Source organism: Uloborus diversus, chromosome 2, assembly GCF_026930045.1.
Source record: "Uloborus diversus isolate 005 chromosome 2, Udiv.v.3.1, whole genome shotgun sequence".
Taxonomy (NCBI): domain Eukaryota; kingdom Metazoa; phylum Arthropoda; class Arachnida; order Araneae; family Uloboridae; genus Uloborus; species Uloborus diversus.
In genome coordinates this window covers 79,161,193-79,449,550 of record NC_072732.1, presented here as the reverse complement: position 1 = coordinate 79,449,550, position 288,358 = coordinate 79,161,193, and the positions used below count along the sequence as shown (strand labels likewise).

The 288,358-nt window shown below is 33.7% G+C and overlaps 1 pseudogene; it reads right to left on the bottom strand.

Moving 5' to 3' along the window:
• Positions 1-48,110: 48,110 nt before the first annotated feature.
• LOC129235247 (synaptotagmin-15-like) lies at positions 48,111-239,400 on the bottom strand (annotated as a pseudogene).
• Positions 239,401-288,358: the final 48,958 nt, after the last annotated feature.

Below are 288,358 nucleotides of genomic sequence, written 5' to 3'. Positions count from 1 at the left end.
AAAAAAGAAATGGTGAGTAGGATGCGATAATAAAGATGAAGAATTTACGGCCGATATTCACCCGTACACTTATCATAATGATTATTTACAGCTTATAAAGTTTTGTATTTTTAGTTCTTATCAATCTTATAGTAATCTGGAAATTTTGTCTTTAGATGAAATTTTGCTTTTCAAGTTCATCTATGTTGATGTCTGTCTTAATAAAAAATTTTTACGCCCCCCCCCCCTTTTTAAAAGTAAAATCTGCTCAAGTTAAGCCGTGAATGAACGCAAACGATTTGTAACCATGGCGGCGAAAATTTGTCCTCTTAATAAATGTTAAAACAACTAGCTAGTCTTATACTCTTGTCGTCATGGTAATGAAAAATCAGAACAACATAAACTTTAGTCAAATGAGGAGATTGAGCAGTTCGTGATTGCTTGAAAGAAAAAAAAATCTATTAAGTAAAAAAATAGAAATTTTAGCTTTTGGTGACAAAACAATTGTTTGAACTTTTTTACTGGTTATTTTAGGGCATATATCAAAACAGTATTACTTTAAGAGCTCACAGGTTTGTTCAGAACTAAAAAATCTTTATTTTTGACCGAGTTATGAGGAAGGCAAAAAGTACTAGGCGGCCATCTTTGATCCGCCATTTTGAATGGAAGCTCATATACAAACTTAGGGAACTTTTTAAAATTTACTCATCATGCTATGAGGAACTAATTCTGAAAAAAATTCTTAATTATAAATTTGTGGTGCAAAATATCCTACATTTACCGGGACATTTTGTGCTTTAAGCGGAAGTGTTTCGATCTTTGAATGGTGCGAGCTTCTGGTTGAGAGCATGGACATGGGAACCGAATTTCTCATACGCATGGTTAAAAGGCTCGGTGGACTGGCCATGGAATGGCTCTAGAGGTGTGCCGCGTTTTAGATTAATTTACTGTTCATTAACTGACTCCAATGGTAAAGTTGGAGTTGGAATGGAAAAGCTCCGAGATGCGTCGGGTTAAAAATTAATGAACTGGTCACTAATTAATGTACAGCCGCAAGCGGTAAGAAGGGGGCGTAGCCCCCGAAGTACACCCCCAAAGGCGGTTAATCTAATAATAACTGGGCTAGTTAAAATTTGTATGTATCAGAAGGTTTATGTAACTGTTGTTTTTTCGCCTTGGTGTATTTTTATTTCGTTCTCTGTGCTATTTTCTAATTTTCGTCGCAACGAGAGCTATTAATGCCTTGTTGATATGCATATTTTGAATTAGATGATCAAAGAACTTCTGATCTACTGTGGATAGGAAAAGTGAAAATACGCATGCAAACACATTTATTTTTGCTGAAACTTAAATATAAAATGATTAAAGCAAGTACGTTCAAAAATGTCTGCGTTTAAAAACTAAAAACACGTCTTGATAATGCTGCAAGGTTTCCAGGGTTTTGAATTATCCCCCTTTGAAAAATGAATTAATTTTATTATCTTAATGTATACACAAACTTATTTTTAGAACCTTTTCTTTGATAACCTGAAGACATTTTACATTTGTGCAGCATTTGAATGAAAAATGAAAATATCTTTTCACTTTCATACTAGCATTTTTTCGATTTAAGCACTTCTTTAGATTATTTTTCACTTTTGAAATTTAATTCGTTTTTCAAAACTTTTCTCGGAAACTTATGCTGAATAATATTACAAAGCCGTATAAGGTTGCTTAGAAATATTCACTCCCTAGCTAAGTTGCTATGGCAGCCGTGACGTCACCATGCACTTAAAATTGAAGAGTTTTGAATCGCCAAAACTGTCTTCTGAATTCTAATTACTAAACTGTTTTTGAAATAAATATGTTTAGATATTCTATGGTTGTTTTCGTTTAATTTTATCACATAAAACTTTTTTTTTGGAGAACTTTGTGATTACAATGTTTCAATTCAATAGTCATGCAATACAATCTTTGCAGTTCATTGACTTAATGAATTATAGTACGATTCAGTAGTTTAAAAGGAAGCATCTGGTGTAATCAGGCCGTCATTTCACGTTTTTCTGGGGGGTGTATTTAAAGCAAATTTTTATCGGAAACAGCAAAAACCACATCATTTTTTTGTAAAAACCTTAATTTTTCCAAGACAGAATGGAATTGACCTCATAAATGACAAGCCTGATTGCAATGTAAAGCGCCTTTTGTATACCGACGCACCCACAATAAAGAAAACCCTTATGCTCTGTATGTGCGCGCCTTACCGGTCAACAATATCTGAAAGCGTACCATTACATTGTCATCGGCCTCACACAACATAGCATTAGAGATAAGAAAAAACGTGGCGTAAGACGCAAGCACTCTAGTTACATCTCCTTGACGAACACGATGTTCGTAAGAACTCGTACTAGACCTTGATCTGAAGGGGGTTGAGCATGCATGGAAAGGCTGACTCAATATTATTTCTGATTATTGTTACAGGCACGATGGTGATTATGAAACCACATGTCGTCGCCTCCCTGGGTGGTCGACAACCCAGGGGGAGGTAGAAAGCAGTGGGGGGAGCCGTTTGCTAAAACACTCATAACTCGCAAACTATTTGAAAAAAAAAAAAAAAAAAAAATTGAAAATAGTGGCAATCGACGCAACAAAACAAGGGCTTCATAAAAGCTAAATATGACTATGATCATATCTTTGCTTGTTTCTGAGCAAAATTCTATTTTTCACAAACAAGCAAACATTTTGAATAAAATAACCTTTTTTTTTTCGAATTATCAAAATTATTTAACTGTTTAGGTAACTAATAAAATCTGAAATATCATTATCCAGTTTGTTTAAAATTACTCAATTATTATCAAAGCGTTGAAAAGTGAAATAGAAGCAAGCTCAAAAAGCATTTGAGGTAATTCACAAAAAAAAAAAAAAAAAAAAAAAAAAGTTTGCGGAATGTACTTTGAAGACTCGACATAAACCAAAGAAAATTTTGTGGCTCTCCTGTTTTGGCGGTTTTATTTCGTAATATTATCAAAACTATGTCCCAGTTAAGTAATTACTTAATTATTTAACCATTAACGCATTATAGCTGCTTAGTATGGGTCACAATGGCACTTTTTAAAAAATTAAAACATGCAAGTTTGCATGTACGAAGTAATTACGGAAAGGATAAACTATCAGGATAACCCTTTTTCCAGATTTTACACCTGAGTTATGAAACATAGTGAGCGAGGCTATTGCCACATAAGCAGCATCAAAATTTCAGTGGAACGTTAAAGAAAATGTGAATAGTCTCTTATCCAGAGAAGTCCTGCAATGGCAATGTCTTCAATAGCGACTGCAAAACAGCAAAAGAAAACCAAAAAAAAAAAAGACATTTAACCAGGGAAACGTTAGCTCAAAAGTGATGTTAGTACATCTAAAAATCATTCCCATACAATTAGCCCAATGCTAGGTTAGGTTCATCAGAATGGTTCACTGAAGCAAAGCGAGAGGTCCGATTTCGTGAATGTAATTGAAAATGATACTTCTTGCAGCAAAACTCTAGAAGAAGCACCCTATTTTAAGAACAAAGTTCAAGTTATCGATGGAATGTCTCTGGTCCATAATGTCCCAAACACTACTTTCAAATGCAGCAAAGATTTTGCAGGTCTCCAAATAAAAAAAATAATAAAATTTTCTCTCCAATAGTCAAACTACACGAGTGGACCTTAAACACGATCGGTACATCTCACTGTCGTTTTCATAACTTGAAAACCAGAAGTTCAGGAAAGTCTGCTTCGCTTATAAAAAAATGACTACATACCAAACCAGTGGTTTCGTGTCATAGCCATTCCTGAAAATAAAAAGAACCTTTAAAAGTACATTTCAGAGTATGTAATATGTAACACATCCGTTCCTGCATCCAATCAGTTTCTGGTGTCTGGTAACTCTGAAAACGAAAATGAATATCATTTAAAATCTGAGAGTCAAGTAATAAATTTCTCTGAAATGCCCAAGTCCAACCAGGACGAAGCACGCAACAGAATCTATCTTCCTGCGTATGATTCAGTGCAGAATAGGGGAAAAAGTAACTAATAGTTTATAGATCAGAAACTAATGAATTCTTATTGGCAATCTTTGTTAAAGGACAAAGGTTGCAATTTCATGTGCTGGTGTTGTGGAAAGGAAAAGAGCTTTAGGAGCTTTAAGAGCTTTAGAGCTGGTATCTATCTTCAGGAGCACTTACAGAAAAAAACATCTAAAATTTTACAAGCTTTTGATGATTTTTCCGACTGCGATTCAACAAGTAAAATAGGAACAAAAAAGTATGCTTTTTCTTTACCAAAAAAGTCGGAAACTGTTTTTTGTACACTAGAGTAATCATTAAAACAATATCTGAGTGCTTCAGAATTTCAACTGTTAAAAGCTGTATTATAAAAAAAATTGTCAAGAAAATAGGTATTTCTTGCGAATGCAACCATTACACACAATAATTTCTTGTCATTTCCATCAGAAATAAATATAATATCAGCTCTCTACCATGCTCCTGCAATTCTTTCCAACATGTGCTAAGAAGTATTGCTCAACTGTACTATTGAATCAATTCCCCTGTACCTTAGCAGTGCCTTTAGATGTAACCAAATTTGAGTTTCACTTGAATGAAAATAAAACAATAAAACCCCACACCTTATGATGCAGCAGTGTTACCAGAGAGTTTAATTCCACCCTGCGCAGGCAAGAACTGTAAATAATCTTGTAAATGTTTTATTAATAATTCATCTTGCCTTAAATACTTTGTTATTAAGGCTAAAGCAACAAAAACCCATAAACTACAAAATACTCGGAAGAGAACGAATCAACAGAACAATTAAAAGTCAACAAAAAAGAGTATGATCCAACTTTCAGAATTTCTGATATATTAATGCTTTATGTATGCACATTGATATTCTGCAATTATTTTTTAACCCGCATTATTTTACTAATTTTATTTAATTAGTTTTTTTAGAACTCTAGTGTATAATTTTATATTTATATTCGTTTTCATAAAAGCTCAAAGATGCTTCTCATTTTTATATTTATTTAGAACATATTATTTCTTGTATCATTGTTCTTTGTTGGGTAAATTATAAAAAACAATATTCGCAAAACAATAACCGCATTATTCTTGTGCAAATTGAAAATATAAATTAATAGAAATAAATAAAAATTATATTTGAATTGAAACTACTGTAGGCCTGGTTCCCTAGTTCCTCTCAAATTTAAAGCAGTATATAACAAAATTAAAGCCATAATTGAATACTTTGCAATTAGAATAAGTTTGTAAACTGAAGATTGCATAGTTCGTCATAAGGGTAATAAGGCTATTTTTTTCTCCTTAGCATGTTGCCGTTTTATTCAATGCGTTAACTTAGGCAGTGCTTGCATTTTCTATTTCGCTTTTTAACGCTCACGTTAGTAATAATTAAGTAGTTTTAAATAAACTGAATGATGAAGTTTCAGATTTTATTGATTCCCTAAACCGTTAAATAATTTCAAAAAAGAACTTATCTTTGGAAAAAAAGCTTTTCGTGTTTTATTCAAAATTTTTGCATCGCTGCTAAAAAAAAGGAATTTTACTTATAAACCAACAAAGATAGAACTATAAACATACATAGGTTTTTCAAGCCCTTGTTCTGTTGCATCTTTTGCCGCATTTTTAGTGCTTTACCTCCTACGGTTCGCGAGTTATGAGTGTTTTAGTAAACGGCGTCCCCTTACTGCTTTCCCCCTCCCCCGGGAATGTCGACCGCCGATGGGGGGGGGGACGACATGCGTTTTCATAATCACAATAGTGCCTGTAACAATAATCAGAAATAATTTTGCGTCAGGTCTCCATGCATGCTCAAAACCCCCCTTCAGATCCTGAACTATAGTACGAATAGTGTTCGAGCTTGCAACTGTCATTTTGTTTTTCAACGCGTTAACAGTACTTAAATAGTTTTAACAAACTGAATAATGATATTTAGGACTTTATTTGAAAAAAAAAAAAATCAAACAATTTTGGTTTGGAATTTATTTTGGTCAAAAAAAGTTTGTTTTGCGCATTTTATTCAAAAATTTTGCTTGTTTGGGAAAAATGGAATTTTACTCAGAAAACAACAAAGACAGGTCCATAATCATATTTACTTTTTATGAAGCCTTTGTTTTGTTGCGTCGATTGCCACTTTTTTCAGTGTTTTATCTCAAATAGTTCGCGAGTTATGAGTGTTTTAGCAAGCGGCTCCCCACACTGCTTTCCCCCCTAGCCCGGGGTTGTCGACCACCCAGGGGGGGGGGCGAAGACATGTGGTTTCATAATCACCATCGTGCCTGTAACAATAATCAGAAATAATATTGCGTCAGCCTTTCCATGTATGCTCAACCCCATTCAGATCCTGGACTATACAACCAGAAGTCACGAGGGGTGTTTCATTAATTAAAGGAACTTTTTTTTAATTCTTAAGAGGGGCTTCGCCGTGTGGGTAGTACTAGTTTTAAACAAAATGTTTTTATAAAAATCAACATTTTGGAAGAAAATAAAAATGTGATGCAAAACAAACAAAAAACAAAAATCCAGCTAAAATTTCCATGAAAAATGAACTGAAGAATAAGCAAATGAAGATTAAAATTAAAACATAAATGAGGAGGGGGAGAGATCGTTAAGAGCCAGTTTTCATAAGAGTCAGGCAGGTCAGATACATGCCATTTTTGATTTTGCTAAAAATTTTACATTGGTTTCTTCGAATGATTTTAGAAGACACATATTTTTTCTTATCTTCAAAAAACATTTTTTGTGACCCACGAAAATTCCGAAAGTTGGTCCCGACTCAAATCGACATTTTGTAATATTCAATTATCTCTGAGCATTGAGCATCAGCAAAAGTAATCTTTGTGATTACAACATGATACTTTGTGCCTCAAAGGAAATATAGCGTACATTTTATGGCTGATCTTCAGTAGACCCTACCAGGAGTGGCTAAATTGTGCCGAAGAAAGTGAAAATGTGTCATGTTTGAGGCCTCATGGCTCATTGCACTGAGGTTCAACCATAGTTTTTGCGAGCAATTTGTGTAATAATATATACATAAATTATTAAATAGGGTCATTAAATTTATGGTTAATGCTCACTGCTGCAAAAAAAACTACAGTATTGTCATCAAAATATGGTAAAAAGTGTACTTTTTAGGGGCTTGTATCTCAGTGCACTGAGGGTCAATATAGAACTTGATGCCTGCATTTCAAACTAGAGTGTATGTCTTTTCACAAACAAGTGACAGAACTATGGCAATGGTTCTGCAGGCTCATAACATGCGCTTCAAGATGAGGAAATTGCATACGAGTTAACGACGCACCCAATTAGTTGTACTCAAGTTATATGCTTTGTCTTGCTTTTTTTTTTTACTCTCCCACTAGTCACGCAACCATACCTTTGTTTTATAATGTCATAATATTGCTTTTATCATAAGTAATAAAATATGACTTAGTAATTGTTTGCTATCATGGAAGTTTAGTGCAGAAAAAATTATTTTTTGACATTGCAATGTATAGCCTGAAATGGAAGAAAATAAGTCATTATCAAACGAAAAAAGCTATCTTAATTAAAATATTTATGAATATACCTAAAACACCTTCAAAAAGTGTTACAAATAACTTACGTTTTTACCGCAATAATAACCTTTTTTTTTTTTTTCACTTTGCTTCTACATGAGAAAGATTGGCTGTTTTTAAAAATTTATAACAGGAAAACGGTAAATGATAAAAAAAATAATAATTCTTGCAGAAAATTCATATTGTGGGTCGTAAATTTTTTCCTTACTGAGCTCCAAATTTTAGTTGAAAATTTTTCCAATAGATGGCGCTGCAGACAGTAAGCCCGGAAACCAAAAAAATATATAGACAATTGCATCATAATTTTTCGAAAATAATGAACAAAAGAACAAAACAATATTTCAAACAATCGTCGGCTATAATCCCATGTCACAATTGGAGGAAAAATCGGTGAATTTCAGTTCTTTTTTTTTTTTTTTTGACTTACCGGCTTACTATGTGCAGCGCCATCTATTGAAACATTTTTGAACTAAAATGTGGAACTCTGAGGGAAAAATTTATGGCCCACCACATGAGTTTTCTGCACGAATTTCTTTTTTATCATTAACAGTTCTCCTGTTATGAATTTTTGAAAACAGTCAGTCTTTTTCAGGACACCCTGTAGTTATAATATTATAAAGTATGCAAGTAAGCATAATCACTCTACTTGCAAGTTTATTACTCTTTTATGGTTAGTTTTTGATCATACTAGTTTTTTTTTAAATAGTATCTGGAAGTTCCTGGGGGAAAGTTTAAACCCGGATACGTTGATTGAATTGAAAACTGAATAGATCATTTTACTGTTTTGAAACACGTATTGTGATCTTGAAAAGAATTTGTCCATGGTTCTGTCACTTGTTTGAAAATACACGTACCGTAGTTTGAAATGCAGGTATCAATTCTACACTGACCCTCAGTGTACTGAGATAAAGTCTTATGAAAACTGCACTTTTTAGCATTTTTCGATACAAAACCGCCATTTTTTGGCAGCGCAGAGGGTGAGCCATGCAACTAATGAGGGTATTGAATAATTTATATATATTATTACACAAATTACGTACAAAAACCATGGTTGAGCCTCAGTGCAGGGAACCAGAGGGCCTCAAACATGGCACTTTTTTATTTTATTCGACAAATTTTGGCGACCCCTGAAAGGCTGTACTGAAGGTCAGCCACAAAATTTACGATACATTTCGATTTAGGTACTAAATTTCATATTGTCAGCACGAGAATTTTTCTGGCTGATGCTCAATACACAGAAATAATCGAATTTTAAGAAACGCTGATTTAGAAAAACCTCTACGTCGGGCTCCACTTTTCGAATTTTTACAGGTTCCCAAAAAATTTTTTGAAGGAAAAGAAAAAAAAAAAACGTGTCTTCTAAAATCTTTAAAAGGATCCACCATAAAAATTTGAGCAAAATCAAAAATGGTGTATATCCGAACACCCCATTCTTCCCGGTTCTTATAAAAACTGGCTCTTAATAGAAGACCTCAAAACCAATTGTGTCTAATCCGATGCTTGTTCTATTAACCAAACCATTTATTCACGATGGCAAACCATTTGTCTGCAATGGATGTTCTTTTGTTTTCCCAATGCGTGATATTGGAAAAACAAAGAAACTATCCTTCATTGCTCTGTTTGTTTGTTTCATTAAATAGAATAGGGGAATAATAAAAAAAAACCTTGCAAATACTAAACTTTCAAACATCAAAAAAGTAACAACATTTTGAAACATAATTGAGCTTAACACGAGAAAGAACATTCATTTGCTTGAAATTTTATTTTTGACTAGTGGTACCCCCACGGCTTTGCCCGTAGTTGAAAATTAAAAGGTCATTCGGTTCGTCTGTATATTTACAAATGGATGACGAATTTCTCTTCAATTGGCTATGTTCATTCGCTCCCCCATTCCACGTCATGATAATTTCGTAATTTACTCATCCATCTTATGATAATTTTGCTCCGGAAAATGTTCTTAGAATTGAAATAAAAAAAGAACAAAATCGAATTTTCAAAAAAAAAAAAAAAAATCGCTTCGAGGTGCACACCCTTATGCTACAAACTAATTTCGTGCCAAGTTTCATGAAAATCGGCTGAATGGTCTAGGCGCTATGCGCGTCACAGAGATTCGGACAGAAATCCAGACAGATTTTCAACTTTATTATTAATAGAGATTTGAGTCAGAAATTTCCTATATTTCTTATAATGTACTTAAACTTTTTTCTTTTATCAGCTTCTAATTCTTTTAGACGTCGTCTACACTTCGTAGAAACAGCTTTGAGCCTTGAAAAGATACTACGATAAGGGTGAATGTGTTTCCAGTTTTCTAAATTACCCATGATATTGAAAAGAGTAAATATCGTCGCCTCAATGCAACACCAAGACATCTAATCCCAGGAATAACACTAAGATATCCTACTTTTGCCCTCTGGCGACAATATGTTAATTAATCAAAGTATATAATGGGCTGCTTTTTAACATATTGCATAGAAAACGTCACTGCTTTATTTTTGTTTGAATGGTATAGTTTTTTCAAAATGTAATAAACTCGAATTTAGCGTTTGTAACTCTTAATGTTTGCAGATTCCACATCAAAAACACCCCAGAACATGTTGATTACAAAGTACTACTATTCAATTTTGAAGCATCTTCCCCCCTGCTTTCATTTCTTTTTCCCAAAATTTTATTAAGTTTATTATGTGGATTCGCATTTTACAAAGCGTAAATTTTTTAACTGCGGGGTAGAAAAAAGGTTAGCGATGCATAAACAATTATACTTAAACTATTGCATTATATTTTTGTTTTTAATAAACACTCTAATAATTGAAGGGTTCAGTGGATAAAGGTGTTAACTGACAAATCATTTGTTTTGAGAAAAACGCAATCAAAGTTCAAAGGCTAGTATTTTTTATGCAATAGATAAAATATTTCTCTTTTGGTAGCAAATGTTAGTTTTTTGTTTGAAATATCTATTATAAAATGATCAGCTGTGAAAACCATCAATTAATGAGTTTTTTTTTATCACTTTTATGTAGTTAACACCTTCATCCACAAAATTTCGGATCAAACTTTTCATACCATGTCAATGGATGATGGTAATAAAATACACTAACATCTATCTGAATCACATTTTCTGAATTATAAATTTAAGAAAACATCGCAATATTCTGGATTTAATAACCAAATAAAGTAAACAAACTTTTTTATAAGCTTTACTGTCATTAACATATTATTTCCATGTATAACAGTGCTGTAAAACCATTGATGTTCCTCTGGAACAAACTTTTGTTGATCTTTAAGATTTTGAGCTTTTTCCTTTGTTATAGTTCCTGTTTTACCCATTTTTCTAGGAAGACGAATACTAGTATTTAGTGGATTTGCTATTTTCTTGTTTCGTAGTAAATCTACTCTTTTAAATGGCAAAGATTGATCATAACTTTCCTTATATAGATAAAATCCATATTCTTCAACCCGAATCCATCTGATCCCATCACTAAACCTTTCTCTTGTAGACAATTTTTCTTTTTGTTTGTCAAATTTAACATTGTTGCAAGCATTTCAGTACGGCGGAAATGGTTTGTCATATCAATAACTTTGTTTTTTCGAGATACACTCCGGATGACATCCCGATACTGGTCTGGTACATATATCGTTTCGTGTTTTCTGAGAACCTTCTCAATTCTTCCAAAATCCCGATCTGAATCTAGATATGTATGTCCCACTTCTGGAAATTTGTGGTCAATTGATTTGAAATAATCTTTCAATATAAATAATTGATAGAGACAGATCACTGCAAAGTTTTTTTTTTCTGACCAGCACAAGAGTCACTCCATACTATTAAACCGTCTTTTGTTTTCAGCTCATCATCTGTTTCTATTGCCGTTAAAGTTGAACTACAGACTTCTGAGCTTCCTTGATGGGCAACGCCTTCAGTCCATGTACAAAATGTGGCTTTGGCTACATTTTTATAAATTATATGTATTCCTAGATTGTAAAACCACATTTGACGCTAGTAAAAGGCTTTTGATGTTGTTAATTTTGGCAACGGCATAGTCTGTTGTAAGTCAACGGTAATGAAAGCAGTACCATTGTTACTTTCTGCATATTGCCTATCAAATTTGATTGACTCGAAAGCAGCTTTGAAATTCTCTCCATGTTCTTCATCATTATTCCCGGAATCACATGTGCTACATATATCGCTTCTTGGTTGTGAAAAAAATTCGCTATTAAAAATACTTCTGTATGTCCACTCTTTGGCAAAAAATGTTTCTCGTTGGTTAGTTCGTTCCGTCGTTCAATACATAAAGCATACATTTTTGAGATGCTAAGAGGGGAAAGATATTTTCTGTGAGGATTGCTGCGCCTGGAATAATGTGAACTTTCTGCTGGGAAACTGTTTATATGCTCCATTACATATACTTTCACATCATTTTCCATTGTGTGGTCTTGAAATGTGATGGCCCCTTTTATCTGGTAGTGGTGCTGACAATCCATTTAAAATACTGTGTTTTATGATATCAAGCTTTTTTCTCCCAATACCATACGAAGAGCACATAGCTGTATTGCAAATATTTATAGTTTGACAGTCGAAAGTGACATATTTGTAAGAAGCTGCCCTACTTTTCCTAGCACTTGTGCTTTGTCTTTTAATGCTATTAATTTCAGAACTATTAAAAAGTGTACAATTTTTAGCATTCATATCTAATTTATTGAATTCAGTTAGTATGGAAGTCCTGTCATCATACTGAATTTAGAAGAACACTGTAAATGACACTTAACACGGCACAGAGTACCTGTACATACTGATTTTGCTGGTACTAATTTGTCTGTCTGGGAAACATAAGCTTCTCCTTTCTGCCGAGTTGTAGCTGCTTTTTGTCGCTTCCATGCATGTGGAGTTCTTTTTCTTTTTCTGTATGTTTTTTTTAGCGCAGGACATTTCAGTCAACTCTTCAAATTGTTCAGTAAAAGGTGATATGTCTACTTTTCCATCGTCAATAAAATTTTCACATACCTCATGTTGAATATCAAAAGTATCAGGACTTTCACAAACCTTTCTTCCTGCTTTTTTGGTAGGACTTATCTTGATATGTTCATCAGATGCGTCTGTCTTTTCTAATTCTTCACTATTGTGTACATTATAATCACTTGAGTCAGCAACAGAAATGTTCTCATCAGATATAGAAACGCCCTTGACATTATTTCTCTTGACAAAATGTATCTTATGCTAATTATCACAATAAAGCGCAAAAGGCTATTACAAGAATATAATAGCTAAATCACGTTCAGAAAATACTGTAAACAAACAGATCAGTCAGGAGGAATCAACTCAATAGATGCTTGCTGCCAAAGTTCGAATCAAAAACGGTGCTAACGCTATGAAAAACGGTGCCCTCTAGTGGATGAAGGTGTTAACATACGTAAACACTTTTAACCACTAGAAAATTTACGGTTTTATGTTAGATAACACATTTATCATCTAGAATCTCTGAACATACACATAGTAGGACTTTCAATGCTAGCTTATATGAAATATAATCATTTAAAACTTTCATCCATCAACAAAACTCGTTTTTTAAAAAAATGTCAGTTAACACTTTTATCCACTGATCCCTTCAATTGGTAACAGTGAAAATCGGAGATCGTATAAAAAATCCGAAAAAGAAAACTATTATCAAATTAATGCAAAATTATAAATTTTAGACTAACGGAGTAATGGCAGCAAATTTTTAATTGTCAGAAACGAATTCAAGTTTTTATTTTATTTTATTTACTTTCATTTTATCTATACAGGGTGTCCCTAAATGCCGTGTATAAACCTAGATTGGAGGTACAAAATAGAGAACACGATACCAAACAAAAATCACTAGGGAACATAAGGTCGCAAGCGCAGTACTGACGCGCTACATGCACACGAAGCCGGACACCGAAAGATGCAAAAAAGGTAACAAATGATGATAAAATTATCACACAAATAAAATTTGACCCTACATTTCAGTTATGGAAACGGTCCTCTTGTAATGTTGCAACTGCAAATAAAAATAATATGTTTCAAATATTAGCAGTCATTTTTAAAATGTTATGTTAGTCACATGCAAACTGTTACGTTAGTCACAGCTCAAATGTTACGTTAGTTACACTAATTATTTCATATCTACTGATACTAAAATAAATATTTTGCACTTTTTAAGTATTTATGACACAGATGAAAGAAAATAAAAAGGGCTGTTTGGTCAATCATCTGGTTTAGTTTTTAAGCAGAAAATAGTACATTTTCGTGACTAACATAACGTAAATAGTTTCAGTGAAATAACCAAACTAACTAAAATAATTATCTTACAATGTATGCAAAAAGAACAGTCAATTTTATTGGTCCAACATCTAATCTTTTAGAACAAATATAGTTCGTTTAAAAATTTGCAAAAATAGTTTACATTACACCAGAAAACTAAGACGCATGTTTTTTTTGCGTAAAAAATTCTGAGGTTGAGGTTGACATTTCTATGGCAGACTCCAACAGCAGATATAAGGGTTTCTATTTTAGCGAAAAGTCCTAGGCTGAACTAAATTCAAGCTTGGAGCTAAAGAACAAAATATATTATTAGAGACCACGAATTTGAAAGCGACTTTTCAAACGTACAAGACTACCGTTTTGCTATGCTCGAGCTCCTCAGCACCTATAACTGTGAAAGTTGGTACAAAATGGTTTGTAACCCGTTAAAAGGGTGCTTTTAAAAGAGCTTTTAGCTTTTTTTTGTTCAATTTCTCGGCTAAGCATAAATGCATATTTCAATCAAATTCTTTTTGTCTTCGGGTGGGAACGGGATTGCGTTCTAATTGTGAACTCTTTACTAGAATGGTTCGAAAAAACAGATTTTATTGTTTCGGAATCACGTTACCTATTTCAAAAGTTGTAGTTTCCTCAATTGGGGAAAAAAGGAAAAAAAAAAAAAATGAGTTAGCATTTCAGTTCGCGCATAAGGCTGAAAGTTTGAAAAATTTTAAAAATTGAATTTTTCAAAAATTTTAAGATTTTTTTTTCAATTTGTATTGTGCAACAACTATAAATTATCAGTATACAGCGTAATTTGAACCTAAAAAAAATATTTTATAGCTTTTTGCATTAAGATTATTAGTCGCATACGCGCAATGGTGAGGTTTCCTTCAGTCAAAAGTACTACTTTTAGTCATTGAAATGGATAGAATGAGCAAAAAAAAATTACAGGGACCTAGAAAATACTTTTCCCAACAATTTTTTTAAAATTAATTTTTTAAAATGTCCGATTTTTCAAATAAGGCGTGGTCTTTATGACGTCACAAATGATGCACTTTGCCACATCTTTCTACTACTTTTCCACGTTATGATAATCAAGCAGCGAATTAAAATTGCGCTCTACGCTTGCTACCAAACCTATCGTTGCCAATACACGTGAGTAAAGATGCGAATTAAATATTTTGTTTTGTGAATGGCAACATTGAATGGCATTTCATCATTGTGACGTCGCACGACAGAAGTGTAAACAATAAAAGCGCACCGATTTAAGTAATTTTTTAAAAATATTAAACTTAAATAAATTATTTAAAAAATGGTCAGATACTATGTTTTTAAGCATGCTTTTTCAGAAAAAAAAACTTTTAAAATTTTGGAAACGACCCCATTCATGGATTATGCGCTAACTGAAGATCTTATGTAAAGCTATATACGGAGCAAATTAAGCTATATACGGATAATATATGGTTGTTGCACTATAAAAATTAAAAGATTTTTTTAATTTTTAAAAAATTCAATTTTTAACATTTTTTTTCAAACTTTCAGTCTCATGAGCGAACTGAAGATGTCAAATCAGATTCCCCCCATTGATGATATCAAACAGCAACTTTTGAGAGGTAATGCGATTCCTAAATAAAAAAATCGATTTTTTTTCGAACCACCTTACTCTTAAACTCCATTTTCTATGGGAGGGAGAGGGGGAGTTTGATTTTGTTCGAAAAAGGACTCGTAAAGCGTTTTTTAATCTGATTCTTTCTAATAGACGAGTCAAATCTTAGTGAATCAAATATGAGTGCGAAGCAATCTTCGGTGGTTGGTGAGTGACAATGAGCAGGGCGCGGAGCTACTAATAATAAAGCTGAAAGTCTGTCTGGATTTCTGTCTGGATCTCTATGACGCGCATAGCGCCTAGACCGTTCGACCGATTTTCATGAAATTTGGCACAAAGTTAGTTTGTAGCATGGGGGTGTGCACCTCGCGATTTTTCGAAAATTCGATTTTGTTCTTTTTCTATTTCAATTTTAAGAACATTTTCTGGAGCAAAATTATCATAAGATGGACGAGTAAATTACGAAATTATTATGACGTGGAACCGTAACATGGGAAGAGCAAATGAACACAGCCAATTGGCGAGAAATTCATCATCTATAATTTGTAAATATTCAGGCGAATCAAGATCTTTTGATTTTCTACTACGGGCAAAGCCGTGCGGGTACCACTAGTAAGAAATAAGTCTAAAAGAAAATCCTTCTTTTTTCTTTCGACGAACATCTGTTTCTTTTCTAAGCATAAAATACATATATTACACTTTTCGATTATTACAAAACGCTTTCACGTCAAACATTTTCACTTGTAGCTCTCATTAATTTGCAATCGATTGAGTCAAAATTATTCACTCTTACTTTTACTTTCCTCTTTAAATTACGTCAAGGAAACCTTTATTGGCTTCCTTGATTAAATGAGACTCTTAATTGATACCCAGGAGAACGATTCACAAATTGATGTTTAGGGTTCTAGGCTTCTGTTGCTAAGCAACGGCTAAGTAGTGCTTTTTGAAATGAGGGTCCACGATATTTTTTCCCTCACATTTTGAGAACGTCTAACATATACGTTATGAGTTTCGTTTTTGCATGTAAATCTCTCTGGCGAGTATTAAACAAAGGCAAAACGATAAAGAAATGCCAGCAATATACCGTTACTCTAATCAAAATCGTGAAAAAGAACCATTGTTGAGTTTCTGATCGCTTTTTTTTATTAATTGTATAATGCACTTCCTCTATACGAGAAACTTACATTAAGTGCTTATTATGTTTTATGATTAGAAATAAAATACATTTTCATAAAGTGTCCTCGAAGATCGCTCACATTGGTTATGAAAATCAAACTAGTGCGAAAACTTGGCGTTTTTCAATGTAGTCCACGAAAAAGCAATTATATAGCTACAATTGGGTGGCGCTTAGTTATAGGGCATTTTTCGAAACTTAAAATTTCATTGCTCCCACCCTCTTATCTTGTTTCAATGAACAAAAGAACAGTCTGTGCGAAATTCCCCTTCAATCGGACAATTTCAAAGGGTGCCTCAAATACCTTTAAGTTCAGTCCGTCCTAGAATTCTAGTAAAAAGTTTTAAAAAATTGTATTTTTCTTTAACATTGCAACAATCTCTAGAGAATAAATACATTTTATTTTATTGGGACGAATAATTTCTATAGAATCAAAACATAAAAATATAAACCAATGTTGAACATTATTTTTTTCATAAGTGAGGATTTAGTAACAGTACGGCAGTTTTTACGGACTTCAGCAACGATGTGTGAAAACAATTTTTTCCCTCACTTACATCTTCTATGAGAATATTATCGTGTTCCTGATTAAATATTACACCTCATTCTGCAGCATTATACACAAAAATTGTTTTCTCAGGTTTTCCATTCCTCTTATAATATACAAATTCATCCTTCCAAGTTGAAACCTTTCTTAAGGAAATCGGAACTGATAGAAAATCGGGATAAGAAATATTTTGTAACAGGTATTACAAAATGTTTATCAACTTTTAGCATAATTTGAATCATAATTCTCTTAACCGTGGTAGGAATGATATCATCAAGTAAGGAAAGAGCCCTAGTTTCGTGAGCCAAATGTAAACTATGGTTTGAAAATTTTTTGAGAGTAACTTTACTGATTTCTGGATCAATATCCTGATAATTGATCAGTTGGCGCATCAATAAAAATCCGGATAGGGAGCTTTAACAGCTTCCGGGGAGAGAAAGCAGGCTCGAATGTAGACTCGAGCACAAGAAAAATACATAATTATCTTAAAGAGTTAATCTCCCTTTTAGATAACTGAAACTGACCCTAAAGTAGTTAAATCTTGAGTACATAAAGGGCCTTTGACATCCACGTAGCATGACTTTATAATTCCTGGCTTACGAAATAATATCGCATTCTTTAGAATCCCGGTAAGAGTATTACAGCTAATTCTAACAAATCTCGATGATCAACATTCTGTTGTTTCCGAATAGAAAGGTGTTCAAGAAATCCGAGCACTGTTTAGCATCATCATGGTTGAACATCATGAGCATCATCAAGTACTTCCATCGTTACCAGACATATATCTTTTTTGTCAAATTTTGTCCTGGTTCTCTGTCACTATCGTCAAAACCATTGCTGCTTGGGTTCTTTGAAGCTTTGAATCATAAGCTGTTGATGAGACATATTGTTATTCCATTTCTTCATAAGTTCTTTTCTTTCGAGAACAACTCTTTTTTTTTGTTCCTTCTCTTTTTGAGCTAGTTTTTTGCCAGCACCAACCATGGAGCTCGGGCATCATTTTTTGTGCTGAAGAAATTTCCGATCCTTTTCATTTTTGATCTCTTTCAAAGCATCTGCACGCACTATGTCCGAGAGATGATCCATAATTTCAGATCTCTCCCCGCAAAAAACCTTTTCTCCTCCATTTTTTAATCTGAAATTCTTGAAAAAAAAAAAATTCTGTAATTGTTTCATGCATCATAGAGTTAGGCTTATTTATCAATTCAGTGTCCGTTCTTCTAGTAGGAATTCTTGATTTTTTATACCGGAAAACAGAAATTCTTGAAGCAAAAATGCTGCACTTCTTTTTTTTTTTTTTTGTCATTGTAAAAAAAAAAAAAAAAAACGACGCTTATAACTTGCTTATAAGATGGTATTTTTATTCCAACAATTTGATTGGAAATGTAATCGAGAGGATCGATACAAAAATCTCTTCTTAACTTGCGTGAACAGCTATTGGTAGACGTTGCTGCTACGTTGCAAGCCTAGTTTGATCGTCACAACAGTCAGGCAAAAGTTACCAGCAGTATAAAACGATCTTAAGTGAAAATTCGTGATAAAAGACAACTTGGTTAGACAACGTGACTGTACTTGGTTAGAAAATAAGTAAACGACGTACATTTCATAAAAATAGAGTTACAAATTAAGTTTATTTAACCACATGAAAAAAATATATGGATTTATTTTGTAGCAAGCGGTACCCGCACGGCTTCGCCCGTAGTAGAAAATTAAAAGGTCATTTAGTTCGCCTGTATATTCTCTTATATATAATAACTGATGATCGAGTAACCCGCGTGTTTCAACAATGAAACTCGTGGCACGGCTGTTAATTTGATAGTATGTTTTGGTAATGTTTAACATGCAGGGAAAGGCTTTATCGTGACTGATGGACTCGATCCGGTCACTTAACTGTTTTACTGGTAAGACTGTGTCATTTTAAGAGAATGAAGAAACAAAAAAATGTTCAACATAGAACGCTACCTTTTGGAGTTTAGGGTTAATCCTCTGGAGTTAGGGTTACAATTTCAACTATCAAAATATCACCAAACAGGCAATGGTTTCGTTCAAATATAGAAGCAATTTTCACTCGGCATACCTTGGAGGGCAATTTTCTAGTTTACAAATAATGGATGATGATTTTCTCGCCAATTTGCTATATTCATTTGCTCGGCCATGTTACGGTTCCACGTTATGATAATTTGGTAATTTACTCGTCCACGTTATGATAATTTGCTCAGTAAATTGTTCTTAAAATTGGAAAAGAAAAAGAACAGATTCGAATTTTTGAAAAATCGCTTCGAGGTGCACACTCCCATACTACAAACTAATTCTGTGCCAAATTTCGTGAAAAGCGGCAGAAAGGTTTAGGCGCTAAGCGCGTCACAGAGAGACAGATATCCAGACAAACTTTGAGCTATTATTAGTAAAGACATCAATAATATATTACCTCATAATCCTTTCATAAGTGTTTTCTCACACTCACTCAACTAAAGTAAATGCCATGTTGCTGAAAACACTGCATGCTAACAAAGTTAATAAAATTCAAACTAAATTATATTTCTAATTAATTTTGAATGCACTCATAAATTCATGTGTTCGTACAAAAATAACCCGGCTAAAAATTAACAGAGAAGCTTTTTGGAGATTGATGTAGAAATGATTGCAAAAACGTCATGAGCCGCGATCGTCGTCTTGGCGAAAAAGCTTCGCCGCCTGAAAACGAACCAGATAAAAAGCGGGAAAGCTATACAAAGTCACAGGAAAAAGCAGTTTGAATAAAATAACACTTGTGACAGGAAATAAGGCCATCAAAAATTTTAGATCTGTTAGAAATTTGTTTTTAAACTTGAAAAAAAAATGAAAAAATGTCTTTTTGGTAAAAATTCCACAAATACAATCTATTTGAGGAACGATTTAAACTTTTCTGATGGAGCTTATATTTTGCACATCTCATTTTTTTGTCAATTGAAACAAAATAGGAGGGTGGGAACCAGTGGCGGATCCAGCCGATTGTTTTGGGAGGGGCCATCCGAAATTTTTGAACAAACTCCTAACTCCGCAGAAATTTTATTAAAATGAAGTTTTAATAACTCAATTTTCGGGGTATCGGGACATTAGATGAGGTGGTGGATTTAGGAATCTCCCTTGAAAATGTTTCAAAATTTAAATAGCCGAGTAATTTTTGAAAATTAGGAAACTAAAAACGCATTTTGTCTATTTTTGATGATATACCGAGAAAGGTCAGGTTTCAGGTACTGGCCCCAAAATACTTTTTGAAAATAAAGCTTAGAACCAAAATATTCTGTCATTATACATTGAGAAGTTAGAAGAGGAGGGATGCTCTTCAAGCTCTTCAGCTGTCCATCCTAAAAATGCACCTTTAGGTAATGTTTGCTTACATTTAAGGAAGAGTGAAGGTGCTTAGAATCCTTCCTTCCTGGAAATATTTTGCATTTGAGGCTCTAAAAATTCGATTTTTAACTATTTTTATACATATTTTAGAAAGGGATGGAAAATTCGTGAGCTCCTCCAAAAACCTCCTTTTAAAGCTATCATCACGATATAAAGTAGGGAGGGAGGGGGTCTTATCAAAGATCGTTTGCAATTGAAGTCCCAAAATTTTTTATTTAAGTTGCTTTTAAGCAAGTTAACTGATAAGGGCTGGATAAGCTAGTTTCTGTTGACATTTTTGCCAAATAAAAGACTTAAAATGGAATTTTTTGCTACATATCAAGGCATTTGTGAAAGGGCATGGGAAAAGGGTTCTCCCCCTAGTTTCGAAATTAAAGCCATAAAAACGAAAATTTAGGCTCTCTTTGGTCTTGTGAGCAATAGGTATACTCTGAGAACAGCAGCATTTAGAGACCGTCCAAGTGTCTGTAGTTGGAATCAGGAAATGATGTAAAAGATGGAGAAAAATTTTGGAAATAAAAGTTTTGTTCTGAGGGTAGGGACATAATTTATGCTTCTTTTTCAGTGTAACACATGTGTTAAACTTCGTTATCTTCTCATAATATTTTTTTCTTAAAAAAATTCCTACAATCACAAGGCTTTGGGAGGGGCCATGGCCCCCATGGCCCCCCTCTAGATCCGCCCCTGGTGGGAACTAACTTTTTACAAAGTTGAAAAATAAGAGCCACCCTAAGCTACAAGGATGAGACTCATCTTGGATGAACCCTATTCGATAAAATTGTGAAATAAAAAGTTCGATCTGTTCAACTTAACTCGACTAGTCAGTGGTGAATTCGGTGCAAAATAGAAACATTTTTACCTTTATCTGCTTTTTTTCATCACCAGCATTAAAAACTTTCGTGTTCTCCGTCTGTGAGTGATCTTGATTTATTTAGTTGTGAACGAGCTGTTGCTTCTTCATTCGATTCCGGATACTGCATTGAGACCTGAAAATTTCTTTGTGCAGCCCGCAACGAAAGTTCAGTATTATAAATGCTCATTTTTAATCTTCTTCTTTCTACATTCGAAAAACCCTGCAAAAATACTCTTGAAGCTTGCTTTCATACACACCGCACCATAATATTGTTACAAATTCTGTAAATAGTAATTATTGTAGGAACGTAACCTGTAAATAGTTTCCCGTAATGAATATACAACCCCTTTTTTTTCATTCGGCTAAAGTATACGACCCCTATTTTCTTTCTTCTCATTGATAACGGTCTACTACTTTACAGAAGCGTGTGGAATATTTGAGAAATTTCTTTTCGGTGTATTTAAGCCATTAGCGATGGATAAACAGTTTAGTTTCGATTGAGAATTCGTTAGTGTATTGGCTCTGTTTATAGCGAGGCATTTCGCTGTGTTGTTTTCGTATTTGGAAGTAAATACGTGTGTAAACGTTGAGTGTACGGTGTTGTGTGATAATTGCTTAATTGCTGATGAATAATTTAGCAGTTGTTAACGATTTCTCCTGTACATAGTGTAAATAAAGCTCCTGTGTTTTTATCAAGAACTGTGTCTTCATTTCAAGAAAGTGGAAGTCGCACCGAATCCGTTACAATTTGGCGCCCAACGTGGGGCTACTTCAGGACTTTCTTGCAGTAAGTGTGACTTTGGACATTTTTTCATAAAAACTTTTTGAATTTGGACTTTAATTTTATGGTGATTACTCGCGCAATGGATGAACAATTAAAACAACTGCTTGATGCAATCAACTCTGTTAAAAATGAATTGGCGGCTAATCAAGACCAATTAAAAAGTGATTTGACTGCAAGTTTTACTGCAAATCAAGAACAATTAAAAAATGATATGGCGGCTAATCAAGAACAATTAAAAAATGATATGGCGGCTAATCAAGAACAATTAAAAAGTGATCTGACTGCAAGTATGTTGGCAAATCAAGACCAGTTAAAAAGCGATTTAACGGTGCTGAAAAAGGACTTAACGTCTAACCAAGAAGAAATTAAAAACGACCTTATTTCGGTAAAGACTGTGATGGAAAATAAATTTAATGACATAGAGCATCGAGTTGATGCTATTGAAGAAAAATTTGATACCGTTGAAAGCCGATTCAATGCTGTAGAAAATAAATTTGAAGAAGAAGATAGAAGATTTCATCTACTTAAAGAAGAGATCTTTAAGGACGTGGAAAGGAGATTGGCGACCGCGGAAAGCAGCTCTGTACAGTTTGGCGCTCCCACATCGGTTGCTCGACCGTCCATTAAACTTGCCACATTTGATGGGAAAACTTCGTGGCAGGTTTACAAAACTCAGTTCATGATAGTGGCGGAAGCGAACGGATGGGACTCTGCTACCAAGGCCTGCCATCTTGCAGCATCCCTGAGAGGTGACGCAGCGGACATTCTTCAGACCCTTCCGGACGGCCAGCGCCTGGATTTCGCCGCCCTCACATCTGCGTTGGAGCTTCGCTTCGGTGAGAAGTGCCAGAAAGATTTCAGCCGACTCCAGTTGAAGTCCCGTTTCCAGAAAACCGGGGAAACCCTGCAAGAGCTAGCGGCGGACTTCGAGAGATTGTCTCATCTTGCTTTTTGTGACTGTCCTGCGGATGTTCGAGACAACCTGGCACTCAACTACTACATCGACGGGGTTCGAGATCCGGAAATCCAGAAAGCTCTACGGATGGCGGATGTCAAAGACCTGAGTTCTGCTGTTGTGTATGCGATGAAGTTGGAGGCCGCCCAGCAAGCAACCCGCAAGGATCGCCATTCAATCCGCGGCGTGAAAACTGATGAGCCTGATCCGGTTTCGTCACGTTTTGCTGAACTGGAAAAGCAAATAAAAGAAATTGCAGGAATCCTCAAAAGGACTTCGGCTCCCAAGGACCATAATGGACAATCACTTAAGTGCTGGAAATGTGGTGGCGAGGGTCACTTACGAAGAAACTGTGAAGCTCGTCAAGAAGCCAGAGGGAAGAGCACCTCTCCCTCGCAGGTCCAGGAAAACTAAGCCATGGCAATCTCGCGGGGCGGAGGTCGCCAAATTGGAATGAGCCCCATCTTAAAGTTTTCCAGATTTCATCGACGAGTGGCGGCAGTAATGGACTGTCTGTTTACGCATATGTAAACGGGTTTCCCTGCGAACTGATTATTGACACTGGAGCCAATGTTACGATCATTAGAACAGATGTGGCTCGTCAATTTGGACTCAACATTCTATGGACGCCGCCCTGCGTTACCCTCCAAACTGTGACAGGTGACAAGATCGAGATTGAAGGTAAAGTAAACTTAGAAATTGTGTTTGGAAACGCCACTTACCATCATACGGCATTCGTTGCTGCTATCACAGACCCCTTCATTCTCGGATTGGACTTTTTAAAGAAGTATGACTTCAACCTCGACTTCAAGACAAATGAGCTGCACTCGATGAGAGAAGACATAGCCGTTTTCCCCGCAGAAAGTGATGTAAAATCCGCTCATCAAATAATAGCCCAAACAGATTTATCGATTCCCTCAAGGTCAGAATCATTAATACCTGGCTCCATTGAAGAAAGCAATAGTTTTCGATTTGGACTTATTGAATCCCCCAACCTAAACAATAATCTAAAAGGAGTGCTGATAGCATCTACGCTTGTGGACCTTTCTAAAGATGTAATTCCTGTAAGAGTCGCCAACGTGAGTGAAAGGCCAAGGAATATTCGGAAAGGTGAAGTGTTAGCAACTTGTACTCCAGTAAACTGCATCATTAGAAGAATCAATTCCCCCGAGACTGTGTCTTCTGAGTCCTTGACATCGAAGTTACTTGGGAGTGCGCCATTATCGAAAGATCAAAGAACTGCTGCGGAACAATTGGTGGAGGACTTCAAGCATCTGTTTTCATCTACATCGGAGGATGTGGGCAGGACGAATTTAACGCAGCATAGGATCTACACTGGAGAACACCTCCCTATTAAACAGCATCCAAGACGACTACCGTTCGCCAAGAAGGAAGAGGTTGAGACCCTCCTGAAGGAGATGAAGGAGAACGATGTAATCGAACCGTCATCCAGTCCTTGGGCGTCTCCCATCGTCTTGGTCCGAAAGAAAGATGGCTCCACCAGATTTTGTGTCGATTACCGGCGGCTGAATGAAATCACCAAGAAAGACAGTTACCCTCTTCCACGGATAGACGACACCTTAGACACTCTTTCCGGACACAAGTGGTTTTCGACCCTGGACTTGAAGAGCGGCTACTGGCAGGTTGAGATACACCCTGATGACCGAGAGAAGACAGCGTTTACAACTGGACAAGGCTTATGGCAGTTTAAAGTGATGCCCTTCGGCCTCTGCAATGCACCAGCTACGTTCGAGCGTCTTATGGAGACAGTGTTAAGAGGACTTTCCTACGAATCCTGTCTGGTCTACTTAGACGATATCATCATCGTGGGACGCAGTTTCGAAGAACATCTGGCAAATCTTAGGAAGGTGCTGCAAAAGCTTAAGGAAGCCAATTTGAAGTTAAGCCCGTCCAAATGTAATTTGTTCCGCCGGGAAGTGAACTACCTTGGTCACATCATCTCTTCTGAAGGTGTACAAACCGATCCAGAAAAGGTATCTGCGGTCAGGAGTTGGAGTCGTCCCGAAAACATCCATCAGCTGCGAAGTTTCCTGGGGCTCTGCACGTACTACAGGAAGTTTGTAAAGGGTTTTTCCAACATTGCACGACCTTTGCATAAGCTGACGGAGAGCAAGCAAAAGTTTGAATGGTCCAAAGAATGCGAGGATGCATTTCTACGACTGAAGGAGGCTTTAACATCAACGCCTATCCTCGCCTATCCTCAGCCAGAAAAATCCTTCATCCTGGACACTGATGCGAGCAACGAGGGCATCGGAGCTGTTTTATCCCAAGAAATTGACGGAAATGAACATGTCATCGCTTACTGGAGCAAATGCTTATCAAAGTCGGAGCGAAATTACTGCGTCACCAGAAAGGAGTTACTGGCCATAGTGAAAGCTGTAGAACACTTCCATCATTACCTCTACGGCCGAAAATTTCTGCTTCGGACAGATCATGCCTCGTTAACTTGGCTTTTGAACTTCAAGAATCCAGAAGGCCAGATAGCCAGATGGATACAGCGGCTCCAGGAATATGACATGGAGATCAAGCATCGAAAAGGGTTATCTCACGGTAATGCTGACGCTTTATCTAGGAGACCCTGTCCTGAGAACTGCCACTATTGTTCCCGAATCGAGAAACAGTATGGAACGACTAGCCCTACCGCCTATCAGGTGACAGTGACTCCAACATCATCAGAACCTGATCCATGGAGTGATGACCAAGTTCGAAAAGATCAACTTGAAGACCCCGACATAAAACCAATTTTAGAGTTCATGGAAAGTGACAGTCGACGCCCTAGCTGGCAGGACGTTTCCATCTTCAGTCCTGCAACAAAGATACTGGGCTTTATGGAACTCACTCCATTTACGGAACGGCGTGCTACACCGGAAATGGGAATCTGACGACGGCAAGACATCTAGGTGGCAGTTACTACTTCCTCGATCCAGGATTTCAGATGTTCTGAAAGAAATACATAGTAGTGCGACTGGAGGACATTTTGGTGTCTTGAAAACTCTCAATAAAGTTCGGGAGCGCTTCTTCTGGAGCAAGGCGAAGGATGACGTGGAGAAGTGGTGCCATTCTTGTGACGCCTGTGCTGCTCGTAAAGGACCGAAGAAGAGAAGCAGAGGGAAGCTACATCTGTACAACGTTGGAGCTCCTTTCGAACGAATTGGGATCGACATCCTGGGTCCTCTACCAAGAACTGCTGATGGGAACAAATACATTCTTGTTTCCATCGACTACTTCACCAAATGGCCGGAAGCATATCCTATTCCAGATCAAGAGGCTACTACCGTAGCAGAGACTCTAGTCCAACATTGGATCTCGAGATACGGAACACCTTTGCAGATTCATTCCGATCAAGGGAGGAATTTCATCTCTGCTGTGTTTAAGGGCCTATGTCAAATTTTCGGAATTGAGAAAACTAGGACAACACCACTACACCCACAATCGGACGGCATGGTGGAGAGATTTAACCGCACAATCCTGAATAATCTCTCACTTATGGTATCCAGAAATCAACAGGATTGGGACAAGAAGCTACCTTTGTTCCTGCTGGCCTACCGCAGTGCTGTCCACGAGACTACCGGATATGCCCCATCTCAGATGCTCTTCGGACGAGAACTTCGGCTACCTTGTGATCTCGTCTTCGGTCGTCCTCCGGATGCGCCTTCATCGCCTGAGGAGTACATCCAGGATCTCCAGGCCCGGTTGGAAGACGTTCATAACTTCGCACGAGAGCGAATCAACATCGCGGCGGAGAAGATGAAGACCCGATACGACACAAGGTCTACTGGACATGAATTCAACGAAGGCGACAAGGTTTGGTTATGGAATCCCATCCGACGGAAAGGTCTTTCACCCAAATTGCAGTCGCATTGGGATGGACCCTACAAAGTCGTTAACCGACTAAATGACGTCGTAGTGAGGATCCAAAAATCACCTAATGCAAAACCTAGGGTTGTACATTATGATCGGTTAGCCCCATACTATGGCCATAGTTCATGAGTATTACGTAAACAACCATGGTTGATAACATAAAAGTTGTAGATAATTTTTGCTTTTAATGTTTAGTAATATTTCTTGTTATTATTGTGTTTTCTGTATCTGTTAGTTATTAATTAATGTGTATATTTGTAAACTTGTGATAGAAGTTTGGCACCCTTTCTGGGGATTGTACTGCCCGGGACGTGCAGTCCTTAGGAAGGGGGCAATGTTACAAATTCTGTAAATAGTAATTATTGTAGGAACGTAACCTGTAAATAGTTTCCCGTAATGAATATACAACCCCTTTTTTTCATTCGGCTAAAGTATACGACCCCTATTTTCTTTCTTCTCATTGATAACGGTCTACTACTTTACAGAAGCGTGTGGAATATTTGAGAAATTTCTTTTCGGTGTATTTAAGCCGTTAGCGATGGATAAACAGTTTAGTTTCGATTGAGAATTCGTTAGTGTATTGGCTCTGTTTATAGCGAGGCATTTCGCTGTGTTGTTTTCGTATTTGGAAGTAAATACGTGTGTAAACGTTGAGTGTACGGTGTTGTGTGATAATTGCTTAATTGCTGATGAATAATTCAGCAGTTGTTAACGATTTCTCCTGTACATAGTGTAAATAAAGCTCCTGTGTTTTTATCAAGAACTGTGTCTTCATTTCAAGAAAGTGGAAGTCGCACCGAATCCGTTACAATATTAACCAAGGCTTGTATTGCCAACCTGAATTTACGATATTTTTTCAGAAACTCTTGAGTAGTGTATGTTACGCCAAGCCTACGAGACAACGTCATAGCTCCCCCCAAACACTATTCTTTCTCACTATAAGATAAATTCTCACTTTCCTTACCCGTTACAAAATTCGCGATACGCAACAAACTTCTTTCGGAATGAAGAACGGTGAGATTTCAAGTTTCCTGGAGAGGACGGGATTCGAAACCAACGCCGTCTAACTCCGCGTAAGCAGCATTCGGAGCAGGCGTTTTTGACCTCTCAACCGCTGAAGCCGCAAACCCGAAGACCTCGCAATGGATCCTATTCACGGTTTAGCAAAGGTCCCTTAAACTTTTCGTCTGCGGGTATTTTGGTTCAGTATTCAGTGTTCTAGTAGTGCTGTAGAAACTCGTTTATTTAATAATCACTAGGACTTTATATACCTCATGAACATGCGTAGGGCTTATAGAGACTTATGACTGAATGAAAAATGCTGAGAAAAGGAGAAAGTAAAAAGAGAATGTGAGTTTTCACCATGTCTCTGATGAACCAAAAGGCTTAAAATCATGAAAATACGATTATAAAGAGAGTTTTTCGCACACCAAATGAATTGCTCATCATTCTTCTACAACGTTTCTAAGTTAAAAAATTTCAAATGACCTCTGTTTTAAATAGAAAGAAGAGTTTACAAGCCGCATAAAAGCAAGTGTTCATTGACGTCGTGGAACCAGATTTTCGTCTATTACTGTACCCATATTTCCGTTTAATACCCGCAGTAACGTCAGGTGAACAGGGTCCATAGTCCTTCAGAAAATTGACGGTTCGCGTGCCTGACCGCTGATAGAGGTTTGAATCGCCTGTGAATAATGCCCCTAAAACAGACGACTCGAAACCATCGACATTGCAGGCGCAGCTTTGACAAATGAGGAGGTGAGGTAAAAGAGAATATGTATTGCAACGTTAAATTGCGAATATTTGGAGCTTTAAAATGTTTTCTTATATTTTTCTGCACAAGGGTGTGTTTCATTATTTGTGAGGAGTTGAGGTGCTTGTTCTGACATGCTGTTTAGTAGGACTGGGCGATATCAGAATTTTAATACCGCGATATATCGCTCTTCAAATATCGATATTTTCGATACATCGATAGATTCTTGGGATAGGGGAGGGGGTGCAAAGGTTATAGTTTAGAGTATAATATATCGAAAAACAACAAAAAACATTTCCAAATATAATAAATACAATTATTTCTCTTTTTCAAAACTTTCCTGGAGGGGGAGGGGGGGCGTGCAAATGGTATAGCTCAATGCATGACGAAAGTGCTTCGCAACGAAAAAATTTTAAATATTCAATTCAATATTTTGTTTAAGGGGTCTAAGGACTTTTAACCTTCAAAATTTTCGATTTTCTAGGGAAAAAAAGATATGTTATGCATAATTTAATTCTAAACATTTTGATACCTCCTTATTGCCATACGCAAAAAACTTTTTTAGTTATCGTAAAAATGCGTAAACTTTCCCCTATAGAGATTCATGTTAACAGCAGCTGTTTAAGTCTCTTTTTCTCAGGTGCTGATTTCTCGTTTTGCGTGCATGATATTTTAGAATGCTTCTCATATATTTCCGTATTACTTTTCATGCATGCTTGTCTGGTTTATTTTTATGGTCTGAACCTAAATTTATTATTAAAAAAAATTTTTTTTTAATTTATTTATTTGAAATTTTATAAGTTAATAACAAAATATTCTAAAATTTTGGGCGAAAATATTTAAAAAGAAAAATATTATTTAGGTTTCATAGTTCAATTTTAGAGGTTCAATTTTAGGTTCAATTTTAGAGAGACTTTGAGCTTTATTATTAGTAAAGAAAATGAAAAATAATATTTCAATGCAAGTTAAATTATATTACAAAGTATATTGTTCTTTCTTTATGCACCGTTATTTTCAGAACAAATTTCTGAATTGCTCATTTTGAAATAAGTAAGTTATCTTAACCATTTCACTTTGTCCCTCATTCCCCTACAGATTGTGGCGTTATGTACCGAATTTGAATGTTATGTACATGCATATTGTATAACCACTTTATTTGACTGAATGACGTACTATTTTCCTAAACGGCATTCACTTTGATAGTTTCGAAAAGCAGAACAATGTGAAAATTCGAACTACCTATGGTCCGAATTAGTTCGAATTTTTGACGTTCTACTGTAGTAATAAATTTGTACTTATGCTCAAAATTAGTTCGGATTTTGGACGTTCTTTTATAGAAATAAATCTGAATAATTTGAATATCTGGACTATAGTCCGACTACGAACAAATGACCCTAGTCAATCATTTGAGAAAACGAGTTCATTCCTTAAAATAGTTATAGAGAAGGAAGAAAGGACGCGTGCAATATTTTCAAGTTTAGCGACATTTTGGCGGTATGGAAAAAAAATGTACTAGTATATTTTTATTATGTGATTATTTAAACCTGAAATGTTTAAATTGCAGCGATAACTGCATTAAGTTGGCCAAAAAGTAAAAATGACAAGTTTTGCATTCTTTATTGCAACCCTACTTTCGCTAACTTTCAATTGAAATCAATTATGGGAGGCGTTGTTGTTTTTGACCAATGACTGCTGAATGAAGTAAAACCAAGACCCGCCCACTGTCGTAAGATGTGACCTGTCCAATAAAACATCTGCCTTGACCGCACAAAATTTAAATCTTTTTCCTCTTTGGCTAATTTTTCAAATTCCAAGGCAGTGTTTTCAAGCTCTAGAACCAATGGCGCACTTACAAATTCCGTTTCAACATTCCTCTGCATACACTGTTAAAAAAAACCTGAAAGTTCAGGTAGTTTTCTGACTGATTTTAACAGAATATTTCTGTAATGCTTCAAAACGTATTTTTTCCTTCCAAAAACAGAAATATCACGAAAGGAAGTAACGAAAACAGAACTTTTCCATTTCTAGGGTTGCCGCTGTGCTGTACTTTGTTAGTATCCTGATTAGCCTTCAAGTTATGATAAACATCGCTTTTTGATAGTGCTTATTAAATCGCACTGTTACATTTTTTAGTTAAAAGCTTATTTAGAATAACAACTCAGATGTCGAAGACAAAATAGATTGCTTGCTATTTCATGTCTGGAAAGTAATATACTCGTATGTCGAAATTGTTTTTACGCCTTTGGACTTTGTAAGTTTGGAAAAATGTTTGCGCCATTTTCAGACAGGCAGCTGTGTTTTGATCGCCCTGGTGATTTGATGGGAGTTTTACTGAGTCAGTATCAGAATATTATTGCGGTATATTATTTTGCTCAATACTTCGAACAATTCTGTTCGTTAGTCATATTGTGTGTTCTAGCGGTGAGAATAGTTTTAGAATCTCGTGTTATCCATGTAAAATAAAGGCTATTGGATTACTTGTGTACAGACGCAATGGAGACACTTAAACTTAGCACCGCTGGTCACATGTAAGTATTGTAGAATATCTTTGTACATGTTAATATACAAATGTATTTTTCTTGTTAATATGCATTTGATAGAATTCCGACGGTAGCTGATTTAGAATTTATAGAACTATTATAAAGTTACTGTTTTTGCTCTAACGCGTTGTATTCTTGAAACTCATTAAAACGTTAAATGCCAACATTTCGTATCAACCGGAGATTATCGTGGTGTGCGAGCAAGACAGAAAAAAGTCACTCAGTTTTTTTTTTTTTTTTTTTGACAGATTGAAAGTAAACATTTTGAATCTCTAAATAAAAGTATGTCTTGCTGTTATATTTTTTGCGAAAAAGTATAGCAGATTGTTAATCTTTGAAAATACAATTACAATTTTGACAAGAATAAGTTTTCTTGACTACTTAGAAATCTGGAAACATTCATTACTCCTTTCGGATTTCATTTATAATAAAAAATATAAATTACTTAATTTATTTCCTTAGGATCTCATCTAACAACTTATTTGAGATTATTGCAAGTTTCTTGTTAAAAGATTTCGGGTAAAACGAACTGATTGATATGTTTAGCCTAAGTATAATGCTTATGCACTAAAAATCTATGTTGCTATTCCAATGAGTGAAAAATGCGGAAATCACCGGGGGGGGGGGGGGTATACATCATCTGAGCAAAAAATTCTTCACGTGTGTGCCAATTATTCTGTTTTTTAAACACAGTAAATTGGTATGCGGTACCCTCCATCAGGTATATTATTCCAAGATAAAGTCAACCGGTTTTTAATGGTATTTTATTTGCCTCATTCTGCAAAAAAAAAAAAAAAAAAAAATTCTATTTTTCATGTATGCTTTTCCATGCCATGCCAGAATATGTACGAGGAGAAGTGGAAGGAAATATCGAGCAGTATCAGCATCAAAAATTGGTGTTATATTCAAATCCACTAATTTCCTTGCTGGTACTTTTCGATTATTTTTATTCATCTGAAGGTGCAAATTTCAAGATAGATGCTTGAAAGGTAAGTTATCAATCAAAAATTTCACTTAAAATATATTTAAGTAATAAATGCAAATTAAAAAATAATAGTTTTTGAATGGTTAACTATTTTTATAATATATATTATTTTAAACATAGGATAGAAAAACGAGAATGAAATTACAGTAAAATATGTAAAAATGAGAAACGAAAAAATAGCGCAACGAAAAATCAAGAACCGAAAGTTCTGTAAAGATACAGAAAATTTAAAAACGGAAAAATAGATGAACGAAAAATTTAAAAACGGAAAAATAGATCAACGGAAAGAAGAGAAATGGAATTTTCGTTAAATCACGGAAAATTTATAAATGGAAGAACAGAACTAAACGGAGAAATGAGAAATGGAACTTCTGTTAAGTCACGGAAAATAATTTAACGGAAACGTAATATTTACGGCAACTTTGCTGCCGGTACTTTATCCGTTATTTTCAGGAAATTTTTTTAACAGTGTATCGCCCCCTCACGAAAATGGAAAACTCTGAAAAAAACGGAGCCGAGGCTCAACTCTTCGCGGTCACGCTTAACCTATGGTCCCAAATTGTTCGGATTTTTGAAGTTCTACTGTATTAATGAATTAAGTAAGCTTTACCCTGTGAAATATTGTGCGTGTAGTTTCTCTGTAAGGGAAATGAATTTTTGAGACCCAGATTTCCACTCCCCGTTCATTCTGGGTAATCAAGTCTAATATTTGCCTTTAAGGCGCATAAAAGTTGCCTTACTTTTGGGATTTTGATATACGATGCATGAATAAATAATTTCGAGTCGCATTCTTTATTTTTAAATATTTGCAAAATGAAGTCGGTTCATACCTTTAAGTAAAGTAAATCCGGTAGAAAATTTAAGTGATCGCTCAGTGCTAAGATCTGAACAAATGAGGCACGAAAAATATAAGTCGTTTAAAAGATACATTGAACAAACAAATAGGGAGTTCAAACACACCATGATGGAAGAGGAAATGGAATATAAATAAATACGAAGAGCGAACAAATAAAATGGATTTTTCAAGCATATGAAATCAAAGATATTCTCATCCGCTTTAAACTTATTCTGTTTCAAATTCCTTAAACTGAGAAAATTAATTCCAGGAAAGAGTTTCCAGTGTAATATTTCTCTCAACTATCAAGCACAAACACAAAGAAATATTACTTCTGTAAGTGGCTAACAGTTGGTTGCGAGAGCGAAAAATGGTTTTAATGGCAGACAAAAACTTATATCTTTCCTCTAAAATTGAGTTTCTTAAAGAAATAACATTAAGTTGTAACCGACAAAACAACAAGCTTTGTAGAGAAAAAAAAAGTATAGTTTTTCTTTATACAATGAACTCCCGTTACAACAAACTTCAAGGGACCGCAACGTTTGTTCGTGGTAATGGGAGCTTCGTTGTAATAAAATTCAAGCAATGTAATGAAAATTAAATCGAGATTGAAACTGCATTTCGTTGAAACGGATGTTTCGTAGTATTGGTTTTCATTGTAACGGGATTTCACTGTAATTATCTTTTAGGTTTTTATATTTGCTGAAAGAGAAGAACCAAATACGAAATGTCTTTGAATAAAAAAGCACTCGGCCTTGGTTATATGAGGCAGTGAGAGGAAAAGGGATGTGCTGCTCTCATAAGTTGACCTTTGAAATCGACAATGGTCATCTCTTTTTCGGGTAGTAGGAAAGAGTAATTGCCGTGGAGTTGAGGTTGAATATTTTTACAAAACGACTACAGTCAAGGGCCCATACGTGGGACATTACCCTAACTTGGGACATTTTGTCGAATTTAGTTTTGAGGACTAGTATACCTATTGGATTTTTATCAGTAAAAAATAAATGGTGTTACAGAAGAAATGAATAGATATCTTTTTAGTCTATGTGAGTCAAACTTTCATATATATATGCTTTATGGGTTAGTTTAATAATTTTGAAAATTTCGAAAAAAATGTAATTTTTAAGTATGGGAAATAACTTAGGTTATACGCTAACTGAGCAGCATTAGTTTGAATTTGTTTCACAATTCACCTCGGGTATGTACCTTGCCTTATTTGGGCAAATTCATTCCCACCCAACTAATTCAGTTGAACATATTGATTCATAAATTTGAGAAATTGCAAATACGCTCCAAATTTGGGACACTGTTCTAAGTTAGGATACTAAGGCATAAAAAGTGTCTATAAAGAATATTGAGGAAATAAAGTGTATAATTGTACGAACAAAAACGTATAAGTACAAAATTTTATAAATTGAGCGTTATTCTGATGACAATAAATGTGTCATACCAGAAGAGGACAGAACAGTTGTTATTGTTTAAAAAAATTGAATCTATTGATGAGCAAAAGACATTTTGTCAAAATATTATATATATTAGTTCTATTAATGACAATGCGTCTCTAAGTCCAAGAGCCCATGAGTACCAGACCTGCGTCATAGTATAAAAGGCTAAAATTTTTTTGCGTAAGGGCATCACAGCAGGTAAGAAAGGTTCGCTATTATTTAAGCTGAGTCGCGCTGGCTTTGGCAGGAAATAGGTAGCAAAGGTGCTTACAATTGCTGAAAAAAGCGACACATCATAGGTTGCGTCCGACGAACCTCACCGGTCGACCGGTAAGTAACCAGTTACAAACCGCAGCGTTCTATCATCTATCGGTTACCTCACCGGTTACCATTTTAAGCTGATGATTGTTTGATTGGAGCACGTGATCATTAGTTGTCACGTGATTAACTAACCGGTCGCTCTCGGTCGTGCTCGTCGAACGCAACCATAGATTCATTCCATGTCACGTGGCCTGGTGTCCCCATCCAACCATCTCCGATTTGGAGGACATTCTACAAAGGTGCAACATGTCTTTGAAACTAACCTATGCAAATTTTTAGCTTCTAAGGCACAAATCATGAGGATTTTAGATACTTAAAAAAAAAAAAAAAAGTGGGCTCTAAAATGGCCTCCAATGGGGAAACCGTGCCAAACATGGCAACTCGTTTCATAAAGCTGATCCGCCATTTCGGAGCTTTTTTTTTTTTCGATCCTAGATCCTTCGGATTTAGGTCTTGTAAGCTGAAAATTTGTACAGATGAGTTTTAAAGGCATGTCTGTGCACCTCTACTAAATTTCGTTCAAATCGGAAATGGTCGGGTGGAGACGACGAGGTCACTTGATATGGAATGACTGAGTTTTTAATCGAACTTCGATATCTGTTTTCTGTCAAAACCAGCGCTACTCATCTTAAATAATAGGGAGACTTTTTTACCTGCTGTGTTGTCCTTACACAGAAAAATTTTGGGCCTTTATACTATGACGTAGGTCTGGCCCCCCCTGGTTTCTTACTCTAATTGATGAGGCTAATTTATTTGTAGTGAATTTCAAGTATTATGAAGGAATGAAAATGAATGTGAAAAGATGTGAAATAAGGAACACGGAGAGCTAAAACTAAGCTGTGTTCATTGTAAGTTTACAAGATAGTATTATTCCAATCTAATGATATTTTTTTTTTATCAGGTTGTAAAATAAACTTTTTTAGAATGATAGTTGGTGTCCCAAGCTAATTTCTGTTGCTGAATACATGAAAGAAAGATCAAAATAATAAGTGTCCCAAGTTACGGAGGGGGGTCCCTAACTTGGGACAATGGACAATTTTTTGTTTTATTTTTGAAGAGACTTATCTACACGTCTATACACTGTCTTGAGATGAAGTACTAAGGCACAACTGTCCCACGTATGGGCACTTGACTGTACGAATGTAACTCAACTCAATTCAGCGTCCATTATAGCCTGACTACGAAAAGAAGGCGGATGACCTTGAAGCAAAAACATCATTTGTAATAGGTTGTTTGTTATTATTTTGGAATAGATAGGATTAGCGAGATCATGCCTCTTACTATTCGGTGCTTTCTGGCAGATTCTACCTATTACAAATGATACAAGTGTTGTTTCACTTCAAGTTCATCCGCCTTCTTTTCGTGGTCAAGCTTGACCCTTCTATATTGCTCAAAAAAAAGAGGTAAACATTGTCAATGTCGGAGGTCAACTTAGGAGAGCAGCACTAAAAGTGTAATTTTAAAGTTTTGCGTAAAAAGTGTCAAAAGTACGAACCATAAATGGGCTTTTATTCAAAAGTTTTCTAAATCGTGCTGTACAACAGCACCAATCAGGGCTGGTAATACCATCTCTTACCACAAAACAGAGGAGAGTTTCCCCTATTAATTGTATTAGTTATCTACAAATGTTTTGGTACTTACACTTTTTGCTTCTAGGGGCTTCATACACCAAACAAAATGTTCCAAATTGTTGAACACGAATTTGTTTCCCCCTCTTCGCAGGAAGAACAAAATGAAATCAATGTTATTGAAACACAAGTCTGCAAAAGTGCTGCATACGCGTACTTTGATTTTTTTTTTATCCGCAGAAAATGCCTTGAGCTTCATATACTCAGCTACAGTTATGACTGCTGCTTAATATTAAAAGCTTAAAACTTTTACTGAATTGAAAAAAATAGGATCTCTGTAACTCTGAAATACAACATTTTTGCAATTTTCGGCAAAATCTTCTTGTGGTGAATGGATGCATGTGAGGTGGTTGCTAGAAGACCTATGCTGTGATGGTGGGTATGTCGCTTGACTAAAAATTTATGATCACACTACCATTGCATTATTTGTTGTTGACCAGGTGCACCCCGAACTAAAATTTTTGGGAGGACGGAAATTCTCAATTTGCCGAACCATGATAATTTTGCCGAATAGAGCTCCACATTTTGCCAAATGATGATAATTTTTCAAATGGAACTCCAAATCTCGCCGAATGATGATAATTGTGTCGAATGGAACTCGAAGCTTTGCCGAATGAGGATAGTTTTGCCGAATCGTCAGGCAAAATTTGCCGAATAAGGAAATTTGGAAGATCACATCAGTGACCTCTAGGTTCACGCACCAAAAGCAGCACAACTTCAAAAAGAGACAACATACTGGAAAATGTCCTTGTACCAGGATATTGAAGCATTTTTAGACACACAGACAGAGAAACACAAACATTGTAACACAAATACACATTTATTTGAGCTTATTCACAAAATACTCTTTATCGCTTTCTAGTTTACACCTGATGTACACTAAACGGAAGAACATAGAGAAAGTTGCACACAAATATGACACAAACTTTCACACATGATACAGAACAATAGCTTGCAAATCATTTTCAATTGTACAAGGAACATAACTATGCATAGAAATTTCACTTAAATAAAAAAAAATATGTTATGAACTTAATATACTGCTCCCCGTGTTTGATTCAATAACATACGATACACGTTTCAGTAAATTATTTACAGAATGAGAGTCAAAAAATAGCAAAAGTTAGTTTCAATTGTAACATAAGTGTTGGAACAACCTTGATAAATCACAAATAATTGTAGCTAGTAATTGAATAAAATATATTTAAAAGTCTTATTCTAATGTATTATTTACAATTCATAGTTAACAACAAAGCTCCCCCTGCTCCCCCCCCCCCTTCTTTTTGCTTTGGAAATAGGTAGAAAATTAAGCAGCACTGTAATGACTTTTCTGATAACTATAGCATAAAAGTGTTATCCTAATAGTGTATTTTTTCTTTCTTTTTTTTTCAATATTAAAAGAAAGCTTCGATATTAATACAACATTGTTTTGGATCTTATAAATCCCCGATCAAGTACAAGTTTTTTTTTCACGGAAAGTGTTCAAATGGTTAGTAAACCGGTAATAAAAATATATCAAGACTAAAAGTTTTTCTTTCTTTATTAATTAAATTCTCTCTAGTAACATATACCTATTTTTCTCGTATGATGAATTCAGACGATAAAAACAAAAGAGTAATAAAACTGCAAATAATTCTATGCACAATGACAGTTTTTGAAACTTAGTTAAAAAGAGAAAATTGGATCTCTCTTTTTATATATCTATGCATTGGATTGAAAAAAAAAGAGCATTTTATGAAAACTCTTTCTAAAATAATTCTTTATTAAATTATTTAATCAGTTGAAAAGATGCCTGCAAAGATGTGGAAGAGAAAGGCAAAAATTTAATTTAGAGTAACATCTCTAAGCTTTCTCCTCTCCATGCTCAAAAGCATAAAACATCTGATCCTTCATAAAACAACGTTAAAAACGTCCATCTTTTTTCTTAATTAAATTTTGAAGACAAAGGCGTCGGAGTTGTAAGATCATTACTTCTAAATTTTGCACCTTTGAACATCCATTTCTTTTGATCTTTTATTCACGTCATTAAAGATATGTTTAAACTTTCCATTTTCTTTTGCATAAATGGAACGAATTGCTTGATTTTGTTTTCTTTTTTTACAAAATAAATGAATAAAAAGAATTGAGAAATGTATCTAAATATGATACACGTTTTTAAACTAAGGTTTCCAACATTTAAGTAAAAGCCCAGTTCTAAAGAAACAAAGGTTATTTAATGTCTTGTGGTATTTCTATATTCTTTTTTACTCCCCCTTCCCTCTACGAACCCGTTTCTAACTAGTTACAGTTCCTGCCGATGCATAAAAACTGAGCAATCTCTTTTTTGTTAACTAAGTCCCGCAGTCCCAAATTAATCGCTATATTTATAGGGTTTAGTAGGATTCACATCTTACAAAAGTGCAGATTGTTTAGCATAAATGAAAGCAAATGAGTAGCTTGGTGACGTTAGCATAAGTAAAATTTAAAAGAAAATTTGCTTTTATAGCATAAGAGAAATTTAAAATACTAATAATACTATTAATGGTTATCTTTTTTATTGTTTAAGTTGTTAAGAGTTAAAAATAACAATGATTTGTTGCATCCTTAATTGAAGATCTCGTTCCAAGTAGGACGGATCAACTATTTGCTGGTTTTGTGTTCAAATTGAAAAATATGAAGAAGAATACAGGGATGAATACAAGGGACTACAAATGAGTCTTTCGTCTTTGAAACGCTATACATTCAAAAATGTTGCACGTGCAACGACGTCGAATATATGAAACTAGAATCTCATCAAGTTTGGAATTGTGTTAAACAGGTGGTAATACAAATGCAGTACTTTTTAAAATGGCGACGGAACAAGGAAATCGATTTAATTTACTTTTTCGTTACAATATGCGAGGTATTTATCTTTTCGTGCAGTGTTTTGGGGGCAAATTAACAACTTTGTTTATGAACTCTACTGCAAACAAAGAACTCGACTGCTACAAAGTCGTAAGAATGAACTAGCATCCCTGTGGCAGTGATGAATGTACCAGGACGACGCTGGAGCTATCAGGACGTAACGCTTACATACACGAAAACCCGCTTTTCTTGTTTTTTTTTTTTTTTGCTATTTTAAAAATACTTCACTCGTGGTTCCAAATCTTGATGAGTTTGTGGTTATTTTTCATCGTTGTACGTGCAATACTTTTGGATTTATAGCGTCATTTGTAGTAACTGTGTATTATCTTTTATTCTGTACAACAACGAGGGCATCTCCAGCTAATATTCCATTGGCTCTTTCTCAATCAGATCCAGTTGTTTGCTACCATGCCATCAAAAGAATCATCCCGACTAGATTTAAGATCTGTTAACAGTAAATTATTTCCAACTTAATAAAGGAAAATAGCTGGGTTTCCTTTCTGAATAATCCAATTCCAAGTGAATTATCCAGATCTGTGGTTGTTGCAAATTTAAGGATAAAAACGGGACGCGTCTTTCTTTAGAAACATCTGCTTCAAGTCGGACTGGCAGGTTCTTCAACTTGCTCACCGTGCTCAAGTAAATTCGATATGTGTGGTGAACACTTAACTCCTGTCCTGGACATGATGTGGTAGTTGAAAGTACTGTTAATGATTTTAGTTGTTTTAAATATTTTTATGAACTATAGTGAACTGTCTGACAATATTTGTTGGCCTTTATGCCTAGGCATGGCGTGGGTTAAAAAAATAATCCATGAGATAGGAAAGGAATGGAGCTGCACCAGGCTACGTTTCAGCAGAAAGTTTTTAAAGTAAGTTAGGAGAGGAAACATTACCTGTTTTGATTTACTATTTTGAAACTAAAGTGTTGTTTATCACAACACTTGCATTGTTTTCTTTTTCGAACTGAATATTATTTGAATTATTTTCAAAATACAAAATCCTGACATGTATTTCGATCAAGATCGGGGCAGCTCTAATACATAACAAATAATTGCATATAGATAATATTATTTCTTGTAAAAAAGCACTGAAATTGGTACAATAGTGAATCATAACAAATTTCAAAATGTAACCTCAAAACATTAAAAATGAAATTTTAAATCTTTCTTTCTGGTTCCTGAACGTTTTTAAAAAGTCGAAATGTCCTCTTCATCATATCCTCCGGTCTTCAATTTTCTTCCAGTTTCAAAATTTTTATTGAAATGAGGTTTATTTAGTATTTATACTGTTGAATATTTCATGTTTTCAAGAGTCGTTTCTACAAAAGTCTTAATGTTTTTTTTTTTTTTAAATTCAAAATACACTAACATGTGAAATAAAAATTAATTTTCTCTGCAGAGGCGCTCTCAGTTAAAATCTTGGATTTTCCAGCACTATTCTAAACATAAAATGCAACTAATCTTCTACAACAAAGCAAGCAAGTTGTACATAGCACAAATAAGTACAAAGAACAGCATGGGGAGTTATATATACATGAAACATATACATTAAAGCATGTGACTATGAATTACTCGACTAATGACATTCATTAATAGCTTTGGTAGCGTGAAAAAACGTACAAGAAGAACACAGCAACAATTGATTTTTTGTACAAAATACAAAGGTTTCTGACTTTCCTTTACATAAATGAATTTTTTGAAAAAAATATTTTTTGCACATTTTTCTGTAAAAATGACATAACATATTTTGACGTGAATTTATGATAGAATCTAGTTAAAAGAAGTAGGCAACGAGCTTAGCGAATGAAGATAGCGGAACAAATCTAATTTATTTATTTTTCAAGTCTACGAAAACTATAGTTATAAATCAAATTATTACTTCAAGGAAATTGATTAATTCTGAAGCATTCATTTTTTTTAACTATATTGCCTCAAAAATATAATGCATGTCGATTATCTGAAAACCATGTTCGACGGTAAACGTTTGGGTACGAAAAATGTAGAAATAAATTTGTCTTACCTAATTCTTTTCCCCAATTTTAACAATCAATAATTTCAGACAAAAGTTGACGAACTGCCCGTTCTTTCCTTTCACATAACAAGACAATTCTTCAAAATGTCCTATTTATTTTTTGACTTCGTTCTAACAAATTAAATGTCAAAACGTTTTTTACGATCCACTAATACATCGGAATTTTAAATATATTTTACGGTTATTAAAACTTTCTCAATATATTGCGAAATAAGAGCATTTTATCTGTACTTTGAAACACCCAGTTAAAAATACCAATTTTTCAAAATAGCAGTCGTATAGTTTAATTTAATCTGGCTTTATCTAAATTTTATGCCCAATGCACCCAATTCAATGCAATTTTGAACACTCCAACGGATCGTTGTCTGGTGCTACATTAAGAATGTATAGTTTTAAATTATTTTAGTTATACTTGAGTTAAAACTGACATTGCTCCTTTTAACTTAAAAAAAAAAAATTGAATGTTGACAAAACCAAGATTGTAGGACCTAGATAAATGTAATTACTGTAGTTCAATACTAGGGTACTGATTCTCATTGGTTGTTATTGTACCGAGAGGTTCATTACTTCCTGGACAGACTTCAATCAAAACTTAAATTTGGTCAAATCTGACATTAATTGTCCTAAAGTTTCCTTTTTTTTTTCTGGATCCATTCCATTTTTAAACTTTTTTAAGCTATACCAACTGAAAGACGCAGACATATTCAGGCTTCAGTGTGAAATGATCAAACAAGTGCACGAAACAACACTATACCCTGTTTGCAGAAAAGATAGAGCAAAAGTAAACAAACAGGCTTTCAGAAGGCTTGCTACTATACCATTTTTGTGGATTTTCTCTGGAATAATAGCTAACCAATAGAATTCGCATTTGTCGCCTGCTTGATATCAGTTTGTTCTTCTCTAAGCCAAACACGGAATTGAGGTCGCCGAATGGCGTAATTCTTTGTTAACATCTGATCTATCTTTCCCGTGAACGCAGTACAGATGGTTTTTCTCGAAGAGCACTTGATGCCAGATGCTATGCTCACAACTTTTAACGTTTTGAGTGTTTATCTGAGTTGAAAGGATTCTCCCTTATTAACGTATTCTCTCTATTTTTTTTTTCCTATTTATAAGGCAACAGTTTGGGGTAATGTTTGAAACTGCATGTCTTTCGCGATTTTAGTGCCGCACCCAGAAGTTGATCCCTTACACATAACAGTGATCTGATTTCAGATGACTAAACTTTACTGCTAAGGGGTCGTCCACAAATGATGTCCCACTTTGAAACTTTAAAGGGGAAAGGGAGGTAGTGAGATGATGCCAGTTTGTGACAAGGGGGAGGGAGTGGCAACAAGAAGTGTAACTTCACACATTTTGGTTGAAATGATAGCATTTTGATGTACCGTTACGTGTGTACGTTTGCGTAGTATAACCTGACACGGGATAGATAGTGAGAGGGGAGGGAGAAAAATAAAGTGTGATACATTAGGGAGAGAGGAGGTTAAATTTGTTAAAAAACAGCGTGACATCATTTATATACATCCCCTCAAAGACTGCTTTCGAAAAGATAAATCCATCAAAAGATAAATACCTTCAAAAAAAATTTAAACAAGGGGTTCCCAAACTTTTCCGATTCTTGACACTCTTTGCAAAATTATATTTTTTCAGGGTACACCTCTATTATATATACATGTATATTGATACTACCATGGACACTTCGCGGCACCACAGGGTGCAGTGATACCCAGTTTGGGAACCCCTGTTTTAAACAACAGCCTTTTCTTCATACCAACATGCGTCAAAAATATATTTATTCTCCGCTTTTGGACTGAGATACTAATTATTTCCATAATATTATATGCTTCTTTCAGCTATAAAAATTATATAGATGCTTCGCAACCTGTGCAAAAATACATAACTTTTCACCTTTAAAAATATTGAAATTCAATTTTGATTAAAGCTCTTTCTAACGAAAAGTATAAAAATATTCATCAGCATTATCCTAAAACAACGCATTCAAAGCACACATAAAAGCGTATACTGAGCATGTAGCTTTTGAAAATTGGTATAAAATCGATTCTGTGTGAAACGAAAACTCAATCATGAAACAAGCTTATTTGAAGCACACAATTATACGTATTTCTTCCAATGACATTCTTACGCTATTTAGACATTATTATTAACTACTTATTAACGTATTAATTGCAAATGTTTAAAAAATGCTTTCAGGAAAGAACAAGTTCAACTGTAAATCGCATGCCCGCAGCATATAAACAACCTTTACTCAGCTAGAGACCTTATAAGTTTCGAGACTCCTGATTGGGCAGTCGACGCAAATGTGTCTGCGATGTCTTTTCCCCATCCAACGTATTGAACAAATTTCGTTCCTTGGAAGTTCCGAATTCACGTGTGAATCTTTTAAATTCTCCTCCTCTGCTCGAATAAGGTCTAGAAAACATGTTTTGTTACGAAATGAAACAATAATTAGAGCGTGCAAAACAAGCTATACAGAAGACGGATGATGCTTTCAAGCGGTAGCCAATCAGCAATCTCCAAATTTATACATGGTCTCTAGCAGAGTAAAGGTTATTTATATGTATCCTGCATAAGAAGCGACAACTCAAAAAAAAAAAAAAAAGAAAGAAAACGAAAACGAAAACGAAAAAAAAAAAGTAGAAACCAAAAAAAAAAAAAAAAAGTACTAATTGTTGATTAAAAATCTACATAAAATGCTCTTTCCCGCCACAAAACCTGGACAAAGTTACAGTCCTGGTGCGTGGTAGCGTATAAGCAATATAATCAATAGTGATACATCATTAAAATTTCCTAATTTTCATGAAACATTTTCGAACTTAAAGTGCACAATATTAATTTAGACTACAAAAAGCAATCAGTAAACATATCATAAACTACAATAAATTATAGCTTCAAACTTTGTGCTTGAGCAGCGTCATTCCTGCTGCAGAGGTGCGGTATATGGGGTGGGGGGACATATTTCTGCGATTCTACGCTTTTTTTTTCTCGTCGGAAGAAAAATAAGTCTGGTACTTTTATATGCTCCGCACTTTATCAGGTTCGTCCTTTTGAATTTTCTGGTGTGTGTGTGTGTGGTGGGGGGGGGGGAGGCGAAACAAAGAAATACGTATACACATAATACAAATACATTTTTTTAAAATAGAGATTCAGAGGGGAGGGGAATGTATTCTCCTGATCTGTCAAAAGATGGGCCTACATTCTTCGTAGATAGACCTAAGCTACGAAGAAACAAATGCAAATCGTTAAGAATGAAGTTTTTTGTCCAGTAACTGTGCTCTCTAATAAAACATCAGCTGAATCATGCGTTTTTGACAATATTTGTCGTACGCACGCAATTTTAAAATACAACTAGTAAAATCAGTGCTGTTTAAAGCATATTATTATTATTTCATACAAGGTTTTCAGGGCTGAACCTGAGTTATGGTCCTAAAAATAGTCGTTTTAGCAGCTTTTTAAATGAAAAATAGTCTGCAAAATAGCAGTCAAACAAGGAAAATAGTACCCAAAATAGTCTTTCATTATTTTGTGTGTAAACAGTATTAATATTAAATTATGCTACAAAAACTTTGAGGAATAGACATATCTCAGCTGCATGATATATGAGCGGTATCTCCTAGACAAGCGGAGCTCTCTCCAGTTGCACACAAATGGTTTCCTACCAATCTTATATCAGTGATAAGATTGTAAAAGTTGGGCATTAGAACATATTTATAAAATTATGAGAACATTACAGCCGGTAATTGCTTTTTTAAAATGTTCCAAAACATAATAGTTCGAAAAAAAAAAATTTGTTCTGTCAAGTACTAATTAGCAACTTTTCTGTCTCGAATGAAGTAACTTTTTATCCCTACTACTCTGTATACCCATAAAACAAAGCAAAATTTTTGCAAATTTTCATTATATGATTGAGTCTCCAATATTACAATACACGCAAAAAAAAATTATAATTTGATGTTTACTGGTTAGTTTTCTTTTGTTTAAATTAGTAATGCATACTTAGAGTTCAAAAGTATCTGTTCTAGTTTATAAAAATTTAAGGATGTATCCCTATTGATTATATCGTTTATACTCAACCACGCACCAGTTACGTAAGCTAACTTTGAGTGAGTTTTTTGGCAAGGAAAGAGCGTTCAATATAAATTTTAAGTCAGTAGCTATTACACTTCCCGCAAATTTTGAGTTATGTCACATTCCTTGGTAGGGTGCGATATGTCAATTTCAGTTAAACACTTTTCTGTTTCAAAGCCTGCTAATAACATCTTAGTTAGTTTTATTTTATAAGGTACAACAGACTTTTAAATTTAAAAAAATCTCTAAACACTGTTATTAAATTCACAATCACTTACGCATAAAAATCACTCAAAAGCTCTTATTTACATGAACATATTAAATTTTATTTACATTTACAGCAAAAAGAAAATAATGGGGGGAAAAAAAAACCTCAATATCAGTAGATCGTCGGCTCAGCAACATTAAGACATCTAATCCCAGGAATAACACTAAGATATCCTACTGTTACAAATTCTGCAAATAGTAATAATTTTTATAATTAACTTGTTGTAATCTGCTTAAATTTGGCGTTTATGCCATTATCTTTCACCTAAAATTATCTTAGTAATGTAACCTGTAAATAGTTTCTTGTAATGAATACACAGCCACCTTACATTCGAAAGAAGTATATGGTCCGTCCATTTCTGAAGGATAAGATTTGTGAATGAATAAAAAGAAAATGAAATGAAACTTCGGGAATCACGTGGAATGTTTGAGAGCTTTCTTTCGAGATTTATAAATAGCCATGGCGGCATGATCAAAATCAGTCTCGATTGAGTTGTTGCTGTGGAAAGTGTGTATTAGCCTTAGCGCTGTGTTTTTGCGTATTTTGATGTAAATACGTGTATGACCATTGCGTTTACGGTGTTAATTGATATTTACCTAATTGCTATGATTAATTTAGCAATTGCTAACGATATTTCTTGTACATAGTTGTAAATAAATCGCCTGTGTTTTCTGATGACTATGTCGTCATTTAAAGAATTTCTTGAAGATGCTGGACTCGTAACACTACTGTTGCTCTGAGGCGACGATATGTTAATTTAATAATACAAGGCTAAGATTAGCACCCTCATAATTGTAATGGTTATTAATACAGAATATGGTTTAAAACATTTTAAAAGTCATCCCCAAAACCTTTCATAGTTAATAAAGTTAAAATGTATTTACAAATGTAAAGCAAATAAGATATTGCATAAGTAAGTGTTAATAACATACTGTAGTAAATTCTATGGTACATCAGGCTTTTAAATCACACACACACACACACACACACATACAAAAAAAAAAAAAAAACGCTTTATTCTATTAAATTTCCTATAACTTTTTCAGATGAAACAATCGTTAGCTTTTATAAAATTAAAATAATAATAATAATAATAATAATGATAAAACTAAATACTCTATGTTTGTTAAATAACACTGTCCGAATATTGTAGCTGCAGAGAATAACAAGCAAAGAAAAACGGCAGGGTTGCCAGAAAATAACGATCCAGAGTGACCTAAAATACTGTCTTTGCCCCTTGAAACTTTGTTTTGCCATTGAATCAGTTAAACTACTACATATATCTTTCCCAATCAAGAAGTACAAGGTTGTAATTGCCAATTCCCAAAACCGAAACTTATATTTCTCATCACAACGTTATTATCGTTATTCTGAGGTTATTATTGTTCTTCTTATTGGCAAGAAAACGGGTGCCTGATGGCGCCAGGAGAAAAAATTTAAAAAAAGGCTGTTTTACTTATTCTTGGCAATAAATAAAGCCGAGCTAGCCCATTTGGCGGCTTTTCGCGTAATTTAGCAGACCCCCCAGAGACCCAGAGTGAGTTCAAAATTAGAAAAGTTCGAACGATGATATTTGAAGCTGAAGCTTTTTTTTTTTTTCATTTTTTTTTTTTTTGCACCCCTTATACTTTTACATTTCAGTCGCTTTTAGACCAAAATAGTAGCAGTTTTTTTTTACAAAATAGTTGTTTTTGGCTTAATTCAGGTTGAAAGAGTCGTTATAGTCTGCAACTCTTCAAAATAGTCGCAATAGTTGCTTTTTTAGTCTGCAGTGGCAGCCCTGCGTTTTACGTTATTTTAAGAAGAGTAATCAAAAAGTTGTAAACACATCCAACAGCACAAATGGTTTCAGCACTGAAATCAGTTGTGTTGTTTAATATTTGTTTAACATAATGAATTACTTAATATATATATATATATATATATATATATATATATATATATATATATATATATATATATATATAAAGATATTATTACTAAAAAAATAAATTTTCATGAAAAGTAATGCAAAAAGTTTAGAGATGTCTCCAATAAATGGTTTTCTCTTATCAATGTAGTTATTCTAAATTACCAACAATTTTAAAAGTGCTTTCCACGGAACGCTTTGAAACGCCATTCCTTGTTATATTTAGTAAAGTTTTTATAAACAATGCAAATTTAATGAAAATTGGTTTCGAACAACTTTCTTTTTTTATAACATAAAAATATTTGCTGTTTAAATTAAAGCTGGCTAAGTAAGTAATCTTAACTGACATTTTATTAACCTAACGAAAATCCGCAACAATGACATCTACCCTATAAAAACGCGAGTTTTTTTTTTTTTTTTTAACCCAAATAACATATTTTTCCAACTATACATCATTACTTCCACCTCTTCTTTAAACTCATCTACAGCTACCAAAGCATGACATTTCCGTGTCTATGCCATCTAACCGATTTTGTGCGTACTTACATAATTTTTCTAATTTGCATTTTTGACAACATATTTTAAATCTTATATATGCCTGTACGTACTTTTATCGTGTGCTTTGACTACGCTGAACACGCTCAGCAGTTTCTCAGCTTCATAATAACACAGCTTAACAACATTTAATTTACTCGACAACAAGCTTGTACTTTCATCACAGTGCTCCATTTTCGGCCATTCTTACATAATATTTATGTCAGAAAATAAATTAATTTTATTTCATATTGTTACAGTATCTCTTCCTATATCACATAAAAATATGTTTGCTTTCCGCAACGGTACAGGTTCTAGATTGCACATGCAAAGTGAAAATACATTAAATGACACAAAATAGTTATTGTTATTTATAGAATTAGCAGTGCCCTCTACAGATCATCTAATTAAATTAACTTTTAAAAGTTTAACATCATTAAAAGAATTTAGCTTGCTTACATTGTATGCACAGGGAGAGTCTGAGGCGACAAACCTTTATGGGATGACAGAAAAAATCTAAACAAGCCAGAATATATTGCACCTCAGCAAGGAAAGTGACACAACACAAAATTTGAGAAAAAAAAAATCCAGCTTTTGATTTAAAAACTAAATTTCTTTTTGTTTTCTTTCTTTTGGTGATAATTGCACAGGTTTATTTTGATGAGGACTACAATCTGAGTGTCTTCCCTTCATAGATGTAGTCAAGCTACGGCAAAAGTTGTTGCGTGCATGCGGACATTTAAGGGCTGTTCACTTATCGACCGTCCGTCCCGTTTTTTTGACGTGACGGACTGCGACGAAAACAGAGTAGCATTCACATACGCTCGCCTTACATCAATCACGTGACTGAGGTCACCCACTAGAGAGAAAAGCGCGCTGATTGGCGGAAACCAATGAAATGTTGTCCTACTTTTGACGAACGTCAGATATCAAGGTTCTTCTGATAGAAACCGGTCCCGTCCAAGATGGCTTGCTGCCATAGCAACCAGCAAAGAAAACCTGTTTCGAAAGGAAGCAATCGGTGCGGACGTGACGGACGGCCGATATGTGAACAGCCCGTTACACGTCTATACTAGGACATTTGTCCGTCTATGCTAGAAGAACTGGTTGTCCATGGAACCGACTTCTCGTTGTGCATCTAGTTGACACTACATCTATGTTTTACACAACAATTTAGTTTTTAAGAACGGTTTAAAGCAATTGCAGGCATTGGTGGGGCACAGCTGTTCTATATGCGTTGCAATGACAACGCACTTGCCACGACGCAACGGCGAGTCATCCTGGCAATGTGTCGCTGATCGCTGCGTTGTTGCGACGCGTGTAATTGAGCAACAAGCCACCACTTTAAATAATAACTTTAAACTTTTCTTAAAAGAACTAAAATGTTGTGTAAAATCATCTTTGTATGTTCGCATCTATCAGTTTCTTGCTTTATGTGCATGTGGTGCGTCAGCATTGCGTTTGTGATCATATGTTTCTATTCTATTCATTGGTATTTAGCAAGAATATATGTATATATTCTTGCTTGTTTAGATGTTTTCTGTCATCCAAAAAATGTCTTGTCGTCACGTTCAAACTTACTCTGTAATTATGAAGAATGACTAGCAAATTTGTGCGAATTCGCCAAAGAAGTCTGTGCGAATTAAAGGATCTGTGAAACTATTTTGTTTCTTTGCTTGAGAAAATGTCTTACATGCGATTCCATGAAATAATTTCACATTTTTGGTTCCAAAGGCAAAAGTAATAATGATGAAAATCCCCACATTGTACTATTATTTAAGCACACAATTGAAGCAATTAGAAGCAAAGGGTTGAAAGTGCCAAAAATAAGAATTTGGTGATAACAAGAAATTCTTATCTGTCTTTGGGCAAGAGATGGTGAAGCTTTAGCACGGAGTGTCAACTAGAAGCGAAAACGGACTACTACATTTTGTAATAGGTAGAATCGGCGAGAACGTCCAAGTAGTAAAGTTTCGTGTTCTCCCTGATCCTACCTACATCAAAATGAAGTGTCCCGTTTCGGCTTCTAATTCACGCGCCATCTCTCAGTGGTCAAGCTTTAATAGCAGCCCTGGTATGTGATGCCACACAGCATGATTCATAAAAACTCTTCAGTGAAAACCTGTCTAGGGTTTAAATTTTGCCCTTGTTTGTACTCATAACTTTTAAAAGTGCGACTACGTCCCTATGCTTATCACTGACTCAACTGACATGTCATCTCATTCCCCGGTTGCCTATCAGGAGGCCGATTTTTAAGCAAATTGCTGCTTCAATAGAATCTGGACGAAGTTACAAACATCTTTTATGATCCTCCTGAACTGCTATTTATTTTCAATGACCATACACCTTTGCCCCCTCATTGGGCTGTATGCCGATTTCGACGACTTTTCAAGTCGCGTAAACGCACGAGATTCCCAAGCAAAGAAGCAAAGATGTTCCATTCGAGTGACGGGGAGCTTAGAGTGTCCTCTGATCTCACTTCTTGACGATTTCCAGGGCATGCCACCTGGTGACTGTGTTCCTGGGGTTGGCCAACATCTCCTGCCAGTGCTGCAGCGCCTCTCCCCGGGCGTACATGAAGGGCCCGATGACGACGCGCCCCAGGGCCCGGTCACGGACGAGGGGACTCGGGCCCCCCAGCATCGCCGTGAACGTGAGGCTGCAGGAATCGAAGAAACGGCCGGACACGCCGAAGCCGAACGTCTCGTCGAAGCTGGGATTCGGACAGAGAGCTTGGGGGACGGTGCGCTTGGACTTGATCAGCTTGCGACCGTGGTAGAGCTGCACTTTCACGTAGAGAACTGGGAAAAATAGAAAGAAGAAAAACAAAGTCAGTATTTTTTGTAATATAAAATTGCCTTCACTTTTAACAGGCAATTTCATTTCAAAACTTTTAGGGGGGAGGGAGGTAAAAGGTTTATACTCAATGCACTTTACATAGATAAACAACAAAACCATGTACATTTGAGATTACATAGATTCCTCAAAGCCAAGGGGGAATGGCCCCTTTTGAATCGAATAACGGTCCTTACCTTTAACTACTGTAAAAGCACTTAATTTCGAGAGCAGAAATTTTCGCGAAAATAAGGATATCGGTGATTTTACGAACTGAAAATTTCACGAATTTTGCATGTGAAGAGATTTTTACGGATAAAAAATATTTCGTGGGGATTAAATTTTTGCTGTTACGACGAGCTAGCGAAAATTAAAGCACCCCAGAAGTAAGCGCTTTTACATTATTGCGAAGCATTGTCGAGAGCTTTAAAAATTATGAAAAAATGGCTCTAACTTCAATAATATTTAATCCAGTAAGACAAAAGCGATCGAATCAGCTAAGATAACACTTTAGTTTTTAAACTTTTCTTAAAGATGCGAGTTTAGTTTCTTTTTTTTTTTTTTGGAAATTTCCCAAACCTTTTTGTCTCGTGGTACACCTGCCCATTTTCTCTTATTTTTGAAAACCCTATTTTTAGGCGTCCGTCGTTTCGAAAAAAGTCAAGTTAGGTTAATGCTTGAACTATGGTAAAAATTACTTTAAATGAATTTCTTTTGCTATTTGTGCTTAAAATTTTATTTTATTCGTGAAAAATTGGTAGTAGTAGGAGTGAGGAGCGGGGAGGTTTGCTTGGGGTCCAGCTTAGTACTGATTTCAAGTATGCAAGTTCTTACAAGTTCGAAAGACAAAGCGAATCAGTATCTACTTATCTAAACTTATGAGATACATTTAATTCATCCATTCTTAACTTGTACACCATATGTATAATCAATAAACTTCTGGTGTTTGAAGGAGATTTGTTTTTATTGAATTCCAGTTACATTTCATATGCCCCCCGCAATTTTTCCTTTCATTCACATGGATTCCTTTCATGTCTGAATAGGCCACTGGAGGTTCATGTAAACCACTTTTCTTGTAGTGGTGCATTGAGATGTATTTCAGTGCAAGATTTAATTTGAGATAATCTACTTATTTCGATGACTAAGCAAAATTAGTTTAGTGCCTTGATACCATCTAGTACAGGGGTGTGGAAAATTTTATCCATGGATGTTTAAAAAGTGCTAAATGTGATAGGAAGTATTCTTAAAACAACCTTAGAAAGGTTTAATACTTAAGTATAAGAAATAAAGAATTCAAAACCACATTTTTTCCCCTGTGAAGTTAAGTGTGACGAAATTCGTATGCATAAAACCTGCAAATTCATCTTGAACCATGTTTTTGACTGAGATATCTTTTACTAAACATTTAAAGTAATTTCACAAAAGTTGCACAAGAAAGCTGAAAACAATTACGCATGCTCATGAAATGTTCGCGAATATATTTTTCCAAGTGTCGATTAAAGCAGACAAACACATATTTCCTCTTTAGAATAAATTTCCCAATTTTTATGCAAGTAAAATAATTTTTCACAGATTTTTACTAACAGATATAAAAGCCACTTTCTACTGAAATAATTGTGATTTCAAAGTAAAAAAAAAAGAATATGAAATAGTTTCAGTCTATGGATAGAGCAAAATGATGACCATTCCGATAGTAGATTGAGGCTCGTTAACTAACAGAAAAGCAATATAACGAGATTAAATCGTACATTCTACGGGGGAAAAAAGGAGCATTTTAGGGAAACAGAAATCGCTGCTTTCCCCCAAATGAATTGCAGGTCTTTTTGAACAAATCAATGTGTGTCGTTTATTGTAAAAGCGGTGTAATTCCTTGTAAATGATTTTACCATGCTTTATTATATAAAGCACCTTGCAAATTTTTCGTTTGGAAAAAAAAAAAACAAGTGTCCATCTACTATTAGTCATTAGATATTTATCTTTCAAAAGGAGCTTTGCTTTGTTACTAAATGATATAACTAAATGTGATAACATTTAGAAGAAGAATACACATTTTTAAAAATATAGAGGTACACCACTTTTACAATGAACAACACATATTACAACTCATGTAACACGATTTTTACTTCTGAGTAAGCAATGTCATTTCCTAATCCAATCATATAAACACGAAAAAAACTTGATTTCCTAGCAAAAACCTTGTTTTTTGCAGCCAAAACAACGAAACGTTGAAGTTTGCGTACGATCATCAAGTAAGCGTGCAAATTTTTAGGCTTCTATTTGTTTTAAGACAAAAAGGGAACATTACATTTTCAATCAATAGTAAATTTCAACTCAAATCCTACAAATTGATGACAAAAAAACTAGAAATGTGTAGAGTAAGAAATAAACAACGTCAAAAAAGCACAAATTCGCAGATAACTGCAGACACGTGTTTCGGCGTTACAGGGAACGTCTTTTTCAATGCAAAAAGTAATGAGCTTATGGATGCAAAGACATCCGACAAAAGTTTTTGTCTCGGATGTCTTTTCATCCATAAGTTCATTACTTTTTGTAAAAGGCGTGTCCTGTAACCCCGAAACATGTGTCTGCATTTATCTGCGAATTAGTGCTTTTTTGACGTTGTTTATTTCGTACTCTACTGTTCAGCACAAAGGTATTTATTTATCTTATAAATGTGTAGTTTTGTGAAATTTGCTTGTCATTCACGAGTAGTTCCTCCATCAAGTGTTTATCGTAAAATACTTTAAATAAAACTTTTCACGATTATATAATAAAAGAATTAAAAACATAATACTTGGCAGCGATTGTAGTAGCACTGTGACAGCCACAAAATCGAACTTGCAGAGGTATAACTACTTTTTTTTTACATACTTATTGCTCGATCAATTTACAATACTTGCTGCTCTTGCAAAATTCAATACTGTTAAACTACGAAGGGAAAAAATGATGCATAGCATGCATTTTTAGACATTTCATTCCTAGAATAGATTTAGTTATGCTTTACACTGATAACTTTGCTAAAAAACCCACATAGAAACAGAGCAACAAAATGTACTAAGCGTAATATTTTTCTTTATTGAAAAAAGTTTTCTTTTTTTCAAATCATCTTTCGCTTCAAGGGTGAACTTTTGACATTTAACTTTCATTGACATTTAACTGCCCAAAAATGTTCGGTAATTACCTGCCTCATCGCAACATATTTAAAACTCAATATCTGAAGCCAGGTGTTATTTCCACCTACTAAAACGAATTCTAAGCTTAGACGAATGCTACTTTTGGGGCCGTTAATGATTTTCTCACGGTTTGAAACCATCTCGTGTTTTACACCATATTGGAAATCCATTACCTTGAATATCTATAGAATTGATACTAAACAATGCGATATCGATTTTTCTTTTTTTTTTTTTTCTCGCTTTATGCCGCTTATAACAGAATAAAAACAAAGTAGTATGATTCAGATAAGATATCGTTGCAAAATAATATGCAGATATCTTAATAATAAAAACATGATGTGAGCGCGACACTGCTTTCTTGTTCGATTACAAAATAATTTGAGTTTCTTAATTACTCAAAAACGAGTGCGTGTACTCGGGTTCCCGCGTTAGAAAAAATAGTTCTTAAATGCATAATTTTTAGAAATTTTCCTAAACCAATAAAAGTCTAGTAAAAAAATATATCGACGAATTCAAGATTTAAAAGGTATATATATTTACGTTGGCGTCTGTCAATCTAAAATGGGGTCGTTTCCCAAATTTTAAAAGTATTTTTTTCTGAAAGAACATACTTAAAAACATAGGATCTGACTATTCTTTGATAAATTTGTTTACATTTAATATTTTTAAAAAATTACTTAAATCGGAGCGCTTTCATTGTTTACGGCTTCTGCCGATGATATCACGAATGTTGAAATGCCATTCAGTGTTGCCATTCACAGTGCAAAATATTTAATTCGCATCTTTACTCACGTGTATTGGCAACGATATGGTTGATAGCAAGGGTAGAGCGCAATTTTAATTCGCTACTTGATTATCATAACGTGGAAACGTAGTAGAAAGATGCGACAAAGTGCATCATTTGTGATTTCATCAAGACCACGCTTTGTTTGGAAAATCGGACATTTTAAAAAATTAATTTAAAAAAAACTGTTGGGAAAATGAAAGTATTTTCTGAGTCCATGTTATTTTTATTTATTTTTTGCTCATTCTATCCATTTCAATGACGAAAAGTAGTACTTTTGACTGAAGGAAACCACCCCACTGCAACAGCAAAAACGCTTAAAAAGTAAGTATCGCTTAAAAAGTACAAAACATACAATATGATTGTGCTTCAGGGTGTGTATTTAAAATACCTACAGTTTGTTGCAAACCGTAACAGAAAAGAATATGTTGTAGAGATTCATATTACAAATATCTATAATTCTAACGTTGGTTCTATGAAAGACTTCTTAAATATGGCCGATCTGACACTATTTAGCATCTTATGCTTTTCACCAACTTGGAGATCTATCGTCAAGTTGGCAACAAAAAGCGTAGAAATATATCGAATTCAGTGTGCATCGTGCTACGATCACTCGCTGGTGGTATAAATTTATTTTTTCTACCAGTTTGTCGGCGCTCTCAGCATCAATGGAATGACTTCTGCTTCCAGTTCGGTTATTCGCTATTCCAGACTGAGTACTAATAATAACGAAGCTGCAGTCTCTGGATGTGATAACCTGGATGTCTGGCATATTGCATGTGGTTCTGGGCCTTAGCCCTGGTTTAGGGGAGTTAACTTACTGCTAAACATTGATTTGCCTCACATAAATGTTTAAAAGCTCTTTCGAAACAACGGTTTGCAATCAAAAAAAAAAAAAAAAAAAGTACATACACAGCTATACATTAATAGACTCTACGCACTAAATTTCAAACTTTTTCGGTGCACAGTTTTGTTATAGGAGATATGCACATATGTGCATACAGAAGTCACGAAAATCATAGCGGTAATTATGTCGAGGAGGCTAACATTGGATCTTTCGGTTATTCAAACATTCACAGGTACATATGTACACGTACGGATGTGCTGGCGGAACTTGTTCATTCGGGGGTGAGTAAAATGGAAATTTCAACCGAAATTTGAGTGAAAACTTTTTCTCACAAAACATGTACAAAATATTCTTCCGCAGAAAGAAAATAAATCACTTTCACGAGCATTGCACGAATCAAACCGTTCATGCAATTCCCAAAACTACTCTTCGTTTGTTTGTATTATGTACTTGCTTCAGGTGCACAAACAAGAATTTTGACGCAAACAAAGCTTCTGTTCAAATACGAAAATGGTCAAATAAGGTTCGATCTGAATGGATTGTTTTTTATGGACTTGAGCAGAGGCGAACTTAATTTGCAAATGTTCATTCTAGAATTTTTCCAAACTGATGAACTATTTGTTAGAGGCTCATTTGCGTCAATGATGTACAATGGAAGCACTCATTATAATGGAATCACAGTCTATGCTGGGGTTACTTAAAGTGGTCAATATCGACCCGGATCGATATTCCTAAAGTGGTTGATTTCGGTCAAGAAGGTCTTCAGAGGTCAGCAGGAGGTCGATGAAGATTATAGTAAAATGCAGTTATAAAAGTACAAAAAACTTCAAACTTATTTTAAATGAATTTGACATTTGATTGCAGAAAATACCACAGTTAAAATGCAATTGCACACATAAAAAAAAGCCTTTCGAATTTTCAAAATTAATTTGAATTCTGAAATTTTGAACTCAAATTATGTTTTTCGCAATCACGAGTTGCGTCAGTGCCCTACTCATTGGGGGCTATTGCTTCTAGAAACAGCTCCTGTCCCCCCAAGCCTACCCCTCCTCCTGGGCGGTTACGTGTGTATAGTTGTGTGTGTGTGTGCAGGCGTGTGTGTATGTGTAGGGGCGCGTGCGTGCATGTGTAGGCTTATGTGTGTGCGTAAACCTGTGTGTATGCACAGGTATGTGTGTAAAGGCTTGTATGTGTGTGTGTGTGTGTGTGTGCGCGCGCGCGTGTGTGTAGGACATGGATGCCATTGACCAGGAGAAACGGATTCCAGGAGGCAAGTGCTCGGAGCCGTGCCTGCAGAGGCCGGTGGGCGGTGGTGCTGCTATCCCTGGTCTAAGCTGAAAAAGGAACCACAACATCAAGGACGGTCAAATGAACTCAATAAGCAATCGTGATTGCTCAAAAAAAAAAAAAAAAAAAAAAAAAACACGATAGCAAGCTAAGCTTCTGGGAAATTCAAGTTAACTTTTCAGTTGTTTTAAAGGACTTCGTCAAGGTTCTTTTACATTTTCAGCAGTCATCTGTTGACGATCCCCTGTCATCGCAAAAGGTAGCAATTTATAGCTTTCAAAATTTCGTAGCCAAATAGATTTGGCAACTTATAAAATAATTTTCAGACGACTATCATAAAAACTTAACAAGGTATAGGCAACCAAATTAGCCGACATTAAATTATTCCTAGATAGGTGACGAATCGTAGGAAAACATTCGAAAATTTGCATCACTTGCCTGCAGCCGTTCAGTATGAATCGTGTTAAAATCGTTTTCAAAATAAAATTACAAATGTATTTCTGAAATAATAATTGAACTTCCTTTCTAGTCTTAAGGTTCTGATGACTCTCTAACATGGAAAAATGTAATTAATAAATTGATTTCATTCGATAATTTATAAAATAAATTTTGAACTTGGTGAACATACATGTTCCATGGTCTTTAAAATGTTGGAAATACACAAGAAGGCTGAAAAAGCTGCTAAACCTTTGCCAATAAATAGTTGAAGTTTCTGTCAAATACAGATAAATGTGTGTGTATGATGAAAGATGTGTGTATGCGTATAGCTTATCATTCGGTAAAATTCAGAGTTTCATTGCACAAATTGAAAATACCGCCTTTCCCCCTCTCAGAAATTTAAGTTCGGCACAACCCTGGTTGGTTCGCATCCACTTTGTTCTCCATATTATATGGAATATTTTTCAAATAAAAATCACTCGATAAAGGTCGATTGATAATTAAGAAAGGAAGTCTTATAGAAACCGTTATAGAAAACAAGATCTACGACAGATTAGAGTCAAGTTGACACTCACCTGCGTGTTCATCTCCATCAATTCCTTTTAGATTCCGGAGTCTAGACACAGTAGCTTTGATGCGATTACTAAAGGGATTGCAAGATAGACAGACTTGGAGCTCACCCGGAGACTCAGACGACTGGGGAAAAGAAAACAAAATGACATGACTCGTTGGGCAACTTCTTTTTGAACGAAAATGCAACAGCGATGGTAGTAAAAGATATGTTTTTGCTTTCAAGGATGTATTGTTTTGGCTTAAGTATTATTTTTGAAAATAAAAAAGCATTTTTGGAGAATTTTGAGAATGATTTTAAAGCAGTTAGATTACTGTTCACAGAGCATAGTACATTAACTAGAATTCAAAAGCCAATTTCCATATATATATATATTTAAATGTTACTGCTGCCGACCGTCTTGTCTAGTTGTCAGAGAAGTCTTATTGTAGATGGGGAGGCTCTGGATTCGAATCCCGGCTCTGGCATGGATGTAGTTCCTTTCTCTTGTTCTTTCTTTGTGTGAGTACGTTGTTATACTGTGAATACTTCTGTAGCATATAAAGGGGGCTTTATGGCATATTGTGGAAGTCAGACTTCACACCAAATTACGGTACAGTTGCAAAAATGAAACAGCACACCTAAATTTCCTGGTACTAGCTGGAACAATACTACAACAAATGTTACTGTATAGTTTATCTTAAAAGCATTGTTTCAGAATTTCGAAGAGAGAGCTTTTGTAACAGAAAACTGAACCAGGATCTTACATATGGTTTCACGCAGAGAGGAATTCTCAATTTCAAATTAAAAAAACGCTCAAAATTTATAATGAAAGGTAAAAAAGATGAAAAAATATTGGTAATCTACTGACAGTGGGGGTATGATGCTACTAACTTTTAGTAGCATGTTTCTCAAAGGTACCAAAAACGTTTCATGGGTAAAAACGTACCGTATAAGTTGTTGAAACTAGCAACTGGTGCAAAGGCACGCCAGTTATGACATAGTACGTAACGCCTGACAGAATAGAAAGAAAAGATACATTTGAATCTATTTTGTTAAATTTCACATCATTTGGTTTTTGGAACAGGGGTTACTTGCAACATTTTCCCCAGTTTTTTTTAAGAGTATCATTCTTGTATGAAACTTTGCTCCCTTGTTTTCTTAAGGCACAATAATTGGATGGCATCATTTTTTTTTAATTTCAACTTACTTACATATTATACATATGAGTTTAGTATCTGATCTTAGCTATCTGATCTCACTAGAAATTTCATTTCATTACTTACATGAAAATATATTGCAAAGGAAAAAAAATAGGTAAAGTGTCAGATTTTCTCTGCCGTTTTGACAAACATTCTTAAAAAAGCCGCGATTTCATACAGCGGAGTCCGATTTTATATTTAAAAAAGAAAACCAACAGATATTATGGGTTGCATAATGCATAAATGTCTTAGATTTTTGCAACTATTAATTCAACAAAGTAAAATAAAATTTAAATTTTGTATTTTTAATTATAAGTTTGGTGTTATTATACAGTAGAATACCAAAATGACGAAAACCAATAAAACCCAATTTTCTATAAACCGCACAACTTTTCAAAAGTAAACAATAAGTTTTGAAGTTTAAAAAATCCCATTGTTTTGCCTTGCAAACATAAAATTATTAGTCAAATTAAATTTTTTAACAGTTTTTTACCTTTCCATCTTAATACAAACCTTTTAAATGAAAATTATTCACAGTAAAAAGAAAATACCAGATGGCGCTTGAAAATGCAACTGTTGAAGAACATGAAGCTATCAGATGTACAGGATAATTCATTTTCTTTTGATTGTAAAACATTTCTATTTGTGAATGATTAATTGTGTAATTAGTGCTTCAACACTCATTGCAGATAAAATTCATTCTGAAGTGCTAACAAAAAGATAGATTCTGAATATTAGTTTCAAAACTTGTGAAATGACCTCTATGTAAAACCTGTATAAACGCAAAAGCTCTGGTCCCAAAGTGTGCTTCATAACTGTCTTCTACAATAATATGAAAAAAATTAACGAGAAATTACCTGTGGTGCTGTCTCCAAGTCTCTCCACAGAGTGATATCCTTGGATAGGGACTGCTGTCCTTCTGGCTGAGCGAGAGGAAACATCACATGACCAAGACAATGCCGAACTTTACGCTTGTCTACATCATATACTGATAATTTCAGGGTACGTTTTGGTAAATTTTTCAGGTGTCACCTGTTAGAAAAATTTACATAAATTAAACGGAGAATGAAAGAATTATATGTTTACCGTGATTAGGACATGATTGTCGATAGATCTAAAGTTCAGTGCAGCCTCGAAAACTCGGCAATCGATAATCCGGCCGAATCCAGAAAACTCGGTCACACTCTGCCACAACGAAAAAAACCGCCGCGAAAAACTTGTGCGCACATTCTCAATAACCCGGTGTTTTCACAAACTCAGCTACTAGTGGTACACATAAGGGTTATCGGGATTCTTCCGTATTCTGAGTTAAAAGGACATAATAAGAACGTTCCGAAAAATTAAAAAAAATTTTAAACATCATCTGTGTGACGCCGTTAGAAATTTTAAACGTACTGCTTCTAGGATAAGATATTAGTTTTTAGCCTACTTTCCCAGTAAAAGTCAGAAAAAGAAAAAAAAAAGCATGAAAGAAGGCTCAATGCATCTTGAAAATATCGCAAAAAACAAAAAAAATGTCAAAAATAATTAAAATTATTAAATATATATCGAAAAATTAAAAATTGGGAAAGTAGGGTATTGAGATGGGGAAAAATGTCTGTCGGTCCGTCGGGTCTGTCTGTCTATCCCCCCCTAATAACTTTTGAATGAATAGTCCGATTCGAAAAAACTTTTTTTTGTTCGAAAGATCTCGGCGAGGACACCTCATTCCCATATTTTACTTTTTGATTTGAACTATTTTTTGTTCAATTTTGAACAGTTCAAAAAAACTTAACATTAGCGTCTACGGGGAAATTCAAGGCAATTCCGAACTGTGAGGCGAATTAGCTTCAAACAAACTTTGTAGGAAAAAGCTTTTGATGAAAAACTTGTATGTAAAATATCTTTTTGATTTGAACAATTTTCCGTTCAATTTTGAACAGTTCAAATACCTTAACAATAGCGCCTACGGGGAAACTGAAAGTCAATGTAGATTCTGCACTTGAAGGCGGATTTACTTCAAACAAATTTTGCTGAAAATAACTCTTGACGCCAAACTCCAGAGTTCGACTCCGAGAATTTAGGTGCACTTGACTCCGACTCCGACTCCTGTGCCCGATAATTAATCGGACTCCGACTCCCCGACTTCGATTCTGACTTCGTAGCTTTGGCAAAAATTTATACACGGAAGACAAATGACTGACTCCGATTCTTAAATATTCGACTCCGACTCCTTTATCTCAAAATGAGATCGACTTCGACTCCGACTCTGCAGCTATGGTTTTAACTGTGAAATAATTATTGTTGATATGACTTGTTTTTATTTTTACGCTAAAGTTTCAATTTAGGTACTCAGTTTTTGGCGAATAAACTCAAAGTCATTTATATTTCTACATAAAGATATGCGCAGACGATTTTTTTATTTTTTAAATGAAAATAATTTCTTTAAGTTGACATTTTATTGTTTTTTTTTTGGTAAGTGCATTAATTCATTTAAAAAAATGTATTTGACAACAGGGGAAAAAGACGATTTTTTTAAATATGTATTTATTTTAATGAGCTTATTAATTTTAATTATTACTTTTTCGTTTTGAAAGCTGTTAAAGATTTTCTTTATTGGAAAAAAGTGTATTAGCTGCTTTGTTTAAAAGTTGCTGCTATTTTATTTGTTCGTTTTTTTTCTTTTTTTTTTAACGCATCTAATTTTTTTTAGATGAGTGAGGAATATTTTATTCCTAGAAATCAGCTTAAAGTATTTTAAAAATATGTTTGAAAATATTCGCGACTTCAGCTATTTTTGAGAATATTGATCAGGTACTAGAAAGTAGTATGGGTATACGGGAAAGTAGGCTCGTCTAGTTCTAGACAGAACTTCTTGTTACTGCAACACAAGACAATGCACTTCATGTTACCCCTCTCTACTTTTCTCACAAACTATCACGATTTCACAAACCTCCCTCCCCCTGAAAGCGTGGCAATTTGTGAAAGACCTCTTTCTCAATAATCGGCAACTAAAATTTTTTGACGGCAAGTAAACCTTTCTTCAGAAAAGATGACATGGTGATCCATAACGGTTCACCACCCTTGCTCTATAATATAGTAGATTACTCTATGTGTTTCTCTCTAAGTTACAGTTTTGCGTAAATTTCTGCCAATGTCTTCAGAAGTTTTGTTCAACAAGAGTTCAAAATAAATATACAAAAAGAACCCCAATAAATTAGAACACTCTGAATGTCATACCGTTTTACATAAAGTAACCATCAAAGATAAATGTTTAACGCTGTAAGAAACTTGCACGACTTACGTGCTTATTTCGCGTGACTCACTATCTACAAATTACAAAGATAACTATATTATACTGAGAAATGGCAAAGTGAAATCAATCAGCAATCTTGATTTCTCTTAAAAAAAGAGAAAATTGCTATTTTCTGTTACTAAAAAAACTTTTTGAACTCTACTGTTTTGTTCGGCAAAAAAAATTATGATTTTTTTTTTTTTTTTTGAGCAATCACGATTGCTTATTGTTCTCATTTGACTGTTTTGAACTCCTATGATTTTATTTTCCCACCACCTCCCTCTGTCAGCACCACCGTCGCGACGACCGGCTGCTCCTCTAGCGAAAACAGTCTCCAGGTTGCGTCCACTTACTTGCCTGCCTTTACACATACATCTACACACACCTACACACACAAACACACACCTACACACACCTACACACACAAACTCACACCTACACATACACAAGCACACACACACCTACACATACACAAGCGCACACACACACCTACACATACACAAGCACACACACACCTACACATACACAAGCACACACACACCTACACATACACAAGCACACACACACCTACACATACACCAACACACACACCTACACATACACACACATACACATACACAAACACACACACACACCTACACATACACACACACCACTACATATACACACAACTACCCACACATACACATACCCCCCACACACAAACACACCTACTAAACACACATATCCCCACACACAAACAAACATACCCCCCCCCCCCACACGTCTACATACACACACTCGTGATTGCGAAAAGCATAATTTGAATTCAAGATGTCACAGTTCAAATTCATTTTTTTTTTAAATTTAACTTCATTAGTAGGAAAATAACTACTTAGGATTTCTTTTCGTTGACGAAAAGGCAATATCAAAAGCTTTTATTCATGTTTATTACATTAAAGTCGCCTTCAAGACTTCTTTTGGATTAATATGCACTCATTAGAACACATTTTATTCTTTTCTATCTATTTTTAGAACATTTAGTCGTTACGTACACGGAAGAAAAATATTTCGACAGAGCGCTTATCGAAGAAAGCTTGGCATTTTTGTTGAAGAAAGAATTTTAAAAAAGTTCTTAAAAGTTTGTTTGCGTTTAATATTACAGTATCGGCGAAAAATATTTTTGGTTTTTCAGAATAATATATTTCACCTTCTTTTTTTTCTGTTTAATAGGAAAGCCGGGGAAAATATTGAATCAAATTTGCTTATGATGTTTTACATTAAATGGCAGAATCAATATATAATGCTATGTAATTTGAATCGGATCAATTCTTTTAATTATAACGTTTTACTGCAGTTTGTAGTGATATTTGTATCAACAAATATGTCTGTAAAAGGAGAGGAAGTAAAATGGAAACACAACAAAAAAAAAAAAAAAAAGGAAATGGAAATTATCTTGTTTGATACATCCTGGAATGATAATGCAAAGATGGAAAGTGTAACACTGATGTTAAAATTTCATGTTTTTAAACGCAAAAACTTTCGAATTAAGAAATATGCATAAATGATGTCACGTGCCACACATAAATATTTATCTTATCATAACTACTATATATGATCCAGATGTATACCTTTTATAGACAAATAAACTTTTCTTAGTTTTACAATTAATACAAAGATATCTTTAACAATTTCATTACTTGATGTTGATTTGTGCGGAAGTTATACTTATGTTCATTTATACTGAATTTAATATGTTTATCGAGAAGTAAAATCTTCTACCAAGTAAACATTATTGCCCACATTAAGTATCTGAGTAGAGTATTCTGAATAAAATTAATCTCTGGAATCTCGTCACCCGGTGGCGATGATACTGGTAATCATGACATTTTAGTTTAACACGTAACGTTGGTAAAAAAAATAGAAAACAAAAAATATAAAATGTGTATCAACTACTCCAGGTCACCCCTTCTATTCCGGTGGCTTACTTTTAGAAACATAATATATGTATAAATCTCTGCTTGCTGAAAAGAAAGTTCACTTGCAAGTAGGGATTGCAATACCGGACCAAAAATTCAATACTGGTGTTCGGAATTTTTAAAACGTGATACCGGAATGCCGGTATTAATACCGGTACTTAAAGTTTCTTCAAAAATGCTTGAAAATATATTATTTCATTGTTGCGTTTCATGATTTCGTGCAAAAATTGTATTACAGTCCACCCTCTATAGAAGGACCTCGCATTACTGCGACGCTTCCGTTATAGCGACCGATGCATTAAGTCCCATTTCCTGTTTCATAGATACAATGTTATTTTATCGTCCATTAGAGCGCCCATCCTGAACCGTTCATTCCAATATATTGTCCAAAGCTAAGTTTCAATTTTTGTTAGTCCCTCAGGACTAACTATTCGAGAACCAACTCTTAAACATTTTATGTTTCTAAAAGTAAAATATCTCCATTGAAAGCAGATATTTGTTGCTATAGGGTCACATAAGTTATGAAAACCGCGCGAAAATGGTGGACATTACGAATTATACATTTTTGAAAAAGTCAAAAAAGTGAAAAGCTTCTACAATAATTGCAGCACAAAATTTTTAAAAAGAGAAAGAAACTAACAAATTTTTTTAACGTCATTTTGTTAGTTTCCTGATTCTCTTTTACAATGATGCATAACTATCAGAAATTATTCGTGCATTTTGTGCATTATTCGTGCAAAATGCCTGAATAATATGCAATACGTTATAACGACTTCTTGTTATAGCGACTTCCTTTTTTTGGAAGACAAGAGTCGTTATAACGAGCGTCGACATTATTTATGAAAACGTATTGTGAACAAATATATACTGAAGGAACAAATGTCATAATAAAAAATTAATAATAGTGAAAAATGTAATACATCTATTGTCTCTCGCCTGGAACTCCTTTTGTGCTCAAATTTTCCGACAGTTGAAAATACGCTTTCTGAATTTACGCAGATCGGTGGTACTGTTAACAAAGCGCGATACACCTCCTCTAATTGTCTAGAAGCTCTTCATCTTCGAATAATTCGGTCTCTTGCGTGTTATTTTTGGAGAAATCCGTTTGTGTGTGTGTTTCTTTTGTATTTTGTGTGCTATTATTATAATTATTTTTAGATTTATAACTAGGTGTAATTTTTTTTCCAAGAGACGATACTTTTCCAATATTAACATCATTTTCTCTTGAGCAGGAGAGGTTTGTGTTAAATTTTATTATTACTCTCTGGTTTGAAATTTACGATAAACATGACTAGATGTGATCTTGTTAAGTTTCTCTTATTCGTTTTCACGTTATTTTCAAAATTCTTTACAATTGTAATTATGTAAATATCTGAAAATATGTTTCAAATGGTATGCTTAACCTCTATGCAAATTTTCAAGGCACAATATAATTTTTTGAACATCAGTTTGCCAATCACAAAACTAGACATGAGAACAACTAATACCGCTGTCAAAAAATTACCGATTATTTTACTAACGAGAAAAAGTTTTTTTTGCCAAAACTCAGTACAGTTGAGACAAATATTTTTAAAAATATCAAAGTATTACTGCAATTGATGGTTGGAATAAATTATTCATAGAACAAATACATTCGAAATTAACTTTCACAAAAGGGGAAGCGAGTGATCAGGGAAATGGAAAAAATAAAAACATGGTGCACAAAAATGCAATTCATCTCACCATTTAGTAATGAAAATATCATTTTGCAATCTTTTCGCTACTTTTGTTTAATGATATTCTATTAGTTCGTGCTTTTGAAGTCAAACTTTTACATCAATAGATTGATTTTCATTCTGTGTCATGGAAAATGAAATGTACATTTAAAATATAAGTAAATATTTAATAAGTTAACTTGCAAATTCTTTAATTGAAACTATTTATTATTTTCAGCTAATACCGAAAATACCAGTACTTTACCTCGGCAAATACCGGTATTACGAAATTGCAAAATTGCTCGAAATACCGGTATTCGGTGTACCGGTGATGCAATCACTACTTGCAAGCTATCAAAACAAAGTCCAAAGGCAAAATCATTTAAACATTTCAAATACATCACCTCAAAAGTGAATGTTTCATTGAATTTGGGGGCCAAAGTTCTTTTTCTTATTTTCGACTGGTGGAAGGTCTCTTCGTCCGGAAGCAGATACACTTTCACAAATGGATCTCGGGGACTGTTGATGAGTCCCCGACCTACAGAGAAAGACAGTATTATTTGGCAGATTAACACTAAAGACTGAAACTCTTGATGCAGGAAAATTCTACTTATTTCCTGTACAGTAGCGCGAAAAATTACATAAAATTATTTAGTCGGAGAACGAATTCTGGCAATTCTCAAAGAATAAAAGCGACGTAGGAAAATAAAGAAGAGAAACCACCCCCTCCTCACCAATTTAGTTCATTTACTTATAGTGACAGCAATAACTAATGACCTCCTCTGATGTTGCTCAAAATACATTGCAGAATATTGTTAATAATTGTAAAGGGAATTTCACAGTAGGAAACTTTTTCTCACAATTCATGACAGACTCCTTTTGTTTTCAAATGTTATTTTTTATTAACAATTTGACGCCATTATTTTCTACACATTGGAATGCTTTAAAATTTTTGGAAAAAATTTCAGTATACAGCAATTTTTCTTTAAAAACAAATCTTTCATCGTACTTAGTTGCAGAGGAGGTTCTCTATTTTACATTATTTGCACGTACAAGTTCCCCGAGACATGTCAAGCATAAGAGATTACATTTCACTAAATGTGAAAAGTTCATATTTAATTTTTCGAATAATTTTTTCAATTGTTTTAGTCAGGGAGGAAAGCATAATAATAAAAACCAAACTATTTTGGTGCTGGTTTAATTAACGTATTTTGTTTCTGTTAACTGTTTTTCAATAATTTTATTTTAAGAACTTTTTTGGACATACATATGTGAGTTTGGGATTTTAATTTCTAAAAAAAATGATTTCATGATTTTTATTTGTCACACGAACTTTACGCGGGTTTCTTCTCTGGTAATTTTTCCTTGCTTTGAAAAAAATCAAAATGTGTGTAATTTCTTTTGTTCGATTAAAAAAAAAAGTCTCTATAAAGAGAAATTTGTCAAGAGTTTTCTTTAATTTTTTGGCAAAAATGAATACAAATTTTAAAGAAGCCACTTCTCTCAATATCCATCATACTATATCAAGTTAATGCTAATTCTCGGGAATTTCGATGAAATGTTCTTGATCCTAGGCGTAATACAGGAGGGGATATATAGTTCGATCACGAAAATTTGAGCTTTTGCTCCACCCCGTTTCAGAATTGTCCATTTTGATGAAGGGGCGATATGGAGAAAAAAGTTGGAACGGAATTTGCAAGTCCGTCATTGGTTCTATAGATTGAATACGTTACCTTGGAATTTAAGAAAATAGCCAAAGAGGTAAAACATATTAACTTTGTACGGTCAAGACAGTTGTCTCATCGGACAGGTCACATCCTACGTAAGTGGGTGGGTCTTGGGTTTACTCCTTTCAGCAGAAATTGGTCAGAAATAACAACACTTCCGATAATTAATATCAATTGGAAATTGATTCGAGTAGGGTTGCAGTACCTCCCTGGTTGCAATAAAGAGTGCAAGGCTTGTCATTTTTATCGCCAACTCAACGCAGTTATTGCCGCAACTTAAATCTTTCAGGTCTAAATAATCACATAAAGAAAATATACTAATAGTAATTTTTTTTCATATCGCCAAAATGTTGCTAAACTCCAATATCCATTCACCTATCCATTCTTCCTTTGCTACCTATTTTAAGGAATGAACCCGTTTTCTCAAATGATTGACAAGGGTCATTTGTTCGCGGTCAGACTTTACTCTTATTTTGTTTTAAGTAAAGATAAAACAACTATATTTCTGTCACTTAGAGAATTCAGTTATATACCTAAAACATCACGTTGCAGTTTCTGTTTTTCTTTTTTTAACACGCTTTTATTAGCTTCACCTGTATGTATGTATGTATGTATGTATGTATGTATGTATGTATCTTGTAACGGAATCTTACAGCTCAAATTTCGCCCACTTCCTGCGATCGGATTCCTTTGAAATTTGGCACACGACCTCAGACCCGTTGACAATGCAATATTCTATAATCAAATTAATTAATTAACTCTTATAATTGTTAGTTTCCTCCAATTTTAATCAATATTTTAGCATAAATCCAACAATGTGAAAAAGGAAAAATTTTTAAAAATACATTAAAAAATGCTCGCAAAAAGTATTTCAAAATATCTACAAAAACCTTTAAATTTTCTGCATCAGACAAAATTTGTTCCAATGTTATAAGGTAATTAGAACATGAAATATAATTGTTTTTAACTAATTTCATGCCAAAATTTAGGTGAGCCTTCAATTGGAATTTCATTGCTGATCAGACCATTGTTGAACAAACTTTTATTCAAATGCATCTCAAATTTTCAAAGTAATATAAATATGATTTCCGCAAACATACATCGATGACTCACAGTAGCTTCCCATCGGGGTGTCCTTGTCTTAACTTTAAGATATTACCTCGCACTCGTTTTATAAATAATTTCGTCGGCTGATAATTCTCCAACATAAGACTAAAAAACAGAAAAATAAAATAATAGTTTAAAAAACTAAAAAAACACGCTTTTGTAGCAAAATGAACTAAAAATTGAAAAATAATCTTTGGATGATAGTAGTTGACCAATCACTTAATTTTAATGTAATACAAAAAAGCGTGGGGGGCTTCTTATCAGTTGTCTTTAATTTCTTCCATTTGTTGTCCAAGCAAAAATTAAATAGACAGCACCCCACGCTTTTTTGTATTACATTAAAATTAAGTGATTGGTCAACTACTATCATCCAAAGATTATTTTTCAATTTTTAGTTCATTTTGCTACAAAAGCGTGTTTTTTTAGTTTTTTAAACTATTATTTTATTTCATACAAATTTCAAGTATTATTCTAGAAACAGATGCTTCAGTTTCATTAATCAAAAGTGCACTTTTTGAGAATTTTATTCGTTGCTTAAAATAAGGTCAGAATAATATCATTCATGCGATATGAAAATATTTTACTAAGGAAACCATTGCTATTTTAATTAATTAAGGCTATGTTTATTCAGGAGAGAGTTGACCTCCTTTTTTTTACAGCAGGATATGAATTCAGGCAATAAAACCATCACAGGCGCTAGAAAATTCAAACATCATTTCAAAGTTCAGCCATCTTCAAAAAAAAAAAAAAGGCTTAATTTATTTTTCTTTATCAGCTGCTTAAGTGAACTTTCTTAAACGTAGAGAGTATTTATGATTTCATTATGTATTTTTTGAATGCATACAATACTCTTCAGAAATTTGGTGATACTTCTACGACATTTTTAACCAAAATTTAAACATTATGAAAGGTGCAATGTGTTTTTTTAGAATTCGGTTCTAATTTTTCTCTCACATAAGATTTAATCTTTTCTAAGCCTACGTCCTGTAAGGCATCAGGATAAATTTAACGACATAAATAAAATAAATCGGATCAATTAAATAAAACTGATGAAGGCAGACTTTCCCGTTAAATCAAAACAAATGCTTCGATTTCGATATGGAGAGTTTTTTTATCAGTTATGATCAGCTGAAAATATATTAATACTATGGAAAATTTAATTGTTCGTAAGTTCTGAACTAGAATAGTGCATTTGTTTCGGACGGATTTCATAAAATCTTTCGAATTGTAATGTATGGAAAGTATAAGATTATATTTCGATGGTGTCAAAGATATCTTTTCAACAGTTATTTTAACATTATTGTTTTGAATTTTTAGACTTCTATCTAAAACCCAGTGATGCTAAGAATAAGTTTTGTTGCATTAAAAATTCTGAAAAAGAAGTGAAATTAAAAACTTCAAATTAAAAAAAAAACTTTAAAAGAATTGTGATTTTTTTCAAAATTATAAAACTGGGGGAAAATCTTCTACCAGACTTGAACTTTTAGCAAAATTCTCGAGTAAATTTTTTGAACTAAATATTCTTCAATGCGTAAGTAAAGTTTAAAGTTCATTTGAAGTTTATTATTGAGACAAATAGTATATCAACCGCATGTTTTTTTTTTTTTTTTTTTTTTGTCGATTTCGTAGTTATTTCCGGTTTTTCAGATAATTATTCAATTTTAAGAAATAAACGTGACCGGACTGGGTTTTGTTCAAAAAATTGCTTGAATTGATGAAGAAAAATATAAATAAATGAAACAATTGGAAATTTAAGACGCGAGAACATGTACAAAAAATCAAGGGCAATAAGTTTTTGGCGAATTTCTTTCGATTTTGCAGTTACGTACCTGGCAGGTATTTTGCTTTATAAAGGGTTACTTCGAGTTGATTACTCTCAGGCTTGTAATTGACAGCGAACCAGAGTCGTCCGTGTAGACAAGGCGGGTTGAGAGGTTCTTCTTCGTCTGAATCTCTGAGGGTAAAAACAAAATAAAGGTTTTTTCTATTTTTTTGGAATTAAATAAATAATACTTGAAATATGAACATATATTTAAAGTACATTCGAAATACCGACAGCCCGATTAGGTTATCCAGAGACTGCAGTTTCGTCTTTGTTTTCGACTCATCAGTCTAAAATAGTCAATAACAAAACTGGATATGTATCTCACAGAAGTTGAAAGTGCCATCAAACTGGTAGCTAAAATACATATTGCACACCAGCGAGAGTCCGCAGCAACGGTACAGTTCAACTTGTCAGTAGAAGGCAAGCTTAATGTCAACCTCCTGGATGAACTAAAATAACTGACACCAGATGTTAGCAGCATCTGAAAAGGGTTTCGAACAGGAAGTGCTTAGGTGCACAGTAATTGCGAGAGACATACCCAAACATTCCTGCATTACACTTGACCCAGAGTGGTTTTGGAGAGCTTAGACTCTGAGGAGGTCTACCAGCCGAAATGGCTCAATTTGAACTGTAAATAGCTAACGTAAGTGTAATATAATGTGTAATATAATCATGAGTGATGTAAATACACATAAAAATGAGAATAAGAAGCGTCATCATTGTCTCGGACACATGACATGGTGACGAAAAATCAGTAGAAAGCATGCAGCTCAATTTATTCTTGATGCATAACATTTTTTTGTGACAAAGTGTGTTTCCACCTTTGAAGACAGTTCATTTTTCGCTACTTAATCACTCCAACAATTCAGATTTTAAGCTCAGAATTTAAGTTTAAGTACAAGCATTAGAAAACATTTAATTCGATTCAAAAATAGCGGTACAAAATAGTTGTTCGTTACTCCAAAGTCTAAAGCGCCCTCTATCAGCATTTTTTGAGCTACATCTTCAAAATTTATTTTTAAGAAAATACTGATGAAAAGAATAGTTTTAGCGAAAACCGCAAAACGAATCGACCAATTTTTCCATTTTTTATGATCATTTGAAATTTTGGACCCTAATCTTTAATGACGCCTATCTCCTTCGGAAGACGTTCGGGACCCTCATTTTTGACTTTATATGTGGAGTTACAAGTGCAACACACTAAGTCAAAAAACATGGTTTTAAGTAGCCGATTAAAGATTTTTTTTTGCTTTGTTCAAACTAATAGCCTAAAGTACTTAATGTAATTAAGAAACCTTGAAATATAAAAGAAAAACATAAGCTATGATAATACATTTCACCAGCCGAAAGAACCGATTTTCTGTGATCAAGAAAAGCTAAAAATCCGAAAATCAATTATATTTGACTTAGTGGGTTTCACTTATAACCCCACGATATTTTTTGTCCTGATGTGTACTATCACCTTTAAAGTTTTGCCCAAGAGTTCAGAAACATCCTGTATAGAGATAATTCACTTTTTTAATTGTCTGTGAGAAAAACGTCATAAATTTAGATATTCATATTCGCAACTCCAAAGCTCGAATACGCCACCTTATGGTGATTAACAATACTAATGAAAAAGGTAAAACATTCCGTTCCACGTGTTTTTTTTTTGGGGGGGGGGGGGGAGGGTGGTAAATTACTGGCTTCAGACAGTTTATGGTGGAATGTAATTTCAGAGGAATAGAAAAGAAATCTTCTCACAAACACGATGAAAAATTACTGTTATTCATAAAGCTTCAAAGCAAGTTATAACTTTCGGCATTTGTTTGTTTCACCTTTTTCGTCCGCCATTAGACAGTAGCTGCAGCGTTCCCTATAGTTCGTTCGAGTTGCGAATAGCACCGGGTGATGTGCGAGTCATTCAAAACATAAACCAATACAAAACATAATTAAAAATTAAAATGAACTGAAGTCAAGAGTCACCTTTCCGCATCCAGGGTACCAGGAACTGTGGTCGTCTGACAATGGGGGCTGGCCACGGTGTGCCATCGCGTGAGGGCGGGGCGGGGCTGCACGCACTCCGAAGTGAGTCGGAGCAGGGCGGGAGGGTCGAGGGACGTAGAGGGGCCGAGGGGGCGGCGAAATTGGCGGCCAGCGGCAGGACCGGAGCCCCCCTCCGATAAATCGTCCGAAGTCGAGGATGAAAAGCTGGATATCCTGAAAAAGACGAATGTTTTCAACTAACATAGGATGGAGTTGATTAATGCAGCACACACAATGGTTTCTCTGACATGTTTTTGAATTCACACATTTATATAAATACTAGTGGTACCTGCACGGCTTTGCCCGTAATAGAAAAAAATTAAACGGTCTTTTGGTTCGCCTGTATATTTACAAATAATGTGTGGTGAATTTTCTCGCCAATTGGCTTGTACCAATGTTATGGTTCCACGTTATGATAATTTCGTATCTCGCCAATTGGCTTGTACCTGTGTTACGGTTCCACGTTATGATAATTTCTAATTTACTCGTCCATCTTATGATAATTTTGTTCTTAAAATTGGAATAGAAAAAGAACCACATCGAATTTTCGAAAAATCGCTTCGAGGTGCACACCCCCATGCTACAAACTAACTTTGTGCCATATTTCATGAAAATCAGCCGAACGGTCTAGGCGCTATGCGCGTCACAGAGATTCTGACAGACAGAGAGACTTTCAGCTTTATTATTAGTAAAGAAAACATGGAGTTTGTGTGTGTGTGTGTGTCGGTCATCTCCTTACCAAATAACATGGTTTAGAAGCACGAAATTTTGGTTACGTATTCATTGGATTAGATCTTAATGAACCTTTTTTTTCCCTCAAATTCCGAGTATTTTCTCATTTCATTAAAACATTTAAAGAAAAAAATGTAATCAATAAACATAAAACAGCGTTTATATATATATGGGAGTATGTTTATTGATCGTCTATTAGCAGAATACAAAAGTACAGATTTACAAAATTTTGGTTACAGATACCTCGAGTTAGGTCCTGAATCCTGATGCACCTCGGAGCGCTTTTCCAAAACTTTAAATTTACAATCATTATAAACTAACAATATAATTTTATCGTTGCCATTGTAAAAAAAGATATACCTTCTGGTCGGAAAAAGATAAATAAACAAGTAAAATACTAGCTCGATTTTTTCCTGTCTAATTGTATTTAAAGCCTAAACGTCACAAAACTTTACAATAACAAGATTTAATTATTTAGTAACCGACAAAAAAAGATATTTTATAGTTCTAAATGTTTTGTGCCTATTACATTTGATCTTTTTTAGCATTAGCTTTCATGCACTTTTGATGTGAATAATCATAATCATAATTTATCTTTTTAAATTAAACTCAATATTTGGCAAAAGTTGTTAATAAAATTAAATGAAAAGTACCGTTCTGTGACAATTATACATAATCAAGAACGTAGACTAGAGAAAAAACATGACTATGAAAGAATGGTTTTATGAATTGAAATGATAATAATTAAACAGATGAATGCTTTATTTATTAAGCTTTTTAGATAAGAATGAAATTTCTTTAATTGACGTTAAATATTCATTGAATTTTCGACTGTGCTTCGTTTTGAAAGTTTTTTATTTGGAAACTTGAATACAAGATTTCAGAAAAGTAATAAATTATGAATGCTTCAATTATTCGTCCAAAAATTATGCACATTTTTTTTTTTTTAAATCTCAGCCCAACCTTTTTAGTATGTTGTGAGTGGTTATAATATCAAATTTTCAACTATTAATTGTTTTCAAACCAAATCATGTCGTCATATTCAAGAAGTATTTACTAAAAGAAGAAAAATCTTTTGACGTTATTCTTGCTTAAATTTTTATACGCCTCGGCTTCGCTGCCGAGGAATAAATGATAAATGCTTAACATTGAATTTTGTTCTTATATATTTAAATGAATATCATTAGAAAGGATATTTTAATAACAATAACTGCTTTAATTTGAGTCTAAAAGTTTACTTTGATAAAGAGATAATAAATTGTAGAGAGACCATTTTATTTGATAACAAATAAAATGGAAGATCTCATGAAAAGTGGTTGTAGCATATAAAAGGTGTTTTTTTTAGAAGTAGAGAACTTTAGGTTCAAATAAAAAACAGTTGAATGTTGTTAATTGCCATGAATGTTGCTTTATTCGAAAGGTGATTCTTTGTCATTTTTATTTAAATATGATTTCTAGCATATGGCCACCTCGGCTGGCTCGGAGAAAGTCCAATTGGAAAGTCCAATTTTCTATCATTTTTTGCAGCAATGAGGGCCGTATGTGAGTGATATGTGGCGAATGTTCTTGTCCAAGGCGTCAATCGTCTGTGGCTTATCGGTTTAGACCTGAGACTTCACACAGCCCCACAAAAGGTAGTCCAGCGGTGTTAAATTGCATGATCTTGCAGGCCAATTCACGGGTCCATTACGCGAAATTATTCGTTCACCGAACGTTTCTTTCAATAAATCAATTGTGACGCGCGCTGTGTGGCATGTTGCTCCGCCTTGTTGTCTATTCATGATGAAATAGCAAACCAAACTGAACACAAAACAAGTGACAGCTATCAAAATGGCATTCATATCACACAGTGTTGCCAACTTAAAGTTCTATACCTCTAAAAAAAAACACCTTTCACTACTGGAGCTAATAAAACGAAAGTCTTAAGCGCGGTTAAACTACTATTTTCAACAGTTACGAAAATGTGAAAGAACAGTGTTTAGTTGAATTATTATTATTATATTATTTTGCATTCCAGATAAATAGGTGAAAGTTTAATAAATATACAGTCGACTCGCGATTCAACGCGATCTGGCTCAGGCGAAATGAGTGCAACGCAATTTTTCAAGAGTAACGTATCTCAGATCTAACGCAAACAGTTTTCGGAAACGAACAGCAGGGCAGAAACTAGTTGAATATCGTTGGCAGAAGTATCGGCTTTTTAATTGGCTATACTAAATATTGACTCCGTGAATGTATTCTCATCCCTTTTAGCTTCGCTGAAGGCAGAAATCTTCACACAGTACCGAATCAGTCTAAATCTCACTTTGTTAGTGTGTTCGGTTAACCACTGCATAATACTTTTCACATTCATTTCTTTCATTCCAAATATGAAATCTAATTAAATATAGTGGCACCTAAGCGTGCCTCTTCATTTTAAGCTAATGAAGATCGGGAGAGAGTTCGAGGAAAAGTTTCTTGGGGTTGTTCAGTCAAAAGTACTACTTTTAGTCACTGAAGCTGATAAAATGAGTGAAAATAAATAAATAAATAAATAAACAACATGGAGCGAAGAGAAACTTTTACTTTCAAAACGTTTAATTTTTAATGTTTTTTTTAAACTTCTAATTTTGAAATGAGGCGGGGTCTTTATGACGTCACAAGTGATGAACTTCGGCGCGCACTCCACGGGCGCGTTGAATGCGGACGCTTGCTATCTGCCGCGTTTCCAGATTATTATAATTTAGAAGCAGATTAAATATTGCACTTGCTATCAACCATATCGTTGCCAGTACACGTGAGTAAAGAAGCGAATTTATGGCGCTCTGCGCTAATGGCATCAGTGAATGGCACTTCATCGCTTGTGATGCCAAGTGCAGAATCGTAAAAATTGAAATTGAATCTGCGCACCAATTAAAGTAATTGTTAAAAAATATTAAAAACACAAGATAAAATGATGTGCAAATCGAACAGTAAATTAAAAAGTTATGGAAAAATGAGTGTCGTGTTGCGGACTCTACATTTGGACAAAATGCTGTGATATGGCCCTTCTATTTTATTCGTTCGAATAAAACGTTTTTCTTAGGAACCAATTTTCTATTGTCTAGAAATTCGCAACTATTATGAATTGAACGTCTTAATACGGTGATGTACATTACGGCTTCTTTTTGGCCAAATTAAGCATATTTATGCTAAAAAGTTTTAAGTTTTTTCCAGATCTTCAAACGAATCCATATTTATTTTAACAGTATGTATGAAATATTTAAAAAACTGCTATGCTCCGTAATCGCAATAAACAACCAATCAGTGATAGCTCGCAGTGAATTTCTTTTGACAACAATTTAGTGATAAATTCACTTCAAATCAGTTGATACCATATTTAATGATGGTAAAATAAATTATCCAAAAATGAAAAGCGTAGTTCTGCACTCAAGAAGAAAAATCAGCGAAAACTAAAAAACAGGTTGTTAAAAGTAACGAGCGGAAATACGTTCCTTAGAGAAAGAAGGATTTTGCTCCTTCCCATTTTCCTTAAAAAGGAGAAATGTGTCTTATTATTTGACAGGGAGAAAAATAAATAATTAAATACAAATAATGTTTTAATGCATCTTATATTCTACGAAAAATACTTTTTCCCTTCGTTTACGAACAGTATTTCCTAATTACATTGAACAACTCAATATAAAACCTTGGAAGTTATTTTCTTTTTATTTTTTATATATTTTTATTTATTTATTTATTTATTTTTTTAAATTCTCAACTTGTTTTCTTTTGCTTCAAGCAAAACCAGAAACTCCCAAAAAAAAATTCTGTAATAAATTCTGAACTTTAAAGATAAAATAATCCTTGTATTTTTACACAATTTGTGGAAAATATATATATTGCATTGCTGAAGACTTGGAAGATATACTCATGCTTCAGCCACAGCCTTCTATATATCAGGCCTACGCGCTGTATTGCGCAATCGGTGTCACGTGACCTCAAGCAGGCTTTGAGCGGGGAAATCCCTTTAGTTCAAACAGTGTTGTGGACTTCAAGTAGCTGCTCGTTGCGGATGCAATATTGTATTTCATCTCACAACTTTAGTATCAAATAGCAAAGTAATATTTATTCCAAATGTGTGAATACGTTATCAACTGTCTTTATGGAGACTTGAAATGATGTTTTCTTTTTTGTTCTTTGTATTTGACTGTGCTAAATCGTTACGTTTCGTCAAGTTTACATTATAAGCCGTTGGGATACTTTGGTGGTGAAAATTTAACGTATCAAATGTTTAACATTTCCAAATATGTTTGAAGCTACTATTGTTGGATTAAAAAATGTTAAGAAGGTAAGTGTGGTTACCAATGGTTATTTTTAAGCAGAATTGATAATAAAAATAAATACAGTAAAATCCCTCCTAGCGGATACCCCTCCTATGTGGACACTGGACAGTATTTAATTCTTCGATTCTAAGGTAAAATTAAAAGGTATTATTAAACCTCTGTCATGCGGACACCCCTCAAAAAATTTTGTCTTGATAGTGTCCGTATTAGAGGAGTTTTACTGTACTTGTAAAATAATATTTTAAGGATTTTTTACTTGTAAGGGGCGAATTTTTATGTATGTTTTTTCATGCTACATATTTTTATCACTTTCGATTTTAATGACGAAGCTTTTTTGCCCTCAATTTGTGTTATGATTATTTTTTGTAACTATTGTTTAAAGGAACTTTTTAACATCAATTGGCTGAAGAGTGCTGTTTAATAAATACATTAGATCGCGGTTCATTAAAAAGAGCAACTGTTTTAACTTTTAAAGCAGTTTCTATTTCTGTAAGGTACTATACTCTATTATTGAAAGGCACACATTTTTATTTATGTTTTTTTCATGTAATACACGTTTATTACTTTCGATTTTAATGACGAAACTTTTTGTCTTCACTTTGGTAAATGATTATTTTTTGTAACTAAAATTTCAAGGAGCTTTTTAATATGAATTCTCTGAAGAGTGCAGTTCAATAGATACATGAAATCGTGACTTTTGAAAAACACCAACTTTTTCTTTTAAACTCAGCTTCTATTTTTATAAATGTATTTTGAAATGTTGTGGATTTTTTTTTTTTTTTTTTTTGGAGGAATTCATAGCAAATGAAAATGAATTAAAGCTTTTAACAACTATTAGCGAGCCATGCATTAGAAATGTGGTACATGACAATTACAAGCTTAGCTTTCATACCATTTTCTTGATTTTGAGAAATATTATGCAAACGATTTATAACATACTGTAGAATAACTTCTCCAAAAAAAAAAAAAAAAAACTCACAGATAACTCATGATAAATCTTAATTATATTTTTTACTCTGAAATATATGCTTCAGTATTGTCCTTTTATACCAATTGTTTAGTTTGTTTCAATTGTTCAGATGTTTTGTAATTATTTTTGAGTATTGGAGTGATTTTTTTCTCAAAAATGTATGCTGTTTCTTTTGTTTGTAACAGTTAGAAATATGGCTAAATATTGGTTTATTTTATTCCATCTTATTATTTTTTTTTTCATTTGTCTGTATTTTTATCAAAGGAAATCAATACTACTGTAAATCATTCGTGTGAAAAATGCAAAATATTTATTAGTTTATGAATAAGAAATATGCACTTCCCGTTTATCTTCCCCGTCTGTCTTAATCATTTTACAATTTACAGTAAGCAAAATTTATTTCGTACTTTCTTTTGCATTATGATTTGAAGTTGAAGTGTATTTTCTTTTTACCCATGAAAATTTTCATTTTTATTCATTATCTATATATTTATTGCGAATATAATATTTAATGTGTCATGCATGAATTTTAATTTAGTTTACTATTTAAGAACTATTTGTGTCGATATTAAAACTCGAACGATATAAATTTTTAATTTAAAGATGTATCGGAGTATTTCACGTAAAAATTAACTGTTTTCTTAATGGATTATAAAAAAATCTAAATTTTTATTCACGGTAGAGCTATTATGAGATGTAAACAAACCGCCTTCACGGGCGGCCATGTTGAATGAGCGCGCAGGCCTTGTGTTAAGATGGCTGTGCTTCAGCACTAAAGTAATTTAGAACACCATTCATTCATTTTCAAATTCGGAGTTAGTTATGGTTTGATTTTTTGAAGTAACAGTTCATAAACGCAATTTATTCAAACATTTTGTTCAAGAGCTTCTGGATTGCTGTGTTGACGCACTTAAGCTTTCACAGATGAGTATACATTTGGCAAATTTGAAAATTAAATTACAGAATTTTGCTGATTAAACTACTATTTTTTCTTGATTATTAAAAAAAATCTGACGTTTGCATTAGGCTCCTTCCTTGCACGTCTATTAAGTAGTAAATGTTTCATAACTGGAAACAATATGTGTGCGTTTTCATGTACACACTTTGGCAGCAGCAGATTTACACATTTGGAGTCCCGTCACAATTAATTTTTGAGGACCCTTCACCTAATGAAGTTTTTGTTTTTAATGAGCCGTTTTGGCTCCCTTTCGGAACTCTTGTGTGGGGGGGGGGGGGGGTCCCGCGCAATAGCGACATGGTAATTCCACCGCTTTACATTAAAGAATACGCTTAAGAAGTATATTTCCAGACTCTTTCCACCAGATATGAAATTGCTAAATAATGCAGCAGAACCTCGTATATCGGGCTCCATTTTATCTGGCTCTCACGGAACAAATTTGTGGAGTTAAAAAAATTATAATTATACTTTACTAATAAGTTGTAACTTGTTTTAAAGTAAGTAAAACTGATTCACACTACTGACACTCTAAATTTACAATGAATTTACTGAATGAAGTTCAAATTCAGGATAAAATTACCAAGTTGGAAAGTGATGCTTCTCTTAGCAGAAAATTCCGACAGCTGTAGCTGGAACAATCGGAAGCATGGAAATAGATTTATACGACTTATTCTCCTCACCTGACAGCTGTTTTAGCTGGTTTAGAATTTACGTGTGTTGCAAGTAGACAATATATTTTAGTAGTTTTTGTGCAAACGGTACATTTTATAAAACAGTGGTCCCCAACCAACGGTCTGCGGCGTGGCCCGTGAAGTTGATCCATGTGTATCGAAATTCAGCATGTAGTAAGGATGACAGTAATTTTTGGTTTGTAATTGTTAGTTGTCTTTTTTGTCTTACCATGCTATCCAGATTTTTTTTTTTTTTAATAGTCTTCTTTTTTTTTGTTGAGAAATCACGATTGCTAATTGTTTTTACTTGACCGTCCTTGATGTTTGGTTCCTTTTTCAACTCCACCGTCTTCTGCAGGCGCGACTCCTCCCGGTCGGTGGCATCCATGTCCTACGCACACTCACACACATATACACTCACACACTCGCACTTTTACACACATATACACACGCACTTTTACACATATACACACACACATATACACACTCACATATCACACATATACACACTCACACGCATACACACAGGCACTTTTACCCACATACACACTCACACACATACACACATGCACTTTTACACATATACACATACACGTTCACACACATAAACACACGCCAACGTGCATACACACAAGTCTACGCACACACACAAGTTGTGTGTGTACGTAGACCTGTGTGACAAAAGCATACACATACACAACTGTACACACGTAACAGACCCAAGAGGAGGGCAGGAGACGCTTCTGGAAACGAGTAGAGTAGTAACCAATAACTAGGGTCCTGTCACAACTCGTGATGGCGAAAAACATAATTTGAATTCAAAATTTCAAAATTCAAATTAATTATAAACTTAAAACAGTTTTTTTTTTTGTTCTAACGTATGGCGCGCGGGTAGAAAAAAGTTCGGCATTACGAAAGAGAAGCCCAAATGCAGTAAACTCCCGATTAGTCGCGGAATAGGGTGGCACGGTAACCGCAGATAATCTGAATAACAGGTGAAAAACGATACTACTGTCTACAATAGCTAAAATACATGAGTAACACTCAAACATAAATTATAGCTAAAAGCTTTGTTACATTGCATCTACTAACATTGAAGGTAAAAAATATGCATATGTAAAAGCTGAAAACGAATAATAACACAATCATAAGTTTGAAAATCATTTAATGACCATTGTTATATATATATATATATATATATATATATATATATATATATATATATATATATATATATATATATATATATATTTTGTTACAAATTCTGTAAATAGTAATTATTATAGTAACGTAACCTGTAAATAGTTTCCCGTAATGAATATACAGCCCCTATACATTCGGTTGAAGTATATGGTCCCCCTATTTTTCATTGATAAGATTCGTGAATGAATAAAAAGAAGAAATAAAATAACGGTCTACTATTTTCGAGAAGCATTTGGAATCTTGTGGAATATTTGAGAGTTCTCTTTCGTTGTGTATAAAAAGCGTTATGCATGGTAAAGAGTTAGTTTCGATTGAGAATTCGTACTGAGAGTGTATTAGCTCTGTTTATTGCGAGACATTTCGCTGTGTTGTTTTTCGTATTTGGAAGTAAATACGTGTGTAACCGTTGAGTTTACGGTGTTGTGTGATATTTGCTTAATTGCTGATGACTAATTTAGCAGTTGTTGACGATCTTTCCTATACATAGTGTAAATAAATTTCCTGTATTTTTCTCACGAACTGTGTCGTCCTTGCAAGAAAGTGGGAGTCGCACCGGATCCGTTATAATTGGCGCCCAACGTGGGGCTACTTCAGGACTTTCTTGGAGTAAGTGTGACTTTGGACATTTTTTTCATAAAAACTTTTTGAATTTGGACTTTATTTTTATGGTGATTACTCGCGCAATGAATGAACAATTAAAACAACTTCTTGACGCAATCAACTCTGTGAAGAGTGATATGGCGGCTAGTCAAGAACAATTAAAAAATGATATGGCGGCTAATCAAGAACAATTGAAAAATGAATTGGCGACTAACCAGGAACAGTTAAATAGTGATTTAACTGCTAAAATTACTACAAGTCAAGATGAAATAAAAAGTGACCTAACTTCGATGAAAACCATGATAGAGAATCAACTAACCGCCATGGGAGATAAAGTTGATGCTCTGGAAGAAAAATTTGATACTGTGGAAGAGCGTATCGCCAATGTAGAAAATAAGTTGGAAAAAGAAGATAAGAAATTTACTTCATTTAAGGAAGAAATAATTAAGGACATGGAAAGGAGATTGGCGACCGTGGAAAGCAGCTCTGTACAGTTTGGCGCTCCCACATCGGTTGCTCGACCGTCATTTAAACTTGCCACATTCGATGGGAAAACTTCGTGGCAGGTTTACAAAACTCAATTCATGATAGTGGCGGAAGCGAAAAGATGGGACTCTGCTACCAAGGCCTGCCATCTTGCAGCATCCCTGAGAGGTGACGCAGCGGACATTCTTCAGACCCTTCCGGACAGCCAGCGCCTGGATTTCGCTGCCCTCACATCTGCGCTGGAGCTTCGCTTCGGTGAGAAGTGCCAGAAAGATTTCAGCAGACTCCAGTTGAAGTCCCGTTTCCAGAAAACCGGGGAAACCCTGCAAGAGTTAGCGGCGGACGTCGAGAGACTGTCTCATCTTGCTTTTTGCGACTGTCCTGCGGATGTTCGAGACAACCTAGCACTCAACTACTTCGTCGACGGAGTTCGGAATCCTGAAATCCAGAAGGCCCTCCGAATGGCGAATGTAAACGACCTGAAATCCGCTTTGGTGTATGCAATGAGATACGAGGCCGCCCAAGAAGCAACCCGTGTGGATCGCCATCTAATCCGGACTCAGGAAGCTGAAGAGCCTGATTCCAGGTCGTCCCACCTCGCTGAACTAGAGAGACAACTCGGTGACTTGGCAAGGACTGGGCGACGTTAAATATGCTCGTGGTCTCAAAGTCCTCCAAGTGAAACGATACCTCTGGGGGTGCTAGCACCAGGTAGCTATTAGCTCTTGGAATAGTTCTAAATTCTCATTAACTGTTCGATCCGGTGATGGTGCTGCCATCTATCGGTATATAAAATAATGGAGGCAAGACACTTAGTATGCAGTCCTCGACATAAATACAGTTGTAGTCAGTTGTGACTTGGCAAGACATCTGAGCAGCATAACAGCCCAAAAGAAACAAGAGCAAATGTGCTGGAAATGCGGTAGTGAAGGGCACCTGCGAAGGAGTTGTCCGGCTCGCCAAGCTACGCGAGGGAAGGAAATCACCACCACCAGAGCTCTGCAGATTTCCTCTTCTAGAAGTGGCGGTAATGGACTTTTCATTTATGCACATGTAAATGGGAATCCCTGCAAACTGATTGGCGACACTGGAGCCAATGTGACAATCATTAGGTCAGATGTGGCTCGTGAATTCGGATTGAAACTGTTGTGGACATCGCCACGCGTAAGTCTCCAGACTGTGACAGGTGACAATATGGAGATTGAAGGCAAAGGGGACTTGGAAATAGTGTTTGGGAATGCCACCTACCATCATACGGCATTCGTCGCTGATATCACGGACCCCTTCATTCTCGAATTGGACTTTTTAAAGAAATATGACTTCAACCTCGACTTCAAGACTAATGAGCTGCACTCGATGAGAGAAGACATAGCCGTTTTCCCCGCAGAAAGTGATGTAAAATCCGCTCATCAAATAATAGCCCAAACAGATTTATCGATTCCCTCAAGGTCAGAATCATTAATACCTGGCTCCATTGAAGAAAGCAATAGTTTTCGATTTGGACTCATTGAGTACCCCAACTTAAGCAATAACCCAAAAATAGTGCTGGTAGCATCTACGCTTGTGGACCTTTCTAAAGATGTAATTCCTGTGCGAGTCGTCAACGTGAGTGAAAGGCTATGGAATATCCGGAAAGGTGAAGTGTTGGCAACTTGTACTCCAGTAAACTGCATCATTAGAAGAATCAATTCCCACGAGACTATGTCTTCTGAGTCCTTGGCATCGCAGTTAATTGGGAGTGCACCCTTATCGAAAGATCCAAGAACTGCTGCGGAACAATTGGTAGATGACTTCAAGCATCTGTTTTCATCTACATCGGAGGATGTTGGTCGTACGATTTTAACGCAGCATAGGATTTACACTGGAGAACACCCCCCTATTAAACAGCATCCAAGATGACTACCGTTCGCCAAGCAGGAAGAGGTTGAGACCCTCCTGAAAGAGATGAAGGAGAATGATGTAATCGAACCTTCATTCAGTCCTTGGGCCTCTCCCATCGTTTTGGTCCGAAAGACAGATGGCTCCACCAGATTTTGTGTCGATTACCGACGGCTGAATGAAATCACCAGGAAAGACAGTTACCCTCTTCCACGGATAAACGACACCTTAGACACTCTTTCCGGACACAAGTGGTTTTTGACCCTGGACTTGAAGAGCGGCTACTGGCAGGTTGAAATACACCCTGATGACCGAGAGAAGACAGCGTTTACAACTGCACAAGGCTTATGGCAGATTAAAGTGATGACCTTCGGCCTCTGCAATGCACCAACTACGTTCGAGCGTCTTATGGAGACAGTGTTAAGAGGACTTTCCTACGAAACCTGTATGGTCTACTTAGACGATATCATTATCGTGGGACGCAGTTTCGAAGAATATCTGGCAAATCTTAGGAAGGTGCTGCAAAAGCTTAAGGAAGCTAATCTGAAGTTAAGTCCGTCCTAATGTAATTTGTTCCGCCGGGAAGTGAACTACCTTGGTCACATCATCTCTTCTGAAGGTGTACAAACCGATCCAGAAAATATATCTGCGGTCAAGAGTTGGAGTCGTCCCGAAAACATCCACCAGCTGCGAAGTTTCCTGGGGCTCTGCACGTACTACAGGAAGTTTGTGAAGGGTTTTTCCAACATTGCACGACCTTTGCATCAGCTGACGGAGAGCAAGCAAAAGTTTGAATGGTCCAAAGAATGCGAAGATGCATTTCTACGACTGAAGGAGGCTTTAACATCAACGTCTATCCTCGCCTATCCTCAGCCTGAAAAATCCTTCATCCTGGACACTGATGCGAGCAACGAGGGCATCGGAGCTATTTTATACCAAGAAATTGACGGCAGTGAACATGTCATCGCTTACTGGAGCAAATGCTTATCAAAGTCGTAGCGAAATTACTGCGTCACCAGAAAGGCGTTACTGGCCATAGTGAAAGCTGTAGAACACTTCCATCATTACCTCTACGGCCGAAATTTTCTGCTTCGGACAGATCATGCCTCGTTAACTTGGCTTTTGAACTTCAAAAATCCGGAAGGCCAGATAGCCAGGTGGATACAGCGACTCCAGGAATATGACATGGAGATCAAGCATCGAAAGGGGTTGTCTCACGGTAATGCAGACGCTTTATCAAGGAGACCCTGTCCTGAGAACTGCCACTATTGTTCCCGAATCGAGAAACAGTATGGAACGACTAGCCCTACTGCCTATCAGGTGACAGTGACTCCAACATCACCAGAACCTGATCCATGGAGTGACGACCAAGTTCCAAAAGATCAACTTGAAGACCTCGACATAAAACCAATTTTGGAGTTCATGGAGAGTGACAGTCGGCGACCTAGCTGGCAGGACGTTTCCATCTTCAGTCCTGCAACAAAAAGATACTGGGTTTTATGGAACTCACTCCATTTACGGAACGGCGTACTGTACCGAAAATGGGAATCTGATGACGGCAAAACATCTAGGTGGCAGTTACTACTTCCCCGATCAAGGATTTCAGATGTTCTGAAAGAAATACATAGTAGTGCGACTGGAGGGCATTTTGGTGTCTTGAAAACCTTCAATAAAGTTCGGGAACGCTTCTTCTGGAGCAAGGCGAAGGATGACGTGGAGAAGTGGTGCCATTCTTGTGACGCCTGTGCTGCTCGTAAAGGACCGAAGAAAAGAAGCAGAGGGAAGCTACATCTGTACAACGTTGGAGCTCCTTTCGAATGAATTGGGATCGACATCCTAGGTCCTATACCAAGAACTGCTGATGGAAACAAATACATTGTTGTTTCCATCGACTATTTCACCAAATGGCCCGAAGCATATCCCATTCCAGATCAAGAGGCTACCACCGTAGCAGAGCAAAAAAAAAGCTGTTGTTTTTACAGTAAAATACTGGCAGCTCGCATTCCAAAGAAAAACTGCAAAAATTACAATTCTAAACTGTAAAATTTGCAGTAATATACTGTTTTATAACAGACTTTTACTGTGAAATTTACAGCGATAAACTGTAAAATTATCAGTAATATACTGCTTTTTAATAGAACTGCCCTGTAAAACTTAAAGTATCTAACTGTAAAATTAGCAGTAATATACTGTCTTTTAATGAATTGCCCTGTTAAATTAACAATGATTAACTGCAAAATTAGCAGTAAAATACTGTTTTTTAATGGAACTGCCCTGTAAAGCTTACAGTATCTAACTAAAATTAGCAGTAATATACTGTTTTAGGAATGACTTAACCTGTAAATTTAACAGAGATAATACGTAAAATTAACAGTAATATACTGTTTTTTAACGGAATTGCCCAGCAAAATTAACAGTATGAAACTGTAAAGTTAGCAGTATTATGCTGCGGAATCAGCTAAATTGCGCCATAAAAGCAGCAGTAGTATACGGTTTAAAAAATGATTTGTACAGTAAAATTAACAGCAGTAAACCATAAAATAAATAGTTATCAATTTTTATGCAAAAGGGTTTTTTCACCCTATCATTGTTTCTTTTCATAGTCGAAATCACTGCTTTTACAGCTGAAGAACAATTTAGAAAAGTAAAGCAATTGATTTTGTATGTAAGTTGTAAAAATCAGCCTACATACGAAATCGGTTCCTTTTCTAAAGTTTTTCAAAAAAAAAAAAAAAAAAATAAATAATGTTTTAGGCTATGAAAAGCGACAAGTAAAGAAATATAAAAGCCTTTTACATAAAAATAATTAACTGCTGTTAAATATATGTTTTATTGATATTTTCCTTGCACACAAAACAAATACCTGTTAAAGAAGAAAAAGTGGCGCATTTTCATTTATACAAAAAACTTTTAGCTCTATTGCAAACTTAAAAATTTACAAATAGAAGGAAATTGCAAAATATGGTCTGAAGCTTTATTTTCAGAACAGTTATAGCGTTTTCATAAAACAAACCTTTTTGATCCATGAAGGTATTAAAAATTAGAAAGTTTTTTATACATAACTGAAAATACTACATCGTATCTTCACTAAAAGTACTTTTTTCACTTCCAGCATTGAGTTGCTGAAATGTGCAGCATAACGTGGGAAATGTTTTGCTGTATGCAATCCATTAAACTTTTAAGCTTATTTTAACTTTATACATGCAATTCAGTGCATTTATTTTTCTTTTTCTGGTAAAACAGAATATTTTTATGGTTTTCTTTTTTTAATGTTATAAGTTGCATATGGACCTACTTTATTTCAGAAATACTAGTAACAAATCAACTTCTTTTCACACCATATGTGCAGTATTGAGACTATGCACAGAATGGTTTTTATTGTAAACTGATTATTATAGATTAGATAATACTTCATCCTATTAGCCTTTTAAAATTTTCATAGATGAAAACAAATATATGACGGTTCAAAATTCCAAAGCAGAACAAAACAGAAACATTTTTTCACTTAGTATAATAAAATCTGTCAGGTTTATCACTACTAGTATTAAGTTAAAAATTGGTTTTACTACTCCAAAAATTATATAACTTTATATTCTGTTATAATGTTTTCATGAGAAAAAACGAAACATTCACACCAATAAAAATTGCCAAATTATTTTATTTCGTATACATCACCTTTGAATATCGATTAGTAGTTTTTACAGTGAAATTGCAGAAATTCATTTAAAATCGAATGCTAATTTTTTCAAGGTCAGCGTTTTTACATCACAAACTTGCTTCTTTTTTGTGACACCTTAGCCGACTTCGGTGCCATCATTAGAACTTATATTATGAAAGCATCTGTCAAAATAAAAAATTGTTAGAATCTCATAAAACTTGTAGACATCAAAAAACATACATGGAAAAATCAAATTACGTAGGTATAAAAATACGCCCTAAAATGATTAAAATTATGACTCTGAATGATCTGAAATTGCCTTGGGAGTTGCTTTTATTTTGAAACCTCTCAACATATACCTAAATTGTAATTGAACCTTTTATTTCAGGAACCAGTTAAGCGCTTATGCTGTTTTAAGGAGAGAAAAATTTTTTTGGCAGCAATTTGCAAGCTAAGCATTTGTAACGGTGATTATTAATGTCTAATTAAAGTAGACTTAATCTGGATACTTTACATAAGAACTCAAAAAAGAAAGAAAATAATATCTTACATTTTTTTCTTCCATACAAAGAAACGCACTTGTACTGGTTTCTGAAGTACAATTTAAAGAAAAATCCTTTTAATTTTCGGCATTTTTGAAGGATTTTTAATTACATATGAGACTGTTGATTAAGAATAATGTTTTTTTTTTTTTTTTTTTTTGATCGGCTAACTGAAGTGATCGGGAGAGTAACTCCTTCTATAAGTGAAGAATTAAAAAAAAAGCATCGGAAAGTTTTCCGAAATGGGACTAACATCTTGGCCTAAAGAAAAAATTAAAATGTTTTAAGGACGATACAACTTGAAACTAGTCTCTTCTTATAATAGGCTCCAGATTATCGAATTGCAATATGTTTACTTCAAAACGAAAATAAGGATAAGGTAGAGAAATATTTTTTTAGAAAATGGAGCAAGGTCGAAGTTTAGGACAACCAATTGGGAAATATTGGGGTATTCATTCAAAACAATGAATACTGTATCTAGCCTCTTTTAGTCCCCCCCCCCCCCAAGTTGCTACAGTAGCATTGAAAACCGTAGATGTTTTTACTTTCTTTTCTTTTCTTTTTTTTTTTTTGTAACCCATATTCCACACTTGTTAACACTCGAGGTATGTTCAACTGATACCAGCTTCATTTTCTTTTTCTTTGACAGCTGCCCATTATTAGAAATTTAATTATATAAAAGAAATTTAATAGCATTTTAATCCATAATTGTGTTATTATATTGTTAAAATTTAATTTTTTGGAGATTTTTCCTTAAGTTCAAAGAAATCACATTGAAGAGTCATTTGAGTTGAAATAAAATAATATCGTAAGAACATTCTATCTTATATATGTCTTAATATTTAAGCATAATTTATGATGTTTCATGTATATTCTATGTCTTTCAAAATGGGGAAGCCCCCCGCCCCGACACCCGTTTTGAACAACTATCGATGTCCCCATTTAAGCCACCAGCGGCTTTTTTTTTAAGTGGCACTTTTTTTGTGAGGATATAGGCAATTTATCTTTAAGTTTTTCGGAATGTACCTGAAATCTGGAAGAAACAATTCTATATTCCCAAAATCAAAATGGCTTAGTTAAAGTAAATTCAGCAAAAAATGAAAATTCGGTCAGAAAAGTTTAAAGTTTTCAACAAAATAATAAATAGTCAAACATGTCAAAATAGAGTAAATCTGGTAGGGCCAGTTCTAATGATTAAGGAATTGCAAGTCCACATTTGGCCCACCGTCCTTGTTATAAACAATGCTATCCTTCTTGAAAATGCTTTGCCGGAAGATCGCACCACTTTTAACTGTAGATTTAAACATGTTCACATTTTCAAGTCTGAATATGCGAAGAAAGTTTCATACGCTGTAATACATCGTACTTTTAACATTCTGTTTTGGTTCCTTCGATTTTAATAACATGTAAAAACAAAGAATCAGTGTTCCAAAATTTACTGGAAAATTAAAAAAAAATAATAATGAAAGAAATTTACGTCTAATTTAGCTCTAGCAACAGAAATTTCTATATTCCGGTGATTCTTGAAGTGATAATATTCAATTACCCGTAAAATATAATATTGAATTACAAATTTAAAAAATTCAGAATTAAATAAATTGTATGACCGATCACATTTTAATCAAAACAAAATAAAATTGAGTTTAACTTCTTCCAAAAGATAGTTCTTGATTGTAACATAGAACCTGACAACGGGCCACAAAAATCAGCTTCAGGTGTCCAATATGGCACGCAGACCGTCGAATAGGCTTACGTGGCTAAGAACGCTTTAAAACTCAAAAGCATTGGTAATTACAAATTACATCCGAAAACACAAAAATATAAATGAAAAGAGATACTTATAAACTTCCGTTGCCGGCATTCATGTCACTAAGTGAATTATCGCACATCGTTCAGACTAGAGGCTTATTTGAAATTCCAAGCGGAGCACAACCGCGAACTGTTATCTTGATAAAATGAGACAACCATTATTCCATTCAGTTCTGGTCACAAGTTACGTAGTTCTTTACATTTGCATACCACTAAAAATAAAGAAATGATTTTGCATTAGTGAATAAATTTAAATGAAGTAAATTCAGGCGGCTAGAATGAAATTTATAGTTTAAATTTTTCCGAAATACCTAACCGCAACCATATCACCAGGCACAAATTCAAAATGAAATTAACTACAATTGTTTTTCCTTCGTGCGCTGGAGGGACAGTAACAAAATATTCGCTAGCAAATTTCCCCCTTCTTGGCACGCCAGCACACCGAAAAAAGGAAATACATTAAGACATGAATAAAAAATTAAAAAATATTATAGTCCATCCGTTTGTGTGCACAAATTATAGCTTAAACATAATGGAATAATTGAGACATTTCAAAAAAAAAAAAAAACTCTAGAAAAATATGTCATTGCAATTCAAGCTTTACGTAAATTTTCAATACAGAAAGGTTTTGTGAAACAATCAGCTAAATTATTTTTAGTTTCTCAACAAAATTTATTCCAAATTCATTTTCATCAATCAAATTCCGTAGGAAATGGTACCCCACATCAATCTGCTTAGTTCTGCAATTTTTTCTTGCAGAACTAGAAAAATCGATCGCAACTAGATTAATAGCACTCTATACTGTGACAATCAGTCTAAAATACTGAATTCTTTTCGTGGCATTTAAAATTCTTTTTATTCACATAACTTCCTTAGATTGTTCACTAACTGAAATATACTCTGCTTCTATCGTTGAGAGTGCTACGTATTTTTGTTTGAATGTACACCATATTATTCGTACCCTATCCAAAAACATTACAAGCGCCCCCCCCCCCCCCTCATTATATTCCAGTCGTCTTGATTTGAGGCGTAATCTGTATCAGAATAAAAATGATTTATTCAGTTTACAGACAAAATTTAGATTTCAGGGACCGACAAACCCTTCAGGTTGTCTCACAAATCTCTTCTTTTAAATCCGCATATAGATACGCATTGCAGACATCTGCTCGGAAATGGACCCAATGTAACTTATACACAAAAATTGAAAAGAAAGCCTCAACCAAAGGAAAGGAAATTACTGAAGAGAACACTTGCGAAAAGTATCCCCCCCCCCCCCAATAGCTGGTTGTTACCTAAAATTACCAGTCTGGCCTTGAAGCGAATTATTTCGTTCTGCTCATCTGATCTGTTGCGTTTTGCCAATCTTCCCTTTCTGGCATTCTCAAACTTTGTTTCAAATTCGAAGGAATTACATCTTCGGAAATGTTAGTTTCTAGTTTACTTGAATTATCCCCCCTATCTTCATCAGAATCTGATACTTTTCTTGAATTATCATCAGAAATGAAATCAAAATATTTTGGGTCATATTCAATGTTATTTTCAGAACAATTAACCTCGGTTTCACGATTCGGACTTTCGAATCGTCGTGTCAATATATGCTTTGCCTTGGTATTTCTTCAACCAATTTAGTTCTCATAACATGCTATTTCATGATTTTCAGGATATTCTTCTTCTACTTCAGATTTACTCAGAGGTGAAATAAAACGGTATACCTCTGTTTCCCGTTCCTATTTTTTTCCCGCCCAGAATTTATTTTCATCGAATTTAACATTCAGCATTTCTGTCACTTCACTATTTTCGGGATCCCAAATTCTATAACCTTTCATATAAAACGCATATCCTACCATGACTCCCTGTTTAGCTTTCATATCCAATTTGCTTATTTTCTGTTTTAGAAGTGCAATATACGAAATACAGCCAAAAAACACGGGAGTGTTTAATAGACGGCTTTCTTCCCTCAAATAGTTTTAAAAAGGTTTTGGTTCTTCCTTTTAAAACCGCTCTAGTCCGTAAGTAGTGGAAGCACATAGCTGATTCGGCTCAAAACTGCTGAGGCAAACCCGATTCATTTAAAAGTGTTCTAATTCCATTCATTAATGTTTAGTTATAATGTTCTATGACGCTACTTTGTTAAATGGAGGATTTGTTGGTTTTTTTGATTCTTATGCTTTGGTCGCTAATTTAAATTTCAAACCGGGTGTTCAGAAGTTTCTTTTTGAAATCGAATCTTTCCCGTAATTTTCTCTGTTCTCTTTTGAAACCTGACAAAGTATTCGAAAACCTCACTTTTTTGAAAAATCGTCTATTATTGTGAAAATAATCCCCCCCCCCCTAAAGAACTCAACTGCTAAGGAACCCATCGCATTTAAATGCAAAAGATCTTACCCGGCTTTGGCTTGAATCTCCGTTACAGGTTTAAACGAAATTCTGCAATTTTTCTTTTTACGGGGATAACAATCTGACATATTTTTACTTTTTATATCCAGTGAAAGACAGTGAAGTACAGAATCACATTTTTCAGTATTTATAATATAGTTTTTGTCTTCCTCATAAACGCATTGATACCAAACTTTAAGACTCAAAGGGTTCTTAAAGTTAAAACATAAGGAAACTGACGATTTCAAGGTTAAAAGAGTTTCAAATTCTACTGTAGTTCTAGGTATCTACTTTTCTAAATGAGCATGTCCTTCAAGGCGAAGAAAATATGACAAATCTCAATTTGTCGAACGGAACTTACATATTTGCCGATTAATAAAATACTGGTGCATGCACAAATTAAGTACGCACAATTAAGTACAATATCTAATGAAATTTGGACATTCGAGAATTCAAAAATTTGAATCGTTACAATTATGTCCCCAAATTTTCCGAATCGGCAGACAAAGTGTTCCCAATATGGCAGTTTTGGGGAGGTCATAGTGACTTCCCGTGACCTCCCATCGAGTGCCATTGAATATGGTTTCTAAAATTATTTTTAAGTTGACAAGTTTCAATGCTATTAGTGCATTTTTCCAGAAGTAAAACTTTAATTTCTTACTGACGCAAATATAAAACTTTTAAAACACAAGGGTTTCGTGTTTGTATCTAAAGATGCTTATTTTTATTTATTTTTTTATTTTTTTGGAGTGCTTCATTGATGATTTTTTTTAATTATAATTATTTTAGTTTTGTTAGATAAGTATGAAAGCTGGCTCCAGATTTCAGAGAATTTTGAGTCTTTCAGAGTGGCAAATTCTTCAACAAAAATATCATTAAACTTGATACTGTTTGCATGTCTCTCGGTCACGTTATTATTTTATTTATTTACATTGCTATAACGAAAAGTTTATCAATAAAATGGTTAAATGCAAACTGTTAAAGAATTTAAAACTGAACATAAGAAAGAAAAAAAAAACCAGAAGGAAGAAGTCAATCGCGATTCGCTAAAAATTTACTAGAAGACATAAGAATTTAAATTTTAAGTACTCACATGCTATATAACACAAAATATTATCGTAAACAAAATCTAATGTTCTAATAACTTTAAAAACGATAAAGAAAGGAACTGATTTATTTTTAAATCAAATTTGAGTTTCAGAAAATGTTTAAAAACTATCATACGGGCAGTAAAATATTCAGAATCACAACAACTACTCGGATTTTTGCTATAAAGCAATCGCTACAACTTAGCAACTAAAAGAAATTGCAAAGTCAACGTCAACGAATATTGGAATACGAATTATGATTTCAAAATAAATACTGTTATTTTACATACATTATCGATGATAAAAAAAACTACATTTTGAGAAAAGGGAATGAATAATATTACTAGCACTTACCTTTAACTTGGATTACAGCTGAGCAGTCCTGTCTCAGCACACCCGAAAAATAACTAACATGGCTGTCGATACTTTGAATTCATTAGTTTCTCTTCCCGTATGAAAAGAAACACCTTTTGCGCATCGTTTTGCGCAATCTAAAACAGTTTTACAGTTTTTTTCTGTTATTTAGAAGAGCAGTATTAAACTGTAGGAAAAAGCAGTATATTACTGTAAAAACAACAATTATTTTTTGCAGTGTAGTCCAACATTGGATCTCGAGAGATGGAACACCTTTGCAGATTCATTCCGATCAAGGGAGGAATTTCATCTGTGCTGTGTTTAAGGGTCTATGTCAAATTCTCGGAATTGAGAAAAGTAGGACAACACCACTACACTCACAATTGGACGGCATGGCGGAGAGATTTAACCGCACAATCTTGAATAATCTCTCGCTTATGGTCTCCAGAAATCAACAGGATTGGGACAAGAAGCTACCTTTGTTCCTGCTGACCTACCGCAGTGCTGTCCACGAGACTACCGGATATGCCCCACCTCAGATGCTCTTCGGGCGAGAGCTTCGGCTACCTTGTGATCTCGTCTTCAGTCGTCCTCCGGATGCGCCTGCATCGCCTAAGGAGTACATCCAGGATCTTTAGGCCCGGTTGGAAGACGTTCATAACTTCGCACGAGAGCGAATCAACATCGCGGCGGAGAAGATGAAGACCCGATACGACCCAAGGTCTACTGGACATGAATTCAACGAAGGCGACAAGGTTTGGTTATGGAATCCCATCCGACGGACAGGTCTTTCACCCAAATTGCAGTCACATTGGGATGGACCCTACAAAATCCTTAACCGACTGAATGACGTCGTAGTGAGGATCCAAAAATCACTTAATGCAAAACCTAGGGTTGTACATTATGATCGATTAACCCCATATTATGACCATAGTTCATGAGTATTACGTAAACAACCATGGTTGATAACATAAAAGTTGCAGATAATTTTTTTGCTTTTAATGTTTAGTAATATTTCTTGTTATTATTGTGTTTCCTATGCATTATTGTTTATTATTTAATGTGTGTATTTGTGCACTTGTGATAGACGTTTGGCACTCTTTCTGGGGATTGTACTGCCCGGGACGTGCAGTCCTTGGGAAGAGGGCAATGTTACAAATTCTGTAAATAGTAATTATTGTAGTAACGTAACCTGTAAATAGTTTCCCGTAATGAATATACAGCCCCTATACATTCGGTTGAAGTGTATGGTCCCCCTATTTTTCATTGATAAGATTCGTGAATGAATAAAAAGAAGAAACAAAATAACCGTCTACTATTTTCGAGAAGCATTTGGAATCTTGTGGAATATTTGAGAGATCTCTTTCGGTGTGTATAAAAAGCGTTATGCATGATAAAGAGTTAGTTTCGATTGAGAATTTGTACTGAGAGTGTATTAGCTCTGTTTATTGCGAGGCATTTCGCTGTGTTGTTTTTCGTATTTGGAATTAAATACGTGTGTAACCGTTGAGTTTACGGTGTTGTGTGATATTTGCTTAATTGCTGATGATTAATTTAGCAGGTTTTAACGATCTTTCCTGTACATGGTGTAAATAAATTTCCTGTATTTTTCTCACGAACTGTGTCGTCCTTGCAAGAAAGTGGAAGTCGCACCGGATCCGTTACAATATATATATATATATATATATATATATATATATATATATATATATATATATATATATATATATATATATATGTGTGTGTGTGTGTGTGTGTGTGTGTGTGTGTGTGTATGCATGTATGTATGTAAAAAGACCGGCGAATTATCCGAACCGTGGATAATCCGACCGCCGATTTTCTGGAGTTTACTGTACATATTCAGCTCGATTTTTAAAACTTTCTACTTAGACTACTATCATTCTATCAAGACCATATGTTGATGCTTTGGTTAGAAATATTGTTTATTTCACAATTTTTTTCCTGTTATTAATTTTGCTTATATATATCATATATAAACGCACACTAATATCTTCTTTACTAATAATAAAGCTGAAAGTTTGGATATCTGTACGTCTGTTACGCGAATAGCGCCTAGACTGTTCGGTTAATTTTCATGAAATTTGGCACAAAATTAGTTCGAAGCGTAGGGGTGAGCATGAGTACATCGAAGCGATTTTTCGAAAATTCTATTTTGTTCTTCCTCTATTCTAATTTTAAGAACATTTTACCGAGCAAATTATCATAACGTGAGCGAACAAATTACCATTACGTGGACGAGCAAACTTCCATTATGCGACCATGGGCGAGCAAATTAACACATTAAATTGATGAGAAATTCATCATCCATTGTTTGTAGATATACAGGCGAACCAAATGACCTTTTAATTTTCTACTACGGGCAAAGCCGTGAGGATACCGCTAGTGAAATATAAAGGGGAAAAAAATCGCTACAATACAAAATCAAAAAATGCTGGGATACAAACTAGGGGAAAAGGCAGAAAAGTCTGTATCAATTGGATGAATGATCAATAAATGGTTACCATGACGAACACCAGACAAGATGGCGGGTCACTAACAAGACAAAGTTATAAAAACTTTCTCTTAGGTTTTTCTTTCCTTTTCTTAACATTTTCCTGTGTTTTGAAGGGCATGTTTCTTGACAGATTGGTTACAAAAAATCACTTTACGACTCTTCAAACTACGTCAACGTTCAAGTTCTTTCGAAAAAGTGACGCGGATTATTTTCGGGATCTTTTTTTTTTTTTTTTTATCTCTTCGGGTTTTTTGTTTCGTTGTAACTATCTACGCTTGAAATCACTAATTGCGTATTAACTGAATTAAATATGGAAAAAAGTTAGTTTCAGTGCTAATGGAATTGTGATTTTTTTCATCACGATTATAATTTTTTTTTCTCGCTAGACTGAATAACGTACACCTACAAAAATGTTAATTTCTGGCTGTAGAGAGTTTTGGTTGGGTGGAAGGAAAAATGACTACAATGTTACTGCTGTTTATTACACCCTAATCTGTAATAGATATTGCTTTTGGAATCGCTTAGCTTTATAATTGCATGGCGGCTGCAAGTCTGAAATATGTTTTAATTAAAACCTGTTTTTTTTCTGTGGTTAAATACTTTATTTACTTTTTTGTATCGATAAAAATTTTGCAAAAGTGATTCAAAAATTTCTATTTGTTTAAAACACTAACTTTTTAAAAAGGGGGAGGGGGAGGGCCGCAAAGCATTTCATGAGGTGTTTAATTTTTAAGAGAATAATGTAGCGTACTAAGAAATTTGAGACGAGACAGGTACCATTATTTAGGTAAAAACAAGTCATTAAGAAATAAAGCAAACTTACCCCAAACTCTCCCGCTCCCCAATGTTTTTTCTTAAAAGAAAATCGGGAGTACTTTTTAAGTTCATTTTATCTCAAAACTTAAGTGTGTTGAAAAATTTGCAGTAGTTACATATGCATTCTTGTCATCGATTGCATTTTAGCTTCAGTGTGCACACTTGCTTTGATTTCAGTTGAAAATAAAGCAGGAACAAAACGTTCAATTGCAACATTTCCCTATTGTTGGTACGGAATCCAAAACGCGTTTCTTCAAGTATCTCAAAAACGCATTTCTGCATATACTTTGCTTTACCTTCCCACGACAGAATAACTGGTCTGAAGGAAAATTAGTTAAAAAATATATGTATGGAAAAATGGAAGTGTTCAAAATCTTGCAACAACAATAATAATAGGGGAAGATTGCCGTCAATGAACCGGTTCCATGACTGGACTTCGAAGATATTTCCCCACCAGAGCACGAAATCAGTTTTAGTGTCTTCTTTTGTCTCAAAACTGTTAAATTTAGAATCGTCAAGGAGTTTGAATCAATACATCATATTGTTAAACGTCCAAATAAGATTTCTGCTGTTCACTTACTAGTGATTGACAACCAAATGGGAACATTGACTTGAAAGAGTGCATTTTCAAGTACAATTTCCCATATTTAAAGTTTCATCATGAATCGTCACAGCATTGAGAATTTTGAGAACATTCAAAATGACGCAGTTGCTATCATTGAACCGCTTGGTGTTTCTATGAATGAACCTGCTAACAAAGTGATTCATTCATGGAATCTTGCAAATATTATAAGTTTCATCTCAATTATCTTTAATAACTGATCTATCTTTTTAAATAAGTGTGATAATGATGAAAAAATATTTTTAAAATAAGTTTTGGAAACTCCACTCAGTTATTATATTTTCAACTTAAAAATTTGTGAAGTCCATTCAGTATTTGTTAAAGTAAATTTTTATACAATTTCAAGTACGTTTGTTGTTCGAGAAAAATACCAAAATAAATAAAATAAAGCCAGTGGATAACTGAGGACATGTAACGTGCTATAGCAAAATCCTTGTCGTCAAGTTAAATCATTTGTGGGTCAAAACTTTTGAACTTGGTGTAGAACAAAACTCCCATTTTTTCAAAAGAAGCCCCATTAAATTTTGCAAAGAAGAGTAAGTAACGTGTTCGAAAATATCAAGTGGTGAGCGAAGGTGTGGTGAAAACAGCTGTGTTGTGTGAGTCCTGAGGGTTTTTATGTTTCTCCTGTGATAAAAAATATAAAAAAAAAAACACACAATTTTCTCTTTTTGCATAACTTACTATTATTTGTAGTGTTTGTTTATCTCCTGTAATAACTATTTATATTTTACTGTTTAATTTTCTTATTTAGAATGTGGTCCACACTGCAAATAATCAAACACTTTTTGAACACTTTTTTCACACGGACACTTTTCTCCTTTTTGAGAACTCTATTTTTGTAAAAGTTTAGAACAGTTGAGTGAACACTGCCATGATGCTTTTTATCACGTACTGTTGTCCTCTTTTTTAGAACACTTTTTTGGGTTATTTTTCAAAACACTTCTAAAAACAATGTTCGGAACATGCATCTAGTTCAGCACCCTTTTTAGCGACTTTTCAGGCTTTTATAGGATGGATTTAAAGAATAGTTTTCGAACACTTACACTGAACATTTTGTGACACACGTTTTGGTACAGTTTTAGGACAATTACGGATCACTAATTCCTCCCAGAATACGTGCTACATAAAAGAAGCTTTAAAAGAATTTTACTAAACTCACTTTTGTTCGGACTGCAGGCTTGATGATCGGCTTTGACTTTGTCTGAATATGATTATTAATTAGCATTATTACTATGAAAATTTAAAATCTAATGGTATCTCAAAAGCAATTGAATAGTTTGCAGCAAAATTACAAACGAGCAAAAAATGGAGCAAGAAATTGTAGTACAAAATCATACTTACTACAGAAATGACATCTAAATTTGAAACATAAATTTCCATAATTACGCCAATTAATATTGTAAAAAGTAAACAAAAGTATGTCAAAAACAAATGTTTAAATATTTTTTAATTTTAATTTCAATTCCTCAAGAACAAAAAAATTTTGGTTTACTGTCAATAAACTTTATTTGTTTACGCTCTTGCTACTTAGCTACTCAGTACAGTCTGCAGCTCGCATTCTGATCAACGACCTTTAACGTAAGTAGTGTTTTGTAGTAAGTTACCGCCCTAAAGCCAGGGCTAAGGCAGAAATACTTAAAATACACCACCAGCTCAGTTATTCCAATCCGAGGACTGCAGTTTCGTGCTTTTCGTGCTTTGGAATAACTGAGCTGGCGGTGTATTTTAAGTATAAGTAGTGTTCTTTTACTTTATTGAAATGCAATGAATTTTTTTAATAACTAATCATTTCTGTGAAACTTTACTGCAACGATGGAATCACAAATTAATTAGTGTTTTATTTTGCTTCCTGTTCATCAAAATCAATCAAAATCATTCGAATTAGGCCTCAAAATTCCATTTTACCCGATGTATGTTTAGTTTTTTACGGCCCGTCTGGACGTGCATATGAACGTACGGGCAACCAAAATGCCCATTTTTAATCATTACTGAACTCTTTGTCACGAGTTTTCTCGTGACGTCAGTATGTAAATATCAAGCAGAGGTGAATTAGTAAATGTTCCAGTACCGGAAACGCCAATAAGAAATAATTGAGTAATGATTCCAGCCAGTTTTTTTTTTTTTTTTTTTTTGGAAGCGGAATTTAATTTTTTCGAAAAGTAACGGCGTATCGGTAAGTTCAAGCAACAATTCACTCCTGGTATTAATAAATCTCGCATAACTCAAAAACGGTATGCCATGATAAGAATAAGTTAAAATTTTGTATGTATATAGACTCTGAGTGAAGTCTGATTGTACACCTCCCTTTTTGATTGTGCACAGAGATTCCAGAAGAAGTATTTACACTTTTTTTTGAGCCAAATCTGTACAATTTTCAACTAAGGGCTAATATTTGCCTTGATTATACAAATACAAATGTGGCGACCAGCGACAGGATCTTGGCCCAGCAAAGCTGGCCCTAGTCAATTTATTAGTCCCCAATGAAGATCAATGGCCCTCTTAAAGATATCCAACCCCTTGCTCATTACCACCTTTTCCGGTAAGCTGTTCCAACTGCCCACAATCCTACTGAAGTAGTAGTTTTTGCTTATTTCCAGATTAGAGCCTGAGATTTGAATAGCTTAAAACTAGAGACGAACCGAGTAGCACTTTGGCCGAGTAGCCGAGTACCGAGTACTCGGCCTTTCACTACTCGGCCGAGTACCGAGTTACCGAGTACTCGGCCGAGTTACCAAGTACCAATTATGTTTTAAGAAGAACCACCGACACACATGCGATGAATTTTGAAGTTATCGGAATAGTAGTATAGACCTCCTTGTCCATATAATAGTTTTTAAAACTAAATTCCTAATGAAATTTAATTATGCATTATAAAAACAATTTTGTTTGTGTCAAAAATTTTAAAAAACAATTATTTTTAAAATTAAAAATAAATAAAAGGTATGATTAATTAAGTTGGAATTAAAACAAATTATGTATACCAATCAATTATAGTTCTAGTCCGCCAAACATAAATAATTTTTAAAAGCAGATAAAATAAATGTGCAGGAACACTACAGACACGTGTTTCTCTCCCCCCCCCCCCGTTACAAGGAACGTCTTTTTTAGTGCATAACATGTGAGCTAAAGAATGTAAAGACATTCGACAAAAAAATCCGACTTTTGTCGGATGCCGTTAACTCCACGAGCTCCCATTTTGTGCATTGAAAAAGGAATTCCTTGTAACGCCAAAACACGTGTCTGCAGTGTTCCTGCCCTGTGCTTTTAACGTTGTTTTATTTCCTTTTATTTTTTAAGCAAAGGAATTTTTATATTTTTTATAACTTTTTTTTTTGTAGCAAAAATCCATTTTTAATATAAAAATTCCATATTTTCTATACTTATCTTTTTTGTATAATTTTTAATAAATAAGTTTTATTAAATTTGGGGACGTTAAAATAAAGATTTATTCCATTGAAGCATTACAAACTTCATTATTCTCAAAATTTAAATTTTATTTATAAATTTTAATTGTAAATGATTACAGAATATAATGCTTGCTCTTTTTTATAAATTTTAGTATCTGTCTTGGACAATATTCAATTTTTTTGCAACTACTCGGTATTGACCGAGTATCTGATCAGAATTTGGCAGAGTACCGAGTACTCGGCAAATTGGCCGAGTAGGCCGAGTACCGAGTAGTTACCGAGTACTCGGTACGTCTCTACTTAAAACAATGACCCCTCGTCCTGCTTTCCGCGCAAAAATTTAATCCATTATCATCATTCATTTTGATAAACTGAATCATGTCCCCTCTGACCCTCCTTTGCTCCAGGCTATACATATTGTAACGGATTCGGTGCGACTTCCACTTTCTTGAAAGGATGACACAGTTCTTGATAAAAACACAGGAAATTTATTTACACTATGTACAGGAAATATCGTCAACAACTGCTAAATTATTCATCAGCAATTAAGCAATTATCACACAACACCGTAGGAAGAGGGTAACTGTCTTTCTTGGTGATTTCATTCAGCCGTCGGTAATCTACACAAAATCTGGTGGAGCCATCTTTCTTTCGGACCAAGACGATGGGAGAGGCCCAAGGACTGGATGACGGTTCGATTACATCATTCTCCTTCATCTCTTTCAGGAGGGTCTCAACCTCTTCCTTCTTGGCGAACGGTAGTCGTCTTTGATGCTGTTTAATAGGGGGGTGTTCTCCAGTGTAGATCCTATGCTGCGTTTAAATTCGTACGGCCAACATCCTCCGATGTAGATGAAAACAGATGCTTGAAGTCATCCACCAATTGTTCCGCAGCAGTTCTTTGATCATTCGATAACGGCGCACTCCCAATTAACTTCGATGTCAAGGACTCGGAAGACACAGTCTCAGGGGAATTGATTCTTCTAATGATGCAGTTTACTGGAGTACAAGTTGCCAACACTTCACCTTTTCGGATATTCCTTGGCCTTTCACTCACGTTGGCGACTCTCACAGGAATTACATCCTTAGAAAGGTCCACAAGCGTAGATGCTACCAGCACTCCTTTTAGGCTATTGCTTAGGTTAGGGTCAGAAAGAAGAATCTCTGCTACCACGGTGCAAAATCGTCTTCACTATGCAGGTCTCTATGTAAGACGACCAGTTTTTGTGTTCCGCTCAGGAACTACAGCGAAGGATCCGTTTATGCTGGGCAGGAGAACATGTTTCCTGGACCCAGCAGCAATGGGCTTCTGTGCTGTTCGAGACGAGTTCAGATTTACATTGGAGAGTGTTTCAGGGGGTCTACTGATCTGGAGTTAACAGCGCACTAGATGCAATCAATCCAATACGGTTGAAAGGCACAGAGATGGTGGAATCATGGTTTGGGCAGGGATCTCGCTTGGTGGTCACACTGACCCGCATGTGTTCCATGGAGGAACTCTGACTGGTCTGAAGTATCGGGATGAGATCTTTGATCCATATGTTCACCCATATGCTGGTGCTATTGGTAATGACTTCACTCTGATGGATTGTAATGCATGACCTCACCGAGGTCGGATTGTTGAGGAGTATCTTGAGGATTACGGTTTGGAGCGAATGGCATGTCCACCTCAATCTCCAGACCTGAATCTGATAGAGCATTTTTGGGACTACCTTGGAAGACAGAATGCTGTTTTAAATCATCCTCCAAGGTCGTTACATGAGCTGGGACAAGGCTTACTCTGTGTCTGGGCTTCGCTTCTTATTCCGGTGTCCGACAACTTAATAAACAGCACGGAAAATCGATGCCACCAATGCATTCAAGTTAGGGAGGGGGGCACATTCCTTATTAGAACCCATTTTTGTATTGTTTCTATGGCATTTTACTGTATAACACTCAACACTGTAATGTTCTGTTTTCTTCAAGCATGAACTTTTCCACAAAGATTGCATTTTTTGTTATAAATCGTTTTCGCAATACACTTATACAAATTTCTGTAACGCGTTCAATAAAAAATTATTTAATGCACATATCCTCCAAATTTTTTGTTTCTACATTCATTCATTTCAAGTTAGACGCAAAAAACCGATTGTATCTTAACTTTTTGAGGCCAGTGTACTTCAAATGGGAATCAAAAAGTTTCTCCAAAAATTAAACTTTCAGATGCTTTTGAAAAATAACAAAAAGCATATGAAAATGTAAGGGTTGCTTCTTTTGTCATTTTCTTCCTCTGTACATTCAAATTATTTTCTTTTCCATATTCCTCTAACATATGAGAAAAGCTCTCATGTTTCGGAATCTGTTTCTTGTGAACCGATTGACAATCAATTCGATGCTCCGCAAATAATGGAGGAAAATGCAATATTCACTTAAGCTTCACTGTCCAATATCTCCTCACATATATTGCTGCTATCACTTTAATGCCATGACACTCGTGTCCCTGAAATGAGTTTTCGGAGACAATCCAACAGGAAAAAGTGCTTGTTCTCCGATCACGTCAATGGTTTCATTTTAGTTGATGATCACGAACGAAAGAACATTGCCCCGTCACATTAAAGACGCCATTAAATTTTGCCATTCAGCAATTGATTGAATACTCGGTCTGATTACGAAGTTACTTTTGCAGTTAGGGTTTTTACTTGGCGTCATTAAAAGGAAAAATAATGCCGGATGAAAGCCTGATTTATACTAAAGTATGTTTGTAGTTGTAGTTGAAAGACATCAATTTTTGTATTTAAGAGTATCATATATATAATTTCTCCTGCGTGTTTTTTTTTTGTCGGTACGACATAACTTCCCTGATACTTAAACAAACTTCATAAGTAAGGCGTCATTTTAAAGATTTTGTTCACTAGTACTGCCAAAAAAACCGAACAACACATTTTGGTTGTTTTTCAAAAATGTATTTTAAGAAAAAAAACCTCTTTTTTTTTTTGAACTTTTGCAGTAGACCACGAAACAACGAGTGCCATCTATTAAGGAGAAAGAGGACATTTTTGACGGTTGATGGAAAAAAACATCTTCAAGTTTATGTTTTTTCCAAGTGTTTTGAAAAAATAAAATTATAAAATGGGGGGAAAATGTAAAAAGTGGGAAATCAGGAGATGGACGTTATGTTGACCCATATTTAATCGATCACTTATCGAGAACGGTCGAAGTTCTGTTAACTATAATGCAAACTACATTAACAAACCGCTGACTATGCTTGGAATGTATTCGAGCGCGAATGCTTCGAACGGTTCAGCTAGTTAATAATAATTTTCATCCTCTAAATTACTATAGTTGGGGCAAACCTAACCTGGCAGCGTCGTATTGCTGTGATTAAAATCTGGGTAGCTTTCACAATGCTGTCAGGTTAAGTTTGCTCCAACTATAGTTTAAGCTCAATTAGGCTTCTCCAATTAAAGAATATTGAAGACGCTATTATTCTGTACAACACATTACTGAATCTTCTTAAGACCTTGACAAATAAGATTTAAATTAGCCATCAATAAAATAACTAGTATGTTGTGGCCATCACGAAACTTTCTTCTATATCTTTCTTATAATTCTGATCCCTCCCCATGCTTAACGAAGAAGCAATATTCCCAACAAAAATAAAATTACACATGCCAAAACTTGACGACCATTTCAAATCCTGATTTATCTCAAAAGCAAAGCAAAGAATGAAAATTGAAAATTGTTTTAAAAGCCTTGCTTAAAATAATTACAAACATTTATTTATTAACAAACACAAAATGGCAAAGTTAAAATTTTTAAATCATTGAGATAATATTTCTGATCCTTTCCATGCAATTACAAGCACGAGATAAACGCAGACGATAGTCTATTCCAATTTATCTTTCTTATTGTTGCAATTATAAAGCTACTTTTATTCACACACACACAAAAAAAAAAAAAAAAAAAAAAATCAGTACCCCATGGAGCGATTTGCGCCAAAATTGAACCAACGCCTGTTTACATATGGATTCATATTTATTCCAAATTTCATCTAGAACGTAGCATTGCTTCTTGAGATGTGGCACTCACAATGGAAAAAAAAGAACGTTCGATTGCACCACCCACTTTTCAGCTGTTGACCGCCAAAATAGAATCATTTCTTATACCTTCTAAGGACTACTTGTTGATAAATTTTTGTTTGATTACGTTCATTATTTCTTGAGATACAGCAGTCACAATTGACAACAAAAAACGTGCTATAGCTCAACCCCCGTTTGAGCTATTGACACCAGAATTGAATCAGGACCTATACCTGTCAGGGGCAATGTATGGACCAAATTATGTTTGATTCCGCCAGTTACTTCTTGGGGATTAGCAGTCACGCAAAACTCAAAAAACGTCCCATTGCTCCACCCCCCTTGGAGGAATTCGTGCCAAAAAACCAATGGGCACAAGTTCACATAGGGGCACATACGTGTACCAAATTTCGTTCGGTTTCATGTGGTAATTTTTGCTGTAGAACGGTCACAAAAAACTGATCACACACATACGTGACACGGACACACACACACACATACACGAACACACACACACACACACACACACACACACAAACATTTTCCAAAAATGGTCGAAATGAACTCAGCACACCTCAAAACGTTCGAATCCGTCAAAATTCGAAATTCGAAAATTTGCACGAATCCAATACTTTTTTCTATATATTAGATAGGAAGAAAGTAAAAATGTAATAAGTAAAGACTTATGTTTACATAAAAGCAAGTTTGTAACGCTGTGTGTACTAATTAAAAAATCAGTATTTCAAGGAAAAACGAAAACATTTTCATTTTTAGTATGAATAGAAAACATTAAAACATGTCATGAGCAAAGGAAGGAAGGTCCAAAAGCATTTTCGCTATTATTCTGCTGTCAAATGCGTGAGATTGATATTTATAATTTCGATTTTTTTTATTGGGAGGAACGGGACGGCTTTGGGAACGGGAAATTGTTAAAAGACTTCGTTTCCTTCTCCGAAAATTGAACTTCAAACATATTTTTGCAGTATTTGTGCTGCATTTTATTGAATTAAGAGTAGTTTAATTTTTATATGGACAAAAAAATCGAAAAAAAAAAAAAAAAACTGTTAAAGTATGATTTTATTAAAAGCGTTGAGCTCATAACAGATTTTACTCCAAAAACTTTTTTCAAATTTTTCTTTCAAAAGAGGCTGAAACATCATTTTAAAGCGTTATATCGGCTAAAAAAAATATATCGTCCTTCTGGTACAGTTTTTTCTAAACATTTCAAAACGACGAGGCACGTATAATGGTGTTTCAATACTTCATGCTCGGAGCGCCACTCGCATTGTTTTTCATAGGAAAACCTTCTGTTTCCTAGAAGAAAATATCTCCTCCCCTAATTCGCTAAGTTTGAATATCCTTGAAATAACCATTAAAGCATAATTTTTAGTTCCTCAAATTAAGACTTAAAAGGTTTATCTTAAATCAGAAATAATGAATGAGAAAATAATATGAAAGCAGGAATTGCAAAAAAAAAAAAAAAAAAACTCTACCATGTGTTTTGGGGTTAGAAAAAACCCTTTTTTTTGCCGGGGAAACCGTTGTGAGCTTTGAAATCGAAAATATCCGACTCGCCTTTTTCTTATCAATACGCGAAACATGTGTCTGTAATTTTATTCACTGTTTCTCTGTTTGTTACGTGTATATTCTCATTTACTGGTCTCGTGCCAAAATTAATTTATTTACTTTTCAATATGAATTACGTTCGAACAAAAAAATTATCTTTCAGAGTTCAGAAATAGTGAGTGAGCGTTTGTTTCAAAACAAGAAAGCAGAAAAAAGTTAAAACTTTCTCCTTAGATAATGATTAGTTTAAAAATGCAATAAAAATAAATAAATTATTATAAACAAACATTTATTCTACAATTGTATAAGTCAAACGTAAATATTCTCGTTTCATTTTTGTGCGTGGTCAGCAACCTATTCTATTTCACCATTGGTTTAACTCGATAGAAAGCATTCACAACTTCATTTAGAAAACTTGTTTGCACATTAAGGTAGAGCAATTCTCTTCTTGTTCATTGATGTGTCTCTTGTGCCTCGTTTAGACCTAAATTGGAGTACACGGTAGGTCTTTGAACCAAAAACGGAACAGAAAAAAAAGGGCGGAAGAGGGATAGAAAGAAAATGAACTTCCTTTGTAAACGACCTTTTTTCGTTTTTTTTTTTTTTTTTAAATGATTAAATTAATCCTTTTAATTAGTAAAAAGTGGTATACAATTCGGGCGATTATTTTGTGAACACAGTAAATGTGTGGAACAAGCTTCTCACATTACTGTGATCTATTGCTGATGAATTTTAAAGATACAAAAACTTTCGGGTGGAAATATCCGTTTCGGATAATCATTTTGAGAATATTTAATACGTCACACACTTAATCTGTGATCTATTGCTCATTAGTTTTAGAAATACAATTACTTTTGTGTATGAAAATCACTGATGTTCTTCTTTTATAAGTAGATACGTAAAAAAGTTGAATTGTTGTTGTCTTGTACCAGCTAAGCTAGCAATTTGGGGGCGCTGCTTTACTTTTTCAACTCTACATTAATTGCGTGTGAAGTCCGACTTCCACAGTACGCATATGCCATAAGGACCCCATTTATAGAGAGTAGCCAACTATTCACAGAAAAACGACACATTCACATAAATAATGGACGAGAGCAGAAGAGAGAAAAAGTACATCCATGCCAGAGCTGGGATTCGAGCCCAGAACCTCCCCCATCCAGTCAGACTTCCCTGACCACTTGACAAGGCGGTTGGCATTAGAGTTGATTTTTGAACAATATTTTTATCTAACACTTATACGCTATCAGTATTTGCACACCATTATGAATCATTTTGTATTATTAGTCTCTCAGCCAATATTCTTTTAAGATTCCATGCAATTAAATATGATTATATAAACAAAAGTATGAACCCAAAAAGGCCAATATCCCGTAAAAATATCGTCATCTGTCTAGAAATATTGCCAAAAAATGACAGTAAGCCTTTGAACTGGGGTATCCGGTCGGTTTATTAGAAAGGGTACCTCCTCTAATAATATTTGAGGGAATGATATGATTCGAACAACACTTTTAACGAAAGAAATACCGACCAGTTCAGCTACGTCATCCACAGTTTCGCTTCCATACGACCGAAAGTGCAGTATCTGGATGCTGTAACTGAGCTATTCGATATTGCTTTCAGTTTTGCCTAAGCTCCGGCTGTGGGGGCAGGTAACTTCCAGCTACATATCGTAGCTTTTATCCTCACTTTATAGACGTGAGTCCATACCAACGTTGCGAACCTCCCGCAGGTTTGCTTCAATATTTTTAGCTGCTAGTATGAAGATATGCTCAGCTTTTACATGTGGTTATTTGCCTGTCACGAGGTTATGGCTGTTCCAGACTTATGTTCGAGACCTGCTTCTAAAATAAGGGCGAAGCATTAATCTCTGAACGCTTCAACATAGATCATTATTTCGAAGATTTCAAATGCTTTAAATACTGCCCACTGTATTATAATTTTTCCTACCACTTCATTAATCCCCGTATTTCCAGTCGCTCATTTGCACAGATTTTCATGCATGGTATCTGTTTTCGAAGAGAAGGTAATTTGTCATTTCGATATTCTCGCTTTTCAACACCACGAAATTAATGATTATCAATAAAGGGATATCTATAGTGTAGGCCATTTCATTGTACCAAACATAGAATGGCGATACATTTCTTGACCACCGATAGATGTCGTCACCAGTCATCTATATCTCTGCATTTTCGATGCGAGGCTGATGCGGAGGGAAATTTTCTCTAGTGTCACTATAATAGTACCAATGTTAATACGCTTATTTGAGACAAAAAAAAAAAAAAAAGAGGGTTAACGTAGTTAAATTTTCGTTTTTTTTTTCTTTTTTTTCTATGATAAGACTCACATTTTAGCGTGACAAGAAAGTCTAAAAAATTCTGCGTTTTTACTCTAGTCATTAGAATCTTTTGGAACAAAAACAGCAAAATATCATTATTTCTATTTTGTGCTTCACGGATTCGGCACAAAAAATATATTTCTGCATTTCTTTACGAAATTTACAGAATCTCGGAAACCTACAAAAGCTTCAAAACATTTAAGTTTTAATAATACTTTCCTGCTTGGTAATGGAAAATAAGTCGCGTTGAAAGAGCTCTCGATTCTCGAATTGTCGTTCAACTTGAATCCCACTGTAAAGGAATAGTTCATAATGAGTCGCTTAAAATTCCGTTCGCTCAATCATTCTAAAACTTTTGTGAAATTTCAGTTGGTTTCAATCTCTTTCAAAGTTTGATCTTCAACTTCAAAAATGATAGAAGTTGAATTTATTCACGCTTTACTGCGAAAAGAAATTCTCTGAATATTTCTGCGTTTTTATTCTTTCAATATTAAACCTCGTCTTGAAAACGGAGGATAAAATTTAGCACAGGGAAAATAAGTACTAAATATCAGTAAAAATTAACACCACTATTATGAACACACATGCTTCAACTCTGTCAACGCTGCTAATGCACCCCCTCTTCTTTCGAAAAAAAAAGAAATTTCTTTTTAAAAAATTGTATGGGTGCAAAACTTGGAAATTTATACATGCAAGTTGTAAAATGGATACTGTGATTTTGTGTTTAATCAGCGAATTCATACAAACTAGTAACTGGAAAAAGAAAATCTTTTGTTCAATTCAGGTTATCGGCTGAAAAATTATTTGGTGGGAGGAGGGAAACGGACACATTTCCCCATTTCATAACCATCTGAGTAAAAAAAAAATTTTTTTAAATTTTCATTGTAATTACTTGTTTTACATATTTATTTCATTTCGACTTAGTTTTGTTTTTAGATTTATTTTGTCAAAACACTACCAATAATATACTTGTGTTTAATTAAAACAAAGAAAGTAGAATAATCAAAGCAAGCAACTGCCCGATTTTAAGTGAATTTTGAAACCTAAAAATACATGAATGTTTGAAGGGAAAGTAGCTAGAGATTAAAGCTAGTGGTTGTTGGCTGTAACTTTTACGTTCCAGAATTCAGATTTCATAAAGCAAGACTTTTATTCTCATGTAACACATGTCTTTCAATCTTATGAAAGGAAGAATACAGGAAACTATTCGCAACAAACAAGTATTCAAGCTTTTTTTTTTCAATTTTTAGTACAAATTTTGAATTTTTTTACCATAGTTGATAGCAGAAACAGTATTAGATTTTAAACATTCTTTTTAGATCTAAAATATGCATACAATGAAGTAACAGGTCTTTAATACCATACTTTTCTCCACGTTATATCATTTAGTGCAGCGGTTCCCAACCCATGGGCGTGTTGCTGGACCGTGGACATTGGTCGAGAATATGAAACATCAAAATATATCTTGGGGTCTTAATTTCCGTTTTTTTTTCTTTTTTTTTTTTGCGAAAATTCACTAGTTAGATGCACCGTCACTCACTCAAGAGCCCTGACTCATACCCAATAAGGAACTCATAGTCAATAAGATTTTTTTTTATTTCTTTGGAACCTTCCCTTATAATTAAAAATGAAATCTAATGAATCAGAAACTCCATTAAAGAACATTTCGAGAGAGAAGCCAGTACATATTAGCTTCAAGCTTCGAGTTGAAAATGCTTCTCCTTTGATTATGATTAAGGTGAAAAAAACGTAAATAAGGCACAAATAGCGGAGAAAATACAGCATATAGCCAATGTAAATCATGCGTCACTATCTACAACACAAAGTAAATATGATGCGAAAGAAGAAGAAATGTATTGAAAAAATGCCAGTTGTTAATGAAATATTTTCTTCTTGTTTGTTTTCCTTGGCGACATCCTTCCCAATCAACTAAAACAAGTTTTTAGCTTTATTCTTACAAATTTTCGTGAATTTAGTAGCTGCGTTCTATTAAAATTATTGAAATGACGACAAGAAATTTAGTAATCAGAATTTCTTTTGTGCAAAATGTAAAAAAAAATTTAAAATGCTCTGTAAATATTTCTTTCTTCGTAAAAATTTAATTTGCGAAAAAGAGCTAGCCATTGATATCTTGAAAAAGAAAACAAAATTATTACCAGTTCTTATGTTGTAAATTATATCCATTATACACTGGTGTGCAAAAATTAAGGACGAAGTCGAAAAATTAGCATATCAGCTGAACGAAGAGGCAGAGCGGACAGAAAGACCAATCAGGAGATTAAGCAAGGTGATGTACGGTAGCACATACACAGATATGCAGGCAAACGTAATGGGGGAGTGCCTGAGTAGTATAAAGCATGTTGTCGGTGTAAGATCAGTATTTCTGGCAAAGAGATTGCACGCCGTATAGCAATTAAAATCACACCGAGTTGCTGCGTCAGCGAGAAATGGCGAATAATCAATCTGTTAGACGACATCTGGATGCTTTTACCCGAGGTCGAATCATTGGGAAGTTGGAGGAAAGCCGCAGTGTGACAAGTGTGGCTGCAGAGTTCGGAATTGCTCACAGCATCGTTTCACGACTTTGGAGACAATTTCAAACTACAGGAACAGCTATCAGGGGATTCAGAAGTGGTCGTCCACGAGGAACCACACCCACAGATGACCGGTATATTGTCTTACAGGCCAGAAGAAACAGGCGGCAGACAGCGGGAGAAATCGCTAGACACACGACACTGGCGACTGGACGACCGATATCCCGTTTTACCGTGGCCAGAAGACTGCACGGTGGTGGTCTGTTTGCACGACGCCCTGTACGGTGTGTACCTCTAACGCCGGCCCATCGGAGAAGACGTTCTCTGTGGTGCCGGGAACACCGGAATTGGAGAGACAATGAATGGGGACGAGTACTTTTTACAGATGAGAGCAGATTCAGTCTGAGTAACGATTCTCATCGCATATTTATCTGGAGAGAGCGGAGAAGCCGCAATCATCCCTCGAACATCATTGAAAAGGACAGGTATGGAGGTCGCGGTGTTCTCGTTTGGGGAGGCATCATGCTTGGTAGTCGTACAGACCTTCACATTTTCGACGCAGGTTCAGTCAACGGGACCCGTTATTGTAACGAAATTCTTCTTCCATATGTGCGTCTTTTTAGAGGCGCTATGGATCCGCAGTTCCTTTTCATGGACGACAATGCACCATGTCATCGCACAGTAGCTGCCGAAAAGCTCTTAGAGAGTGAGGATATTGAACGTATGGATTGGCCGGCACGATCTCCGGATCTCAATCCCGTCGAGCATGTATGGGATTTTCTAGGCAGACGCTTGGCAGCTCGTACCTTACCACCAGTAACGATTCGGGAGCTTCGATTGGCGCTGCAAGACGAATGGACAGCAATGCCTCAACAACTCATTGACACCCTCATTCTCAGCATGGGCAGACGCTGTGAAACCTACCTAGCAGTCGGGCGAGATCATATCCTCTACTAAAGACCGGATGTTTCTTGCTGGCCACCCATCATAGGGATGTTTCGGCCTTCAGTCGCATTGCGCTCCATGCTACTTTTTCAATAAAGCTTCTTTTTATCCCTCTGATTGGGGCCGTGGTAGCCTGATCGGTAAGGCATTGGACTCGGGACCGGAGGGCCTCGGGTTCGATCCTCGCTGGTCGAAGACCCACCGTCGTCATTAATGGGGACTGGGCGACGTTAAATATGCTCGTGGGCTCAATGTCCTCCAAGTGAAACGATACCTCTGGGGGTGCTAGTACTAGGTAGCTATTAGCTCCTGGGCTAGTTCAAAATTCTCACTAACTGTTCGATCCGGTGATGGTGCTGCCATCTATCGGTATATAAAATAATAGAGGCAAGGCACATAGTATGCAGTCCTCGACATAAATACAGTTGAAGTCAGTTGTGACTCTTGAATAGAATAGAATAGAATCCCTCTGATTTCTCTTTTAGTAAGTGTTGCTTACATTACACATTAGGGTGGGCCGAAAAAACTTTTTTGGAAATCTGTTTTTGGATAGTGCGGAAAAGTTGCTATATGGGCCCGTTATTACCCATAAAAAATTTCGCTAAATTTGTTTAATATTTAGCTGGCGCTATTTGACCTTGAAAAACTGAAAAAAAGGGCAAAAATGCACTTTTTTCAAAAAAAAAAAAAAGGGGGGGGGGGTCGAAAATAAAAGTTTGAAGCTAGTTTCAGCAAACATTAGAAGTATTTGTCAGTGAATTAGTTGAAATCCTCAAAGACTTTTATACATTTCGTAGAATATTTAGCTACGCTCCTTTATGACTAAAACATTGGAAAAATGAAAAAAAAAAAAAAAAAAAATTAAAAGTAGTTTTGAAATAAGTAAGTACTGAAATGTTACGCAATACGTTACTTAGAAAAAACAGTGAAAATTCAATCAATTTTATGCGACATTTGTACGCCAATTTTAAAAAATGCACACACTCAAATAAAAAATAGTTACATAAAATGCTAATTTTTTAATCTTCGGTTCCAATTGTTTCTCCTGGATAATAAACGGCGCTCAACTACTTCTATTATTCCTAAGATTATTTCATAACTATTTTACATATATTTGACAAATAGAGCCCTTGAGTATTAAAAAATGTGAATCCTCTGAAGTCCTTTAAACTGATTAAGGAATTGAACGCAAGTATTCTTCTTTTTCTCAAGCCATTTCTTCTTCTCGACTTTATGACCCACTTAAGAGACAAAAGCCCCCGAAAAGAAATGCTGTAATTCTACACCTCCACAGCTGGGAATTAAGCAATTAAAGGGGTCCTCTCTTGTGTCCAATGTCCACTATGAGTTGCCACTGAGGCATCTTATACTGGAATTGGACGGTTGCACAAAGTGGCCACATTCATATTCTGGAGCTATCGAACAACTTCTTAGAGATTGTAAAAAAAATCCGGTGGTCAATTTTGATAAAATTGACTGCAATCTTCTGGTTTTGGACATGGAAGATATAAAAAATTTAAGTACTGAACAACAATATTTGTATAGAATCTGTCTTGCCGTAAAAGATGGTAGTTGTCCTTCAAGCGTGGTTGACAGTAGCCCAGGCAAACTCAGTCAGTCATGCGCGATGGCTGACAACTACAAACCGTTTGTTACGCTTGTATATAGACACTCCAACTCCATCAGAAAACCTTACAATGCTTGTAAAGTATGTAATTTTAGTTTATGCTCCAATGTGGTTTGAAATAAAAATGAAACCGAACTGCCAGTACCGCGCCCAACATTTTTGGAAAATGATTTCTCTTGCAAGGCAGTTTCCAGACAACGTTAAGGAGATAATTTTCAAAGTTCTCTCAAGTAATGCATATTTCGCTCATCCTGAACAGCTACTGTTGACAATGTTGTTTGACTCAAGAAAATACATTCGGGAATTAGCTGTTAGGCGCATTCTGAACTCTAGAAATAAGAAGAAGAAGAGCTCGGATGGTGTACGATTTTTTGAGTGTCCTAAACTCAATTTTGAAGCCGTTGATTTAGTTGATTGGGCAAACTGTGTTGTAACAGAGCCACCTCTTACAATGCATCTAAAAGACCAACAATGGAAAGAAATGTGCAAAGAACATTCGACAGAGTTAACTTTCGAAAAATTTCCCTGTCACACGCAAGCTGTGAAACGTTGTGTGAAACTAATAACCGAAGCTGCAAAAAAAGTTCGTGGTGAAAGTGCACGAGATGGATACATTCGTGCTAAACTTCAAGCTAGGAAAGAACTTCCATCATTTGATAACAAGGGACAATATTATTCCAAAAACGTAATATTCATTATGCATGAGGTATTATAAATCAAATTTGAAGATTTCTTTTTTAAAATTTTATTATCTATATAGGTAGTTCTCGAAAATGTATGATACTATTGCGTGATAATAATTACTATGATTAATGGCGCTATTTAATTAATTAGTCTATGATTTAATTTTGAAAAATAATTTTCACATTGGTTTTTAAAGAAATTCAATATTTTTTCATTTTTCTCCAATTTTTGATGTCGGAAAGGAGCGGTTAAATGCTCATTAAAATCAATGAAACATTTTATGGGTTCAAACTGGCTCATTATATAACATTTTCGGTGCATTCCAGCAAAATATTGGGAATTTAGTTTTTTTTAAAAAATTTAGACAAAAATTCATTTTTCTCTTTTTTTTCGGTTTTTCAGTGTCAAATAGCGCCGGCTAGATATTTTTTAATATCCAAGAAATTTCTTGTGAGTGCTAACTAGCTCACTACGCAACTTTTGCGCGCTATCCAAAAATTGATTTCGAAAAAAAAAACTTTTCGGATTATTTCGGCCCACCCTATTACACATGTCCTTACATATTGGGGATATTACGGTACTAAATGTGTTGATTTGGAAAGCTTTTGTACAAATTTATATTGAAAAAACCGTCTCTTCCTTAATTTTTGCACACCAGTGTAGATTGTTAAAGTTCAAAGATTTTCATTTCTTTTTTACTCTTCATTACAGTGTAAGATTACTAAAATGCCTTAACATTTGCAGAATTAGTTTAACTACAAAAAGGAGATTTTCTAAATCCACGCGTGAACTCTGCTGTAGAGTAGCATTAGTGAAAAAAAAAAAGAAGAAAAAGCAAGAATTTGAAACTTTTGAGATTGGCGCACACGTTGGTGAGTGTTGAGAACGCTAAACAGCCAAATAAGGATCTCTGGCTTTTGACTCGGCCTTTTTCTAGTAGGACAATGCTCATTTAAGGTAACCAGTCCGGTGACCTTCAGTATAGGAGGTGGACTAACCAGTAAAATGTGTGTGTGTGTGTGTGTGTGTGTGTGTGTCTGTGTGTGTGCGAGATTGAGACACTTGGGGGCTTTTCGACTATCTACCTAACTTGAATGAGACTTTTCATTGCAGTTCTTTTATTCTTCTTTTAGTATAATGTAGAAATGCATCGGGTGTTGCGAGTTTTTAGAAGCTAAAACTATCCAGTTTCAATCTAGATATCAACTCTCTTACAGAGGCAAAACATCGCCAAAAATCTAATGCAGCTTTAACTTTGATGACTTTTACACTAAAGGAAAGTTATATGAGCAGATCCACCCCCCCCCCCCACCTAAACCAGAAAGAAAATTTTAGCTCTGCAAATAATATATAGTAGTTAGTGGATCTCAATGGTGTTTTCTACAAAACTGGTGGGCGCACAACTAAAAAGGTTGGGAACCGCTGATTTAGTGTAATGCCTTACGATTGATTTACTGTTTTCATTAAAAAGATTAAACCCTGGACAAAGTGGCTACTACTACTAATTTTAGCAAGTTGGTTTAAGAGTCAATTGGGCACTGGCTACAAGCTGAAAATTTGAATTTTCAAGTCTACCGTTCGCCATTACACACTCTCAGATTGCGGTGCGGTAACAACTCTATTGAAGTTATCGTGTACCACTTGCAGTTTTTCAGGCAAAGGATTTTTACCCCATGCAAGTGCTGCATGCGATTCAATAGAAATTTCGAGATGTAAACAGTAAGTGAGCAAGACCACTAAAAACGTTTGAATCTATTTTAGCGGAACTTCCTTTTTTTCTTCAAAAATCCAGGGAAAAGTTCTGAAAATTTTAGGATTTTTAGGACTAAGTTCAAAACATTAGGAATTTTAGGTCAGAAAATTAGAGCAACTTCTACCTTGTCAAACGCCAATCGTTCGTATGCCGTAATAATTTGGTCTTTGTTACATACTTCTACATAAAAATAATAAATTGCCTTTTATATTCACTGGAACTTGACTGTGTTTGTAGCAGAGTTAAATTGCTCAAAACGAAAAATGTTTACTTAAATGGAAAAACCTTCACTATATATGCGGTACCAGAAGAAAAAAAAAGTCATAAAACAAAGTGGAGACAGAAGACTCAACAAATAAAGTACTTATGCATTCGAGTGCGCTATTTTATAATGAAGAAAATCCATTCAGGAAATAATATTTGGAGAAAAAACATAGACGTAAATATCAACTAATGCATATACAGTAAAGGTACTGTTTTTGGTTTTTATTTCTGTGGTTTACTCTCTTTTTTCCACGATTTCTTTGAAAAAAACTTATTTGAAAACACTCTTAGCGAAGAGGAAAAAAAAGTTTGAGGGAAAGAAAACTTTTTTTAAAGTGACTTTCGGAATAACGTTTCGGAGCTTTAACTGTCGGAAGCAATTTGAATTTTACGCGAAGGACTATTGACGCCTGGAACAGTTTTAAAAACCCTTTTTCAGTGGGAAGTTAGCGTTTTCTTCGTTGCTAAGTTCTCAAGAATAAGTAAAGAAAACCGAACAGATTCTCACTTTGCACACATGATTATGCTATTTCTTTCTGGTAGCATAAGATGGTGGTTAATGGAATGCATACATAAAGTTTTCAAAACTAATATAATCTATTAAATAATATACGGGCTTTAAATAATGGTCTCAGATTTTATTTTAGTAGTACTTACAGTGCTGGCCAAATTATTAGACTGAAGAGTTTTTTTTTTATTTTTTGTACACCATTTGTACTAAAATACTATTTATTTTACTGTTAAAGTACAGTACATAATGTACATTGATTATTGCGTTATTTTAGCATAATTTAATGTTTGCAGGTGGCAGCACCGTCTGCTTTGTTTATGTTCTTTGTTTATCTATCTACCAGGAACTAGTTCACTAGTTCTTTTTATTAGTGTGTTCTGTTATATTTAAAGTTAGTGTTAGGTAATTAGTGAGCCTATTAGTGAGAATTTGTGTATGTGAGTATATATAATAGTGAGTATAAACAATTTGCTACCTCCTTTTTTAAAAGTTAAGAAATGGTGTAAACCTTGTGAAAATTATGCCAAAAAGACTTAAAATGCTCATCAAGAACAAGGGAATGCATACTAAATATTAGATAATTATTTCACTGTTCGTTAATGTGTCAATAGTTATGTAATCAATAAAGAATTTGCTTTTAAAACAGTCTTAGCCTAATAATTTGGCCAGCACTGTAAATTCAATTAATAAGTCATTTAAGTTTTTTTCATAATTTCTTAATGTTAATGATTTTTTCTAAGTTTTTATGCAATCGACTATAATCTTGATCTTAATACTTACTTCTACCATAAAGTCAGCGTGGGGGCCATTTACAACGTCTTTCGAAATTAAATATGCTAAAAAATATGTAGTGCTACGTTAAACAAATAATTGAAAGGTACCCTAAATGGCTACTTCCATTCTTGTCTCCTATGGGACCACTTAGGCTATAAGTTCTACATCATGGTTTTCAGATTTCAAAACAACAGATTATCTGATTGAGTTTAGTGGAAAAAATCATTGATAAAGGAAAAATATTTCAGAAAAATGCGAATAAACAAACATACATCTGCTGCGGGCAAAATTCGGACCCGGGAATGTAAGTAGAATCGATGAGGTCTGATCCTTTCTTGGCTTTGATGGCGCGTCTCCTGAAGTAGATGAGGGAAGCGATGATGAGGGTCAGGATCACCGCCCCTCCCAGACTGCAGCCGATAATGACCCATAGGTAGAGACCTGAATAAAAAGATAATAATAACTTATTTTACAAAAAAGATAATGTGATAAGAAATAACAACGTTTAATGGGGTCGTTTCCAAAATTTTAAAAGTATTTTTTTCGAAAGAGCATGCTTAAAAACATAGAATCTGACCATTTTTTAAATATTTTCTTTAAGTTTAATATTTTTAGAAAATTACTTAAATCGGCACTCTCTTTCGTCGTTTAACGCTTCTGCCGATGACATCACAAATGATGAAATGCCATTCAGTGTTGCCATTCACGGTCCAAAATATTTAATTCCCATCTTTACTCACGTGTATTGGCAACGATATGGTTGATAGCAAGCGTAGAGCGCAATTTTAATTCGCTTCTTGATTATCATAACGTGGAAACGTGGTACAAAGATGCACCAAAAAGCTTCATTTGTGACGTCACAAAGACCATGCCTTGTTTGAAAAATCGGACAATTAAAAAAAAATTATTTAAAAAAAGTGTTGGGAAAATAAAAGTATTTTCAGGGTCCATGTTTTTTTTTTGCTCATTCTATCCATTTCAATGACTAAAAGTAGTACTTTTGACTGAATGAAACCACCCCATTGCACTAAATTGAAGAGTACTGCATATACGTGTTTTGGGTTTACAAGGAACCCCTTTTTCAATGCTTAATAAATGAACTTATGGATGAACACGTGTAGGCTACAGGCTACAGTCTACAACTGTGTGCAATCAAACGCATTATTTCTTACTTTACTTTTCAAACACAAATAAATTTATTTACCTTTAATGTCAGTTGTGTTTTTAACAGAGAACGACTTAAATTCTCAAAACTAGTGTTTCAAATGGTTTCATTACTTATTTTGGAAACTATTTTGTTTATGAGGAGTTGAAGTTTAACTTTTTTCTGGAGATAATATGTGTTTTAAACATTTCGGCAGAGAGTAGTTTAATATTAGGGGAAACCCGGGCAACGTGAATACCTTAAACTTTTCTTGATTATTGTCGTTTAGTTATAACTTTGGAAAGTGAAACAAATGTTTATAATCAGTCTTCATTTAATGAACTTACGTAATGCAGTAACGGTTTTCCTTAATATTAATTACACTATTAGATATAAGGCCAGTTTTCAACAATGGCATGAATATCCACTTTGCCCTACACCCCGGGCAAAGTGGATTCGGTACTAGGGCAAAGCGAACTACAACATTATTTTTCATGAAACTAAACATTAAAAATAAAATAACTATCGAAAATTAAAGGAACATATCCAAAAAACATTTCTTTGCTACAATGCTAATTATTGTAGTTATTACAAACAAAGAGGTTGAGCTTAAAAATGAAATAAAACTCGAAAATAGGAACATATTAAAAAAACATTATTTTGCTACAATTTTATTTATTGTAGTTATTACAAACAAAGACATCGAACTTAAAAATAAAATAAGCATTGAAAATTAAAAGCTCATATTAAAAATGATTTTTCTACAATACTAATTATTGCCGTAATTATTATAACAACAAAGAAATTAAACTAAAAAAAGTCAACATCCAAACGTTAGGAGCATATTATTAAAAAAAAAAAAAAACATTTTTCATCTCGACGTGTTTGCCGCACACGTAGTGGCAACAGACGATCGTTGCTATGACAACGCAGCTGCCGATCAACTAATTATTTGGGAGTTATAGGCGAAATTCGCTTTGCCCGGGGTATCCACTTTAGCCGGGTTTCCCCTACATAGACATAAAACTGCTCAACTTGTAATTACAACGTGGTATAAATCCATCGTATTTGGAATAAGATCGGTTGTAGCAAAAATATTATAGTGGATGTCTGTGTTGTAATTAACGTGTTTGAAGAATAATAAAAACGTATAACGATAAATAATAAATTTGAAATACTTAATAAATATCTGTCATCGAGTATAACATCTCTGTTGTTAATTCGTGCAAGTGAGGAAACAGAAAATAATACTTCTCTTATAAACTGACTTTCACTGTAAAAAACATTCAGAGATGGTACCGGAAGATAATAGGCAGCTAATGTGCCTAAATTCTGTCAGTACAAATCTTGCAGAAAACAAGAACATTCCCTGCTAAAAGTCAGTCCTAAAATTAACCAGGAAAATTCAATAAAATGGTCTCAGTTCTTTATGCTATTATTTTCAGAGCAGACTTGAATTTTTAAATATTTAACAACTTTGAATAATTTCATAACAGTTTTTGACGCTGTATCCTTTGCATTGTCAAAGGTTCAATGATATCTACAGCTTGCATATGAGAAAGAAAATGTTAACTTTATCATGATTCCAACTTAAAGGCCTGCAGATTAAGTTAAAGTCGAATACTGGAGTTCATTTCTTCTTGAAACAATTCCCGAAATAATGGTTTTATAATAATAATAACTATGAAACAGTTAAGTGCTGGTTATAATTACTTAATTTGTTTATAGATACTGAAGTTTCTTCACAAAGCGCTAAACTAGTATTAAAGATTTGAAGAAAAAAGTTGATAAATACATTTTTAGGGTCATAACGGCGTAATAAGTGACAAGGTCAAAAAACATTTTGAATCTGTCGCTAGAAATGCTGAAAAATAAGTAATGATATAAAAGATAATTTCAATTTGTTTTATTTATCACCAATAGATTACTAACAAAATTTGTATATTTCTTTAGTTATATTCTTTTTTTAACATTCATTACAAAGTGTATACGAACTTAACCTGAAAATTCGTAACCTGCAAGTTCATGACGTCTAACAAGAAACAGTTTTTTTTTTTCAACAATATGTAAACATATTTGAAATTCACCCGTTTTTAATCTCAAGTACATTTTCTTAGGAAGTGGTTCGCATTAACAGAATATCTTCAATTACATTCTCCTAACTCCGCAAACACTGTAGAAATTAATAACAATTAATATGCCTTTATCCCACCATTAATATCTTGAGCATATTACTCAGAAATATTGCACGGGTGATATTACTTAAAGGCGGAATGCAATAATGAGGGAAATGTAAGGCACGTTCTCGAGAAGCTGTCAACGCGCCGAGGCCGTTTAATGGATTGCGTTACGTAATCCCAGTAGCTAGTTAAAGCCTTCCTCTGGGAGTAAGCAGAATATAAAAGCTTGTCATGTTCTGCTATCAATCCAGCTCAAATTAGATGGAATTTATGTACCTGAAAGTTGAACTGTCAATTTTTTGAAATGATGCGATTTTTTTATTTTAAGGTAGTAACAGCAGTAAATGAACACTTAAACACAATATCGTTTTCAGAAACTCACAATGTCGTCAGCAAAAGTGTCACATATGACATTAAAAACCTTTTTTATTGGTCTGTGCAATAATTAAAAAAAAAAAAACTGAAGTGGAGGAACATTTATAGCTCTGCTTAAGTTTTATGAGAAACATTAGAGAAAATATATGATTACTACCAGTAAATATATTTGCATTATGTAGTCTTTTTATTTTTAGAATCTCATAGGAGGAAGTTTCTGTTGCCAATTCATCTAGAAAAAAACTTTTGAAGTGACACTAGAAAAAAAAAACTGTTAATTTGCTCAGTTGTGCCACCACCTCCTACATAGAAAGCCTTATCACTGGATTCATCACGTGACCGAAAGAGGCAGAGAGAGAAAGGAAATTTCCCGATGGAAGTCGCTTTAATTTATGTCTCATGTATACTAAAGTATGTAATTATATATTATATTATGTCTTTATTATGTCTTATGTATACTAAAGCTATTGTTTTGAGAACAGTAGTTCACCAAACACATTAACATAGATCAAAGGAGATATCAAAAATTTGCTCTTCCTTTCTTTAAATTGAGCAAATACATAAGAAAAAACTTAGAAAATAGCAAGATTACAGTAACCAAAGTTTTCAATATATTGTATCATATTCGCATGATTTTTAAAGTCTTATTAGATTCTAAAAATGTCTTAATTACCAATACTATAACGAAGTAAACATAAATGAAAAATTTTAACTGTCATAGACTCATATTTAAACAGCAAAAACATAGTTTGAATTTTTCTATCCACTATCGTAGAAGCGTTCACGTGCATAGTAACGTAATGGCTATCACAATAAAGTAGTCTAAAAAAATGTATAGTTTAAGAAGAAATGCGTTCTACATAGATATGAAAGGATACATGGGAATTATGTATATAATGTGCAACTATCTACAACACAAAGTAATCAAATGAATATGATACGAAGCAGAAAGCAATATTGAAAAAAAAGTCAGTTGTGAGTGAAATGTTTTCTTTTTGTTTACGTTCCGTGGCGACATAAGTTGCATCTTTCCCAATCAATTTAAACAAGTTTTTTTGCTTTATTCTTACAAATTTTCGTGAATTTAGTAGCTGCATTCTATTAAAATTATTGAAATGACGACCAAAAAGTTATTTATCAGGATTTCTTTTTTGTAAAACGTAAAAAAATATCTAAGGTGTTAAAGTTCTGTAAATATTTCTTTCATTGAAAAAATGCAATTTGCGAGAAAGAACGAACCATTGATGGCTTGAAAAAGAAAACAAAATTCTTACCTGTTCTTATGTTGTAAATTATATCCATTATAGATTATTGAAGTACAAAGATTTTCATTTCTTTTTTATTTTTCATTACAGTGTAAGATGACTAAAATGTCTTTATAATTCATAATCACAATTTAACTATGAAAAGGAGTTTTACTAAATCCACGAGTGAACTCTGCTGTACGGTAGCATTAGTGAAAAAAAAAATGGCAAAAAAACAGAAACTTAATTTGAGATTGGCGCTGGCGTTGGCGAGTGTTGAGAGCGTTAAGCATCCAAATAAGGAGCTTGACTCGACCTTTTCTAGTACGTCAACGCTTATATTTAAGGTAACCATCCCGGTGGCCTTCAGTTATATAGGAGGTGATGGTTGTGCTCGATCAGTCTGACTACCACATCACATGCAGTTTCTCAAGGGTGTATTTCATTTCATTTTTTTTTCGTCCGTACAAACTTCCAAAAACTTTATGATTAAGGCATCTTAGTAAAGATTTTCTTTCATCTCTATCGGCGAGAAAAACAAACAAACGAATCGTTTCGGCTATTTTTCGAAAGATTACTCTAAAACAACCGGATTTCTGAATTTTTGCTGTTGACTAAAAACAACGGATGCTATCTATTGAAAAGAAAATAAAACTTTATGATGATTGATTGAAAAAAAAAATATTCTAAGGTTTTTGCTTTGTCTTTACAAGTTTTCATATAAATGTGTAAAAAACCCCCGGGAGAAACATTTAACAAACCAGAAATCTGAAGATGGACGTTACATTGCACTTAACCGTTGCGAAGTTTCGAAATAGAAGCAATGTCCATTTGATGAGTTTAGTACTTTATAAATTTACTACTTTATATTCTTAGTTTATTATTTTGTAATTACGAATTAAAATACACTGATTATGTTAATAATCGCTGACTGTGCTTGGAGTATGTTCGATCACAAATGATTTGCATGGGTCAGGCCTTTTTATGCAATGGCTTTAGGCTTTGTGTATAGATTTGCATGGGTCAGGCCTTTTTATGCAATGGCTTTAGGCTTTGTGTATAGATTTCCATGAACTTTCATTCACCTTTTTTTCACAGCTTAATTGAGAAAAATCCACCCCATAGAATTGAACAAATCAACAATAAAAACATGCTTTACATAGTAAAAAATATGAATGTGATATGTGTTCTAAATAATAAAATTAATAATTAAAAAAAATAACATGAATTCAAATCATATTTCGATGAAAATAAATCTTGGGAGGAGCTTTTGTGTTGATATCGAAACTTTGAGGAGGCTAAAATTATTTAGTAGATTTTTTCTTAGCTAAAATTTCCTATTACTGCAGTTTTAGGAGCCGTCATAAAGGGTTACTTAGGGAGATGAAGTTATCAAAAAAGCTTATTTGACTCAACCTAAACAAAAATAATATGAACAGAAAAACATTAAACTAGTGCAATATTTGTCTTTTCTTCTTTTTACAACGTACTAAAAACTATACATAGCTCACAAAAAACAAGAAAAACTTAGTTCTAAGAGACCGCCAAATCATGCAAGCATAAAAGTATATTAGAAGCTTGTATTTATTTTACTGTCGATACGCTCCATTCCCTTATCAAATTTTATTTCAAAAGTTTTAAAGAAGACTCATGCCGGTTATTACCATTTCTGTTTTCACAATACGTTTTACGGTTGTTTAATAACGAACATTCGTTTTCTCCAGGTCCTTTACTGAAACATTAGAGCTAAGTACTGCTGATTTACGAGAAACTAATGGAATTACGGAAAGATATCTGGTTGGTGCTTTGGTTGGTAAACTCGAAACTGTGTCAATAAACGACAGTGGAAAAATTTGAAAATAGTGATCGGTGTTTATTTGAATTACATTTTCCCCACTGAAAGGTGATACAACAATAACAATTATTCAGTTTAACTATAGACTAATGATATGAGTAGACTGAGCTTTCCATTTCTGCTGATGAAGAAAATTGGTTCATACCATAGACTAATAATAAGAGTAGACCGAGCTATGGCAACCCTTTTGCTGCTCACAAACCAAACCATGTGACTAATGGGTATCCTAGCAACAGCGAGTGCTGATCGTAGCAGACGACGTCTTCCATATCTTAAGAAATCGTGTTTACCAAGCGCTAAGTTTATTTTCTTATTCATATAACACCCAAGTGCAAGAAAAAAGGTTTACTATTGCTGCGCATTTCCTTGCATAGAAAAATATGTAAAAGGATTACCTGTAACATTTCACAAGTATGCAGTACTATTAATATTACATTTTGTTTCATTTCTTGCAATTATTCTTTTCCGAGCCGTATTTCGAAATGAAGTTCATAGCTATTAAATCCTAAGTTATATCAGTAAAACTCGTAGGAATACCTTTTATACACTATTTTGCTAGCTTCTGGAAGTATTTTTTTATCTTTAGAGAAAGTGAAATGCATTTTGGAAAAGTTTTTAAGTGTTAGCAAGTTAGTCTTAATGTTGGCGACAATTTTTTTCCGCCAATTTGGAAGATCCCGTTTTTAAAATGAAAACAATCTTGATTTTTAGTTTTCTCTCTTATGTAAACAATTCGTGTTTCTATGTTGAAATTTTAAAATTTTCGGGACTGGGAAATTTGATCCCTCTCAATTTGTGGTGACATCCGTTTAATGCTTTGACGTTATTTAGACAGTTTGAAATACCAAACTCGTTTTGAGAAGACAACTTATTTCTGTCATATTGATTTAAGAATGTAAAGTGGGAAAATAATTCAGTGTTTAGTTTACTACAGTGGTGGATTCCTAAATTGGCTACTATCTAGTATAGCTTACGGCGGACAACTTCCATAAACAGAAACGTTTTGAAATTTTAAATTGCTTCGGCATTCATTTGAAATGCAGTATTCCCTAATTTTTTCACTATTACAAGAAATGTAGTATAGGCAGTATGTTTTAGCATAATATACACGGCAAAGTGTTTCAACTTGTTTGCGGCGAATACTTTTAGTCAACACATAACATTACACTTAAAATGATCAGTTCCAAATGAAATAAAAGTTACTAAAAATTGTTATCTTAAACTAATTACTAATGTCAAAATAGTTCATAACTAAAAGAAAAACAGTTCAATCTCTGCACCGGGGAAAGAAAAAAGAAACTTATGAAAGTCGATTCCGTCTTAAAATAAATGTCGAGCGCCAAACTATAGGTAATGCTGCCATCTAGTAACCATGCTGCCAAAATTTTCGCCAAACCCCACCACCAGTCACATGATACATGTATGAACCAATTTTCTTCATCAGCAAGAATGAGAAAGCTCGGTCTACTCTTATTATTAGTCTATGGTTCATACATGTATCATGTGACTGGTGTGGAGGTTTAACGAAAACTTTGGCAGCATGGTTGCTAGATGGCGGCATTATCTATAGTTTGGCACTCGACATAAATTTTAAGATGGAATCGATTTTCATTTTTTCCCCCTTTCCCCGGTGCAGAGATTGAACGATTTTTCTTTTAGTCATGAATTATTTTATTCGTAATTAGTTTCAGATGACAGTTTTCAGCAACTTTTATTTCATTTGAAACGGATCATTTTAAGTGTAATGTTATGTGTTGACTAAAAGTATTCGCCGCAAACAATTTGAAACATAAACATTGCCGTCTATATTATGCTGAAACATACTGTCTATACTACATTTCTTGCGATACTGAAAGAAATTAGGGGATACTACGTTTCTAATGAATGCCGAAGGAATTTAGAATTTCAAAAATTTGCTGACTACTGAAGTTGTCCACCATAAGCTATACTAGATAGTAGTCAATTTAGATATCCGCTACTGTAGAAAACTAAACACTGAATAAGTTGTCTTTTCAAAACGAGTTTGGTATTTCAAACTCTCTAAATAACGTCAAAGCATTTATTAAACGGGTGTCACCACAAATTAATAGGGATCAAGTTTGACAATCTCGGAAAAGTTCAAAAGTTTCTTCCAAATCATTTTTGCCTTCTTGATATGGTAAATATGCACACACAGCGCGCAAAAGCTGCAGCTACTTTGTGGTACATTTTGTAAACAAACGAAGCGGAGTGGACATTGGCAGTTGGAAAAGTGCGGGAATGCTCATGACGTCACCGGCTTCTTCGCGCAAAACACTCGTTCGAGAGTGTGTACGGCTCTCTCGTTCAGCGCTTCCCTCGGCCATAAAAAACCTCTCGTGCTCTCGAGGGAGAATGTGGATGAGGCGTTAGAAACTAGGGGAGCGGTCCCTGGAAGGACCCCGCTCTGAATCGTAAAAGAAAAAGTTTTGAAAACTTTATAGGGGGAGAGGATCCGGAGGCCAAACTGATAAGGGCCCCACATTTACCTTCGGTGGCCTTATTAATTTTTCCCTTTTACTATAATTTAAAATTAAATATTAAATAACTGTTTGAAGAATGCGGATAATATCTTGAAATTACAAACACTCACCCATCATACAGAGCTATGAAAGATTATGTATTTTTAAGTCAATATTTTAATTTCTCCGTAATTAAGTCCCGTATTTTCTTTTCAAACGATATGTCGGACGGATAGAAATCTAAATATCGTTATCACGGTAGTAGATATTATATCGATATATGAAGGTCTCTCATTCCTACTAGGCAGTGATTTCATTTTTACAGTAAGAGAGTGCCATCTGTCGGTAATTAATTAGCGAAATGGAAAGTAGCTCTAAAACTACACCACGTGACTGAAATTTTGGGAATTTTTCAAATTTTCCTTTCATTATATGGTGAATACTGAGTTAAAAATTTCAAACTTGTGTGACTGCTAGAAGTATCTTAGAATTTTGATGACTTTTTTCTCCCATCATCTGTCAGGGATAAAACTCACGAACTTCGACTGGCAATAATTCGTGAACCATTGGTACAACTGGAACGAAATTTGCAACCATAGCTCGCTATTGCATGTCCTCTTAGTCACTAAAAATCAGGCTTTTAGTTTTATCCACAACGAAGTCACAGGGGGTCGAAACTGCCGTGAGTTGCTTCGAGAAAAGGATAGTACTGCTGTGCCTGTGTTTTGAATTGGCTTGCTTTTGCTCGATCAGATTGAAAAGTTAAACATTGATGATTTTGAAGTAGCATTAATTCGTTTTATTTATTCAACTTCCTAAAATTATTGGTTGTCTAAAATGTATAAAAAGGTTCTTTTTGTTATAAATTTCTACAAAGAATTAATAAATCCTGACAGGACACACGATCTTTATGTGACTGGCAGTGAGTGGATTTTACATTTATTCATTTGTTTCCTTGCAGTTAGAAGGTGTTTATATTCATTTGGATTGATAAACTGCTTTTATGTACGTTGAGCATTTCAGTAAATTTCTAGTCCATTCAAAACGTCTCGTCTAGACTTCCTGCGTCCGGAGATATACTACATACTGTATCTGTAGTTAAAATAAATCTATCGTGTCGAGTACAATATGTTGCAATATTTCACTTGAGAGAAGCACTTTAAAATTCCATTTTTTAGAACACAAAAAGCAATAGTAGAAAAATGTGTTAGAATTAAGTCAATAGATAAGAAACATTTTTTAAGGTGAGAAAACGTGTAGAACTTTCTTCTGAGATAAAATTTATTTCGAAATCGAAGATGAGAGTCATTAGACTTTTGTTTGAATTTCAGACTTTTTTTTTTATGGGGAGACTTCAAACTAAGAAAACACTCTGGTGAATCCCAAGATACTCACCTACTATCAGAAATAATCTGCATCATTTAATCTTCTTCAATTACACTGAAATACAGTGTAGTATTTTCAATGCAAAATAAGATTTCTTCCCTTTATTATTATTATTTTTTTTTTGAGCAATTACGATTGCTTATTGCTTTCATTTGACTGTTTTCATGTGCTATCATTTTATTTTCCCACCAGCACCCTCTGCAGCATCACCGTCGACCGGCTCTTCACGATGCTGCTCATCTAGCAAAAACCGTCTCCAGGTTTCGTCAATATCCTACTCTTACATACATACATACACGCACGTACAAACAAACACATACACACACATACATACACCTACACACATACACAAACTCATATACACACACGCATACATACAGACACCTACATATACACACACACCTACACACAACTACCCACACACTCATGCCTGCACAGATACACATCCCCCCCACACACATACACATTCCCCCCCCACGCACACATAAACACTCATACACACAACTACCCACACACTCATACCTGCACACGGACGCAAACACACATGGGTACACACATACACATACCCCCTACACACAAACACACATACCCCCTACACACAAACACACATACCCCCTACACACAAACACACATACCCCCCACACACATAAACACACACGCCTACATACACACACTCACTCGTGATTGCGAAAAACATAATTTGAATTCAAAATGTCAAAATTCAAATTAATTTTTAATTTTTATTATTATTTATTTATTTATTTTATTTATTTATTTATTTATTTTTTTGCAAAATTCGAGTCTTAAGCGTATTTCCAAATTTTTTGTATGTATTGCACTCTTATCCCTGAGAAATAAAATGATAATTATTAACATCATGTAACTAAGTCTAAATCATTGATTAAGGTTTATTCCAAAATCTGTAGACCAATGAATTTTATTTTTAAAACTATAAAACCTTTTCTTCCTTTAAAGGCGGATCAAAACTCATCGTATGCTCTCAAAGTCTTCTTTCTGGGCTTCTTGAGATAGCTATGTGAGCATCACTTAATTCTTTTAAATGACTCTTCAAAGATAAATTCATTTGCCGACTCCCTGCAATGAGTGTTCTGGAAAATTAATATTATTTGCGAATTACACGGCTGAAACATTCAAGCGGTTGCTAAGATACAGATCTAACACGGATGGAATTCTCTGCCGCACCGTAATTAAAATGACAAGTTTAATGAGACAGGAGTGAAATTGATTCTAGTAGCTGCAGAGCACAAATTTATTTACGGAATGTTTTTCAAATAATTCTGTCAAGACTCTGAAGTTAGCGACTTTCATTTGAGATATGTTTCATTTAAATAATAGATTAAGTGAAAGTTATTATTCTGATAAGTGTTACTATTTAAAAATATTAGACTTTTACAAATTCACGATAAATGGAGTTTATTCTTCGTATTTGAATATTTAACTGAAAATGGATTCATATGAACTTCGGAGACAGATTTTAATTACATTATAATGAATGGGCAGTTGTTGTTTTGATAACGGAATTAGAAAAAAGTTGTATGTGAATTTTATTATTTTTGATCCAAGAGAGACTGAACTAACTGTTGTGTTAATGTATCAAGTCATGAAAAACAAAACTCAACATAGTACAATGAAATTCTAGTAATTCTTCATCTAACGACTAATCCGTTCAATGCTTGAGCAACTGCATTAGTATGTAAATGTGTTTTCCTTATCATGATCAACGTAGTGCTGTGAAGGAGAGCTTACGGTTAGAAATATCATTGTTAGCAGAGTATCATACAAAGAAGTAAAACATATACCTCTTTATGGAAATAGCTATCGAGCAAACCAACGTCTTTATAACCATAACTGTATAAAAATTGTGCCTAAATGTGTTTCCTGTTTACAACAAACCCTTTATCAGTGCATAAAGCAAAAATGCTCCACTCGGATCCGGCCTGATTGAACCGTTGTGATTCTATTCGTTGGCTCACATATCAGGAAACGTGCTTTATATCAGGGATTCTAAACTCTTTTCACTACTGAAGACCACTTTGTACCCTTCTGAATCCTAATCCCACCACATACGCAATAAATGATACTTTAACAGCAATTATATTAGGTGAAACGAGATGAATCCAGACGTTTTCTTTAATAAATTTATTTACAACCAGGGCTTCGGAGTCGGATCGAAAATGAGAGATTCCGGCTCCAACTCCGTGAATTTCCGAGTCTTCGATTCCGACTTTAACCAAAATCAATCCGAATCCGACTCCGCAAGCACTGGCAGAGTGGCAGACTTTGAGGGAAATAGATCGACTCCGACTTCCACTTGGAACTTAAAGTTTTCGATTCCCAACTCCTGCTCCAACTTCTTTACTGCGAAATCAGTCCGACTCCATCTCTTCGACTCCAAATCTGTAGCCCTTCTCTAATTATTGACTTATAATTCTAAGACATTTTTCTACTATTGCGTTTGTGTTCTGAAATAGCATGTAATTTAAAATTGCTTCTTTAAAGTCAAATATCGCAACATATTGCACTAGACACTTGGGGTTACAACTATTAAAAGTGATATAGATTAATTTCACCAGCTGTTCACGAACCGCTTGAAAAAAATGTTCTCAGACCACTAGTGATCCGCGGATCAAAGGTTGAAAATAACTGCTTTGTATGATGACAAATAGATATAGAAATTAGAGAGTAATGAAGTTTAGTTTCTGTCAAAGCTTTCATTACTTTTGAAGTAGAACTTTAGCTAATTTAAAAATCTTAAAGTAAATAAGTATATTTTTTTAATGATTAATGAATTTAAACGTTTTGAGAAATACTTCTTTGTTAAGTACGCGGATTTCAACAGGCGAAAGGAAAAAAAAATTTGAAGAAATTAGTGTAGTGACGAAAAAAAGAAAAAAATTTCAAAGAAAACAACAACAAAAGAATAATAATCACAAGGAAAATTAGTACAGTGGGAGAAATTTATTTCGAAGAAACTTACAATAACAAAAGTAAATAACTACAAAGAAAATAAAAATGACAAAACAAAAATATGCCAAAGAAATTTACAGTAAACAGCGGTATTGTGTTTATTACATTGTTGTCAACACAAAAGGGAAACAATATCGAAAGTAAAATACTGTAAATAACAAAATAATAAAACAAAGAAATTTTCAACAAAGGAAAAATTGATTTCGAAGCTACTGTTAGTATAAATTGCGTGAATAAAATAACAATAAACGAGAAAAAATAGGAGAACAAATTAATATAACGTAAAAATATTGCCAAGAAAAGGACAACATAAAAGTTCATTAGTTGAAAAGAAGTGAAAAGAAAAGCTTTTGAAATAAATGAAGAATTCTGTTCCTTTTAAAAAATACATTGACTAAGACTGACTCTCACTATTTAGTGTATCAATTATTTGAAGAAAAAAATCATAAGTATAACGTTCATACCATTGCATTATCTGTCTTTTTATGGCTTCTAATAGCCTCAGTATTGAGCAATGTCCATATACTGAACTATTTCCGTTTGAACAAATGTAAAGAATCTTTCCGTTAGCAGTTCTTTCTTTCAAAGAATAGAAAAGGATTTGGAGAAAGACTACGAGCAGCCCATTGCTGCACCGAAAACCGAAAGGTTGTGCGTTGGAAGATTTGATCAGCTTCGTATCGACTCAACATCAGAAATATCTGTTGTTTGCACATTCTTACAGATGCATTACGGAAGAGAATGCAAAAAGACATTTAGTGCGTACTAAAACATTGTCTAAAGAATACGCTGTTTTTGTGGAAGTAGAGCTTGATCAATTGTATTATGTACTTAAAAGCTTTACGTTATGTATGAATATAATTGGGCAATATAAGAATAAATGAGTACATACACGAAAATAAAATACTCAATTTACTTGAGGAGTAGCATAGCAATCAAAAAACTTATTTTAGAATTGAATATTTATGTAATTTTCGTTGTTTCAACTGTTGAATTTATTTTAACGAGATTTTTTAAGCTTTAGCACATTTTCATTAAATTGAGTTTGGCGCCTAAAATATTTCCCACGCGACTAGCAATAAGTTCCAAAAACATAGTACCTAAAGATAGTATGAAATGTAACACAAAATATTAGAATATTGTATGGCTATGTTTCATGGAAATTTATGAAAATATTTTTATTCAACTTATGTAACTTACGTTATTACTCTTACCTTACAGTAGTGTCTTTTATATATATATATATATATATATTATTTTGATAAGTGTTACCATTTAAAAATATTAGACTTTTACAAATTCACGATAAATGGAGTTTATTCTTCGTATTTGAATATTTAACTGAAAATGGATTCATATGAACTTCGGAGACAGATTTTAATAACATTATAATGAATGGGCAGTTGTTGTTATCTACACGTATGATATAAAAAGAGGATGTTTTTTTGTGTGTGTGCGTGGCCAGCAAAAAAAAAAAAAAAAACTAGTCCAGACTAGACTAGACTAGAAACAGACTAGAAACATGAGCGGCTAACAAGGGTTTAAAATTATATGTGTGCACAGAGAGTTTTTTTAAATTGTTCGAGGTTTTGTAGTGTGTTTTTGCGTATCATGGCATAACATTTGCATTTATTTTGGAATAGCAATGAAAACTATAAATACTTTTTTTTTTTTTTTTTTGCTTCGACAACCTGTCATTCCTCTGAAAGGGCAAAATACGTTCCAATCTTAACTTCTGTATGGTCCCTTAAAACTTTGAACTCGAGTATCTTCTTAAGTTTTGGTCACAATGTTAAATTTTTCGTGTTAGTAATATTTTTCAAAGGTGATTTTTTCTCTAAATATTAGTTAGGGAACCTCAGGCCCGCATAAAAAGTTAAATTTTGTATTTTTTGACACATTTTCATTTTTGTTCCTAACTTTCAACATCTAAACTCTGCATCCGATTCTGAACATTTTTGCAACTGGAAGTATGCATTTAGGACTAACGGTTGCGAAAATAGAGGTCTTGCAGGTTAAATCGGAACAACCTGTATATATAACTCGTGGCTCACTAAGTCAATTTTTTGCAATATATTTTTGAAATTATTTTATTGAAAGAACAAATAGTTATCGAACAACTAAACCCCCTCTCCAATCATTTCTCAAGGAAAGTTAAAGTTTTGTTTTAAAAAAGGAAATAGAACAATCTTTTATGTTAAAATTATGAACTTGAATCTTTACATTCACAATAAATAATTACAAGAAACCAGGAAAAAACTAAAGTATTTGAAAAAGAAAGCCCCTATTACAATATCAGAGAACGTTTTTTGCTCCCGTGAAGACAACAGAAAAATATTATCTTCTTTACTTGTATGAACTTATTTCTTTGTTTTTCTTTTTGTCTTCCACCTGTGTCTTGTTAGGGATGACACTTCCCATAATAGTGCTGTTATTAGACCCACGTAAAGAAAGCTGGCGTAATCTCGCTTAATAAGCATTCTCACCTTCTTCAAAGAATAGGCGACTGACTGCGTCTCGTTTTATAAAGACAAATTGCGTTACATTTCCAAAATGTTTCGAACAACGTGTTTGACTATTTCGTCGACTTATCCATTTTATTTCCCATTCATTAGTCAAAAGAATTATTTCTGTGTTAATAGGCTGGTTCTTCTTCTTTTTTTTAAGTATTGAGGAATTCGACAAGTTAATTTATGATTTGTTTCCCATTATTTTAAAGAGAACTTAATAATTAAATTAGGACATTTCGCTGTAAATTTTGGACATTTGCGAACTATTGATCATTTAGACCACCGTTTCTCAACTTTTTTTGACCCATGGACGAGCAAGAACTTTTGTAAAATATTCGCGAACCGATCATGCGTTTTTCTTCTTCTTTTTCTTCGTTTTTTCATTTTTGCCTTTCTTTATTTGCAAAACAAAAGAGAGAGAGAGAGAGATTTTGCACTCGAGACCTGTTTAAAAGAAAATAGAATTTTTTGAATCCCCGTCTTATATGCAAATATTCACATTGAATTGAAAATTAGGATAGGAGCTGAGCTCCCGTGAGCTCCCATGCAAATTAACGTTAATCTCATCTCCATAATGATGGTGATAAATGGAATGGCCGGTCACATCAGTGTATGGTGTCGCTAAATTAACTACACCCAAACTTGTTTTTATGCGGTGAATAGGGACCGCATAAAAAAATCCCCTCCCCTCCAAAAAAAGAAAATGTTCAAAACTTCACGAGTAGCTTTAAAAAGCTGTTTTCGCAACACAGTTAAAAATATTTTTTATGTGGTGGATAGACACCGCATAAAAAAAGTCTCACATAGAAAATAACCGAAAAACTTACAAAATTGTAATACTTAAACGAAATCAAAATAAACTAAGTGATAATTTTTGCCGAGTAGGCGGACAAATTTCCCGAATAAGGAAATTTTTGGGAGGTCACATTGTCTTCCCATCAGGGTGCCTAACCGCATAAAAAAAATTCACACAAAAAAATATCGCACACACACAAAAAAAAAAGACCGCATAATAACAGGTTTGGGTGTACTAGAAAGGAGCTTTAAACGAATTGAACTTCAGTTATAATTAATCATTTTCGGTTCTGATTCATTCGGATCACAATGTTTCTAAAACATTTTTTAAATGCATAAGTTATTTTTGGCTATTATTTTGTGTTTTCGCGTTTCATCTAATATAAACTTTGCAGACATGCAAGACATTTCGTTCAGCGGTCTGATGCATACATGCATCCACTATAATATTAAAATCTGTTCGCGTCTGTCTGTCTGTCTGTCTGAAGATCTATCTTCTCTAGAACCACTGCGAATCGGGAGTCAAACGAGATACCGATCAATTCGAAATTTTCCAAAGAAAACAATAGGACTAATCTCGTAATTGTGCGACTTTAATTAGAGGAGATATTAATTAAAACGTTAATTAACATAACGTTATTCGGGAATTTTATTTCTTTCCTGTTGCCATTTTGCATTTGCATGAGTAAGTAAAATTCTAATAATTGTTTTAAAAGAGATTTTTTCGGCTGCTGTCCGAATCTTAAAACAACGTTTCCATCTAGAATTTCATTTTAAATTAGTTTAAAATTGGTTGTTCTATTCGGATATAGCCTTTATTTTATCGTCTGTCTTTTTTTTTATTTTTTACATTTAACGTTCTTAACTCTTTTGAACATATGAAAGTTGTTTCTTTAGCTATGTTTATTGATTGTAGTGTAAGTTTATCATTCACCGGCCTCATATTTTGGTACATTTAGGATGTGCGACTAATTATGTTTATTTTGTTGGACATGGGTGAGTTTTCGAATTATAATAACTCTCTTTTTCCTTCCTGTTTCTATTTTTGAAATACAGTTTGTATCGTTAAAAGAACATGTTAAATTAAGACTGTTTGGATTTCTTTAAGTGAAACAGAGTTGAACAAAAATATTGTTTTTAAGGATTTTAACTAAAGCTTAATTCGAATCTGATGACTTGGTATTAAATTAATGCTGATTGGTATTTATTAAGTTTTGGTGCTTTAGTTTCACGTAAGCAACCAAAAAGTATGTGCCATTTTATGTAAAAAGCTGATCGTAATTGTACAAACAAATGTTTCAGATATAGTCTTTCAGATTTAATTCAGTTTAAAGTGAGACAGATTATAATTGATAATGCATATATTTTCATCTTTTGTGCTAATTGAAAATACTCTTAACTTGCATTATTGATAACTATGATTAACTTTAAGGAGATTTTTGCCAAAAATATGCTCTACTGGTGTTTTGCAAACCTTGCATTACGCGTATTTATTTACTCCTTAGCGCTTTAGAAACTGATGTCAGAGTAATACAAAAACATCAATTGGACATCTCTTTTATTTTTTAAGTAGCCCGTGCAACGCCGGGCACGCAGCTAGTAACACATTAAAAATTGAAGCGAATAAAATTTTTGAGCAAGTTCGTTTACTACTGAAACTCTACTAAACTCAATTCAATTTTATTTTCCTTGCAAAGTACAGGTTCATTTGGAAAAAACAAACTACCATCCAGTTTCGTCATTTCATTCCTGTACATGGAATTTCAAAAAGCAAGTGAATTACAAAAGTGGATTCCATTTTATTTTGTTCCTTTCGTAAATTCGATATATATTGAAACAATATTATTTATACATGTAAATCTTTTGATTCAAGCGTAGAAAACCTTTTTGCTTCTACATCCCAATTTTTCGTTAAGTATTCCTTCTTTATTGTCTCATGCTACATCTACATTGAAAATGTACACGTAATTTTTTAAATAGTTTTAACTATACTAGAATTACAAGTGATGTTGTTTGTTTTCTATGTATATTAAAAAAAAGGAACATCAAATAAATTTTGAAAGAATGTCTGTGGTGAATCTGCATTCAGGAGGCCCCACAACACCAACAGCCTTAAAATCTCCTACAAAATTAACTTCGAGCCCCAGGAGTTTTGCACCTAGAATTTTTTATTTTAAATTTTGAATTAGATTTTTTGTGATTAAGTTTTTCAGCTAAAATTTCACTTAAACTGCCTATGAAAGGGATGAAAGATTTTCCACACCCCTAAAATTTCTATGTCGTTCGAAGGAGATTTCTCTAATGCATCAAATAAAGCGTGCTCTAATTTTCTGAATTAATTAGAACAGCAGATATAAGGGTTTCTATTTTAGAGAAAAGTCCTAGTTTCAACTCAAGTCAAGCCCGGAGGTAAAGAGCAAAATATTTTATTAGAAACCACGAATTTGAAATCAACTTTTCAAAGTACAAAACTGCCGTTTTGCAATGCTCAAGAGCCCCTTAGCATCTACAGCTGTGCAAGTTGGCAAAAATTAGTTTAGAACCTGGGAAAGGCGTGCTCCTCAAAGCGTTTTTCTTCTTCTTCTTTTTCTTTAATACCTCAGTTATACACATTTCTATCAAATTCTTTTTGTCTTTGGAAGGGAGAGGAATTGTGTTCTAATTATAAGCTCTTTACTTGAACTCTATTTTTTACGGTCGTGAGAGGAGGATTTTCATTTTGTTCTAAATGGAACTCGCAACGCGTTTTTTTTATTTGCTTCTTTATAACCGTCGATTTAAATCTTTGAGAATGAAATAAGATTGCGAAGCAATCTTCAGGAGTTGGTGAACGCCAGCGAGCAGGAGGCGGATCCCCCTAGTAACTTTAAATAAAAATATAAAAATACTTAAAGACATCTTTAGGGCGTTGGTAAACGTGATTACTGTAACTTTATTGAAAGGTGCTCATTGTTGCATTAAAATTGCACTACTTTATCGACAAATTTCTACAAAATTAAATTTGGTCAAAATCTGACGTTGGATGTTGTTGTTCCAAGGTGTAGACATGCATTTCAGGTGTTTAATAATAAAAGAAAAACTGAATAATATAAACATTTGCATTCTTTAAATAAATAGAAATAAAGCGGTTTGAAAGTAAACAGTTAAAAACACATAATCCTCATATATACAACCCAAGTTCAAAATAATAGAATACTTCCCACTTTTTGGGAAAAGGTTTATTCTAACCAAATATAAGAGCAAACTAGGTATTTAAATTAACGTGCCACCTTTCTTAGACCTTAAAGTGTGCATTTCATTTCAAATATGCTCAATTAAAAATAATCTTAGACAGAATAACCTAAAAGTTTATAGTGATGAAAATTTAAAAATTGAGTCAAAAAATTAGAATATTCAAATTAAAGGCGGAAAAAACTTTCAAAAAAAAAAAAAAAAAATTCAATACTGAATTGCGTTATTTTTTGCTGGATTCAATGCTTTAATCCTTTTTCCCACGGATTCTACCACCTGTTTAAATTAATCGTTTCAGACACTGTTTCCATACCCTCTTCAATGCGGCAACGAGCTCAATTTTGTTGGGGGGATCAGGTATCTTAACTGTTTTACTGGCAAGACTGCGTTATTTCAGGTTAATGAAGAAACGAACAAGTTGTCAACAGTGCACGCTATCTACTGGAGTTTAGGGTTAATCTACTGCAGTTAAGGTTAAAATTTGAACTATCAAAATATCCCCAAACAGGCAATTGCTTCGTTCGAATGTAGAAGCAATTTTCACCCGTAATATCTAGACGAGCGATTTTCTAGTTAAATTATTAAGTCGAAATGATCGTAATTGAATTTAGGATTCAATTTTATTTTATAAACTGCACAATTTCTTTATTTTTAAACATTTTTATTCCTTCACATCTATAGATAGCCAAAATTATATCACTTATATTTTTAATTTATGCCACATTGCTCCAAAAGCTCAAAAAAAGGCGGGTGGGGGGGAATTTGGTACTGTTTTATGGTTGGATGATTTAAAAACATCACGATAAAAGAACTTGCACCAGGAATTCTTCCGATGACACATTAAAATTAGTACTCACCTTTTATTTATTTCACATGCATGCATAAATCCATCAAAAATTGGGCCAAATGAATTTATGAAACATTTGCTCAACGCTTTAGTAACAACACCATAAATTACAAAACATTACACAAATGTTTATACATGAGGCACATAAGATAGTCGCGTAACTTTTTTGGCATATTCAGTCACAAAACGGAAATTTGGATCTCTGTCTTCAAGCCTAAGATAAGAATGAGACTTGTGTTTTGTCAACTTGTTCCATTTTTGTTCGCCCCATATTCCTGCTTCCTTTTATCCAAAGATAAAATTCAGGATCGTGGATTGAAGATAAGATAAGAAACAGAGATTTGGAATACGGAAGCACGAAATAAGTCACGCTTGCAAATGTGATTTATTTTAAACTTTTAAAGAAGGCCGCTTGTTGTAGTGATATATGAAAGATGCTTCATGAAACGGCATTCTAAAAGCCGTTTCCATGGAAACAAATGCAATTGTGACGGAATTTTTTTTCAACGTTTACTGAATCTGGCAACACCCATGCAAGAAAGCTTTTCTATTGCTGTTTTTTGTATATAAAAGACCGTCATCACAAACATTTTATTTCTTCAAAGGCTAGATTCTCACACTTACAAATCGCATCTTTTCCTGAATTTTTATTCAGTTTTCTGGATCATGCGAGATATCGGGTTTTTCCTTTTGCGGAGAATGTTGAAAGATGGAATTATACATTTCAGATATAACTTGCTGCTTGAAGCGTGAGAATTTTATAAGTGTGCATTGGGAATGTACAGATTTCCCAATACATCTTAGGGTGAACCGTAATACTTTCGTTAAACGTTTCTATTCAACTCGAAAATAAGTTTTACAAATGCATTTTTAAAATAGCCATTTCGGTTATCCCTATGCCACTTCTCATTTTTAACTGTATTCTACTTTTGAAAAAAAAAAAAAAACTAGAAGTCCCAATGCTTCCGTCTTCTGGCATGGTTATGAAATTTGTTTCCTACTCATTATATTACAAAAATAAGTTGGCAATACTGTGACCAGCTCATTGCACCATTAAATATACCTGAAGTTAGTCTTTGGAAGCTATTTTTGAAGTTGTTGAATGTGTTGTTTCTACATTGCAATATTTTATTCAATATTATAAATAAAAGAAATCTTGTAATGTTGTGAAGTACAAAGGTGAAGTTTTTATTTTGCTTCATTAAAACTTGTACTACTTTTCTTTAAATAGTTTATATTGTGCTTATTTTGGACGTGGTTCAAAGCTACCCTAAATGGCAAGACAGCTTTGAACCATGCTAATAATGGTTTTTACATGGATTTGATAGTTACTATTTCTTAGTTTTAGATAACTACGCAATAGATTAGTAATGGGCAAAATCTCTCGAGCTTTCATAATCGAATCACTCAATTATTCAAGATCATTCGAGACCTCGATTATCACGAGTTCTCGATTATCAGGCCTAGAGTTCTTGATTTATAGAGCGCTCAATAATGCTGCAATAAAAAAAAGTACCGGAAATTGGATTCCAGTAAAGAATCGCAAATAGATTCAGCACGATCAAAAGCAATTATACACTAAGATAGAAATATTTTGAAAAGTGTTGTAAAAATTCATCAAACTTTATGCTCATCAGATTCTTTAAAATTCTCTTCGGGTATTTCCTCCTTTCGAGAACTGAATTCTATTCTTTTTCTTTTTTTGAGCAATCACGATTGCTTATTGTTCTCACTTGACAGTCCTTGACGTTGTGGTTCCTTTTTCAGCTTGGACCAAGGCTGCAGCACCACCGTCCACCGGCGGCGGCGCGGCTGGTCCTGAGCACTGTCCACCGGAATCCACTTTTGCTGGGCGGTGGCGTCCATGTCCACCACACGCATGCTCATACACACTCCCCTACGCGCGCGCGCCTTTACACATACACACGCCTACGTGCACACACGTAAGCCTACACATACAACTATGCACAACGTAACCACCCAGGAGGAGAGACATGCTTGGGGGGGGGAGCCATTTCTGGAAACAATAACTCTAATCAGTAGGGTCTTGTCGTAACTCGTGATTGCGAAAAACATAATTTGAATTGAAAGTTTCGGAATTCAAATTAGAGTTAATTGGGGGAAGTGGGTCACAGATCTCTTTTTTTTTTTAAATTTTGGTAAAGACAATTACCATAGGGCCATTCCACTGAAAACGGTCATTTTGTCCCGCCCGTAACGGTTCCTATAATTCATTAAAAAGATAATTTTAAAAGATAATGACGAAATTTTTTGCTTAAGATGTCACAACTACGTTTTGTTCTTTGACCTTTAAAATTATCATTTTTAATGAAATGTATATGACATGTCACGTGAGGGACAAAATGACAGTTTTCGGTGGAATGGCACTATAGATGTTTTAAGAAATCTGATACAAGATATATAGGACGAAGTTGACTGAGGAAATGCTTATTTTATGCAAGAATTAAAACCCTTATTTTAGGACATTATTTAAATTGCAAAAAAAAAAAAAAAAAAAAGACGTAGGGATAAATATCTGAGCCTTGCACTACTGTCAAAAATACTTTTTGTCATTCTCAAATCTAATCAATTAAAAACTCACTCTTGGGAGGTAGAGTTTGTTGAGAAAACTGAGTCACCACCACTAAAAAGTTAAGCGGATTTTCACAATCTACGTTTCTTTTACTTGAATGAATACAGAAAGCATTCTACGACCTAACAATCAGCTGAACTAGGTATCGGTCAGACTAGGCAACTCAAATCCAGTATGATCATCTCATATTGTTTTACTTACTGTTTTATTTCCAACTAGCGGTATCCGAACGGTTTGGCCCGTAGTAGAAAATTAAAAGATCATTTGGTTCGCCTGTATATTTACAAATAATGGATGATGAATTTCTTGCCAATTAGCTATGTTAATTTGCTCGCCCATGCTATGGTAGTTTGCTCGTCCATGGTATGGTAGTTTGCTCGTCCACGTTATGGTAATTTGCTCTTCCATGTTATGATAATTTACTCGGTAAAATGTTCTTATAGTTGGAATAGAAAAAGAACAAAATCGATTTTCGAAGAATCGCTTCGAGGTGCACACACCCATGCTATTAACTAATTTTGTGCCAAATTTCATGAAAATCGGCAGTACGGTCTGGGCGCTTTGCGCGTCACAGACATCCAGACAGAGATCAGGACTTTCGGCTTTATTATTAGTAATAAAGATTGTGCACCTTGTTGCGTAGCAGCGAAACTTGAAAGATAGTTCAACAATTGTGTTCCCACATTTATTTGATATCGGCATTGAAAATTTTCTTTTCATTTGAGTAAAGGAAATAAATGACTGATGAAAACAGTTTTTCTGTCGTAGGAAAAATAATCTAACTATTACGTAGTTCTTTCCAGTGACGCAGCGACAAAAACAACTGCTGAGGAGCATAGTAACATTTATCATGAATTTTTTATTTGAAAAAAAATCACGTGGAAAGAAAAGAGAAATCACAACTTTTTAGAAATGAGTACGCTCTTAAAAACACGGTATAGGAATTTAGTGTTTTTAAACCAGAAAATAAAATCTTTTATTTTAAAGCCATAAAATGCATAAAAATTTATAATACTTTTATTTCAGAAAGCTCATTCATATATAATTTTTATACTTGGTATGCATATGGAATGATATAGTCGAACATTCTAATGAATATATGACGAAAGAACGCTCGTGATACATATTTGATCCGTCAAGAATCATGCAATATTCAAGTGTAATAGCTAAAATAATGATTTTCCATGTCAGATAAATGCAAATGTCTGCTTTAATACGAGGGATTCATTTTTTTTTTTTAATTTTACTATCTATATCTAACATAATATTACAGAATTTCTATTTCAGCCTGTTTTTCCTTTTTCTCCAGCTATTTGTACTAGTTTTCTCTAAATATTTAATTTTGGCACGTAGCATCCCATTGCTTCTCACTGCTTCATTTCTGTTTTATTATTTTTTTTAAGTTCCAAGTCGTGTCATTAATTGTCCTCGCCGATCTTTACTTTAGAGTCAGTTAGTGTACAGGATGCTTTCTTTATCTCAGTACGTCTGATACCATAACAGCTGAACCAAGAGTGTTTGCCTTTCGTATAAAATATCTGACGTGCGTGTGCCAGCTGACGTTGGGTATTTACTCAGGTAAAGATAAGACCTTTCCGCTTCATGCGGATATTTTTATATAAAACATCAGATTCTGTTTCTGCGAAACTTGGCATTCTTTCACGGAGTGCGAGCGAAAAAAAATTTTGATGAAGGTTTTTTTTCTCCTCCCATTAGGTCTATTCCACGGAAGAGTAGCCATTTCGCCATGCACTTGACATCTAACATATTTCATTAAAAAGTAATAATATCAAAAAGTAATTCTTTTTTTTTTTTTTTTTGGTTTCAGAAAGTACACATACGTTTGTAGTTTCTTAAGCAGCATTTTTTTTTTCAAAATAAATTATTATTTTTAATGAAATAAATGAGATGCCACTTGCGGGATAAAATCTCCGTTTTCCCGAGGAATAGTCTAATTAGTGATGTGGATCGGGTAAATACCCAGCGGGTAGGTAAATATTTTTTGGGTATTTACCTAAAGCCAGGGTAAATACCCAAAAACTGGGTATTTTACAAAAAAAATGCAAAAAGTGAATGGGATTTTTTTTAAAGCTAAATATGAAATAATTGGTAAAACTGATACATACATATGTATTACGCAGTTTATAATATTTTTTATAGAAATACTTGATGAAATTATGAAAGAAACATATTGTGAACCAAAGAATCTCTCTTTTCAATGTCATAATTGAAGAAGTATAAGCAATTCAATGATGAACTTCAGGATTTCAAAATCACAAACTAGGTTAGTCATATTCAAAATGAAAAAAAAAAAAAAGGAAGCTTGAGGGATGTTTGGAAGAACAAACAGAGAAGTTATTAAGACTATGATGTTATTTATTTATTTTATTGCTGTTTAAGTGATAACGTGGCAAATATAGAAACAGTTTTCACATTAACATTCTGCAAAAGATATAGGTAAATAAATAGTAATAATAAATTGAGCAACATTTGGTTACATTTTGATGTCATGCAGGGACTTATTACTGGGTTATAAAATAGTAGGATTTTAAAAAATTGATGTTTGCTTTTTTTGTAACCAGTTAAGCTTTTTATATCTGAAATTTGGCTATCAACATTGCTTAGCATATCCAACACATTTAGTGTGAATATCATATTAGATTGCCAAGTTGTTTCACACAATGACTCTTAAAACGTGATCAAAATACAACTTTTGGCCAAAAATTTATTGTTTTGTATATGGTTGGTTATATATATACATAGTGGAATACATACAGAAAAGTATTTTAGTTGAATATAAATTTTTGAAATAAATACCCGGGTAAATACCCATTTTGGGTATTTTCCTGGGTATATACCCTGGGTATTTACCCTTAAAAATAAATACCTGGTTATTTAACATCACTAAGTCCAATACATGTGAAATTGTTAATGCATTGAATATTTGATATAATAATTCAAAGTCGTTGAGCTTTTTTTGCATTTGTTATTTTACATTCCGTTATTTTATATTTGTTCTCATTCTTTTTATAGATTTCAATAACAGTTTGGTGTATGATTTCCAATTGTAACTTACTTAACATAAAAACAAATAAAACAAACCAAACAGTATCATTACACTCCATGATCCCCCTTACCCCACTATTTGTGGTTTAACTGGCTTGATAAGGCCCTGAATACAGCTATGTTTTTTTTAAATCCAGATTAAGTCGAGCAATCCCTAGTCCAGCATCCCCAGAGGTATTGATTCAAATGAAGGACTTTGTGACCACAACTTATTTAACTTGGCCCAGTCACCATTAACGAACACAGAGGATCTTCGACCTGCTGGCATCGAACCCAAGAGTCTTCGGTTACGAGTCCCACGCCTTGCCGATCAAGTCACCGCAGTCAACAAACCATACAAGATCACTGCATTCAAATACTGTCAGCGTTCTCAAAAATTTCTGAACACTTGAATTCAAGAATGTAATGGAATATTTACACTATGTTAAGTTATTTTTGCATGGATTCTTAAATTTTATGTGGATATTTATTTAAATCTGCAGTTTGTAATTGTGATTCAAAGGTTTTTTCTTGGTGGCATGGACACATATACAGCAATAAAAGAGCAGGATTTAAAAAATACAAAAATTCTGCGTTTTAATTATTTGAATGCATAATGACGCTCAAAAGCTTATAAAAAGACCAAATGCGCATCATTACGTACCGTGTCTAAATATGTCTGTTTTGTATCCACCCCCCCCCCCCCTTTTTTTTCAAATTATGAATTGCACAAAAGTAGTGTAATCAATTTTAGAACAGGATGTAATCAAAAAATTGGATTTTTAAGGAAGGGAAATGTTTCGAAAAGATAGGCAAAATAAAGACGCTCGAAACATATTTTATTTAAAAAGGCTTTTATTTCTTGGTAATCCTCCTAAGCAATGAAAAAGCGAGGAGTTATGAAAATGATAGGAATTTATCACCGTCCTTAAAAGCAAGCGTATCATGTGCGTAACAATTTTCCCAAGCTTCTATTTTATTTCCATTTTTTGAATTAATTCCGTGAAACTTAGAGAAAATCAATTTTTTCATGCCCGATAAAATGACTCCGCTAGATTCCATTTCCAAATAAACTGGAAATATCTGCTTTCAATTTAAACGGAGCCAAATTAGAAGATGAAATGAAATGATAGCGAGAGAGAGAGAGAGAGATTGTGCAATCAATCATAGTTTTCATTTCATTTACCAGGAGATATAGATTGGATAACTCAATAAATTCATGTATCTGATTCAAATAAAACCCAGAAATCGAAAAACTTGGATTTCGTCAAGCGACAAAAGCAACATTTCAAGAGTTTGAATAAAAGTTTTAAGATATAGGGAAAATGATTAGTTATGGGCAGCCAACCAGTAATAAGCAGGTTTATATTATCAATATCAAGTTTAGTAATCAACTTTCTTGGAGTAACGTTAGTGGATTTTAGTATGATTTTTAGTTTTTTTAAATGTTCCATTTTTCATGAAAGTTGTATTTCCGCTCATTCACAAACTGCACATTTGCTTTCAAGTTGAGAATAATTATTAGAGCCAATTAATGCATACAGTATAATGCATCCAATTATTCCCCAGGACTTAGTAGTATGATCTTTTTTATCTCTGGGACGAGCCCGAAAACTACGAGCCTAAAAAATTTTCCGTGTCTTCCCCCAGAGGCAGACGATTAAGCGACTGATAGAAAGCTCATACTTCAAACAAATACAACGAGGTAAAATACACTGGCGAGAAAAAAATCCCAACACTAAGAAAAACTTAAACGACATTTTGTTCATTGTACTAGGGCTCAAACTAAAAACTCGATGATTTTTACACCTTGCTCTTTCTATTGATTGAATTATTTGATATGCTCTTTCTATTGATTGAATTATTTGACACACGTCAATGAATAAGCTTTTTGACTCAGGCATTCCAGTGATTGGTTAAGTAAACATATTTGTCCTTTATGTTACTTGCTTGCATTTTGTTTTTTAACTACAAACGACCAAAATCTAATTACAAAGCAAAATCCTTAAACTGAGAGAAAAATCGAGTCATATTCCCTTAATAGTTCACAAGAGTAAATATTAATGTAACGAGTAAGTAAATTTAATTCCTAGCACATGTAATTAATTTTCATCAACTTTAATCAAAACAGTACAATCTTCTTTAAATACAGCCCTTTCATAAACCACCTCTCAACTGTCTGTAAGGTATTGTCTTTGTACGAAAAGTGATTGATTATACAAGCATTAAAGGTTGCTTGCAGCAAAAGACCCTCAGAAGGACACGCAAATTAATAAGCAACAGCTAAGAGGGGGAAAAAATCTTCGATTAACATTGAACACAACAACGCAAATACTTTGGGAAAAACTAATTAATTTCGTGGGCGTTGATCCATTATCTTAAAAGGGTGAGAGTGAGGCTTTTTATGAACAGGGTGGGATGGAAATGTCAAGTCTCATCATATTATTTGTGGGTCACAGCCTATTGCCTCCAAGACAAGGTTAGGAAATGATTGAAATTTGCACTTACAAAGTACTTTAGATCCGATTAGGGACTAGCTAATGCAGTTCAAAATAACCTTACACGAATTCAATTAAAAGTAGACACAAAAGAAAATCGGTTTACATTTACGAACTTAAAACAATGTTGTAGAATCGTGCAAGTAGAATTTCGGAAGATCTATAACATTTTTTGCATATCCTCAGTTTTGAAGTTTGCTATAAATGTCTCGACATTAATGGCGAATGCTCATTCTTTTTCATGTAATCATTAATGTATTAAATTTATTTTTCCGGCATTGCAAAAATTTACACCTTTCAACTTCCATATTTAGTCCTCCCCTGTTATTTAATATACTTGTATTGAGAACACGTTTACATGTTTGTCCACCATTACTTGCTAGGGCTAGAAGTCCTATCTTTTAAGTATCTATTTATATTTATTTGAAAGGTATTTCATACATTTTACTTATTATTATTATTCTTCTTTTAATGCATACATTTAAATTCTATAATGTATATGTTTAGACCAATACCCACGTAGCATCTTTAGTAACTCATTGTACGAATATTTTCATTGCTGTATTGCGTCATTCAGCTGAATCGATAAAATAACGCATAAGCATAAATATAAATTAATGCTATTAAACGCAATGCTTGCAGCCATACTAAACACTTCGAAGCTCTACTGACATCAAAGTGACGGATCAGGTCGGATTGGTTTGCTAGAATTTAAAATGAGTGAAGAGAGATAATGAGAAATTAATTAATTTTATGCAATAAATGGTTTAAGAAAGGACTGTTCAGTCCAATACAGCTAACAGAAACGGAGTGTTTAAGCTGCCATTGTGTTTCATTCATCAATATCACGAATCTTGTCCATCAAATCAATTCTAGGTATAAAGTTCTATTTTGCCAAAACTATAATCAGATAATAAATAATGATACAAAGCCCAGAGTTACTGCTGGTTCTACTTTTTCATTTTTGAACATACTTTTCCCCTATATTTGCTTGTTTCATAATGTCATATTAAATCGAAAGTTTTGGGCCTCGAAAAAAATTATTCATATTTCTTTCAAAACATACTTTTGGCCGAATGTGCTCATTGGTGCACGATAACTTAACAAATGAATTTTAAGGAAAAGCAAACGGTAACAATTCTTAGTGAATATTGTTTTCAGAAAACCAACATTTTTAAATATTGTACTTGATTTTATAAGTTGAACGAATCTAGTTGGTGCTTGTACCTTCACTTTGAAAAGATTAAAACATATTTTTTAATAAGTATATTCATTTTTAACCTAATATGTTTAATACAGAATAAATAATTTTGAGCCTTTTTAAGCCCTATAAAACTGATACGTCAGATAATTTTAAAAGAGCATTTATCTCAATATAATAAAATTATATTAGACACTCAGAGTAAGACAAATTACTATGAATTTTTCGGAATCCTTTCAGAGACCACTTAACTTGAAGAAAGATTAGTTGAAACCGTCTTTCGAGTTACTTAGAATACTGTCTTTAATTTTTGTTCATTGGATGATTGGTTAATCTATTTTTTATATTTTAATACACGGAGGCTTAGATTATAAAGTACAGACGTACACTTTTGACTTAATAGAATTGCTTGCAATCTCTTCGGGATACCTTGTGACTGATGGCATTGTGGGAGAAAATAAATCCATCGAAAAGAGAAACGAACAGTTTTAGAGCACCGGGAGCAAAAGACAAACAGTAATAAATTTTTACTTTGACAGATTTCATCAGATTTTTAACAACAATTAAACTTTAATTTCCACTACAATTATTTGTTGTTCATGAAGAGTTCATATGCTTAACAACGTTCAAAAGTCAGGAACACGAACAATTTTATGTTTATGAGAAATAAGTTTAGATCTATGAGGTTAGGATTAAAGTTTTGATACATACTATAAAAGCAGATATTTTTACGAGTCTTGAATTTTCGCGATTTTCGCACGCCCGTCGTAATAGAGAAAATTTCGCTTCGCGACGAAACATTTGAATTTAATATACATAATCATTCTTCAGTTCTGTTTTAATAAAATTTGCGAGATTTTCAGCTCGCAAAATCACCGATATCTCCATTTTCACAAAAAAAAGGTGCTTTTACAGCATACATAACTTTACGAAAAGAAAAAAAAAACAACTGATTAACGTATGAAATCGTCCATCTAAATACAAAACTTTAAACCTTTAAAACTAATATCTAACTTCAATTTTTTTATACTGGTGGATTACTTTTCTATGTGCACATCGAATCTTTAAAGAGTTAAAAATTGCTTCCGGAACCATATTGTATGAAGAGAGAAAAAACAAGCGAAGAAATTTTGTTTTAAAAAAAATATCATTTGAAAACTATCATAGAATGCTAGTATTTAAAACTAACTTAGATACTTTTTAAAAACTGGCATAGAAATGAAATCAAGTTGTAAATTATAAACTGCATTGTGAAACTTACTAATGCCTACTATTATTAATGAACCTGCTAGATATTGACACATGATAATTCATCGAGAGACCATTGAAAATCAAAACGAGCTGATGTGTGCATCACATGACTTCCTTTTACTCCGATTTAATGTCATTTCCCCGTTACTGGCAATTTTAATGTGATTCAATAGTTTACTCTCTAAAAATCACCAACAGTGGTCAAATTGAAATCAGATTTAAAAAATATATATATATATAATTAAATAAAATTCAAAAAATAAATAAATGAATAAATAAAATAAAAAAGCGTCAAATTTGTCGACAAGTTGGCGACAAAACTTGGCGACCAAAAGACTGGCGATATATCGCCAAGTGTCCGCCAAATTATAACACCACTTGAGTTTATATCGAAATTAACAATGATTTCCCCCCAAAAAGTGGCAGAAGACCCCTTTAAAAACACCCGAATGCAACCAAAATGGGAGGTGCACAACTAGACCCCACTAGGAGTCTACGTACCAAATTTTAACTTTCTAGGACATGCCGTTCTTGAGTTATGCGACATACATACGCACATACAGTGCGACGCAAAAGTTTAGACAATGAGCAAATTCACACAGATTTCAAAATCTATTTATTCAGTTTTCCTAAGGTTACTTTAGTCTAAGGAGCTATGCATACTATATAATATTTGTAGCAATGAAAAGTTGACTTGTGCATTTTACAAGTTTTTACATTGTAACAAAAAATTAACATTGTCTCAAAAGTTTAGACACAAACGAAATAAAAATTAAATAAAACAGTTTTAAAACCTGCTTGTGCATCCATTCTTCTTTATTAGTTCATAAATACGAGTTTCCATCGAAGAAACTAAATCTTGCATGGTTCGGGGCTCAATTTCGTACCATACTTCCTCAACAGATCTCTTAAGTTCCGATACAGAAGTGTATTGTCTACCATTGCTGTAAACTCTGCGACACATGATGCCCTAAAGATTCTCTATAGGGTTGAGGTCTGGCCTACACGCTGACCAATTGAGAACTTTTATATTATTTGAATTTAACCAAGATTTTGTGTTTCCTGCGGTGTGAATCGAAGCATTGTCTTGCTGAAATTCCCACTGATGGACCCCTATAAGCTCAGAAAATGGTAGGAGATTATCCTCTAGTGTCTTAGTGTAATGCTGTGATGTTTGACGACCACTGGTAAAAGTCAAAGACACTTGTCCATTGTAGCAAAACGCTGCCCAAACCATCACAGAGCCACCACCTTGTCGGCGACTAAAAAAAACATCTGGGTTCCTTCCGTAAGTCATGCCAGTACAATGTCTAGCCATCTGGATCATCCAGATTCCACTTTTTTTCGTCGTTAAATATTACTGATATCCATTTCGATCCTGACATATGATTTCGAGCCCACAACATTTGTTGTGATTTATGATGTGGCTTTAGAGCTGGTTTCTTTTTCATTTTGCAGTGAACCATTGTCCCTGCTTCCAAAATTCGTCTACGAATCGTATCCTTTGATACCGAAAGCCCCCAAGGAGCTTTGAACTTCACGAACAGTCATTTGTTGGGTACTTGCTAATCTTTGGATCTGACGATCATCCCGTTTATTCGTCACACGCGGCCTCCTAGATCTGCGTATTGCTTTATAATTGCAGTCACTTCATAAAACTCGATAAATAGATTTCTTTGATCTATTAATAATAGCCGAATTATTATATTTCGGGAGGAGGATATTTCGCGTGTCTATACGTTCTTATGCACTTATCCACGTGAGGTCGAGTCGAAAAAAAACATTCATTCGGGGGTGAGTAAAATGGAAATTAAGCTCGATTTTTTGGAGTAAAAATTTTTTCGCGAATAAAATACTTCCTTTTTTGTAAAAGGAAGGGAAAAGAAGAAAAAATAATTACTTTAAAACTTGCTCTAATTTTGTGTTCCTCAAGCCTACAATCTTTACTAATTATAAAGCTAAAAGTTTGTATGTCTGGATCTCTGGAGCTCTGTCCAATACGCGCATAGCGCTTATAGTGTAGTAGAAATAGGCCAAAAAACACCTTGGGGTCAAATAAATTGCAACAGAAATGATTCGTATGGTAAATGGTAGGTAACACACTCCTAATAAACATACTAAAAATATACATCCGTACTGTTGGGACAAATGCGTTTTTTGGCCGCCATCTTGAAAATTCATTAAAAAAAAATGTGCGTCACCGGACGGTCGGCCGCGCTCGAATACGCTCCTTGCGGTGATTTACAAAACTGCCGATGAAACTAAAACATTGCCACGTTGCGTTCCACGTGTGTCTGTTGATGTAAACACAGGCAGTTTGTTCTGAGTATTTATTAACGCAATCGATGAGTCTTAGTTTGCTTTCAGCTACAGAAATTAATTCGTCCCTTAGTAGTATTCTCGAGCTTCTCAAAATAATGTTTTTTTTCCTTATTTCCTTCTAAAATATGAGTTGATTGAAAATGGTGACAGCGAAAACTGGATTAACAAACTTGGATAACGTTATACAAGGTAAAAAATTTTATTGTTTTGTATGAATTTGTAAGAATATGAGTTTTTTTTAATCTTAAATTAATTTAACTAACCATCTTTTACAGCAGCATTTAGTTGGAATGGACAGTATGCAAAATATTTTCTTGAATATATTATCGTAGAACAAAATGAAAATTGTTTCACCGAGAAAGAATTTACTTTATTCCTTTTATTCTCAACTGAAAGGTTTCTCCAAATTTGTTTAGGGTTATAGTTTTAGTATTGTGCGAGCAAAGTAGCCTTGGCGAGATTTCGCGTTTTTAGTTAAACCATTTTTAATTTTTATCATGAGTGGAATAAAATGGTAGTAAGATTACAGAATTCGATAAGTAAAAAGAAATAATGGTCAATCAACTGAAAAGAAAACTACCACCATATGTCCGTAAGAATTCTGTAGATGATTTGCATAACTTGACATAATTAACTCGTAACTCAGAAATTAGAAAAATCGAAACAGAAAAATTTTAAATTAACCGATTCGGGAATTCGAGAGAAATAACTCAACAACAAATGCAAAACAATAAGCGCTAGCCAAGCAAGGCAAAGAAGTATCATCTTCTTTCGATAATAATTTGTAATGTCATATTGAATTTTCTAGCATTAATTGTTGTTCTTGTCAGGCCACAATTATTATTTAGTTTTATCAAGAATTGATAAATATCGAATTCAACATCGTGGAAATAGCTGCTTAGAACTACGAACTACGTAGTTTGCATTAATCTTTGACGTTTAGTAATGCTTCTTGAATTCTCATTTCTTTCTACGTGGGCCAGAATATCCACAAGACTTTGAAAATTAATTTAAAAAGAATAAAGCGAAAAATATCATACATACGAACAAAAATCACAACACTTTCAGCATTTTCTTCGTTACCACATGCGTTTGTTTTAGTTTTTAAGTCGGCCATTAGACAGTGATTGCAGTGCCCCCTATAGTTCGTTGGAGTTGCGAATAGGATTAAATTTTTATCATTATTTAATCCTATGAAAGTAACAATTGGCTTATGGTAGCTATAATAAGCAATGAAATTTTTGCATTGTATGTTAAAAAATACCATTTTTCGTTATAGAACGGGAGAACAGTTTTAGTATGCTAACTTTCTTTTAATATATCATATTTTGTTCCTTTTTAGGTTGAAATTTTCTACCATTTGATCTCACATTTTTTTTTTTTTTTACTTTAAAATGTTTTCTGTGATTTTTCAAAATGGCGGCCAAAAAACATATTTGTCCCAACTGTACGGATATATATTTTTAGTATGTTTATTAGGAGCATGTTACTAGTGGTGTTCCAGATATCCGTATCCGTATCCGGATCCGCGGATATCCGAGGGAAAATAAAGATCTGTATCGGTATCCGTTACTTTTTTGACGGATCTTTTCTATTCTAAAAATTCTTAAATATATTAAATATTTGAATAAAAGACTATTAAATTCCGTTTCAATTAGATTTTATTCCCTATTTAAATTATAAGGTATCATTTCCGAGGTCAATTTGTACCCTCCGTCGCAAAAAGGAAGGGATAATAAGTTTTAAAAATGTGTATATGTATGTCTATTTGTGGCATTGTAGCTCCTAAACAGATAAACCGATTTTGATAGTTCTTTTTTTCGTTCAAAAGCTGACTTGATCGAAAGTGTTCTTAGATTAGCCTCGTTTTTGTAGAACTTTAATTACTGGAGAGTCGGAGATATTAATTAAAAGCCAACTTAACTTTTTTCACGATTATGTTAGTAAAAACTTACCGTACGTTAAAAATATTCGAGCTAATTGAAAGAACGAAGTTTTCTACGTTTTATATTTATTCGGAACTTCCAAGTTATATACAGTAGGAGCTATAATCTTGTTTAGAAAATTCCAAATGCAATTCTAAGCCTTTATACGCGTGATTGGTAGAGATTTTATAGTCGGAAAACAAGACCAAAAAGCTCAATGATTTAAAATTTCTATCTGCTATCAGTTCATATTTGTTAACAATGTGTGTTCTGACCCGCGAAATTCATCTTCATATGAGGTCGGCCATCAGGGACGTATTTTTATTTTTTTTATTATTATTTAATATTGGTTTTTGTTCGGTATTTGGGGGGTTTGTGTTATTCTTCATTTTGGTTTTTCTCGGCATCCTTCAAAAAAAAAAGTGATACTAAATTCTCTATTTACTGATTGTAAAGGTGTTCCCGGCTCTGTTATTTCGTCGAACGTGATAAGTTGGTTGGAATGGGTCAGCGCTTCATTTATGCTGAAATAAAATGCAAAAAAATATTTCTAGCATGTCCAGAAGCAGCTTTACACTCTTGCTCCTATATCCTACATCTAATGAGCAAGCTAAAAATAATTTTTCGTATTTTGTTTAAGCATTACTGCAAAGCTGACCCATTCCTTCCCTTTTATGAGTAAATCATAGACTTGATTATATTTTCGCCGTAGATGACATTTTTTGAAGAAACAGTGCATTACCTTGACGGGAATACCTTCCCTAGCAAATTTTACACTTGGGTAGTTGATTTGGGTTTTAAAAAAAAAATTGAGATCCGTATCCGTATCCGCGGATCTTGACATTAATGATCCGGATCTGTATCCGTATCCGCGGATCTACTTTTTTAACGATCCGGCACATCACTACATGTTACCTACCATTTTTCACAAAGATCATTTCTGTTGCAATTTGTTTGATCCCAAACGCTATTTCTACTGGACTACTAGACCGCTCGTTTCATGAAATTTGGCACAAAATGAGTTCGTAACATATGGGTGAGCCCTCGAAGCGATTTTTCGAAAATGCGATTTTGTTCTTTTTTTATTCCAATTTTAAGAACATTTTATTGAGCAAATTATCATAACACAGACGAATAAATTAACATAGTAAATTGGCGAGAAATTCATCATGCATTATTTGTAAACATACAGGCGAACCAAATGACCTTTTAATTTTCTACTACGGGCAAAGCCGTGTGGGTACCACACACACACACACTAGTACAGAATAAAATTGAAGACGATAATTAGGTTTTCCGAACTCTTTTAATGATCAGCCGAATTCAATGACCTCTTCATGCTCATTATAAATGTCGAAATGTAAGTGAAATTATTTCTGAAAATTACTTTCCTTTGCTTCGCAATTAAATTCAAGGTTATTTACAAAAGCAGAGGTTTAATCCCTCGGAGTTATTCACTCAATCTGAATGCAAAATGAGTTCTTCCTTTCTGTGTGACTTTCAAGAGAAAACATTTCTGTTCAAACTTTTCACGAAAGCAAATTTAATTAGATGGTACATGAAAAATTCAAAATCCTTTCAGTATTTCTGCTACAATTTGCTTACATTGTATCAGCCTAACCTACAATGACGTTTTATGCCTCAATTTAAGGAGAAAGCATGTAACTTTTAGGTTGAATCGAATCTTGTTTGGATGTGTTAATGGGTTAGCTTAGTTGACTGTTCGAGAATGTACTCTGTAAACCAAGAGCCTTGAACATTAAACTAAATGCCTTTCAAATTAAAAAAGAATATGTTTGATACTTTCAAATACGCCATAATATGACAGTTACATTAAAATAGCAACTGTAAAAGGGCCATTCCACGAAAAGCCCGCCATTTTGTCCCGCACGTGACGTTTACATAGTTCATTAAAAATTGATAATTTAAAATGTAATAATGAAATTTTTCTCAAGAAATCTCACATACGTTAGTGATTTCTTAAGCAACAAAATGTTGTCCATTACTCTTTTAAATTGTTATTTTAAAGAAATTAATGAGGCGTCACGTGCGGGACCAAATTTCCGTTTCCCATGTAATGGCCCAGAAGTAGTTTAAAGCATTAAACTTCAAATCAGTAAAAAACATTTTTTTTAGCTATAGTTGGAGCAAAGCAAACCTGGCAGCATTGTGAAGGAAGCGAAGATCCTAATCATAACCTTTTATGACGCTGCCAGGTTAGATCTGCCCAACTATAGGTATAGAGCCGCTATATAGACAGGCCCGATCAGCTTAAGTTTAACCATTTTGTATCGGATTTTTCATTGTTGCACTGCTTGGGTTACCGCAGCACAGTTTCGGGTTTCGCCAAATTTGCCGAAAATAATACTTTATTTAATAAACAATTCATGTGCCGCTAATAATCGCTCGCATTGAGCAATTGCCAAAAAGACAACCAATCAAACTCGCGCTCCGATCCAAAAAGACTGATCTTAAGCTGATGCGCCGGCTCGTATATATAGAGGCCTTGACTATAGGCTGTACTAAGAAGGAATGCATCATGGGATCAATACTGCTCAATACTCTTTGAGCGAAGAAGACTGATATTTATAAGAATCATTGTTTTGATTTATTTCCCTTCAGACCTGGCATCCGGTATACCGGACATGAGCTTTAAACAGCTGCTCATCATTTAACAATTGGTTAAATTACTTGATTTTTTTGCACTTGACTCTTTACATTCTGCTTATTATTATCTGTGACAGGATTTTTTGTTCGGGGATTGACAACACTAACCTACAGGGGTTGGAAATAGAGAGTGGCTTATTTTTCCAACCATGGATTCTCGTCGCAAAGGCAAGGGTTTTTTTTTTCTGATTTTTAAAAAAATATACAACTGTTCATTAATAATTTTGAATGCTTCTGTTTTGTTTTATTTTTGTTGAGATTATTATTTATGATTCATTTTATTATTTGGAGAACATTATACAATAAAATTTGCTTGATATTTCATCGTTTATTTTATCTCAAATATTAATTTCAAAAATATTTGTCCGGAATATTGGACGCATCATAACTCTTTAATGTTTTACCTACAAACTTGAAATTTTTTCTAGAAGATACTTTTTATCAGAGTACGCTGTGTACCAAATATGAACATATTTGGTTGAGTATTTCGTATTTCTGATTGAAGGGGTTAACAAAACCTATGCACTCAAATTTTTTTTAGTTCTACTAGAATGTCTCTAGAGCTATTTTACCCAAATAATAAAGCACGAGGACACCATTATTTGTATTTTATAAAAACTTTCAAACACGATTTGTATTATATGAAAAACTTATCATATAGACTTTGTGCTACAATATGATTAAAGTGAAAAACAACGTAAATAAAGCACAAATATAAGAGAAGATACAGCATATAGCTATTTCAAGGCTACAATGGAGCCTCTTCATCAGTGCAGAAAGCTCACCAACACAACCAAAAGTTGCGAGAGAACTGACAAGAACCAAGTGGACACCGGTATTTATACCAAAGAGGGCCAACCAATAAGAATACAGGAACAAGACATCAAACAACCAATCAGCGAACAGCATGTACACTCCGGGCTCAAAGCAGGGGGAGAGACAACCAATCAAAAGCCAGGAGCCAAAAAAGATTGCGAGACAGCGAAGAAACAGGAAAGGCAATTATAGAAATTGCTTCCAAATATCATGAAAAAATGGAGTGCTGGAAAAATCATTGACAAGAGAATAAGAATTTTTCAAAATATAGTAAGCTTCCCAGAAATCGAGGTCATAAACCGAAGAACATTTACGAATAATCTTTGCAGATGAAAAACCAAAACAGTGACCAAAAGTCCAACAATGCTGAGCGATGGAAGAACGAGCAAGTTCTTTATGTTTAACATAGTTTTCGTGCTCTTTCAGACGGTGCTTGATAGCACGTTTAGTCTGTCCAACGTAACTAAATCCACACTTGCGGGAGATGCTATAAATACCCCAGTTGCTATGGCAATCAATGGTGTCCTTTAAGTTTGTAAATTTTATCTTATTAACTGGAGAAAAAGCTGTATCGAAACCAAATTTCTTCAAAATCTTTGCAACTTGATGACTAACTTTCGGATAATAAGGCAAAACAATAGTATACGAAGCATTAGAAGCAGAAACCTTTTCAGAATGAGAGGGCTTAATTAACTTACTATAAATTGAATCAATGATACTAGGAGAATAACCACGATCGAAAGCCACTGCTTTAAGATAAGAAAGCTTCGCATTTAAAGAATTGGAGGAAGAACAAATGTTCAAAGCACGAAACACAAAAGCCTTGAATGGGGCTAACTTTTGGTTTGGAGGATGAGAAGAACATTTGTGAGGAGGTAGTGTAACAGCAAAAGGCTTACGAAACACCAAAGTCATAAATTCATCATTACTTTTAGTAATAAAGACGTCCAAAAGAGAAAGAGAACTATTGACAAAGGTGGCCAAATTGTTATTCTAGAGAAAGTTCATATTTAGATAAATGTAAAGAGCTTATTGAGGTTGGTCCTTATGTGACACTTCACAAAGATCCAAGTATTAGAGAGTTTAACCTTATTAAAAATGTTGTGAAATCTTCTCCTAGCAATGGGTAATCCTTTGAGTCCTATTTTAAGTGACATTTATATGCACTATTTTGAGACTAAACTTTTTGAAACCATAACGTTTCCGTTCTATGTTCGTTACGTTGACGATTGCTTTGTTTTGCTTGGCCAAAACCAGGTTGATAATGAACTTTTACTTTCTACTCTAAATTCTATCGATCCTTGCATCCAATTCACTATTGAAATGGAAACTAATAGTTCTCTTTCATTTTTGGACGTCTTTATTACTAAAAGTAATGATGAATTTATGACTTCAGTGTTTCGTAAGCCTTTTGCTGTTACACTACCTCCTCACAAATGTTCTTCTCATCCTCCAAACCAAAAGTTAGCCCCATTCAAGGCTTTTGTGTTTCGTGCTTTGAACATTTGTTCTTCCTCCAATTCTTTAAATGCTGAGCTTTCTTATCTTAAAGCAGTGGCTTTCGATCGTGGTTATTCTCCTAGTATCATTGATTCAATTTATAATAAGTTAATTAAGCCCTCTCATTCTGAAAAGGTTTCTGCTTCTAATGCTTCGTATACTATTGTTTTGCCTTATTATCCGAAAGTTAGTCATCAAGTTGCAAAGATTTTGAAGAAATTTGGTTTCGATGCAGCTTTTTCTCCAGTTAATAAGATAAAATTTACAAACTTAAAGGACCCCATTGATTGCCATAGCAACTGGAGTATTTATAGCATCTCCTGCAAGTGTGGATTTAGTTACGTTGGACAGACTAAACGTGCTCTCAAGCACCGTCTGAAAGAGCACGAAAACTATGTTAAACATAAAGAACTTGCTCGTTCTTCCATCGCTCAGCATTGTTGGACTTTTGGTCACTGTTTTGATTTTTCATCCGCAAAGATTATTCGTAAATGTTCTTCGGTTTATGACCTCGATTTCTGGGAAGCTTACTATATTTTGAAAAATTCTTATTCTCTTGTCAATGATTTTTCCAGCACTCCATTTTTTCATGATATTTGGAAGCAATTTCTATAATTGCCTTTCCTGTTTCTTCGCTGTCTCGCAATCTTTTTTGTCTCCTGGCTTTTGATTGGTTGTCTCTCCCCCTGCTTTGAGCCCGCAGTGTACATGCTGTTCGCTGATTGGTTGTTTGATGTCTTGTTCCTGTATTCTTATTGGTTGGCCCTCTTTGGTATAAATACCGGTGTCCACTTGGTTCTTGTCAGTTCTCTCGCAACTTTTGGTTGTGTTGGTGAGCTTTCTGCACTGATGAAGAGGCTCCATTGTAGCCTTGAAATAGCTATATGTTGTATCTTCTCTTATATTTGTGCTTTATTTACGTTGTTTTTCACTTTAATCACACGATTTGTATTATTTAGAGAACATTTGCAATACAATAGCTGATAAATTGATCACCATAACAAAATCCAACTTCAATACTTCAGAAGCGTCATTTTTCCCCTCCAATTGCTTTTTCGGGATTGTTTATGCCCTTACAAAAAGTATTTCGGAAAATGTTTGGGAAACAAATCGCCTAGGTGCTATTATATGTCATACTAGAGATTTCCCCATAATAACATTTTTTGGTTCTCTTTTACAGGATGGCTGATTTTGTTGATTCATTTAAATGCCAAAATGCTATTTTCTTTCTAAACAAATTGAAATGTAACATGAAAATTTAATTTCCACTGTTTCAATGCATTATTTCGGGAGTCGCTTCTAATACATTTAAGCATACCAGTTTTTTGGTTCAGGACATATTCATGTATTTTCAAGTAGCGGCAAGTTTAACGAAAAGTATAAATTGCTTCCTCATCGTATTTCGATTTTTCTTTAATGGAGCTTGATTACAGTGGTACCGTAACACGTCTTAATCCACATCCCTAGTTAATATTTTGCGCTTCTGAATGGACTACATAATTTGTGCCCACAACATAGGCGGATTTAGGCCGAAATATTTGGGGGTGCGACAATAATAGGGATCTGAAGAGGGGGGTTATTCCCGGAATAATAAGGCAGTGGCGAAATCAGAAAATAATTTTAGGGCGATACACACTTTTAAGTCTAAAAGAACGCGATGTAAACCATATTTAGTAAGATTAGGGGATGGGCAATTCTTAACATTTCAAACTGTAGAAAAAGTCTTAAACGAAAGTCGATATTAGAAGCAATGGGTGAATCTAGCTACTGGTTTGGAATGGGATTCACACCCCAGAAAAAATTTGAAATAGTAGTTTTGAAAACGCTGTTTTACAGTTCTTGTTGATATTTTAGAGGCAAGGAAGGTACGTGTGGCTCTAAGGCTATTTTTAGAAATTTTAGTCTTATAAATGTGATTATAGTTCAAATTTATAGTTTGGGTTATGAATGAGACTCATAGACTGTCTCCAATCGATTTTTTGAAAATCAAATAGAAATACGTAACCCCTTCCCCTTCCGCACGCCACCTCTTAAACTTTTCATAATTGAAGTTCGAAACATACTACGGAGGACAATTTTTGATGCTGTTACCGGACGGGGTGTTCTGGAGCTCTCCCCTGGAAAATTTTCGAAATTGAAGTCCTAAAAATGAAGTTCTTTTGCAGTAATCTATGGTCTAAAAAAAGAAGGATTCTCCCACTTAAATATTTCGAAATAGTAGTTTTCAAAACCAAATTATTAATACTCTTTGATGATAATAGAGAAGGGGGGGGGGAGTCAGAGGCCCTTGTTCGAATATTTTCCAAAATTAAAGTCTTAAACACATGAGTATAAGACCATATTTGGCAACGTTTGGGACACTGCAGTTTTTCAAAACTGAAGCTCCAAAAACGCAATTTTAAACGATTTTCGGTGTATTTAGGTGATTAGAAGATCTTCCTTGGAAATTTTGCGAAAGTGAAGCCCAAGAAACGAAATTTGAGGTACTCTGTAATAACTTTAACTGGAGAAAGGGCTTTGGAGAAGAAACATTTTGAGAACTAATAGAAAAAATGAAAACGAAATAGATCAAAAAAAAGGGAGGGGGATATGAAAGAAAGAGGATTGTGCGAGAAGGCACACAATTCGCTGCCAATAATCTGAAGCTGTTGAAAAATTTATATGTCAATATTTCTTTTTGAAAGAGAAATTAAGATTTTGTCTCAACATTCTTTTTTTTCGTAAAATAACTGCGTTTTCCCAAAGTGAGATCTTTTCTTCTTTTCAATAATAAAGAATATTTTTTAAAAAACATCTACTCAGCATTTTGTGGGGAGGGTTACCAGTCTTGTACACCTTCCTCCCTGGATGCACAACTGCAGCATAATGTCCGGAAGTCCTCCTTCAAAAAATTTTGATTATTAACCTTAAAATTGTTGGTTTTCGGTTGATTTCGGTGTAGATTTTATTGATCAAATTTCTTGCAATAGCCATGTTTTTTTTTTTTTGGACTTTATTAGCCATTGTTCTTTTAAAATAGAAGAATTTGTATTGATATGCGAATAAATACCCAATTACAGAACATGCAATTATTCTATACAATAACACAGCACTGAACAATAAATTGTTTGAGAAGTTTCTTTATGTGCATGAAATTATTTATTAGGGGTTTTTTTCCAAATGGATAAAATTACTTTAATTCTTAACATGAGCACAGTTATGTTTTTCTTGCACTAGCGACGTCTGGTGATACACTGGATTCAAGTAAATTTACTAGTATAGCAGCTATGAATTTTTTCCCAAAACTGCGTTTCTGAGTGAAATATACTAAACTAATTTTTTTTCAAAACCCAACCAAAAATTTTGGGGTTGCGGCGCACCCCCTGGCACCCCCGTAAATCCGCTTATGGCCCACAATCAGTAGTCTATGCAAACATCCTTCTGATGTTACTGTCAAACGCTTTTCTCTAAATGAATATTTCTCACGAAAGACTTCAGAAAATAAGCATTGAGAAAAAGTTCAAAAACTTCGAGTCAATATTTTATTTCATAAATGCTGCTTTCAAATTTATTTTACATCATTTTAAGTAACACTACTGAAGAGAAACTCTTTCAAATACTGATGAATATATTTCCAAAGTCAGTTCGTCATTTGATATACGTATAAACGATAATTACTGATCTAAGGAAGTTTTAGACGGCTATGTTATAAAACGTTACATATATTCAGCTGCTTTAATACCGACTTATGTGTATTTTTCAAACTTGTTTTAATCTAAATACTGATGAAAAATGCAACAATTGTTTACTGCTAACGTTTCTAATTCATATTTTGCTCAAATTCAAATATTTTCGCTTTAGCATACGTGCCTTAAGATGTCTTCGGAAACACAACTATTGCTAGCCAGTCTGCTGGGAGACATTATATCAGTTGATGAGTTATGAAATAATTGTTTAACAACTGTACAGTAGCTATCTGAAATCACCATATAGTACTTTTTAAAAGAATCAACCAAATTGTTTCATCCAATTTTCGGAAGTTATTGATGAGGAAAAGGAAAAAAGGGGGAAAAGGGAAAGGAGGAGAAAAATACGGTACGAATTATAAACATACTTAGTTATTTATGTATTGATTATATTTTACTTATTCGTTTTTTTTCTGCAATTCGTTTAAAAATGCTAAAAAGATTGAAATTTATCCATATGGGTTTAATTAAACATGTAGTGTAAGCGTAATTTGTAAGCTAAGTTTTACAAGCAATTCTCTTTTTTTTTAGAATTAAACCAAAAAGTATCTTACTCATTACGATGTTTCTTAAACTTGTCTCTTTAAAAATAAGAATTCCTTTCGCTTCTTATTAATCCAATGAAGCAAAAAATTAGTTGTTGACTTAGGAATAAAAATAAAAAACTAAGAATGAAACAGCATTACTTACCATTTTCGTTTTTCATTTTCAAATATGAATTATATCCTAAGCATTCGTAAATAACAGAATGTCATTCGTTTTCGTTTACATTTCTCGGAGTTCATTTCAAACATTTTTGATGTTGCTGACAACTATTTCTGCTGCATGATTTTCTTTTAATGAGAAGCTTCATTGCATATATCTTTTCGACAAAAAACCATAGAAAGAAAGGTGTAGAGAATTTATTATTCAACACCTTCGAACGAAAAAACTTCATTGGCTATATGTTGTCATGACAATAACACTTGATTATTTTTACCTTGATTTCCGTCGCTGTTCTCGAGGCAAGCAACGGCACTAAGGGTAAAATATAAATTTCCAACATTCAAGCTGCAAATTGAAATCGCTTACCTTTCAGATAGGACATGAACAGTATGAAAAGAAACACAGCTTTTTAAACAGAGCTCCGTACATCTTCAGATTGGAAACAAGTATGGATAAAATAACAAATGGTGATCAGAAAGAAAGATTCTGCAATGCGTAGTTTCTTCTATTTACATTTCAGGGCGCGAAAAAGGCACAGCCAGAATAATAGAGCTGATCCTGCTATTAAAAGGTATTTGCTTCCCAATAAAGAATGAAAATCATTTTATGAGTACTTATCGGTGCAGTAATATATGGTTAACTTCTTGAGAAGAACGAATAAAAGACACTCAATAAATTCGGTCACAAATGCTCTATTTCAAACTGTATTACTCATATTTTAGTATTTATATTGTACTTTCTTTACTAATTTGCAACTCCAATAACTATAGGGGGCGCTACAGCCACTGTCTATTGGCGGATGAAAAAGGTAAAATAAACAAATGTCATAACTTATAAATTGCTTTGACGCTTAGTGAATGACAGTAATTTTTCATCGTGTTTGTGGGAAGCTTTCTTTTCTATTCTTCTGAAATTACATTACACCATAACTGCTTGAAGCCTGTAATTTACCCCAAAGAAAACACGTGGAATGGAATGTCATTTTTTTCTTTAGTATTATTAATCACCGCAAGATAGCGTATTCGAGCTCTGGAGTTGCGAATAATAAAGGTGAAAGTTTGTCGGGATGTCTGGATCTCTGTGATGCGTGTAGCACCACCTAGACCATTCGGTCAAATTTTCATGAAATTTCGCACAAAACTAGTTTGTATGATTGGAGTATGCACCTGTAAGCGATTTTTCGAAAATTCGATTCTGTTCTTTTTCTTGCAATTTTAAGCTCATTTTTCACATTAATCTGATAATGTGGGGAAGAAATATTTCATTCACAATTTTAAGTTTTAGGACATTCGCAAGCTTAGAATTTTCGGCATTAGAAGTTTATTCGAAATTTCTACGAGAATTAGGAGAGTTGCAGAAATTGTTAAAAGAAAACCAAAGCCCAAAGGCTTACTTTCAGCAAGCCAACGATCCTAATTGATTAAATTCGAGAATAAAATCAAAAATCATAGATGAATGGAAATTATTTTCGAAACGGAAATTAACTTTGTATGTTACCATGGTTACATTTTTTACTCGCTTTGATTGCTTCATTAGGGTCTAGTGGGGGAAAGTGGTCAATGGGGTAAAGTGGTCATACGTCAAATAAATGGCTATAGCTTGGAAATAAATGTTCGAATGAATATGAAAATTTTATTTTAGAGTAGGGCAGTTATAAACTACATTTCGAATACAAAATTTCGCAACTGGCAAAATTTTATTTGGCAAAAAAAAAAAAAAAAAAATATTTTGCGTGAATATGAAAAATTTAAAAATCTAAACACCTTTTTTAACTTCCTTGGGAAATTTTGTTTGTTAGAATTATGAACAGGTTGACTGCACAGGAAGCTTCCTACATGTCTCAAGAGCTCTTACTCATTAGCAGTTAGCTGAATCTATTTTAAATAATGGTTTAGAACAGTTTAAGTAAGATGGGGTAAAGTGGTCATAATATTAGACTTAACAAATATTGTTCTTCTAATGTCACTTAATCTTTAAGTAGACAGCAGATACAAATTAAATATTAATTTTACTTAATATGGATTGTTTTTACAGTAAACGGGGTTAAATATACGAGTATATGCGTATATATACACATATATACTCGTGTAGGCACGTACATAGACGTATTCACATTTAAATGCACCAATAAATACGTATATGGGTAGTCTGCAAGTATCTTTTATTAATAGAGCTATACATTCTACTATACACGTATATGCTCGCTTATACTCGTATATACACTTGTATAAGAACACTTATGTACTTAGGTAGACACTTACATACAAGCATAAGAAATACAAGTATACAGGGTGAGTTTAAACTCTTAAGCAAATTATTAAAAGGTGTTAGAGGGGAGGATGAGGAGTAAGAATCATAACGAACATATGGTCACAAACACAATGCTGACACGCTACGTGCACGCAAAGCTAGAAACTGATGGATGCACAAAAGGTCACAAATTTATTACACAAAGACAATTTTACACAACGTTTTAGGTCTTAAGAAAGTTTTAAAGCGATTGATAAAATTTGAGGCCTGCAGCTGTAATACATGCGTCGCATTCACTGATCACTCTCTTTTGCAATAACGAGACTTTTGAAAAACTTTCATCAGCTGCTGCGCCTTTGTTGTGATGTGTGTATTAAAGCTACTACAGGCCTTAAATTTTAAAAACTGCTCTAAATATTTCTTAAAAAATAAAATGTTAGGTAAAATTTTTGTGCAACAAATTTGTGCCCTGTTTTGCATAAATCAGTTTCTGGCTTTGTGTGCATGTAGCGCGTCAATAATTATAACTTCCTTATGATTCTTTGCTTCCTATCCTCCCCTCTTACGGCCATTTGAATTTTGCGCAAGAGCTTAGATTCATTCTGTAGGCCGACATGTATATAAGAGTATATTCTCGTGTATAGATACATGTACTGGTGTATACACGTAAATGTACACGTAAATGAAATCATGTCTATACAGGTATATAATCGTGTTTACACGTATGTGTATATGTATCGTGCTTCCATTATATATATACGTGAGTAGAAACGTATTAAGACGCACTGGATGTATCCATGAATTAACTCGTGTGTAAGTATGTACACTTATCAGGGTTGGCCGGATTGGACCCAATTGGGTTGGACCCAATGGGTTTTTTTGAAAAAACCCATTTAAAAAAAACCCATTATTTAGCCCACTTTTGGGTTTTTTTAACTTTTTTGAGAAGTTTTTTAAAAAAGTAATTAATTTAAATACTTTTACAATTTAAACTTCTAATTTTTTGTTCTTCACCACAGACAATGGACATAAAAAATGAATTTTGAACGTTAATAGTATTTCTTAACTCTTAATGGTATTAAAAATACTTCAAAGATTTAAAATATATATATTTTACTTTTATCTTTAACTGGTCAATAAATAACTCAAATTATCTTGACTAAGTCCTGTCACGTCCGGTTTTCTCAATATTTGTAGATTGTACAGAGGATACTACTCTAGCTAAAAGGCTTTCATGTGAATTATTTTCTGCAACCCGACACATCACAAATTTCGAATTAACAAGTTATATATTTTTTAGAAATTAACAGGTTTTACAAATGGTCGGACAGAAAACAGAATAGGATGTACAGTATTTTCATTATCTTACAAAAAAGTTTAATATTTCTTAATCTGTACACAGAAATAGAAAAACAGGCAACATAAAATTCAAAGAAAGGTTTTGATTAAGCTGGAATTCAGTAAATAGGGATTTAAACTACTTGAGGTTTTACAGTAGTTTTGCATAAAAAAAATGAAATACAATAAAGTAAAATGCAAAAAAAAATAGTAGTAATTAAAAACGAACAATAGATTTTATCACTCAAGAAGTAATTTTGCCTTAACTGTTGGTAATCATGGAAACTAAAAAATCTGAAACTTCACCATTCTTGGGTTTCGTCGTCTTTCATACCCTTCTTCAGAAAACGCTGAATTTTAACTAGTTTTCCAGCTTTTTTTACCCCAAGACACTTCTTGTGCTTTGTTCATATACTTATGCTACAATATGCTACAAGTACCCTACATTTTCCCAAAAAAAAAGACAAAAAAACCCATATTTCTTTTAAAAAACCCAGCTTTAGTTGGGTTTTTTTTGGGTTTTATTTAAAAAAACCCAAAAAACCCTGGGTCCATGGGCTTTTTTAAAAAAAACCCGGGTTTTTGCCAACCCTGACACTTATATATGCGTATATACATCTACTATACACGTGTTTACTCAAGTATTCACGTATGTTCTCGAGATACAAGTGCATACGCGCATATGATGTTCGTTTATACGCGTATATACTCGTATATATACGTGAAACGTATATACACGTGACACGTATGTACTCGTGTAGACACATATCCACTCCTGTAGGTTATTACGTATACATGCTTATATACTCGTATATACATGTATATACTTGAGTAGGCACGTGCATGCATGTATCTGATGTATACATGTATCTACTCATATAGAAACGCGTTTACTCGTGTAAAACACGACATGTAAATATTCGTGTGTACACGCATGTGCTTGTGAATCTAGTAGTAACTTTCAAAAACAACCGAAATATACAAGCATTAGGGTAATTTATAACGGTTTTGCATCTATTATTAGCTATGACCACTTTACCCCATGCTATGAACACTTTCCCCCACCCCATGGGGGAAAAGTGGTCATAAAAACATAGGGAAAAGAAAGTGCTATAAAACTACTAAAATTAATATTTTTCTTCCTAAAATTCAATGTACTGTGGTCTTCAATAATGCAATGTAAAATAACAACAAAAAAAGTTGAAGTGTTTAAAGAATTTATTGTATTTATTATCCTCCTAAGTTGAAAACCTACGATTTTATGACCACTTTACCCCACCAGACCCTACTTTTTTTTTTTTTTTTTCTTTTAAACATTTTTTTTTTTTTTTGTATTTTAATTTGCATTTTTAAAAACGTAGTTATTTTCGCTATTAAAATTCTTTTCTTTTTTTGAAAAAGGTTTAAATTCAAATATTTTGACTGCTAAGGAAAAGTGATATTTTCTTAGTTTTTATGAAATTGTGTACAGTAAATTATTAAAGTATTGCTACTACAATGTTCTTTCTACAGTGTTCAATTTTTGAAAACATGTGTTCTTCCTTCCTCTTTTAAAATATGTAAAAGGCTTCTGCTGGTTTCTGCCAAGCTACATGCTAAGTTTTAAACCTGCCAGTAATATGAAGAGATCTTGAAAAAAAAAAAACCTTAACGCATAGCGAACGTTAACTGTATGTATACAGTGCAACCCAATTGATCTTTTAACATTCTACTACGGGCAAAGCCGTGCAGGTACCGATAGTTTGACGTAAAACGGAGAAAAATGTTTAAAGTAGAGATATTCAAAATTAAGAAGAAATTATTTAATCCATTAAAAACGAATTATTTGCGTAATTCAAAATTATTCTGCTATTTAACTCTAGACTCTTTGAGTTGTCTTTCAAGTTGTCTAAACAGTAGGTTTTAGTGTCTGCAAACTTTCACATGTAAGTTCGTGGAAACATCTTATATCATCAGGGTCAAGATAGTTTTATGTTTGAATTCTATTTCTTAATAAAATGACAGTGTTTTAAGTTTACAGGGTGTTCCGCTTTAACCTGCAAAACCATTATTTTCACAACCGTTAGTCCTAGATGTTTACTTCCAGTTGCAAAAATGTTCAGAATCGGATGCAGAGTTTAGATGTTGAAAGTTAGGAACAAAAATGAAAATGTGTCAAAAAATACAAAATTTAACTTTTTATACCGGCCGCCAGTTCCCTAACTGATATTTAGAGAAATAATCTCAATTGAAAACTATTACTGACTCAAAAACTTGACATTTGTGCGGCCAAAACTCGAAGAGATATTCGAGTTTAAAGTTTTAAGGGACCATACAGAAGATGAGATTGGAATTTATCGCTCTTTCAGAAGAATGACATGTTGTCAAAGCAAGAAAAACAAGGTATTAATATTTTTCATTGCTATTTCAAAATAAATGCAAATGATATGCCATGATACGCAAAAGCACACTTATAAGACCTCGAACAATTTGAAAAACCACACTATATGCACACCTATGATTTTAAACCCTTGTTAACCGCTATATTTGATGGCGAGTGTAAAGTGGTGTAAGTCACAAAACGATGCGTTTCATAGCTCGGTAAATATTGGCCGTACTAATGTCAAACTTTTTCTGTTGGAATGATTTTTCAATGGAGAAAATTCCCCTAAATATAAGTAAGGGGATTTGGGGCCCGTATAAAACGTTACATTTTGTATTTTTACTTTCTTCTATATCTAATATATAGAAGAAAGTATTGGATTCGTGCAAATTTTCGAATTTTGAATTTTTACAGATTCGAACGTTTTGAGGTGTACTGAGTCCATTTCGACTATTTTTGGAAAATGTCTGTCTGTCTGTGTGTGTGTGTGTGTGTATGTGTGTCACTTCTGTGTGTGACCAGTTTTTTTGTGGCCGCTCTACAGCAAAAACTACCGCATGAAATCGAACGAAATTTGGTACACATATGTGCCGCTATGTGAACTTGTGCCCATTGGTTTTTGGCGCGAATTTCTCCAAGGGGGGTGGAGCAATGGGACATTTTTTGAGTTGCGCGTGCTTGCTATTCCTCAGGAAGTAACTGGCGGAATCAAACAAAATTTGGTCCATGTGTTACCATTAACAGGAACAGATGCTGATTCAATTTTGGTGTCAATAACTCAAACGGGGGTTGAGCTATAGAACTTTTTTTGTCGTCAATTGTGACGGCTGTATCTCAAGAAATAATGAACGGAATGAAAGAAAAATTTATCGGCAAGTAGCCCTTAGTGGGTTTAAGAGCTGATTTTATTTTGGTGTCAACAGCTAAAAAGGGGGTAGCGCAATCACCCGTTCTTTTTTTCCATTGTGAGTGCCCTATCTCAAAAAGTAATGCTACGTTCTGGTTGAAATTTGGAATATATGTGAATCCATACGTAAACAGGCTTTGGTTCAATTTTGACTCCAATCGCTCCAAGAGGTGTTGATTTTTTTGAGCAATCACGATTGCTTATTGTTCTCACTTGACAGTCCTTGATGTTCTGGTTCCTTTTTCAGCTCGGACCAGGCCTGCAGCACCACCGTCCACCGTCTTCGGCGCGGCTGGACCTGAGCACTGTCTCCCGGAATCCACTTTTGCTGGGCGGTGGCGTCCATGTCCTACACACGCATGCGCATACACAGTCGCCTACGCGCGCACGCCTTTACACACATACACACGCCTACGTGCACACACGTAAGCCTACACACACACGCACACAACTATATACACGTAAGCACCCAGGAGGAGGGACATGCTTGGGCGGGGGAGCCATTTCTAGAAACAATAACTCTAACCAGTGCAGTCTTGTCGCAACTCGTGATTGCGAAAAACATAATTTGAATTCAAAGTTTCGGAATTCAAGTTAGAGTTTTTTTTTTTTTTTTTTTTTTTTTTGCGAATAAAAATACCTTTGTTAATGCAACAATAAGAAAGATAAATCGTAATAGATTGTCGTCTGCGTATTCCTCGTGATTTTAATTGTATGGAAATGATAGGAAATATTATCTCAATGATTTAAAATTTTTAACTGTTGCCATCTTATGTTTGTTAACAAATAAAATATTTGTAATTAATTCAAGCAAGGCTTTTAAAATAACTTTCAATTTTCGCTCTTTGCTTTGCTTTTGCAATAATTCAGACATTGGGATGGTCGTCAAGTTTTTGCATGTGTAATTTTGTTTTTGTTGGGAATATTGCTTCCTCATCAAGCATGGGGAGGGATCAGGAAAAAAAAAATATATATATATAGAAGAAAGTTTCGTGATGGCCACAACATACTAGTTTGACTTATTTTTATTTTTACTTCAAACTTTCAATATCTTAACTCTGCATCTGATTTTGAACATTTTTGCAATAGGAAGTATACATTTAGGACTAACGGTTGCTAAAATAAAAATCTTGCAGGTTAAAACGGAAACACCCTGTATAAATAACACGATAATTAATATAAGTTAGTAAAAGTGCACTAGTTGCCTTAAAATGATACTTGAATCCAGCGTTCAAGCAGCCGCTGACCACATTTCATCTCTAAATTATGCTAAGTAAGGCTTGTAATCTTTTAAATAAAGAGGTTAGCTACTATTTATACCCGATACCCTTCAGATATGGCCATAAAAAGAGTCCGAAAGTAAAAGAGAACCCTTTGAAATAGGAAATATGCGGATTATTAAGAGGAAAAATTACAATTGTGTCCAAATTCAATTAATTCCGAAGCAATGTCCTACAGAGTGGCATCAGCCCATTTTGACTTACGCATATCAAACTCATTTATATGCATTATACGCATAAATTATCAAACCATTTTGACTTACGCATTTCGGTAATCAACTCGAAAAAGGAAACTTAAGATCATTCACAAAACAAACCTGGGCATCCTGTAGTCTTTGTAACGAGGAAGAGCAGGTATTAAATAATATCAGAGAAAATAAATCCACCCAAGCCATTTCTTTCTACTGTTTAAATAAAGAGCATTTCAATTGGTTTTAGCTGTAGTTAGATTATATTTCTATTTTAAAAATTATGTTTGCCTAAAATATGTTTTCATGAATGTACGTTGATTGTATATTAATTTATGTAAATAATTTGCAATTTATATAAATAGTTTGCTCACTAGAATGTATTTTTGGAGTTCTCCTTCAAAATCATTGGTTCTTCTTGATATTACAACCTATTTTACAGCTTTTTCTTTGAGTGGGACCAAGTAGCCCTAGCGCTGGGGCTACTTGAACCCAATTTTTAAAAATAGAAAAAATATATAAAGAGTTAAAATTATTGTTTAAAAAAAGCTTAAGGTGGTAGCAGAACGTCTGAAAAGTGGTAAAAACAAGGTTATCAGTTCACATTATGGGTTTAACCAAAAAATGAGTGTAAAACTCGCAAAAATATGAAATTTCGGATCTAAGTTGCTCCAGTTTACGGTACTGCATAAAAAATAGCATAAAAAATCATTCAAAACTTCACTATTAGCTATAATTTTCTCAACACAGTTTTTTTTTTTTTTTTTTTTTTTTCAAACGAACTCAAGATATATATTAGCTGCTTGGAATCTCGCCGAACCTCTTATAATCTGGTTCATAAAATACACATGCGAGCATTAAAAAAAAAAATATTCGTATGTGTCTCAGTTTGCCGAATGGAACTCCAAACTTCGCCGAATGATGATAGTTTTGCCGAATCGTCACTCCAAATTTTCCGAATAAAGATTTTTATCGGGAGGGCGCAGTGACCTCCCATCGGGGAGCCCCCATCGTCATTTGAAGATACTACGTCACACTTGTTTAAAAATTATTTCATCAAATGAGTCCCAATCTGATTGAAATTCTCATATACCGCATCAAGCAAAATCGCACAAAAAAAAAAAAAAAAAAAAAAAAAAACGCACATAAACAGTTTTGAGTGTAATTATGTTAAAAACCAACGAAATTTAAGATGATGAGGTAATACTTAAGTAATTATTAACATCGCTTTAATGAGTACATGTATACATTAGGTCTTCGACTTTAATTACAGAGCGATATCACAACCACACACCTGTTTCTCTAACATTAAGTGCTTTCTGTAATTGTTAGACGCCAATGTCGAATTAGATCGCAAGGAAGCATTAAGGTAATCGAAACCTTCTTCGTTTTAAATGGATTCTCGTTAAGAATAATCTTGAGTGCTGTAATAGTGCAAAGTGAATTTCTCATATGCTACCAAAGTGGAAAGCAATTCACATCATTCCAGGAAAGCAGTTTCAATCAACTCAGGAAAGAAATTTCAACTAACTCAGGAAAAGAAATTTCATTCAAGAAAAAGAGATTTAAACAACATTTCTCTAAATGTTTCCCGGGGTGTGTAAAAACACATTTAACTTGACATGTGTAGCCGTTATAGTTTGGATAGTTGGGCAGGGCATATGCCTCCCTGGAGAGAATTAAGACGCGGTGCATTTTAACATTCAAAATTCCAAGAGGATTGTTTTATACTTAGTTTTATGAATTTTCTTACTCAGAGTAAAGCCCTCGATCCAGGGCTTTAACTCAGAGTTGTAATTTATCTATTGATTAACTGTTGATTGATAAAATAATTTTGAAGCGGAAGTTTGAAGCGTTCAATGCAATACTGTACTCGTACGGAAATGATTAGATGAAGTACGTAATTTCTGGTTTTGTGCGGAATCTCTTCCCTAAAATATAGAGTTGACGCTTACGGCTTTGAATAAAACTAAAATTGCGTTTTAAAAAATTACAAATTCGTAATAAAACACGTATGGGCTTTTACAATTTTTGTGAGAGTACTGTAGCCATCTTGTATTAATTGAACTTACAAAGTTTAAAATTGACAAATAACTATAATATTTTTCTTATGTTATTAAGCAACAAAATTCATTAATATATACCATTATCTCCAGAAATTCACATTTGAAAAAGTAATTTTCAGATTGCATTTCAAAAAAAAAAAAAAAAATGATGCAGATTTAAAATAACTTAGTTTGTATGGTTGTCAAACTGTCATGGGCGAATTTGAATGATTATTCAAGAGTGCAAAATAAATCATAAGGAGTTATCAGGAATTTTCTTGTGTAACCTCAGAATTCTTCTCTTGCAAGCAAAAGTAAATTCTTGTTCAAAAATTATGTAGCGAAAAATGTTTTTTTTTTATGATCCAATCACAGAGAGTATTTTTAGAAAAACATTTGATGAAACCCAGAGTGTAACAAAATGCCTAAACCTTCAAAAGAGAAAATTTCTTTCTCGCCTATCCCTTCGAGACCAGGAAAATATCGAAGACGGGGAAAATAATATCATTTCCAGAACTCAACCCTCGAGTGGTTAATTTCCGTTACGAAGCACGTACAGAGAAGCATAAATCCAATCACAAAGGAAAATTTATGGACTTGTGTAGCAGCAGTAGTAATAATCGAGTCTATATATCCTTATAGCAGTTTGATGTAGACCGAATGATGTCGTGTCTTTTCGGCAATAAACGGAGCATTTCGGAAATACTCGACTAACTTCGGTCTATCGAATACGAGCTTGGCGAGAACTGGCTGATAATTAAATGAGTGGCTGCTGTGAGAGCACTTTTCCGCAACATACAAGTAAGAAAAGATAAGAGGGCCAATCTTAAGACTGCAGGAAGAAGTAAATTTTGGTTAGGCAGCGCTTAGCTTAAGCATTGGAGACATTTCTTTGTGCCGGGGTTTCCTTGTTAAATATGACTGCTACTTCAGTTTTATAACACTTCAAGAATTCTTATAAGAGTGTCAAGTGTTGATATATTTATTTTTCTTCAAAAAAGCAGAACTCCTTATTACCACGAGGATTGGGAAATATGTTTTCACCCTCGTAGTAGCTTAACTGCAGTATAGTGAAAGAAATTTTCTACCTAAGGTACATTAACGACATTAGTGCAATAAAACACAGTAGGGGGAATATGGGTTAAAAGTGAGATAGTTAAAATTATCTACATTTTTTCAAAATGAACAAGTTCAAAATCTAAAAAGAACATAGTTTATAAGAGCTTTTGTACTGAAATGTTTTTTGTAACTTTTAAATGTAAATTTGTTCTTTCAAATAATAAAATATAAATTACGAACTAAACATTCACTGAGGTGCGTTCGTTCTCTTGTCGTAGCACCCTATCAAGCAAATCAAAGCAAATATTTTTCTCAAGACGACAAAATACATAGTGGCTATAATCAAACGACCCCATTTTAAGGTTGTGTAGAGACGAAACTATAGCTCAAAAATTAACGAAGTTTTGTGTCATAATGAAAAAATGGGAATTTGTCTGAGCTAATTAAAAAAAAAAGTTCAAAATTTCGCAGCCAGAGAGCGTTTTAAATGAAATGCAAACTAATAATGGGTACATTATTTAGATTTCACCATAATTTTTTTATCACATTTACCAGATGTAACAGATGCACGCATTAGTTATCGTATTTAAGACGTCCTCAAAAATCGCTTCACAGAAAAACGTGTCGTCATGTCCCGATCCTTAAATTTCAATCCATGTAACTTCTAGCTTTGGAAGTATATAACCTCGATTGAACTACTGTCAAGGGACCGGAAAAAGTTATCGTTAATTAAATCAAGGATATCGTTAAAGACATTAATAGACATTCAATGCAGCCAAGTTCAGACCAGTGAGATGAATCATTAAATTGAGGAAATCGTTAAATCGGGTATCGTTACATCAAAGTTATGCTGCAGTCAAACTCGCTCGTAACGAGCCCTGATTTAACGAGAACTCGAATTTAGCGAGGAAATCAGAAATACTTGGTTGGTACAATGTTAAGTCTATGGGAATTAAACTCGCTTTTATCCAGCAACCCCCGCTTAAAGCGAGCAATACTTTGCAATTCATAAAATTTCTATTGACATCCAGCTCAGCTGAGTTTTTTCGGTAGATTTTCTTCAACATTCCAAATTTTCTCCAACATTCCCTAATTTCCAACATTAGTCATAAATCATAAATCCTGAGAACAAGCGATGACAGCACTTTTTTTAGTTTGTGGAGTAAAAAAACATATAAAAATTTTATATAGGCAGAGGCGACGATTGGGACTGAAAAGAGGGGGGGGGGGGGTGACAACTAAAAGTCATAGGACTTTTAGCGGCAGCGAAAAAAATGAAAAAAAAAAAGAGAGGGAGAGAGAGAAAGAGAGAGAAAAGTACAATATTTTGCTAGGACTGGTTTTGAGAGCAGATAAGTGGTAATTGATGCAAATCTAGCAACTTAACTCACGTTTTTATTAAGATTTTGATAAACTTTGTACGCAATAACTTTCCCTGAAGAAACACTAACGCATGAATTAAACTTACATTATTTACCCCAAAGTATTTTGAGGTGTCACAAACACTTGGTAATAATTTTATTGAACAAATATGGTCTGTTTTTAAATAAAAAAAATTGATTTACTAATATCTAAAAATACTAAACAATCCATAATAAATAAAACAGAGAATATATGTGTATATGTGTGTATGTTCCCTATACAAATCTACAGTTTTCGCCGGATCTCGACCAAATTTGGCAGGGAGGTATTTCGGCACCCGAGAAGGAACGTAGGGGGGGGGGGGGGTTCGAACGCTAAAAAAGAACCAAACAGCTCGAATTTTAATTTTAGGACCCGAAAATGGCATTAAATGGCTCTTTCTATCCGAAATAATTAATTATCCGATTTTTTCTGGTTCAGGTCCCATTCGAAAGCCCGCGAAAAACACCCATACTGTTCCTTCATTTCCTTCGAATTTCAAAAAAAAAAAAAAAAAAAGAAAGAAAGAAAAAAGGCTGTAAAATCACTGGGGAAAAAAATTAAAAAGCACTGCCAAGCCTAATGGAACAGAAATTTAAAATCGGAAAATTATCGTTTGCGCGATGTCATTTTAAATTAGCGTGAATAAAGTTTCAGAAGGTTGCCACTTTTTTCTCCTCGACTGCGACGAAATTAAATTTTGTTTTTGTTTAGAGGTAAAAATTTCTCCTTTGATTATTATTTGGCGATTTACCTTCTTTCTTTTATTTTTGAACTGCCAGCAGAAGATAATGAGTAAAGTTGCGTTTAATTTGTTCGGGTATTTTTGATTTGACGTTTTCTATCTTTAAGACTGTTTGGACGGGAAATTTTACAGGTTTTTTTCCCCTCTTATTGAAGCCTTGATCGTTGAACATGCGTCACTTGACATAACTTTTATTTTCGAGGTAGACCGTGCAAAGCCGGGCAATGCAGCTAGTGAATACATAAACTAAAACTTACTGCTTTTGCTAAATAATGTTTCGTAAACAGATATACAAAGTAAAACACCTAATCATATTCTGAAAATTTTGACATTTCTGGTTTTTTTATACTTTTAGTTGTGGTTCCTAAATTGAAAAATAAAATTAATAAATGAACCATAAACGGGGGAGGGAGCGGTTGCCTCCCCGCTCCCCGAATCGTCGCCACTGCATACAGGTGTAATGTACATTCATCAAAAACAATTGAAATAAGAAACAGACTTTCAGACACTTCAAAGCTAAGTTAAGTAACTAGCTCCTTTGGTACTTGTACAGTAATTAAAAAGAAGAAGAAAAAACAACTATGATGAATTTTTATGGTTCTTTCTCACGAACCCTTTTTTTACAAGCACTCCGTTATAACGAGCAAATATCGCGGTCCCTTTGCGCTCGTTATTCGCGAGTTCGACTGTACTTGAAGCATCTCGAAAATCGTGCTAATTTTAGAACTTTACCTGATCTAAAATATATTATTTCACGACATCTTCGTAGCGTTTCCAGAGCATACTGCAGTCAGCGCCAGAACGCGCTTTCTTACGATTCCAGAAGGTAGCCGAGTATGAGGGACGTCGCGTCGTGTTTAACATGTTTTGTTGCAAAATGTTTTTAAACATTCGTAAATATATGGTGAATGTGTAATTCTCTAAAAATTCTTCTGTGGGGGAAATTTTAAACTATTTCTTTTTATTCGAGCAAACAAATTTCCATCTCTTCATTATAGTCTACACACAATTTTGGTAATTTCTGAGCAATAGTTTCGTCACTATGGTTGGGACGAACCTAACCTGGCAGCATTATGAAGCCTACTCCTAATCAGAACACTACGACGCTGCCAGGTTAGGTTTGCCCGCCCAAACCATAAACATTTTAAAAGTAGGGTCGTTTAATTATGGCTACCCTGTTAATAGGGATGGGCTCAATAGGTAGTGGTAGATTGTATACATGTACAAAATGTACGTAAACAGAGTAAGAAAGAAACGACCAGCAACAACTACTACCCAGCAAGAGCGCCCATATGCAAAATTGTAAGGGGGGAGGGCTCAGATACTTTCCCCATGCTTTAGCCGGATATTTTCTTTATAGAAACCGATTTCAAGCAAATTAAGAGTCATTAAAATTTCACATTTTTAATGACTTATTCATTAACGGGTGGAGAAGAGATGTTTTTACATTTATGCAAAGAAAAAAGTACTAGAAGCAAAGAAGTTTTAATTTATAAGGGGGGGGGCTCAAGCCTCCACTTGCCCCCCCCCCCCCCCCTATATGGCCACCCATGCTACCCAGGTAGTACACATAGGTTAACCGTTTTATAAATGCTTTAAAACGGTTTTCACAGCGTCAAAAACCATTTAAAACGTTTATGAAACGAAGTGTGCTGCCTAGGTAAATCTAACTAGGCGGATCCTAGTCAGTTTATCAATCTCCTAAAAAGATACAAGTTTCTCAAAAAAAAAAAAGTTTTGTCATGGCGAACAAACAAAACACTCTTAATTACTCGTCTTTCACAAGTACTACAGAAGAATAAAAGATAATCAATCGAAATGGATTAAAGTTTTTTTTAAACTGTTTGCAATTAGGATAAGGAACCATATACAAAGAAAACTGAACACAAAGTTTGAATTTTTGATTAGAATCCTTTACTTTGAACTACATAAATAAATTACGTAAAACAAAAGAAACCTGTGTACCAACTGAAATGACATGTTAGTTTTCAGTATTTCATGAAAATCGTAATTCCACTGAACATCATTGAAAACTTTCCAAGCGTTCAAATTACTTCCTTCAAGTTTGTACTGGTTTTCCGAACAATTACTGATTTCAAGTATTACCAAGAACTTTATTTCTGTTTTTGAAAAGTAATCTTTAATACGACGCAATTTGATGATACATAAATAAAAGCGCCAAAAATTGGTTTCCAGGAAAGATTTCCCAAAATCCTGGGACTCAAAACCATTATCCCGGGGCTAAAATTCCCAAAATATCCCCTTATTGAGCTGCCGGGGACCGCCCCTCGCCAAAATCGATCACCATCCAGGGGCTGAGAAAGAGGGGCGTGGAGTTCGGGCGTTTCATGACGCACATTGTGTTCGAAAGTTTTCTCTAGCACCCTCGCATCCGATTGGTTTTCCCGAGAATTTAAGCTGTGACGAGAACAACTTGTTTGCGGTACCGTCGTCTTTTTGATTTATGCGCTCAAATGTTCCATCGATCTTCCACCCAGAGACATTTTTTGCTAACGGAAAGTTACGTTTTGAATATTTCTACGTAGAACCAACAAAGCTATGCTAATTTCAAAACTCTTTTCGCAAAAGTAAAACTCATGTTTGCAGCATAATTAAGCAACTTTTAATTAACTTTGCTTTCATTTTGTTTCATAGCTATACTGATTATGTACCGATTGCGGAGGAAACACAATTTTTGATTCGAATGTTCTGCCCACTTTTGACATCTACATAATTGTTGTGTTAATAAACTCAAGAACAAAAGCTGTCCTTCACTGTTAGAAAAAACATCCCGAAATTTTACGGCAAAAGTTACTGGCATCGATGTTGCCAGAAACTTTTACCGTAAAATCCTATTTTTCTGTAAAATTTTACGGTAGAATAAACGAGAGTTCAAAAAAGAAGCATGCAAGGAGCAGGTTCGAACTCGGAACCTTCGTACTGGCAGGCGGCTTTGCCGCCCACCATACCAGTTAGGGGTACATAGAGGGAGGGGAAAGACGATGTTATGTGCTTCGCACTGTAAGTAACGTGGTGCATCAATTGGCGCTGCAATCGTTTATTTTTTTCCGTACAATTTCCTGTAAATTATTTCTGTACTGTAAACACTTCATTTTGCAGTAGTATTTACCGTAAAAGTTTCCTAAATTTTTAAAGGTTTCATAAACTTCGTTTTTTTATTCCAATTTCAAGCAAAAGTTGCACATAAACTTCCTATTTTGGGGGTAAATACTCTTTAAATGCTTTAAATCTTCCAAACAATTTAAAGGTTTGACTCTATACTCAAGATAACCTGTATTCAAACTTTCTAAGTCAATTAGTTCATCACCGCACTAGAGTCAATACCTGTGAACTGAAAAATGACGTCACCATGCATCGGCCAATCATCAGCCATACTACTGTGTTACGGAAATCCTTACATGTTAAATTTTTCACATCACCGCTTTTTTTAATCTCCAAGTATTTGATATTTCAAAAAAGAAAATCAAAGTTCGATTCAAAATCCGTAGTAAGCGATATTGCGATATTTTCCCAAAATTAAAAAAAAAAAAAAAAAAAGAATTTTTTGACATCTTGAATTCAAATTATGTTTTTCGCAATCATGAGTGTGTGTGTGTGTGTGTGCATGTAGGCTTGTGTGTTTGTGTCTGTGTGCAGGCATGAGTGTGCGTGTGCGGTGCGTGTTTAGGTGCGCTATGTGTAGGGGTGTATGTATGCGTGTATGCGTAGGATATAGACGCAACCTGGAGACGGTTTTCGTTAGAGGAGCAGCATCGGGAGGGGACGGTTCACGATGGTGCTGCAGAAGATGGCGGGGGGAGGGAAATAAAACCATAGGACGCCAAAAACAGTCAAATGAGAACAATAAGCAATGTGATTGCTCAATAAATAAATAAATAAATAAATAAATAAAAAGGAAAAATTAATTTGAATTCTGAAATTTTGAATTCAAATTATGTTTTTCGCAATCACGAGTTGCGACAGGACCCTACTCGATGGTTACTACCCTACTCACTTGTCTCTAGACATGGCTCCTGTCTCTCGAAGCCTGCCCCTCCTCTTGAACGGAGACGTGTGTATTAGTTGTGTATGTGTAGGCTTTTGTGCGTGCGTAGACCTGTGTGTATGCACGTTGGCATGTGTGTATGTGTCTAAAGGCACGCGTGTGTATGTATATGAGTGCGTATGTGTATGAGCGTGCATATGTGTAGGACATTGACGCTACCAACCAGGAGCGGCTACCGTGGGACGGAGTCAAGCCTGCAGGTGACGGTGAGGGTTGAAAAAGGCACGGACATCAAAGACGGTCAAATGAGAACAATAAACAATCGTGATTGCTCAATAAAAAATAAATAAATAAATTTAAAAAAAATTGGTAAATTATTGAAAATTTTAAGAGTGATTTTCTTTGACGCAATTTTTAACTTGGCAAGAATTTTTGATGTCATTCTTTGTCTCAGTTTTTAGCCTAAATTACATAGAAAATACTTTGGCGAATCTGTATACGTTTTAGTTTTTTTTTTTTTTTTTTAATTTTTAAAAAAACAATCAATAAAATGAGACTAAATTCTCCATTACAATGAAAAAATGTCCACCAAACAGTTAAATTAACCTTTTAAAATCCGCCAAATAAAAACTAATTCATTAAAAAAAGGAAAAAGTTGATTAAAATATTTCTGAAAACAAACAAACCAACATTAAAAAATCCAACAATAATCATACGCCAAAAAGACTTTTTTATTATAGGTGCGTCACTTGACTTGGCAACTTGTTTATTTTCTACCTTGGTGAAACAAGAAAATATCGTTCATGTTTGCTCCTCTTTTTCGAGTTTTACATTTCCATGGAACTTTTAATATTAATTAATGATGCAACTTATGTGGCGGTATGTTTTTGTTATAGTGCGTCATATGACACAGTATTATTGCTTTTCACGTCTTCACCTTCAACATAGAATAAAATATTTGGCCCTGAAAATGACCCTTTTTTTTTTGATAAGGAAGGTGTTATGAACACTTAACTTTTCAAGAAAGGTAAAAAGATTTACTTCTTTAAAATAAAAAGTTTGAATGTACAAGCAATTAAATCAAAAGCAAACATTTCTTATTTTTATTAAGAGAAAAACGGAAAATCTTCAAATTTCAAAATTATAAGTGTACTAAATATATATGTATACAGAAAATATATATCGTAAAGGTATGGCAGGTATTAGTGTAGCAGAAGTACAGTTTCAAAAGGCATATTTTTCATCGTGGCGCAGACCCCGAAGTGGTTTTTTTGGGGGAAAAAGTAGGAAATAAGGAATCAAAAATTAAAAACGTAGGAAAAGTAGGAAAAAAATCACTTTAAAAAGTAGGGGAAAATAGGAAGAGATAGGACGACACTCACGTCAAGAGGAAACAAATTCAGCCTAAATTTTATTTCTAATGTAAAATAAACTAACAGTATTACTGATTTAAAACTGTCTCAAAAAAAAAAAAACCAACAGTACTTTTGAAGTATTAAAAGAATTTAATGAAAGACAGAGTTGCAAAAACAAAACAAAATAAGCAGAAAATCATCAGTATGAAAAAAAAAATTGTTGAAAACAGAGATATTAATTACAAAAATATGAAAATAAAATCCAAACAAAGAAACACCTTTCAACAACACAGTAATAAAATTTTTAAGTGTGACAGAATAAAATGATAAAGAGTGCGATAGGAAAAAAAAACAATAATAATAATAATTTTAATAAAACTCATATTTTTGTGCAATAAAACCATTTTTGTTGAAGATTTGTTTTGTCAAAAACGAAAACATTCCTTCGAGAGCATCCATTTATCATTTCAAAATACTAACACTTTCAGCTCCTGTTGTCATAAACTATGATACGAAAAGCAAAGCAAATATTAAATTAGTTTTAGTTAAAAATAATCAGCAGCTGACATGAATTCTTGCATAAACAGGAGCAGATGTTTGAATTTGAAAAAAAAAATAGAAAAAAATTTGAATTTTGACCTCTAGAATTCAAATTATGTTTTTCGCCATCACGAGTGTGTGTGTGTATGTAGGCATGTGTGTTTATGTGTGTGTGGGGGGGTATGTGTGTTTGTGTGTGTGGGGGGTATGTGTGTTTGTGTGTAGGGGTATGTGTATGTGTGTGTAGGCATGTGTTTTTGTGTCTTTGTGCAAGTATGAGTGTGTGGGTAGTTGTGTGTATGAGTGTTTGTGAGTGGTAGGGAATGTGTATGTGTGTGTAGGCATATGTGTTTGTGTCTGTGTGCAGGCATGAGTGTGTGGGTAGTTGTGTGTGTATATGTAGGTGTCTGTATGTATGTGTAGGTGTCTGTATGTACGCGTGTGTGTGTGTGTATGTGTTTGAGTGTGTGTGTGTGGGTAGTTGTGTGCAGGTGTGTGTGTGTGTGTATGTGTATGTGTCTGTATGTTTGTGTGTGTAGGCGTATGTGTGTGTTTGTGTGTGTACGTGCGTGTATGTATGCGTGTAAATGTAGGATATTGACGGAACCTGGAAACGGTTTTCGCTATAGGAGCAGCATCGTGAGGAACCGGTCGACAGTGATGCTGCAGAGGGTGCTGGCGGGAAAATAAAATGATAGCACATCAAAACAGTCAAGTGAGAACAATAAGCAATCGTGATTGCTCAAAAAGAAAAAAAAAAGGAAAAAGAACTGAAAATGCAGAATTAAAATAAAGTTGTTGTTAAATATGGAACATAAAATTTATATTAAACTAAATAAATAACGAAATACGCAAACTAAAGGGTTTGTATCATGTTATGTATTTTTAGCATTCAACATTAATTTTTGTTTCAAGCACATCATTTATGGGGGTCAGTGTGGTCTATTTTTCCCGTCCCTGGCTTTGGAAAATTAATGCTTAACTAGACAAGTTTGTGCGGTGTTTGTTGTTTTCAGATAAAATTTGCATTCAGTATACATCCTTCGATGACGGGCCTTTTTTAATTTTAATCAAGCAATAAAAACGAATATTGTTTTCTCGGTTTAATGATTTTTTTACCTCCTTGTTCCAAAATTTTTGCCACGGAAGAAAAAAAGGAAAAACTCATGCATGGTAAACCTAACATTTTTATCAAAGACAAAGATCAGTTACTAATGTTTCTCTGTGCATAAAAAGGAAGGCATATAGTTTCTCTCAATCCTCACCATACAACAAAAATATTCATTCGGAAATTGTTCACGAAATTGAGAGTGAGGGGGAGCACCTGGCATCAAATGCCTGCATATATTTTTTTCTCCCCCCCCCCCCTGATCAGGCGCCTTTAGTACAATAACTTGCAGTAGATACACCGCATCGGTACAATTTCCGCACCCCGGAAAGAGTAAAAGTCTGTCAAAAAAAATTTCAATGTTTCAGAAATGCCGAATTGCCTTAAACGCAGCACATAAAATTGATGAGCAACTCCAACGATATTGATGATACATCAGAGTAGAAAATACTAAATATCCATTAAAAAAATACAATACATTTATGCTTGTGGTTCTATCTCCCAACTTTTAAAATTTGAAGAAATAAAAATGGAATCTTGCATTTAAATTAATTTCCGATTTTTCTCCAAAAATCGGGAACGTTTTGCCCATCTAGGTTTTTTTTCCTGCAAATACTCTTTGCAAGGAAAGAAAATAATTTCTTTTAAATTTTAAAATCACGTTTACGATTTTGAATGAACAATAATCATATTTCTGTATGAAAAAAGTTAGTTTCCGCGATAATTTTTGAAGTGGTCCGTTTTTACGAATTTCTGTCGCTTTTATTTTGTATTAACATCAATAAAATATGTAACAGTGTACAGGTTTTTCATTTTTTTCTTTCTTACATTCCTTTCAAGGTTTTACATTGCCTTTCTGTTTAAACACAGCTCTATTTCACTTGTAATCAACTGTACAAAAAATTGGGGAATAGGAAATATTTTCGGCTTTTCCGGCACTTTTTGAGCAGTCGGCCGTTTACTTTAATTAAAGCTTCTAATTGACGGGTAAATGATATATAATTGCATCAGAATGTGCCAGCATCTATTTCTTTATTGTATCGTTAAAACAGTAGGACTGAAGTCAGGGCGATATAAAGAAAAGTCGATCATAAACGCCGCAACGGCAAAAAAGTCACTTACGAATATTTCACTTTTAAACACGTAAACGCCGCGGCGTTCCTTCCAGAAATTATTGTAGTCAATCAAAGAAAAGTTCAGGAGTCGCTTGTTTCTTTTGCTTTTGAAAATTGAAACATGCAGAAAATTATCGGTGCGCCATTGTAAAACTAAGAATCAATGCACAATTAGAAGTGCTATACTAAAGAAAGAAAAAAGTAGGAAAAAAAAGGAAAAAAGTAGGAAAATAAGGAGGGACCTCGAAAAAGTAGGAAAAATAGGAACTCTTCGGGGTCTGTTGGCGAGAAAATTAAAATAATTTTCCCTACAAAGGATTTGTAGGGAATTCATTTGAGGAAATATGCTGCTTAATGAGATTGTTTCTCAAAACATAGTCCATACCAATGGAATCTGGGAACAATAATTCACTCTAAATTAGGCACTCAATTCACGCGAACTTGATGGAATCTCATTTGTTTTCAACAATAAAGAACCTTAATTTATCCGCAAAGTTAACACTTTGAAGAATGTATCTAGTAGAATAATAAGTGTGAATAAGAGCTGGCTCAAACAAACAAACAAAATTCATCTTTACATTCACTTGGTAGTAAGGAACAGTAGAAGAACATGGGGTAAAGTGAAATGGTAAAATATATTCATAGTTTTCAGTCACATCTATCGAGCAATATTTTCACTTTCAACTTAAATATATAGCTGATTCCATTAAAAAAATAAATAGCTCTAAAGATCAAAGTACAAATACACATATTGTAATTTTTCAAAAACAATTGTTGTCACCAAAAACGATAAAGATTTTATAATTAACATTTAATTTTTTTAAAAAAAACCTACAAATATCCAGTTTAGTACTTATCTCGTTAATTTTGGGAATTTTTCAATTTTAAATGTTTTATACGATTGAGCACCATGACCCTTCCCTTGTATCCGCCCCTGGTTACATCACTTCTAGTCCTCTTGTCAACTCGCCCGAATTTGTGAAATTAAGGAATTAACCTGCGAGAGCATGGTTTTTGTTGCTATTTGATTTAACTTACGTTGAGCATACTAGCATATATTTTTTTTTCTTTCCCCTCCACCATCTGGAAAAATTCGAATAAACGTGCTTTACTTCCAAACCCCCCACCCTTACTGCCACCATTCAATAAATTTTTCCTAAAACTAAGCTCCTTTCAACTTTTTAATGTAGAAGGCAACAATTTTTGCTTTACGTAAATAACGGTAAAAGAAATGAGGTTAATAAAGGAAATAAACCTTCGATCTACGTCCAAGATGAGGAAAGCATTCATTATTTCATGATTTAATGTGGCTCTTTCTACCGAGTTCTGTTTGAACACTCGTTTTCTTTTTTTTTTTTCTTTTATTCTCTACGATATTGTTGATCGAATGGAAGCAGGGGGTTTTGTGTGAAGAGGAAATTGGACTTGGTCATGACATTTGAGGACGAAATATCCGATTCGCAGAGCGGAGGAGAATCCAGCAACTTAGTTTGTTTCGAATTATCTCTGGAAGAAACACGTTCCCATTTTCTTATTTCCCTGAAGATTCTAACGTTTGTAGTACATAACAAAGACTTCATTTTTTTTCTAAAAGCAAAAAAGGACTGCCCAATACTTTGATCAAATGATTTTGGAAATTACCTTTCTAAAATATATAAATATTTTTACTGTCTTATCAGTCTAGGTTTTAAGTTTTATTTAAGGAAATATAAAAAATAATATTCGTGTTATTGAAATAAAATGACAAGAACAAATATTTAAATTAAAAATTTCAAAAATCCCTGAATACCAGTCAAGAATATTCTCGATCATGTCAACGTTTAAAAACAAAAAACTGAATCAAAATCACTTCATTCGTTTAAGAACTACGATGTCACAGACAGACAGATGTATTATGTATTAAAATAAACATGAATAAATACCTTTGTGCAGAAAAATCAAAGATGATGAACAACGTTTTATCGCACAAAATAATTTGCAAACAGGCATTTAAGGGTTTCAAAGAACCAGTTTTTCAACGCAAAATGATGAGCTTTTATTTTAAATAGTAAAAGTAGCATATTAACAGAACAGACAAGTCAAAACAAGTCAAAATGAAGCTCAGAGCCGAAATTAATTGCATTATTTTTGTAAAAAAAATTGTAATGGATCAGCTACATTTAGCGAAAGCAAAATAAACATATACAGAAATACCTGAAAAATGTTGCGAAAAAAACAAAACAAAAATGCAAAATAAGTACAACATAAAACAAGAAACGGAAGCGTAAAGACCGATAAAAATAATTAAGAATGACAGAACAATAACACTTATAACACTAAAAATACAGCAGTTCAAAGAAAAGGGGGAAAAGAAACTAATAATAAAAATAAAAGCCAGATTGCCGAAAAATAAAGAATGGCTTGAAGATGGTCAATTAGATTAGAACGACTTTTCAGATTGTGGAGAAGTTCCCAAAAATCAGGATCTGACGAAACTTGGATATTTCTGAATAATTTCATAACAGTTGAAAACAAAGGAACGACTTGATCTCCAGCATTGTTGATTCAATTGTTGTTTGTTTTACATAATTTTTAAGCTCATTCAAGCGAAATTTAAAAAAAAACGGACGGGGCTGTCCGATATAGGCCAGACCACAGCTACAAATAGTTCATAAATTCCACAACAATTAAGAGAATTAATAAAACTCTTAAGAGCTGAAAACGAAAGCTTATTGAATGGAGAAAACACCACCTGGAATTTTAACTTCGTTTTTCAAGCAGTACTTTTATGTCTATTAAATTATGCAATACGCTGTGTATAGTTGACAGCTTATTTTGTAAAATCAAAACCATAAAGCAGATATTATCAACGTGCTAGCAGAGTGCAGTATTAGATGCTTCTACATTTTCTTTTGAAGTTAAAAAAAAAAAAAGAGTAAACAAAAATTACGGATTGAAGCAAAGTTGAGCTAATCAATTCATATTTACTCTAAGTGATTTTAATAATATCCATACTCAGAAAAAATAATAGGTCTGGAAGTGGGTGATTTATTATTCTGCCAAAATTTGAAAAAGCTGTAACGCACACACACACACACACACACATATATATATATATATATATATATATATATATATATATATATATATATATATATATATATATATATATATATATATATATATATATATATATATATATATGTATGTATATATATATATATATATATATATATATATATATATATATATATATATATATATATATATATATATATATATATATATATATATATATAGCCTGAGTAAAAACTTTAAGGCCAGTATAATTTTCTTTGAAAAAAGGAAAATGAAATTAATGGGATTTTAATATTATTGTATTATTAATTACCAACGTTCACTGGTAAGAAATAACGAAACAGACAGGATTTGTAAAGCATGCAATAACCAGAAAAGCAGTGGTTTATTCAAAGTTAGCATTTCAGCTTGAGTAAAAACTTTAAGGCCACTAGTATTTTTAAAAAACTGCAAGTACTTATACTGTAATATAAATGTCACCTCAGTTAACAAGATTGTAGAAACCCTTCAATTTGCAGTTTTGTAATTTATTTCTTCAAAGTTTTTGTCCTACTTGTGACGATATCGTAAGGTAAAAAGGTAAACTGTTCAAGAAAGAGGGCAGGTGAAGCTTTTTCTTACAAAGGATAGTAGGCGTACTATTTCGAAAAAATAGGAACATTGAAGTCTGAAGTCAATATTTTTGTTTGATTTATACACAATTAGGGTAAAAAGAAAACCCGGGAAAACTTAAAGCTTTGTCCTCGTGTCATGGAAGAAGAGTTTGGAAATTATTACATTACCTGAAAAGTACTCAACCAGGAAACTTATTTAGACGATAGGTTTAAATGTTTGTCAAAAATGATATATAACACAATTAGAAGGTGTGGAAGTTTTATTAATGCTGCAAAATTGTTTAAATCTCACTTATTGAAAATGCACAATATAGAGCTTTTCAACTTTAGCTAGGAAATCATGACCTGGGATAACCAATGAATGCAAATAATTTTTTCTAACGAAAAAAATGGAGTTTGGATGGACCAAACGGACATAAGTACTATTGGCATGATTTACGAAAAGAAAAAGAAATATTCTACAAGCGCCAATTAGATGGAGGCTCTGTCAGAACTTGAGAGTGCTTTGCTTACAATGGTGTGTGCTCAGTTGCGTTTGTTTCAGGTAAAATAAACTCACAAATATATCAAAATGTCCTCCCAAGTCATCTTTTACCTAATGCTGAATTTATTGCTGGAGAAAATTGAAAATATCAGCAAAACAATGCGTCTATCCATCCGAGTAACAGAGCAAAAAATAGGCTCCAAGTAAACAATGTTAAAACTTTGAAATGACCAACTAAGTCTCCAGATCTTAACCCAATAGAGAACTTATTGGGTGACTTAGCAAGAAGAGTTTATGCAAAGGAGAGACATTTTACTTTATCAATAGAACTGAAATCTACCATCGAAGATGAATGGCAAAAAATACATCCCGAATTTTGTCAAAAACTAGTTTCATTCATGAAAACAAGAATATTTGAAGTAATTTGAAGGAATGGCTCCCACACAAGCTTATAAATATTTGAATTTTTGTCCTTATATGCTTTTTTCTATGTTGGCCTTAAAGATTTTACTCAGGTTCAAATATTGATCTGTAATATTTTCTGATAATGAAACACTTACAGTTAAATTTTTTTGTCTTTTTTACTTGTATTTAAGGTTAATAATTATCACTCAAATGAATTTTTGATTCTAAGATTAACGTGTGTCCAATTTCTCAAAAAAGTGCACTGGACAAAGTTTTTACTCAGACTGTATATATATGCCCAAAGACAACAAACCTTAAATGATAAAGAAAACCTGAATGCTTTTGAAACTTGGTTAGGAGGAAAAAATTGCTAAGCGCATCGCTCAAGCCCCAAGGCTTATTCAAATGATTCTTATATTCCTATTAAATATAAATTTAATCGATAAACGACTACACATGGCTCATGTATAACCCAAATATACAAAAACGAAAGGTAGCTTTCTTCTTCACTCTTTTACGTTCAAGCGTTGCGTCGTGGCCAGTTGTGTAGCGGAGATAGAACTAGTTGATGTGCCGGATCGTTAAAAAAGTAGATCCGCGGATCCGGATACGGATCTGGATCATTAGTGTCAAGATCTGCGGATACGGATCTCAAAATGTTTTTTGCCCAATTCAACTATCCAAGGGTAAAATTTATTACGGAAGGTATTCCCGTCACTATAATAACACTGTTTCTTCAAAAAATGTCATCTACGGCGAAAATATAATAAAGACTATGATTTACTCTTTGAAGAAATCGCCGTTAAAATTGATGGAGAGTTGGAAGGAACGGGTCAGCGCAGCATTAATGCTTAGATGGAATGTGAAAAATTATTTCTAGCTTGCTCGGTAGATGTAGGATACAGGAACAAGAATGTAAAGCTGCTACTGGATAGGCTAGAAATAATTTTTTGCATTTTAGTTCAGCATAAATGCAGCGCTGACCCATTCCACCCAAATTACTCCGACCGACGGAATAACAGAACCTTTACAAACAATAAATAGAGACTTTTGTGTCACTTTTTTTGAAGGATGCCGGGAAAAACCAAAACGAAGAAAAACAGAAACCCCATATCAATAACAAAAACTAATATTAAACTAAAAATTAAAAAAAAAAAAAAACATGTCTCAGAGGGCCGTTGGCTTCTGAAATGATACCTTATAATTTAAATAATGAATAAAACCTAATTTAAACGGAATTTAAGAGTCTTTTATTCAAATATTGAAAAAATTTTAGAATAGAAAAGATCCGTTTAAGATCCGTCAAAAAAGTAACGGATACGGATACAGATCTTTATTTTTCCTCGGATATCCGCGGATACGGATACGGACACGGATATCCGGAACATCACTAGATAGAACACAGTTTCAGCATATTACTTTGAGCAAAAACTATTTTAATTTTATCCAAAAATACAAATTTTTCTTCATAACAGACTGATATTTCTGATCAAATCCGAATTCTTACAAAAATGAATCTTTTAAAAAACCTAATACATTAAGAATGATAGCTTATTAGTGAAATATTGGAAGTACGTACCCAGTTTATGTTTTTCCAAACAAAATAACTATTTACACAGGAATGCAACGAAGATAGTTAAGCCCCTCAGAGCCCTTGGTTTTAACTATATTGCTAAACTTAGAATGATTATATGTAAGAATTAATTTGACCAATCCTCCCCCCCCCCCGGGGAGATAATTCTGATTGCGCTAATACTCGAAAAAAAATGACAACAAAAGACATTTTTAGCTTTTTAATATTGATTCATTTGGCTAGAATAGAATGCTAGAGCTTCAACGTGCTGACGCATTTCTGTGTTTCTTTAACTGAATGTTTCTTACCAGGAAATCATACGATAGTGAAATAATGAAAAGAACTAAACTAATTGCAGCCAAAAGAGCATAATAAAACATGAATAAGTTGCAAAATAAGTTAATGGTTTTGAATGCATAAGTTATTTGCCCTCGTATCCCCGTTATCGAATTATAAAATCTCAATCAATCATCGAATTATAAATCTTTTAGAAAAGTCGCCAAATTTAGCGAATTTTAGTTAATAATGAAGACATCTTTCATGCGCTTTGCAAATGGATGTCCTGCCACATACAGACAATGAAATTGCTTAGTACATTCAATTACTCGCCAAGTCTTTAAATTTAGCGCTTTACTTAAAATTTTAGCTGATTTGAAGGCTTGAAGACATTATCTCTCGATAGCGAGAAGACGTAGGTCAAAAAAAAAAAAAAGAAAAAGAAAGAAATAAAATTGAGCCAAAATGAATGTCTCAATATGCTCTCTTTCAATTGCTACCTATTTCTTTTCTTTTTTTCTTTTTTTGCTTTTTTTCCCATTGTTACACTATTTGTGTGGTTCCCGGGTTAATTTATACAGATCTGAGAAAATATTTCCTCGTTAGAAAAGGTTGTAAGCCTAAAAACAGAAACGTTATTATATCTTTCAGAATAAAAAATAATGAAAAAATAATTTTAATAAAACAAAAAACACAATTATTGCTTCAGCAATGGGAACAGCATATACGATTTCGAACTCGATCTGTCGAACAATATTTTAATTAATAACAAAGTGAGGCTTAAAACGAACAAATTTTTGCCTTAATTACGTTAATTAGAACTAGCTAATATACTTTATAACAGAATTCACATTGCAAAATTAAACAAAAGTCAAGATTTTATGTTCCTATTCAAATACGCCCAAGTATTTCCAATTCCAATTAACTACAAGTATTTCACATTTCATCATTGTAATTGCTTAGTTTGGATTTCAAAATATTGGCTGAATTAGTGAAATGAGATAATGAAAAAAATGTTAATTTTATAATGCTTCACAATCACCTGAAAAGAGAGGCTAAAAGTTTCTTTTTTTTTTTTTTTTGCCGATTAGTGAAAATAGTGTGAAATATTTCGATAAAAATTGCAGTCACTGCCCAATGTGAAGAAACTGAACTGCACAAATGAAAAAAGTACTTTAGTAAAGAAAATAAAATTGATAAAATCAATGTTTTTAAAGCTCAAAATTATTAAACTAATAAAACCTTCTGTGCTGACGAATGTTTCGAAAACTACAGATGGTCTTTTTTTCAAACCAAATGAGCTTATGCATGAAAGTACATCGGACAAAACTTTTCGCGGGGCTGTTCGCCTATCTCCCTTTTTGATTGGACGAACTGACTTAAAGCCTGTGAGACTCCCTGCAGCATAAAAATTGGCTCTAAAGAAATTGGCTGAAATTTTGAAATTATTTTGGGAAAACTAGGAAAGTGGAGAAATAGTAATTGACTATTAACTATTTCTAAAGTCGAACTTATGAAAAAAAAAAAAGATGGGGAAATTGGTAGAATCTTCATATATATAAGATCGAATGATCGAGTATCGCTGACGTCATCAACAATGAAACTCGTGCCACGGCGTGATAATTTGATAATACTTTTTGACAATGTTTGACATGTAGGGAAAACTATTTTGACACGGCCGAACTGGATCTCATCACCTCTTACATTATATATATATATATATATATATATATATATATATATATATATATATATATATATATATATATATATATATATATATATATATATATATATATAGGGTAATATCAGGTCATATAGTATATTTATATATAGGTCATCATTTATATATAGGAGGTGGTGACTAGGGTTTCCAATCTCGAAATCCCGATCCCGAATCCCGCGGGATCTCGCAGGATTTTTTCAATGCAAGCGTTTTCCAGCTTTTGCCGCTCATAAAATGACTATTTTCACAAGCATCATGTGAAGTTTGAATCTCTTTCCTCGTATATCTGCAAGTAGAGCAAGAAAAACTCATATGAACAACGGTGGATTTACCATTTTAGAACTATATGTTCCTGAGAATGAATTGGTAATGGTAGTCTCATTCGAGATTTCAGTTTTCATACGTTCAGGAATCGATAAAATGCTTAAAATTTATAAGCATATTCGAAAACCATCTTTAAAATTTAAAATTCAATACGTTAGGCTTTAGAAAAAATAGAGAAAGTGCATTACGGATTCCGAGACACGCTGGAGTACCCCGAATGCAATGTTGGGTCACTTCTGTAAGCTTAAGGAATGCATTCAAAACCTTAAAGTTACAAAAACTGCACTCTGAAGAAGAAAGCAACCTGACATATATTCGACACGACTTTGAAAGGGGCGACAGAAACTTGTATGAAACACAGAATGACTTGAATGACTGCAGTAAGTTAAGCTGCTCATGTTTTTGAATGCCTCTTTAATAGTCCAGTCGATGAGTGCTCAAAACAGGGGTATAGCGTGCATGGAATATGTGATAATTTTTGACTTCAGAATATTGTTAGAGGTAATAAGTAAGTAAACATAATAAAAGTCCCCCCCCCAGGGGGTGAGCTAAACATGGGAGGGAGGGAGGAAGAAAATTTTGGGGTTTTCGAGAAAATGTCGGAAACGGTGTAAAAAATGCGTTTAAAATAAAAATTCAAGCTAAATACACTTTTTATGAAACTGTTTCTGCACATATTTGTTACATTTCCAGTAATTTTCCGGGTATATGCTATGAAAAATCGATGATTTTCGGAAAAATTCTCTCTTTTTGTCAAACATTTGCTCCTAGTGCCCCCCATGATCAGTATTCATGAAAATTGGCAATGACGAAGTTTTAGAGCTTTAAATTTCCTTCAATTTGATATGCCATTTTGTTGTATTTTATTCACTTAATCAAAAGTTACAGAATTTCAGAATTTTCATGGCAAAAAATGGAAACTTGCCATCCACAAATTTCAAACTGACTCGAAAGGATCGCGCACTTTCTCTTTGCTCAATGAATTCGAACATTCCTGATAGACAATAAAGAAGTATTTGTGGATTACTACAACACAAATTATGTTTAAGGGAAGGGGGCGGGGGGGGGGGGGGTTGTGAAATTGTGACAAGGGGGAAGAAAAGAGTGTGACATCAAGCATTTTTTAATACGAATATATTTATAAAAATTAGTTTATGAAAAGTACTTTGTGACAAATGGGGAGAGGGTAAAAAATGTCGAAAAAAAAGGGTAAAATGATTTATGGACAGCCCCTTACCAAGAAATCGTACGAAGATTGGCAGAACTACGTATATGCAGTATGAATTGTTGGACTGACGACGTGCAGAAAGTCAGCACTATATCGTCGTCTCAGAACAACAGTAGGACATCTTAGTGTTATTACTGGGATTAGATGTCTTACTGTTGCTCTGAGGCAACGAAATACTGTTTAAGGAAACTAAAGTTAAGCTAAATAACTCTTCCCTGGCCTATATGTTTTTAAGGATACCATAGTTTTATTACACGTTAAAAAACAAACCATACTAAATCTCACATTATTAGCTTGTTCTTACTATATGCAAGCAATGAATTTCTTTTGTAAAAGGGTCATTTCACAGTATTTTAGAAAGTTATGTAGAGTTCGTAACATGACTTTTTTGCCATAACTATTTAATTTACTGTTTGATTAGCCCACTATTTTATTTGGAGAGTGTCCTACCAACACACAAACTTAAATTTAAAAAAAAATGTGGTAATTAAAGTTATATGGAAAAAGTGTTATGTTATAAAATTTTCATTTGTCCAAAATACTGTGAAATGGTCCAAAAAATTTCTTTGTAAGTGACTAGAATTTTTTTTTTTTTTTTGATGGACACATTCACTAGGGCAGCCAGAAATATCTTCTGGAGGGGGTTTTTGATGAAAATACCTTCTGGAGGGGGGGGGGTTGATGAAAAATACCTTCTGGGGGGGAGGTTAATGAAAAATACCTACTGGAGGGGATCTTTTGATCAAAAAATATCTTCTGAAGAGGGTTATTTGATCAAAACAGCCCTTTCATATGAGTAAACTACTGTATTAGAATTTGCATTTATGTTGAAACCAATGGGTCTGGGAGGGGGTATTCCTCCTCCCCCCTTTCACTGCGCCACTGGTCTAAAATACTGTGAAATGGTCCAAAAAACGTCTTTGTAACTTGTAAGGGACTAGAATTTTTCGATGGACAAATTTAAGGTTATCTTTCTGCATTTTTTGTACGGTAGTTTTAAAATCAAAAAGTGCAATAAATATCAACAGCAAATAAGAGAATATTTCGGAGCTTTTGATAACGCGTTTGGAAAAGACCATCTGTTCTTTTATTTCGCACGTGTACAGGTGTTTGATCTAAAGCAGCTACTTTTTCAGGAGAATACATTCTTTTCCTTTTCTCTCTGAGCTGAGTTACTAGTGTTTCACCTGTTTAGCTCTATATGTGTCTCACAATGAGCTTTTAATGAGACAGGATTTTTTTCTTCTTTCTCTCTTTCCCAAGGTCAAGGAAGGTGAGGGTTATCGTGTTCCATCGTTTAAGGTCAATGGAGTAAATATCCAACTAGAAATAATTTCAGCTGGTCAGATATATTTAAAACGCCCCAACAACAGGGTTCGTTGATTTAAATCAGCTTGGTTTAAATCATGATTTGAATCAAGTAAATTTTTTACCAAAATTATTATTTAAAATTAGTTTATTTTATTTTTATAAATTAAGTTTTCATTTTGAGAATGTGTTGCTCTAAATTTAACTACACTGCATAAAAAAATCTGAACTTCAACAGGCAAAACTACATAGATCCCCCTTTCTGTGTGTGAAACATATTTTCACTCTTGCAGTTTTGTTTTTACTAAAGAATTACAGTTCATTTCAGTACAGAACCAAAGAAACTACTTGCAGCTTTTCTTATACACCATCACTAATATAGTAAAGAGAAGTAATTGCTCAACATATGCTTTTACACTAAAATGAGCATGATGATGGAAATCTTATTTTTAAGTAAAGCATAAAACAAAATCACTTCTTATCTCCTATTGTAACATATTTATAACTCTTTAAAAATTTTGAAAAAAAAAAAAATAGAACCGACTTCAAAATTGCTCTAAAAAGTGAAAAATAATTTTATTCTTTAAACACCATCGATAATGCTTTTAAACATAATTTTTGAAGTTGGCGCAAAAACAAAACATAAAATCTAGTGTAACCATGCTTCGTTCATATTTTTTTCAGAAAAGCATCCAAAGTTACGAACGAAACATTTATATCGTTATTCAAATATGTTGTCATCAATGCATAGTTTATGTGATAGTGAAGAAACTGGGCCTGGCTAAATTTATAGTTGTAGTTGAGTTATGGCTGTGAATGATTTTATCTATCGTTTTTGCGCCAACTTCAAAAATTATGTTTAAAAGCATTATCGATGGTGTTTAAAGAATAAAATTATTTTTCACTTTTTAGAGCAATTTTGAAGTCGGTTCTTTTTTTTCTTTTTTTTTTTTCAATTTTTTTTTTTATTTCATTCTTTTTAGCGTAAATGCAGGTATTTCAGAAATAGTAAGAAGTTACCATCACGAAACTTCACCTTATTTTTTCATAAAAATGCTCCATACTAAAAAAAAAAAAAAACTATAAACACGAGTTAAACTTTAAGCGATTGGCACTAAAAACTCATCTTTGTTCCTCTTTGGAATTAATGTGTAGTTAATTTAATTATAACCATTTAAGTGTTAAGTTTTTCCTAACTAATTTACATTTCACAGCATTTAAGTTGCTCATGATGCAATTCTGTATTTTCTTACTTAGCTCTCATCATCTGTTATTGGCATAGATGATAACGGAAAAAATACTACTGTAGTTGACGCAAACCTAATGGTAGCTTTGTGAAGGCTAAGCAGATCCTAATCACTGCATCACCTCGCTTCCAGGTTAGGTTTACCCCCACTATGGAGCAATAGCACTGAAGAAGGGAAGATTTCGATAATTCACATAGGGTTACTATAAATCAGCAAGGTTACGAAAATAAAATTATTTACGCCAAAAATGAGACGACAGCGATAGATTCCCGATTATTATCGAAATATCCCCCTGTAGAAACTTGATGCTTGCTTCAGGGAAGCCTTCATTCAAAATTATCATTACAATTACTATTAAAGTTACTGTCGTATGGCACCAAACTTTCATAACAATGGGTTTTAAATTTAATCATTTAATAGGGAAATTGCATGAAATTTATTGTTTTTTGCCCATAACTTTTTTTTAAGGACAAATATGGTCAAACAAAGTAATGGGACCTAAGTTGAACCATCCCCTATCCATTAAAAAAAATAATCATCAAAATCGGTTCACTAGGTGAGACGCTGTGAGTGGACAAACAAAAAAAAAAAACATACATACGGTATGAACTGATAACCGCCTCCTTTTTGAAGTCGGTTAAAAAAAATTGAATAGTTAGAGAACTAATCTTAAATTAAAAGTAAGCTGAACGGATTAATCTATTGTATAAAATATGTTTATAAATGTAAAGTAATTAATAATTACAATTTTTTAAAAATTAATTTTAAAAAATCTGATAAAATCAAAAAAATCCAATTTTAATAAAAAAAATCTGACTTTTTTATTTTTTTTTTTTTAATCAAAAAAATCACGAACCCTGCCCAACAAGCGTATTTTACCCATCGAAAATGGGAAATTCGCCTTAAAAGTTAATCAAGCTCTTTTAACACGTGGTATTTTATATTTTAAAATGGTATAATAGAGAATGAGAGGAAAAACAACTTTATTTTTAAAAATATTACATTTTAATGTTTTTTTTTTTTAAATATTATAGTTAGAATGTTCCAAACGTTAAAAGTCAAAGTAGTACCTATTTCTTTTTCCGTTACTTTCTGCCATTTCATCCTCAGAAGGTTAACTTTTTAATGGAATAGTTCACTACTGTGGTCTTAGTATATTGCACTCAATTTTTGTATATTCAACCCCTCTAAAATTTCTTTCACTTAACCCAAAATAGATTTCTCTCCATTTTCAAAGAGCATTTTTAAGCCTTGAGGTTATCCTCAAGGCAAAACGCTAGCTATATCTCCGCATGCAGTTACGTTTTGTTAAGACAAATTGCGATGTAGAATACAAGCACAACCGCATATTGAATTTTTAGCTTGCAAGAGGTCATATTAATCAATAAGCATTAACAGCTGTCAAAAAATTATGCCACTCTTTTTTCAATATTTGATCCCTTCCCTCTACGTCACAAAGTGTCACACTTCACCTCACCCCTTTCCTCTTCTTGTTACACGTCATGATACATTACATTCGCACATTGATATCAAAAATGCGTGACGGCACACTTACCCGATCCCTCCTCCTTGTCGCGAACTGTCACGATTTCACGAACTGACACCCCCCCCCCCTTAGGGTGGTTCAAAAAAACTTTTTTCAGCTAGAGTCCAGTATACCCCCTATTTTTTTAGACTTACTAATAGTATTATGCTGTAAAAGTTTGAGCTTTTTACTCAAATTTTAGGAAGGTACTCAATGACCCCCTGTTTTAAAATTATCCGTACCATAAAAAATATCACAACTTTAGAAACATTTAATTTTCCCAGCTGTTTTATTGTAAATAAATATTTTAGTTGCAATGTATATGCATATAACTAGTGTATATTATAATATGTAACATTGTTTTTTCAGTTCAATGTATTTTTTAACCCCCCTCCCCGTACTAATAAAGTTTGGGGGAGGGGGCTGAGCACCCTTTTTCAGTTGAAATAGGAAGCTAAAATTCTTCTAGTATATTTTCTATCCACAAGTCGAAAAATATTGAGGGGTGTCCTGTTATCTAGGAGAAACTTTTTTTACGTGTATTTTTAAACCACCCTCCCCCCATCGAAGCGTGGCAACATTCGCAGACGATCCTTAACAAAGGGGGAAAAAAATTAATGCAATATTTGCAGATATAATTTGATAAGGTAAATAGGAAATGTTATTAAAAAAATTAATTTATAAAAAGATGAGTATTTATTCGCAAATGCATAAATATGTAAATAACCGCGTTGGCAAATGGAATAGTAATCGAGTCGAAATTATTTGACACTGGCTCCTTCTTGGTAACTTTACTCACATGGAAGATGAGTTTTTGTGTTCAGTTGTTTAGCATTTTAAACTTAAACTTAAATTTAAACTAAACTAAAACTTAAGTATTTTAAATAATGACATAATGTTGAAATCTTAGAAATATATCTGTTTTTTTCTCTCTCATTCCGTGGTGCTAAGCGGCGTAGTATAATGTCTGCTTTTTTTTTTTTTTTTTTTCAAAGATGTTATCTTACTAAAAACTCGAAAGTAATAAATCCAGAATAATTAAAATTTGACAACTAATTAGAATCATCAGCTCTTACTGGAACCATAAAGTATTTTCATATGGGAAAGGGAGGGGAAGGGGTTATAATAGAAAAGTGGTCGGCTAAGGAAGCAATAAATAGGGGATTAAGCGCAAATGTAGACATCAACTGCTCATTTAGCACTGTTTTTTTTTCCTTGTACTATGTGGTTAATTATTAAATAAAGGATGTGAATTTATGATTTATGGGGGGGGGGGGATACTATATGAAGAAATTTGTACTCAACAAAGATAATCGCGAAATTCTTTCCCAGAATCGAGGGAAAAAAAAGATTGAAGAATTTGTAGAAGAGAAAAAATACAAAAGCCATTACGATGCTACACTAAGTTACCAGTTTCTCAAGCAAACAAAATCTGAATAAGTCTTCATAAAGCAATTACGAATGCAATTTGTTTTAACTTTCAGAAAAATTTATTGAATCTCCAATAATTAATACGAGCAGAAGGTAAAAAATCGCATGTGATAGAAAAAAATATTTTCCACACAAAAACTTTTTTTGGGAAAATATTTGTGTTAGAGAGGACAAAAATACAATCTTGATTAAAAAAAAAGCTCTCTTCAACTACAAAAGTTTTTCAACAGTTCAGTGAAGAATGCTTTAAATTATTTTATTTTTCTAAATAACTGCTTTGTGTGCACAAGACCGAGTCACAAAATAAGTTTCATCGCTATAAAACTAAAGTATATTTTTGAAGGAAGTTGAAACCTATAAATAGAAGTTGGTAGGCAAACACCAATACAAAAGATTTTGATCGATTTAAGTTTGATAAGAAGAGAGGTGGGCGTTCTATTGTACTTTCTATAAATAAGCGTCGCTATTTTTCTTGAGGAAATGCTGGAGATCTTCCTCTTTTATGTAACTTACATCATCTTTTCAAAACTGCATGAGGGGGAAAATTAGGAATTTTTTTTTAATCTTTCAATGTTTCAAGGAATTTTTTTAACAGAAAAATAAATAAATAGAAACATGTATTCATTATTTGAAACGAGTAAAAATATTTTGTTTAGCTTTGTGTCCAGCGATTTTTTTCAGCGAAGTAATAATGGTTTTTCAGCCATATGTCCCAAAAACGCATAACGAAACAATGAGGTATTTTCAAGACATACGTATTGCCAAACTGTATTAGTAGCAAAAAATGTTTAACTTTCCTTAGAATATGCCACAATGACTAAGATGGTTGATGATGAACCTAAATTTTGAAATGAGAAGTAACAAAAACAAAGCTAAAGTATTTTTCATATTGACACATTTTGTTAAAAATAGATTAAAACCTCATTAATTTTCTTGAAACGAATATATTTTTAGTACGTATAGTAGTTTAAGCATAAGTTGTTGACACTTTAGATTAATATGGTCATTAAAGTACACCGCTTTTTTGCGCAATCAAGATCGTTTATTGATTTCACCAAGCCATGGCTTGACGTTTTACTATCTCGGTGAGTGGTACATAGCGAGTCATATGATCCTTGCTTCATATCACTCGTCGTCAGTGTGGCGAGTAGACATTGGGTAAGCCACCGTAAAGTCACATGTTTACTTCTTTTCTTTTCTCCTTTTTTTTTTCTTTTTTTTTCCCTTTTTAGTAGTTTTTTTTTTTAATTGTTTTTTTTTTATGCTTATTATTTCAGCAAATATTTTGAATATTATTTAACGTTAAATGTTCTGATACCGAAGTTATGAATGATTTTTCTTGAAATCATATATAACTTAAGAAGTCCTTACACTAAAGCTATTCAGACGAAGTGATTTAAAATAGGTTTTTCATTTTGGCTGTTTTAAAGTGAATATGATGCTTTACTTATTTATTTTGTTTTGTTAAAACTTGAAAACAATATCTTTTATTTAAAAACTGGCGGCAGCCGCACGGTTTTGCCAATTGTAGAATACGAAAAGATCGTTTGGTTCGCCTGCATTTTTACAGTTAACATCTACTATGCGTTAAATAAGTTTTTCCCCCCTGGATCTCTTCATATTTTTTGGCACATTTGAAAACTTAACAATTCGACTACCATAACGAATAAATACCTTTGAGCTGAAAATTAAAGTAATCAATTAGCCAACGTTTTGAAGCACAAAAATTGCAAATTACTGAAAACACGTGTTTTGGTGTTACAAGGAACACCTTTTCAATGCGAAGAATTGCGAGCTTCTGGATAAAAAAAAAGTCATCCTTTTCTCGGATGACTTTACTATAATCCAGTTATTCAAATTTTGAATCATTGGAATGGGGACCGGTACCAATTGATTCGGATAATTGGAATCTCACTACTTTTTGTCTCCCTGCCATCCCCCCTCCCCTCTTTTTTTTACAGCACTCTTACCGTGTGCTTTAGTAATATTTTTTAATGGCAAAAAAAAAAAAAAAACAAAGAAAACAAAAACCCATAAAACCTTTTGCTCCCTGTTTAAAATACGTTCTTAGACATTTTAATGGACTCGATATCTTATTAAGAAAACTACTGCTGTAATATAAGTCGGTTGTCTGGAAAACATGACTTATCAAATCCGATAAGAAAGTTTGGCCCAAAGAAAAACAAAACTTCATTCGAAATATCACGGAAAGTAGAACGGTTTAACGTCAATTTTTCAAAATATTTCGGGCTGTTGAACTATACATTAATCTGGATTAACGGAAATCGGAACCCAGCCGGATTAGAGAAAATGCAACGGAATGAAAAAGAAAGAAAGAGAAGTAAAACTTGGTTTACTTGTCGAAAAATTGCTGCTCTGACTAAACACAGCTAACAGAATTTACTGATTATCATTGCGTTTAATACACGCCTTAAAGAATAACTGTTGATCTTACAAGAGAAGTGGGTGCGTTTTTTTTTTATTTATTTTTTCTTTTTTTTCCCATCTGGTTTTTCTTATTTTTACTAAAACATATATTGAGTTTTCTTATCAGTGTTTCAGTTAGAATTTATTGTGTGTGTGTGAAACAAAGTAAATGCTTTTCACATTCGAATGAGTATGTGTGAGACCTTTAGAATTGGGAAAAATTTGAAAAATAAGCAAAAGTTAAGGAATAAATAAATACCTTCGACCTGAAAAGTAAAAGATAATAATACACCGATAAAATGTACAGTAAGGGGAGGTGGGGCACGTTGGTCCGCTTTTTTACTTATCATTTTTTATCTCATCAAAAAATTTAATGAGCAGGTCGATTTTCCACAATAAATTTCACTAAACACTTCTCAACACCACAGATTTTCTTTTTTTGGAAGTGAGGAATTGATAAACTTTTTTTAAATTAGTTTTTTAACGGAACCTCGTAAAGTGGACCAACGTGTCCAACGGGTGGTGTACGTTGGTCCGCCTGGTGGGGCACGTTGGACCGCATAACTCAAACAACATTTGTTATAATTTTTGTGATACATACTATCAAACGCTGTAACTACCTTATTCTCTGTTGTGTGTATAGTGAAAAATATAAAGTTTAGAGATCAATATAAAATATTAAATTGATCTTGATTGAATAATCATCTTTAATTGAGAACAGTGGTAAGCATTCATCATTCGTACACAATGATTTTTTAAAATCAAAAGAAAAATCAATTATTTAATATTCATGAGACAATATTGAAGTTAACTAAAGATGTGCTAAATAATATCTGGGAATATAAAAGTGCTACTTCCAGAGTGGACTAGGTTTCTGAAGGATAAGTCATATGTTACTTCTCTGCAAAGTTACATTAATATTTACTAAGGGGGGAAAGCTCTTTTTTTCTTCATTGCATTGCATGAAACAACGTCAAAAAGAAAAGAATCCTGTTACACTAATACACCATATATTTAAAAGAAAAAGTACAATAAAATTGACAGCTTTAAGTTAGCATATTTTTGTGTTTTAAAATCAAATATAAAAAATAAAATTAGATAATCTTAAGTAAAAGTATATATTTTTTATTCCTTTAATCAATTATTTGTCTTATTTTGTTTCTATGTAGAATGCTTGTTTAGCATAAAAATTTGTTTAAATTAACTTCTCATTATAGTATGTATTGCATAGAGTACTCTTAGAAAACAATTGTCTGATTAAAATTAAGAAATATATTTGAAAATATAAATTTTAAAAAAGTACAGATATGAAATGCATCTTTTGGTAAAATTAATTTAGTATAATTTTTGTTAAATAATTATCTTTGCTTTTTTCCCCCTAAGTTTTTAGCATTATTATTTCGAAACATGTGTAATATGAAATGAATTTATAATATATAAACACTTAGAACATTGTTATAATTATTGAGATTAAAGAGATTTTCTTTTTTTTTTTTTTTTTTTTCAATTGTGTGGGGTAGTTTGGAACGGTCCAACACCACCTTCTTGGTCTGAAAAAGTGATGTCATATTTTTTTTCGTTTTCACAAAAAATTAACAAAATGCCTATTATTATGAACTAAAGGAAGTTACTTTAAGAAAAGAGTTCAATTTTTTCCCTGCAATTTTGATAAAAACCATTAAAAAAATAAAATTACAGTTTTCTGAAAATTACTCAAGACTACTGAAATAACACTTACTGGAATAAAATTTGTTCAATATAACTGTACCATGTGATTTCATTGTAGGATTTGTAGGACCATAGGTGCTATTTGTTGGTCATAAAATAAAGTAAAAAAATACTAATAGTATTAAAATAATTGAGATCGGTCCAACGGTCCAGCGTACCCCACCTCCCCCTACGTATAATAGTATGTAAAAACGTATAGAATGTAAAAATGTGAAAAGTAATCCAAAGTTAAGACATAAATACCCTCGGTCTGAAACGCAAAAGATAATAATACACCGTTAAGATATACAAACTTGCAGAAAACTGCTGAGATGTTTAAGGAAACACTTTTTTAATGCAAAACCAATCAGCTTATACATGAAAACATACAAATCTTTTGTTTGATGTATTTTTGTCTAAAAGATCTCTTCTTTTACAGTAATGATTGATGTCTTTGTAACCCTGAAACATATGTCAGCAGTTTCTTGAAAATTAGTGAATATTGAAGTTTTATAATTATTTTTCATTCAAGCATTAGTTGAAATTAAAACTCCTTTTGTGCATGGAAGAAAGAATAAATTAGATAAAATATTTAAAAAAAAAATAAATGCCTGTGTTATTCAAAATAATAATTGAGAAAAACAACAGCCTTGAATGAAATAGATAAAAAGGAAATTGTGAAAAAAGTTTACAAAAAAAGAAAAAAGTTATGCAGTGCTACAAAACCCGCCGGCAATTTTTGATTTCAAAAACTTGAATTTGACGAAAACTACATTGTCTAAGGCCCTTTTATCATCACATTTTTCTACAAATACTCTCTATGGTTACATAATTATTTTCTATTTTAAAGTAAAAAAAAATGCCGTGTAAAACTTCACATGTACAGTAAAAAGGAAGTAAAAAGTAAATGATCCAAATTAAAGCGATGGCAAGAATCAAGAGAAGAAACGCAAGCTGAAAAATCACATTTCAGGAAAGGTAGCTAGACAAATGCTTTTAACTCTGGTATCTCAACTGGTATGTCATTATAACATTGGCTCTCCCCAATAATCGAAGATTGCTTCGCTATCTGATTTTGTTCGCAAAATCATAAATTGTCTATTAGAGGAACCAGATTAAAACAAGTGTTATGATATGAGCAAAATGAAAATTTCCCCTTCCCCACAGGTAGATAACAGAATTTAAGTAAAGAACAATATAAAAATCCCGCTCCCACCAGAAGACAAAAATAACTTGATGGAAACATGCGTAACCAAGTTATTAAATTTTTTTACAAAAAAAAAAAAAACTTTGAAGAGCACATTTTTCTCAGGGTTGCCAACTAATTTGTGCCATTGAACCAACTACGTTTTGTGTGCATAAAAAGTAGTTTTCAAATTTCTCGCATCAAGTAACAGTTTGTGCTTTAGTGCCATGCTTGAATTGGGTTTAGCCCATGACTTACGTTAAGATAGAAACCCCTATATCTAATGTTTTATTTAATAGAGAAATGCGGTACAAGCTTAATCTGATGCAGAAAAAAACTCTTTCGAATGACATAGAATGTTAAGGAGTGTGGAAAATCTTTCATTCTTTTAATAGGCAATTTATCTGAAATTAAAGCGCAAAAAAATAATTGCAAAAAAACTAATTCGAAATTTAAGAACAAAACGCTATGAGGTGCTAACCAAAGGGACTCGAAGTAATTGTGTACCAAATTTCAAGGCTGTAGGTGCTATGGGATCCCCTCGACGCAGACATCCTTTCACAATTTCTTTGGTGTTACTTTCTAATGAAAGAAAAAAGCGCTTTTTTTGAGAAGTATGCATTGAACATTAATGGGGTTGTTTTCAAAATTTTAAAAGTTTTTTTTTTTTTTTTGATAGAGCATTCTTAAAAAACATAGGATCTGTCCATTTTTCAACTAATTTGACTAAGTTAAGTATTAAAAAAAATTAATCGGTGCGCTTTTATTGTTTACGCTTCTACCGATGACATCTCAAATGATGAAATGCCATTCACTGATGTCATTCACAGAGCACAATATTTAATTCGCATGTTTACTCATATGGACTGGCATCGATATGGTTGATAGCAAGCGTAGATGGCAATATTAAATTCGCTTGTTGATTATCATGATGTGGAAACGCGGTAGACAGATGCGCCAAAGTACATCATTTGTGACGTCATCAAGACCACGTCTTATTTTCATAAATGGACAGTTTAAAAAGTAATTAAAAATTAAACGTTGGGAGAATAAAAAAAATATTCGCTCTCCATGTTTTTTTTTTTTTTTGTTTTTTTGTTTATTCTATCAATTTCAGTGACTAAAAGGAGTACATATTTTTGACTGAAGGAAATTACCCCATTGTGTACAAGTTTTAAAAAAATGCTTTGAAAAGAATACAATGTCAGAAATATTACCAAATTTAAGAAATGAATGAAATTTATACTTGAGAAGTACAATAGAACCTTGTATATCCGGACTAACTGGGACCACAGGCTATCCGGATTTAGTTGAAAATCCGGACAGTTCGAGTAATATGGGTAATAAAAAATAGCACACATAAAATTCAAATAAGCACACTTACCGTTCATTGCGATATATATATATATATATATATATATATATATATATATATATATATATATATATATATATATATATATATATATATATATATATATATATATATATATATATGAATGAAAGTCGTTTTTTTTAAACGCATACCCTCTTATTTTTTTCCTTTTATATCAAAACCGTTGTCAAAAAAGTTTCATGCAATTTGAAGCAGGGTAACCCGTGCCGACTTGCGCCTAAAGGCCTAAACGTGTAAATAGCACGTGTAATCATAAGCAAGCGAACGCTGGCGACGCGATACTTAGCGAAGCTCAAAACAGCTGTAAATAGTGCACAGAAAACAAATAAAAACAGAAAACATATGTTGGGGGAGGGGGGGGGGGACTTACCCGTAGCAATTTGCAAACCGTCAAACATGTCAGTACGAATACATTCCGGTCAGCGAGAGCAGTATAGTCAAACCATAGGGAACGAAACATGGAAGTGGAATTGCAAATTTTGAAAAAAGAGATATTTTTAATAGTAGTCGTAAAACACCTAACTACGGGCTTGCAAACTTCCCTCTAACAGACAAGTTCTGTCTGTGATGTTTTATAACATTCGAGAAGTAAAATTTAACCATCAGTGAAAGTGAAAATTTCGCTATTCAGGAATGCATCATCTTTTGGGAAAAGGCACGCATTCTTACTAAATCGTTGCCAAATTGTGTGAATAAACTTAAAAACCTAAATCAAATTTGGAGAGACTTTTAAAAAATGCAAAGAAACTGCAAGAAGTATTCAGGCAGCGCCAACAAGAATTTTAGAGTAATTTAAACAATTTATTCAATATTGCACATGGTGATGCACTTCGGTTAATCAAAATAGAAGAAGATGGGCTTTTCTTGCAACTCCAAAAAGAGCCCAGCCGACGTGGTCACTTTAAGTGGAGTGGATAAAAAACTTGCCGATAATGACGAAAGGGCTATACTTTGAGCTGTCAAGGAAGAAAAGAGGCGCATTAAATACAATTCCACTTCAACATTCTCGGAATTGTATGAGCCTGTACCAGAAGATTCCTCTTCGAGCTTTAATGAAAATATTAATTCAGAAAAATTTCCGTGAAACATATAAATCACTACCTAGAACAAGTTTATCAGAACCTGGAACAAGTATATTCGAAACTGGAACAAATATATCAGAACTTGGAACATGTATTCCAGAATCTGGAACAATTACTATCAGAACCTGGAACAAGTATATATGTAATGAGGAGGGATTTTATTACTCCAAAGTCAGTTGCTGCATTAGACAGGTGTCCAAGTATACGAGATTATGTGTTTATTCTTGAAGCTACTATTGACGCACTTGGGTGTAACATTGTTGAATTTCCCATAGGTAAATCTTCAATTCAAAGAATTCGAACCGAAAAGCGGAAGGAGCACGAGGAAAGAATAAAAATTGGTTTTCAGTACGAGGTACCATCTATTGTGAATTTACCTTGGGATATGAAACAGTCGCCTGCTTTGAGTGCTCAAAAATCAAAAGAAGATCGCTTATCTATAGTTATTTTATATGGATGTGACGGAACAACTCATTGCTGAGTCTAATCTGGATAAGTCCACAGGAAAAGAACAAAAAAAGGCTGTTTGAAAGGCAGTTTTAGATTGGAATCTCGAAGACAAAGTTAAAACTCTCTGTTGTGATACTACAGCTTCCAGAACAGATGCTTTAAGTGGTTCTTGCGCTATTCTTGAGCAAACATTTGATAGAGAAATGCTTTCCTTTGCTTGCTGCCGTCATATATATGAACTGATCTATCCCACTAAAATACAGTGCTATGCAGGAGCTGCGGAGTTGTTCCGAACTGTGCCCTAACTTGAAAACTTTACTTGACTTTTACCGTGCTGAACTTACTAATATTACGGTCAGGGATGACTATCAAGAGTTGATAGAACTGCCTATCATATTTTTAGGTGGAGATACAGAAAATAAATTAAAAATAAGACCTCCGGGATCCATGCACAAAGCTCGATGGATGGCTCGAGCGATTTACTCCCTAAAACTATTACTATTTAGTTCACAACTAAAATTAGATACGAAGGAAAATGAAGCATTATTTGATGTCTGCTTGTTTGTAGTGACAATATACGTGAAACCATGGCTTCAATGCATTTTGCCAGTCAAAGCACTAAAACAAAAATTTGTGCTTTTTGATAGAAGTACAAAAATGTGGACCCAATTATCTCAAAAGCTACTCTACAAAAATTCATCCAGCTTTTATGGTATGGTCAATAATATTTCATTCCTTGATGTGTAAAAGATTGTCTCAATGCTTAGAGCAGTAAACGATACTGCTGAAAGAGCGGTAAAAATGATGCAGGACTTTAATGGTTTGCTAACAGCTGATGAGGAACAAAAACAATCTGTGTTACGTTGCGTTCAAGAGCAGCAGAAGCTCTATCCTGACTGCAAAAAGCAAACATTGAATTAAAAATATGTGCAGTAATGTTTCTTTTAGTCTAATATTGCTGTAAATATCTGCTTTAAATAAATTGATGTCGCGTGTAGTAAGGAATTATGCAGTTAGCAATCTTTCCACTGTAGTCGCCGTACAAGGATTTCAGGTCCAACTTTGACCTCAAGTCGGCACGGGTTCCCGTTATTTTATTGCAATGAAACTTTTTTCTCATGTTTCTGAGGTGAAATGGAAAAAAATTGGAGGGTATGCGTATTCGATTTCACATTTTTTTTTCGCCATTATATCTTGGGACACCCTAATATATATATATATATATATATATATATATATATATATATATATATATATATATATATATATATATATATATATATATATATATATATATATATATATATATATATATATATATATATATATATATATATATGTTTTGGGACAAATTGTTTTCAAGACATTAAAAAAATATTAAAATCTTTTTTCATATTTCTTAACAAAAATTCGTCCACTGTCTGCTATTTCAAATATGTCTGTCGTTTGATCAAGATCAAAAGTGAACACAATTTTTAAGAAGGATTAAAAGAAAAAAAAAAACTTCGGAGAGCCAGATATACGAAGGTCGAATAAGCGAGATTCTACAGTACTATTAAATTTGAAACCTCATGCGTCAGATATATCCTTGTCTGAATTTTTTTTCCCTAACACAAATTCATTATTTTTATTAATCATAAACAGTTTAATGAAAATAAAAAAACAATATCCAGCATTTTGAAGTCTTGAATTCAAATACTGCTTTTGGCAATCACAAATTGCGATATGGCCCTACTCGTTGGGTTTCTTGTTTCTACAAATGGAATGGTAATGGGCAAGAAATTTACACCCGTTATATTATAATTGGTAGCTTTCTAGAATAAGTAATTTTTAGGCATATCCATTGAAAAAGTAATTGTGATTTGGATATGGTATTAAAGATAAATATTTTATGGCCGATATCCACCAGTAAACTTATCATAAAGATTATTCACAGCATGAAACGAACGTTATGTATTTTTGTTTCTTATCAATCCTAAATGATGGGAATTAGTAATCTGGAATTTTCGTATTTAGATGAAGTTTTGCTGTTTAAGTTCGTATATACAGTTGTTTTTTCCTGCAAAAACATAATATTTTACAAAAAAAAAACCCTTTGCTTTAATGTAAAGTCTGCTTGTGTTACGCCTTGAAAAAAAATACGAAAAATAAATCAAAACCGCAAACGATTTGTACCTATGAGGACGAAATTTTCGCTCACTAAATAAGTATTAAAAACAGCCGTCTCCATCGTGATCAGAAAAATCAGAACAACATCAATTTTGATCAAAAGGGGATAATCAACTTTTCATGATTGCTGAAAAATTTTGGAATTTTTTTTTTTTTTTAGCTGCTTTAAACAAAACTTATATTTATATTAAGACAGCTAAGTATTTCCTCTTTTAACTTTCTTTTTCATACTTATTTTTCATACTTAATATACCTATAAGTTTTTCATTCATGTCTGGTATAATGTGAAACAAATAAATCTGAAGATTTTTGAATACAAAGCTACACTAATGCTGCACCATGTATATCCGCAAGCGATGTTTCTCTTTTAAATTAAGCTCGCACCTCTTCCACTCACTCCACAAGGCAGCTCTTAAGATCTTTTATTTTGAAAGGTTCTACAATGAATTCAGTAACTTTTTTCTTCTAAGATTTCGAAAGTTTCGAATGGAAACTGATGAAGAGGAAAGAAGTTTTAGAACGAAGTACAACAAAAGCAGCTAATTAACTGCTTGTTACCGAGTTCTAAACATCGACTGCTGATCAAACATTTTTTTTAGTGCAGGAAATCGGAATTCAATCAAACACTTCAGGAATTTTCTCGTTCCACGTAAATAAATTTCCTTTTCAATTTGTTTAATCTGCAATTATGAATAATTCAGTAGATGTTTTTGTTTTTCTAACTTGGGTGCGGGGGGGGGGGGTCTTATGCATTCCTTTCATCGTTAAATGCAGTAAGCGATTTCTAAATTTCTAAAGAATGAAATTATTTTGATGAAATTAATAATTTATCAGAAATTCCTGATCCACTACATTTTTTGGATAAGACAATTGTGCTGTATCTTGATCAGAAAAAGGTATGATAATTAAAAAACTAGTATGTTGTGGCCATCACGAAACTTCCTTACATATCTTTCTTATGAATTCTGGTCCCTCCCCATGCTTAACGAGAAAGCAATATTCCCAGCAAAAATAAAATTATCCACATAAAAACTTGACAACCTGAATTTTCGAATCATCGCAAAAGCAAAGCAAAAAACGGAAACTAAAAATTATTTTAAAAGCCTTTTTTTGAATTAATTATAAATATTTTATTTCTTAACAAACATAAGATGGCAACAGTTTAACATTTTAAATCAGTGACTTAATATTTCTGATCATTTCCTAACAACTAAAATCACACGAAATACGCAGACGACAGTCTATTACGATTAATCTTTCACTAGCAGTGTCCGCAGAGCGATGCCCGTGCTAAAAATTTAATGGAAGTCCGTTGAATAAAAAAAATGACGCCCCCTCCCCCTCTGATGTGAAATGATCATTTTTCTTTCTATAAAATGCGTACACAACTTTTCAAAAAAAAAAACTATTACAGTTTTTTTGGAATTTAAAACATTTTGACAAATTATTAAATTAGATTTACAGTTGCTTTAAAACTCTATTTAGCGAGTGAAGCACTTTTTTTTCTGCAATTTAAATTATTTCGCGAAATAAACAAAAAAAAAAAAAAAAAAAAAAAGGAAATCAAATAAAATCTTTCAAATGTAAAAAGAGTTCTGCAACTCTATTGTTTATTGCCAAACTCGCCCAGCAACCACGCCATCATAATCCATCCGTCTAACGAAAAAAAAGTGGAACATTCGAAAATAATCGTCAGAAAAAACAGAAGAAAATGTCATACATTTCACTCGGATAAAAACAAATCAAAAGTTTCTTTTCTTTCAAAAAAAAAAAAATCCGCCAAAACAATGAATTACATTTAAGGTTGCTTTAAAACAATAATCCTTGACTAAACTGCTCAGCGCCTAACGTGCCAAGCAACCACGCTACCGGAACCCAGCCCTTTTGCGAGTGAAGCGCATGTTTTTTCTTTGGCAATAAAAAATGTTTCACAAAACAAACAAAAAGTATAAAGTAACATTAACAGTAGCTTTCAAATCTTTACATATTAAGAGCTGCGTTGCCCGGCTCTGCCCGGTCTACCTTGAGAATAAAAATTGTGTCAAGTGACATATATTCAACAATCAGGCTTAAATAAAAGAAAAAAAAACGAGCTGATGTGTGCATCACATGACTTCCTTTTACTCCAATTTTAATGTCATTTTCCCATTATTGGCAGTTTTAATGTGATTGAAGAATTTACTCTCTAAATATCACCACCAGTGGCTAAATTAAAACCAGATTTAAAAAAAAAAAAAGAAAAAATCGCCAAATTTGTCGCCAACTTGGCGACAAAAAGACTGGCGATATATTGCTAAGTGTCCGCCAAATTATAACACCACTTGAGTATACATCGAAATTAACAATGATTTCCCCCCAAAAAGATCCCTTTAGAAACACTCGAATGCAACCAAAAGGAGAGGTGCACAACTAGACCGCACTAGGAATCTACGTACCAAATTTCAAGTTTCTAGGACGTACCGTTCTTGAGTTATGCGATATACATACGCACATCCGCATATCCGCACATACATACATACGTACATACGGATGTCACGAGAAAAGTCGTTGTAATTAACTCGGGGAATGTCAAAATGGATATTTCGGGTGTTTATACGTTCTTAGTTAAGTTAGTTACGTTCGCGAATACAATACTTCCTTTTTTGTAAAAGGAAGCAAAAACACCACGCAAAATTACCCTTCCAAACAATGACGACACACATTAAAATACTTTTAAGAAATTAAAATACGAAAGCTGGATTTTAAAAGCGTAACCGTGGAAACACGAAATAAAATAAGGTTAAGAAGTTAGATGCAAAATAAGGAAATAAACAATGGATTCAAAAAGCATAACCGTGGAAACGGGAAAATAAAATGGTTGACAACCTGAATTTGGTCGGATTGAAAAACGCTTGTAACTTTTTTTCCTTTGAAGATAGAAACTAATTTTTTCAACCAAAGGTCGGGAGAGATCTGGAGTAAAAAATGTCGCTTTCTCCAATGGTGTCAAAAAGAAAACTGTGGGACAATTCCTTCACTTTTTATTGATAGATTTAATGAAGAAAGTAATACATAAATTTCAGCTAAGCATAAAGAAGTTCGGGCTGAAAACAGAAATTACTCCCGCCGTAATTAAGTTAGAGTATTGAAACAAATTGTTTAGAACGCAGAAAATTCTACCCTTTTCAACGATATAGAATATTAATATGTGCAAGTAATTTTTCACTCCCATATTCGGGAATTTCTATGAAATTTGGGCCTAAATTGGAAAAAAAAAAGAACAATTTATCGGATTTTTTTTTTTCGAATTATAGCCTATGTTACTCAGTAAGAAAGCACTTTTCATATAGTGAAAGAATTTTTCAAATAGGTTCAGTGGTTCTGGAGATTACCTCGAACATATAAACGCACAAAAATCCGCAATCTCTCTTAATAATATTAGTATAGATATTGTTGCATTAATAAAACTATTTTTATTCTCACAAAAAAATATCAGCCCCCCTTGGAGCGATAGGCGCCAAAATTGAACCAACACCTGTTTACATATACGTCCACATTTTTTCTTCATCCAGAACGAAGCATTACTTTTTGAGACATAGCACTTGCAAGGGAAAAGATAGAACGTTCGATTGTACCACCCCCTTTTCAGTTATTGACGTGAAAATAGAATCAGCTCTTGTACCCGCTAAGGACTACTTGTAGATAAATTTTTGCTCGATTCCGTTCATTATTTTTTGAGATATAGCAGTCACAAGTGACGACAAAAAAAAAACGCTCTATATCTCATCCTCTCTTTGAGCTTTTGACACCAAAATTGAATCAGCACCTGTACATCTCAGGGGCAACATATGGACCAAATTTTGTTTGATTCCGCCAGTTACTTTTTGAGGAATAGCAGGCACGCTTAACTCAAGAAACGTCCCATTGTTCCACCCCCTTGGAGGAATTCCTACTAAAAACCAATGGGCACAAGTTCACATAGGGGCACATATGTGTATCAAATTTCGTTCGATTTCCTGCAGTAGATTTTGCTGTAGATCGACCACAAAAAAATGGGTCACACACATACAGACACACACAGAAAGACAGATATTTTCAAAAAATGGTCGAAATGGACTTAGCACACCTCAAAACGTTTGAATCAGTCAAAATTCGAAATTCGAAAATTTACACGAATCCAGAAGAAAGTTAAAATGAATGGAGTAGAAATAGTACACAACTTGGCTGTTGTTTTTGTTGTTGTTTTGTGCCGACTTAGGATGACTATTTCGGACTGCACTGCTTCACTTTTCAAACTGTACCGTAATTTGGTGTGAAGTGCGACTACCACACTACATACATGAAGGACCTGTTTGTAGGGTTGGCAACCCTTCACATCACTACAATACTTTACACGACACAAAGAAAGGACAAGGACAGGAGAGAGAAAGTACATCCATGTCCGAGGCGGGATTCAAACCCGGATCCTCTCCATCCGCAGTCCGACTTCTCTGACCACTAAAGGCAGTCGGCACAGAATTTGGTGAAATTGAAAACTGACAATGCAATAAATGAAGAAATGGTGAAAGATATTGTAAATATTAAACAGCTGACATTAGGTGCAATAAAGATACTACTACAAAGCAATCTTTGAATCTATGAAGTTAGAAAAATTGGATGAAAATGCATTAAAATACGTATCTGTTTTTAAATTCTAACAGAAAAAAAAACTGTTTCGTTACTTCGTGATATAACAAAAGCTTTTCTGAAAATAAGATTGGAACTTAAAACGCATGTAAATTGTGTCTCTGCATCTTAATAACGTCTGGATAAGATATAAATAGTTTTATTCTACTGTGAGTAAGGTACGCGCTATTAAGTGCTACTTATGCAAAGGGAAATATTTCGCAGCACGATTTTAGAATATGTAAAACAATAAATATTCAGAATAATTAATAAATGAATTATTTCTCTGGATTTTCTGTATATAGAATGCGGTTGTTTCCTTCAGTCAAAAGTACTACTTTTAGTCACAGAAATTGATAGAATAAGCAAAAAAAAAAGTTAAAAATTATATTAATTTGAATTTTTGGCATCTTGAATTCAAATTATGTGTTTCGCGCAATCACGAGCGTGTGTGTGTATGTATGCGCGTGTGTGTTTGTGTAGGCGCATGTGTGAGTGTATGTATGCATGTGTGTGCGTGTTGTGTATGATGTGCTGTGCGTGTAGGCGTTCGTGTGTGTGTATGTAGGCATGTGTGTCTGTGTGCAGGCATGAGTGTGTGTATGTGTGTGTAGGTGTGTGTATGTATACGTGTGTGTAGGTGTATGCGTGTGTGTGTAGGTGTGTGTATGTATGCGCGTGTGTGTGTGTAGGATATGGACGCAACCTAGAGACGGTTTTCGCAAGAGGAGCAGCATCGTGAGGCCGATCGACGCGACGGTGGTGCTGACAGAGGGTGCTGGCGAGAAAATAAAATCAGCGTAACGCTAAAAACAGGCAAATGAGAACAATAAGCAATCGTGATTGCTCAAAAAAAAAAACATGGACTCAGAAAATACTTTCATTTTTCCAACAGTTATTTTTTAATTATTTTTTTCAATGTCAGATTTTTCAAACAAGGCGTGATCTTTATGACGTCACAAATGATGTCCTTTGGCGCATCTTTCACCGCGTTTCCACGTTATGTTAATCAAGAAGCGAATTAAACATTGTTCTCTATGCTTGCTATCAACCATATCGTTGCCAGTGCACGTGAGTAAAAACGCGAATTAAATATTGTGGTCCTCCGAATGGCAACAGTGAATCGCATTTGATCATTTGTGATGTCATCGGCAGAAGCGTAAACAATGAAAGCACACCGAGTGAAGTAATCTTTTAAAAATATTAAATTTAGTCAAATAATTTAAAAAATGGTTAGATCCAATGTTTTTAAGCATGCTCTTTCAGAAAAAATACTTTTAAAATTTTGGATACGACCCCATTGTTTTCTGTTCAAAACTTATGATCAAAACTTATAATTATTATAGCAAATGAAGAAATATACTCTCCGCCAAAAAGAAGTGCAACTTAAACGGAAGCAATAATTGAAGCAACTCAGTCGTTTAAAAGCAGGTGTAAAAAATAGCATTACGTGATACAATCGTGCAATGCAACTTGTATTTGCACGATTGCAAATTTCGGTATGTTCAAGGTATAGTTTTTACCGATTTTCTTACTACTTTTACAATTTGAATTAAAAGCTGAAAAGTATCCATCTAAAGTCCACGTTACTTATTCATATCAGTGATTTGTTTAAATAAATGGTTTGAATAAACAGTGACAGAATTTATTTTTATTCCTAGATCTCGGATTTTACTATGTGTGAATGCATTTTTTACCATGAATAAATCCTCTTTGTTCACTAACGCATCATTAAGTTATACTGTTTTTTTGTGTTTAATATTCCCTTCTTGTATGCTTCACTTCTTCGTGAGTAGTTTTCAGTGGAGTTCATTTACATACAAGGATAATGCTTTTTAATGCATTTAATTAGTTGAGCCTGCAGGCAGTAGAACGCCTATTCAGTGTTAAACTTCAGCTCAAACATATTCGGGCCTTAGTTTTCAGTAATATTGCTAGGATTTTTTAAGACGTGAAAATACTTCTTGACATTTTTTAGAGGAGTGAAATTAATTTTGAATGAGAGAAATAAACAAGAACAGAAAAAAAAACGATAAATATGATAAATTCCATTTTTTTATCTTAACTTTCTGAAAATGAAATGAAGATGGCAGGGGAAGAAGAGATGCGCTATATTGATTTTTAACCCTTAGAATGCCTGACATTTTTTCCGCGTTTAAAAGACGACGAACGCTCAAATACGTAATGTTTTAAAAATTCCAATTTCTTTTCTTTTTTTAGGGGGGCTGTCCATAAACGATGTCACGTTTTGAGGGAGAAAACGGAGTTCGTGAAATTGTGAGTTTCTGACAAGGGGGAGGGATGGGTTAAAAGAAGTGTGACATCACGGATTTTTGTTTATAAGAATTGGAAAAAAAATAGCGTGACATATGGCAAAGGAGAGGGTAGGGAGTATGGTGAAGTGTGATCCTTTGTGACAAAGGGAGGTGGGTCATAAAAGTTGAAAAAAAAAAAAAACTGTGGCATTACTTGTGAACAACCGTTGCTTTTTTGAGCAATCACGATTGCTTGTTGTTCTCACTTGACCATCCTTGACGTTACGCTGATGTTTCAGCTTGAACCAAGGGTCTCTGCAGCACCACCGCCCACCGTCCTCTGGGCGCGTCTCCTCTGGTCCTGAGCACTGTCCCACGAATTCCGCTTCTCCTGCTTGGTGACATGTCGTAACACACGCACGCTCATAAACATATATACGCCTTCACATATAGTCCAGTCAATGAGTGCTCAAAACAGGGGTGTAGTGTGCATGGAATATACGATAATTTTTGACTTCAGAATATTATTAGGGGTAATTAGTAAGTAAACATACTAAAAGTCCTCGACCCTAGGGGTGAGACAAATGTGAGAAGTAGGGGGGAAGAAAATTTTGGGGGTTTCGAGAAAATGTCGGAAACATTGTCTAAGTTGTTCTAAGAAATTGGTAATGTATTGATGTCATCGTCGTCCCCTTCGTCCTGGATAAATATTTTGATTCCGCTGTTGCAACTGCCCTTGCAATGCAAGCTTGCGACAGATTAGTTTAGCGATAATTTTCTACAAGTGACCTTACGGTCACTTGTAGAAAAGCAATTGGTCAAAATCATCTTCAAGCATTATCGTCAGGAGCAACATCCGATTCCGAAAGTTTCCGTCACGAGTTGGTCATTTCTCCTTTCCCAAACCCCCAATCCGGTACTTCACCATTACGTTCCTAGCTACAGGTGTACCTCGTGGTACGGTAGAGTTGCAGATCAATCTTGATGTTTGTAGCTACTTTGATAAATGATCTGTAACGGAACTCGTTGAGGGACTTTTCTGTGGTTAGAGCACCATACCATGAGAGTTTATATGACCCAGCATCCTCTACGGATTTAGGGGAAGAAGAACTATTGATTTATACTTTAGATACATGTTGTATGATTTTAAACTTCTGGTACATTTTGACAGCAGAATGTGATGATCAGTTCGGGATTTGGCTATCAGGAGAACAATCAGGAGACTTCCTCTCAAATGATAGCTACCGAGGAATTTTGCCATCTGATGATAGCCGTCTTCGCAATATCAACGTCAACATCACCTAAAGCTCGGAGTGTATTTGTCTCGTTTTTCAACAGCTTCATCATTAGCGGATTTCTCAGCTGACTGTTATTCTGTAAGTTGGAGAGAAACCTTCTGGTTTGACTGTCGTTTCAGTTTTCTAACGGACAATGATGTCTATATGGTTTATATAGTCATATCTTTTTGCGTAACAGTTTTGTAGACTAGGTATCCTCAGTAACAACAAATTCAAATTAAATTAAATCAATGTCGTAATCAATTTCCTTAAACAGTATGTATAGTGCTGTTCTGCACGTCCTCAGTCCATCAATACTGCATATATGTGATTTTGCAAATCTTCGTCCGATTTTTTTGTAAAGGGCGGTCCATAAATAATGTCACACTTTTTTCAACATTTTTAACCCCCCCCCCCTTTTTGTCACAAAGTTCGTTTTACAAGCTACTTTTCCTAAACATATTCGTGTTAGACATTGCTTGATGTCACAATTTTTACTCTTTCCTTCGCCTTGTCCCAAAGTCACAATTGCACGACCCTCCTTTTAAACATCATTTGTGTTGTAGTAATCCACAAATACTTCTTTATTGTTTATCAGGATTGTCGAATTCATTGAGCAAAGAGAAAGTGCGCGATCCTTTCGAGTCAGTTTGAAATTTGTGAATGGCAAGTTTTCGATTTTTTGCCATGAAAGTGCGTGTTTGAAATTCTGTAACTTTTGATTGATTAAATAAAATACTAGTCGACCCGTGCGGAGCTCCGCACTATGCTTCGAATCGTTTCAAAAGGTATTTCGCTTTTTAAAAATTTCAAAGGAAGAACATTATGAAGAAGAACAGAAAAAAAGTAAGCGCAGAAGAGAAGGCATGTAATTTAAAGACATCAGTAACAAAACCTCGTTAAATACAACGCTGTGATAATTTGATCATCGCTCACCTTTTGGCCGTACATATTTTCAATGCAAACATAAATATCATTAAAAGTGGCTGAGTAGTGACTCGTGACAAAGCAATATTTGTGCATGTGAAAAAACAGGTTGTGGCAAATACAGTCCTGCCCATGTGAGCATCTGACAGGAAAAAAAAGAAACATTAAAGATATATTTATTGGCACGGATTCGAATTGGCGCCATTCTGATTAACAGCCCGACACACCAACAAACCTAGCAATTGCGCCTTCCTTTTCGAAAGCTATTCATTGAAGGAATGCGTAGTAAAAAACAGCAAAAAAGCTTTTTGCCAAAAAAAAAAATAATAATAATAATAATAATAATAAGATCATGCTTCTATATTTTGTCATTAACCAGCATGATACGATTTAAAATTATTTGTAAAGCATGGAATTTGATTAAAGAATGACGAAGATCTGACGTAGCGATTGAAATAAGCATTCTAGAGAAGTAAAAATTCAGATTGAAAATAAGTGTTTTTATCTTTGAATATTGAACTATTTCACATAGAAGATAGCTTTAACCGTTACGGCTTAAATGCCCGCATATGTTTCTCTTTTAATCGAACACTTAAAATTCAAAACCAAAACCAGTTGAACGGAGTCCGTTTTTTAAGTGTAATTTTTCGAGCGTAGACAAAATGTTTTTTTTTTTTTCAGCAGAAAGCAGAGGAGTAGAAAATGATTTCTTACTAATGAAGTTGATAATAATTTTAATGTTTTATATCGTATTCGCGAATCAATAATTAAAGGTTTACTGGGTGAAACTCGTAGTTTTAATTTGGCGCAGTATTTTTTCATTTGTTGAAAAGGTCGAACACGGCTATTAGAAACATCTACATTTCAGCATACAATGAAAATGTTTTTCTGCAGAAAAAGGATTTCCTTGAGGTAAATCTAATATTTTTTATGCTTACATTATGCTGAGTGGTCTGGATGTAGTTAAAGCTTAAAAAAAAGGAAGATCACCCTTCGATTAACAGCCAACTTATCCGAATGATAACTGTAGCCTGCATAAAGGAGTAGAAACACCAAGAAGCATTCCCACTGCATTTATTTTATTACGTGTGTATGTTATGAGTACATGTAATGCGTAATACTAATATACATTTGATATTATGTCGGACAGCCCAAGCTTGCCCGAAGTTCAAATAGTTAATAGCCGAACGCTCTACCGAAAAAAACTTATCAATTTAACCAAACAACTAATTCCAGTGCTTTTAAGCTTTATTAAAATATGAAAACACGCACAGGCTATTTTTTTTTTCTTTTTGCCGAAAGCGACGTAAAAAATTGGAAAACTGCATTAGAACTTTGCAAAAAAAAAAAAAAATGCATAAGAACTACAGGCTGCATCAAGGTTTTCAAACAGCAAGGTGCGTTTTCGAAAACTTGATTTTTCCACCGTAAGTCTATTTTTCGTCATTAGCCAGCCTGATAAGTTTTAAAATGAGAAGGGAATAATATATGAGATGAGGTATTGAATAGAAATGTTTTTATTTTTGAAAATTCTTACAATTCGTTACTGCAGGCTGCTTGAACCGTTATAACTTAGATGGCAGCACGTGTTCATCATTTAACAGCACAGTTAAAATACAAAATAAATTGAACTATGCTCTATTTTAAGCGTAGCTTTTCGAATGTAGTAAAAATGTGATAAGCTATTTTTTTTTTTTTTTTTTTTTTTGGCAAAAAGAAGAAAAAATATATATTTTACCCTTCAAATTGAGGTAGTAATTTTTTTATTTGTACAAAGAGTCAAAAGCTCATTAGAAGAATATATATTTCAATATACGATTTATTATTTTTTTCTGAACAAAAAATAATTCTATACTGTAGTCTGAAATCTTAAACCTGTTACTTATATTTTCGCTTACATTATGCTTTAATTTTCTTTTAAAAAAAACGTACAGTTCCGAAGTAATTTAGTACAAAGTCACATCTAGTTTTCATAACAGAAAGGAGCGTTTCCTTCTCATTTGTTCTATTCTCTCAAATTTGTTATTCACTTAATTAAGTGTTCATGCAATGAGCGATATTTTTCTAATTTTTTGATGCAGATTGTTCGGACGTGGGCCCGAACACTCATTCTCCTGGTTACGAGGAGAACGCTCTGCCGATCAAGTTATTCAGCTCTGTCGGTCATAGTGCAAGTTAAAGTTATAAGTTTAACCGAAAACCTCATTCTGGTTCTTTAAAACAGGTTTTTCGTCTGAAAAAAACAATTTTTAGACCGTGGGTTTATTTTTCGTCAGTAGCCAGCACCATAAGCTTTAAAATAAGGTGTAAATCAAAGAAATCGATCAAAAATTGAGGAAAATCTGGTGTAGAAACCAAAAACAGGCTACAGAAATAATATATAAGGATAACAAAATGCATATCAAATTGAAGGGAATTTAAAACTCTACAACTTTGTTGCTGACAATTTTCATGAATACTGATCCTGGGAGGCACTAGAAGCAAATATTTGACCAAAAGAGAATTTTTCCGAAAATCATCGATTTTTCATAACATATACCCGGAAAACTATTGGAAATTTGAGAAATATGTGTAGAAAGAGTTTCGTAGGAAGTTTATTTAGCTTGAATTTTCATTTTAAACGCATTTTTTCCCCTGTTTCCGAAATTTTCTCGAAAACTCCAAAATTTTCTTCCACCCTCCCTCCTACTTTTAGCTTACCTAATAAGTTCGGGGACTTTTAAGTATGTTTACTTACTAACTACCCCTAACAATATTCTGAAGTCAAAAATTATCGCATATTCTATGCACGCTATTATGTGTTCATTGACTGAACTAATACATACATACACGCCTACGTACATACACAAAGGTCTACACAAGCCTACACACAAACACACACACCTATGTACACATAACCGCCCAAGCCGTTTCTGGAAACAATAACTCCAACGAGTAGAGTATTGTCGCAACTCGTGATTGCAAAACACATGATTGGAATTCAAAATTTCAGAATTCAAATTAATTTTTGTGTTTTCTTTTTTTTTCTTTTTAATTTTTCTTCCACGATGCTCAATTTTGATTAAAATAGAAGGGCAAAAATACACTTAATTAAATTTCAAAGACTTTTTTTTTTGCTATGCAGAATACTTGGGAGTCATTTTAACAATAAACGATAGGGTTTGTATGAAAGGAGATAATCTCTTGTTCGTTCAGCAGAATAACCGATAGTTCGTTTGCCTGAAATAAGATAAGAAGAAAACACATGCACATTGAGCTTTTAGTAAAAGTATAGGATTTCATGTATCAATGAATTTAAATACAGTTTCAGGAGGTTAACCTTGTTTACCTTTCTTCGTTCACAGATTAATCGACGGAGTTTCTTAATTAAGAAACTATTCACAGTTAACTAAGTATTTTCTCTCAAAAATTCCGCAAAGTTGACTTATCTTTTCGACCAGGCAAACACAATTAGGAATTGCTTCTTTGTTTTTTTTTGTTTTTTTTTTAAATATATATGAATAAATGTTCTAGTACAAAGCACTGAACTGGATCAAAAATTCGATAGTTACAATTTATAACACTTTTATTCATAAGGATTAAAACATACATTTCTATAATTATCATGTTTAATTACTTTGACATGAAACGTTTGTTGAAATAGAATACCCAGCGAAAAGTTAAGATAATTCCGGCAAAGAGTTGCAAAATTAAAAGAATTTAGTAATTATACGCTAATACGTCCAGTGGCTATAGTTGGAAATTAATATTTGGGCGATCTCGCCTTTGGGTTTAGGGGGACGCGCCGCACAGTGGAGTATTTGACTAAAAATCCTGGCCAAAACTAGTTTGAAATTTTCACTCTTCTGAAGGCGACACCCTTGTGTGCGTTTGTGCGCTGTACGGCGAAGCTATCCCACTTATAGACACGAAACTTGATATACAAGTTGTCTGAAAGGTCTGATGTTATAATTTGAAACTCGATTTTTTAAATTTGAATAAGAAAATGAAATGTTTAATATTTTATCCACGGTTTACACTTTTGCATGTTTACGACCGTAAAAACGATTCTAGTAAACGTAGGAAAAAAACCAATGCATCACTAGATAGGAAAAATAATTTTCTTCAAGAATATGGTTCGTTTGAAGTTCTATCGTAATTAACTGAATTTCTAGGAATTTACAAAGGGAGGTCACTTTTTCGACTTTTTTCAATTATTCAATGTAAACTAAAATTCCTGCATCCGATATTCTAATAATCTATTAAGTATAATCCGATATTCTTGTTATATCTGAATCGATTTGTTCAGCTAGTCTTTCGACTTACAAGTTCCAGTAGTTAATAAATTTTTTTAATGCCTTTGAAAAAATTCAACAAGATTTTGAACCGTTGTTCATTCGTCTCCCCCTAAACCGCTCTAGTTTTCTCTTCATTTCTTATCTTTTTTCCCCAAAAAATCAAATTGAAAATTATTTAAAAGTGCCGCTTAGTGGCAAAGTCGGTAAATCTGAACTAAAGGCTTCCTTGGTGACCAGATATGCTCAAATCCCTGTAAAAAATGAATGTTATCGGTAGAGCATTTCCTCCGGTCGTGTTCTAGTGGTTCAAATCCCCCTTAAAGGTACTGGCCCCCAGTGATCTATGGGGGTGCTGCTCGATATTTTTTAGAAAAAAGTGTACAAGATAATTGCTCTCGTTTGAGTTACAGTGCTGGCCAAATTATTAGACTAAAGAGTTTTTTTTTTTTTTTTGTACACTATTTGTACTAAAATACTATTTATTTTACTGTTAAAGTACAGTACATACTGTACACTGATTATTACGTTATTTTAGCATAATTTAATGTTTGCAGGTGGCAGCACTGTCTGCTTTGTTTATGTTCTTTGTTTATCTACTTACCATGAAAATTACCTCAATCAGCTTAAACAGTTCACTAGTTCTTTTTATTAGTGTGTTCTGTTATATTTGAAGTTAGTTATAGGTAATTAGTGAGTATGTGTATGTGTGTATATATAATAGTGAGTATAAACATTTTTTTACCTCCTTTTTTAAAAATTTAAGAAATGGTATAAACCTTGTGAAAAGTATGCCAAAAAGACTTCAAATGCTCATCAAGAACAAGGGAATGCATACTAAATATTAGATAATTATTTCACTGTTCGTTAATGTGTCTATAGTTATGTAATCAATAAAGAATTTGCTTTTAAAACAGTCTTAGTCTAATAATTTGGCCAGCACTGTACAATCAAAGTCTGTCCTTTAAAAAGCAATATTCACAAGAGGAAGTAATGAGATATTTGTTTCTAACTTATACGTTATACCAGGAGTTCTCAAACTGGGTACCGCGGCACCCTGGGGTGCCGTAGGAAAAGGTAAGAGGTGCCGCGAAGTCTCCATGTTATCAATGTGTTAGATTAAATTGCCAAATAGGATCATACAGATCAATTAGCCATCCCCCCATTTTTACTTTCTTCTATATCTAATATATAGAAGAAAGTATTGGATTCGTGCAAATTTTCGAATTTCGAATTTTGACGGATTCGAACGTTTTGAGGTGTGCTGAGTCCATTTCGACCATTTTTACTTTCTTCTATATCTAATATATAGAAGAAAGTATTGGATTCGTGCAAATTTTCGAATTTCGAATTTTGACGGATTCGAACGTTTTGAGGTGTGCTGAGTCCATTTCGACCATTTTTGGAAAATGTCTGTCTGTCTGTGTGTGTGTGTGTATGTATGTATGTGTGTGTGTGTGTGTGTATGTATGTATGTGTGTGTGTGTGTGTGAGTGTGTATGTATGTGTGTCACGTCTGTGTGTGACCAGTTTTTTGTGGCCGCTCTACAACAATAACTACCGCATGAAATCGAACGAAATTTAGTACACATATGTGCCCCTATGTGAACTTGTGCCCATTAGTTTTTGGCGCGAATTCCTCCAAGGGGGGTGGAGCAATGGGACGTTTTTCGAGTTACGCGTGCTTGCTATTCCTCAGGAAGTAACTGGCAGAATCAAACAAAATTTGGTCCATATGTTGGTACTAACAGGAACAGGTGCTGATTCAATTTTGGTGTCAATAACTCAAACGGGGGTTGAGCTGTAGAACGTTTTTTGTCGTCAATTGTGACTGCTGTATCTCAAGAAATAATGAACGGAATGAAAGAAAAATTTATCGGCAAGTAGCCCTTAGTGGGTATAAGAACTGATTTTATTTTTGTGTTAACAGCTAAAAGGGGGGTAGCGCAATCACCCGTTCTTTTTTTTCCATTTTGAGTGCCCTATCTCAAGAAGTAATACTACGTTCTGGTTGAAATTTGGAATATATGTGAATCCATATGTAAACAGGCTTTGGTTCTATTTTGACGCCGATCGCTCCAAGAGGTGTTGATTTTTTTTTTTTTTTTTTTTTTTTTTTTTTTTTTTTTGCGAATAAAAATATTTTTATTAATGCAACAATTCGCAACTCCAACGAACTATAGGGGGCACTGCAGTCACTGTCTAATGGCGGAATTGAAAACTAAAACAAACGCATGTGGTAACGAAGAAAATGCTAAAAGTGTTGTGATTTTTGTTCGTATGTATGATTTTTTCGCTTTATTCATTTGAAAAGATTTTTCAAAGTCTTTTGGTTATTCTGACCCATATAGAAAGAGATTAGAAACCAAAAAGTATTACGAAAGTAAACAATTAATGCAGAACACACAGTAAGTTGTTCTGAAGCAGCCATTTTCACGATGTTGAATTCGGAATTCATAAATTTTTGGTTCGCTTCGAACGGCATTTTCATTTTGTACCGTTTCTTCTATACATTAGTACATATTCAGTTCAGTTTCGTGACATTTCCGGCATTTGTTGACATTTTTGTCACATAGTGCACATACGTGGCAGACTGTCAAGAGTAACGTTTAACACTAGATAATTTATTTCTATGACTATATAATTGGATATCCAAAGAAATCATGCATTTAATTCATTCGTCATGGAAATGATTTACCTGATATGCGAAATCTTGTCAAGATACATTATTCTTTCACACAATTTTAAAACCATAAGCCTGTAAACAGATTTTTGGCGAACTTTTATTTTTTATTGTTCAAATTCTTAACGTTCTTTCTGGATTTTTCAATCTGTTCTGCGATAAATATTTTCAAGAAAATTTATTTGCATACTGTCTGTTTCAGTAGGATACTGTAGTAACAAAGGTTATTTAAATCATTTATGTGGAATTAGGTTAAGGAAAAGTGTCCAGTCAATGTTGTTAAGTTCGTTTTTTTTTCCATCGAATTGAAAAACTGATTCAAATTCACTCAGAACAAAATAAATAAAATGTGTACTCACAGTTTATATATGGTGGTAGTTTTCTTTTCAGTTGATTGACCATTATTTCTTTTCGCTTATCGAATTCTGTAATCTTACTATCATTTTATTCCACTCATGATAAAAATTAAAAATGGTTTAACTAAAAATGCGAAAACTCGCCAAGGCTACTTTGCTTGCACAATACTAAAACTACTATAACCCTAAACAAATTTGGCGAAACCTTTCAGCTGAGAATAAAAGGAATAAAGTAAATTCTTTCTCGGTTAAACATTTTTCATTTTGTTCTACGATAATAAATTCAAGAAAATATTTTGCATACTGTCCATTCCAACTAAATGCTGCTGTAAAATATGATTAGTTAAATTAATTTAAGATTAAAAAAACTCATATTCTTACAAATTCATACAAAACAATAAAAAATTTTACCTGGTATTACGTTATCCAATTTTGTTAATCCAGACTTTTCTTGTTTACGCTTCCACCATTTAATACTTTTTTGAAAGAAATAAGAAAAACTAACATTATTTTGAGAAGCTCGAGAATACTACTAAGGGACGAATTAATTTCTGTAGCTGAAAGCAAACTAAGACACATCGATTGCGTTAATAAATACTCAGAACAAACTGCCTGTGTTTACGTCAACAGACACACGTGATGCGCAACGTGGCAATGTTTTAGGTGCAGACGCAGTTTTATAAATCACCGCAAGGTAGCGTATTCGAGCGCTGGAGTTCCGAATAAGAAAGATAAATCGTAATAGATTGTCGTCTGCGTATTTCTCGTGATTTTAATTGTATGGAAATGATAGGAAATATTATCTCAATGATTTAAAATTTTGAACTGTTGCCATCTTATGTTTGTTAACAAATAAAATATTTGTAATTCATTCAAGCAAGGCTTTTAAAATAACTTTCAATTTTCGCTCTTTGCTTTGCTTTTGCAATAATTCAGACATTGGGATAGTCGTCAAGTTTTTGCATGTGTCATTTTGTTTTTGTTGGGAATATTGCTTCCTCGTCAAGCATGGGGAGGGATCAGAAAAAAAAAAAAAAAAGAAAAATATAGAAGAAAGTTTCGTGATGGCCACAACATACTAGTTTGAAGTAGCATAGTAACAATTCGCTAGAACATGAGGTAATTGAACATGAGTTCATCGACAACCATCATTGGCACACTTACGCATTTATCTCAATAAATAGAGATGGAATAGGGTGCCGTGAGAAAATTTTAATTCTTGAAAGAGTGCCGCGAGTCAGAAAAGTTTGAGAACCCTTGCCGTTATACTGAAAAGTTGCTATTTATTTCTGCCTTATGCTGTGTATAAAAATAAATAATTCATTTTTAACTTAAACTGAATTCATCGGGGAAAATTCATTGTTAGAGAGTCTTAACAATTTAAAAACAGTTAAATTTTGTTTCTCTCTTTGCAACAATATTTTTATTAATTTGTTTATTTCTCAAATACCGGGTCCAATTGATCATTAGCTCATTAGACCACGGACTCTCCATTATTAGTTAAAATTATTTAATGCAGAGCAATCGTCCACATGAGCAGCGCCTATGACTAAGTTATGTGTATCAAGTACATGTTGGAAAATCTCTCCAATTTAGGGTCCTCCAATTTCATACATCCCCAGTAGCGGATTTTAAGGGGAGGCTCGTGCTCCTCCCAAAGGGGTAAAATTAATCTAAACTATCCCATTAAATATTTTTAAATTCATTTCCTCCATAGCAAATATTTTTTTGAAAACCTTTTTTAATAGCACACACACGAAGCTTAAAGTTGTATGATGGAGGGGGGGGGGGGCTTTTTACTGTCCGTTGACTGATCAAAAAAACTTTATTTGTTTCCGCTTCCGTACACCCCTATATTTTTTTGATTTCGCGGCAGTTCTGTAAGAAGTCCCGACTGTAGCAACCCTCCCACTTTAAAACGTCAAAAATTGCCTTTCAAGTCATCAATTTTGAAAACTTTTTGGAAGAGCATCCCCTTTCCCCGCCCACTAGAATCCTTTCACAAATTTATAAGAACTTAGCCTGAAGTTTAATTTTTAGAAGTTCAAACTTCGATTTCGAAAATTGCCTAGGGAGAATACCCGATCTCCATCCCTTCCTTTCAGCTTATCAAAGATAGCCTAAATCTGAAATTTCGTTTTTAAGGTTTCAATTTAAACAAATTTTTGGGGGAGAAACCCCCAAGTGCCCCCTCCCATTTAAGATCGTCTAAAATTTCGTCTTTAAGACCTCAATTTTTGGAAATTTTCCCAGGGAAAGTCCCTGAATCCCATCTTTTCCCCCTAACGTTATCAAAGAGGATCAGCCTATAAAGAATTTCAATTTTGAACAATTTTCCCAAGTATGCCCTCGACCCTATCCCTGCTCAACATTATTAAAAAAAAGTAATTTTTTATTTTTAGGTCATTTTTTACTTTTTAGAAAATGTTAAGAAATTGAACATTTTCTCCCGAGGACGCCCGATATCCATCCCTTTCCCTGAAGTCATCAAAGATGATCTACAGTTACGTTTCTAGGACATTAATTACGAAAAATTTTCCGAAGGAAAAGTTCGGAACAACTCACCTCCCACACTTGTGAAGATCGTCTTACATTTTGTTCCCAGGACCTCCTTTTCAAAAACATTCCGAAGGAGAACCTCCGACCTTATCATTGTGCCAAAATTACTGCCGTCGAAGTTCTTGTTTTTAGGACTGGAATATCAAAAAACTTCGAGGGTAAAGTTTCCGAGACCCAATCATTTTATGGTCCCCTAACATGGCTTACTATTGCGTATTTGACACTTATTTCGAAAAATTTCCTTGAAGAGTCTCAACCCCTCTTTCTAACGTCACCAAAAGAAAAAAAACTTTCTCTCTTTTCGACAAACGGGAGGGGGCGCAAAAGCTTCAGTTGTCTCAGGCCGCTGAAGGTTATCTACTCCTCTAATAGAAAATTAGGCAAATTTAATTTAGCTGAGCTTGGTGTATGGGGGGGGGGGGAGTTTACGAAAATAGGGTCAATCTCTTTTCCCGGTACACATTTTTGACCCAGTACGCCACTGCCCACACACACGCGCGCACACACACACAAACATCTTGTTTTATTACATATATAGTTATTTATCGTGTTTTTGTGCATAAATAATAAATCAATTGAAAAGTAGGTAAATATCATTATACTCAAAACTTGTAAAAAGAAAGATAGTAATTAAAATGAAACGGTAATTTAACTATGTCAGTTCTATGAAGATTAATTTTCATAGTAGTTTTTTGAAGTGATTCTAAATTTAAATTAACTGTAGTAATCGTCATTAATTTCTAAATTTTTACAGGATCGTAATTAATAATTAAATCTATGTATCAATCCAAGAATATTATCAAAACTTCCACTTCCTTATTTTGCAATGTAATGGGCTTTAAGTATTTGTTTTTGTGACGTTTAAAGGGTTTCAATGAAAAGACCGGAAGAGAGGAAGTTGGTCATGTGATTTCCGCATCGAGCACACAATATCAGACAATAATCAAAAGCAATTCAAAAGAATTTAGATGCGAAATTTGGTTCCTTCTTCTAACATGCCGCTGATCCTTTTGATAAATTAATGCCGGCTTTTACTATTAGAGGAAACAAAACTGTCATGTGTTTCAATTTTTAAAAAAAATATTGAAATGAAGTGTTTTTTAGTTAAAGGTGGTAGCTGAAGATGGAGAAACAGTTGCTGATGAAAATAGGCAACTTTTAAAAGACTAATTATAAAACTAACATCAAATTACTAGCGTTTTGCTCATAGTACTATTATGCAACAAAATTCAAGAAACTAATCAAATTTCTTCTTATCTAAAAGAAGACTTCTACTCTTAATTTAATCTAAAAATATGCTCCTCCTTTAAAGGTATTACAAAGAAAATGCGAAGTTAGGGAAGAAAAATCATTGGCGGTTAATATTCAACTAATTAATCAGTTAATTTTCAGAGTACCTTTAGCAACGTGCCCAGAGAATATAACTTTCTGACGGAAAAATATTTAAAAAAATGACACGTCGATTTGATTACATTATTAATTTGGAAGATGCTTCTAATTAGCGTGATTTATAAAAGTTGCAGCGAAATAAAGAAAAAAAATTAAAAGATTCTAAAAACTCTTTGATTAAAATAAAGAAAGTGTTTTTGCACATAAGTATAAAAAAAATTAAAGAAAACTAAAACCTTTGGAGAAATTCAAGGTTTTACGCAATATACTATTTTTAATTGATTCATTCTCAAATACTGTTATACGTACAAAGCATATGTGTAATGTTATGTTTAGTCGTAGATTTTTGTAGTCTAAGTTAATAGTGTATGCTTAAAGTTCGAAAACTTTTTTTCTAAACTACGAAATTGTAATGACATTTCACAATGGATTTTATCGTTTATACGCCACAACGCACCCGTACACCAGTTATTGTGAACTAATTTAGTGAACGTTTCGTTGCAAAACAAGAACATTAAAGAAAGGCATTTAACACGTGTCTTTTTTTCAGTTGTCACTTAAAGACGGATGCAAAGGAGAGGCAATGAGGGTGGTCGCCCCTCTCTTGAGGGACCTTATACTGGCAATTTTTTCCAAACTGAAGTCCGTTTACTCAAGTGTAGGCTATTTTTTGATGACGTTAAGGAATGAAATGTTCAAATCACCCTCCTGGAAACTTTTCGCCATTGAAGTTTCAAAAAGGCAATTTTACAATCTTTAGTGATGATAGGTGGCCTTCTCTTGGCCACTTTGCAAAACATGTCCTAAAGACGCGGTTGTAGATATCTCAGGTTCAGTGACTTTCCTCCAATAATTTTTCGAAACTGTCCATATGGAAAAAAGTTCCATAAAGCACAGTTTTAGACTACCTTCGGTGATGCTAGGGGGAGAGGGTTTCAAAGCAGTCCAACGGAATTATTTCGAAATTCAAGTTGTAAAAACGCAGTTTTAAAATACCTCTTTCAACGGAAAAGAAAAGTAATAGGTTCTAGGATCTCATTGGCTAAACTTCTATTTTTATATTATACAGTGTATCTTATACAGATACGTAGTAAGAGGTAAGTTGAAAAATCAACTGCTCCCTCCTTGAAACATTTCTGGATCCGTCCTTGCTGTCACTTCTGTCGCCGGGGTGCGATATGTAATTTTCGAACATCAAATTAATTTAATCGGTTTTAAAATTAATTAACACGTATCTCAAGTGTGTAATTCTGTAGTTCCTAAGACTAAGTTTCACTTTCTCAGTACCTAATCAGCGACCATATTGAGTACTTTCGTCAATGTTACTCGCTGGATATTTGAAGACGACAAAAAAGGGATTGTGGTGAAGTATCTGACAACCGCTCTGGCTTCCCATTTCCTAGGTGAACCTCAGCCTTCCTGACTCTGAAATATGCTATTGATAAGTCTTCTTGTGGTAGGGTAATCTCACATTCGCTTCAACTCGGATTTTGAAAAAAAAAAAAAAAAAATTGCCCAATTATACTAGACTAGTGTTCGCCCAGTGGTCGAAATTCGACCATATTCATAAATGAATATTTGAAAAAACTCGTATATATTCAAATGTTTCCAACATTTTTATTTTTTCTCTTACTCATGTTTACTGCATATCTGGAAACATACAATTTTTATATGTGTACACAATACCAAACAGTAATAATTTATTCCAATTTTGCTTTTTGTCTGTTATTCTCAAAATAAATGGATGAAAAGGGATATTTAGGTAATGGGGTCTTTTGCGAAATTTTAAAAGTATTTTTTCTGAAAGAGCATACTTAAAAACATAGATTTTTACCATTTTTTAAACAATTTGAAAAAATCTGATTTTATTTAACAATTACTTTAATCGGTGCACAGACTGAAATTTATTTTTTACGCTTCTGCACATGGCATCAAAAACGATGAAATGCCTTTCACTGATGCCATTAGAGCACAGCGCAAATTATCATAGCCCGAAAACGCGGTTGACAGCAAAGCGTAAATATTTAGCTCGGCAATGGAGTCGCGCGCCAAAGTACATCACTTGTAACGTCATAAAAACCACGCCTTATTTCCAAAATCGGACATTCAAAAAAGTTTTAAAATTCAACTGTTGAGAAAATAGAAGTTTTTTTCTGGCTCAACACTTTTTTTTTTTTTGCTTATTCTATCTATTTCAGTGACTAAAAGTAGTACTTTTGATTGAAAGAAGCAACCCCACTACACTTCATAAGGATGTTTTAGCCTTCTACTCATAATTAGTGCAAATAGTAAAGTTAAACTTTTTGCAAATGAATAGTCTTATGTGTAGTTATGTCATAAGCATTGAAAAAGGTTTAGATTTGTGTCGAATTTCTAAAGATATGGGAAGATATATAGCATGTTACGGACTCTACACTCAAAAGACGTGGAAATTTTTGCTTAAATTATCTTCAAATTTTCGGTGAGAGTAATAACTATCCTTACCTAATGAAGGTTTTCTACTCTATTTCTCAGTTTATCTATAATACATTTAAGCACCAAAATAATTTTTAAAAAGGTAAAAAATATTTTTTACGAAATTATTTACTAAAGAACTGCACGTTTATGAACATGTTACGGATTCTACATATTTGTCACGTTTGAGCATTGTTTGAATTACTGTTCATCGAACCTAAACAACAACAATGTTACCTCATTGTTCAATAGTTACAATAATAGAATCCACTGTTACGGCTATTTCTTCATCATATATGTGAGGGGTGCCCACCTGGGGGGGGGGGGGCATGCCGCAGACTGTGCCATTGAAGTTTTTAGGGGATGTTTTGAGGGGGTATTTTTCTCATTTTTGGGGGGAGGTTCTTGATATTACGAGGGAGGGTCTACGGAATACTTAGGGGAGGTGCACGCAAGCTATCGCGGGGGGGGGGGGGGGGCAGGGTATTGAAGATGGCCTCCTGTTGGGACAGACCAAGAGATATGTTGATTTCTCAATCTTGAATTTGTTATTAGAAATGATAGGTTTTCATGGAAATTTTACTAACAATTTAACTTTTATAGTAGAACCTTGGTTATCTGAAGTGATCAATACCGGACCATCTTCGGTAAATCGAAATTTCTGGATAAATTTTAAGGGGAACAGGACATGTTAGGGAGAAGATGTTTTTAAGCCAAAACTTTTTAAATTGCATTTTTAAAGGTAAACTAAATGTTCTGTTAATTCAATTAATGAAGGAAACTTTTTTCTTTTTTTTCTTTGCTTCAGGAATCACATATATTTTTAAGCAACAAAATTTTGTTCATTTCCGGTTTAAATAATTGCATTAAATTAATTAAATGTATGATCGGTCATGTATGGCACGAAAGATCTTATATTTTCGTTTAATGGCCCTAATATTAATGTACTAAATGATATCTGACATGCCTTATTTTGTTCCTTTATTTATCGTGAAAGTGATTTTTTTTTTTTTTTTTTTTTTTTTTTTTTTTTTGTGTAACATAACACTGGAAATTTTTCAAAGGTCAGACTGAAAATATACTGAAATTCTGGACCACCAGATCAGTCAACATTCCATAAGATAATAGGGGAAATTGGGGCTCGTTAGACCAGCCTTGATAATTTTAATACTTTTTTTTTTTTTTTTTTTTTTTGTTTAATTTAGGACCCACAAAACGTAACGCTTATAGTTCTACAATTCCTATAATGAAATAATATGGTACAGTTATTTTGAACAAATTTCAGAAACTTATTTTGGTTGTGCTATTTTTGATTGATTAACTTTCATAACTAAGCAACTTTATTTTTTTTAAATGGTTTTCATGAAGAATGAAGCAATAAGTTGAATTCCTCTCCTGAAATAAGTTCTTTTAGTTCTTAAGTACTAGCAGTTTATTTTTTGTTGTAATGAAAAAAATCAGGACAACTTTTTTTTAGGCCAAGAACCTGGGGTATGTTGGCTCACAATTAAAAAAGCAGTACTCCAGTATTAGTAATAGTGAAGTTGCTAAAAACACAAATTGTGCTGATTCTTGAAAAAATGTAACAGTAGATGTTGGTCAATTTTAATTATATTGATCTTCAAACTTTGGTTTTTGATTCTAATTACAAAACAACATTTGTTTGGTACAAATGTTGGATAAAGTTTAACATTAAAATTGTAATAGAAGTTGTTTTTGTAATGTGGGGACCCCGGGACTGTGGCAGGTTGGTTCACTTCACAAAGTTCTCTTAAAATATTAATGTGGAAAAATGTAATGAATTGGAGATTTTCTGGGATGATGAGAAATATTTAATGTAACTCACAGTACGAATTGAATTTTATGATGAGATAAAAAAAAAGAAGAAGAAAAGTAGAGAGCCCGACCAATGTGCCCTGACTCGCCTTTACACTTGTGCAGTCAAAATTCTTATGAAAGTCAAAGGTTTGTTTGAAGCATTTGCAATTCCCGTTAAAGGGCTACTTTTATTCTTTTATTTCTGTGCAGGCTGTTCAAGCATTTTGGTAAAGAAAGAGCTGTGTTGAAACAGTTGCCAAAAGTAGAGTCCAAAACATTTTGTAGAGTCCGTAACCAAATTTAGAAAATTAATAAAAAATACTGAACTTATTTTAGAATATTGTAACACCATAGGTGAAATTAGAAAATATTCAATTTAGTGACATAAAATGCATAAATAAAAATTTTAAGAAAACTTTTCTTCTAATTATTGTTACGGACTCGACAATCACCATTTTCACAACTTATAATTTTTTTAACGAATGCACTTTTTGATTAAAATTATTGTATGTATTAAAAATAATCGTTTACTTTATTTGTCCCAAGCACCAGTTTTGGCTTGAAATTCAGTTTAAGTCACTATTAAAGAAAAATTCGATGTCGAGTCCGTAACGATAAAAGTAGTATTTTTGATGTTTTGGTTGAGATTACATGGATAATATGAAGTAAATATAGAAAAAATATGACATGCATTTTCTTTCGAATGTGCTTTTTCAATATATAAATAAAATTTTAACCTTTTAACAAGTTTTGTTACGGACACCCCTATGTCACAAATACCGTGAAATTCCCCATAAGCTATGTAATCATTAGAGGCACATCATTAAAATTAAAAATTTAGAAGAAAATTTTTCTAACTTTTTTAACTACAAAACCAACCAGTAAACATTACATAAATGTTTTGCTCGTGTTGTAGTATTTGAGAACAAATAAATTAAAGATATAAATTTTGCAAAACATTAATATTCTCCAATATTGTCCTTTTTTCTTTTTCTTGTTTTTTGATTTTTCAGTTCTGTTACAAGTGTACGAAGTGTTCTAACCATGGCCCCACTAAATGTCCGCTTACACTTATAAGCCTGCCAATCGCTGAAATTCATGGCAACAAAGAGGGCGCTACAAGGAGCCTCTGTTTTCATTACGTTGCCATTGATTGGTGTATGCAGGGATTCCGCTCAGCGCCTCTTGCGGTCAAAATGGGCGACGTCCAATCAAAAATAAGCGTTGACAATGATTGGCGGATACATAGCACATCATAGTTGCATCGTTTTAACATAGAAAAGTCGTTAATTGCCAAGGCCCGTTAAGCGTCAGCGCCATCTAGTAAGACCATGCTCTAACGTTGAGAAAAATAAAGTGTGAGGGCAAATGCAATAGTAATTCAATAAATTTAGCCAAATTGCAGAATGATTCTCAATTTCAATTTACTTTTGGCGGCGCTGCATTCTCTGACTAATGGCGGCTGAAAGAGGTGAAACAAATAAATGCCGTAACTTATAACCTTCTTTTAAACTTAATGAATGGCAGTAATTTTTCAACGTATTTATGGGGTTTTTCCTTTCTAGTCTTTTCAAATTGCATTACAGCACAAATAGTCTGAAGTACTTTGGTACAAAGGAAAAACTTGGAACGGAATGTTTTAACTTTTTCTGTAGTTTTTTTTTTAAACACCGAGACGACGATTTTCAAATAGTAAATTCGAAGCAGGCCTTTCGTATTTTTTAAATTTATTCCTGTTCTGCATTAAGCTAATGTTACTAACAATTTGACACGACTTAATACCGTATTATTGCTACTTTAGAACATCGTAGAAAAAACACTCTAAAGAAATAGATTTCGAGCCTTTCAGAAATTTTGTAAAACTGAAATGCGAATAAAATCCTTAATCAAATTAGTGGAATGGTCACCATATTTCAATGTTTTTAACTTTTTGAACATAAACGATGTAAACAATTGGTAAGCAACATTGTACCAACAGATAGCATTTCCCCAGTTTCATTAACTATGTAAATTATGGAATAAAGGTACCCAAAAGGACCGTTCCTGGATGTAATGTGCATTTCGTTTTGCCAAATTGCAAACCATTTGTCTTGTGCTCTAAGTTGTCATGAACGCACAGTTTGATTAAAGAAACTTTCTTGAAACCGATGCGAAATCAAAAATTACTCTGCCAATATATTTTTTTCCGAGGTTTTCTAAGATCTTGTAGGATTTAAATTTAATTGAAGATGAGAAGAAATTTTTCTCTCTTAAACATAAGAGTTTTACTGCAACAAAATCAAAGTTTATCATATCTTAAACGGTATAACATGTTGGAAAAATTATTAAATTATTTTGTGCATCTAAAATGCAATAGAAATGTGCGAAGGATCATAAAATAGTAAAGGTATGTGCATTTTGCATTCGAAAAAAAAAAGTTTTTTCGATTTTTATCCTATGCTGCTAATGGAATATATATTTTTCACTTTTGTATAGTTCTAATGAGCTGTTATATTCTTTGACTCTCTTTTCTCTTTTTGAAAAGTCAGGTAATTTTAATAAATTTGAAAATTTGAAGGGATGTGAAAAATTTTTGTGTTGCAGAATATTTTATTTAGAATGGATTTCCTCGAATTGAGAACAACCGTATATGATCATTAGAGGCAGTTAACAAGCAAGAATAAAGGATTTCCGTAGTTATATGATTTCATAAAATGTAAAAAAAAAAGGTGTCGTCGGAGGGAGAAATTATTACTTTAATAGAAATTTTCTTGTTCGTGCATTTTTTGTTATTTTTATCTTATTTTATTTATTATATTTTTTCCCCTGAAACCAAAGAAATGAAATACTGTCTTACATTTCGTAACAGCTAATACATTCGCTATCATAATGAGAAAAATAATGATTATTAGATTATAAACTTACCGTTATCGATGCTTGGTACGATCGGTTTTTTCAAAACTTCAACAGCTGAGCGATTAACATTCATATCTGTTGTCATCATTTATTTTTTGTTCAAAATACTGCAGGAAACTAACGTCCAAAACGATAGAGGTAGGCTTCGCATGTTCCAAAAAATATAGTATAAAAAGTCTTGCACATGAATATTTTATCACAACTAAAAATGAGGAGAAAATCACAAGAGCTGCCCCATGGTTTCGCGAAAAGGAACAGGTTGCGGCGAACCTCTTAACCGTCGCGCGTTAGGAAGAGGAGTAGGAACGAAACAATCGTCTGATGCTTCTTGTTGCCATCGTCAGCGCCAAAAGATCGCCAAATCAGATAAGAAAAGTTGCCGACGATTTATACATTTCTGAAAGTTTTTGTTTTACGATTCCGTAAACGCGGGCTACTTTGGCATAGATTTTTATATTTTCTCATTCTTTTCTCAATAATTTTGTAACTATTCATATTTCCAACTTGTGGAAACTTGTTTTACACATCTTGAGGTCTCTTAATTTAATTTTTGAATAATGATCAATTTATTTACAAGTATTTTAACCCTTTATTAGTGTTTTTAATTTGGGCGAATGTTACTCTCGCGTTTGGGTTACTTTGGCCCAAAGTGGTTTTCTCTATTTAAAACCGCTGTAGAACTAACTAGAGTCACAGAAATACGTGTGTTCATACAAAAAACTATTTATTAGAATGAAAAATACATTTAAAAAAAGTTTGAGTCACACATAGTTTTTTTAAGGAAAATTATTATTATTATTATTTAAATATTATTTAATATGTGTGTGCATACCTAGTTATTGTCTTACAAATTACCAACGGAGAACAATCATCTTTTCGTAAGTTTCGGAGGCTGTATAATTTTACTAAGACAACACCATTCGTAAAACAATGGATCCTAAATTTTCAGTCACTTCCGAAACTTTTTGGCGCATTCCAATGTCTCAACATTCGCTACCTCTTCAATTCGCAACACCAGAACTCGAATACGCTACCTTGCGGTGATAAACAATACTAAAGAAAAATGTAAAACATTCCATTCCACGTGTTTTCTTTGGGGTAAAGTACAGGCTTCAGACAGTTAGTGGTGTAATGTAATTTCAGAAGAATAGAAAAGAAAGCTTCCCACAAAAACAATGAAAAATTACTGCCATTCACGTCAAAGCAAGTTATAAGTTAAAGCAATTGTTTGTTTTACCTTTTTCATCCGCCATTAGATAGTGACTGCAGCACCCCCTATAGTTTATTGGAGTTGCGAATAACATCTTGTAAGCTCTCGTTCAAAAAATATTCATATAGGGTAATACCCCCAATAATTGGCAGGTCCCCAGTGATTGGCACTTCCAACAAAAATCTCCTAAAACAAATGATTCGTATCCAATCTTTTAAAAGTAAAAGGTTATATAACAACAGAATGTACATTTGCTTTAATGATTATAACTTCAAGTCATGTTACTAAATGGTAGCAGTGCGTAGGAATGAGAAACAATTGTGGTTTGTGTCAATCCAGCCTTTTTTGTTGCAAAAGCTTCTTTTCTGGCTTAAGGGAAGCATGCATATCAATCCATTAAAATCTGACTTTAAAATATATTTTAAATTTTGGCTCTCAAAAGTTTTGTTTAGTTGAAAGATGATACTTTGAGTGGGTAGAAGTACATTTTTGTCACTTTTTGGATTTTTGAAATAATGATGGATGACATTTATTGGTGCTTCAATTTTGCTAGTCTCCAGGAATTGGCAAATGTGCTTATAAACACTAATGTTTTGTGCAGTATGTCACTAGGTTGATTTCTCATACTTTTTTAGCAAATATATTATATGAGTTCTGCTATTGATTTGAATCTTACAGAATATACTGTTACATTTTTAAGAGAAACATTAAAAAAACAAATATATTTGGCCATCAGTCAGATATTGTGACTGTAGAGAATTTTTATTTTTATAGTCCCTTAGAATCATCTGGTTAATGTTCCTTTTTTCTGTGGAAACAGCTGTAATTCGTTAAATCGAAACTGCATACCGACTAATGAAACAACAATAATCTCGATATTTTTTCCCTGCAACACTCCGACTTTATTTTTATCTCTCTAAAATACTTTTTCAACTTCAAGATGTGTGATTTAACAATAATTTATGCAAAACTACCTACTTTAAATTAACATTATGCTTTTTATAATGATAAAATCTGTATGTAATTTAAAAGTGAAAATCAAAGTGAGTTTCCAGTTCTATTAACATGCGCCAATTACTGGATCACAAAGTGTCATACACTGGAGTACCAGGTGCCAATTACTGGTGATTTTGTAACTTGTTATACATATATTTTTATAAAAATATTAATTCAAATATGTGTAATTTTAGTGAACTAAATAGATGCTCAGATGTGGATTCTTTACTACAAAAATATTAACAAGTGAATTTTTTTTTTTCGAAATAATGAAAACAGAGCTAAGTTTAAGGACAAACTCTTAATGTGCCAATTACTAGTTTAGTTACCCCCCCCCCTCCTATTTTAAGTATTTTCGGTTTTATATCGTCTGTTCTATTACAAGCTTTATTTAATTGTATTATTTTATAACCTTTTCCCATCTAGAAATGTTTAGTGTGAATGCATCTGCTCATTTAATTGCTAATTTTTTAAAACAAAATATGACTTTGTGTCAGAAAGGTTACGTAAAGTTCTGTGTCAATTTTCAGGATACTTCTTTGAGAAAAAAAACAGAACATTTATCTTTATACATAAATGGCTACTTCTGTATGTACGTATGCATGTCTGGGGTAATCTTCAAAATTATTGGACCGATTTCAACCATGTTTTCACCACAGATAGCTACATTATCAGGGAATCAACTTAGGCTATAATTTATTCCTAAAAAAACTCAGTTTAAAAACGTTATAATGGAAAACAGTTAATGTCATGTAATTTCACCATTTAATGGTTAAATATAAAACCCATTGTTACGAAAATTCGTTGCTTTACAACAGAAATATTAAAAATAATTATAACGAAAATTTTGAATCAAGGCTTCTCTGGAGCAAGCATGACATTTATTTTTTTCTTAGGATTTTTATCCTCATCTATATACATAGAGATGCATACCTCATACAGCCCTTTATATACTTGTGCAGTAGCGCTGTAATCGAATCATTCATTCTGACGTTATTCCACTTTTCATTTGGGCAACACTTATATTTTCTGGGTCCATGTTATTTTTTGAGCAATCACGATTGCTTATTGCTTTCATTTGACTGTTTTTGGCGTGCTATCATTTTATTTCCCACCGGCGCCACCCTCTGCCAGCACCACCCGTCGGCCGGCCTCACGATGCTGCTCCTCTAGCGAAAACCGTCTCCAGGTTGCGTACATATCCTACACGCATACATACACACACACGTGCCTGCGCAGAGACACAAACACACACTCCTACACACACACACACGAACGCCTACACAAACACATACACGAACGCGTACACACACAGCACTGCATACACAACACACACACACATGAATACACACACACTCACGCTCGTGATTGCGAAAAACATGATTTGAATTCAAGATGCCAAAAATTCAAATTAATATAATTTTTTTATACTTTTTATTTTTATTTTTTGCTCATTCTATCAAGTTTAGTGACTAAAAGTAGTATTTTTGACTGAAGGAAACAACCCCATTTTCATCATCAAAAAAAAAAAAAAAATCGTCTGCGCAGTTCTTTCTGTTAAATCATAAAGAACTCCGAATTTCGCTTCATTAGCCGCTGCCAAAAACAGAATACATAAATCAAAATTTAGAGTGAAAATAAAAACAAATCATATAACAATAATTATTTCACAGAAAAAAACAGGGTTGCGGAATCGAAGTCGATCTGATTTTGGGGTAAAAGAGTAAAGATGGGAGTACAAAGGTTTGAAATTCAAAGACTCGGAGTCGGAGTCGGTAATTTTCCCTCAAAGTCCGTTACTCTACTAATTTTTGAGGAGTCGGAGTCGGACTTCTTTTTGGATAAAGGAGTCGGAGTCGAATATTTTAAAATTCCAAGAGTTGGAGTCAGTCATTTACCCTTCATGTCTAAATTTTTACCAAAGCTTTGGTGTCATAGTCGGAGTCCGACTAATTTTACGATACAGGAGTCGGAGTCGACAGACCCAAAACTGTAGGAGTCGGAGTCGGAAATTGGCCATCAAAAGCTATTTCCAAATACAGTAAAACTCCTCTAATGCGGACACTAACGGGACAAATTTTTTTGTCCTTAATAGAGGGGTGTCCGCATTACAGGGGTTTAATAATGTTATTTGCCTTGGAATCGGGGAATTAAAAATTGTCCGCATAAGAAAGGTGTCCGTTACGAGGGGTTTCACTGTACTTCCTCAAACAAAGTCTGTTTGAGCCAAATTCGCCTTGTTTGGGATATATATTGACTTTTAGTTTCCTCGTAGACACTAATGTTTAAAGGTTTGAACTGTTCAAAATCAAAATGTTCAAAATTGTTCAGATCAAAAAGATATTTTTCATACGTGTTCTTCATCAATAGCTTTTTCCAGGAAAGTTCGTTTGAAGCAAATTCGCCTCTATGTTCAAAATTTATGTTTTCCTTCCATTTCCCCGTAGGCGATAATGTTAAGTTTTTTAACTGTTCAAAATTGAGCGAAAAATTGTTCAAATCAAAAAGTGAAGCATGTGAATGAGATGTCTTCGCAGAGATCTTTTGAACAAAAAAAAAAAAAGGTTTGTTAGAATCGGACGATTCAATCAAATTTATTGGGGGGATGGGGGGAGGGGAGACCGACAGTCAAATTTTTTAATTTTTCGATGAAATTATTTTATTTTATTTTATTTATTATGTTTATTTATTTATTTATTTATTTATTTTTTGACCTTTTTTTTTACATTTGTAGTGATATTATTAAGATGCATTAAGCCTTCTTTTATGTATATTTTTTTTCTTCTTTCTTTGACTTTTATGGGATAGTGGGCTATAAAGAAAGTTGATAGATAAACCAATGCCAGCTGACCTTTGCCACCCTTCAACATTACTTCATACTTTCAAAAGGAAGCATATAAAAGGATTCTTAGATTAATTATTATTATGAAAAAAACCAGGTTTTTATTAGAAATGAGTATCTATTGTTTGGAACAAGGACAATTGTTCTTAGAAATATGATATAAATTGAGTTTGAGTTTATTTCAGTCGAAACTCAAGTGACAAACTGATTTTGAAAGAAGTCGTACAAATTCAAAAAGCCGAATAGACAATTGAAGATTTCCCAGGTTGAGTTTTTGTACGCTGTCACATAAAAGTGAGAAAAGAAATGAAAAACAACTAAATTCTAGATTGATTCTCAGAGAAAAATTTTCCAGTAGAATCCGTATAAAATCTATATCGAAGCAAGAGTTCAAACCTGAAAATGTTTATCCTTTTATTTTTCAGGTTCTGCATCAAACGACAACCTAAGAAGTCAAAAGCAATGATAGATTTTTATTTCGACATCCAAGGTTTTTAGTCTGAAATAAAATATGGCTCCATGCTAGTTCAATGCTAATTCTGTTAATGTATTATCAAACTGTTAGCTTAACTGTTGAACATGATATTGTGACTGAAATTTGCTATAATGCAAGTTCTATAAATTTTGTATTGCAGTAAGATAATATGAACCTACCTTAAACCGGAAATGAGAGAAAAGATCTTATTGCTTTAAACCAGAGATTCTCAACCTATGTTGTGCTATAGCATTTTCATGTGGTCCGTGAACAGATAGGGAAAATTAATTATACAGTAAAACCTTTAAAGTTTTACCACCCTTGTAAGTTGACCACCTGTCTAAGTTGACCGCTTTTTCAGGCACAGAATTAGCCCTTATCATATAAATCAACCTTTGTAAGTTAACCACCTGCTTAAGTTAACCACTAAAGTAGTGAACCGCGAGTGGTCAACTTACACAGGTTTCACTGTATCACTTTTGTAGTTGTAGTTAAATTTATTAAAGAAAATTTTTGATTCATCTCATTTCACCTAATATAACTGTTGTGAAAATATTATTTATGGCATATGTAGTTCTCTTGGAATTCGGTAGGGAATCAAGTAGTCCTCAGTTATGAAAAGGCTGAGAAACATTGCTCTAAACAACATCAAATTTACTTAAAACTTAACTTTCAAAACTGGAATAAAAGTAATTAATGAAACAAAAAAAACACGACATTAACATGCTCTCAGTAATAATGTAATTAAATGCACGCGAACATCATTTAATTAAAGAAAGAATTGTTTGCGAACTGGAATTGTTTGCGAGATTTTTTTGAAGTTTATATAAGTCACAGAAAGCCCATTTCCCCTCCCCAGTGCAATTCAAAAATGAATCATTTTTCCTGATATTTGAGGAGCAAACTACAGGCGTCAACGCGACACCAAATTTCTTTCTGTCATAAAATGATGAACTCGCACATGTCGAAATTTAAAATAAAACCTAGGCGTTTCAAATGATCATGAACGGCTGAATTAATTAAATTTTATCTCTCTTCTATCTCACGAATTATTTATTATTCGCCGGTTTGTATGAATTATTTCCTTTATTGTATCTTCATTAACTTCAGTTGGCCTTCCAGAACACGTGATTCAACCTCAGAAACAAAATTGCCGGATTGAAATTTTGTGAATCGGTTTATGCATTGGCGTTCTGTCAATACAATACGTCTCCTGCATAATCACCGGTGTTTTTTTTTTTTCAAAAGCATTTTTATGTTTTCGATACTAATAAAAAAAGTAAAAGCTTTTTCACAAGCATACAAACAACTTTGTTATATCAGCTGCCTATTGACAGCTGATACAACAGCTGTCAAAATATGAAATGAATATGCGGTTTAAGGTGTACTGTTGTCTGAAAAAATACAAGTCCTCTCTACGGAAAAACGAAATTACTTTTCAAACAGCCTATTAACTGGGGGGTTGTTTATTGTAAGTCTCTAAACATTGTTTTTCGTCTTATAACAACTTTTGTGTGGGCCAAAACTCTTCTCAAGAGCTAACTTACAGTGTCGTTGCAATTTCTTCTGTATGTTGAAATTTCTCATTCACATTTTAAATAAAAATTCATTAAAAAATGTATATGAGTTTGAAAAGCATATATATATATATATATATATATATATATATATATATATATATATATATATATATATATATATATATATATATATAAGCACGTACATCAATACAAGGGAAAGTTGATTTTCTTAAAAATTTTCAATCGTTTCAACCTTTTATTCATTCTGTTCTGGCACGCGAAGCGCACAGGGGCAAATCTAAAATCTTTACAGTTGGAACAAGTCATTATTATGTTTTGTTCTATTTAAGAAATAATTTTTCTTATGTAATCAAATTGAATTATTGACACTTAACTTTTTTTATATTGAAAAAATAATATTTTAATTTTTTTTGTATTGGTATCAGTACATATTAAAAATGTCCATGCAGTAAATTCCTGATAGTCTTAGGAGATATGCTACATAGGCAGGTACGAAATGTCGTCAGATGTAATTACTTGTATTGCTTTATCTCGCAGGATACGTTTCAACTTCCCACTTTGCTGAATGGAATGCGATCCTACGCTTCTGTTTAATTATTGGTCGTCTGGATTGGTACTATCGCTCCTCTTAATTTGCCCTGAATCACCCTGTATACGAATTTGCATTTTGTGAAACTTCACATTTCCTATAACTATGCAAAGCTTAACAATTTCCAAAAGTGCCCACATTTTTGTCCACCACTGTTTGCAGTATGAAGATTATGATACGAATAAACGAGGAGGCAGTAAAATATTAATTCATTTCTTCTGTAGTGTAGAAAAATGATAAAAATTGGATACTGTCAAATGGTGTGACTTTGTGACAGCATGGGTTGGATTGTGCCACATTAATTGTGGCAAACTGTAAGAAAGAGAGAGGATGCAGTTTTTATAACATATTGAAAGTTTATATGTGCTCCACTCTGTTTATTCTTTCACGTAGCTTAATTTTTTTCTCTTTGTATTGTTATTGGCACATATGATGTGACACAATCTCACTCCCCATGCTGGTATAATGTCACTCTATTCCACACTACATCGTTGCCTCAAAGCAACAGTAAGACATCTAATCACAGGAATAACAGAAGGATATCCTACTGTTGTTTTAAGGCGACGATATTCTTCTAAACAAGGAAACCGGTGTAAATTAATCTCTATCAACATCAATCATTGACTTTTTAAAACAAAAAAAGAAAAAAAAAACTTCTACTCTGAGGCAACGAGCTTAAAAGTTCTTCAAAGACATAGCATTCTGAAAAACACCATCAATCATTTTGGTTAAAACACTTTGGCATTTGGTTGTTAATACTAATAATTTTCCTAAAAATAAAAAAAGCTCCTGAAGTTAAACTCAAACAACTCTTATTCTTTAGAGTTTAATTCCTGTCATTACAGATGATTGTGGCATCAAATTCCCGTGTCATAACCAGCTGGGTTTTAAACTGTGTCATTGTCAGTTGGCAAGTACTGCGAAAGATCAAGAAATCGATAATCTTGGCAACACATCGTCCATCATCAGCATTAACTTCTTTGTCGCCTTAGAACTGAATCTGAAAGTGCCTGAAAAGCGGAAAATCATTCTTGAAAGTAATTTGGAGAGATTTGCGACGCGTGAAATAAGAGCGAGAAATTTCGCGGATTCTGCTTGAAGCAGTGAAAGTAATGAATTTAGAAATTTCCTGAGCATTTCATTCGCTCTAATGCACCGTGAGCGACGCTCTCCATTTCAAAGCATCTGCAGAAGCAGCAGCTAATGGGAAATGTAATCCAGAAAGAAAACAGATGAAATGTTTTGCAAGCATAAAAATTTGGATCATACGTATAGTGCATTCTTTGTAGTCGGAATATCAATGCAGGGTTCCAATTAAAGATATCTTCTTCGCTATGTATGAGGTGATAAAAACTCTTTGGGCAATATAAAAAAAAAAAAAATTCTTCTTGCAATACTTGTGATACGTAGTTTCAAAAAATAATGAAACTTAATTTGTTCGTATATAACGGAAAGGCTTCACGTAAAAATGCGGGGGGAAAATATTTTTCTCGAAATAGTTAATTTGGTCACTAAAAGTGATGTTGAAGTTTATTAGTATTTCTTTCTTTCGGATCTACTATTTCCTTGATTACCTCTGCACACTGATGTAAGTGAATGATTTCATTTCAGAGTGAGATACTGTTTTCTTTAACGTAAATCAATTCCATCTTTTTTTATGGGCTTTTATGAGTTATGCTACTGCAAAAGCAGAAACATTTTTTCAATTCCCAAACAATTTCAGATTAGAATAAACTGTTGTTTTCTTTTATATAACTTGATTACTCATCGTTCACTAATGCATTTTTTGAGTTACACTGCGTCAAAAACAGAATCACTCTCCCTGAGACCATATAAACGTAATGCAAGTTTCATGCATGGTTGATATTTTTGAGATAGTAAGCTTATCAAAAATGTAGCTCTAATAAACTTATTGAAGCTACTCTATCCGTCGTCATTTTTGTGCGCAAAATTCAGTTCTAAATCAAATCGTCATTCACAACGCTTATAGCAATCGATGAATAAAGAGTGGTTCAAACTATACGGGGCGTGAAGTAAAAATATTCTTATCGATCAGAAGAGGCCAATTTCTGGTACCGTGAATTTTTACACCAGAAAAGATGTAGAGTTGCATAATTTTTTTCATTTTTACCGCATGTAAAATAAAATTGTTTGCTTACTGGCCTATTTTAAAAATAATTTTAAAACAACCTGTGCCTCCTCCCTCCTTCGATAAAATTTATATATTTAAATTGAATGAAGAGAACACGCTGTGCAAATTTTCATGCACCATGACTTCTGACATTTTGCAAGTGTTGAACTGTGTTAGTCTGGACTTCAGTACGTATATACAAAACGAAACGAAATCTCTGAAACCTTCCTTGAAAAACCATTTAAGTCATATTACAAAACAAGAGTTTAAAAGTTCGAGATTTGCGCAGCTTACTCTGTTAGCATCTCAATAAAACATTTCATTTTAATTCAGCTAAAACAGTTCAAAAATCCTTGTCTCATTCGCATTTTCATGCTAAGGAAGTTTCCCCACATTCTGAGGGATTTTCCCCGCGCGCGCGCGATGCAGCTTCTACTAACTATACTTTTTGCCACTCTAGTTCAGCAGTGATAGTGTTTTTACCGAAATGTTTGAGCTTTAGTGTATCTTCTTTTACTGTGTGTGTGTGATTTCCTTAATAAGCTCTTCCTATAAATTTTTAATCACACCTGTTCTTAGTCAATATCTGAAGATATAGATGGCTACAATATGAACCCAGAGCTCGGTTTTACTATTTTATTTTTATTGCATAGGTTTCCTTCTACTGAACAAAGAGAAATCTTTGTATAAAGATTTTTAAAAAAAAAAAAAAGGAAAGAGCGTTAGTTTCAGGATAACTTTTTGCTTCAGGGGTCGTCAACAAATGCTGTCACGCTTTGAGGGGAGCGTTGAAGTCACACCCAAAAGGGTTCGTGAAATTGTGTCAGTTTGGAACAAGGGAGAGGGAGGGGGTAACAACAAATGTGGCATCATACTTTTTTAAAATTGGAATATGCTTGTGTAACATGGCGTAACATGTGACAAGGGGAAGGGAAGGAATCAAATTGTTGAAAAAAGTGTACCATTATTAACAGAGAGCTCCTTATCAAGCACGGTGCCTTCATTTGTGTCTCAACCAAATATTTCTTTTAATGAAGTTGTTTGAGATTCCTTCAAGAATTAAGTTTTTTTCCCCCTTAACCTTTTAACCTTTTTTGTAATGTTTTACAAAATCACTATCGTTAAATCAGGCAGAAATGAAAATGAATTTATGAGACCTGTTACGAAAATATCTTAAAAATAGAATTATGTGCTAAACAGTCAGAGAAAAAGGAAGTCTGAGTTCATGTTTACATATCACCGTAGGATGGTTGAGAAAATCAACGGAAATTGCTAAACATCATCCACTTAGCCGTTTTAGCCTATTCTCATATTTGAAGGACGTGTCACTCGTTTTTCATTTCCATATTTTCTCCAAATACTACTGGAATTTTCTCACTGATTCATAACGTAAGCGGATATTCGTTTCTTTATCGATATGTTTTCATCAATACTCTTCCACTATATAGGTCAAAATAAACGGCAACTGTTGCCACTTGCCACGTATCGTTAGATTTTTGAAACACGACGTAAATACTCATCTTTAAAACTGAATAACTTTGTGCTTAAAAAGTAAAAATAATAACACATAATTGCACAAAAATTACAGATTACTTCACATACGTGTTTCGGGGTTGCAAGGCCTTTGTCGAGTGTTTTTTCAACCGTACGCTCAATTATTTTGCATTGAAAAAAGGGTTCCTTATAACCCGGGAACAACCTTGTAAACCCGTATATAGTCAGTAATCTGCAATTTTTTGGGAAATTATACGCTGTTATGTCTTATTTTTACTTCTCTTTGTTTCACTTTAATCATGCGTGTAGTGCAAGTATCCAGAAATTCGCTTACTACTAAACTATTAAACATTTAAATATACCAAAATTAATAGTGTAATATAAGATATCTCTATCACTATCTCATATACATATTTAACAATTGAAAGACACTTAAGGGAAAAAAATTATGCAAAAAGAATATTAGTTATTATGAAAACGCTCCCAAATTCATTCTTTCAGATTATAAAGGAGATTGAGTTTTGCATGCGAAGGAGTATGTATGGAATGTGCGAGACTTTTCCTATATTTGGTTTAGCAGTTCTGATTCACCTGTCACAACACCATATAGAAGTTGCCGTGCTGCTGTGAGTGTTTCCAAGGGAGTTGTGAGCGAAAAAAAGATTTTTTTTTCGCAATGTAAATACATTTTTATATCCTCAGTTATTTTCTTCTACAACGTTTAACATTTTCGTGAATTTCCACAACTTATTAATATTATTTATTAATATTGTGCAGCCTCTATTTCGGCGCTACTGAGGGAGTCTCACTCGGATAGTTTTATGAAGCCATTCCCAAACTAGTGTAACTTGATTTTGAGGCAAGTTGAGGCAAGTAAGAGATTGTTTTCGGTGGGAGGTGGGTAGGTATGTGTGCGAATTTGTATACTTACCTAGCAACATTTTTAGTTTCAAAACATGATACAATTGAAGCATAAAATATGTGACGAGCAATTTTCTTACTAATATTATATATGCGAAAGTTTGTCTGTATGGATGTATGGATGTATGGATGTTTGTTACTCTTTCACACAAAAACTACTGAACGGATTTTGATGAAACTTTACAATAATATAGCTTATGCATCAGAATAACACATAGGGTAGTTTTGGTCCCGTTATGGGGGGCAAAACCCCCTTAGGGGGGCAATAAAACACAATTTTTGTATAAATTCTCTAATATTGGGATGAAAAAATACTTGCACATATTTACATTATATGTCCATCGAAAGCTCTGATTTTTCTGCTGAAGATGGCACCTGTTCGAAATTTCTAAGTAGAATAAAAAACGAGTTATGAGCTTTTTAGATCCATGTTCGAAGGCTTTCCTCAACTCAATACAGTATTTAGTGTATCATCTCAACTCCCTGTCGATAGCGACAATTGTTGTATTGTTGACTTTCTTTGCTTTTCGTGATTGTTCAAGGCTTTTCTCAAGTCAAATCTTGAAGTAAGATTTTTGCACAAAATTGGCAAATAATACAGGATTTGGCTGATGATTTTCCATTTAAACGGAACTTTAATGTAATTAATGGTTTTTATTATTATTTATGCTGATTGAACACTTACTCATTATCCAAACAACCAGCAGATCGCCAAAATTTTTGCAGAAAGATTTCCGTAGCTGATGCATTTGGCAGTTTTTTCAACGTTGCTGTTTTTGAAGCCGAAGACTACGTCATAATGTTTCTCAGCTTTCACCATGTAAACAAAATATCGCCAATCAAAGAATTTTCAAAAGACTTTTTTTACTGTGTTAAATGATCCAGCAACTAAATTAGGCAAATCCATAAACAGCACAAAAACTTCCATTAATTTTCCTTTTTGCACAATTTTAAACAATCACCAAATTTTATTACTTATTTTCGTAACATTTCGGATGAAACTGTTTAGCGCCATTTTATGGTGACCAAAAATATCTCAGCATCTGGCGACGATATCTCTGTAACGAAAATTAATATCATATCGTTTTACAAAGTAAGGAAAGAATGGGGGAGCATCATCGAAGGTACCCCGAAACGACTTTCGCAAATTCGGTAAAATCGCACCAAGAGCCACAATGATTGAAATTTCCCGAAATAACTAAAGCAAGTATAAGGGGATTACGAGCGCAGCTACTTTTTTTTAATCACTTCGTACTTCATTAGCCATACAGAGAAGGTTTTAGACCATGTTTTTAGAAGGTTCATGTTAAAAAAAAAAGTATCAACAGATTAATCTTTTTAAACATGAGAAGATTAATTTCATGTTTTTTAAATTTGTATATGCTTAAATATAGTGCCTTCGTTTCTAAATCAATACTACTTTGTTCTTTATACTTATTGCTATTTTAGTTTTATGGGTAAAAAAGAAACTCGATTTTTAATCACGTCAAAAAGATGTGTTTTAAATTCTTTCACTTAAAGCAGAAAACAAAAGCAAGTAACGATTTTTTCTAATAATTATTATTGACCCAGGCAACGCCGGGTATTTTTGCTAGTATGAAATAATTGCTATTATTAGATTATGCTTGAGCATATAATTTCTTACGTAAAATATTTTACAGACTTACATATTTTTGCGCTGTTGTTTCAGAAAATGAGAAACTCAAAAGAAAAACCGACAAGGAGAAAGCTCCACAGATATCATGCTGCGTGTAACATGTTCTCTGATTCTTTTATTTGACAATCACGACTTCCATCTATCAACAGAAAGGCTCGACTACTGTAAGGCAAACGAAATAGCACTCCTCTCTTTCTCATCAGTAGTCATAAGTTGCAGTCTACGGATAAAAGTGTATTTAAATATGAACGTGAATACGACCTGTGATTCGTGGGTGGTGAACATTCCAAGGAAAACTATGACTTGCTCAACATTTTTGTTTTTTCAACTGACCAGACCCTCAACCTCCTGGATGAGTTAATCTGAATCTCTAATCAATAGGCTTATATTGAACTTGGAAGAAAGTGAAGTTGGCTACACCGGTACTAAAGCAGACTGAGTTGCTACTCATAATTTTTGAAGTGATAACTTCTTATGGGAGGGTAAACCGATTTGTCGCATAACGCGCGTAACGGCGCAACTCTCGTCTGGCTTTCCTTTTGTTCGCGCATACGATAGAAGCGCGCATGGTCAGGGAAATTCTGTTTCTTCACTCTTTGGGTCAGCTTTAAGCGTTAAGTGATGGTAGAAAAAGTAATGAAACTAACAGAAGATGGATGATCGTCGCAATGTAACGCAATCTCCTAACGAAAGGTGAGTTTAATAATACAATATAATAACAATAACACTGTAAGCAATATCTATTCAAAACAGCTTTTAGTCTGTAAATTTATTTCCGAAACAAAAACATTTTTGTGATTAGTTACACTAAAAATATCTCGCTTCATTTAGGGTTTTGAACTGTAATAAGGTGTACATATTTTAAACAAACTTCGTCCCCGCAGACTCCGCAACGCGGGGATTGGGGACGGCCGAGAAAACAAAAATAATAAAAAAATATTTAATTTCTTCATCACTGGAGTAAAATCTAAAATGTTTCGTAAGTTTGAGTGTTTTTTCTGATAAACGAAATATTTAGAAACGACGCGTCATTTAAGGTATAGTTTTTGCGCCAACATCAAAACTTATGTTTAACAGTAGTCTGAATGTCGATCAAAGGAAAAAAAATATTTTTCATTTAGAGCAATTTTGAAATCGGTTCTTTTTTTTTTCAATTAATTGTCAAAGCCTTAATGCTCATAGTCTTCATCTTATAGATTCGGTCTGTCAACGCTGTAATATTCTTTTATTATGTGAAACATGGCTTGAAAATGATGATATTAAAATTATTCCATCTTTTAAATGAATTGTGCAATTAAAGCGTTAAAATATAAGAGCAGGAGGCGCAGCAGTTTATCAGAATGATCTTGATTGCATAAATATTGTCACTCCAAATATAGGATTACGTGTTAATAATGCTACAAGCTTTAATACGGTTACACAAAACGATATTGGTGAAATGTGTATAGTGGAATGTTTCAATGAACATGTGTCTATGAATGTCCCAACATATATATATCTCCAAACAAAAATATTTCAAATATTATTCAATTTATTCATAAACAGCTTTTAAATTATACTCAAGAATGTTCTGCTTTAGTTAATGAAGATTATTATACAATTCCTTTAACTTTAACCGGAGATTTTAATGTTGATTTTGCTTTTGATCGAGCTAAAAATTTAGTATCGTTTCTAGAATCCAAATTACAATCACAAATGATTAATAAGCCAGAAGAAGCCACTACAAGTCACGGAACTGTACCTGATGCAGTCTTTGCAAGATTTTTAGATAAAATACAATGCAAAAATTTCGTTGCTTATTATGGCTACCATAAGCGAATTGTTACTTTCATAGGATTAAATAATGATAATAATTTAATACTTTGAAAGTTATCACTTCTGCCGAGCGTCCCGTGACGCACTTTGTTTTTTCAGATATTCCTACTGAAATCTATATATCAGTCAAACTATTATGTTCCTCGGAGCATTATAACGACCTTATTTAACCTAAGACAGCAGAGAGGAAAACCAAAAACGGTGACTGGCAAAAACAATTTCACTTTTTGACAGGAATATCAGTGAGTACACTGATATTCCTGCCAAAAGGCTCTGGAAGAAAAAAATGCTACAGAGAAAGTAAAATCAGGAAAAAAAATTCCCCAAAACCGACAAGAATTCTAAAAATAAAATTAAAACGAAAAAAAAATCTCACAACAGAGGAAAGAAGATACGGAAGCTGAAGATAAAGTGGGTGCAATTTGCCTGTATTGCTTTAAACGTTTCAAAAATAATAGCTCTTGAGAAAACTAGTGAATTAAGTGTAACATATGTGGATCTACGAGGAGTGTGGCGGAGCGCTCATTTTCTTCTAATGTGAAAATTGTAACTCCTGTGACGATATGGGATAGACTAGTAATCTTATGAAATCTTTATTAGGACTTATTTATATTAAAAATTAAAATCTTCTTTTAGTGTGCAAATAAAACGTTTTATTCACCAAGTCACTCAACCAATTATTCCAACCTTCGTCAGTGTTTATTCTAAAAAAACATTACATTTTATTCATTACTTTTTCATATTTTTAAGGACGGAAAACTAAAAATATGTTCAAAATCTTTGCAATAGAAACAGTTTTTTAGAGAAAGTAAAATTATAAATCGAATTACCAATTAAATTTATGAACACTTCATTTACTTTTGATGTTTAACTTTTTCATAACAAGTAATACTAAAGCAAATACGTTTTTCATTTTAAATTGAATTTAATTAATAAAATAAACAACGATTTATTCATCTTTCTGGTACTTTAGCATCCTATAACGTGCCGTGCAGTTTTCGTAATACAAAACCATTAGTAACTTTTCTGTACTTGAAGTAAAAAATATTTTCATAGGCAGTTAAATACGAAAAAGCTTTTAAAAGCTCCGAAAGACAGGATAGAGCTTTGATTCAACTAAACTTTCATTAGTTTACTAAACCTTTGAAAGTTTTTAATGGCTTCTATTTTCGGAGGCTTAAAAAATTGAAAATTTCAAAACTATTTTTGCTTTTAGACATTAGTTTTGTTTAACGTTTAGATTTTCAACTGTGTAATTCAGTTAGTTTCTAAATCTTTAAATTTTGATAAGAAATGGGGCAAAGACTTTGTATTAACTATACTTTTTTAAAAAATAGTAAATTAATTCAGATGTATTCGCTACGATGCTGGTACTCCGTTCTGTAATAGAAAAAAATCCTTTTTGGAAACCGTGTAACTGTACAAAAGGGATATCCAAAAACGATTTTTTTCCCTTTGTACGACATACATTATGGTACAAATGATGTTTAACACTATATATATATGAGCGGAATCCATAGTAAAACTACGAATACTAGCTATATGAATAATAAAAAAAGTTAATTGGGCGTTTTATACGTGAAGAGACTATCGTGTAGGAAAAAGGAAAGGACTGTTAGCAAACACTTATTTTTTTCCCCTGAGCATAATTTTTTTCATTTTAATTTATGATCACCTTTTTCAAAGCATGACCTTTGTTCAGGATTATAAGAAACGGACAGATATTTTCACTGTATATGTTGTTTCATACGATGCTTTCCCACTCAAAAATTATTAAAACAAAACAAAACAAAAAAAAAAAACAAAAAAAAAAAAAAAAACAGGGTGTTTCGTTAGCACACAGGTTAGAAAGGAAACTTTTGAATTACGGGTAAGCATTTTTATTATTCATCAATCACTTTTAAATACCCCAGATTGTGTTTATCATGCATTTTTTTACATAAAATTATATACACATGTGTGCATCATCTCCTCGCTCTTAATAAGAGAAATGATGGTTTTCGTACACATAGGGGAAGCTGCTGTACCCCAGGAAGTTTCAACACCATCAAACGAACATTTAAGATTCCATCTTCTTTTTTTTTTTTTTTTTTTTTTTTTTTTTTTTTTTTTTTCAGTTTTAATAGGATTTAAGTAAAAAAAAACATGAACAATTTCTTTTTTTTTTCGTCCGTCGTGGATTGTATTATTAATTTCTGTTGTAGGTATCAGGATTTCCTATATTTTGAAGGTTTTGTTTCTGATTATTAATGTTGTAAAACTGTGGTCCTGTCGATGTGACTGCCTTGCAAAACCAAAATGGCGTACCTTTTGTACCCAAGGACACATTACCATGTGTACCCACGGACGGCAATTTTTAGTCTCCTTGGGTCACACCTGAGTCTTCTTACAATGTGAAGTACCTCAAAATGGAGCCTTGTCATTAACGTCCGAAATTTGCTTTCAGTAATGATGATGAATTTGAAGTAGAGCTTGAAGATATTGTGTTGAAGTAACCCCTAACCTGTTGTAGGATCTACAGACCGTCAATCCCACCTGTTTTCATTTGAAGTCGATTTTTCTAGATTTTTGTTGCTTTAATCTAAACTGAATGTTTTGTAATGGGTTAATTTTGGTTAAAGGTTTCAATTTGCATATAAATTGAAGTTATTATGTAGGTACATAGATAGCCATACTATCATGAATCTAATTATTTTTTTGTTTAAAAACATATTAACTATTCATAACATCATTTACTCTTTTAAGAGTAATAACTTTTTTAAAGAGTTCGCTAATGTTACAAATTAATGAAATTTTTTAAAAAGTTAAAAAACCTTCGATTAATTTTCAAAATTTAATTTCTGTTGGATATTTTATTTAATGTTATTTTCAATGGATGTTTCCATTTCAATATAAAGTGGCTTATGAAAATGTATTTAGTATAATTGAGTTCCTCAGACCTATTTACATATTATTTTTTTATATGTCCATGGGTACAAAGGCTCCTGTCTGAGGGGTGAAAGGGATGTTGTACCCACGGACAAAAAAGGTGGATTTTAAGAAATTCTTTTTTGAAGTTGAAAGTTTTGAGATTTTCACGTGACTAAAAATTTCCAAATTAGATGATAAGTTGTAGATGCTGCCAGAAAAATTTTCCGATCGATTATCCATTCCCAGAGACCAGAACAAGAAGTTCCGTCTAGAACTAAACGAGCCTACTTTTCCGTGTACCCATACTACTTTCTAGTACCTGATCAATATTCTCAAAAATTGTTTCAAACATATTTTTTCAAAATATCTTAAGCTGATTTCTAGGAATAAAATATTCCTAACTCATCTAAAAAAAAGAAAACGAACAAATAAAATAGCAGCACCTTTTAACAAAGCAACTAATACACTTTTTTCCATTAAAAAAATTCTTTAACAGCTTTCAAAACGAAAAAATAATAATTAAAATTAATAAGCTGATTAAAATAAATGCATCATATCAACAAAAAAATCGTTTCTTTTTCCCCTGTTGCCAAAAATAATTTTTTTTAATGAATTAATGCACTTACCAAAATAAAAAAAAACAATAAAATGTCAACGTAAAGAAATTCGCAACTCCAACGAACTATAGGGGGCACTGCAGTAACTGTCTAATGGCCGACTTAAAAACTAAACCAAACGCATGTGGTAACGAAGAAAATGCTAAAAGTGTTGTGATTTTTTTTCGTATGTATGATATTTTTCGCTTTATTCTTTTTAAATTTATTTTCAAAGTCTTGTCGATATTCTGGCCCACGTAGAAAGAAATGAGAATTCAAGAAGCATTACTAAACGTCAAAGATTAATGCAAAGTACGTAGTTCGTAGTTCTAAGTAGCTATTTCCACGATGTTGAATTCGATATTTATCAATTCTTGATAAAACTAAATAATAATTGTGGCCTGACAAGAACAACAATTAATGCTAGAAAATTCAATATGACATTACAAATTATAATCGAAAGAAGATGATACTTCTTTGCCTTGCTTTGCTAGCGCTTATTGTTTTGCATTTGGTGCTGAAGTATTTCTCTCGAATTCCCGAATCGGTTAATTTAAAATTTTTCTGTTTCGATTTTTCTAATTTCTGAGTAACGAGTTAATTATGTCAAGTTATGCAAATCATCTACAGAATTCTTACGGATATATGGTGGTAGTTTTCTTTTCAGTTGATTGACCATTATTTCTTTTCACTTATCGAATTCTGTAATCTTACTACCATTTTATTCCACTCATGATAAAAATTAAAAATGGTTTAACTAAAAACGCGAAATCTCGCCAAGGCTACTTTGCTCGCACAATACTAAAACTATAACCCTAAACAAATTTGGCGAAACCTTTCAGCTGAGAATAAAAGGAATAAAGTAAATTCTTTCTCGGTGAAACATTTTTCATTTTGTTCTACGATAATATATTCAAGAAAATATTTTGCATACCGTCCATTCCAACTAAATGCTGCTGTAAAAGATGGTTAGTTAAATTAATTTAAGATTAAAAAAACTCATATTCTTACAAATTCATACAAAACAATAAAAAATTTTACCTTGTATAACGTTATCCAAGTTTGTTAATCCAGTTTTCGCTTTCACCATTTTCAATCAACTCATATTTTAGAAGGAAATAAGGAAAACTAACATTATTTTGAGAAGCTCGAGAATACTACTAAGGGACGAATTAATTTCTGTAGCTGAAAGCAAACTAAGACTCATCGATTGCGTTAATAAATACTCAGAACAAACTGCCTGTGTTTACGTCAACAGACACACGTGGAACGCAATGTGGCAATGTTTTAGTTTCATCGGCAGTTTTGTAAATCACCGTAAGGTAGCGTATTCGAGCGCTGGAGTTCCGAATAATTTTCATTGTCAAAAAAAAAAAAAAAAAAAAAAAATCGTCTGCGCATATCTTTATCTTATTCGCCGAAAACTGAATTCGCAACTCCAGCGCTCGAATACGCTACCTTGCGGTGATTTACAAAACTGCCGAAGAAATTAAAACATTGCCACGTTGCGTTCCACGTGTGTCTGTTGACGTAAACACAGGCAGTTTGTTCTGAGTATTTATTAACGCAATCGAAGTGTCTTAGTTTGCTTTCAGCTACAGAAATTAATTCGTCCCTTAGTAGTATTCTCGAGCTTCTCAATATAATGTTAGTTTTCCTTATTTCCTTCTAAAATATGAGTTGATTGAGAAATGGTGAAAGCGAAAACTCTGGATTAACAAACTTGGATAACGTTATACAAAGTTAAAAAAAATATTGTTTTGTATGAATTTGTAAGAATATATTTTTTTTAATTTTAATTTAATTTAACTAATCATATTTTACAGCAGCATTCAGTTGGAATGGACGGTATGCAAAATATTTTCTTGAATATATTATCGTAGAACAAAATGAAAAATGTTTAACGGAGAAAGAATTTATTCTATTCCTTTCATTCTCAGCTGAAAGGTTTCGCCAAATTTGTTTAGGGTTATAGTTTTAGTATTGTGCGAGCAAAGTAGCCTTGGCGAGATTTCGCGTTTTTAGTTAAACCATTTTTACTTTCTTCTATATCTAATATATAGAAGAAAGTCTTGGATTCGTGGAAATTTTCGAATTTCGAATTTTGACGGATTCGAAAGTTTTGAGGTGCGCTGAGTCCATTTCGACTATTTTTGGAAAATGTCTGTCTGTCTGTGTGTATGTGTGTGTGTGTATGTGTGTCACGTCTGTGTGTGACCAGTTTTTTGTGGCCGCTCTACAGCAAAAACTACCGCATGAAATTGAACGATTTTCGGTACACATATGTGCCCCTATGTGAACTTGTGCCCATTGGTTTTTGGCGGGAATTCCTCCAAGGGGGGTGGAGTAATGGGACGTTTTTTGAGTTACGCGTGCTTGCTATTCCTCAGGAAGTAACTGGCGGAATCAAACAAAATTTGGTCCACATGTTGCCCCTAACAGGATTTAATTTTGGTGTCAATAGCTCAAACGGGGGTTGAGCTATAGAACGTTTTTTGTCGTCAATTTTGACTGCTGTATCTCAAGAAATAACGAACGGAATCAAACAAAAATTTTTTGACAAGTAGCCCATAATGGGTATAAGAGCTGATTTTATTTTGGTGTCAACAGCTAAAAAGGGGGTAGCGCAATCGCCCGTTCTTTTTTTCCATTGTGAGTGCCCTATCTCAAGAAGTAATGCTACACTGTTATAACCAGAGGTGCCATATAGGAGCGAATTTCCGCCTTAGGGTGCAAAGACGGAACCACAGGGAGACATGGAGGATAGGAAATATTGTTTCGATATGTTTTAGCACCTCAGTGGATGAAAGAAGGTAATGAAAAGCCACCAGCCCACGCAGTAGCCAATAGCTGAATCTTTTCCCTTCGAAAAGGTGTCCCGCTCGCACATGCGCTGTGCGTTCCGATATAAGTTCAGTTTAGCCACTTTAATGGCGGACGACGATGCTGCAAGAAAGTTGTTGGTACTTTAAATTTTCATATTTGAATAGACAACGAAACTGGATTAAAATTCAACATTTCTCTGACAAACCTTCAAAAACTTGCGTAAGTACAGGCTTTTAATCATGGTGTAACATTTAAGGCTTTCCAACAGGCTTTTAGTGTTTTCAGAGTTGTGTTTCAACAAAGTAAACTGAGTACTGCTTATTGTTTATAGTTAACCGTTTTAACATAGTGATGTATGGCTATTTTTATCACGCGTACTAATATATGGTGTTACTTGTTTGTCGCGTCAGCGGCCTCGCGGATTTTCCCCAAAAATGTTTATTGTTAGCAATACGAAATAATTAATAAGAAACCGGGATGAAAATGCAATAATTTAACTAACTGCTACAGCAGATACTCTAAATGTCTTGATCTTAATAAAATAGTTGCATAGACGTAGCAAAGGAAGAAAAAAAAACGCTTTGAAAAGAAATCTCTCTGTGTTTTATGCCATGACTCATTACGTGAAAATATTTCATTGGTGTTATTTCAAAAAAAGAATGCAGTGTCTAGACGCGTTTATTATTTTTTTCTTTCTAATTTCTGTTTCCAATGCTTTTTACTTTCTTCTATATCTAATATATAGAAGAAAGTATTGGATTCGTGCAAATTTTCGAATTTCGAATTTTGACGGATTCGAACGTTTTGAGGTGTGCTGAGTCCATTTCGACCATTTTTGGAAAATGTCTGTCTGTCTGTGTGTGTGTATGTATGTATGTGTGTATGTATGTGTGTCACGTCTGTGTGTGACCAGTTTTTTGTGGTCGCTCTACAACAAAAACTACCGCATGAAACCGAACGAAATTTAGTACACATATATGCCCCTATGTGAACTTGTGCCCATTAGTTTTTGGCGCGAATTCCTCCAAGGGGGGTGGAGCAATGGGACGTTTTTCGAATTACGCGTGCTTGCTATTCCTCAGGAAGTAACTGGCGGAATCAAACAAAATTTGGTCCATATGTTGGTCTTAACAGGAACAGGTGCCGATTCAATTTTGGTGTCAATAACTCAAACGGGGGTTGAGCTATAGAACGTTTTTTGTCGTCAATTGTGACTGCTGTATCTCAAGAAATAATGAACGGAATGAAAGAAAAATTTATCGGCAAGTAGCCCTTAGTGGGTATAAGAACTGATTTTATTTTTGTGTCAACAGCTAAAAAGGGGGTAGCGCAATCACCCGTTCTTTTTTTCCATTGTGAGTGCCCTATCTCAAGAAGTAATGCTACGTTCTGGTTGAAATTTGGAATATATGTGAATCCATACGTAAACAGGCTTTAGTTCAATTTTGACAAGAGGTGTTGATTTTTTTTTTTTTTTTTTTTTTTTTTTTTTGCGAATAAAAATAGTTCTATTAATGCAACAATAAGAAAGATAAATCGTAATAGATTGTCGTCTGCGTATTTCTCGTGATTTTAATTGTATGGAAATGATCGGAAATATTATCTCAATGATTTAAAATTTTTAACTGTTGCCATCTTATGTTTGTTAATAAATAAAATATTTGTAATTAATTCAAGTAAGGCTTTTAAAGTAACTTTCAATTTTCGCTCTTTGTTTTGTTTTTACAATAATTCAGACATTAGGATGGTCGTCAAGTTTTTGCATGTGTAATTTTGTTTCTGTTAGGAATATTGCTTCCTCGTCAAGCATGGGAAGGGATCAGAAAAAGGAAAAATATAGAAGAAAGTTTCGTGATGGCCACAACATACTAGTTATTATGTAGGATGCTAAAAATTTGTTTTTATTTTTAATGTCAAATAAGTTCCTATTTAAAAAAGAAAAAAAAAGTGCTTTTTTTTTAGATTACTTATGTTTAAATATTATATTCAAATGTCGAACCATATATACGTATCTATATGTTACACTTGATTAAAATATTTTGAACGTTTATGGAACGCCTGCAATTTATGAAACGATTTGATTTTCCGTGATTGTAATATAACTGAATATTTTTGGCTGTGCCTGTAAATTATCCATAAATGCCTACACTCTTAATTTTTGGTACCATGCTGTAATAAATGTCAATATTATTTAAAACTGCTGAACAATCCAAGCGTTAGAACTCGAAAAGAGGAATTGAAGTCATGAACTCTTCTAAATTATGTTGGAAAGTCTGAAATGTGATCAAAAGAATTAAATGACAAGTTTTAATCCAAAATCAATTCAATGTGAAAGATGTACCAAGACATTGTATATCATAAATCCAAACAATAAACACAATAATATTCAAAAAACGCACACAATACGGGGGAGGGGGGAAGAGGATCTACTGTAGAAATCAGTAAGGGTGCCATTTATCTCTCCGAAGGTTCCTTCTTTTCACCCCCGCTGTCTGTCTTTTAAAAGGTGCCTATTTTGCACCCTTGTAAAAGGTGCGATTTCGGCTCCGTATTGGGTGTCGCTGGTGAACAAGCGTTTCCCCCCTGAAAGGTGCCAAACGCAACCTGTAGTTTTAACAGTGTACGTTCTGGTTGAAATTTGGAATATATGTGAATCCATACGTAAACAGGCTTTGGTTCAATTTTGACTCCAATCGCTCCAAGAGGTGTTGATTTTTTTTTTTTTGAGCAATCACGATTGCTTATTGCTTTCATTTGACTGTTTTTGAGGTCCTTTGATTTTTCCCACCGCCACCCTCTGCACCATCACCGTGGACAGGCGGGCTCCTCACGCTGCTGCTCCTATAGCGAAAGCCAGGGGCGGCAAATAGGGGGGTCAAGAGGGGGCGTTCGCACCCCCAATTTTTTTGAATAGAATGATGGAAAATGAGTGCATTCCATTTTTGTAAGTCGGAAATCAATGTTCATTTTAAAAAATTTGGCTGGTTTTTAGTAAGTATTTGACGAAACTCGACACATTCTCAAACTAGAAAAAGTGTTTTTCGTTAATTGGATGATGACTTCATGAAGTAAATAAATTCATGAAGCATTTTCCGACCTCTTAAGAACGTAGAAAGCTGAGAGAACCATGGTTAATTTTAACTAAAGAAGACATTTCCTCATATAGGCTAAATATTTCATACTTGTATGCCCAGTATAACGATGGTATGTCCAATATGAGAGGCTCGTGCAAAGAGGTGTGGCTACAAGGTTTTCACAAGAAAATTCCTTGATATTTTACATTCACTTTTTAACGCTCATTTTTAAGTGTACATTTATTTAATGAGGGTGCATCGCTTTCTTCCGCTAGAAACACGTTTCAGCTGCTCAATGCATTATATGCTTTCATAGAAACTTCTTAAAAATGCATGTGATTATTGAATTTAAAAAAAAAAAAAAAAACATATCAACAAATACCTTTTATGGGGCTCTATAATTATGCACTCTACAAAATGGTCTTCAAGAGTTAAAACCATAAAAACATTTTTCGATAACTTCAAAGCAGTGATATGACGACTGAAAGAATTATTGCAAAACGATTCTTTCAATGGTGAAAAAGCTCATGCCCTTTAGCATGTGTGACCGTGTTTGAATTTTTCTTCAATTTTTATTGAGGAAAGTTTTTGAAAAATGCTTTACTATCAAAACATCTTTAGCCCGCAACCCTAAATTTTCGGACTATTCAAGCCACAGTTCAATCTGCAATTGATATGTGCACCAAATTACCATAGTTCAATCTACAACTGAAACTGAAAATAGATTTTACATAGATGTACATTTCAATCAAGCGTGAAACTTTTCAAAAAAATTCTTCCTCCGAGCCAATTTTAAAAAGGCGCGAAAAATAAATCCACATGATGATGTGAAGTCAAACTTTGATATTTAAATATTTTGTATGAAATAATAGATTTAGTTTCGAGTGAAATTAAAACAAGATTTGATAATAATTATTTTTCTGTATGGTTGGCTCTATATCATCTGGATTGGATTTTGAAAACGAAAAGTAAAATGTCTGAATTATGAGTAAAAATTTTAGCATGAGGCAAGAAAAATTACAAGCAATATACCGACAAGACCGGTTATCACATCCAGAGACTGCAGTTTCGTCCTTGTTATGGGCTCATTAGTCTGGAATAGTTTTTGAAGTTGCCTGGGTGATTTTGAAGAGAGGGATATAAAAATTATTTTCATACATCGCTTTGTTACTTCAATTATTTTTTAACAATTTCAATCAGCTCAGCTAGTAGAGAAAGATTTTTTATGTCTCAGGAGGTTAGAGAATTATTTTCAAAGCACAATGAGCAAAAAATCATAATGCTAAAGGGCATAAGCTTTTTCACAATCTTTTCTATTTAGCTGTACTGGCAAAACAGCACGACACTGGGCACTGATAGATTAATAACACGACTTCCCTGCTCTTTCGAATTCCAAAAATCATGCATTAAAACTTTTCCGAAAGGTATAAGAACTTTAGTATCGACATGTTTTGTATAACAACTTATTAGAAAATGAATCAAAATTTTAATTGTTTCTTAACACTAATTTTTATTCATATGAAACCGATTTTATGACCACTTCCTGTTAGCTAATGTGTGTTTGGGACCGCACTGGGGTAATACATATTTAAGAAACTCGACCCCCCAAATGAAATGCTGAAATGCCGCCCCTGGCGAAAGCCGTCTCCAGGTTGCAACCATGTCCTACACACACGAGCATACATACACAACTACACACACACACACACACACACACAAACACACATACATACAAACACTTACACATATACACACACAAAAACCTACACACACAAAACTACACACACTTTCATGCCTGCACACAGACACAAACACACATGCCTACACACACATACCCCATACACACAAACACACATATCCCCCCCCCCCACACACACACACTCGTGATTGCGAAAAACATAATTTGAATTCAAGATGTCAAAATTCAAATTAATTTTATTATTATTTTTTTTTCTTTTGCGAATAAAAATAGCTTTATTAATGCAACAATAAGAAAGATAAATCGTAATAGATTGTCGTCTGCGTATTTCTCGTGATTTTAATTGTATGGAAATGATCCGAAATATCATCTCAATGATTTAAAATTTTTAACTGTTGCCATCTTATGTTTGTTAATAAATAAAATATTTGTAATTAATTCAAGCAAGGCTTTTAAAATAACTTTCAATTTTCGCTCTTTACTTTGCTTTTGCAATAATTCAGACATTGGGATGGTCGTCAAGTTTTTGCATGTGTAATTTTGTTTTTGTTAGGAATATTGCTTCTTCGTCAAGCATGGGGAGGGATCAGAAAAAGGAAAAATATAGAAGAAAGTTTCGTGATGGCCACAACATACTAGTTAATTTTTATCATGAGTGGAATAAAATGGTAGAAAGATTATAGAATTCGATAAGTAAAAAGAAATAATGGTAGATCAACTGAAAAGAAAACTACCACCATATATCCATGAGAATTTTGTTGATGATTTGCATAGCATGACATAATTAAATCGTAACTCAGAAATTAGAAACATCGAAACAGAAAAATTTTAAATTAACCGATTCGGGAATTCGAGAGAAATAACTCACTACCAAACGGCACGACCTTGAGGTTCACGGATCTGGATGAAATTCTGGATTTAAGTCAATTCCCACTAGATATGGGCCCATGTAAAGTGGTTTGACTGCATAGGCCCTAGTTCGGCCCTAATGGGGGTCCAAAGATTCTTGTTTGGCTCCAGAAAAGCAATGGTTTTCCTTTGAAATTTACCTTTTTTACTTTTTTCTTGATATTTCATTGCAGTATCACCCAACACTGTTAAAACTACAGGTTGCGTTTGGCACCTTTCAGGGGTGAAACGCTTGTTCACCAGCGACACCCAATACGGAGCCAGAATGGCACCTCTTACTAGGGCGAAAAATGGGCACCTTTTAAAAGACAGGCAGCGCGGGGGAAAAGAAGGAACCTTCGAAGAGAAAAATGGCACCCTCACTGATTTCTACAGTAGATCCTCTTCCCCCTCCCCCCTATTGTGTGCGTTTTTGAATATTATTGTGTTCTATTTATTGTTTGGGTTTATGATAGACAAAGTCTTGGTACTTTTTTCACATTGAATTCATTTTGGATTAAAACTTGTCATTTAAGGCATTTGATTACATTTCAGACTTTCCAACATAATATAGAAGTGTTCATGACTTCAATTCCTCTATCTGAGTTCTAACTCTCATAAAAACCCTTGGATTGCTCAGTAGTTTTAAATGATATTGACATTAACTATAGCATGATACTAAAAAATAAGAGTGTAGGCATTTATGGATAATTTACAAGCACAGCCAAAAATATTCAGTTATATTACAATCACGGAAAAATCAAATCGTTTCATAAAATGCAGGCTATCAAAATATTTTAATCAAGAGTAACATATTGATACGTATTATATAGTTCGACATTTGAATATCCTATTTGAACATAAGTTATCTAAAAAAGCACTTTTTTTTCTTTGTTAAATAGAAACTTTTTTCACATTAAAAATCAAAACAAATTTTTAGCATCCTACATAATGAAAAGCATTAGAAACAGAAATTAGAGAGAGAGAAAAAAAAAATAAACGCGTCTAGACACTACATTCGGTTTTTGAAATAACACCAACGAAATATTTTCACGTAATGAGTCATGGCATGAAACACACAGAGAGATTTCTTTTCAAAGCTTTTTTTTTTCTTTGCTACGTCTACGCAGATATTTTATTGAGAAGAATAAAGACATTTAGTGTATCTGCTGTAGCAGTAAGTTACATCGTTGAATTTTCATCCCGGTTACTTATTAATTATTTCGTATTGCTAACAATAAACAATTTTGGGGAAAATCCGTGAGATCGCAGACGTGACAAGCAATGAACACCATATATTTGTACACGTGATAAAAAAAAGCCATACATCACTATGTTAAAACGGTTAACTGTAATCAATAAGCAGTACTCAATTTACTTTGTTGAAACACAATTCTGAAAACACTAAAAGCCTGTTGGAAAGCCTTAAATGTTATACCATGATTAAATGCCTGTACTTACGCAAGGTTTTGAAGGTTTGTCCCAGAAATGTGGAATTTTAATCCAGTATAATTGTCTATTCAATGTGAAAATTTAATGTACCAACAACTACGTTGCAGCATCGTCGTTCGCCATTAAAGTGGCTGAATTGAACGTATGCCGGAGTGCACAGCGCATGTACGAGCGAGGCACCTTTGCGGAGGAAAAGAGTCGCTATTGGTAACTGCGTGAACAGATAGCCCTTCATTACCTTCTTTCACCCACTGAGGTGCTAAAAGATATCGGAACAATATTTCCTAGCCTCTGTGGCACCCTGTGGCTCCGTCTTTGCACCCTACGGCAGAAAATCGCACCCAGCTGGCACCTCTGGTTATAACAGTGAACTGAATGAATTCACAGTATAGAGCAAATATCACTATTCCTACGTTGTACTAACAAAAGACGCGACAGATGTAAGGAGAGCAAATATTGTGCGAAAGTTTCAAATTCCAAAGAAAACGCTGTTGCAGTTCCGGAGGAAAACAAGTAAATTTAGAACCTCCTTGCAGCCGAACTAAAGACAATGCACTCAAACTATTTTACCTGGGTTGATATCTAGTACAAATTGACCTAAATCCAGATGTTTATCCAGATTCGCGAATCTGAAGTTTTTGCCTTTTGAACCACACTGATTTGCAGGCTTCCAGAATTGCAATGGCTTTTCCATTGGAATTTTAAACTTTGGGACAATATCTACCCTCTTAAGACATTCGGTGTCTTTTGTCAGTACAACAAAAGGGAGGGAGGAGGGGAGACTTATTCTATGTTGTGAATGCATTTAATTGGCTCTTTCTGTAACGCAAATGCAAGAGAAGCGTGAAAAAGGTTTAATTTCAAAGGAAAAACCATTGCTTTTCTGGACTCAAATAGCAACTTTGAACCCCCGTTTCAGCCGAATTAGGGCCTATGTAGTCAAACCGCTTTGCATGGGTTTTTAACTAGTGAAAACTGACCTAAATCCAGGATTTCATCCAAATCTGTGACCCTCAAGTTCGTGCCGTTTGGTAGTCAACTACAAATGCAAAACAATAAGCGCTAGCCAAGCAAAGCAAAGAAGTATCATCTTCTTTTGGTAATAATTTGTAATTAATATTAAATTATCTAGCATTAATTGTTATTCTTGTCAGGCCACAATTATTATTTAGTTTTATCGAGAATTGATAAATATCGAATTGAACATCGTGAAAATGGCTGTTTAGAACTACGAACTACGTAGTTTGCATTAATGTTTGACGTTTAGTAGTGCTTCTTGAATTCTAATCTCTTTCTACGTGAGCCAAAATATCCTCAGGACTTAAAATATGGATTTAAAAAGGATAAAACAAAAAAATCATACATACGAACAAAAATCACAACACTTTTAGCATTTTCGTCGTTACCACGTGCGTTTGTTTTAGTTTTTTCGTCCGCCATTAGACAGTGACTGCAGTGCCCCCTATAGTTCGTTGGAGTTGCGAATACCTAAATTAAAACTTTAGCGTGAAAATAAAAACAAGTCATACCAACAATAAGTATTTTACAGTTAAAACCATAGCTGCGGAGTCGGAGTCGGAGTCAATCTCATTTTGAGATAAAAGAGTCGCAGTCGAATATCCAAGAATCGGAGTCAGTCATTTGTCTTCCGTGTATAAATTTTTGCCAAAGCTACGAAGTCAGAGTCGAAGTCGGGGAGTCGGAGTTCGATTAACTATCGGGCACAGGAGTCGGAGCCAGGTGCCCCTAAATTCTCGGAGTCGAAGTCTGGAGTTTGGCGTCAAGAGCTATTTCCAACAAAATTTGCTTGAAATAAATCCGCCTTTAAGTACGAAATCTACATTGACTTTCAGTTTCCCCGTAGACGCTAATGTTAAGGGATTTGAACTGTTCAAAATTCAACGGAAAATCGTTCAAATCAAAAAGATATTTTATATACAAGTTTTTCATCAAAAGCTTTTTCTTACAAAGTTTGTTTGAAGCAAATTCGCCTCACAGTTCGGAATTGCCTGGAACTTCCCCGTAGGAGCTAAGGTTAAGTTTTTAGAACTGTTTAAAATTGAACAAAAAATTGTTCAAATCAAAAAGTGAAATATGGGAATGAGGTGTCCTCGCCGAGATCTATCAAACTAAAAAAAGTTTGTTCGAATCGGATTATTCATTCAAAAGTTATATTAGGGGGGACACACAGACAGACCGACAGACATTTCCCCCCATCTTAATACCCTACTTTCCAATTTTTAATTTTTCGATATTTATTTAATTATTTTATTTATTTTTGACTTTTTGTTGTTTTTCGCGATATTTCTAAGATGCATTAAGCCTTCTTTCATGCTTTTTTCTTCGTTTTCTGACTTTTACTGGGAAAGTAGGCTAAAAAATGGAAAAGTAAATTTTGTCCGTGGGTACAGCAGCTTCCCCTACTAATATTTCATACAGACAGGGCAATCTAACTGACCACCACAGTGACTCAATCGACAGAATACTAAGCTTTGAATCCATTGGACCCCAGAACGAGTTCCGGCCAAGACGTTTCGAGGCAATTTAAGACGCGAAATCGTCTTGGGGTACTCCAAATGTTTCGTAATCAATAGAACTTTAATTTGAGATTTATTAAATAAAACGTAACTGATTTTCGAAATTTAAGTTTTAAAAAAATTAAAGTATCGCAAAATATAGTTATGAGAAAGTTACGTTTGCTTAAGCAATTAACAAATATCGAGACAATAAATTTACGTAGTGAGTAAAGAGCGGAAAATACAAGACAAAAGACAATTAATTATTAATTCAAAAAATGAATCACTGCAGTCGTTTGGGGCATTTAATTTTTTGCACTCACACACAAATTCCATTACTGTTTTTCTTTCCTTCTTTGTTATCTGCTTGTTAGTATTCTTCAAACTACATGGAAAGTTTTTCTGCTTCGTTTTTTTGAATTTACCTTTCAGGGGATTGAATTATTAAATAAAGCATATTTCAGAAAGAAAGTTTCCTAATTACCTTCATTTGCTGTTGAACTATTGTTCGAAAGATGATTTTTGCGCTTAAATTCTTTATCAGAAATTCCAATTTAATTACTTGCGGAAAAATGGCTCCTTGTTATTTTTATTATTAAGAAGATTATCGTTTCTTATTACCTTGGCAAGTATTAAAAAATCCTTTGAATTCTGGTTAGTTATTCTAAAAAAAGTATTCTGAAAATTTAATTTCAGTTGAAGAGAATTCAAGGCCACTTTACTGGAATTTGCTGCTTAGATTTTTGAGCTATCACGATTGCTTATTGTTCTCACTTGACTGTTTTCTTGTCCTTTGATTTTATTTTCTCACCGCCACCCTCTGCAGCATCACCGTCGACCGGGTCCTCACGATGCTGCTCCTATAGCGAAAGCCGTCTCCAGGTTGCATCCATGTCCTACACACAGGCGCATACATACACAACTACACGCACACATACACACACAAACACATACACACACATACACCTACACACACATACACATACACAAACGCATACATAGACACCTACACACACACACACACACACAAAAACATACGCACACACATACACACAACTACCCACACACTTATGCCAGCACACAGACACAAACACACATGCCTACACACACATACACATACCCTTTACACACAAACACACATACCGCCCCACAAACAAACACACACGCCTACATACACACACTCGTGATTGCGAAAAACATAATTTGAATTCAAGTAGTCAAAATTCAAAATTAATTTTTCTTTTTTTCTTTGCTTAACTTGTCGAAACATGTTGCCATTTTTCCAAGCGAAATTGTTTTTATTAGAATGTTTTTTCTCAACAGAACGTGCGGTCGTATAGTTTTAATTTTTTCCAAGTAGTTTACATAACACAAAAATAATATTCGCAACTCCAATAAACTATAGGGTGCGCTGCAGCCACTGTCTAATGGCGGGTGAAAAAGGTAAAACATACAGATGCCGTAACTTATAACTTGCTTTGAAGCTTAATAAATGACAGTAATATTTCAACTTTATTAAACTTTCTTTTTTATTCCTCTGAAATTACATTACACCACAAACTCTCTGAAACCTGTAATTTTCTCTAAAGAAAATGCGTGGAACGGAATGTTTTACCTTTTTCTTTAGTATTGTTAATCACCGCAAGGTAGCGTATTCGAGCTCTGGAGTTGCGATCTACCCGATAGGTTGAAAAAAGAAAGAGAGAAACGATAGGGGAATACAATTAAATGTTGCAGAACTATCTACATGTTACGGAAAAGATTTACATAACATATGCTAAAAGCTGGTTTAATAAAATTGAAGAGTTACGTCAATACATCCTACTTATCTTTATAAAAAAATTAGCGCGGTACCCGCACGGCTTTCCCCGTAGTAGAAAATTAAAAGGTCATTTGGTTCGCCTGTATATTTACAAAAAATGGATGATGAATTTCTCGCCAATTTGCTACGTTAATTTGCTCGCTCGTGGTCGCATACGGCAGTTTGCTCGTCCACATTATGATAATTGGCTAGTCCACGTTATGTTAATTTGTTCCTTCACGTTATGATAATTTGCTCGGTAAAATGTTCTTAAAATTGGAATAGAAAAAGTACAAAATCGAATTTTCGAAAAATCGCTTCGATGTGCTCAACCCTATGCTACGAACTTTTTGTGCCAAATTTCATAAAAATCGGTCGAACGGTCCATCAGGTGCTATGCACGTAACAGACATACAGACTTCCAGACATCCAGAAACACAGATATCCAGACGCACAGACTTTCAGCTTTATTATTACGCAAAGAAAAAATTGTTCAATAAAGATCTGAGGCAGTGTGCAAGATAACGCAAAACAGGTAACATTTGTTAAATTTGATTTTAGTCTTTCTTTTTGTATTAACTATAGAATTATTTCCACTCACTCGCTGCAGTAAAAATAGTATCTCATTGTCGAAGTTCGAGAGATTTTGAAACAAAAGTTCGATTTGGAATTGTTCTTTTCTTATTATCTAAACAGCGTTTCTGAGAATGCAGCATAATATGCCTTTTTTTTCCTTGGTTAAAACTGATTTGCTTTCTTCTACTTCAAATTCAATCCTAAAACATTTATCTTCTTTAAGAGTTAACATTTTTCATGTCGTTAAATTGTTATGCTTCGCCAGCACATTACCTGCGGGAGAATAACTTTCCTTTCATTTTATTCAAACTAAAATAAAATTCATTTTGCGTTGCTTGTTAATTTTCTTCTTTTGTAAAAAAACTGATAGTTTTTAAGAAGCATAGTTTGTTACATTAAAAGATTTAAAGAAGCATTCCTTGCTTAAATGAAAAGAAATTAGATGTTAGATTAAGAAAAGTATTTCTAGGTATTTTTGTTTAATTACACACATGGAACATGTTTGGCAGGGTCAATAATATTAATAAATAAACTAATGAATGAACCCTTTTTTAAAATTGGTATTTTTTATATGCAGTTGTGAGATTTTATTTTCTGCAAAAGATAAAAAGCAAGTACAGAACAAAAAGCAGGGCTTCTCTACCAGCAGGAAAAGCACTGTTAACAAATACCAAAATAAGTGAAAACTATATCAATTTGAAAAGTTTTTAATCGTTCGTAATCATCCAGGGTGTTTTAAATCATCTTCAAAGTCATCGCTTAAGGTAATAATGTGTACAACCTGGTTAAGTGCAAAGGTGTAATACGTAAATTTGTCCCTAACATCCCTCCTGGTATGCTAAAGGCCTCTGTCAAAAAATAAATAATGCGATCTAACTTACTTCCAAAACATGGGGGATGCTCATTAAATATGCTAACACGTTTTGGAACACATTTTAAGCTGTGTCTTCACGTCTTATTTCGTTTAACAATATTACATGCTGCTGTTCCCCTGATAGTTGTGAGCTTTTCTTTCTTTCTTTTTTATCTCTAGGCACCTTGTGATATTCTATTAGATATTTTAAACCTTTTTCATTTTTTTACGGTAAATATTTAAAGAAACAGAGGGCCTAAAAGAAAAAGTTGAATTTAGAACTTCTCTTTATATCTAATAAAAATTTTACCCTTTTCTTTTCCAGAGAATTCTCCATTTCCATCAGGTTTTTATGTAGAACACTCTAAAATGTCTAGGGTCTAGTGGGAGGAAGTGGTCAATGGGGTAAAGCGATCATATCAAATAAATGACTGTAGCTTGGAAATAAATGTTCGTATGAATATATATATATTTATTTTATTTTTCAGTTTAGCAATTAGGAACTACATTCTGGATTCAAAGATTTACTACTGGAAATAATTTATTTGGTGAAAAAATTCGTTTTTTGTGCATTTGAAACATTTAAAAATCAGAACACTTCTTTCAACTTCTCTGGGAAATTTTGTTTTTTAGGATTTGGAATAGATTGGCTGCACAGGAAGCTTCCTACATGTCTCAAAAGAACATTTACTCAATAGCAACTAGCTGTATTTATTTTCTACGATGTTTTAGAACAATTTAAGCAAGGTGAGGTAAAGTGGTCATATGATTAAGCAAAATACCAAAAGAATAGTTGGCGTCAAACAGATCGAACGTAAGCAGTCAAAATGATTGATAAGTCCAAGTTTAGCTTGTATTTTTAGGAGTCTTCTTTCTCATTTCTTCCTCTGATGCACTTGCATAAGATTCGTACCAGATAGATTGTTTGAACCTTGCATCTTTAATAAACTTACAGTAAAAGTAGTTTCCAGGAATCGCTACAACTACTATTTTTTTGTACATCACACTACTCACTACTTTGTTTTCTTAAAGTAACGCTTTACCCTATACAAGGGACAAAAAATGTAGCGACTATAGTAGTTTTGCTACATGTAGCGCGCTACTTTCATCCACTAAGTATAATTTATTTATCCATAAGTTTAAGAAATTGCAAATTCGCTCCAAAGCTGGGAAAGTTACAAGTTTGGTACAAAGACAGAAAAAGTGTCTTCGATAAAGATAAACATTGGATAAAAATTGAGAAAAAAATATTGTTCAAAAAGTGAAAAATGATGACAATAACTGTGTCATACTGTAACAGAACAGACAATTAGCCACTGGTAAAAAATTGGAATTAGTCTATGCATAAAAATGTTTTTCCGAAGTACAGTATTGCTACAAATGATTCATTCTTTTTCAAAACGCTAGGTACATATCTACAAAAGTATTGCACGCACCAACGATGGGGAATGCTTGAAAATAATCACAAACTCATCAAGATTCGGAAATGTGGTTGGTAATACAAGTGCGATATTTGTTAAAGGACGACAAAAGAGAAAAAGCTGTTTATGTATGGATGTAGTATCCTGGTAGCGTCCAGTGTCATTTCTGAAGCATGGATGAATGCTATCCTTCAGTTCTTTTAACGCTTTTGGTGGTGGAGGTACATAAAGAAGATCTTTAATGTATCCCCAAAGTACTGCAAGAATAGATAAACACCACGCATATTGTAACCATTGAGAAGGAATACTAATGGAGGGAGCGACAGCAAATGTCTCAATGAGATAAGCTTGGCACATGATGTTTCCCAGGTCAGGTGACTAGTTTGGCTGGGAAGTTGTCGCGTTTTGGCATGCAATCGCTCTTTTGGCTTTAAACATTTTTCATACGACGGCGCTAACTATGATGTCGGGGCTACAAATCAGAGCTGAGCAGTTGTAGAAAAAATAACAGACTCTGGCTCCCACTCCTTTACCCAAAACACATTCTGACTACGATTTCAACTCGGAGTTTAAAAGCCGTCGGACTCTGACTCTTTGCATCAAAATCAGTCCGGCTCAGAGTCCGACTACGCAGCCCTGCTACAAATTAGGGATGCGGAGTTGGAAGTAAAATGACCAACTCCGAGAATTTAGAGCATTCGACTCCGACTATTTTACTTAAAAATCAGTCCGACTCCACCAGCCCTGCTACGAATTAGGGTTGTGGAGTCGAAGGAAAATGACCGACTCCGACTCGGGGAACTTTAGAGCCTTCAACTCCGACTCCGACTCCTTTACGCAAAAAGCAGTCCGACTCAGATTTTGACTTGGAGTTTCAAAACATTTGATCTCTGACTCCGACTCTTTAACTCCAAAATCAGTCCGACTCCGACTCCGCAGTCCTGCAGCAAATTAGGGTTGCGGAGTCGAAAGAAAAAGAACCGACTCCAACTCAGAGAATTTTAGAGCCTTTTTTGACTCCGACTCCAACTCTTTCATTCCAAAAGCAATCCGACTCCGAATTCAGCTCGGGAGTTTCAAAATCTTCAAACTCTGGCTCCGACCATTTTACTTCAAACTCAGTCTGACTCCAACTCCGGGAATTTTAGAGCCGACTCTGATTCCGAACACGCGAAACTAGCAATCAGTAGTTGTACACCAAGCTTACCAAAGTAGCAAATACTATGCAGTGCAAGTCTTTTAATAAGGACTGATTTCGGATGAATAGTATTTTAAATTGTGTTTCAGCACATAATGTGAAGATTTGTTTGGTTTGTTGATTTTATTATCTTGAATTTCGACTCTAAAACGTTGATTGTTTATCAGAAGGTTTTTAGAATGTGTCTTTCTTCCTGTTTTAACTGTCGACGTAAATAAATATGCAACAGTTATTAGCATTACTAATTTATATATAATGTTTACAAACATTCTCTTGTGGATCGAGGCACTGTGAAAATTAAAAGTATCTCTTTATTTTGGTAAAGTCTGCCCGTCTCTGTTCAGTTCAAATTAATATGAATTGTGAAAAAATATCGTCTGCTTCCAGGAAGCAATATTACTTAAAAAAATTTAAGCCAAGCAAGAAGAAAAGAAAGTAGAATTATTCAACTGCCCAATTTTTTAATTCGTCGTCTGCGTAAATTTATTTTTATTATGTTTTGGAAACATGTTTTAATAAATAAGAGTATGTTATTTTTTCCGAGAACATTAGATCGACCAATTGTGTTGTGAGTAAGCGAAAGTTTTCAGCCTGAATTATTGTGATGAGTTTTTATGTTGTTCATCGTTATAGTTAAACTGAGCGCGCGTGTGTGTGTGTGTTTTTTTTTTTTAAATAGTACTGAAACTTTCTCAATAAGAATTATTAGAAGATTAACAGAGTTTTGAGCAATGTTCAAAGATAAGTTCTAAAAGGTATCGTTTCTGATTATTGTTACTGGCATAGGCAACGCCGCGAACCTTTTTCCAGTTTTAAATAATAACGAATACAATAACAGATACCTATCATTTGGACTCCCCCCTCTCCCCTTCTTCCCGGATTTTAAAATATAAAGTAACTGCTTTTTTCATGTATTTTGATGTTTATTCCTTGTAATGACGGGTATATAGAAATATAGTTTAAAATGTTTTGTTATTGACTGAAAATTTATGGATTCTTATGTCTTGTAATCAATATTTCGAAATTATTTCATACCTAGGCATACTAATATTTAAATTCAATCAAATCTAAAACTTGTTTTAAGCGCATCAACTGTTCACAGGAGCTTGGCGAGAAGCTACTCGCCAACAAAGCAAATGTACACAAAATACTTGAGAGCCGTTAAATTAATTAATAGTTATGTAGAATGTTTTATTACATTTATAGGTAAAATCAGTACAAAAACTCAAAAATTATAGACATTTGTGGGATGTGTACTCGTTGAATGCATAGATAAGGTTTTTTTTATTTAGAAGTAAAAAAAACATTCGTACATACCTGTGAAAAGTTACTGGACCTTCTGGTGTGTCTTTTTTTTCAGTTTATAATACTACAATACTGCACTAATGCTATAAATCTAATTTTTCCCTTCTACAGTTAATTTTTTTTTTATCATTCATGGCTTTAGCTAATGAAAACTTCTTCAGCGGTTATATTGCTGCCCAGGTCACATGGTACTGTTGCCGTATCGGGATAGTAGGGTTGCACTCTCTCCATCTATTCCTTCTCAATGATTGTAACACACACAAAAAAACGCTTTTCTTGCTTTGTCGCCATATTCAAAATACTACACTTGTATTACCACTTTGTTAACTCAATAGGGTTGTTTCCCATTTTTCAAAATTATTATTTTCTATAAGAGCAATTGTCAAAAACATGGGGTTTAATTTTGACTGATTTTCTATCTTGAAACATTTATTTTAAAAGACGTTCAGTGGTTGTTTTCATTTTCGCTGCTTGCGTCACAAATGAACAAGTCACTAAGGTTACCAGTATAAAGTTTCAGGACATTATCAAACTTCGCCGAATGAATATATTATTTAACTAACAATTCTCGTTCTGCTAATAATTGTTCGCAGTGAAAAATCACTAAAAGGCGCTATCTTGCCAGAATAGACAACCACGAGCTCCAATTCAAGATGGTTTTCTTCACTTGTGACGCTATACGATGAAGCCTTTTGTTTTAGAAATCGGACATTAAAAAAAAACTAATTAAAAAATTAAATGTTGGGGGGGAAAAAAAGGTATTTTCTGGCTCCATGCTATTTTCTTTTTTTCCTTTGCAGAGTTGTTTGGTTTAAACCACGTTGGTTTAAACCATGGTTTAAATCAATTAGTTTTTTTTTTTAAACCATGCGGTTTTTTTTTTTAATTTATTTTTAAAAAAAGCCAAAAAAAAATCCATTTTACAGGTTTACATTGATTTCCCCACACATATTGAAAAATATAAAATTCCATTTATGCTAAGTTCCTAGCTAAAAGTTGCAGAGATAAATACTAAAATTGCAAAGTTGCGTTTTTAAAATGTATTACCAGCTTTAATCGAAAAAAAATATTAATATATTTTTTATTCCATATATGTGCCATAAAGCAGATTTCAGTCAACTTCCATCATTATGCTTAATTTGCATGATTAGTTAAGATTTACTAAGGATTGAATCTTTTATTGTGGATGCAATCCATTATATTGCTCACTCCTGTTGCAGGGGTGTGACATTTTTGCCCATTTATTTGCACTTTCCTGGAATTTTAACTTTGACTTCTAAGGTAATCAACAGTATAACTTAATTGTTTGCACCTAAAAATTAAGATTTGTTCTGAGGTGAACACAACTAATATTTTTTGAATCAAAATTTTTAAAAAAAGTTTATACTTCACGTATATAACGTTTTTGACAAAAAACATTTCTTGAAATATAATTTGCTACACATTTATTTGTTCTAAAGAGTTTGCATTTAATATTTTTTTAAACTTCAGTGTTGGATGCAACATGTATGCCAGTAAATAAGCTGTAATTTAAGCCATGTTACACCAGTTTTTGTATTTTTGATTTGGTTCTTTGTTTTAGCGATAGTCGATATCTTTTCCAAGACTTTCCAAAATAAGAACGGAGTCGAATATAGAGCAGAACTTTTTTTTTAAACTTTGTCAGTACAACAGCAATCGATTTTTTGACTGTTCAATCATGTACTGTTGTACATTTTGCTTTACTTCAATATTTGCGACATTGTGTATATAAAAATCAACATTATGTAAGATCAGAGAGAAAAAATATGAAAATTGTTCTTTTGAAAAGCTTATTAAAAGAACTAAATTATGCATTAAAAGATTATGCTTAAAAATATAACTTTTACCTTTATTCGATAATTATTCATATTATGTTGGTTTTATAAAGTTTTTTTTCTTGGATCTTCATTATATTTTATCTTAACCCGCATCACAACCACTTCTTGAAGTATTTCGTATCATAAAGGGTCTATATATACATGCATACTAATAAGTTAATCAAGTCAAACATTTCAATCAATATTCCCCCGCAGAAAGCTATTTTAATTATTTAATTTAGTTACAAGATTTTGTTCTTATCTCTTTAACTGATCAAGAAATTAGGTATAATGTGACTACTGAATAACTGTTAATTACATGGAACCTTAATTACCTTCCGAAAATTAATTGTTTTTCTCGCAAATAGTATTTAAACCAACAAAAACCCGGTTTAAACCAAAAAAACCTGGTTTAAACCAAAAAAAAAACGGGGGTTTTTTTTGGTTTTTTTCAAAAAAAAAACGTTTTTTTTACCAACCCTGTTCCTTTGCTTATTCCATTATCTTCAGTGAACTTGTACATTTGACTGCAGAAAACACCACCATTCCACATCTTGATGAGTTTGTGGTTCTTCTCATATATTGTTCATCGTTGTGCATGAAATATTTTAAGATACATAGTGCTTTGAGAACGAATGAATCGTTTGTACGAACCCTATATTTCAAATGTTAGTTCTGCTGTTGAAAATGAGTCTCAAAGAATAGATGAGATCGATTTATTTGATAAGAATAGGGTTGTTTCTGAAATTTTAAAAGTATTTTTTTCTGAAAGAGCATGCTTAAAACATGAGATTCAACCGTTTTTTAAATAATTTGACAAAGTTTAATACTTTTAAACAATTATTTTAATCGTTGCGCAGATTGAAATTCATTTTTTGCGCTTCTGCACATGACATCGCTAGTGATGAAATGCCATTCACTGATGCCATTAGCGCAGAGCGCAAATTATTATAACTTGGCAACACGGTTGACAGCAAAGCGTTAACATTTAGCGCGGCAATGGAGTAGAACGCCAAAGCACATCACTTCTGTCGTCATAAAGACCACGCCATATTTCCAAAATCGGACATTAAAAAAATTAAATAAAAAATAACTGTTAGGAAAATAAAAGTTTTTTTTTTTCTTTTTTTTTTTTTTTTTTTGCTTATTCTACGAATTTCAGTGACTAAAAGTAGATTGAAGGAAACAACCCCATTTAACGCATAATGAAGGAATGAAAATGAATGAGTAAAATTGCTTGTCGAAAGCGCATTCCACATAAAAAAGACGATATGCGGCTCTCATGTGATCTTTTTATGGTAACTATCAAAAATAAAAATAACAAGATGTGACAAGATTGTGGAATAAATGTGAATATACAGATGAGGGTATTTCGCATGATAAATGGCCGAAAATTTCCGGCCACCTCCAAGCGCGCGTGGAAAAGTTACATAGCGAAACTGAAATAGAAGGTACGAAAAATCAAATCGGAGAGAACGGGGTGGTAAGAGGCGAAAACAAAAGAAAATTTCTTACTTGCTTATGGAGCATAAAAGTAAAAATTTCCATGTCTTTCTCGGGAATGAATTATATTTTAATGTCACGAAATTTCCGTCAGTATATTTATTTCTTATGTGTTTCATTTTATTTCTTATCATTATTTTCAATTCGATGTGTTTTATTTCCATAAGGTTTAATAAGAGATAATGGGGCAGTTTCCTTCAGTCAAAAGTACTACTTTTAGTCCTTGAAATGGATAGAATGAACAAAAAAAATAACATGGACCCAGAAAATACTTTCATTTTCCCAACAGTTTTTTTATAATTAATTTTTTTTAAACGTCCGATTTTTCAAACAAGGCGTGGTCTTGATGACGTCACAAATAATGCACTTTGCCGCATCTTTCTACTACGTTTCCACGTTATGATAATCAAGCAGCGAATTAAATATTGCGCTCTACGCTTGCTATCAACCATATCGTTGCCAATACACGTGAGTAAAGATGCGAATTAAATATTTTGCACTGTGAATGGCAACACTGAATGGCATTTTATCATTTGTGATGTCATTGGCGGTGATGTCCGTAAACAATGAAAGCGCTCCGATATAAGTAATTTTTTTTTAAATATTAAACGTAAGCAAATTTATTAAAAAAATGTTTAGATCCTATGTTTTTAAGCATGCTCTTTCAGAAAAAAATACTTTTAAAATTTTGGAAACGACCCCATTATACGTGTAATATTCAGTACACTTTCCCATACAAGTTCCAGCAATTATTGGGTACACTTCAGTTGCTAACTATGTTACTATTCAAAAAGAATCTCAGTATTTAAATCGATGAAACATGTTACAAATCAACAATTTTTCAATAATTTAGACACCATTCAATAATTTAGTGCACCATTTTCTTCAGTAAGGCGTGCATAGTGTTGTTATTGCCCACTACTATTCTTACCTTGTTGAAGTTATCAACAAAAGAAGTAATAAACATGAACGCAAAAACCTAACGCGTATGTCTATGTCTATGATTCAGAGAAGTAATTAACAATGATAATTCACATAATAGAAAAGGAAATGAATGATCTCCGTCAATTGAAACAAAGAAAATCGGAAGTCTTTACGAATTTGAAGTTTTACATCAACGGCGAAACATCGATGTTTTAAGCATCGACATTACTGGTACATCGACAAAAATTGATCGCTGTTCTGAAGAGTCGTTTTTTTCCCCCTCATACTTGCGTAGTAACTTCTAGCTTGGTAGTGCCGTGTTAAATAATCTGTTGCTTTAGCTTGCCAACGGGGCGGGAAACTGGAAGCGAAAATAGATCTCTTCATTTTATAACACATAAGATAAGCAAGAACGTACAAGTGTTTAATTCTCGCACGATCTCGCTATCCCTATTACAAAATGAAGTAGTCCGTTTCTTCTTCCAGTTCATCCGCCATCTCTCCGTGGTCAAGGCATAATACTATTGAACTGTCAAAACACGGTAAAAACAAATTCGAGCAAATAAAAATCTCTTACTCTTTCAGTCGATCCATTGAATTTAAATTGATTTTTTTCAAAAAAGGAATGAGTACCTAAATTCAGTACATTTAAAGTATTCACAAAAAAATACTTAACAAATAGATACTTAGGCGATGTTTTATGTTTTCCAATTGACTGATACAGATTTTCAAGCACAAATTATTAATAACAGCCGTTATATTTAAATCTTTTATTTTCAATCACTATTGAGGAAGAGGGAACACATATCAGAGGGAACACATACAGTGGCTCCCAAAAGTCTTCGTACACCTACGACTTTCAATGAAATAGGCCCCAAATCATTGGTTAGAATTAATATTTCGGAATAGGTACTTAATTATAAGATCTATGATCAATTTTTAACAAAACTGCATGAAAAGTTTTCAAAAAATATTAAAACTTAATTTTTTAAAAATCAAAAACCGAAAAGTGCCGGAAATTTTATCTCACAAAAGTCTTCGTACACTTTATAAAATGTCTATATATTAATGAATAATCTAACTTTTGATTAAGTGGTTAATAAGTAGAATATCATACAGTAATCATAACACCTTTTAAATGTCTGGGAATAGATTTCATTCTTTTTCTTTCTTTTTTTAGCGTAATTTCTGAGTAAGTGTTCTACCACACTTCGAGTATTATTATTTCTAGCTCTATTTTCGTTTTAAAGCCTATTTTCGTAATCTAGCCTCCAGATATCTCTAAATACGTTACATTAAGTTACAATCTGGAGTTTGATTTGGTATTTTCTAAACTTTAGGACAATTTTCGAGGCACTAGACGCAAACGTTAAAAACCGTTTGCTTCTTATCGTTATCTTGATAAAAAAACAAAATTGTTTCCAATAACCAAATTTTTGGCTAAGAGTTCAAAATTGGTTTTTAAAATATTTAAAGGAACAGCACAATTCATTATTCCATCAAAAAAGTACAAACTACCAAGTCCTGATGCTGATATGCACCCTCACACTAAAACACCTTCACAGTCCTGATTAACTGATCCAACTAAGTTTTTAAGATTAAGTTCCTAATTTTTTCTTCTACTTACAGTTATACAACAATTTAACCAAAAATGATGAATTACTTTTTATCTGTAAGTAAGACATGATTCTAAACTGTTTTTAGCTTATTTATCAATGATTTTGGGACGAAAAGCGTAAGCTTTCCGTTTTTCGCACGACCAAGAAAATTTCTGCGGGAAGAGGTCCCATTTAATCCAGCTAATCAAAGAACTTGGCGAACAATTTTAGGTGAAAATTAAATGTAAAATGTTTCATTTAACCCTGCAGAAACTTTTACAGTACTCAAATGTGTATTTTTCATAAATTTTTTAACTTTAAATCTACAATCACGTTTTGTCAACTTAGCCGGTTGACCTTTTCTTACCTTGTTTTCGGTCCGATTTCTTTCTTTAAAGCATTTTATCAAGCACTTTACTATACAAACAAATAAATTAACTAATTTAGAGACATTTCAAACCAATTTACCACTGCTGTGGGAAAAAAATTCAAATTTTAATGGCGTTTGCGGTTTTTTACGAATACCAGTCATTTTATAGTAAAAAGCAATATATTATGGAATAAATAAACAAAAAATTAAAGCCAAATGACTTATAAGGGTCAACACAATGCAAAAATACTAATAAAACGGCATATGATAATTTTAATCGTGAATTCATTCGAAAATATTGGAGTGTACAATGACTTTTGTGGCGTGTTATTTCTCTGTCTCTTCGTTTTCTGACCCATTTCAAAAAGAAGATCCGTCAATATTTTGAAAAATCCAATGGGTTGCATTTAGAATGACATAGGAATGATGTGAAAAAATATTGGACTTTATATTCGTATTCAGTTTTGAGTTATTTTGGTTTTACTAAAAAATTTCAAAGTGTACGAAAACTTTTGGGAGTCACTGTAGGCTAAAAATGTACAGCCTTGAGCAAAGAAGAGACCGAGGGGACATGATTCAGTTGTTTAAATTTATTAAAATGAAAGATGTTACGGGGCTGAAGTTTAGCACTGAAAACAGGACAAGGGGTCATTGTTTTAAGCTATTTAAATCTGAGGCTAACATGGATATTAGGAAAAGTAATTATTATAGCTGGGTAGTGGAGCCTTGGAACAACTTACCGGAAGAGGTGGTAATGAGCACGAGAGTAGATAGTTTTAAGAGGGTCATTGATCTTCACTGGGGATTGTAAATTGACTAGGACCAGTCTAGCTGGACCCAGAGCCTGATGTTGGTCGTCACTTTTGCATTTGTATTTGTATCAAGGGACATCATATCAAGTTAATGGCAGTCGGAAAAAAAAAATTTTGAGACTATCCTAACATGAAGTCAAAAAATAGTATCGAAACTCATGCGATTTTCAGTGATCAGCGTTCGTTTTGAGTAAATTTATAAAAGTTATTAGATGAAGAGTTAAAAGTATACGATTCAAAAGAACAGGTTCGCATAGCACTAGAATTCAATTTCAGTTCTTCATTCGGAGAGAGAGTTACAATTACTCTATTCCTTCTCCACCTCAATGACAATCTATCAAAGGAAGTCTCAGTTCGTGTCCGATTGCTGCTAGCATGGAATTAAAAAAATATAATAATAGTAATAACATTGAAACGTGCGCTTTCACCTGCTAAGATGTCTCGAAAGCTTTTAGTAAAGAAATGTTTTAGTAAGGGGTCGTACACACATGATGTAACGCTTTTGATGGGGGGGGGGGGAGTTCATGAAACTGAAACAGTTTGTAACAGAGGAGGGAGGGAATAAAAAGAAATGTTCCATCACTCATTTTAAAACAATATGCTAATGTAGTGTGGCGTTGTGACACGTGACAAGAGTAAGGGGGTCGTATATGCTAGAATAAAACTGTGATATCATTTATAGACAACCCCTAAATACACAATTGCCTCCCGTTTTGTCGTAGAATGCGATATAAAAAGATAAGAACACTGCAGATTACACGAAATTTAATTTTCTTCTATTAAAATCCAATAAAAAGTATCGAAATCTTAAGCAGAAATTAAAGAATCTTAATGTATCTCTTTTTGTTGCTGTTATTTCAAACAGAAAATCCAAAGCCCCAGAAAAAGAAGTGATGGTTTTAAAAACTATATAGTTAGAAGGCCGTTATCTAGTTCCAAAATCACCATGGCAACACGTTATTGACCAGTCTTCCGAATATATATATATATATATATATATATATATATTTTTTTTTCAATCTTTTCACCGGTGTCTTTCCTTTATAGCTTTTCAGACGATAAAATTTTGGTGGATTTTTTGAACAATGCGTGTATCTGAATTCGACTTTTATTCCATGGTAATAAAAGAGTTTTAATGACAGATTTCAGTGATCGATGAGCGACGAGAGAGAGAGAGAAAACAAAAGAGTATGTAACTGTAAAAATCGTACCGGAGAATTTAATTAAAAATCGAAGATTTAGTGTTTGAAAGATTTGGCATAACATAGGAGTTGAAATTGACAATTATTTACTAAGTAAAAGTTATTGAGCATAACTTGCATTAAAATCAATTTATGTCACATTTGCTTCAGTTTTCAATTAAAATATTCTGTTCTTCACAAGAAACGCACGTTGTTAATCGCCGTCGTAGAGATTTGACTGAAACGACGAAATCGTCAATCTGCTTATCTTTTCCCCTAGTTTTTGAACAGTTCAAGTATTACATTTTATTTTGCCAACAAAATACCATTTACCAACTTTACCATTTAAAACTTTACGAAACAAAGATTAGAAAAAAAAAATTGCAACAAGCCCATTTATCTAGTTTTCTATTTCTTGAAATAGAGCAAAAATGTCATACAGCACTGGTGCCCAACCTACGGACCGTGAAGTTGATCTATTGGGGGTCTTCACGATATTTAGGGGGTGCACCTTTGCTCTTAGGGGGGCACCCCTGTTTTAACCCTAAACGACTAGTTTTTCAAAAATACCTATTCTGAACGTTTTGAAAGCAAATTAAATTTGTTACAATATGAATCTAGAACTATCTTTTTAGACCCAATAGTTTCCGCTTAACGGTAAATTTAGTTTAACGTTTTATTCTTTCAACGTGCATTCTGAAACAATCTAGTTAGATTTTTTTTTCTTTTAATTTAAAAACCTTAATAGTAAAAATTCTGCACTAACAAACATGATCCAAACAAAGTTTTATATATATATATATATATATATATATATATATATATATATATATATATATATATAGATGTGTGCGTTCGAAACCAAGAAATGTTACGAAATAGCTTCTGGTATACGTAAGCTCGTTTAATTCTGACGAACTTCTTGTCAAAAGTACGTCTTTGAGACTACTTTTATACTGTACATCCCTTCCGTCAAAACAACTTTTAAATATATTACCTTTTGCTTCTAAAGCTTTAGAAGTTCTACGCTTCTGAAAGAAATTACATTTTTTGAAGCACTTGAAATACTTCCTTACTACAGTAAATTAGTTGTCTCCTGAACAGAAATTCGTTAAACATCTCACAAAGTCGTTTTCATTTTTCGTTATTTGTAACTTACTTTTCAAATCATCCTTTCACTTAAATTACTGCACTTTTTAATTTAAAAGTTCTTATACAAAGAAATTGATGTTTCACTTTAACGTCTGATGTACGTAAAGCAATTAAATGCTAATCGATGCCCAAATACCTCGGATGAAGAAATATTTTTATAATTTCGTTTCCTTAACTTTAAAACTGCAGTTTAAGAGTTTCTACATGTATATTTATTCAACCGATACAAAATTAAAAAAGACTTTTATGGAGAAAAATGCTCTAATGAAAAAAGCAATCGAAAGCAATCGATATGGAAGGTGATGGACGTGGAACTGTATTTTTTTTTCTTTTGAAGTAGTAAGGATAACTTTTATATCAATTTTAAAGTGAAATTCCTAAAAAAACAAACGACTTTTTTCAAAACATGTTCTACATTTACTAAACTAATTTTCATCTGAAATTAAACTGCAATAAATGTGTTTCCATTAAAAACCTATGTAAAAATAGTATTATTTTTGTTGCTAAACATCAGCGACTTCTAATATTGATTGAAAGAATATGATTTTGAATTATGTTTTTAGCTTCAAAAACTATTCCATTCAGAAAAATGGTAAATGATTCATGCAGTTTGTTTGTAAAAACTTTTCCATGTGTTTTTTCCCCTATTAATTATGCTGCTTTCCTCAGACCGTGGGACGTGGCACTGGGACGGAAGAGCACCTCATTACCATTCTGGTACTGATTTTGGGGGAAATATTTCCCTTTCACACCTAATTCGTTTTAACTTATGTATCTGGAAAAAACAAAATCCTCCCGTCAACAGCAGTTGTCTGATGCACAGGGCCGCAGAGAGCCAAAGCGGGCACCTTGTCAGTTATGTTACCGGGTCCCTCCTGCCCCCCCCCCCAAAAAAAAAGGAAGAAAAAAGGAAAAGAATTGGGGGAAAAGAAAAATGGGGGGAGAAAACTAAACGGGAAAAATAAGAAAAAAACAGGGGAGGGGGAGAAAAATCAAAACTGTTTACTAGAAAGCAATAACTCTATTTTGAGTGCCACAACAGTAAATATCAAAAGAGTAAATTTTACTTAACC